Source organism: Gallinula chloropus (genome assembly GCF_964237585.1).
Source record: "Gallinula chloropus genome assembly, chromosome: 20".
Lineage (NCBI taxonomy): Eukaryota > Metazoa > Chordata > Aves > Gruiformes > Rallidae > Gallinula > Gallinula chloropus.
In genome coordinates, this window is record NC_140105.1 from 740,918 (window position 1) to 965,144 (window position 224,227).

Here is a 224,227-nt window from a genome sequence, read left to right on the forward strand (position 1 = left end):
ATTAACATTTTATTTTTTACATCTCAATTCTTAGATTTATTTCTTGATTCATTTAGGAGCACAATTGTTATGCAGTTAATGAAATAAGTAATATTTTCTCATTCTAAGAAATCTCGTTAAGCTAATTAGCATGCTCCACTGGCAGATGAGTTTGATTATACTCTATTAAATGTGTATATTATTTATTTCTTTGCTTGCTAGGCCTTGTCTCCTCCCTCCACATCTGAGGTTGAGGCAAGAATAAAGCAAGGAGCTGTATCCTCCTTGGAGAATCATAGGATGTGTTGGGTTGGAAGGGACCTTTAAAGGCCATCTAGTCCCACCCCTGCAGTGAGCAGGGACACCCCTGCAGTGAGCAGGGACATCTTCAGCCTCTGGTGTTCTTGCAGCGTGGAGACATTTGGTCCAATGTCACTCCTGATGGAAAGCACTGTTTGTGCCTGTCCTTCCTTGTGGGTCCACACAGAAACCAGCACCAAATTAAGTGGAAGCATGTTGCTAAACTATGCAAAACTCTGTCTAGACACACTCATTTCTCTGTGATTATAATTCAGCTGAGATCAGTTACTGACAGAGTGACATTAAATCAAACAGAAAAAAATACCTGGATGCTGCTTCCTCCATCTGTAAATTGAAGCCAGTGAATCAGTTCTGACAGCCACTCCTGAAGGGCTCAGACATCCTGAAATCTCATTTCCAGCTTCAGGTTCCTCCAAGGACCAGTTTGCTGGGGGGGATGCAGGACCCAAGCTGAGCTCCAGCTCATTTATTCCAGTAAATTCCAATTGTCTCAAGGGCATGAGGCAACTTCAGGTGACCACGGCACTACGGCTAAAGCAAGCACTTCTTTGAGAGACCAAGCTCTGGGATGAAACCTGCCTCTAACATGGAGATTGAGCTCTTGACAAACTGCTGGGGAGTCTGGGATCCTTCCCAGGGGTTTGGACCTCGCTGTGGAATAGCAGAAGTGTCTCTGTGCTTGGGAGGAGAGCTGGACCCCGTCTTTAGTATCTCAAATAAAGGAAGAAAGAACTTTCAGGTCCCAGTAGGCAGACGCAGGAGGTTCAGACCCTTGATGCATCCTGTAACATACCCAGGGAAGGATAATAATGTAAAGAGTCTGAAGAAAGCCCAGGGGCTGCAGGCGCTTGTGGAAGAGCACACAACCTCCTTTCCAGAGCAGCCCAAGCCTTGGTGGCCTGTGAACTGGCTGCTGTTTAGTCTCCTCGGTACAAGGAGGTAAGGCAGGGCAGAAAACTGCTGCAGTACTGGGAGATGTGGCCAAAGGCCTTCTGTGTCTTCTGTGAGAATAGCTTTAACCTCTCTTAGACCCTGCATGGAGAAAGACTGCAGCCAAAATCCCCTACCTAGGGCAATCTGAAAATTCCTCTGCTGCAAAATCCACGCAGCAGCCCAAGCCCACCACACGCTTTATCTCTGTGCCTGCCTAGTTGTCACCATTCCAGGGCCCTGACAAACCCAGAGCATCCTTTGCTTTCAGTCATGGGATCACAGATGACAATTTTGCCTGAAGCTGGAAAATGTCACTCCTACCTGTAGGAATGATCAGCCCGTTGTCTCCCAGTAAACTCATACAGCATTGTTCCATGGGGGCTGAAAACCTCTTTCCCCTGCCCACCAGACTGACTGTGGCTCCTGGTCACCAGTCATAAGGCTCCTCTGATCCCTGTGGAGCACAGACCATCACATCTTCAAGGCTTGGGGTTCTTGGTGCAAACCCAGGCCCCAGGAGGAGATGGGCACTGGGCACAGAGCAGCTCCTGTCAGACTGCAAGCAGCAGAGAAAGGCTGTTTGATGGGATTCTGAGCTAGTTTGATAGAAAGCAGCTCAGTCTGAATAAAGAAATGAAATAATCTCATAAGGTCAGATATTCTACCCCCAGCTGAAGGGAGAACAGAGCATCTTTTCCAAAAAAAATGAAAACAGGCATTGGAACCACATCTCCCAGTGGAAAAGCATCTGACAGGGAATTCCCAGGTTGGTCCAGCGAGAGGCTCTGTGGGCTCTGTCCAAGGAGCTGCCACAGAGAGAGCAAGCTGGTCTGTGGCCACACGTGTCAACAGGGCTGTCCTAAGCCCACCCTGACAAGCGTTTTACTGCTGGCCATTCCCCTTAGAAGTGTTGCCAACATCTGCTGCTGGATTTCAGCCCTGTACAAAGGAGCACTGGGGGCTTCATGCTTCCTTACTCAGGAAAGTATGGGATGAGACACGGAGCATTTAATCCTGTGCTAAAGAGGAGGGGGCTGTGCACGCCCCTCAGACCTTCTGATGGGGATGCTGAACGAGGTGGGTGGGTGAGGGACCCTTTGTTCCACACTAGGATAAATAGGTGCTTACTGGGGGGCTTCAAAATGAACCTGTTTCTCAGTGCAGCCAGGGAACACACTGTGCAGCTCACTTGTGAGGCCAGATGGGAACCACATGCGATTTGCTCCCAAGCAGAACACGTTCCTCCCTTTGGGTTTCATTAACAGGTGAGTGATGCTCCTGCAGGCAATCAGCGTGGAGAGTAACGAGGCCCCGAGGAAGACAGTTCCTGCAGGGCATTTTAAAGGGGTTTTTCTTTAAGCTGAAGCTCCAGGTTTTCCATTTATCGTGAAACTAAAAAGAGCTCTGGATTCCTGGTGATGAGCTCTAACAGGGTCACTGGTACTGAAGCACAGGGACCTCGGCAAGATGTCTCAAAAGGAGAGGATTGTTCAGGCAGGTACAGCAAGGAAGGGGCATCAGAGGGGTCTTCTGGGGACACATTAATATTTACATCTTATTTCTGGTCCAGATTTGCTTTGTGTCACACATTTCAGCCCATCGTTCTTGTCACACTTGTACATGATGGAGAGAAGGGTTTGTCGTGGCCTTTCAATGAAAAGGGGAGTTTTACTCCCTGGAGTAGTGCCTTGGTTAGCCCTGGTCAGGAGCTGATGACAGTGTGCATTGGGACCACTTGAAAGCTGGAGCCCTGATTAAAAAAAGGAAACAAAACTGGGTGCTCTTACAAATGGTTCCCATAAACCCTGTCTATGCAGAGGTAGGGAGCATCTCTCTTACCATGTAAGTCATTGAGGTGCTTCTTGTTACAGTGCTGACCATGGTGAGTCCTTGCAGCACTGGTAGAAGCTGTGTTTACTCTGATACACACTCCATCATCATCTGTCACTAATTAATCTACCATTACTGTGAAGTGTTAGTGATCCTTGCCCTGCCAAAACGCATTTCTCCCTCAGCTCCTCTTTAGCCAGTGTAAGCAGAATCATATTGGCATGGTGATTAAGGATTATGAAGAGGAGACATTATCATCTCTGAATAATTTAATGAATGCACACTTAACATGAATTGTAGTTGTAAAATCAGGCTAGCTGCGTGTCGAGAAAGAATCCTTTGTTACCACATTTACAGCTGCTTTACAGCTTTGTGATAGCTCCAGGTAGGGCTATCATAAAGGCTTAAAAATATTATCATAATTCACCACCAAAAAGTGTCATTAATGCAGATTTAGTGACACTTTTCCTGTGATGCTTTTACCTGTTCAGAGACAGGCTTCTGAAGAAAGGATCAAGGGGATCCTGGTCTGCCGGGGGGTCGGGCTGGGTGATCTCCAGAGGTCCCTGCCAACCCCCATTGTTCTGTGGTGCTGTGATTCTGGGGATGGATTGGGTTTCTGCTAAATGGGACCTGGGAGCTTGGTGGACAGGAAGATAAAAATGAGTCAGCAGTGTGCCCTGGCAGCGCTGGAAGCCAACAACATCTGTTAACAGGAGTAGAGCCAGCAGATCCAGAGACATCATTATCCCATTTTATTCATTACATCGTATTTAAAACATTGATCAGCCAGAGCAAATGCAGTAGAGGTCTCCAAAGCAGTCAAGGGGCTTGAGCCTGTATGACATGTAAAAAGGCCAATTGGCTGGCCTTGTCCAGCAGGGAGAGGAGGAGCCTTCAGGGACCTGCCCAGTACCTGTGAGGATGTTCCTGAGAGGACGCAACCCCAACTCACCCTCCACAAAACCACTTGAGAGGCTGCAAGTCTTCCCTGCCCCAGCTGCAGGAAGAGCTGAGGCTCAAGGCTGGTCTAGCAGAAGGTTGTCTGCAGCGTGACAAAGACACCAGCTCTGAAACATCCGTATGGAGCTGTCACCAGGCGTGTGTCACTGCACACGTGTACCCTCGGCACCCTGGACACGCTCACGATGTCCTGCAGTGCCCCACAGCTCTGAAGTGTTTGCAAACCAGTGTGCAAACACCACCCATCTGCACCCACTTTGCTTCTGGGCAGCTCCACGTGTGCCCCTGGAGCTGTGATTCAGGCATCAGGCCGCGCCGCTGCTGCGCTTTGACATCAGCGTGACATCAGAGTGACATCAGTGCTGCCTGCAAGCAGAGGGTGTGCACAAGGGGACCTCCAGTGCTGGCTCTGGGTGGCCGTGGCACATCACACCAGCCCACTGAGCTGCTGTCTTTGGTCCCCAAGTTTGTTGTCCCACTAAGGTGACACCGGACTCGGGCCAGCCAGCCTCCTGGGTGGCCCTGCTCTCTGTCAGCCGCAGTCACAACAGCTCTGGCAGCAGGAGTTTCCAGCACACACTCACCTTTCTGTGGAAGTAGAAATATTTGTGGTAACATCTCCATTTCCCTGGCTTCTGACAGGAGAAGGGAGAAAGGACTTTCTGGTTTCATTTCAACACTGACAAAACATTCCTCGTTTTTATTTACTTTGTATATTTTTGAGGCATTCTGCTTAAATAGGGGTTTGTGTCACCAGGCTCCAGAGCTGCACACTGTCAAAAGAAAACGTTTGCATCTTGATGAAGGAACAAATTTCAATTAGAACTGGTGGGAACATTTGACAAAACACATTTCCATGAAGACACAGTGTTTAGTTGAGAGCTTGAATATTCTATGGATAAATACTGGCTTGGGCACAGATTTACAGAGGGTTTCTGAGTCTCCAGGTTTGCTCAGTGAAGAAAGTCATATTGAAACCTCCTTTTTTTTTCCTTTCCACTTCACAAATGAATATTCAAGCAATCAGGATCAGCAAGAAAATGTCCAAAGGTTTAGAGATTTAGTTTTGTATTCCATTTCACTAGGCTGTAAGCAAAGCTTGTGAAACACAGAACACTGACAGAGCACCCTTACCCACTGAGTATTTTTAATTTCCCTGCTATTGCCTGTTTCCTCAGTACAATTATGCTCTTCAGGACCAGGAGACAGAAGAATGGATGTCACCACACTCTTCATCTGTTCCCAACATGCTGAGAGGGTGAGGGGTACGGCTGTGGGGCCAACACGCCGGGCTGGGATTCCCAGTCAACCCTGGCTTAGCAGTCCTGGGTTACTGGTCCATGGAAAGCTGGTTCCACTGTGGGTCCCAGCTTGTAAAACACCACAGGATGGGAAGGAGGAGCACTGTGACTGCTGCCTGCCACAGAGGCACTTAGCAGGAGCCAGACTGACTCAGCTCATCTTCAGGGAAGCAGCTTAATGGGAACAACCACGGCGCAGGGACCCGCTGGGACACAAACCCTGCAGCACAGACCAGGCTTGGCAGCACTTGAAGGAGGCTGGGAAGCATGAGTCACATCCCCCAAAACACGTGATCAGAAAAGCACTCTTTCCTGCTTCCAAAAATGTGAGCACTGCCCTGAGTCTACCAGGCAAACTCCACTGGCCCTGCTCCGTATCGGGGCCAGGGAACTGCTGCTGTTCCCAGGGTTGCCATAGGTGCCTCCTCCCCCTCTGCTGCACCACATCTCTGAGGCTGAAGGGACAGAATGAAATGGGTGCTGATGACCAAGAATTTCACTTGGAAGCTTTGTGCATCGGGATGGCATCACCAAGCCCTGGGAAGAGATGGAAAAATGGGGCCCTTAACCAAACTCCTGCAACTCTAGGGTATTTGTGCTCTTTAATAATGAAAAAGAAATCAATTCCCACTCTCACAAAGAGTCTCCCATCACTCTAACTGCTCTGCATAATGGTGATTAATTTCAGCAGTATAGAAGCTATCCATAAATTACAAAACATGCATCACTGTCCCTAATTGCCATATTTTAATTGACCAGAGGAGACAGAATCACATCTTAAGACAACTACAAGTATACATCTTCATGTAGGTATCTACCTGTCAGCAGGGTGCTAAACTCCCATTAGAGTTGAATTGAGGTTAGGTACCAAACTGCAGGTACCTTGTGCCCTTTGGGAGGGTATGTGAAGCGAACAAGCTGTAAGCCTTGTGTCCATATAACCCTGGGCAGGGACAGGACTGTTCATATACAGACTCAAAAGATAGGAAATATATTAGGACCTGGACAGGCTGGACAGGTGGGCTCAGGGGAACCTCATGAGGTTCAACAAAGCCAAGTGCAGGGTCCTGCACCTGGGTCACGACAATCCCCATTATCCATACAGGTTAGGAGGTGATGTGTTTGAAAGCAGCCCTGAGGGAAAGGACTTGGGAGTACTCATGGATGAGAAGCTGGACATGAGCCACCAATGTGCATCTGCAGCCCAGAAGGCCAACCTATCCTGGGCTGTATCAAAAGAAGTGTGAGCAGCAGATCAAGACAGGGAATTCTGCCCCTCTGCTCTGCTCTGGTGGGACCCCCTGCAGTGCTGGTGTCCAGCTCTGGAGCCCTCAGCACAAGAAGGACATGGACCTGTTGGAGCACATCCAGAGGAGGCCACAAGGATGATCCAAGGGCTGGAGCACCTCTCTTATGAAGACAGGCTGAGAGAGTTGAGCTGCTTCACCCTGGAGAAGAGAAGGCTGAGGAGGGACCTTAGAGCACTCCTCATAAAAGCTGTTCTGTGTAGTGATTGTATTACGCTCAAATTCAGTATCTTCCTAGGAGGAAAGAAGCCAGCAAGGTCTATTGCAATGTAAGCACTGTGTTTCAAGAGCTGAGCTACATAAAAATAATGGAATTTGTTTAAAAGAAATGAAAAGGAACAGCTCAAGGGTAAAAAACATCCATTGGTGGCATGAAAATTGTTTAAAGACAGCATGCAGAAGGCTCAGATGAAGCATATATCACTTAACAGGGAGACCAAAATCAGCAAGATAGCTGAAGAGTGTTGAGGTGTTCAAAGACGAGGAAGCAGCAGAGCTCTGGGAAGAGCCAACAAGATACTTTCAGGAACAAATTGCTAAAGGCATCATAAACTACTAATAAATGCCTTTTAAACTTATGAAGAACAGAGCACCAGCCAGCAAATTAGCACCAAGAGCTGACGAAGGTATGAAAGTGGCTAGGAACAGCAGGGCACAGCATTACAGCTAAATGAAGGTGCCTTGGGATGCGCTCACCAATCTTGATGGTAGATGAAATTAAGGATCTGTCTGAGACTTAGGAGTCAGTAGACGAGGTTTTTGAACCAGTCAGTAAGATGAATGGCAAAGATGGGAGGAATTTACCTCAGAAATTGTTGGATTACTGACCATGGAGTGGAGCATCCTGCAAAATAATGTCCTTGGTACAAGTGAAGAAGTCAGTAAGAAGCACTATATAATTTATTTTAAAATTGTGTGTCCCAGATGTGAGAAACTGCAGAGCAGCACACTTGTTCTCCACTGCAGACAATCAGGACAGATGATCATAAAGAAGGGAATTAGCAGAGAAGAGATAAACATGACACAGTGCTGAACATCTTCAATGCAGAGAAATCCACTGGAAGGTTCTGGAAGAATCAGTGAATAATCAAATAAGGACTGGGATTTTCAAGAAACTTTTAACAAGCTGCTTCACTGAAGCAATTGGGATAAGAGGGAAATCCCTTGCATGGACTAAAAGCTCATTAGAAGAGGGAGCAATGGGCTGGAATAAATGAAAGGAGGTCCCAGGGCTCTGTGCAGTAACTTTGACTCTTCAGCATATTCATAACTGATCTGGAGGAAGGGCTGTGTAACAAGGAGCCGTGGTCTGCAGATAGTTTATTATTCATGGGAGTAGAAGGGAAAATTTGCTGGAGGAAGTTGTAGAAGGACCTAATTGCACTGAATGGCTGTGCAGTAACACAGCGTGTGATTCAGACATCGGTGTAGGAAGTGGTGCGCTGGGGAAAGGCAGGCCTGACTGCGCACACGCAGCCGCGGCCTTTGAACCACCGCCAAGGGAAGACAGGGAGGAGGCCAAGTCGAGCAGCTTGGAGCTCTACGGTGGGCCAGAAAAGCCCACCGAATGTGAGGGGTTTTCCACAGAGGAAGAAAGCATTGGTTTGCCACTGCAGCATGGCAGAACTGGAAACGGTGCAGAAAAGGATGGGGAGAAGGGGCCTGTAGCGGGTTAGGCCCAACAGGCCTAACATGGAAATCTTAAAAATAAACCAGACTAAAGCCCTAAAAAGAGATAACTGAGAGGGGGGTGACAGAGGTTTATAAAGTGAATTTATGCAAAAGTTCAAAAGGAAAGGATCTCTGGGGGGTTCTCAGCCTACAACAGGGTTGTTTGCAAATTGAAGAGTCGAGTATCAGGTTCAAAACAATGAAGAAACTGCGATTCTTCACACAACGTGCAATTAAGTGAATGTTATACCCATGTTCAGAGCACGGGATCATCGCCCCAGAGTGGGCATGCCAGCTAACCTGGCAGCTCACACCTGCTCTGAGCTACCTGAGGAGACACAGTAGCCTCTGGAAACCTGACACGTGTATGGTGAGATGGGTTCAGAGTCCGAAATATCTGTGGGACACATGGTCCAAGAGATGACCACATGGAACACCTGGCAGAAGCTGCTGGGCCTCAGCACCTCTTTCTTCAGCTGATGCACATCTGGTGAAGGGCTCAGCGTGGGGTATTGGTTCAGTGTAGGTTTGATACAAAGCTCCTAACATGCAACTTGGCTTCTTTCTGGGCTGTCCATCCTTGTGTGCATGTGGCAAAATCAGGGATCTGCTGGAAACAGACCACAGCATCTCTGACTGGGTGCAGGGAAGACCTGATTCAGCAGGGATACTCTTAAATTAGCAGGCATTGGAACCAGCTCAATGCTCCATCTATCTCATTCATCTGGGAAGGCTCTCTTCTTCTTAATAGGGCATTTGCCCATTTTAGCAAGAAAAGGATCGAATTTATGCTGTGGTGTGTTGGTTCTTCTGGATGACCGCCACACTTTCCTGAGAATGTCAGTGTATCACATTTCCATTCTGTTGGGCAAGGCAGCTTTTTGGATAGGATAATCACCTCGTTCCTCCCACACAGTGTGTTCAGAGGGATGCAAAGTGCTCTGGGGGAGACGCAGCAGTGTAACCTTGAGGCGTGCTGTGCAGTCAGTGATTGCTCAATGCACTGGTGGCTTCACCACGTTGTTTCACCTGCCTGGAAAGGAGGAAAGATCCCATCAAGGGGTCGTGTGGAGTGGCATCTCACCAAGTGACAGCATCAAAAAGCAGGATGAGATCTGGAGACTGTAAGCTATGTCCTGGCACTCTAGGAAAAGAAAAGGTCTAATGAGGCTAATTAAGCAGCCAAAGTCTTTGCTTAGGCAGGCAATAAATCAACCTTCACTTGAAGTTGTTTAAAAACAAGATGGTGAATGCCCTGAGGTGATTTCCTGCCTGGGCTTCAAACACAGGGGCCACAAAGCCAGGGTAAGGAAAGCAGGTCTGAGTGTAATCACCTCTGCACTGCTAGGCTTGTTTCCCCAACTGGCACTGCACTACCAGTGCCTTAATTTAAAAAAAGACAGACTGCTCCTGACTCTCTTTAACCAAGACTCTCTTTAACCAAGAGAGCCAGGAGCAGTTGTTACTTGTGCTTGTTAGAGATGGGAAGCCATCCTTCCATCCTGCAGCAAGACCATGTGCATTAACGATTCCCTAGCTAGTTCAGGGCACGTTCTGCATAATGAAATCAAGTTTCTGGGATGCTCAGCATACACATGCACACACAATTTCATTAGCTGTCAGGCATAAAATGGCAACATGCCCTCAAAAATACAAACCTTGGAACCTTAAAAACATGAGACAATCTTTCAGTTCCATGTTAAGAAATCCCCAGATGTTTGAATCCTGCTTCCTTGCTGTTCATGGCCAAAGGGGTGCATCACAACTCACTCACAGCATCTTCTGGCCCTTGGGATCTCTCTGGGACCTTAGAAAAATGATCTTCATCCTTCCTGGAACCAACAATGCCAGCAGGTCTGGGCTGAGTGCAGATGCTTACCTGGGGTTTCAGGTGTCTCTTGAAAGCTTGCTGTGGGACCAGCGGGAGAGAGGGGTGAGCTGAGACACCAAGAACTCCAGTGTGCTGGTACGGGACCTCCACACAGGCACCACATGTGCAATCTCCTGTGTGTATTCTACCACAAGAGTTAAATACCAGAGGTTTGTCCTCAGTGCAGTAGGTCTGCTGGTCAGAGTCCTGAACAACCCCTTGTTGCCCCTCCCAGGGCTCTGCCTGCTGTCCTCAAGGTCAGCCTTGGCTTGCAGTGCAGCTCTATGGACTTGAACTGCTGGGAAAAGAGCTGTGTGAAAGCTCTCTGAACTCAGCCTCCTGGGCTGCTCCCCACTTCTGGAGCTGCATCTAAGCTCAGTCCCTTTGCCCATGGCCCTCACCTGAGCTGTGTTCCTGGGTATCCACTGATGCCCAACCTGCTCACCTGGCTTCCAGGCTTTACCCCAGACCTTCTTTACCACTGTGGACTTGTGGTAAAGCCCACTCAGGGCTTTTGGCTGACCCCAGATCCTGTCACCAGGGCTGCTCTCTGGCCTGGTTTGGGCACCGTGGCACTCCACCCTCCCTGGGGAGGACATGGTCCTGCCTGCCCAGCTGTCACCCCCCGCATCCCTTCCCCTGAGGAGCAGCGGGCTCTGCTGTCCTTGACAGTACCCACTCTCCTCGCAGATGGCAGAAGGGAGGAAGAGGAGGTTGTGTGCTTGCTCCCAGCTGGCAGGGTGGGAGGAGGGGAGGACGCAGCTTTTCCACAGCTTTGCCCCAGATTGTAAGTTACCCTGGTTTGGGCAGCTGCAAGGGCAGGGGGGGGTGGGAAGAAATGCCCCTCCTCCCAAATGCCTGGGGGAAACCTTGCAGCCACCGCAGTGGGAGGGTTTTTTTGCAGATGGACTGTTTACTGTGCCATCCTTGCCAGCGCCAGCTTGGAAGCAGTCTTCTGCACAGATTTCCCGTGGGAAAGCCTCCTGCCTGCCGAATGAGGCAGGATCCTGGGGAAAAATGGGTATGGCAGTGATGTGAAATGCCACAGAGACCTTGGCCAGGCTGCACAGCCTCAGCAGCCCGGCACAGCTCTGTGTTCTGCCTGTTTGCAGACATCTTCGACTCTTAACACCACTTCCTTCGTGCACGGCAGCGAGCAGAAGGAGGGAGAGGTAAACACTGACTTGGTTACAGTATTGATGGCCATTATTTACGGCAGCGCTGCGCAGCCACAAGCAGACAGCATGTGTGACAGATGCACAGTGCTTGCTGCTGTGCTTCCTCAACAGTAAACTCACTTGTGAATGATGTGTTTTTCCTGCACGAGCCCAGCGATTCGTATCCACCTCGGTGCCCGTTAACCTTCGGCGGCCTCTGCCCGAAGTGCATGGGGGAGGCTGCAGCTGGCAGCATCTCCCACTCCTGCAGCGAAGCCGTGGTTAATTAGTGCAAAGTTACCTCCCTGCCCTACTTCAGAAGTGATATTTACTCTCTGAGTCTCTTTGGCTGCTGATCTTTAGCTCTAATTAATCTCCTTGCCGCTCCATGCAGCGGTTCCCATTGTTGGGGGAGCCTTGGGCACCCGCTGAGCCCTTCCCGCGCGGCGGAGGCGCAGTCATCCTCTCTCCTTACGATAATAAATGCGCTATTAATTGGCCTGACTCCCTCTGCCCCTTCCAGAAGATGCTTCTTTGCCATCCACAAAGCTTGAAGCAATGGCATATGGTAACGTATGAAGGGAGTTTCCAGGATGCTGCTTGGGCACGATGAGCTACTGGTGGGTAGCAGAGACAGGCAGTGGCCATCGAGCATAGGACACTTGTTTACACCTCCCAGTTTGCCTAAAAATCACCAGTCATGAATACTTCTAATTCCTGAGCATATCAGAGCAAAGCAGCCGTGACCGCTCTGAGATGCTGCACATCTCCAGAGGAAGAACTAACGGGCTGACAAGAAAAATCCAGGGCAGACCCTGGAGAGGATCCCCGACCTTCCAAAGTCAAACCCAGTGATTCACCCAGCAGCGTGTGCCGCCTGCCCTCAAAGCTCTCTGCAGTGTTTGGTGCCAATATCGTGTCCTGGAGATAAAAAGCAGGGAAATCAAATTTCCAGCGAGGGGAAATGAATGTTCCTCTGCTGAAGGAGCCTGAGCTCCCTGCATCAAAGCCATCAGTACTTATTTTACTGCCTGCGGATGTGCTCTCTGCCATGCACACTTGGCCTGTCTCGCAGGCACGTGGGTTTACATTTTATAGGCGGTTGGAGGTATTTTATGGGGAGGGAGAGGGAATCTCCCACAAATTCTGAGCAGCAGATGAACCAAAGTATCCACTAAATCATCCCTAAAGCGGGAGGGAAGGGAACACTCCCACAAATCTATGGGGCTGTCACGCTCCACCACGGCCAACGCATCATGTGTTTACTTAAGTAACTGTTATGCCTTTGTTTCTGTGGGCTGCATCTTTAAATCTCCACTGCTTCTCTTAGAGGCTCCTGGATCTCCAGCTGCCTTGTGCCTGCAGAGCATGAAAAGCCGAGGAGGAGCGAGCCCCACACAAGGATGAAGCCTCTGGTTGGAGCAGCCAGGGTTGGTTCTCTCCTGATGACTGTGCTGATGCCTCTGCTCGTGCCTTGAGCCTTAATTACCCCCCTGACATCAGAGCCCTACTTAGGGGGGGTTGTGCAGCCAGCTTAGACTGCCTAGCGAGGGAAGGGAGCATGCATGGGCAACAGGAGAAGGGGGCTGTGCTGGGTTTGGCTGGCATAGAGTTAATTTTCCTCACGGTAGCTGGTCCGGGCTGCATTTTGGATTGGTGCTGAAAACAGCATCGATAACACAGGGATGTTTTATTCCTGCTGAGCAGGGCTTGCACAGAGCCAAGAGCTCTTCTGCTCCTCACATCACCCCACCAGCGAGCAGGCTGGGGATGCAGAAGGGGTTGGAGGGGACACAGCCAGGACAGCTGACCCCAGCGACCAAAGGGACATCCCATACCATATGGGCAGACCACTTTTGAGAAGGGGCTCTGCAGTCTTTCTGCAGTATCTGACCTGTAGTGCTGCTTGCCTGTTTCCAAGGACAAAACCTTCCACCTCTTGCTGTTTTGTGCACTGGAGGAGTTGTGGCTCCCCTGCTTCTTCCACCACCTGTTGCTTCCTCATGTTTTGGGATGGTTTCTGGAGGTATTGTGTCATCTACCATCTGGATATCAAGGATCATAGAATCATGGAATGGTCTGGGTTGGAAGGGACCCCAAGGGTCACAGAGCTCCAACCCCCTGCCACAGGCAGGGACACCAACCTCCAGGCCTGGAGCTACACAAGGTTGCCCAGGGCCCCAGCCAATCTGGCCTTGGACACCCCCAGGGATGGGGCACCCATTCCCTCTCTGGGCAGTTCCAGCACCTTACCAGGAATGGACAGCAGGACCTCCTGTACAAGAAATCTTTTGAGCAAAGGGATGAAACAAAGAGGGGGAGCTCCTTGCAGCCACTCCTGCCCCCACTTTTCATTCACCAGCGCAAACCAGCCCACACCAGTGGTGCAAGATCTGTCCAGGTAGCTGTATCACCACGTCAGGATGCAGGGCTGGAGCATGGCACCAGATCTCCTGGCAGCAATGAGCCAGAGCTCCCCAGGCCATGGCAGGAGGGTGGGTTTCTCCCTCCACACGCTCCTGCAGCGAGGAGCAGACGGGAAGGCTCCATTGTGCTGACTCCCGCACCGCCGAGCCAGCCTGCAGCCATTCTTTATATTGCTGATGCTGCTTCCTATGGAAACAATTTAGTGCTAATAAGCTCCATTTATAATAGTAAGAAATGGTTTGGTGGAATAATTGTCACTAAATACCATTCATGGCTTTGTTGCTTTTCCTGCACGTTGCTAATTATTCTGCATCTGAAATAGCACCCAGAGAAACCACTGAATGCCAGTGAATAGGGTTCTCAGCACTCAAAGAGGCTGAGGCAGGGTATGATTAGAAATATCAAGGCCCTAATCCACTAGACAATGCCTTCCTTACTGTATATGTCTCTACAAAATCATAGCCTTTGCAAACGCTGGGGAAATGCAGCATCCTCCACTGAACCTCAGGGTCCCAGCAGCAATTCATGACCAAGCTCCTGTCAAAGGGGCAGTGTTGCATGACAGAAGATGATTATGTGGACAGAGTGACCTTCCAGCGAATCTAGGGACCCCCCAACGAGAGCAAGAGAAGTGGGCATGAGGAGGAGGGAGGGTGTTGAGTTGTGGTTCTCACAGGAAGGGACAGCACGGCTCAGATCCCTCAGTCCTGCAGAGTTTCATGGTGAAGAGTCCCACAGATCCAGTCCTTGGTGCTGCGTGGTTGCTCTGAACTGATGTCCTTTTCCAAAGCCCACTTGGCACCATAATAGTGTGCTCTGCAAGCTCCACAGACAGGCACTGAGTCAGAGACAGCAGTTTAAGGAGGTGGGAAACAAGGTCCTGGCCCAGCTCAGTGTGCACTTGCTGGTAAGGGAACAGATCACTTCGAAGTTGTAACCATGGATCACTATGGTAACCTTATAATTGACATTTCTGGGGTATTACAGAGTCTGAAAGTCATAAACTTAATGAAACTATGTTTTTATTGCACTTCAGCTTCATCTCTGATTAAATCAAATTTGCATAATGGAAAGTTATTACAGTTCCATGGTTCTAATTCCCCCCCCCCCCCTTTTTTTTACTTCTTTCTCCAAGTGTGCCCAAGGTTTTCTTTGTAGTGAAGCTGCTCATCTTCTCTGCTCTTGGGCCAACAGCTGCAAACTGTGTACATACCCCCCCTTCCTTCCCATCTCCCTCTGCCTCACGGTTTCCCTCTCCACAAGCACTGGAACACGCTTTTGCTAGGACCAGCCTTTGTGATTCCTGCCATTCTCCTGCAAAATACCTCCCCACACAGAGAGTTGTGGGATGAGCTACTCAGGACAAGGTCTCAGCCCTTGGACATGTTTTTTTCAGTCCCCCACCCCAGTGGAAACTACAGATGTTTATGGTTTGGCAGTTTAGCAGGAATCCAGCCATGTATTTTTCTATTGCTCAGATGGATTTTTGTATTGTTGGGTGAGAAGAAAAGCTTCTCTGAGTTTTCTTTATGTTCTTTCTCTCAGAAAACAGACAGTACCTTTTAAAAAAAAAAGCAGCTGAAAATCCCATTTTTCTTTTCTTGATGGAATAATTTTGACAGCCCTCATAATAAAGTGATAAAAGCAGCTCTCCAGGGATGATGGGCAGAGGGGCCAGCACCACTAATGAAAATAAACAGGCATTTCCAGCAACCTTTAGCTAAAGACCTGTCCTGGAGGGAGGGAGAAAGACTCATTGTAGAAATGGGGAGGTAAAAGGCTGCTTAATCATTTGGCAGACCAGTCCTGAGGAACAGTGACAGGACACAGAGTACAAAAGCCTGGGCAGTCTGGCATGGGGACAAAGAGATGCTGTTTGCAGTAAGGACCTGGTTTGAGACATCTCTCACCCCTCTGGTGTGAGCCAGAGACCTGTGCTAGGACCAGGCTGAGGCGTGGGATGGGTGTAGCACATGGCACTGCTGCATTTCCCTCTGCCATCCCCTGCAGTGAGCAGGTCTCCCCAGAACCCTTGAGGAAGGATCATGAGGTTCCACCCCAGGCTCCTGGGCATGAAGTTCAGGGAAATGGGAGCAGGCATCTACCAGATATCCCCCAGACACCCAGGAAGAAATCCTGTGTGGTTCTTGTACATTTATGGTCAGTCACTGGACATTTTACCCAGAGGCAGCTCCAGCTCCATCCTAGCTCCCCAGGTGGCCTGCATAGGCATGAGGAGGTCTGCACCTCCCCAGAGCTGTGCATGGACAGCTTCTTTTTCCCTCTTCTCTCCACAAAGCCCTGGTGTGTGCATCTGCCTGGGTACATCCTTAGAGCCCCACGGCAGGTCCACACCACCCCATGTGCAGCCCTGGTGCATCCCCAGCTCAAGGCTGCCCCGTTTTGCTCCCCAGAGGAGAAAGTCTGTTCCCAGAGCCCCTGCAAGGCTGAGCATCACTGGGGCTGTGGTGCTGTAACAGTTTTTGTGCCAGTGACCTGGAAATCACCTCTTACACCAGACAGATTTTAGGATAAAGGATGAAGAAAACACATACCTTCTGTAGGAAGGAAGCCTTGCCATCCAGGCCCTGATTTACAGAGATAAAAGGCAGTTGTGCTTATATTTTCTCATATCACAGATCAGTTCCCAGAAGTTTCTTTCTGGTCCATCCATCTAGCTGTCAAGATGCTTACACAGCCCAGTGGCTGCGATCCAGTGCTTGCACTGAACTTCCATCTCTGGTGCTGCTTTCATTGATGAGGAGGGTGATTTGGACACACTTATCTCTGTGTATCTCATCTCTCTGCTCTGATTCATGTCCTGTGGCTGGGGGGGAGCCAGGCATCCAGGCTTTTTGTTCTTCCTAAGGAGCAGTTGAATTCCTCCAGCGATCTTTAGATAGGCTGATGCCCATGGGTAAGCAAGAGAGGGCTATCTCCTGTTTGGAAGGAAACAGGTGGAAAAACTCCTGACACTTAACTACAGACACATCCCTGGCTCATGGGAGGGAGAAGTCTGGTCCCAGGTAGGAAGAGGTGTATATAGGCACAGTGCTGAACAGACAAGCATGTAACAAAGACATTGGGCCAGCCTGAGGGTGACCCCCTGTTGTTTCAGCGTGCCAGGGAAGGGCCACAACCCAGAATTGGGGTTTTAAGAGCAGTTGTCTCCTCACATCTGAAGGAACTAAAGCTGGTGGGTTACTCCCCACAGCTGGATCCTCTTCAGAAGTGGCCCTGTAACCCCATCCTATAAAACACCCACCATGCCTCCTCCACCACCAAGGTGACAGCTCCCTGGAAAAAACTCTTCATCATCCAGGAGCAGGGACAAGGGAGAGAAGGTGCTTCTGGATCAGTGAGCCTTGCGATGGGACAGCCTGATGCAAGGAGCCTCATCCTCTGACTCTTTGGGATGCAAAGACAGGCAGGAAGCTGTGCTGAAAGAAAGTGAAGGCTGTGAAGTTGGGTCTGTGGGAAGGAAGGTGTGCTTGGCCCCAGGCAGCTTCCTTCACATGTGCATCATTAAGAGCAGTGGCCAGAGACTGTCTGTCACATTTGTGACCCACCAGAACTGAGGCAAAGCCTGAAATCAGTCTCATTTTGCTGGAAAGGCATTGGATGGTTTGGAAATGCTCTGCCTGGCTGTGTGGGGAGGGATCCAGTCACCCACATGTGATGATGCCCACGGCTGTCTGAGACACCCACAGAGGACAAGCCGATGTGACACTGCAGGAGGACCAGTGCCCTCCTCAAGTGCTGACTGGAGGCTCTGTGCTATTGCTGAGTACCCACAGGGCCTAAAATGACAGCAGCCATTCCTGTTTCACTAAAATGCAACATGAGCTTTAGAAAAGTGGCACTGGAATTGAAGAAGCCAAAAAAGGACAAACCCCAGCAAGCTAGAATGTAAAAAGCAGGCAATTTTCCTCATGAGTTACTCTCAAACAGATACTTCTCATTCCAACGTGACACAGAACAAGCTTCTGATCTCCTTCCAGCAAGAAGATCTCTGTCCTTCCCTGTGATGATGAGATGTTCTATCCAACAGCATCCTTGGTGCCTGGGCAGGCTAGGACAGCTGGGTGAATCTCTGGGTGGACACTTTGGTAAAGCGTGGGCCACCCCAGCCAGGAACAGGTTGAATTCTGCACAGCTGATGGAATTCACACTAAACCCTCCTGTTGCCAAAGCAGCTCTGTCAAACCCAGATTTCTTCTGTGTATTTTTGGATGACCCTTTAAGAGTTACACAAAACAGTGAGTGGTGCCGCTTAAATAACAGTGACCTTTATGAGGATTCCTCTTCCCAGGGTGTGTTTTAATGTCTGTTTGTTGTCTTTAAAGTTTGGGAAGTGATTATTTGGAGTGTGAGGCTTTTAAAGGATCTAGCAAGCAGAAATCCAGTGTTGACCAGAGGCTGGATTCCCAGCGGGCTGGGGTTCCTTTGCATGCCCCAGAGACCGGGCAGACTTCCCTTTGTTGGTGTAAAGGAGAGGGTGGCAGCAGTGCTTGGGTGTGGGGGGTTGTGCTGGCAGTGAGACAACCCATGAGAGGGAAACTACAAGCAAGCAATCTTTTTTTGAAGATGAGTCAATAGGAATTAATTATCCCCAAACACTGGGTGCTGGGTTTCTCTGGAAACCCCAGGCTCCTCAGGCCCTTTCTGAATGATGCCACCATATCACCAGATGGGAACTGGGAACTGGTCTCTCCATCACCCAGCTGAGTTCATACAGGACAATTCTGCTTGTTGTGAAGCTGTCTGGACCTTACCAACATCCTACCAGGTCCCACACTGGGGTTGCTGAGACCTCAGCATTGGCTGTCGAGAAATTTCCAGCCAGGTATGTCCCCTTCTGAGGGGCAGAGGAGCAGTTTCTGCTCCAGAGGAATGGTTTCAGATGGTCACACTGCTCAGTTTTTGCAGGACCATGTACTCACATAGTCTTCCAGTTCTGCAGGGCTGTGGATTTCACCTCCACAGACACTTCTGAGTGCTCAGCACACAGAGGACCCGTTACAGTCCTCACTGATCAATAACCTCACGCAGGAATCACACATGGGCTGTGTTTTCTTTCAGCCTCACAAGCAGCCTGTGTCGAGCTGGTCACTTCTGTCCCCTGACACGTCATAGGGCTGTTCACTGAGGGGAAAGGGCTGTTCTAAGGACAGAAGTCACTCTCCAGGCTGGGGAAAGTTTGACTCTGTGGGTGCAGTGAACAGACAGGACTGTCCAAGGCAGCCAAGGAAACCCTTGCTGTGGTGGGACCAGTGCCCAGCATCACCCGTTCCCATCCTGCTGTCCTGCTGAGACTGGAGTGTGTCCAAGGCACCTGGACCGCACTGCCACCAGGAGATGAACAGCAGAGAGTGTGTGAGGCACGAGATAGGAGGGATGGAGAGGACAAAACACTAGAGAGCTTTAGCAGGAAGGGAAGCAGTAATCCCTTGGCTGCTTGACAGGGACCTGCCAATTTTGCAGCAGGCAATGTTTCCTGCCTGCAGAGTTGGATAGGATTGTCCCAGATAGCCAGGTTTCCATCAGAAAATTCCCATTTCTCTGGCTTTTGGCAAGAACATCAGCCCAGCCACCTCTTGCTGAGGAAGAGCTGTTGCCTCTTCCTTGAAGGAGCATTGCCCAGGGAGTTGAGCTGGAGGGCAGAGCAGATGCCCTTGGGTGAGCAAATATTTATGGATCTGTGGTGAGGAGGCTGAGGAGCCTTACTCAAGTACACTGTGGTGTGGGAAGATGGAGGAATTGGGGGTTGAACACCCTCAGACTGGCTAAAGTCTGGGGAGTGGGTCCCACAGTCTCTGTCAGCTTTGGATACCAGTGGGACTTGTTGGCAGAAGCCTTACAGAGCAGGGAAATAAAGTCCTTGACATGCCGAAGCTGTTTGCATGAGGGATGGCATGTCCTGCCCAGGGCTGCTGTCCCGTGCGGCTCAGAGAGGCGCGTCAGGGCAGCTCCTCCCCGGGCAGCACCAGCACGGCGTGGATGCTGCACGGCTGTGGGGACACAGCTGAGGAGGGGGCCTCGGCATTAAGGGTGCGCTGGGAACCGGCAGCACCCACCGCAGAGGCTGTGAGGAGGTGTCTGAGCTCGCCTCAGAAGGCGTCTGGATGGCTGCGGCTGGAGCAGCCCCTCGGTGCTGAGGGCTCCGGGGAGAAGGCGGCTCAGCAGAGCAGCCGGGAGTACACGGGGACCGCGGGCTGAGCGTGCAGGTGCTGCGCGGGGTCCCCCCGATGTCCCCCGTCCCCACTGGCCGCACTTTCGGCCCCGCGCTGGTACCGGGCCGGTGGGGCCGTGTGCCCGGCCGGTCCCGAACCGCGGGAGGGGGCAGTGGGGGTGCAGGTGCTGCAGGCTGGGGACGGGCAGGGGCTGTGCGTGCCTGGCAGGCTGCGGGCCGTGTGGGGCCGGGACGGGGCGTCCCGTCCCGTCCGTGCAGGGCTGTGCCGGGCCGTGGCGGTCCGTGATGTGCCAGTCCGGCCCGGTCAGTGCCGGTTGATCCGGTCCATATCGTGCCGTGCTGGCCGGGTCCGGTCCGGTCCACGCCGGTCCCGTCTGGTCTGGTCCATGCCGGTCCCGTCCGGTCCGGTCCATGCCGGTCCATGCCGACCCGTGCCGTGCCGGTCCGTTCCAGTCCATGTCGGTCCGGTCCATGCCGGGCCGGGCCGATCCGTGCCGTGCGGGTCCGGTCCGGTCCCTGTCGGCCGGGTCCATGCCGGTCCATGCCGACCCGTGCCGTGCGGGTCCGGTCCGGTCCATGCCGGTCCCGTCCGGTCCCTGTCTGCCGGGTCCATGCCGGGCCGGGCTGGTCCGTGCCGGTCCGGTCCATGCCGGTCCCTGCCTGCCGGGGCCGTGCCGGGCCGGGCCGGGCCGCGGGCTGTCCCGGTGTGTCTCTGCCCCCTGGCGGTTCCCGCCGCTTCCTGCTCCGGGCGCTGCTCGGGGTCCGCCCGCTGCCGCAGCCGCCGCGCTGTCCCCCCGTCCCCCGGTCCCCCGTCCCCCGGTCCCCGGTCCCCGCCCGCTCTCAGCCCCCCCCCGCCCCGCTGCCCTCCCGGCCGCGGCTCCATCCCTCCCCGTGCTGCCCCGCGGCCCCAGCGCTGCCCCTGCTCCTCTTTCCCCGGCTTAAGGCGCATCTCGGGGGAGGCTCCGCACGGCCGGGGCTCCCGGGGAGCGGGGCAGCGCCCGGAGACCCCGCGGGGCCCCGGGGAAGGGCGCTTAGCTCAGGCTCGGTGCCGCGGACATGCCCATGGCAGCTCCTGGCTCACAGTGCAGCTCGGGGGGAGGGCGGACAGGCTCAGGGTCGCTGGAGGGGCAGGAGAGGTGGGAGAAGAGACGAGGGAGGCTCGAAGATCCGCAGTGAACCCTGTGTAGCATCCTCTGGTTTTATCCAGCCTTACACACTGGGCACAGGCGGTGCATCCCCGGCTCCCAGCTTTGGAGGTCTGAAAGCTCTGACCAGCCCCAATTACCCACACACCTCTCTCCTTCCACACCTGCCAGGCACGGGTACACCAACAGACAGCTGGCCAGGGGTGAAACTGTCTCTCCCTCACCCACCAGGGCAGCCCTGGAAACCTGCTTCAGCCAGAGCTCCGTCGGGACCAGCTGAACCCTCAGCAAGCTGTGGGAGGTTCCCCCGGGTGTGTTTGGGGAGCCGGTGGCACTGCCAGTGACCACAGCTCTGCACAGGGACACTGAGCTGCCTCTACACCCTGAGAGAAGGGGGGTGACACCTCGGAGACCAGCTCACACCTCCCCACGAAGCTGCCCTGAGCTGGAGCTCAGGGAAGGGGGACAGCTGAGATTAGTGTTCCTGTCCTGACCATGTCTGCTCCCAGCTCCCCCACAGACCCAGCTCCCTGAATCTGAAGGCAGGTGTCCCACTCCAGGCTCCTGTGCCAGTCCCAAGTGCTGCTCCTGTGCCCCCAGACCCTGCAAAGAACCAGGGCCAGGGAAAAAGCAACCAGGCCAAGATATTCCAGAGGCCTCGGGGTAGTGAGGATGTCTGCTTCTGATCTGCTGTCCTCCACCGTGAGGGTGCTGGAGGCCTTCTACCTGTGGGTCATGCTGCAGCCCCTCACCGAGCTGCCTCGGGCCCTCCGTCTGGGCAACAACAGAGAGAGGGGGACAGCTTTTGGTTGGTGTCTGGATTGCTTTATTTTCTCCTGCTCCCGGGCTTGACAGTGGCAAGAACTCGGTGAGAAGATGGAGATCCATTCTAGGTGTCATACATGGAGCTGGGTGGCTGTTCTTGGCTCCAGCTGCACCAAAATTTGTCCTCATCACCATTTTTCTTTCCCTATCGAAACAGGAGATGAGACAAGCACAGCATGGGAGCAGCCCTGGCACCCAGAGCAACAGCAGGACACAGCTGAGCCCAGCGCGGGTGCTGCGCTCAGGGCTGGAAGAGGAGCTCTGGGAGATGATGGCTGAGCCTGGCTCCAGAGAGGGCATATCTCAGGAGTTCAGACTGCAGCTTCCCTCCTGAAACCTGTCCATGGGAATGGGCCAGGACAATAAGTTTAATTCAGGAAGCTGAGCACATTGCACACAGCCAGAGAGCTGCCAGCATCTGCCAGTGCCACAAAGCCGAGCGGAGAGCCGAGGGGAAATGGGAGTAGCACGAACAGCGATGCTGTGTGCAGCCTTCCTGGGAGGAGAGAAAGGAATCTGGTATGTTAAAATATACAGGGAAATCAAAGAGGAACCAGAAGGAGGTAGAAAATAGATCATAGAGATGTGGAGGAACAGCTGGAGTAAATTGAGTTAGGTAATTGGAGCAGGATAAGGTAGGTGAGCAGCGAAGCTGGAAGGAGCTATTCTTAGCTCAAGCATTTACTCATCAACAAATGCAATCCTCCTCTGGCTCCTGGGTGGGCTCTGAATGGTTTGCCATTTGGCTGAAGCTGCTTGTTATCTGAAAGCCCGTGGTGGCACTGGCATGGAGCGTGTCAGGTGATGGCTGGGGGGCCCTTGGGAACGTGCTGGGGAGCCACGTGTGCTGAGGGGACAGTGCAGCTCCCCTGCTCTGTGCTCAGGAGGCCACAGCTCCCTTGCTGCTGGATGCCGTGGTCCAGGGAACTGGTTTAACTTTGCTTCAGAGCCCAAGTGTCCAGGGGGGTGATGCTTCTTTCCCTGCACGTGGTTCAGCTTCTGCCACACTTCCCAGGAGTTGTTGAGGACTCCTGGGCTGTGATTCAGCAGCATCACTGGGGGACAGTAACGGTGCCATGGCTGCAGGACAGAGCTGCTGTCCCCCAGCGAGGCTGGATGCCACCCAGGATGGTGCCTGGCAGCTCGGTGTCCCGTGCCATCAGCCCATGCAGGCAGAGCTGAGAGGGGAACTGGCCTGTGGGGGAGGTGGAGGCAGAGCTCCAGAGACCAGGCAGACACACAGCTTCCCCCTGAGCATCACCCCTCCTGCCAGGGGCTCCGGGTGACCCCCACAATGGGGGCTCTGACCTGCAGGGGCGAGGACAGTGCAGGTCACACTGAGGAAGCAGCAGACACTGAGCTCCAGTGCAGACACAGCCATTGGCTTGAGAGCCATGAAGAGCAGAGCTGTCCCACCATCGGCCTCACACGTGGAACCCGTGCCATTTCCAGCCGCCATCCACCCCCACATGTGGTGGTACAACTTCTCCAGGTGTTTCCCAGTGCTGTGAGTACACCCTGGCTGGACTGTGGCAAAGAGCCCTTGGGCATTCACCCGTCCAGGGGCCTTGGAGGTGTGTGATGGCTGATCTGTGTCTCTGTGGGGCTGGTGGGGGCTGTGCCTGACCATGAGGATTTGTTACCAGCACAAAGCATCACTGATGGATTCTGAAATTAAATCCATCAGCTTCTGTCCTCCAGGAAATGCCACTGACTGAGATGTAACAGCTATTTAGGCCAGCTAAGTCTGCCCTGCTTGATATAAAATATCAATTAATATAAAACACTGGGGTGAAGTAGTGTGCTCCTGACTCTTCTTCTCCCTCAACTGTAGAGAAAAACCCCAGCAGGGTAAATACCTTCATTACACACTTAGGAGAAGCAGGGAGGATTACAGGGGTCTGTAAACAAGGGAACAAACACACTGATGGAATCTCGTCACAGAACAGAGCAAAAGCCAGGGGACAGGTCTGTGTGTGGGAAAGGGAGCTCTCCAACACAGAACTGATCAGGGCTAATTGATGTATAAATACTGAGGCCTTCAAACTGTGCAGGGTGTGCAGGGATGGTGGGGAGCTGCGGGGGATGGACCCTGGGAGCCAGCACGCATGGGGATGGATGCAGGGCTGGGCCATATGTCACACACGGACTTGGAGGCAGCATCTCGGTCTGCCCAGGCAGCAGTTCCACAGCCGTGTGAGGGACGCTGGAGTCTCTGCTCCAGTGAGGCCCCCGGGAGAACAGGCAGGGAGAACAGGCTGCCAGGCTCTGCTGAGAGCCAGCCTGGGCCAGAGCTGGGGGAGCGCAGCATCTGTGGCATCTGCTGCCTCACCCAGGCTTTTGCATTTTTAAAGGCTTCCTCCAGCAAAGTGAGCGAATTCCCAGCCACCCCCCGGCTCTGGAGCCAGACCCAGTCCCTCTGCCTGGTGAGGATGCTCTGGGACCTTGGTGTGCTGGTGCTCGTCAGCCAAGTGAGCAGGATGCAGTGATTGGGGTGCCGTGATTGGGATGCACTCAGTGAAGGGATTGGGATGCAGTGATTGAGATGCCGTGATTGGGATGCACTCAGTGAAGGGATCGGGATGCAGTGATTGGGATGCAGTGATTGGGATGCACTCAGTGAAGGGATCGGGATGCAGTGATTGGGATGCAGTGATTGGGATGCACTCAGTGAAGGGATCGGGATGCAGCCCTTGGAGCAGGGACTTGAAGCTGCTGCTTCTTCTCAGTCTCCCATGGACTGGCAGTCAGTACCAAACCTCCTCCTGGCTCCAGCACTGCATCTGCTCCCCAGGGGGGACTCTTCTCCACACCCAGCAGCACGATGCAGGGAGGGGGACCGGCAGCACCAGCATCACCCTGCCCATCTGCAGGACAGGGAAACAGGGCTGCTGCTTCCCACACGTGTGTGAGCACCCAGCCAGGGGATATTTCAGTGTTCAAGGACCAATCTGAACAGAACATTTTCTGGCTGTCTTTTCTGTAAATATATCAATGGGGGGAAAAGAGAAAAAAAAAAGGAAGAAAAAAGGCAAATAGGAATTTTAATAAAAGTCTAACAGTAACCAGATCTAATCTCTAACCTTTTGAAATATAAAGAAGCTGCTTTATCTGCTAGGAAGCACAATCTCTCCCCAGCAGTGATGGGAATTTGTGGGAGTTAAATTAACTGAGGCAGTGCTCCCCTCTTGCTCATTGAATGCGAGTGAAACATATTGAGGATTATTGCAGAGGGAGAATTAATAAAAACGGAGGGGGGAAGTTTCAGAGTCCAGACAAGTTTGCTGAGGGCTTCCCACGCCCAGAGAGCAGCCTGCGCATCACCCGGCTGGGTGGCTGCTGAGAAGCAGGGTGTGCAGCCCATGGAAGGGCCTTGCACCCTGAGCAAGAGAGATGCTGGAGTGATTCCTGCTTGGCAGCTGTCCTGGTTCTGGCCAGGCCAGAGTCACCCTCCCCAGGCAGCCAGCACAGGTGAGCTGAGTTATCCCAGGGGAGCTGAGTTATCCCAGGTGAGCTGAGTCAGCTTGGGCTGTTTCCACACCCCCTGACATCACTCCTCTATAAAAGGGGCTATTTGGGGAGGGGCAGGGGCTTGATGCATCCAGGACAGTCTGAGTGTGGCTGGGCACTGGGTCAGTTGGTCTCTGCGTTGTGCAGCACTCTACTCATCAGGTCAGTGAGTTACTCTGTGTTAGCACTGGGTGTGAGTGTAACTGCCTGTTATTGTTCTAATTTCATGGTGATTTTTGTCAGCAAATTGCCCTTATCCCAGCCCAGGGAGGCTCTGTCTGTCTGTTTCTCCCTCACCCTGGGAGTGAGTGAGGGGTGTGTGGTGCTCAGCCACTGTCTGGGGCCAGGGTGCAGCTCTGGGTGATGCTCACTAACTCTGCTCAGCACAGGGTGAGTTGTTGGAGCTGCACAGCCGCTTTCGAGTGAGCTGCAGCTCGGCAAAAGATGCCCTTGAGCCGGGCCAGCACCCCTGCAGGCACAGCCACAGCCTCCTGGTGCTGCGGGGTCTGGGTCTGTGCTCATCCCCACAGGCACACGTCCTGTCAAAGGCACTTTCAGGAGGAGCCCGGTGAGCATCCCCGCACACTCCCACCCCGAGCAGGACAGCAAACGCGGCTTTCCTTTCGTCCCCAGCCCCTCGCAGACCCCGTTTCTGGGGGAATTAACCCAGATTCCTGAGGCGTTTGGGTATCCACAGGACCAGAAGCCGCCACTGAGCATCCTCCTTCCAGCTGGGATAAATCCTGCCCTCTCCTGGGCTGCTCTGGAGCTGTTGCGCTGGCAGCAGCGATTGGATTCCCAGCATCTGCTGTGGGCTGGTCAAACGGGAGAAGTGCAGCGGCACAAGGGCTTAGGGAAAAGAGCTGCCACGAAGCCGAGGGGGTGTAGTGAAGGCTCCTTGCCCGAGCATCAGTGCCTGCCTCAGCACACCGACCTGTTCTTCCCCCTGCTGCCAAATCTGTGTGCCCCACAGTACTTCCTCACCTGACCTGCTTCAGCCACTGTGAGGAAGAGGAAGGCTTGCAGCAGCTGCCATCCCTGTGACACCCACTGTAACTGCCTCAGACTTGTTTCTTCCCAGGACTTTAGTTGTTCCTCACAGAGCTTCTGCAAATCCCTACAGCACAGCTTCCCTCTGCCTTGTGTGCTGGCCACAGAACAGCCTGATCGGCTCAGCAGAAGATACAGGAATCCAATTGTTCTGACAGGCTGCAAGCTCCAGTTTAGCATCCTTCCAGTCCCATAATACCTGCAGCCTGGCCTACTTCTGCTGAACAGCTCCGATCCTGTCCCTTCTCTGTAGGATCTCACACCGTGCCCATGGCTCCAGCTCCTGTGCATCCCTCAGCAGCACAGGCAGCAGAGTGCCTGCCCCTCCTCAGGAGACACTCCTGCAGTTAAGCATTTCCTTTGGTACAATCTGGTTTGCCTTCTGTGTTTATGTTGATGGGAACCCTGGAGCAGTAGCAGGGAGGCAGTGGTCTTTAATGGATGCTGGGAGGTTATCCTGGGTACCTGGCTACCCAGGTAATCTGCCAGGAAGGGGGAGAGACTCATCACTGATCAGAAGTGATGGAAGGTCTGAATTGTGACCTCTGTGGTAGAAAAGGCTAAAGCAAGCAGGGAATGTGATGGCAGCCCCAACCTGCAGCAGGTACACTCTGGTTGTGCACACACCTTTCCTCTGAGCAGGCTGAACCTGTCCTGTGAACACCCAGCTGCTTCCCTCTGCTCAGCATCTGCTCTGCCTTGTTCGAGCTCAGCTGAATCACCTCTTCATCCCTAACAGGCTGCTGGAGGGTGTAGAAGAGCCAGAGAAACTCCTTCCCTGGGAGAACCCCTGCCTTCACCTGTGGAGAGTTCAGGCAGTGTTTAAGATGTGCCAGTTAATGCCAGGGGTCTGATTTTAGTGTTTACAAGTTGAAATATTTGAGCTCTCTCCTGAAGCACAGGAGCACAGTGGGGCTGCTGCATGGTGACCTCACAAGCTGCACGATGCTGTTGGTGAGGCAGGCAGGTAGCTCTCTCCAGGAGCGATGTTCAGTGCCCACTGCTGGCAGTGTCACACTCTGAGCTGTGTGGGTGTCTGTTAATCATACAAAGGTTTCAGGAGTGCAAGTGATGGCAGAGGAGGTGGCTGGCAGAGATGCTTATGGTCTGTAACGTAGCCACAGGGGCAGCGAGTGATTCCTTGTGTTCAACATCATGTCCCAGCTCATACTGTGTCACCCTGATGCTCTGGCTTCCATCCTCTTTGCTCCTTCAGCATCGATATCAGAAAGCCAAGGCTATTGATCTGTGTTGCTTCGGTCCTGAGGAGCACTTGAGCCTAATCACTCTGTCTGATGACTCGCTGCTCTGTGGTTGCAGGAGTCTGGGCTGAGTTTGCTGGAGCCCAAGAGTCTTTAGGTGTGTGATAAGAGGTCTCTGTTTATGTGATAGCAGCTGGGAGTGCTGCAAGCACAGCTACCCCGAGATGCTGTCAGCCTGGGGTGCCTGGGTTGTTCCCAGTCTGAAGATGAGGTCTGAAGCCTTCCTGTGAGGATGACACGTGTGGCACAGGCAGTGATGAGCTGCCACAGTCCCGAGTGGCCTGTGAGAAGATGAGGTCTGGGATCACACAGGCTCCTCAGCTATGGCAGGCTGCAGATAAAGCCTTCTGTGGCATTGCAGTGCCTGGTTTCTGCTGCTAAATTAATACATCCAGATAACACTGTCACAGCTGAGGAACCCCCTTGGATGAGAGGCTTGGAGGACAGAGAAACGCCTGCTCCCATCACCTCACGGCTGCCTGAGCCTGTGTTGCCCTTGGTAACGAGGGTGAAGGGGTATGGACATGGGGCTTGTTGAATTATGAGCCAGGAAGCCACCCCAGTGGCAGAAGCTGCCTGAGTGCCTCATCTCACTGGGCTTGGAGGAGGGCCTGTGATCACCAGCCCTGCTGTAATGCCTCTCATCTCCTGTTATCATCTGCATCCAGCCCGTGGCGAGGTAATGACTGCACGAGGTGCTGGATGGCTCGCAATCTGGTTCCTTCCATCTGCTGCCTTGGACGGTTTCTCCTGGCTCAGGCTGCTGGGTGATGAAGTGCCTTGAGCTGAGGACACGAAGAATGGAAGAGCAGCTGCTGGATTAGCCAGATCCCCTGGGAAAGGCGGCTCTCTTGCCTGGCTGGGTGCTGGGAGGGGCAGCAGCAGCCTGGCCTGGTGTGGTGAGACCAGCTGGTGCCATAATGATGGAAACAAAAGCAGTGGCAGTAATGGTGTGAGAGAGAAAAGCTCTCACTGGCTTCCCTTCTGTGCACGTACAGCAAGAGAAAGGAAACGTCCCCACACTGGGGTTAAAGATACCTGCCTCAGCCCTGTGCTGCACCCAGCCAGCACGTTGCCCATCACAGGCTGAGACACCCAACCCGAAGTGAAGTCCTGGTCTGCAGTGCAAGGGTAGGAAGTCACAGCAGTTTAAACTCTCCCAACCCAGGGGTCAGGCCTGGAGGAACCACAGCACAGACACCAGTAAAGCAGAAGCATCTCGTGCTGAGGTCTTTCCTCTCTGCCTGGATGCCCCAGGGAAGCCACAAGCTGCACTGAGTGTTGGAAGGTTTCCCTCATGCTGGATTGCCTGTGGCTGCCCAGAGCTCATCACAAGGTCTCTCAAAGTGCCCAGGTGTGACCAGAGTGAAGTGAGTCTCTACCAGCTGAGAACAGACCCCAGGAGTGACCTTAGCCCTGGGGTTTTTATACACATGGAGGAAGGAACAGAATACCTCTGGCATCCCACACCAGTGTTTGTTGTGTGTCTTGGAGGAGCTCAAACCAGGAGGGAAAGAAAAGCAGCAGAAAACAGATGTGTGAGCTGTGCAGCATCAGCACTGTCCCCAACACACCACAGAGCCTTACTGGAGGAACTCTGTGGGTCTGGCCAGTCAGTTTTGTATCCGAGCTTCCTCACCAGGAGAAAACACCAGCCCATGTTCATCCCCCTGACCCCAGGACCTTGGGGTGGGCAGAGAAGCAGCACGAAGAGCCTCTGTAAGCAGACCTGGATAAACAATGAGTCATTTGCTGGAGAAGCTGCTTTCTTTCCTGTTTACAGATGACCCAGGTGGGAATTTCAAACGAAGCATCGATGAGCTGCCCAGCCCAGGCTCTCACTGGGGGGATGGCAGAGACCTCACTGGGAGAGCTTGGTGCTCAGGGCTGGTGGCATGGCCACAGGCAGTGGCAGCACCCACATCCCCGGGCTGCAGAGGTGGGTGAGCTGTCAGGAAAACTGCCTGCACCTCTGTCAGGCAGTCTCCTTCCCCTCTCCCCTTCACCCAGACAGAGAACAGAGGCTGAAGTGCTGAGAGTGCCCCGAAGGCAAACACAGTGACTGCAGGAGGAAGGACAGCAGGGGCCTGTGACATTCACTGCCACCCTGGCTGGGTGGGGAGGGAGAATGAGAAGTGAGGTGTCCCCATGGGTAGAGATCATCACAGACTATACAAACCATACAAACCACAGGATTCTCCCAGGCACCAGTGAACAACCCAACCACTAAAAGCCAATGAAATGCCCCTTCTCTGAGCTGGAGTCCTGTCCCTCCCCTTGGAGCAGCTGCTCAGGAAGCTGGGGAAGCAGCTGATGGCATCTGGCACTGCCCATCTTGCTGTGTGGGGTCCCAGCTGTCCCTGTGTCTGTTGTCACTGTGCTTGTTCCCCCCACATTTCCCTCTCTGCTTTCTATTCACCACCTGTCTCATACCTGGGATTAAGCAGCATATAACAGACACAGGATCCACCCTGCACCTTGACTGATTTCCTACAGCAAGCCCAGAGCTCATCAGGCAAGGAAGAATTCAGCTTTGTAGAAATAATCCCCAAAATGCCTATTATTAGCCTTTTTTTGTAGCTACATTAATTTTAGAAGAAAAATTAGGTCCGAAGTGCTGGGCTCATTTTAATAAAGATTCACGGTCACAGTTTAATCCCTTGATGAGGAAGAATCAGCTTTTGAGCACATCAGACTCATTACAAACTCCTCACAAAGTCATCAGGGTCTGACAAGTGGTGGCAGGGAGCAGGGGCTGGAGGTAGATGAGGAGTTAGATGGAGCAGCAGTCACTGACCCTGAGCATCCCTTCGCTGCCAGCACACCCAGGAGAGAGGGGAGAGCACCCAGCAGAGAAGATGAACGAGGAAACAGCTCTGCAGCAGGCATGCTGGTGAAAACAACCCGGGGAGGATGGGGCTTGAGACAAAGGACAAGGTGCTGCAGATCTCAAAGTGACTTCCAGGTGGGGATGAAGCTGGGGAGTGGAGCTGTTGTCGGTGGAGTGTGGAGCATGTCAGTGCAGTGTGCTCTCTCTGGAGTGTGGTTGGGTGTGGTGCAGAGTAATTTTCCCCACAAGCACCCTGGACAGTGTCCTGCCCTGTGCCTGTAGCCAGCAGTGCAGCTAGCTGCACGCCTCAGGAGAGCCCCAGGAACCTGACACTGCTCCTCCGTGCCCGTTTCCTCCTTTCAGTGTCTGCTTCAGCTCTCTCCACCCCATTATTTTGGCTCTGGGCAAGGCAATGGGATTATACAGGGGGTCTGGGGAAACTTTGTCCTCCTTTAGCATGCTGCTTGGTGTTGATAAATTGAGCAGGAGGCAGCAGAGGCACCTGGACGCTCCATCACTACCTGGGTCTGGCACAGCCGTCGTGGTACCACAGGAGCATGTGGCCAGGTCCCAGCCAGTGCTGGGGGCTCTGCAGACACATTCCAAAAAGACAAGTCCCAGATATTCTGTAGGGCACAGTACTTATCACTACATGTGTTCTCCAGGGGGATATTATTTTGCTAGACACTTTCTGTGTCCTTGTAACACAGGAAGACAGAGGAGCATCGATGGTTTATGTCTCAAAAGCTATGGGTCTCGTCCCTGGGGACTGCCTTCAGCAAGTGGCCTTGCCTACAGTGGAGAGGATGCTGGGTTTCCTCTGAACTGACAGCTCCCCTCCCCGGGCACTGGCTCAGCAGAGACCTCAGGTCCTGGCTAAGTGTGGAGGGAACAACCAGGTGAGGGGAAGATGCAGATTACTACATCTTGATGCTTTGCAAAGCATCTCTCTGGCAGAAGCAGGGACAGAGTTTCACGGCAGCTCAGGGCTGAAGGTGCTCCCTGGGGTGATTCTGGTGAATCCGTGCTGGGGAGCTGGAAGGTCCACAACGTTTGGAGATGGTCTCCCAGTGTCAGGCAGATCTGCTCTACAGCCTCTGCCACAGGTTTTGGAGGACACTTGTCATGGGAGCACGGTGCCCAAGGGGAGGACAGGTGAGCTGGGCTCACAGTGTGCGGGGTTCAGAGGGGTGCAGGCGTTAAACCAGCTCACACTCCCATCTGGATGGTCTCATGCTGCACTGGCTCAGTCCTTCTGCTTCACTTTTGAGTTGGGGGTCAGGTGCTGCTGGGGCCTGGGACCCCCTGGTGCTGATGTACCAGGGAGACCTGGGCACATCCCTTAAACTCAGCACCCCTGGGGCTGCTGGCGAGCGGGTTTGCTCGGGGAGTGAGGAGTTCCCCAGCGTCAGAGCAGCTGCAGATGCCAGGGATGACACAGCTCACGCTGCCAACCACACTGTCCCAGGGGTCTCCTGAGAGTCACAAAATGCCCCTGGCCATTCAGAACCAGGTGGCTGGAGGAAATGATGGGTGCAGGGCAGAGGGTCGGGGCTTTCCAGGGGTGGTTCCCCCTCTCTCTCCACGTCTCTCATCCCCGTGCACTACGCTCATGGCTCTCCTGGAAACTGCTTGCCTACAGCTACAGGGCATCACTTCAATTCCTGCCTTCACACGCTCCTCTCTGCTGTGATTCCTCCCTGTCCTCTGTGTGTCCTTACAGCTGGATGTCTGCAGGAAATGTTTGTGAAGGCTTTGGTGTAGTTTGCTGTGGGACACGGGGGAGGCACCAGGACTTTGAGGGAACTCCAGCAGCCCATGGCAGCGGAACCTGTGCCTGCAGAAGGCTTGCTCAGACCTGCCTCAGCAAACTGGGCATGGCTGGCCCAGCGCATCACTGACCCACCCCTGCAGCACCCAAAAGCTGCCCTGGAGGGGAACCAGCTGGAAGGAGTGGGAGGTGCATCAGGCAGGTTGGGGTGCCCTCAGACACTCATAGGGACCACATTCCTTGCACATGTTGATCCTCATGCCCAGTTATAGAAACAACATCCAATGTGCAGACTCTCTGGGCCCATACAGACAGCCTATGGCTGTCACAGCCTCTGCGTGCCCTGTGGGCACTGCTGCCCCACACAGCCCTAAAGGTGGATGCTATGAGGAGATTCTGAGGGACCTGGGGGGGGTTAGTCTGAGGAGGCTGAGGGGAGACCTGACCCCTCTGTGCAGCTGCCTGAAGGGAGGGTGTGGAGAGGCAGGGATGACCTCTTCTCCCCAGTGAGGAGCAGCAGGACAAGAGGAGATGGCCTCAAGTTGTGCCAGGGGAGGGCTAGAATGGCTGTGAGGAAGAACTTCCCAGAGAGGGCTGTCAGGCCTTGGAACAGGCTGCCCAGGGAGGGGCTGGAGTCGCCATCCCCAGAGGGGTTTAAAAGACGGGTGGGTGTGGTGCTGAGGGACGTGGTTCGGTGGTGGTTTTGGCAGCTCAGGGTGGTGGTTGGACTTGATGCTCCGAAAGGCCCCGTGCAAGCAGGACAGCTCTGTGATTGCACAGGGTCTGCGCTGACAGGTGCCCCGCTGGGACCCCGGCCCCGCCCATCGCTGTGAGGACCACGCCGGGGGGACAGGTAGAGGGGCCACACCCCCCTCTCCAGGACCCCGCGCGCCGCCCCGCGCCCCGCTCGCAGCGCCGGGGAGCCGGGAGCCGCTCCCTCGCACGCCCCGGAGCCACCCCTCCCCCGCGCCGCCGGGGGCCAGACGGCGCATCCCGGGCGCATCCCGGGCAGCCGGAGCGCGCGGGGCCGGAGCGCACAGCCCCGGGCGGGCCGGGCCGGGCCGGGCCGGGGGGCGGCGGCGGGGCCGGGGGCAGCCGCGGGCTCCGGCCCGGCGCGTTCGCGGAGCGGCGCCCCGCGTGCGGTGACGCCGGCCCGGAGTGATGTAAGGAGCGGGCCCGGCAGCGGTGGGCGGGCCCAATCCCGAGCGCCCGGCGCCCGCCCCAGCTCCGCGCCGCTCCGCCCCCGCCTCCGCGAGGAGCGCGGGCAGCCCGCCTGCTCCGCGGCCCCGCTGCAGTCCCGCTCCGGCATGGTAAGGCCGTGGGCGGGGGACGGGCGGGCGGGGGCGGGCCGGGGTGCCCGGGGCGCGGCGCGCTCTGACCCTCTCCCCGTCTCTCGCAGCCCCTCGCCGGAGGAGCGCCGGCCGGCACGGGACCCCGCCGCTTCGAGCCCCGCTCCGCCGGGCTCCGCCGCTCGCTGCGCGCCGGCATGAAGCTCCCGGCGCCGGGCAGCCGCCGCTGAAGAGCCGCGCGGCAGCAGCGGGGACCCCCCCCCTCCCCTTTCCCCTTTCCCCGCGTCCCGTGCCCCCCCCTCCCCGCCCCCTCCCCGCCCCATGGGGCAGCGCCGCGGCCGCTGAGCCCCGCGCCGCCGCCGCCGCCCGCCCCGCGCCGCGCCCCGCCGCGCCCCGCGGCCCCCCGCCTCGCCCCGCCATGGGGCCGCGGCACCTGCTGCTGCCGCTGCTCCTGCTGTCCCTGCAGCTCCTGGCCCTGCTGCTGGCCGCGCAGGCGGCCGGGCCCCCCCGCGCCAAGGGCAACCGGACCCAGGGGGCGGCGGCGCCGCGGCGGACCCCCAAGCCGGGCAAGGAGCTCCTCAACCAGACGCTGGCGGGCCCGGGGGCGGCCGCCCCCACGGCGCTGCCCGGGCGCGGCAAGGGCGCGGGGGGCGGCAGGACGCCCCCCGGAGGCGGGGGCGGCGGCGGCGGCGGCGGGGGCTCGGCCCCGGCGCATGAGACGTGCTGGGGGTACTACGACGTGAGCGGGCAGTGGGACAAGGAGTTCGAGTGCAACAACAGCCTGACGGGCTTCCGCTACTGCTGCGGCACCTGCTTCTACCGCTTCTGCTGCAACAAGCGCGCCGAGAAGCTCAACCAGAGCCTGTGCCGCAACTACAAGAGCCCCGAGTGGGCCCACCCCACCACGGCCAGCGGCGCGCTGCCCGCCGACGGCAGCAACGGCGCCGACGGGGACGCCAACAAGTACGACCCGGACAAGGACAGCACCAACGCCACCGTCTACATCTCGTGCGGGGCCATCGCCTTCGTGCTCATCGCCGGGGTCTTCGCCAAGGTGGCCTACGACAAGGCGCGGCGCCCGCCCCGGGAGATGAACATACACAGGTGCGGTCCTTCCCCTGCTTCCAGCACCCCCTCTGCCTAGGGATGCCCTCCTCTCCAAAGGTTCCTCCCTTGTGTGGCCTCTCCAGGTGTTTCCCCTTCGTGCTGCCCCTCCAGGTGTTTCCCCTTTGCATTGTCTGTCCAAGGGTTTCCCTGTTGCCCGACCCATCCAACGGGTCCTCCTTTCAGCCACCCATTCGAGGGCTTCCCATCTGTGCAGCCTCTCCAAGAGCTTCCCCATTGCTTGAGTGCTCCAAGAATTCTGCCTTTGAGCTGGCTCTCCAAGGGTCCCCCTTTTGCACCGCTGTCCAGGGGTTCCCCCACCGCGCTCCCTGTCCAAGGAGTCCCCTGTCAGCTACCTGTTCAAGTCTTTATCCTTTGCACTGGCTGGCCATGAGTTTCCCCCTTGCACCACCCTTCCAAGGGTGTTCCCTTTGCAGTGCTGCCTGCGGGCTCCCCTTTTGCACCACCTGTCCAAATGATCTTCCGTGGTGCTATCGCTTTGAGGGGTCCCCCCTTGGTCCACTCACCCAAAGGGATTTCATTTCCCCTTTGCAAGGGCTGTCCAAGAGTTCCCTCTCCATGCCACCCATCGAAGGATTTCCCCTTTCCTCCATCCACCCAAGAGTTCCTCCTTTGAGCTGTCTGTCCAGGGACACCTCCCTCCCTCACCCTGGATGATCCCTTCCCATTCCCTCCCACTGCCCATCTATGGCCCCATCCCGGTGCCTTGCTCCCATCCTCAGGGCAGCACCACGGGACCTCTCCCCTTCCCCTTCCTCTCGGCTCCTCCTTCAGCTCCAGCTGCCCCGCGCTGCGGGGGCCGCAGCATCGGTCCCAGGCTGCCCCCGGGGTCCTGCCCTGCCTGGCCCGGGCGGGGAGGAGTTTAGAAAGAGCGAAGGGAACTGCTCGGTGCCCCCTGGCCGTGCCTTGGCTGCGCGCGGGGAAGCGGTGGGCTCGGGGAGCCTTCCCCTCCTCCCCTCTTCTCATTCCTCTCCTTTAAACGCAGCGAACTCAGGCGGGTAGCCGTCCTTTCTGCCTGGCTGCTGGGGAAGCAGCTCGGTATCCTTCTCTCAGGGGGATGTAGACGTTGCTGTAACAAGAGAGAAGGCTCTGGAGGTGTCAGAGGCAATCCTGTTCGGAGGCAAAAGCTGGGGCTCCCATGGCAGTTATCCCTGGGGCAAATCCTGTCCCCTCGGGGTTCCTATTTATATTTTAGTGAAGATGCTCCCCCCAGCCCCCAAACCATGTGCACCTCTTGTGTGCTACCAGCCCAAGAGCTTCCTGGGTTTGAGCACAGAAATCGGTGAGGAGCATAAGAACAGTTGTGAGCAGGAGTGGGGAAAGCCCTGATCTCGGGCAGACACTGCTTCATAGCAAAGAATGAACAATTTTTAAACCAATTAAAATCAGTGAGTGTGTTTTTAAGGCTGAACTTCAGTCGTGGGCAACAGAGTTGGAGGGGAGAAATTGTAGCTTTTTACATAGAAAAAGAGATGCAGGTTTTATTTATTTGGGGAGATGTGAGTTATTCAGACTCCTCCCTTTATAAAATCCCACACTCAGGGGTGCTGGCTGGTGTGGACATATAGTGTCTTCAGTGGAGCCAAGAAGTAATGCAGGGCTGCACTTGCTGAGGGTCTGGACCGTGTATTCCTTCATAACCCCCCGCCTCTGCCTTCACGAGGAAATAGCATTACCCTGTGTCTTAGGGCACTTGTGCCTGTGTAGGGAAGGGTCCTGGAAGGAGCTGGGACAGAACACAGGCTCTTTTAAGTACTTGCTTAAGTAAAGGGGTAGTTCCCCAACTGCCCAGCTCGTTTGGCTTCAAGGCAACTTTATCCTCACCCTAAACCTGGGAACCTGACTGGGGTGCCCACATGTGACTCGAGCTGCTGCGCGCTGGATCCTACACCCTTTGAAAGCAGAGACAGTGCTGCCAGACTGGAATGAATTATTCCCCATGTTTTCATTCCTTTGATGCTTGCTTGTCTTTATTTAGATAAGCTCTGGTGGGATGATTCACCTGTGTGTAGAAGCATGAATGGCAGATTGAGTGCTTGGGGAGCCTGACTCGTGGAGCGCTGTAAGGGCTTGATTGACTTCTGTAATATGGTGGCTGGTAGAAGATTATACCTCCCAGAGCTGTGTTACCTGAGCTTGATCAACATTGCCTGGCGGTTTAAATATTGTGAAGCTCATCTCCAGCAGCCAGGGTCTGCGTCGGGCTGAGGAGGGGAGCTCTCTGTGGAATGGTTCTGTCTGTCCCTCAGCTGCTGCTGGGTACCAGGCGAGGAGGGGATCGGGGAGTAGTGGGATGTTCCTGCCTGTCTGAGGCTGTGTCAGTCGGAGTGAAGTGTAACACCCAGAGTTGTTGGGATGGCAGGAGTGTTAAATCTCAGCGAGCATCCCACCCAGACCTCTGGGATGAGGAGAACAGCAAACAGACAGAGATCATTGCAGTGGGCTGGAAACAGTCCCTCGTGAGGAGCATCCCGCTCCCAGGGAAGATGAACCAAGGCTTCCCCTCACTCCACTGTAAGCAAGACCACACTTTAAATCTCGTTTCATCCTAAGTGGTCGGTTAGCAGCACTGTGTTTAGATGCTATTTCTCTGCTAAGTTCCCATCCAGCTTTCACTGCAAATCCTTACTAACTCTGTTAGAAGGAGTGCTCTGATGGAGGCAGGGCTCGCTTTGTGTCCTCCGAGGGAAAGCAGGGCTACAAATTCACAGGGGAACTGTCACTCTGGTGCCAAACGAAAGGCTGCCTGAGGGTTTCAGAACTGGGGATCCAGCCTTGTCTCCTGGCACTGCCACACACCTTAGAGCAGAGGCTGCTGCGATTCGGGGCTGGGCAGCCACGGTAACTGGTACTTAAGTTCGTTTCTGAGAGCAGCGAGTGGAAGTGATGTGAAAAACAGGAGCTAAAATATTCATGTTTTTTTGCAGGAGAAACTTGTAAGGCTTTAAAGTTGGCTGTTTTTTTAATGACTGTAGGGCCTGTCAGGCTGACCAGGTGTGACTGCCTCTGGTCTGGGTTGTGCTTTGGAGTTACACGATGGAACTGATGCCTGCTGGGCTCCAGGTAGAACCTGGGGCTGGTCTGTGGGAGTCATACCCCGCAGTGTTCTGCCTGCTGCTGCTCTCTGACTGCCTCTGTGAGGATGCTTTGTTGCTTGTCGGGTTGTCAGGGGTTTATCTTTTGCTCGGGCTCTCCTTAGGTGGGCAGAGCATTGGCTTTCCTTTCAGCACAGGAATGGGTTAGGCATCTTTGTTGGGGAGCAAGGAGCATCAGCTGTTTGTTTTCACGGCTGGGTATGTTTATCTGTAGCAAGGAGGGGTGACCCAGAATATTCTCCTCTTCCTGGGGCCACGACCCTGAATCCCCACCCTACAGCACATAAATAATTCACTACTGGTAGCATCACCCTGTGACCCTGCTCAGCCCTCAGCCACAGCGACCAGCACACTCTGCTGAGGTGGGAACACGCAAACTCGAGGCTGTTTATAGTTTGCAGCCAGGGTTTGCAGTGCTACAAGCTGCCTACCCTGTTTGCGAGCCAGAGAGAGATGGTGGCAGTGGTGGTCCTGGGGCAGCGGTGGAAGCCCAGCTCTTCTCCAGGAGCTGCTGGGAAGCAGTGCAAGGATTTTTATTTTATATTCTTTTCCCCAGCAAATTAGCTCTGCATCCTGCTAAAAGGCCATCTTCTGTACCCATCCTTGTGTGGCTGTGTCTGATGAGTGCTTTGGCTCTTGAAAGGGAGAAGGGAACCGTCTGCTGGGAGCTCTCCCTGGTACCCGACTCCTAAGGCATCTTCGTTGCTATACAGGCAAAAGATACTGGTGCTGCTCTTCCTTGGTCGCTGCCTTTGCATCCTGTGCTGTGTGAAGAACAGCAGTGAGTGTGTTTATAAATGAACGTCCCTCCCCGTGCAGAGGCCACAGTTAAATTGATCAATTTCTTGCCATTTTTACTCTGCAGCTCTGAATTCCAACAGGACTCTGAGGCAATGGGTCTGTTTGTCCACAGATCCAGGAAGGCTGCAGGCAGTGTTTTGCATGATGCTGACTTAAAATACAGGAGGTTTTCTCCTCCCCCAGGCAGCGTCTCACCACAGCTCTTGGCTCCCCTGGGTGCCGGCGGGGTCGCTGGGGGGGTTCAGCCCTTCTGGCTCACAGCAGAGCGTGTGGAAGCTGCCTGTCTGCAGGTGCACCCGTGATCAGAGCTGGCTCACTCAGTTCTGCTCTCTGCTGATGTCTGTTGCTTGAGCCAAGCAATCAAACTTCATCCCTCCCCAGGGCAGGGAGAGTGCTGTGAACACACACCTGGCCGTGAGGGCCATACGGGAGATCGTCTCTCTCGGATGCTGCCACTGTTTGCTTCCTCTTCCCACTGATTTGGGTTTATGCTCTGCTTTTTTACCTTTTTCTTCTTTTTTTTTTTTTTATCTCCACTCACTGCCTTCTGCCTGCTCCTTGCCCTGCTGTTTGTTTTTCATTCCTGCTGGTTTCCAGGTCTCTTCTCTGAAGTGCCCTGTCCCCCCCAAGGCACAAAATACGGGTCCACCAGCACGTGTCAGACTTATTTAAGCCTTTACAGAAACAAGGCACAACCTTGTGGCCTCAGAGAAGTTACTCATGAGTAGTTCTTCTGTTTCAAGCCAGTACTGCACCTTAGTGTAGCTGGGGTAGTGCCTGTGCAGGGAGAAGACCCGAATCTTGTTCCCCTTGAATTCCTGAACTGCCTGTTCCCTGCCAGCCGATCCAAGGCGAGGATGTCTGTCTGTCTGTCTGTCTGTCTGTGTGCATGAGTTTGAACAAAATACTTCTCCTTTTGCCAAACTTTCCTCCCTGAATCTATTTTATAAACAGGCAGCTTTGGTAGCACAGCAGAGACCGCCTGGCCATGGGCTTCCACTGGCTGCTTCTGAGCCTTCTCCTTTGCCTTTGAACTTCTCCCAGTAAGAGAGGCTGCTCTCAGAAACCCTGCTGCCTCCATGAAATCATTCCAGTGCCTCTAATTCCCATTTATTTGATATTTTTTCTGCTTTCTAATTAACTTTTTCTATTAGTAACTCTCCATCACGAGGTGCCAGGGGAATCCAGCCTAGCTCTGAACTTCCACTTCTTTTACTTTTGCAATCTCTTGCATCCTCAGCTGGCAGCTGATCTCTGTGTCTTTGGAGATGAGACGCCTTTTAAAACTTCAGCTTCACATTAGAAGATCTGAACCTTATCAGGAAAGTGGGATCATGGTGCTTTTCTGCTTGCCTTTGCCCCTGTGCACACAGGCAATCTGTATTTCCTCAGATCTGCCTGTGCTGTATCACACAGGGGTCTCACAAGTCTCATTACCCAGACTGATGAGCCTGGTGTTCTTTCACAGTAAATATTGTGCTGTAGTTCAGCTCCCACCCCAACCTCCTTTGGCTGGGATGAGAGGGTTCTTCAGAGAAAGGGTGGTTTTTGTCAACAGGTTTGAAGTCCCTCAGTTGTTGTTAGGATGTAGGATTTGGTGCAAAGTAGGTTCCTTGTGTGTGAAGCCACTGGTGTGTGTTTCAGTTGTGTTTGTCATGTCCACCAGGTGCCATTAGTGGCTCCGTGCACACGGATGCACAGGCAGAGCCAGACTGACCCCCCCCCCCAGCTTGGACTCTGAACAGAATTCCTGCAGACTTCATGCCTGTGAGAACACCAGTGAGACCTGCTGGCTTCACTTTATTCTCTTTCCATGGCCAAGACCAGCACCCTGTTCCCTCTCTATACACCACCACTGCTTCCAGTTCTTCCCAGCACCCCTGCTTTCTTGCCTGGGGGTGCCCCTTTCCCCAGAGCCTGCCTCTCGCTCTCTGAAGCTGGGGCTGGGAGGGATGCAGCCAAGCTGGCAGGGGTACCCATCCTGGGGTTGGGGGGGATGCAGCTGTACTGGCAGGGGTGCCTACCCCGGGGATGGATGGATGGATGGATGGATGGATGGATGGATGGATGGATGCAGCCGTGCTGGCAGGGGTGTCCGCCCTGGATGGGGTTGGGGAGGATGCAGTCCTGCTGGCAGGGGTACCCATCCCGGGGATGGATAAATGCAGCCGTGCTGGCAGGGGTGCCGACCCTGGGGGTGGATGGATGGATGGATGGATGGATGGATGGATGGAGCCGTGCTGGTGCGGGGGCTGCTGGCGGAGCAGTGCCGGCGGTACACCAGGTGGCAGCCTGCCCTCTCCTTGCGCTGCGCCGCGGGGATGCCGCGGGCTCCAGCCTCCTCGTGCCCCTCGCTGTCCCCGGACAGCCTGACAGGGGGTTGGGGTAGGGCTCGCCACGCTGCCCTGGCCGCTTTCTGCGCAGTGTAGCAGTTCTCTGCGCAGGTTGGAAACGTGGATTTGACTTTTAGATTCCCAAATCCTTCACCATTACGTAAAGGTCTGGACGTGCTGTGCGACTGAAGGAATTAACATTACCTGTTGTCAGCTCAGTGAGTGCTGTAAATGCCTTGCCAGCGTCACAGGAGTAGTAGGAGGCTTATTCAGTCTGTGTATCAGTGTCAGATGTGTAAAGTCCTAGTGTGAGACGCATCAGCCTGAGCACCGAGTACTTACTACTCGTGTCTTTGGGATAAGTTCTTTAGGGTGTTTATCCAGAGCTTTACTTTCCAATTCCACCTCATGCTCTGAAGACAGGAGAGATGAGGAGCTCACAGTGACAGCTGTGTTCCTCTTGGTTCTGGGTGCAATGCCTGCCCTACTTCGGTTGCAGCTGGTGTGTGTGTTCCCCATACATGCATTCACGCAGCGGGGGTGTAAATGTAATGTAACTGTGTCACCTCTCTGTTAATTCTGAGTTCAGTGAGTGAGTCAGGGGAACTGCCACCCTCATTCTTCCCCACAGTAAGGATACAGCCCTTCCTCTGCCTGTCACTAAATCCCAGGAGCTTCACAAATAGTTCTTGTATTGGGCAGAATGGTTTTTCAGAGGGGTCTGTCTTCTCCTGGTGGTATTTGTTGTTAAGGAAGAGCATTTCCTCCCTTGTGCTGGGTGCACGTGCACGAGCACTTTGCTCTTGGAAGGGTGTCCTGATGCTGAGTCTTCTTCCCTCCTTCACTTCATGGGACCTGATGATCCCTTGAGGTCCCTTCCAACCCCTGTGACTGTGAGTGTGATCTGTCTGTCCTTGCACACACATGTGGATGGACACACACACACACACACACACACACACACACACGGCTGCTCAGGTTGCTGTGAAAAGCTGGTGTTCCTCCCCAGAAACCCTGCTCTGAAGCATCACCTGGGTTCGTTTCTGGCTTTATTTCTTATCTCTTTTGCTGACCTGGGACCAGTGCACCCCTAGGGTCCTGCCCAGCCCCTGCACCTCAGCAGAGGCACTCCCACGGGACAGGGGCTGCCTCCCAGAGGGTTTGCTGGCAGCGGCCTCCCCGTGTTTCCCTCTTTGCTCTGTGCTTCTGGTGGTAAGATCAAAGCTCCACCGGAGCCTGTGGTCAGACGTGCTGCCTGGGGGTGATGCCCAGGAGGCAGCGGAGATGGGGAGGGCTGATGGAAGGGGTGGGCAGCTGGGTGCTGGCAGGGGGGTGCTGCAGGCAGTGGCAGCCTGGCCGTGGGGCAGAGCAGAGCCAGCTGGGTGCAGAGCAGCGCGTGGCTCTGCGTGGGCAGTGGCTGAGGCCTGGCAGGCTGCACAGCAGGGCTGGGCTGGCCCCACACCCAGCCATGAACACTGCACGGCCGTGTTCTCTGCGACTGGGCTGCCTGAAATCCCTCTCCCCTGGAGACACCCGTCCCTGCCAGGTGAGCTGGCTGCACGGCTGAGTAAAGCCCCCTCTCAGGGTAACTGACTCTTTCTTCCCAGGTTAGGAAGAGCAGAGGGGAGTCTTTAACCTCACCGCTTTTTCTGAGGACTGGTAGTGAAATCCTGGCTGTGCTGAAGTTGATTGGAGTTCTGCCACAGGCTCTATCACAGCTCTGCTTTTAGCTCAGCCAGGCACTGCTCTTCTCATTGTGCTCTGCCAGATCTGTTTGGTCATTCTTTTTCCATTCTTCCCCAAATTCACAGGGACTTGGAACAGGCAATTCTGTTTTCCAACACCCTGTACATGAGTTCTCCAAGAAAAGGAATGTTCAGAAGGCAGCTGAGGGAAGTTTTGAGTGAAGTTTTCTGTGTCTACACCCCAGCCAGCTCTTCCCATTGCCTTTTCCCATCCAGCATCCTCAGAACTCTCTACTCCAATCTTATTTCCCACAGACTGCAGCCCAGTGGGATGGAGCTGCCAGCAAACCTCCCCTTGTCTGCAGTAGGAGAGATACCAGTGCCCACACTCACACTGTCAATTAGTGTTGGAAATCTGGGGATACTGGGAAAACTACTTTCAGAAGAGGGTGTGGGGAAGGACAGCAGTCAGTCCTCCAGCCCACGGGTACCTCAGGGATAATTCAGACGCTCCCTGCCATTGCCCCTCTCCAGATTGCCTTGCCTTCACTCTCTTTCCTCTAGCAAAGTCTGTTGATTTCATCTGCCAGCACCAGGCCCCCAGCTGATGCCCAACCTCCCCACCCCAGTGGATACACCCATCCCTTCAGGCCCTTTGCTTTTCCAACACGATCTTCCTCTTTCTTTCCCTTTCCTTGTTGAACATGGCCCCAGCTGCTTCTTTGCATTAGGCTCCCTGTGTTCCTCCCTGTGTTCCTCCCACCATGTTTCTTCCCAAAGTACCCAGTTGTAGTCCAGGGTTGCATGAGAGCCTCCCCTGTTGGCACACCTGAGAGCAGGACTGATCTGCTCTGCCTCAGCCATCAGTCAGCTTTGCTCCCATGCTGCCAGTCCAGCACTGGTCTGGAACAACATCCCTGGTATCAGAGTGTCTGTTGTGGGCTGACGTGAGAGAAGCCTCCGTGTTCTCACGGTAATGACGTTAATGAGGAAGCTGTCATAAGCCATTAGCTCAGGAAATGACTGCACAGTGACACAACGCCAGCTCCTCCATCCCTGCCACAGGTACCACGTTCCAGCGAGTGGGGTTTGTTTCCAGGAGATAAGAGATGTGTCAGCACAGGAAGATCTCTGAACCAGGCAGGGTTCTGTGAGGAACTGTTCACAAACTGGAGTACTGTCCCTGCTTTGTCACCATGGAGGGCAGCAGGCTCAGGGTTCAGCGCTCAGGTACATGGTGACGATGGGGCAGTTCTCAGTGGCTCAGATTCTCCCAGGCTATACTCACTCTGATTGCATCAGCTGTTTCAGTGAATGGAGGTAAACTGTCCACCCAGGGTGTGGGGCAGCTGTGTTCACAGGACTGCATCAAACCCCATGCAGAGAGTAGTAACAGTAGAAGAAAGGCCAGCTGTGTCAGGAGAAACAAGGTGACTGCAGCCTAAGGTGGTCCCAGACTCAGCATCGTAGCTCTCATGTCCCTGCACGTGACACCCTGACTTCACCTGTGTCATTAAGTGTGCACAGAGACATGCATGGTTGGTAACAGCCTCTCTACAAACAATAAATAATCAGATAAGGTTAAAAATATTCTCATTCTGTCCAGGGGGGTTGTGACTAAGGTAATCCTCCTCTGGAGCCTCTCAGCTCTTCCAAGAGGTTCCTTCATGGAGCACATTAGTGTTGCCGTTCGCTGTGCACAGGGAAAGCAGCCTGCAGAGGAAATGGCTTGGAAAATGGACACAGGTCCCAAACTGTTTCTCATAGGAAAGACTAGAAATGTGGCATTTAAGGAATGCTGGTGGATATGAGCAACACCAGCATCACTCTCATCAATATGCAACGAAGGAACTTCTCCTCCTTACATCTTTCTTGGTACCCAAGGTGACATCAGGCATATTCCCTCTGCCAAGGGAAAAGAACCTTCCAAACTCTGTAATCTCTGAAATGCCACTGTCCCTTATAACACACAGAAGCCACCCTCTTCCTCCTCTTCCTGCAGCTCAGGAGATCGTTTGTGGCTGCTCTGAGAGAACCAGTGTGTCTCACACTGTAATTGTTCCACTGTGTCCATGGTATTCACAGAGGAAAAAAGAATAAATCTCTGAGTATCCACCCATCCAAGGGGAAAACACTGGATGCAGCTGAACTGTGTGACATTTCCTTGTCCTGGGGAATAGCAGAGAGACCTCAGAACCATTAAAGAAATCCCTGATGGTCAGGAAGCTAAAGGCAGGCTAATGGCTGTGCTGAAGTTAACTGATGAAAGCTGTTTAATCCTTTTCTCCTGGACTGCTGGTTCTCCTTTAAAACCCCCACTGCTGCTGCTGTGTATGGAGCTCCTTGCAGGAAAATCAAGGGTTTAAGGGTGTGGGGTTTGGGCTGCTGGTCTGATTTGGTCTCTGAGAAGTTTAGTTTGGGCAGGGTGGTTTTGGTGGTTTTGGTGTAACCTTCAGGAGGTCCCAGCACCCAAGTCTCAGGGCTCTGGGTGTTCCCTGGTGCCCCTTGGTGAAGGCAGGAAGAGGAATGATGGAGAGGTAACACAGCCCTGGGGTGAAGTGAGTTAGTGGAAGCATATTAAAAGCTAAAAAACAGCTGGGCAAGCCTGTAAACACATGCAGCAGACACACAAACCCCCAGATATTTTAAGCCATGTGTATTTTTTTCCCTGTCATTGTTATTGCTGCTTTTCCTTTTGTCCTGTTTATAGCAGAAACCCAGCTACTGCTGTGGCAGTGCAGATGCAGGGTGCCTTTGGAGCTGCTGTGTGAAAATACCTTCTTTTTCCTTCTTGCTCTCTCCCCAGGGCTCTGGCTGACATCTTAAGGCAGCAGGGACCAATCCCAATAGCACACTGTGAAAGAGAGACTATCTCGGCCATAGATACCTCCCCCAAAGAAAACACCCCAGTCAGGACCTCTTCCAAAAACCACTACACCCCCGTGCGCACCTCCAAGAGCAACCCAGGTAAGTGCTGCTCGGCTGCTCGCTGGCTGCGGAGGTGGTGGGGCTGCTGCTGTGCTGGAAGTCAGCAGAACGTTGTGTTGTGTGGCAGTGGGTTTGGTAAACCTGGAATTGGGGTAAGGAAAGGCTTTGGAGGGTGATCAGGCGGATCACAGGGGCGCAGGGATCGGTGCTGGTGATGCTTCAGGCTTTCTGCTGAGCAGAGTGGCTGCTCTCTCTTGCCACTGGAAACATTCAGAGGCAGTGAGGTGGAAATTCAGCTCATACCAATGTGATGGTACTAAGCGTAGAACACGGTGTGTTTCCAGCAGAACACACGTGCCATGAGGGGCTCTCTGCACACAGCAGCTGAGAAATCCACATAACTGGGGCCATCTTGTCCATTCAGGTGGACTGGAGGTGTACTCTGAGAGAGAAGCCTGGAAGGTGACTTAGGGGGTACTTCAGGAGCTCAAAGACACTGGCCTCAGCTCCTCTAGGACCACAGGGACTTGGGAGATGCAATATTTTCCCAGCTTCTGCAGCCTGGGTGAATTTGGTCAAGTCATTTGGCTGCTCTTTGCCCTGGTTTCCCCAGTGGCAGAAGGGTGCCAGCCTCCTAGGCAGAGAGGTTGGTCTGATTTATTTAATGCCTGATGTGTTGGTAATTGCCAAGGCGACGTCTCGATGGTCACTGACCACCTTTGTGGCGTGGGACGTGGAGGACTTGCCACAGCTGCACGTGTGGCTCAGAGAGATGTCCCCATTCAGTCACAAGCTGTTCAGCCTCACACAGAAGCTCCTGGGTGGCATCTCCTGACCCGTGTCACCCGGAGACCGGAGGAGGTTTTGCTCACGGTCCCTGCTGGGGAAGCTTCTGAGAGGAGGCAGCAGGAGCTCAGGCTGCCCGGCAGCCTGCGGGGCTCGCTGTGCTCTGCTCTGTGTGGGGAGAGCCTGGGACTGAGGGCACAGGCTGACTGGTTCCCAGTGTTTGGTCGTGGTGACTGTTGGAAGGGCTCTGCTGCAATGTGCATCATCCTGTGGAGGTGGGAGCAGGTGACGGTGTTCTCTGGAAGCCTCCCCTGCTGCTGGGAACAAAATCATTTCCCTGAGCAGGAGAAAGGTTTGCTTTTGCTCCAGTTTCCACGGAGAGGCCAGTGAACCCTGTCATTCCCTGTGCCAGAGTTACTCCTGTAAAACACAGTGTTGGGCTGCAGAATGGGTCATGGGGTGAGCTTTGGAAAAGAAAGAAAGGTGCTTTGGCATGTGTAGGGCTTGGGTCTGTCTCTGGAGAGGGTATGTGACCCAGGAAAAAAGCCCCAAGAAATAAGGGTTTATTGCTGGAGAACAGGCAGAGGCACTGTCAGAGAGCACCTCTGACACCAGCCTTACAGTGGGATGAATCCCTTTTCTGGAGACACCTTGTCCCCTCCTGTTGGCTCGTGCTGGTCAGTTGGGGCAGGCAAACGCTGAACAAAGATGCAGAAGAGATTCTTTGCGTGCAGCAGAAGAGGGTACTGGGAGCCTGAGTCGGGTGTCGTGGTTAGGGACCATCCAGCCTGGGAGAGGGCAGGTGGGACGGTGTGTGAGGGAAGCCGCTCATTGCAGCATTCTCTGTCGGTAGCTGGTGGCTCCACTGGGCTTTTTAAAGACTCCTTACTGGTGGAGGCTCACAAGGGTGCAAGGACCAGAGCACAGGGCTCGTGAGCAGGTGGTAGTAGTAGAAACGGTCACGCTACGAGGTGACAGCACCTGGTAAGGAGTCTGCTTGGTCCTTGCTGAGTCCTGGGCTGTGAGATGAGTGAGCAGAATGGGTGGGGAGGAAAAGGCATGCTGTGAAAGAAGGTGGTCTGTCTGTTCATGCTTGGCTGTATGTTTGCCCATACCCTGTGAAGGGGCAAAGCCACTGCAGCTCAGTCTGGGCTGAAACAGGGAGGCTGCAGGTGACAGGAGCCCGGGAAGGGGAGATGCTCACACACCCAGCTAGAGAGGAGAGGGACTTCACTTCCAGCACAGGGTCATTGATCACTTCTGCCTGGGGGCAGCCAGTTGGAGCGAGCCCTTGCCAAAGCTGGGAAGGGAAGACTTGCTCCTGTAGCTTGCCCAAAGAGCTTGTTCCTGGCTCAGCTGGGTCTGTTATTAGTGTGTCCTCATAGATCATGTCAGACAGAAAGCTGATCACTTACAAAAGATCACGAGCTCATAAAGCAGCTGTGTGGTGACTGGTTTGTACACTGGTTGGTTGGCAGGCCAGGGAGATGCTCTGTCCTAACCATCCCCTGTTACTCAGCTGATCTGCAGATCATTGTGGGAAGCAGGAAGCTGTACAAGGGAATGCTGCAATCCTTTAGCTTGGGAGGGAGGTGAACACTGGACACCAAGAGTGGGTGCAGCACGTGAAACCAGGACAAAGGCAGTAAGCCCCAGTGTGGAAGTGGAAGAGGGGTCGGTCACCATCCATGCTTGCTTTTGGGGGTGGAGAAGTAAAGAAATAAAACTGGGGGTGGGGATTGGGGGCAGTAACTGTAGCAGCAGGATCCAGGCAAAGCAGTGCTCACCAGTGCTGCAGATTGGCTTGAGCAGACAGCGACTGTAGGGTTTGCAGGAGGATCTGTAGTGCCAGGTCTGTGGTTGGTCTCAGGGCTCTGGAGTGTGAGTGATTAAGCAACCAGGAAGAACCAGAGTTGTTGCACACAGGCTGAGACTGAGATTTGTATTTGTTTTACCTGGAACTTTTGTTTCCAAACTTCCAACTAGAAGGGTGCCCTTAGGTCTTGCTAAATAAGCCTTGGCTGCGTTTGTCCATTAGGCTTGTTTGGTGTCAGTGAACAGAGAGATTGGGGGTGACAGTGACAAATGGAGTTGGTCTGTGTCTGAGGCAGTGGAGTCCAAGCCAGTGGCGTGTGGGGGTGCTGCAGAGGCCTTGAGCACCTCCAGGGAAGGGACATCCACCACCTCCCTGGGCACCCTGTGCCAGGGCCTCACCCCCCTCACAGTGAAGAATTTCTTCCTAATAGCCAATCTAAATCTACCCCCATCCAATTAAAAACCATTCATCCTTGTCCTATCACTCCCTGTCCTTCTAAAAAGTCCATCCCCAGCTTTCTTGTAGGTCCCCTCAGGTGCTGAAAGGCTGCTGTAAGATCTCCCCTGAGCCTTCTCTTCTCCAGGCTGAACAGCCCCAACTCTCTCAGCCTGGCTTCACAGTATTTCTCCTAACCATTTCCTCCATCCCAAAGCAGGAAAGGTGAGGGGTATAGTCACACCCCCCATTTGACAGAAGCAGAATACATTTCCCTCCCTGGGTTCTGCTGAGCTTGAGGGTGCCAAGTGCCTGAAGAGCATCTCTCCAGAGATTATTGCTGCTTTTCCTTTCCCTTGAGAATAAAGCTCATGCCCTTTTGGGACAGCAGGGTACAGTGTGTCTCCCCTTCCACCCACCCTCACATGCACCAACACTTCTGTTCGTGGCTTCCACACGGTGCTGCTGGTTTGGAGGGGGTAGGCTCATGGCTTGGGTCAGAGCACGCTGCTCCAGCTGTGCACCACCTGATTAGTATGAGCTACAGCACTCTCTGTAGACAGGAGCATCCTCCAGCCCACACAGAGCTCTTGTTAGTTCACTGTTTGTTATTGTGAGTAACAGGTAAATGTGATGAATCTGAGATCACAGGGAATCCATCTTATCCAGCTAATTATTGGCATTTTTGATGTCTCCATCACAGGAGCACCTTTAGGGTCTCAGAAGGAAAATTCTAGCAATGTTTCCCCCATCCTTTCTCCTTGGCCACGTTTTCTGTCCTGACGTCTCATGTGAAGGTCAGTGCCACTCACTGTTCAGTGGATGGCCAGCAAACACAGGTGAGAATGAGGGTGGAAGAAAGGTCACTGGTTTCTGTGGGCTTGGAAATCATCATCCACAAGCAGTGATGTGCTCCCGTAGAGGAACGAGCTGCATCTGGCACTAGAGATGGAGTTTGAGTCAGAGGCAGTGCTCCTGCAACATCCACAGTCAACTGAGGTCTCAGAAAAGACAGGGGCAGTTCCTGTGACAGCATCAGTGGAAAGATTAAGACTAGAGTCTTGGCCTCCAATGCCATCCTTCACTATGTGAGCACCTTCTGAAAGCCAGGTACAAGGGGTTGGGTTGCTTTCCTCCCAAAATGTGGCTGAGCAGAGCACCTGCAAGACCCAGTTCCTGCAGAGACTGAGAGGTGGGAGTTTTCTGCCTCAGTGAAAGAGGGGCAGCCAGCTCAGGACCAAGAGTCGTGCAGGGACCCATCTCACTCCTGGTTTCCAGCCTGAAACCAAACCACAAAAGGCTCCAAGTAAGAACATGAAACAGATCTTTGGCTGGTGTAAATCAGAGTTGTCCTGTCATAGTGATGGGGCAGGGCTTGGTCTAGGTAAACCCTTACACGTCAGGGAGGCTTGTGTCCCACGCTCAGGGCTGGTACAGAGCTGTGGTGCTCCAGGACAGTGTGTGGCCAGAATCCATCCTCCATCCTCTGGCTCATTCTGGCTCTTTTTCACACAATTCACTCATGGTATCTCCAGCCTGTGAAAGATGGGATACTCAGCACTGTTCAGAGATTCTGCCCAAGGATCCCCCCTGCACAGTGCTTCCAGCAGTGAAGGGTCCCCAGATGTCACCTACTTGGGCACGAGGCAGGTAGGTAAAATCTGGGCCTGGAAGTACTCCTGACTGCCCCTAGGATCAGGAGGCTGTGAGATCACCACAAGACTCTCTTTTGTACTTGCTGACAAAGACTCTGCCCTACTTTTCTATTCTTTTGACCTCTTAATTCTCAGAATATCAAATTGCCTCAGCAAGAGAATAGCACTGGTCTGAAACCAGCTCCAGATGTGCTGGAGGAGCTGACTGCAGGGGGAAACTCAGATCATTTTCCAGCGTGAAAAACCTTCTGCTGTTACCCTGCGCTGGGGACAGGGTACCTGCAGGTGTGGAGAGCAGCTTATTGACAGGATTACGGCTTCTGAAGGCAGCAAACAACCCGGGCTGGCGCTCTGATGAGCCTGATCTGTCTGGGGAAGGCTTTCAGTCAGCCCTGAGTCAGGCTGCTCCAGCCATGGACACATTCAGAGTGCTGCTTGAGCCCAGAGGCGCATTCTGAGCTCGTTCTGGGTGTGAACAGAGGGGCCTTTCATCTGAATGGAAACGGTAGGAACCTCTGGAGCAGCACGGGGAGCTCTTCCTCCTGCCATCTCCTGGGGAGGAGACCAGCGTGCTGGGCCCTGCTCTCCCTGGGCTCAGCACGGGCTCTGGACCTTCTCTGGAGACCAGGGTTAGCCAGGGCAGTCGGCTTCTCCCCTTTCCTCCCAGTTCTATACGCCCTTTCCCTGTCCATCCTTCTCCATTCCCCCCCTCTCCTTTTCCCCACGTCTCCAGCTGTTCTCTGCTTCAAATTGCTTCCTTTATTCATTCACTGAATTCTCCAGCTTCTCCCCCAAATCCCCAGCAACTATTTGAATTAATTTACCGAGGATCAGTGTAGAAATGTATGTGGAAGGGTTGGAGCTCCCTGCTGCTTCACAGTTTGTGTTGTCATTTACAGCTGTTCAGGGGAATACAAAGCAGGTGTAAAACGATCCCCCGGCCCCGCAGAAGCGTTTTACAGCCCCTGTGCTCTGTGGTAAGAAACTAGTTAAGGTGCAGGTGGGTGAAGAATTAGGGAAACCACTTGGAAAACACCCAGAGAGTTCCAGGAGTGGGGATTTTTCTTTTCTCCACGCTGGTGTTGCTGTTCACTGGCATTTGAATGGGAATCACAGCATCACCAGGTTGGAAAAGACCTTTAAGATCATCCAGTCCAACCATCCCTGTCCTGTGCTGACCCACATCCCTGAGCCCCTCATCTCCCCTCTGTTAAACATCCCCAGGGGTGGAGACTCAGCCCCCTCCCTGGGCAGCCTGTGCCACAGCCCCACAACTCTGCCAGGGAAGAACCTTTCCCTCACATCCGAGGGAAGAGGACTGGCTTTGGAAGCTCTAGGATCTGTAGGAGATAAGGTGATTCCATGCCACTCCATGTGATTTCTCCTCCCAGCACTCCCCTGTTACACTGAGCCTCAGTGCTTCCCTCAGCTTTCCTGCCCAGGAAGGTCCAAAATGGATTAATGTCAGATTAATGGAAAACGAAATTCCCAAATGAAAAAAAGAATCCAGAGCTTTCTGTCTCAGAACGTTTTGAGGGCAGGAGTTACTCAGTGTCCCCACAGCCAAAGTGCCGCTGCCAAAAGGGAGCAGCAGCCCCTCCGAGTGGGGAGAGGTGGGTCTGGTGCAGGGTGACTGGGAGGGACACCAGCTGCTGTCTTGGTGTGGAGCATCTCGCTGATTTGTGTTCTGGTGGAATCCAGCACTCATCCAGCAGAGCACGGTCCCAGAGCCACGGGGCTGGGCAGGGCAGCGCTTCTCATCCACTCTGATACCCAGAAACTCTGGGTTACTATGGGAACAGCCTCTTCTTTACTTTTTTTTTGATGAGGGACTAATGCAAGTTGTGAGCAGGAGGGAGGGTGAGGCATATAGATTTACTGTGAAACAAAACCTCACAGGGAAACTCAGCCTGCTGAAAACAGTGCGACAGGACACCTGGGGAAGGTGGAGATTCATTGGAACGGGCTTTTCTGGCATTGGGCTGGTGGAGAAGGGGCTTTAATGGGGAAAGAGCGACTGGGAGCCTAATGTGGGGGTGTGACCACACAGGGACCTGTCCTTGCAGGGGACAGAGTGGCCATGGCCATGTGCTGTGGCACACAGAGCGGTGCCCCGGCTCTCACCGTGCCCCGTGCTGCTGGCTTGCTGCTCACACAGGGCAGTGGGAGCGTGTGGGAATCCTTCCCAGGGCCAGGCTGGGGTTCCTGCAGCCACTGCTGGGTTGAAGAGCAAATCACTGGGCTGTTTTGGGGCTGTGGGATCCTGGGGAGTGGGGCTGATGGGTGCAGGAGTGTCACAGTAGCACAGTGTGACACTGACCTAGGGAGCCTGCTTTGGCAGGGGGGTTGGACCCGATGATCTCTTGAGGTCCCTTCCAACCCCTAAGATTCTGTGATTCTGTGATTCTGTGACCAGGAGCAGTGAGGAGTTACTGGGGGATGGAGGAGGTTCAACCTGATTCATTTGGATGCTTTCCCCGTTCCTGAAGCTGTGCAGATGGATTGGGGATGGCAAAGAAATCCTGTTCTCAGAACATACGAATCAGAGATGGAAACAGTTTCATCCTGTTGGTGCCTTTGTCTGGTGTTGCTCATGCTGCAGAGCTCGTGTTGGGGGTGACAGGAAGGAAGGATGTCAAGCCAGGTGGTTCCCCTCACTCTGTGCTCTGTCCTCCAGATCTGGAGCAGAGGGGCTGCTGGAGCAGGGGTGTGGCAAATTCTGGAGAATTTGGAGTGCACGAGAAAGGGCAGAGCTGGGAGAAGGTCTTTTGCCTGGAGAGCACCATGTGTCTGAGCTGAAGCTGTTGTCATGCCAGCTCAGCACTCACTCTCTGCCCAGGCACCAGCGGGTGCCAACACAGCACGACACCAGCCAGGGCACCTGGGCAGCCAGGCTGGGGGCAACGTGAGCATCAGCCCCAGCAGTGGGAGGGCAGCAAGTCACCTGGGGCTTGAGGATGCAGCAGGCAAGGGAGTCGTGCTCCTGCTTAGGTTTTGATTTGAGCCCTGGCTGGGTTCTGGAGTGGAGTCTGCAGGCTTGGCCATTCCTCCTCCCAGGCTCCTCTCAACTCTCATGGCAGCCGAGTCAGCATCGTGGTCCTGCCACTGGAGCAGAGGTCTCAGCCCTCTTCTCACGTCCTCTCCTGCCATGGCCACTGCCCTGTGTGCTGTCATTGGCACAGCCCTTCACTGGCCAACTCAGGAAAGGGTTGCTCAATACAGGATGGAATGCAGGAGTGCAGTTTGGGGTGGGGCAGAGAGGGATCATCCCCCTCTTCGGGCAGCGCTGAGGTTGTAGCCACTGAGCTGTTCCCCACGTAACTGTAGCTTTGAGTAGGAGTTTGAGAGGTTCCCTGTGAGTGCTGACTGTGTGCTCAGACGTTCTGGGCACTGGGTGTCACGCTGGGAGGGACTCTCAGCACCTCCAAGGCTCCGTGCATGTAGAGATGAAGTGGGTGGAGGTTGAGGCCAGCAGGTTTGGGAGCTTCCAGAACCCAAACCTTACACCAGTCCAAGCAATTCTGCTGGCACTTAAGGCCTTTCAGTTTTAAGCTGCTCAGGAGTTTCCTTGGGGGAACAAAACCCAGCAAGTAGCTAAGCCCACTGTGTAAGCAGCTGCTGTGCCCTGTGCTGCCCTGCAGCTCAGCCGGGCGCTGGGAAAGGGTGAAATCGTTTCTGCAGCAGGTTCCCCTCCCCATGTCTGCCTCTGTGTGTCTGCCTGGATCAATTATTGCTTGTAAAATGCATTAGATCTTCAGATGAAAGGCAGAAACACAATGTTTTCTTCCATTAATCAGAGCAGTTTACAGAAAACATCAATTTAAAATGTTAAAGCCAATTTGCAACTGGTATTGACAACAATTAAATTGGCCTCCAGAAGGGAGTGCAACTGGTGGCTCTGGACGCTGTGGAGAGTGAAATCTTTATAAGGACATTCTGCATGGTGAGCTGCCTCCATTTCACAACTGCTGATCCTGTCACACTCTGCAGAGGTGTAAGCAGAGGTGAGGAGCTGGGAGCAATGCTCCATTAAGAATGTGCCATCATCAGTAAACTCTCCTTCCCCTCTTGCTGGCCCCCTGCCCAAATATTGCAAGTCAATCTCTGCCCTGCTTTCCTCAGCTTCCTCTCTTTGCTGCCTGGTTGGTTTTGCTGACTTTAAAATTATGCTAAAATGTACTGAAGCAAAAGTTCCTGCCTTATTGCTGGCACCATCACGAGAGGCTGGGCGCTCCACGGCTGACCGCTGGCCGCAGCGTCCACCGAGAGCAGGAGCACAAGTTTTCAGTAACCCTTGCAACCCTGTCAAAGAAACTACCAGCTCAGCTTATAAACATGAGAGAATAAAGGTGATACTGGGGAAGTGGTGGTTAACTGCTCACAAACCAGTCCTGGAGTGTGTGATGAACAGCTCACCTGACACCGAGATGTGCGGCTTTTGGAGACCTTGCAGGACCCTGGCTGGGGGAGGTGGGACAGTCACCAGCAGAAGTTCTTGGCTTCTCCTTCACAGCCACTCCTGTCTCCAGAGCATTCCAGCTTCTGGGATATGCCTGGGGAGCGGATGGATGGACAGACAGATGGGTTCTGGTGGCTTCTAGACTGACAGAAGTGTCAGGGAGGTGTCAGGAGGGTTTGGCTCTTGTGGAAGTTCTCCAGACAACTTTCATTGTGGGCTGCAAGCAGCTTGTGTCGTTGGTGCAGTGCTCGTTTCTTCTGGCACACCAGCCCTGTGTGTGTGGCTTGGGGATTTAGTGGGTCTTGCTTCATTTCCTCTTCTCTGAAGCTTTATTACTCTCAGACCATCTCACTTGTTGCAGGCACCTGAAAAGGCTCCCATGTGGCTATTTATGTGAGCACAGCTAAGAGAGAGCACTGCCCTGCTCCATAAAAGGACAAACCTAACTACACTCTCTGTTTGATTTAAAATATTTGAGGAGGAAGGAAAAGGGAGTACATCTGTCACAATCTCACTTACAATCAGAGAAGTTAATGGAAAGATTCCTTCTGACTCTCCTGGGCTTTGGACAAGGCTCTGTACAGCAACATTAGCAAATAATGTGGTTCACATCTCATCAAACCCTTCTCAGGACAATAATTCTAAGAGATGTGGATGGGCTTTTGCAGCTCCCCCCCCCAAATCTGTCCCTGGCTTGTCAGCTGTGCCAACACCTCTGCCTTCTGGTGGTAGATCACTCCTGTGGATAGCTGTTGCTCTCTCAAACAGCCCCCACACAAGGTGTTCAGCAGCTGCCAGTGGCAGAGCAGCACCCCAGTGCTCAGACTGACCCCCCGAGGAGGCAGGATGATAAACATTCATTCTCAGAGCTGTGGCTTTGCACCCAGCCTCTCCCAGCTGCTCTTACAGCCCCTGTGCCACTTCCTTTAATTCTGCATCTCTCTCCTCTGGATCCACAGTTTCTCCTGCTGAGGAGGCAGCTCCATGGGCAAGGTGCAGCTCTGCTGTCTGCATCACCCGTGCCAGAGGCACCTGAAGTCCCAGACGTGCCCAGGGCAGTGTGACAGGTCCCTGCACTCTTCACATAGGTAGTGTGCCCTCAACCTTCCAGTACCTGCACGTCCCACGTTCCTCATCCCGAGCAGTGTTGCAGCTCTTGGGGGGCTCTGCTGGAGGATGCAGGAAAGGAGTGTGGATGGGTCTGTGGTGAGGTCCAGCTTCAAGCAAGCTGGAGTGCTGCAGGCTGGCAGGGGTGACGGACAGGGAGGATGCCATCCAGGTTGCCAGCTCAGCAGAAAAAGTTTTTCTATTAAATCCTATTTAAATATTAATGGATTCAGTGATCAGGAAAGCTGGATGGGGGAGGGGGAGTTGAAAGGGCTCTTGCTTGGTAAAAAATAGCCTGGACTGGACAATATTCACCCCAGGGGGTTTAGAGGAGAGCTCCTGAGTCACCCTGATGCTCGTTCTAACCGTGGAATCACCTGTGTGCCAGGTGAGGAAGGTGGCAGCGCCTGTCTTTAGAGAGGCTTTAGAGATGGTGCTGGGAAGGGGAAGGAGAGCTGGTAGAGCAGGTGCACAGGGATTCACGATGAAATGAAGTAGGAGAGTCGAGATGCTTCTGTGAGAGGAGGGCACGTGTCACGAGCCTGCTGGGGCTCTGGGAAGGCAGCGACTGGCATGGGGATGGAGGGGATCCTGCCAAGGCAGTGCAGGCATTCTGCTTTGGAAATTGTCACTGAGATCTTTCATCAACAGCATGGGGTGAGAGGAAAGGTCTTCTCAAGAGTTCATAACAGATTAAATGACAGAAAGCAATAGAACGGTCGGGTTTTGCACTGGGGGAATGATCAGAGTCCCACAGGACCTGCTTGGGTACACAGGCTGCTCAGTGTATGTTTGAGTCATCTAGAGAAGATGTGCAGTGAGGGGACAGAAAGTTGTATGTGATGAGGAATTATTCTGAGCTCTCACACCTGAGGCTGGTGGCAGGGATTTGACTGTGTGCAGATAGGAAGCTGGGGAAAAGATTTCCAGCATCAGTGAGAGTGGGGCCAGCAAGCTGTCCATTGGACTGACAGTGGCCAGGGACACCGACCCTAAATGGGGCTTGAAGGCTCAGTAGTACCTACTTCATCTTTGTATTTAGTTGTTTAAAATACAAAGTCTTGCTGAAAATCTTGTTCTTGAACTGCTTTGGACTGTCTGAGTCTCTGAGCTCTCACCCTTGCAAGAATCCAGGACAGCTTCTGTCAGCCAGGTTTCCTCCAAGAGCTCTGGGTACCAAAGCTGATGGTCAGGTCCTTTCACAGAATAAGGGCATCTCCTTAAAAGCAGTAAGCTGCTGGAAGGCTGAGTCACAAGGAGCACTGTGTGAGCCAGGGCTGTGCTGGGCAGAGGTGTGTACCACAGCATCCCCTGTGCACGCAGCACCCAAAAGGGGCAGTCTTGGTTGGACTGCTTGCACTTCAGACATGCCTTGGACCACAGCCCCGTGCCCCCCAGGCCTCCCCACCGGTCCTTCAAGGCAGCCAGCTCTGCAGATGCTCAGGGAAGCAGCTCCTGCTTATGAGGCACATTGCTCTCCTTGACCTATTTGCTCATTACCTCCACAAATGTGATTTTGATTAAGGAATTTTCCTAAGTAATTACTACAGCATTAGCAATTCAGCCAAACAGAAAATAGTCCAGAAACCAATGTGGCATGGTATCTGCCTGGAAGGCAGCGTGCTGGCTGCCAGGGGGCTGTCAGGGAGAGCCAGCGCCAGCTCTGCGGGGAGGGTGGGCAAAGCCTGGTCCTGCTCACGGAGGAGCTGGGTCCTCCGGGTCAGGCACCAGGTCTGTCTGTGGCTCCTGCTACTCTCCATGCTCCCCTGGAGTTAGGGAGAGGTTCTGGCACCCGCTGCAGATTTATGGGATCAAACCACTCTTGCTTCCAGTTGCTGGTTGGAATTACAGTGCCTGCTGAGCTCTGGTCTGGAGCAGCAGGAGAGAAGGATAATACACCCCTTGCAAGGCCCAGGCTAAGCCCAGCAGCTGGTTCAGTGGTGGCCGCAGCACACAGGTTCAGAAGGGACAGGCTGGCGTGTGCCACATCCCTGCTGATAGCCCCTGCCCTGGGGCAGAGCGCACCACAGGCAGCGAGCTGCTGCACGGCGCCTGGCTGAGGGGGATGCTAAAGCAGCCCCCACTTCACAGGCTGACCTTGGCATCCTTCCACCTGCGGCGTTGTGATGGTCTTACTGAGCCACTGTGTACCTTCTTGTGAAGAGTTTGCCACCAAGGAACTCTGCCAGAGTTTGCCCTGACAGAAGACAAGAGTCATGTGCAGATCTGGCCCAGAACTAGAAAAGAATAGGCTGAGTGACTCAGCCCCAGGAAATTGTTGTCCCCAAGTAAAAGTGCTTGAAAAAGGGGCCAAAGCTGAGCTCACTTTCAGTCAAGAGAGGCAGAAAAATAATGGTGTCACCTTTAAGATCAGAGCAACTGGCTGAATTCCTCTCTGTGAGGAGAGTAACTACCTAGTAAACAAAGCCAGCACTCCTTTCTGCAAGCATCTGCCTCAGCCTTCAGCAGCTTTCTAATGCAGTGCTGGGGGAGGGCTGCCAAAGAAAAAGGGACTCATTCCAAGGCTCCAGCACTGAAAATATAAATATCCCTCTTGTTAATTTTGGGTGCCATAATCCATCAGTGGCTGTCTTGGTCAATTTAGCTCCCTGACATCTCCTGACAGCACGGGCAGTAAAGCACGGCCGGGCTGGTGTCGGACAGGCAGGTGCTGGGCCAGGCTGTCCAGCTGCCGTGATGCTGCACAGAAGGGTGCAGGGATGCTGGGGTGACCGGGGTGTGTGGAGCGTGGCTGTCTGGGAGGCAGCTGTCACCTGGTGCTGTCACCTGGTGCTGTCACCGCTGCGGCCGGTCGTGTGTCATTGGAGGTGTGAACAGTGGCAGGCACAGTGCACGAGGAGCTGTAGGGCACGCACAGCCCTGGCCAGCACGGGCTGGTGGCTGGCACAGCACCCAGGAAAGCATGTGATGCTGGTCAGAGCATGGGATGGCTCCCTCTGCTCTAGGAGACACTGTGCTCCCAAGCAGCAGGCTGAGCGCTGGGCGTGGGTCCGGGGCTGGTGTCCTGTGTGGGTCACTGCAGCTGAGTGTGTGTTTGAACAGGGTGCTGGGAATGCTGATCTGGTCAACACCCTTCAAAGAAGACTTAGTCTTCTGGTCCCTGTGGAGCTTCCATAGCTTTGGTAGAGGAAAGAGTGAGGAATGCTGTGGAAGGGCCATCACTGGGCCCAGACTTTAGGCAACAGTAGCAGGAGTCCCCTGATGCTCGAGGAGCTCCACTGTTCCATGAGCACTGGGTTTACTGGAAATGTGCACTAGCAGTTGCCTGCTGAGTAGGAAACAAGGACAAGGTCAAGGACAGCTGCTGACAGGGTAGAGAGGGATGGGAAGGTGCAGGAAGACAACTAGGGGGATTCCCAGAAGGTCCACAAAGGTAACAAATGTTACAGGAAAATGAGTGGGTGATAAGTAGGTGATAAGATCCCAAATGCTTTTGAGTGTCTGAGCATGATGTCCCCTCTCAAACTGATTTAAGAAAGGATCTAGACACTTCAGCACTTGTACAAACTTCACCAGGCACCTATCTACATCTATAGGCACGTGAAGTACCTACAAGAGCTTTTCCCATGTCTTTCCTAATGTCAGCAGGAGTTGCCTCTTAAGTACTGAATTTTCTTTCTTAATTGGGGCTCAGTTGGAGATGGGAGTTTTTGAAGTTGTTCCTAACTTCTGTGCTTCCAAGTGAGAGTAGACCACAGATGACTACATCCAAGTGTGTGAAACAGCACAACTTGCATCCCTAGACTGTCAGCTCCATATACCCACTTATTTACTCACAATTATAAACAGAGCCCCTCATAAATATTTATAAGGAAGCTCCCAAAGCCCAGCTGAGAAAATAAGTATTATCACCATTTGCCAGTTGTCAAACTGAAGCACAGGCAGAGACACGACTTGTCTGAAGAGACCAAGCAGACTAACGTCACCACGGAGCCCAGGCTGTCAGCCTTCCTGCCGTCCCCTCCCATCACACCCTCAGCAGTGCTCACACGGGTGGGTAGTCACACACGCTGTGGCACCGGCTTTAAACTTCCTTGTTGTAGGGAGACTTGGAAGTATCCTGGGTTTGATGGCAAATGGGGATGGAGAGCATTTCAATTATGTTTATTCTAGCAAACTAAGGAAAGTTAAATGAGTAAAGTGTTCTTACCCAGGACTTGGAGCTGCTGACAGCCACCAGATCCCCACGGTGCCTGGGCCATCAGGCAAAGGTTGAGAGCTGCCTCTCTGACCTCCAGAGACTCTTGTGTCCAAGAGCCTCCTCTTTGACAGCCAAATTCAGAGCTCTAAGTCTGAACAGGTCATAGGGTTCCTGGTGAGTAGGGGGATGATTTCATCTGAGCTATCTTGAGTGTAGGAAGGAATGGCCAGGTGATGACTTAGATGGCTTGAGGGCAAACGGGGAAAATTAATGCTTTCTGTACCAGACTGAACCTTATTTATCTGACACTGAACATAATGGGAGGTTTAAATCTCCAGCTGAGTGCTGAGCTGCGTGCTTGCTTGCTCCCTCCTGTGCCAGGCACACCAAGCTGCTGTGTATCTATCTCAGCCTGCAGGTTCTGCATCCAGGTTGGATGGCATCATGGCTTTGGCATCACTCTTTCAGGAGTTAAACCATGCCCTGAAAGCATCCCAGCTTCTTGCCATCCAACTAGTTAACCAGAATCTTGTCTCCAGCTCAAAGGAATAACAAGGGCTGTCCTGGACCATGTGGCTGTGCCCAATTAGCTCAGCAGGAGGGGCGGCTTCGACCTCTCAGCTGGCTCAGAGGTGGTGTTTGTGTAGGAACACGCAGACCTGGGCATGCCTGGGCTTTACTGCTCAGCTCAGAGGCAGGATGGCAGCTTCTCGTACTGTGCCCATATGGCTGGGATGAGAGCAGCAGTGTGGCTGCAGCAGCACAGAGCCCCTGAAGGCTTGTGGAGTTGAGAGAGAGAGTTTATGGATAAATCAATGGTAGTTTTGGGAGACAGGCTTGTTTTCATAGCATCATTGAATGGTTTAGGTTGGAAGGGACCCCAAGGATCACAGAGCTCCAACCCCCTGCCACAGGCAGGGACACCAACCTCCAGCCTGGAGCAAGTGCAGAGAGGGGCAACCAGGCTGGGGAAGGGGCTGGAGGGCAAATCCTCTGAGGAGCAGCTGAGGGAGCTGGGAGTGTTCAGCCTGGAGAAGAGGAGGCTGAGGGGAGACCTTATCACCACCTACAACTGCCTGAAGGGAGGTTGCAGAGAGGTGGGTGATGGTCTCTCCAGCCAGGTGACAGGAGATGGGACAAGGGGAAATGACATGAACCTGTGCCAGGGCAGGGACAGATTGGATATTAGAAAAAAAAATGGTTACTGAAAGAGTTGTCAGGGCTGGAACAGGCTGCCCAGGGAGGGGGCTGAGTCACCTCTACCACATCCCTGGGCAGCCTGTCCCAGTGCCTGACAACCCTTTCAGTACAGGAATTCTTCCTGATAGCTAACCCAAACCTCCCCTGGTGCAATTTTAATCCATTCCCTCTCATCCTGTCACTTGTCACATGAGAGAAGAGACCAATCCTGGCATCTCTGCAACCGCCTTGCAGGGAGCTGTAGAGAGTGATGAGATCTGCCCTCAGCCTCCTTCTCTCAGGACTAAAAACCCCCCAGCTCCCTCAGCTGCTTCTCACAGGGCTTGTGCTCCAGCCCCCTCACCAGCTCCATCCCCTCCTCTGTGGTCTCGTGAGTTTGCCTGTCACTCTCCCTGGAGCTGGTGTCTCCTGTGGCACCAGAGAGAGCTGGGAACAGAGCCAGCTTCTGCACTGCTCCCCCGACCCCTTGTTGCTGAATTCCCAAGTGGAGATGTGCTAAGTGCTTCCTGAGTAGAACAAGGCGTGTGTGTCAGGTCTAAAAAGGGTTTTCCCAGTATGTGGCAGACTGCTGAGGACCACTGCCCTAACCAGCTGGGGAAAGCAAAAGAGTTTGACATGAGTTTCTTCCAGTTCCAGTTGTTTTAGGACTTACCTGGGTGGTGACATTAGTGCAATAATGTAGAGCCCAGAAGATCCCCTCCAGAGGATCCTGCCAGGCTCGGAACAGAGACACATTCACTGTCACCTTCCAACCCACTGACTTTCCTTTAGCCTGTCCCTGGATCCATGCAGGGGTGATGTGCAGACCTAATTTCACTGGAATGGTATCTGAAACAGATCTGAACAGCTGTAGCAATACACATCTGACCCTTGCAAAGGCATTCAGGTATCAAAGAATATTTATCTCTCACCTTAAAGTTCCTACAGGAGACAATTGCTCCTGTGTATTCTCCCTCCAGCTGAGAAGAAGCAGGCTTTCCCTTCCCTCTGCTGATACCCTTGAAGCATGTGTGCCGTGCCATCAGCCCTCCCTGTGCCCTTAATCACTTTCTCCCAGCCTATATAATTAAATTCCATCAGGTATTGCATCTCATTTTTGAGGAGCTCCCAGAGAACAAAAGCCAGTTCGGTTGCAGGCGAACAGAGCAAATTAATTAGAAGGGGGATATTGGGCACCCTCTAAATTAGATCAGCAAATCTCCAGCAGAAGAAACAGCTTGATGGGCTGCGATGCTGTTCACTTCCTGAGCTGCTGCTCAGTTCCAGAGGCATAGCATCCCAGGGAAGTGGATTGGGCTTGGAGCAACCCATGCTAAGAGGCACCCCAGGGCACAATTTCAACATGAGAAACTGGGAATGGGTGGCCTTGTGTCTCTCGTTAAGTTGTGCCATTATCTTGCCTTGCTGTGCTTGGGGAATGTCTCCCTGTCACAGCAGAAGTGATGCTACCCGAGCGCAGGGCTCTGCATGCTGCTATTTACTAACATTCCTCTTAGCTATGGAGATCTTCCTGAGTAAGCGCTGGGATTATCATATAAACCCAGCTCAAATACCCAGAAGCCACTCTTCAGAAGCTGTTAAACAAGGCAGCAGGCGGCACGGGGGCAGCTTCCAGCTGCCTCTAGGAATCTGCAGTCCTGGGGAGCTGTCGGCGGGCTGGCGTTGGGTGAGGAGGAAGGCAGCCTGCAGACTGTGCCAGGAGCTGCGGGAAGATGCTCCGTGCAGAAAGCCACGCGTGTCCCAGGCTGCGGGTCCAGGCACAGCAACAGGCTCAGTCCTCGTGCGGTCAGTGCCGAGGAGAGGCTGGAAAGGCAGGAGCAGCCCCGTGAGTGCTGCCCGACCTCGTGGCAGAACTGCCCGGCTGGGACCGCGCCCGTGGCTCTGCCAGGCGTTCCCATCTGAACCAGAAAACATCCCAACAGTCTCCCTCCTGTGTCTTGGCATCCTCTGCCCTTTCCATCCTAGTGATAGGACCAGGCCCCTCAGAAGGTGACTGAGGCTCAGACATACAGATAGTGATTCTCTCTCCTCTTATCCCCAGTCTTCCAGGGATTTCCTGACATCATGTGCTTTAAGGACTCAGCTCTCTCAGTTAACTGAGACAGCAGCAGGAACATTCCCTTTTAGTGCCTTACCCAGAAGGAGAAATGAGTCGTCATCACCCTTCTCCCCCGAAAGCCGCTGCACAGTGTGCAGGCTGCGGTGCTGGTGGATGTGTGGACCATGTATTCCTGAAAATTCTGTTTGTTGGGAAGTAACTTCATAAGCCAAATGCATTTGGGAACCATATCTGAAGTTCTGCAGCTTCTTTATTCCAGAAGATTATTGTAAATGCAGACATTCTAAACACTTCTGAAATTAATATCTTCAGATTTAATTTAACTGCTGTTTTAATGTCAGTTGAGCATAAACCGGTTTCACTTGGTTATCTCAGGAGATGTTGTTACTTGGAAATCAAGGGCTGAAGTTGCTGTAGTCCACACAACACAGAATCCCAACACAAGGCTAAGCAGCCCTGTGGTTTGATTTAAAGATCCTGCCACCCCCCTTATCCTCTGGAGACTTTCCATCTTCAGAGTAGTTTTGTAACAACTCATCATCTCCTTTGCAGAAGAGGGTTTCTCTCGTGTGTAGGTTCTTGACATGATTTTCTGAGCACCTGCTGTAAGAGGGCAGGAAGTCTTTCCTGCAGGTTCCACGTGCTAAATGAGGTTACAGGGAGTTGGAGGAGCACTTGGCACTTCCCTCGGGTCACGTCCCCCTGTAACTGCTGCTCTTCCCATGGGAAGGCTGTGGAAGTGTGTGTTGGGAAGGAGGGGCTGGAGGAAACGCAGCAGACGCTGGCTGCACAGTGTCTGGAGCAGAGGGGCCCATGGTAATCTCCAAGCTGACATGAGTAAAACCATCCAGGTTTCCCAGCACCTGCCCGTTGGTCTTGTTTGTAGCCTGGATGCTGACAGCAAGCCCAAACCCTGTGGAGAGGGAGTGTGAAAAGCCAGTTATAGAGCTAATTGTAATCATACAGTAAGAACACAGGAGCAGGTCAGAGCAGGGCTCTGCACCAGGAGGACACGGGCACCAATGCACGAGCCTCTCAGGTCTCTCCCTTGCTCACCATGGCAGGTGCTGCCATCAGTCGTCATTCTGTCTGCTTTCCACATGAATTTCCAGTGCATGGGAGTTGTCCTTGGGAGTCAGAGATTCATCCCCTTCTCATCACACAGCAGAATGTCCCAGTCACAAGCACCTCCCTCCAGCATCCAGGTCACTTCAGGTACCCTGGGTTACCTTAGGTCACCTGCAGCATCCCTGCCACCTCTGTTGGTCACCTCAATGAAGAGCAGAGCACAGGCTGTGTTCTCTGAAGCTGTGGCTTCTTAACCAGCCCAACGTACTGTGGGATGTTTAAAGGTGTAATGACTGCCTGCCTTGGCTCTGCACAGACACAGGCTGGAGTCCAGCACAGCTTTGAGCAGGAACAGGGCAAGAGACACCCAGTGTCCTGTGGAGAGGGGAGGAGGGGTCCTAAGCCTGTCACAGCAAGTGAAGGTCTTAGCTCTGACAGCCAGTGAGGAATGCAGCCTGTGTGTAAGGCTGAGCACACGCTGCCCCTGTGCTGTGTTGCCATGAGGAGCAGTGGGAGCAGAGAGCAAAGTACAAACAAGCTGGTGATGCAGAGTGGTGGGCTCGAGGCAGGACGCTCTCTGGGGCTGAGGCTCGTGGAGCCAGCCTTCACCTGCTGCACGCTGCTGGGGAGAACATTTAGCAGGGCTCTTGCAGGGAAAGCAGCCAAGATATTTATGAGGTAATTAATTAAGATGCTTTCTCTAAATGTGTCAACCAGAAGACTTTATGTGCATCTTAAGCTGGCATTTTCCCTGGCTGGGAACTTTTGCATTTCTTCCACACTAATCTGGGAGCTAGTGCTGGGGGAAGGGAACAGATTTATGACCTCACTTCATAGATAAATGGCTACATGCAGAATGCTGCGTAGCCAAAGGGAGCTCCCCTCCTATGTGGAGCTGAGTGTACCGTTATTTAACGTTCTAACACCCCAATCAAAACACAAGGAATAGTTACAGCAGTGCTCATAGCTGCAATTAGTACAGAAAGACTCTGCCTTTAAAATGGATGTATTAAACTTGGTAACGCTCGTCTTGGGTCTCTGGTGTTGTGCTCACTCTTCCCATGTGTCTGGAGAAGAGGAGGCTGAGGGGAGACCCTCTCCCCACCTCCCCTGCCCTGCCAGGAGGGTGCAGAGAGGTGGGCGATGGTCTCTTCAGCCAGGGGACAGGAGATGGGACAAGGGGCAATGGGCTCAAGCTGCCCCAGGGCAGGGTCAGCTCAGCTGGGAGGGCAAAGTTCTTCCCTGGCAGAGTTGTGGGGCTGTGGCACAGGCTGCTCAGGGAGGGGGCTGAGTCACCCCTGGGTGTGTTTAACAGAGGGGAGATGAGGTGCTCAGGGATGTGGGTCAGCACAGGACAGGGACGGTTGGACTGGATGATCTTAAAGGGCTTTTCCAACCTGGTGGTGCTGTGATTCTGTTGGGTGACCAGGGACAGCCCGGCTGGACCCAGAGCAGAGCCCACCCAGGACAGGTGATGGGCACCGTGCTGCTGCCACAGCTAAAACAAGGGACAAGCAGCTCAGGTCCAGGCAAGCCCAGACCGACCCCAATGATTCTCCCTGGCAGTGGCATGGGTCTGATTTGCTGTGCAGCAGAGCGGTTCAGACACAGCCGGGCAGGGGCCTGGCAGCCACAGAGCCGTGGGCTTCACACCAGCCACCGGCCGGCCGTGCTGCAGGGACAGCGTGGGGGCAGTGGCTGCCTGATGATGCATCTCCCACCGTCTGTGCTGTCACCCCCCTGCAACTGCTCCCTGGAGATTTCTGCCAGGGAAGTAACGGTTTTTCCTCTTGTTTTTTGGGGGTTTGGGCTTCCCCCCCCTTTTCTCTCATTTTTCTCATTATTTTTCTTTTCCCTTTTCCTTTCTTTTTTCCTTGTTTCATTCTTCTTCTTTTTTTTTTTCTTTCTTATCTCTTCTTTTTAGATTTTTTTCTTTTTTCTTTCTTTTTTACTGCTGTTAAGTAGGTGGAAACAGGGAGTATTGCCAAAGCCTAGTTATCTCCCAACAGAGCAGCAGAGATTCATGCACAAAAGCCTGAGAGCTGTGCAGTCCTCCCTCAGAGGGGACTGGCTTTGAGTACAAATGGATACTTTGGGATATCACCAATTTCCCCTGGTTCACAGACCTGCCAGCACGAAGGGTTCTGGGGACAAGCACGCTCCTTGAATCATTTCAGCCCTCACTGGTGCAACATGTATAACGGGTGAGCTGCAAGTCCCACCTGGCCAAGGCCAGGAGAGCCACATCCTCATGGTCAGGTTCTTCAGGGCAGAGCTGTGAGCAGGGAGAGGAGTTGAAGCTGCTGCTTCTGAGCGCTGTGAGATCAGGATAACCACTAAACCGGATAAAGTTGTGTACACACTGCTGAGACAACCTACGGTGCTTGATCGTGACTGATGCGCTCTGTGTAGAGGAGTTTAAATCAACCTACAGTAATTGTTTCCCTGCTACAGAATTCAGCAGGATGATGAAGCAGTCATCAGTCTCTATTATGTTTCCCTGAGAGGGTGTTATGTGGTAAGCATGAATGTGTACTAGGGATAAGCAAACTGATTCATGGGCTGGGTAAAAAAAGCCCACAAACCACAAGCAAACCCCCCAGCAAAAACCAGAAGGAAACTTTTCCTCCTTTTCCTGAGTCATAGGAAAACTTGAGCTCCTTCTGTACCACTAGCTGTACGCTCACAGGCTGTGCTTAAGGATGTGGAAGAAAGATTAAGGGCTGATCTGTTGTTAATTTTTGCCAGCCTGAGCTGCAAGGATCGCCTTGATAGCTGGAGCTCCTCTTTGGAAGCTGCTCAGGCCTCCTGTGCTGAGCGGTAACGTCACTGCTGCAAGTGCAGGAACAGCACCGCTCTCTAATTCCAGTGGGAACTGCTGATTTGCAGTCACACTGGGCTTTTAGCATCTGAGCCTCCTTTGAATGGGACCCCCAAGCCTGCCTGGTGTCTCACAGCCATGGTAGCAGCTTTGTAGTACTCCCTGGGCAAGGTTTGCAGCTGGGTGAGTTTCTCCTGTCGAGATGCTGGTCAGTTCATGCTTCCACGGGTGTTCTCTGTGGTGCCACTGCTGAAAATTGCACATGGTGAGAAGGGGTCCTTATGTCCTTGAGGGAAAAGAACCAGAGTCACTTTTCCTTCCTTCTTCCCTTCCATGCCAAGTGGCACAGCTTTGGGAGTGGGGAATAGGGTGATCTGGGAAGGCTGGTGTCTGTGTGGTTGAGTGAAGGGCAACATGCACGGGGACTCTTCCCTCTGCTGTGCTGCAGAGAGCCCTTCCTTAGCTGTCAGGGGCTTGGACCTTTGCTCTTTGTGGAGCTTCCACGTGTGCTTCAAGACCTGTGTGTGTAACTTGCTACAGCTGTGTGCTGATGAGAAGCACACCAAAGCAGCAGAGCTGGTTCCCTCACAAACCAGGTACCTCAGTGTGTTCTCAGCTCTCCAGCACTCGGAGCCTTGGAGAGGTGCAGTGCTTTATTTTGTCATCATTTAATCCTCTCTCTTTGAAAGTGTTTTTATTGAGACATCTCAGCAGAATGTGAACTCATCACTGTGTTTCTGTCGTCCCTGGTGCACGTTGCCAGTGAAACCCTCTAGCACTGCAGTCCTGCATTGTTCTTTCACATAGTCTTGTTTTAAGTTATCAGAACCTAAAGCCTCTTACAGCTTGTTGCAGCTTGTTACAGCTTGCAGGGGGCCTGCAAAATCAAGGACAGTTGCTGTAGTTAATGGAGTAAACAATTAATGAAAGGAGGTGTTCCCTTGGTCACTGATAAGGAAATCCATCACAGCTTTTAGCTTCAATTTGTAATCTTTCCCAATGCCAGGAAGATACACGAGTGTGATCCAGACTCCTGCAGCTCAGCGCACGGGATGGGGCTTGGTCTGCTCTGCAGTAAGTGGGCATGTTTCCATGGAATCACAGAATGCTTTGGGTTGGAAGGGACCTCAAAGATCATCGAGTTCTAATCCCCTGTCATGGGCAGGGACATTACTCACCAGACCAGGCTCCTTCCAACCTGACCTTGAGCATCTCCAGGGATGGAGCGGTCCCCACTTCCCTGGGCAACCTGTCCCAGTGATTTTTGGCAGGGTTTGGTTAGTTTGGGCTGACACAAGAGGCATTTATTTTAAAAGGGGGTGAAGTTATGGGTGGGTTGTCATGTTATTAGGACAGGGCAAGTGGAACTCGACTCTCCTTAGCCCACCGATGTGACTGAAACTAAGGATTAACCATAAGTCACAGCAAACTCTGTTGTTCCCTGCGCTGATGTGGACTACATCTTGTCTGTGCCTGGCTGTGCAGTGCTGACAGCTTGCCATATGTGCCACTGAGCTCTTTCCAGTTGCCTTGTCTTTTTTTTTTTGGTTACTTTTGCCTGTGGAGGATGGACAGTGATCCCAGCACTATGCTGTTACACCTGAAAACACCCCTCAGTGGCCCTTGCTGAGCCTTTATTCTGACCAGCATGGGAGGTGCCAGCTGCCTTCTGTTTGTTTGGGGATTTTTTTTTGTTTTAAGGAAGAAAATCTCTGTTAATCTGCCCCCCATGCTGTGGCAGGACACCGAGGTGCCCAGCCTGCCTGCCTACACCTCCTCCAGCAGTGTAACCTGCAGCCGTGTGTAATACCCACCAATTTCTGCAATGAGATGTCCCTCAGACTGAGCTGGTCTGTGAGCTTGCGGCTGCCCCGTGCGCTCTGTCTGGGTCTGGGGGTGCAGCTCCCCTTGCACACAGCGGTGGTTGTGTTTGATGGACGGGAGAGACGCGGTGCAGAGCGGAGCAGCCTGCCATGTGCTCAGCAGACACCTCGCCGCTGTTCTGGCAGCCCGTGCCCTTTGTCTCAGTTGGCTGGTACGTGTAAAACAGCTCTGAGAGAATCACTCCAGCAGAAATAATCAGCCTCAGAGACAGGTAGGCTAGAGGGACGGTGTTCACCCTATACAGGATTCCCCCCCCCCCCCCCCCCCCCCCCCGAGATCTGCCTGAGGGTAGTGTTTGTGCTGAGGATTTGGATGTGAGGACTTCTCTCCGGGTGCAGGTTCTTCCCCGAGGGGATTTGTGACAAGGATGGGGTCAGAGTGCCGGAGCGTGTCATGCAGAAGGCTGCCCACGCCAGCCCTGTCTGCCCGGCTGGGGTGATGCAATCCCTACTCTAACGAGCCGAGAGGTGGATAGCAGCGCTTTAGTTCAGCTCTAATAATTCTGTTAAATCAGAGCTGGGGTTGTAATTGCTGTTTGTGACTGAGTTTGTTCCATATGTGTGTTATGCAGGATGCCATTGTAATGCAATGTTCCCTCCTTGAGCTGTGTGCCCTGCAGAACATCATTGCCTTCATTGTGTGCCGGGCAGAACACTCCTCTGCTCTGCCTTTGCTGTGCCTGGTAGCCAGAGGAGAGGGGGGGGTGGGGGGAAGTTTCACCTCGTTTCAATTTCTTCTGGAAATTCTAAGTTGTGTGTTAGTCTCCATGTGCTTTGGTAACACACAGCCTTGCTGGAGTCCTGTTCGTTTCTTCTACTGAGAGAAAGGCTGAGAGCCTGTGTGGGGTTCACACGCATCGGTGTGAGGGAGAACAGGGGGTGAGAGGGGAGGAAGGGCCTCTGACACGGTGCCCTGGGGTGGCATTTCAAATTTTACCCTAACTGCTGAGAATCAGACCTCAGAGGTGCAGGATCTCTAGAGAGATGTGGTGTTAAAAGATACCATGTTCCATGCCAGGAGGTCAGGTCGGTGGGTGGCTGCATTGTGTGCGGTGAGTGTTGTGTCCAGCTCTGGGCTCCCTGGGATAAAAAAGACAGGGATGTCTTGGAAAGAGTCCAGTGAAGGCTACGGAGATGATTCAGGGCCTGGAGCATCTCCCCTGTGAGGGAAGGCTGAGGGAGCTGGGGCTGTTCAGCCTGGACAGAAGCAGCCTGAGAGGGGATCTGATCAATGGGGATCAATAGCTGAAGGGTGGGACCCAGGGGCCATGGGCAGCCTCTGCTCAGTGTCTGTGGGGACAGGACAAGGGGCGATGGGCTCAAGCTGGAGCACAGGGAGTTCCCCACCAACCTGGGGAAGAACTTCTTCCCAGTGAGGGAGCCCTGGGACAGGCTGCCCAGGGGGTGTGGAGTCTCCTCTGGAGAGATTCCAGCCCCGTCTGGATGCTGCCCTGTGCCCCCTGTCCCAGGGACCCTGCTCTGGCAGGGGGTGGGACCCCATGGGCTCTGCAGTGTTTCAAAGGGAGGTCCTTTCTGCCTGGAATGGCAGGGTCTGTTTGCCAATAAAAATCCCATTTATGCTTCTTTTTTCACGGAATTGGGCCATTTTTAGCTCTCTCACCATAGGGCAGATGGTACTAAAGGTGAAAAGTTCCAGGGCCTCCTGCTGCTGCTGCTGCTGTGGATAGTGGGCTCGTGTGTTTTGGTGAGGTACGAGGGATCAGTCACTTCCAGTGTGAAACATCTCAGTCGAGAAAGGATTGTGAACAAATCAGAGTAACAGCACCTGAGCCTGGCCCACCAGCAGCCCCCAGGCTCATCTCAAAGTACAAGCCATGTGCCAGCATTTTTACCCTGCAAAGCCCAAGGAATGATCACAAGTGAGCAGGAGCACAACCCCCCACCATATAAACCAAGTGTAGCGTCCTGTAATGTGTCTGTAAAAAGGGGAAACCCAACCTTACTTGAAGTCTGCAAATTTAAGTTTCTCAGGGGAAAACATAACTCCTGTTCAGATGCTAATGCGCTGTTATCACAGGGATGTCTTAATTTCACTGCTGTGTACTGTAGGAAGGGGCAGGGAAGGTTCAGAGAGCAAATGGCTGATGAACGATCTTCAATCTGCCAGTAAATGTTTGCCTTTTTTTTTATATACTTCCCTTTCTTGATCTCCATCTTAAAAAGATTCTCCAAAGGGACATATAAAAGGCAGCTGAGCTCAGCTAGAGGTAATAGCACGTATTTGTGTGTTTCTTTTATCCTTGTTTAAGATGGCAAATCCCTGGCACTGACAGAATGTCAGTCACTGGTGCAGCTGCCCTGAGAGCATCGAAATAGATGGTGTGTGAGCAAAAACTGGCTTACTGGATAGAAAAATGCTGCACATTTTAGACAAGTGATGGAGAAAAGAGAAGGTGAATTGGGCATTGCAGCCACAAACCATCTCTGCAGGCTTCAGGACAAGAGCAAATATCCCATAAAGCAAGAATAGCTTCCAGGGACTCAGAGACAAAGGCCTGCCACCCTTTTCCAGGAGCACAGCAGCCAGAGCTTGTAAGAGCTAAGTAGGACAACCAGAGCCCATGGTTTTTCCTATGGAAGCAGAAGATCCTTTTTTCTTTCTGGAAATTCTCTTCTCAGCCAATTTATGGGTAGATGCCTCCACATTTGAAGGTTTTTGCTACCACCTTGGATGACTATAACTGTAAGAAGAAAACCATCTTGCTGCTAACACTCTGAACCCTGTGGAAACACTTTATATGTGTCTTGGGAAGTTTACAGGGAGCACTTGGCTGACCTTGACCAGGAAAAAACATTTGAGGGAAGGAAGTGGGATGTCTTTTCTGTTGGATAGGAACAAACTATTCCAGAAGTCTTTCAGCATCTTCTGCCTGTTGTGTGTGAGCCTCCTCTGAAGATGTTCAACATGCTTATGTGATGGCAGAGTCTGTGGTGGGTTGCTGGTGTCCTCCCTCACTGTGGGGTTTGGAGCCTGCTCACACCCATTGCAGGGCAAAATAGTGTAACACACTGGGACAACTTAGACCTTGGGGGTGGGGTGTGTACCCTCAGCCCACTCGGGTACAAGGTGGGCTCTGGTGACAGGACTGGTACTTCAGTAGCTGCCAGGGCTGAGAATGAAGAGGGAAACTTCTCAGACTTGATGAGATTTCAGTCTTTGTCCCTGTCAGTTTTCACAGTGTTGCCAAAGAGCCTGAGAGGGCGTTTGGGCTCAGTGTGTGAAGTGAACCTGAGCCAGCCAGAACACGGCCCCAGGCTGCATTCCCACCTGGATCCCTGATGCCCCTTTGGGCCTCCCCATAGCTTCCTGACTCAGCTCTCCTGCTTGCGTGCCGTGCACTGGACCATCTGCTGCTGTGCTGGACTTCCAGCCACTGTGGCTCAGAAGAACAGTGATGGGGCTTGTGCAGAAAGGCTTGGAGAGGATGGAGACTGCAGGGGAGGGAGCTGTGCTCCCCCCGGGGCTGCCTTGCTTCCCTCCCCCAGCACCTCTCTTATCTTTGCCTTTTTCTAAAATAAAAGGAATAGAAAAATTAGCAACATGAAAAAAGGGAGGAGATGATAAAAAGTATCTGAAAATTATCTCTGTCCTCATTTCAGAGCTGTGCGTGGTAACAAGGAGGCAGAGGCCTTTTTTCTTTATTAATATATTAAAATATTAAAAAGCTGGGCGTCTTCTGAACCTGCTCTGTTGTCAGGGATTGAGAAAGCTCTTAGGAAGTGTTCTGCAGAAGACTGCTGCACCTGAGAGAGTATCCAGGGATGCCATTCAAGGACCAGAACAAATCCAAGACAGAGTTTGCTGGGATGTTGTAAACGGGGACTGGGGTCCAGCCCGGGCAAGAGTGACACTTGCACCTCTGCTCTCCACTGAGACAAAATCCCTACCAACGGGACATGAGTGCTGTCAGGGGACTGGCTAGCATCGGGATGGATCAGAGCCACATCCCTCCTGTTTTCCTTTAGCTTCTTAGCCTGGGAAGGTCTGAGTGAGACCAGCTCCTTGGGCGTGCTGCTCCTCACAGTGATGATCGACTTTCCCAGAGACTGGGGGGGTTGGTTTGCCACATCAGCAGTTCCCCCACCCAGATCTGTTGGTTCCTTGGCAGTTACCAAAACACCCAGTTGTTCTGCTGTGTAAACCTTTGCCCTAAGGCAATAAGACTCTGATGCTACTGTAGCTGCTGCCATTAGTGATGTATCCCTGTGGCGGGGCCTTGATGCTCTATGAGGGTGGCAACGGGGCTGTGTCACGTATGTGTGTGAGTAGATGTGTAGATGGATAGATATTTATACACACACGTGTGCTCAGTAAAGGTTTCTTTGTTTTCTCCTTGGCAGGTCACTATGGAAAGGATATTTATCGAAGCGGAGGGCCCGATCTCCACAACTTCATCTCCTCCGGGTTTGTCACGTTAGGAAGAGGACACACCAAGGGTACAGTGGAAACCATTTTTTGCTAAATAAAAAGATCGTTTTAAACAAAAAAAGCTATAACTCTGGAGCTGGGTTCTGAGTGCTGTGAGGTGACGGTGTTGGACTGCAGGCAGTAGCTTTAGTCTAGTAAATATTGCTGCAGGTGAAACACTGTGCTCCTGGCAGAACCTTTTACATCCGAGCAGGGAGATGGGGGTGGGAGACTGTGGAGTCAGGCAGCCAGACTCCAGACTCCACTCTGACTTTGCAGTGCAGCAATTTATACTGCTTCTTGTTTTCTTGGGTGGGTGGTTGCAGACCACCATTGTGTGCTGTCCTTCCCAAGGGAAGGAGGAGCGTGGTGCTGTCTGAGGGCAGGTGGTTAACACTTCCAGAGCCTGTTTCTGGATTTCTTTTGTTTGACTTCCAGGGTTGTTTGGTTTTTTTGGGTTTGGTTTTGGTTTTTTTCTTCTCTTTTTGAGGGGGTGGTATTATGAATATTTTATAAAATTATTTCTTTTTAGGTCCTGAAACATATATTTTATGTGTTCATATAATCTGTGATATAATGTACAAACATGAAAACACAAAAAAATATACATATACTGCTCTGTGTATGTTCTGTGTACATGTACTGTATATAAAATATATGTTGAGAGCCAGTTGTAGCTATATTAGATAAGTAACCGTATATCCCAGGAGCTGTGGTGACACAAAAGCTGTGAGAGCTGACTCCAAGTAGCTGGTCACCAAACAAACACCCAGATGAATGTCCATTTTCTGACCTTGCTGCCTATTTGGTGAGTTTTTCTGGCGTACAGTGAGACTGTGTCTGGAGCACCTTTCTGTTGCCACCCACACCCTGACCGGGTCACACTGGTGCACTGGCAGTGGGTTGTGACACTGGAAGGGCCAGCATGTGCCGTGCCAGTCACTCGTCTGGTTTTGTGTCCTGCTGACTTCTGAGACTGTTGTACCTTCCTGTAGACACAATGTATGTGGAGATACCTTCCTAGACGCAATGTACTGTATGTGGAGACGTGTCCATGTGCTCTCCTGGTCGAATGCACCTGTGTCCTTTCTCTGGATGACCGTGACTCGCAGATTATTAAAAGACCTTTATTTTTTCATACATTTCCTGCACTTTTTCCAGTTCTCCACGAGTGTCATCCAAAGCAGTGTTGGTCCTGTAGAACTGTCAGAGAAGAAACCAATCTATGTATATTGTCTGTGTATGTCTGTGTGTGCTTAAATAAAGTTTACTGAGGCTGAGGCAGCACCCGTGGGACTTGTAATCCAATACCCTGCAATTCCAGCCTGGCACTGCGCCCGTGGGAGCAGCAGAGAAAACCACCGTGAACCCTTGGGTGGGCTGGGGACTGGCGTGGTTCAAGGGAGGACTCATGGGTGGCATGTCACACAGGTATCCCTTTCTCCTCCCCATCCAGAAGGCGTTTTGCAGTCCTGTCCTATCACACCAGGCCTGGCAGTATTATATTTAGGGTGAGGTAGCAAGTGTACCCCAGGTAGCATGCTCTACAGAGTGGTGTGTCCCAGTGGCCTCCATCCAGCAAACAGATAACCATGGGCAGGGCTGCAAAACCTGCCTCTGTCTCAGACATCAGAATTATCTTCAAGCAGGTTTTGGTACAGTGTACTTTCCCCAGTTCAGAATCAAATCTACTTTCCTTCTTTACCTGAAAGGTCTCGGGGGCTCTGCTCTTCCCTAGATGGGCCAGTGGTGCTTACTCCTTTTCTTTGCTGGAAGCCCCACAGAGCATGTTTCCTATCCCTGGGATGGTGGGAGAAGGGGCACTGGGAGTCCAGACTGTTTCTGTTCCACCTCTTCCAAAGGGTGGTGCTTTCCAAAGCGAATGAAGGGCTTTCCTTATGGGAAGAAATGAAAATCTTGGCTGTTTGTGGTCATAAAAGAATGGCTTGGCCTTTGGACTGACTTTCAGCTACCTGTAAATTCACATTTTATTTCAACAGCACCATAATGATGACTCCGAACTTCCTAGTGGTGAATTCCCACTCGTGACTGGTGCAGGTGACTGGTGTCTCCATGTGTTCTGCAGGCAATCTGCTCGTTTGCTTGTGCAAGTGTGTAGATTGGTGTTTGTCTGTGGTGTGATCTGGTCGCCTCTTTGTGCAGGGAGAGCAGGGGCTGTGGGTGTAGTAAATGGCTTAGGGGCTCTGTTGTTAAGGACTGTTCCTGGTACGGTTTGATTATCTCTGGACATCTCTGGACACAGATGTCCTGTGTTCAGTGTGAGCTGGCCACCCAGTTGTACATGCAGCAGGAGAGGTGAGGGTTACAGTCCTGAGCAGCTTCATGCTCAGGTTTTGTCCTGTTTCAGTGCACATGCTGAAATCTCCACCTCAGCCACCATGAGCCAAATGACCTCGTCCTGCCTTGTTCTTACAGCACCCTGGGAGTGGGTGCTGCTCTTAGGCTGAACGAAGCCACTGAAGTTCATCTCAATATTTCCTTGCACCGGGAGACACATTTTGGGTGTTTTCTCAGCTGTCTCTGCACTGTGGCGGGACTCCAAGTGCTGAGTAATATTGAAGAGCTAGTCTATTTTGGGCAGAAGACAAAGATGAGAGACATGCCAAACTACCATGGATACCAGATCAGCATCTTCACATGTCTGACATCCACAGGCTCCTGCAGGACTGGGCTTTATGGTCCTTACATGGCACTCCACTGGGCAGTGCATCGCTGCAGGGCGTGTTCCTCAAACCATGGCAGAAGGCTTCACTGTCAGTCTGTCCTGATGACCTAGGAAGGAATCCAAAGTCTTCAGGCTATTGAAATTCTCCGTGGTGAGACACGTGGCAGGGCTAATCTCACCTAACATGTCATTCTGAGGTTGTAGCCTTCAGTAGACACCTGGGAGACACCTCCACCTCTAACTGGGTGTTCATGGATGGGCACTAGGCATCTCTCCCCTGCCTCTAGCAAGAGGGTCTTGGTCTTTTAGCCATTAGAGGGAGGCAGAGGGATCCCAACCGTGCTTGCTTGTATAGGAGTAGGTACTACAGCTCTGAGAGCTGTGGTAGCTGCTGTGAGAGTTCACTTGGCTTGTCTGTCAGTGGGGTCTGACAAGCCCAGGGACCCACCTCATCACTGAGCTGGAAGCTTGTGCTGCCAGTCCAGGGCCAGACCTCCATCTCCTTGGGCAGTGCCCTGCAGCCTCCTGGGGATTCAGACCGCTCTGTGGAGGGCACTGTGCTCCCACAGTCACCCCATGGGCCAGGGGTCTCTCTCCGGAGCTGGAGAGCCTGATGTCAGTAGGGTCACTCAGGCTTCTTGCCAGACGAGTTTAAGGGTGAGACGAGGGGTTGCTTGGTCTGGCAGTTTAACACTTGTGTTTGTTTATGAGAGAACCTCCTGCAAAGCAAACGGGAGAAGACCAGCACAGCTATAGGTCAGGCTGAGCAACCGAGCTCTTCCTCGGCCGCTTCAGGGTCTCAGGCACCGGGGTGGGTGGTAGCTCCACTTCCACATCTTTTTCTCCCCTGGGAGCTCCAGAGCTTTCCTGGCACCGTGTCTCTGCAGATCCCTCTGGGAGGTGGTGCCTGCATGGAGAGAGGAAGCACAGAGTAAACGACTCGTGACCAAGCCTGTGTTTGCCCAAGACAGCATTGCCAGGTCCGTGTCTGTGTGACTCTGAGAAGAGCTTGTGGATGATGACAGGGCTGTGGGACGTCCCGTGGCAGTGTGAGCATCAGGTCATTCTGTTCCTGAGCTGTCTTCATCTCCCCATCCTTTCTGCATATCCTTCCCACCCTCACCTTCCCTGTTTTCCCTGCAAGCTGGAAGTGACAGGCTCTGTGGTTAGAAGTGACGTGGTCTGTGTGTCACTGATCTTTACACAGACTCCTCAGTGGATTCCTAGCAGTCGCCATGCATCAAGCTTTGCCTGCAGGCTAGGTGTGATACGTGTGCTGAAATGGGGCTGGGGGTTCATACTGCCTGGCACCAATCCCCTCTGCTGTACACACCACCCACTGCATGTGTTCCCCTTTGACACACACCACTGGTCCTTTTGGAGACCCCAGACTGAGCCCTTACTAGAAGCTTCAGCTCATGAAACGGTGGGTTTGCTGGTCTGTTGGCTACCTACATGTAACTTGGAGATGGGTGGGAAGAAAGAGCTGTGTTAATTGAATCATCATTAGCAGTTTGAGGATTCTGGTCCTTCTCTCCATCCCTGGCCTGGTTCCCTGCTGTCGTGGCTGGTTCCCTGTTGCTTCCTGGCAGCCTTGTGTTTCAGTTTCTTGCCCAAAGTGCTGTTTCACACACTTAATTTGGGGTCTTGGATTACACCTGTCACAACCAGCATCGGCCCAACGCAGCTACAAAGCACGCAGTGGCTCAGCTCCAAGGTGGAATTTACTGCCTCCCCCCATCATTAGTAATCCACACTTGCAGTAGACTCATTAATACATGGGAAGAGAGGAGTTTAAGGGTCATTTTTTTTTCCTCCCTGCATCTGTAATACACCATGAATAGATTATGCAGAGACTGAGGGTGAGGTGTGTTGTTGAGTCCTTTTTCTCATTAAACACTTGTTAGACATTTGGAGAGATGTCAAGCCAGAGCCCGCTGCATCCCAATGAATCATTTTATCTTCATCCCTGATAATACCTAATGATTTTGGTGGTGTCTTGCCACGTGTGTGCCAAAGATCACTGCATTCTGATTCCTGATTAATTTCAACTGTTGCATATTCTGACACTTAATTGTATTGACTTGAAAATCAGATGGTTGGGATGTGGAAACTGCCTCTCAGCTTTGCAGAAAGATTCCATTAGGCAACCGGGCGTTTCACTCCACTCTGAATTATTTCATCCACCTCAGACTCCACCCTCCATTTCTCAGCAGAGTCTGGACAGCTCTTTCTTTTTTTTATAGCCCTCTGAACAGCTGGTTGGGAGGAGAGTGGAGGTTGTGGAGCCCATCCCAGTGCCTGCAAGCAGTTGTGCAGCACGCCCCGGCTGCAGGCGAGGGGTGGGATGAGCGTGGGCAAAACCACATCGATCCCTGGGTCACCTTCTGCAGAGTGCCTTCAGATAACTGAGGTGATGGGTTCTTTGCACTTTGCAACAGGTCCTGGGGCATCTCTGGCCTTTGACTTCAGCATGAGGCCCCCTTCACAGACCCAGGCACACACAGCAGTTTGGGACTACCCTTCACCACTGCTGCTGCTGAAGACCTTAACATCCTCACCAGTGCACATGGCAGAAGTTCTCACTCATCCCTTCTCCTCCTGTGGTCAGTGAATGATGCTGCTGCCCACTTCCCTGTGCTGCAGGCTCCACAGCAGCCAGCGCTCTGCTGAGTTCCCATGGATGGTGTTCAACATCTAGTATTCTGGATGGATTCCTCTTCTTCCTGCTGTAACAGTATATCAAAATAAATTACAATAGCAGAGAGGAGAAGAAAGAAGCCCTGCCTATTATCGGATGCCCTTTCATAGTGAGTCTGTCAACTCTCCATGATGTTTTGGCAGATGCCTTTGAAAACCGAGCTGAAGGCTGGTGAAAAGCTGGCAGTTACAGCCCAGCTATCTATGAAACAGGGAGCTTCAGCTGCATGCCACAAACTTCTCTTTGAAGAATGTCTTTTTCTATATTTATTATCAAGACCTGACATATAAAATACTTTTGATTTCCTGCTACAGTGTCACTGAGCACCCTTGGAGTTGGCATACTGTTTCTTTAGCAGGTCAGCATTCAGGCTTAGCTGTGTTTGCAGAGTGTAAATAAGAAATTCAAATATTGTTTAAAAATAAAAAAGGAGGTTTGTGGGTGCAGATGGGGGACTTTGCAGAAGGATCTGTAACTCTGGAGCACGTGTGATTTTACCAGAACAATCAAATCCCATGGTTGGAGTTTGGCAGGTGAAGAGCTTGGGCATGCCCCAAAATCTACTGTTACAGCAAAACCAGTATATTACATACAGTTTATCTTCTAAAGCTCCTTGGGAGGAATATTGTCTCCTCACAGAAGCATCTTTGGAGATGCAGGCTCCAGGTTTGTTTTCCAGTTGTACTTTCCAGATATGATACTCACTCACAGGGAAATTAGGGATTGAGCTCAGGCTCTGACATCAGGCTGTAGGATACCATCTTTATAGGTGAGGGAGGTCTGTGCAGTGCAAGATCAGAAACCCTGAGGGAAGGGCATGTGATGGGGAGGGCTGTGGACTGAATGAGGAGGAGAGCATTTTCTCCTGGCTTGGACTTGCCAAAGCAACCCTGAACTCTTCCTTCTGCCTCTCTTTTAGGGCACCAGCAAGAGCCCTGCTGGGCAGAGTACACACTTCCTGAGAGCATCTCATTTCTCCTCAGAACCAGAACAAACCCAGCCCTGGCATTTGCACACTCCAGGTAGCAGCATTAACATTCCCCAGGGACCCTGAGCCTCCCCCATGCAGCAGCCATCACACTCCTGACCCACAGCTGCCCTCAGTCACTTATCAAGGCAGGGAGCCCTTGTTTCCTCATATAAAGGCAGACACCTTCTCCCCCAAGGTTTTCCTGGCTGAGCACATCATTGCTGTGTGGGGTCTTGGAGCTGCTGCTGGTCCTCTCATGGAGTGAAGTCGCCAGAACCCAGGTCTGTGGCAATTTCTGATACTGTTGGTTGGTTTGAACCTGTGATGCTTGTTTGTCAGGTAAAAAGCAGGAGGCACCTCTTGTACTCCTCTCCTAAATTAGTGGCTGAGAGCAGCACCTGGGCTGGGGGCAAACGGAGAGGCAGTGCCCATAGGAAGGTGCGTGGAGCAGAAAGCCTTTGAGCAGGAAAAGCTGCCTTTGTGACAGCTTTTCTGACTCTTGGATAGTCCTTGCACCAAGTGACTGAAGAGAGAAACTGGGGCTTTGCCAGTAATTCATATAGCTGACATACAGTTTCTGGATGACAGCCTAGTTCCTCAACTAAAGAGCTGGTTCCAAGCCCACTTTCTGCCAATGGCTGGTATGTTTTAATTGATTTCAGTGGCACTGGCTTGGATCTGCTCTAGAAAATAGATATTCCAGTGCAGACCACAGCATACTGCTGTGTGCACCTGGCCCTTGAGAGGATGGTGGGTCTGAGTTCCCAATGTGCATTACCTGCTCTGAGCAAGGAATGAATTTAAGGCATGGTAGAGCCATTTTGGAGGTTTCTGGGGGTTTTGTGGTGTTTTGTGGGGGGTTTTTTGGTGGTTTTTTGTTTTGTTGTTGTTGTTTCCTGGGTTGGTTTTGCTGGGTTTTTTTCTTAAATGTAGCTGGTGTTCCTGGCTAAAATGTGCTTATGATGTGAAGAAAAGGGCTTTTACTGGTCAGACTGGAGATTGGTCTCTGACTCAAGGAGTCAAACTGGATTTTGCTGGTGGGAGTTTGTTGGAGCTGTGTGGTCGATGCTGAGGCAGATTGAGCTCGGGGGCTCTGCCTTCCCAGCGACGGTGAGAGGAGTGTTAGTGCAGCCAGCGAGATGCTGAGCAAAAGCCCTCATCCTCCACAGTCATATTTCTGAGCAGATCTGCTCCCTGTGTGGGGCTGTATCTGTGCACACAACTCCCAGATTGCTCTTTGGCAACGTGGCCCTTCTCAGGAGCTCGTTGAGTTGTGTGTTTGTAGCTGTGTTCATGTCAGCAGCCTGCCTCAGCTGCTCGGAGGGTATCACGAGCTGTAGCCCAACCTGTATGTTACTGATGTAAGTCAGAGAGTGCACAGGCTGTAAAAGGCTTGTCCTCATCCTCACTTTAAACTGGGAAGCTAAGAATAGAGCCAGTTCAAATACAGGTGATGAGAATAACCTGAGGGTTGTGTTGGGGGGGTAATATGAATAGTAAGAGCTTTAAAAGTGCCTGGCAGAGAGTGTGTGTGCTTGGAGCCAGCTGCAGATAGGAGTTTGTATGGTGTGGGACAGAGAAGGTGGTTTGAGTACTCTGCAGCCCCTCTGTGTGGCAGCTGAAGTCTCACCCACGCTGCAGCATCGTCCCCTGGCTCCTCAGGACAGCACCTGGTGCCACGTTCTGACTTGTCTCTTGGTGAGTGGTATGAAGAGGTGGTGCAGGTGATCGTGCCCCGTGTTCCAGGGGCTTTTCCTGCCTCTGGTGAGGTCTCTGGGCTCCCCTGTGTCCTCATGCACAGGCAGATGTGTGGTGATGCTGTGTTGCCTGTTCCAGTGCACTGTGTTACAACCTCACCTTCCTATTCCCTGCCATTCCTTCTGCCACAAAACAAGTCCTCTGGAGGACCTTGAGCTTCAGGCCTTGTTTCTCACCAGGTGGGGAACAGCTTTGGAGGCTCACACGTTGGTCTTGTAGATGGGTTCATTTCATCTTACTTGCAGCACCTAAAAAAGGTCCTTTTTGTCTGAGCTGGTCCTGTAGTCTCTCCAGGGTCAAGGTGGGATGTGGGCATCCTTGCACTGCTTCATCTTACCCTGAGAAAGGTGAGCTTCTCTCTTTATCTAAGAGCATAGGTAACAAGCTAGAATTTGTGTGCAGCTAAAAGCAGGGGATCTGGGTGTAGTTTAAAATAACATCTTAAAACTACAGCTGGGAGAAGCATTTTGCCCCAGGTGCTCATCCCCTTCCTCTCCATCCATCTGCCTTTGAGCCAGCACAAGCACTGGTGCAGTCAACATGATGAACCAGATGGGAGAATTCAGCTTGGGTGAAACCAAACGTAGACCCAGACCTTCAATCCTAGACTGCTTTGAAGCCAGACCAGTCCACTGTGTGCCCTCACAGGTGGTGCTGTGCTGACTTGGGCAGGCATGGCAGGGAGCAGGCTGCGAAGGGCAGAGGAGCAGTGATGTGATGGTCTCAGCAGCATTGCTCTTTAAAGCCAGCATGACACTCCAGCACCAGTTGAAGCCTGCTCTGTAGAGTACAACACAGTGCACCACAGTTAGTGTGGCATTGCAGAAAGGCTGCCCTGGGTTTGTAGCTGGCATCACACTTTGAGCTTTGTGTTCTGAGGTACAAAAGCTCCAGCTAGCACAAGCTGTATTTATCTTGCTGGTATTGATCCTTGCTCTGCCACAGTAATTTCTTGTCTTTAAGGATTCTTGGGTGCTTTAATGTCAGTCCTCACTGATAGAGGGGGGGGAAAAAAGGCAGCAAGATCACTGGTTGCTATGTGCAAGCAGGAGAACTCATGTTGGGGAAGGCTGCAGCCACCCAGAGAACAGGGCTTAGGAAGGTGCTGATGCCAGAGGACTCCCAGGCTGACACCCTCACAGAAGGGGGGCTTTCTACAGGCACATCCACGCTCTCCTCCTGGTGCAGAGAGGGAGGGCTGTGACACTGCTGCCCTACAAAGAGGGTTCACAAAGCCCTATTCCCACCAGGCTCCCTGGCAGCAGAGGCTCTGGGGGTGCCCATGTAGCATCTGTCTTTCTTCTCTGTCATGCTTTTCCCTCCAGAAAGATGACAGTGTGAGTGTGGTTGGAGGCAGATCTGTCTGAACTGTGAGGATTTTAACATGCCTGTACTTCTACACCCCCCACACCTTAAGCCAGCTCCTGGTACCCTGCCAGGGCTGCACAGAGCTGTACAAACTCTGTGCTGCTAAATCAGTCCCACCACCCAGTGTCAGGGGAGTTCAGGAGACACCCAGGCTTCTGCTTTGCATGGCTAACACAAAGCTGAGCCTTGTGATGGGCTCTTTGGATGTCCAGGAGCTGTGAAACGCTGGAGACATCAACACCAAAAGGTGGGAGAACAACAGGAACGTGCCCTGTCACTGTGGGGATGTTCCCCTGGCAAAGGCTGACATCACCAGGAAGCATAAGTACAGCTTTCTAAGTAGGATGAGCCCAGTACATTTATCTTACAGAAGCAGCCCTGGCCAGGCAGGAGAAAGGACAAAGAGGCTCTGGATTTGTAGGTGAGGGGGGGGACCATTTTACAGGCTGCTGCCACCATTGTGCTGCCTTGAACCCTGGGATGAGAGCAAGGGCAAGTGTGAGGACAGACTGGACACGACCACGAGCTGCAGGCTTTGTCTGAGTTGGAAACAGGGTTTGTGGGTTGGGTTTTTTGTCACCAGGGAAACAGGAGCAGAAATGACAAATGCTTTCAATTTGTCAACATTTTCCATGGGTATTTTTGGTCTGCTGGTGGAAAACAAAGGATGCATATTTCTCATTTTAAAACTATCCAATTGCCTTTCCAAACTGACGGTGGAAATGCTGTCAGGGGGCTGAAGGCACAGGTGGGGTTCCTTAGATGTCCCTTGCCACTTGGGATGACTCTTCTCTTGGCTCCTTGGCTGGCTTCCATCCCACAAGTGACCATCTCCTCTCCCTGGGCAGAGCCACCGCTGTGTGTCACCGAAGCCTCTGCCTCCTCCAGGCATCACCTGGCTGGACACTGTGACCCAGAAAGGGGACATGAAACATCTGAGCTGCAGCTCCAATCTCCACTGAAGACAAATGGCTTTAAGCCAGTTTTGTTTGCAGTGTAACTTCATTTTATGAACAAGATCCTTGTTCCTGGCCAGGAAACGTGGGGGGGAAAGGGTGGGGTGGAAGAATGTGGTTTTTCTATATATTTTTAAGAGGAAAACCACAGATTTTCCTCCCTGTACAACTCTCTCAGTACAGTCTTTTGGTTTGTGAAGTTAATCTGGAAGAAATTGTAGGAAGTGCATTGAGGCCCTCTGACCTGCTAGGACTTCCTTAGCTAAGAGCCGTGTCTCTGTTCAGCTGGACCGATAAATCCTGCTGGGATTTTTATGCACGAGTCTTGTGGAGAGCAAAGCTCTTCTATTATCCTGTTGCTATTTGTCAAATGCAAAGGACCATGTAAAAAAAATAATTTCCAGCCTTGAGTATTATTGTACTTTCCTCTGCTTTTGATGTCTGAGGAGAAAATAGCCCTGTGAAGCAACTTGATTTCTTCAGAGCTATTAACAAATCTTTCAGGGTCCCAGGGTGACATAACAGGTCTGGTCTGACTCATTCCATTTAAAAGTGTCTCCTTCCAGCCAGAAATAGCTCTGTGTGCAGCCATAAAAAACGTGAATCAATTAATGTCTTTTATCAACTAGAAATGCAGATAAATCCCCTCAGCCAGGAGAAGGCAAATCACCAGCTCCTGTTCCTCCCCACGCCCTGTCCCTGGGATCTGGCTCCTCCTTTAACTGGTCTTTTGGGATGCCAGCTCCAGGTTCACGTGGCTATTTCTGCAGCTGAGCCTGGGTTTCAGAAGGGTATGTCAGGAAGAGCCTGGATCACACTCCGGGAGATGATTTGCTTGCTGGGAGCAGGAGGAGTTTAAAGATTACCCTGGCCAGGGGCTCCACGCTCAGCAGGAGCGTGGGCTGGGTGGGGAGAGTGAGGCAGAGGCAATGGCTTCACACGGAGTGTGTGGGTGTGTAGTACAGGGGAACTCAATGGAAAGGCATCCTGTGCACATACCTTAGTGGTATTTATACTGAAGAACACGGCAGGCTGCTCCTGGCTTGGCTGTGCCTGCCTCCCCCTCCCAGGCTCTGAGCAGCAGGGTGCCAGCACGCACTGCCCCAAGCTGAAAGAAGGAAGTGTTCCTTCCCCCCCAGCCCTCCCACCCTGGGCAGCACCCTGTGCCCCAGCACCCTGCATCCAGGGGCCCCAGCACCCTGCATCCAGGGGCCCCAGCACCCTGCATCCAGGGGCCCCAGCACCCTGCATCCAGGGGCCCCAGCACCCTGCATCCAGGGGCCCCAGCACCCTGCATCCAGGGGCCCCAGCACCCTGCATCCAGGGGCCCCAGCACCCTGCATCCAGGGGCCCCAGCACCCTGCATCCAGGGGCCCCAGCACCCTGCATCCAGGGGCCCCAGCACCCTGCATCCTGCTCCTCCACAGCCTCACCAGCACCTGCTCAGCTCCAGGGCTGCCCCATCCCACGGGGCCAGGGGTGTGCTCATGTCCCACAGTCTAGTGAGCTCAAGCTGGAGGATGTGTGGGAACAAGCTGCTGCATCTTTCTGGTTCAGTATTCATCTTCCAATACTTAAAGCCCATCATAGTTAGAGAAACATCATCCTTAGGGTCTGTATCTCCATACCTAGTAGCCAAACATCGCAGCAAGGATGTTGTAGCATCCTTTCTTTTCATTAAGCTGGGCACCAGCCACTGGCCATAGGCACAGCTGAGGCTTAGCCCCAAAGGCTGCTTGCTGCTATTTTTAAAGGGGAAAAAGAATAATAGTAAAATAGCATCCTCTAAATAATCTCTACATGAAAATAGGTACATGAGTCAGAATGCACATGGAGAAGCAGGCAGGAGAGGCTTTAAATGATAGGATTCATTCCTTAAAGCGTCTAATCACCCCTGAAAGTGAAAGATTAGTTAAAACAAAAGAGTTGTTACCCAGGAAAGTAAAAAGGGGATCTGAGTTTTTCTTCACTCCATGGAGCCTGGATTTCATTATGCACCAACCTGAGGAGTGTCAGTAGCCCCCATGGTGAAGGAAAAACTACAGCAGTTCATGGAAACATCTCCCTGCTCCACTGCTGGATTTGAACCTGCTTTCCCTGAGTGTGGCTGGAGAGGGAACAGCAGAGGAAGCTCTATCCTGGCTTCTTTCTGGGAGAAAAAACCAGTGCAACCCCCAGAGTGGGTCAGTGTAAGGGTTTAAAATGAAACGTGAACAGAGGCTGCTGGGCTGTGCACACGTGGGGTTCAGACAGGAGTCCAGACAGGACAGGATTGGGAAGGTTTATTTTACTCCTTAAAGTGCAATCCAAACCTGCTGTGCAATGAAAGGAAATGATAGTCAAGGAAATTGATTTCAATTAAAAAACCCAACCCCCACACCTGGTTATTGCTAATAATTGGCTCTGCTCTAATAGCTTGGATTTTTGCTCTGATCTTTTCCCTCAAACCTGAGGTTTAGTCTGGTACGTTTTTAAATGACAAATATGAATTACTTGAACTTTCAGGCTTCATTTATTATCTGCCAATGCTAAAGATGTTACTGTAGCCTCTGATCTGTGCTGACACTCAGGGGAAAATCAGCTTTTTTTAATCTTTTTTTTTTTTTTCCTCAAGCATGTGAACTGTGAGGACAGGGTGATGCTGGCAGGGGGGAGGAAGAAGGGACAGGGAACAAGGCTGATACTGCTGACAATTCCACACCATGCTGGCATCTAACTTCCTTGTGCTTTGGTGCCTGGAAATCTCACATAGCTGTGCAGAAGGTAAAGGTGTGGAGACAGACAGGGAGAAGTAAGGCAACACCCTTACCTTTGATGCCATCATTCAGTTTGCCACATCAAGTTCCAACAAGCTGCATCCTTTTCTCTTTGTGAACCCTAAGACTGTATCCAAAGAAAGATCTTACTCACTGTTATTGTTATTATCACCATAATTACCATTATCAGCATTGTTATAATGAAAAAGATCAGGAGACTCTTCTGGTTAGGGCAGGTGGTGAGATGCTGGTTGAGAAAGTGGCATTTGGACTCTGTTCCCTGGGGAAGGAAACAATTAATAGTCGTATTTAGTCAGTAGATCTGGATAACATCCACTTAATGTGTCACCAGAGTTAGCTAATAAGTACTCCACACCTCCTCCAACCCTGTTGAAAAGCCATGGAGAACAGCAAGGTGAGGAGGCAGGCAAGTGTAGCACCAGGATTTGAGAGAGGGATGAGCAGTTGTCCTGGCAGTGGCTGGGTGAGTCTGATTTACATCCTTCACTAGCAGGAACTCTAAACAACAGTGGGTGTGAAAGCATGGTGGGAAATGTATGTGGGCAAAGAAGGTTCAGAATACCCTCAGAGGACAAGGAAAGATCTTCAAAAAACAAGCTGCATCCATCAGAGATGTTCTGCTGATGAAGTGCTAGACCTGTGGCACCAAGATCAGGCTCTTCCTTCCCTTGGGGTGGAGAGAACCCTGCACACCCATCAGTCCCTTGCAGCTCTGCCCACATCAAGCCCTGTGGGATCAGAATCAGACCCACTCTGCCTTGATGTAACGTTTCTGAATATTCCAGCCTTGTGAAACCCTTCACACAATTAATTCAGATTGTCTTGGAGATGAGTGCTGACTGGGCAAGAGCAAAAACTGGGCACAAGACTGCAATCAACAGCTAATGACACGCTGCAGCATCTCAGCTAGCAGAAGGAGCTGTTAGAGTGCTAAAAAAGGCTGGTGTCTGCTCCTGTCTCTTCTCACCCTCCTAATAACCACCCCATGGAGAGCAGTGACACCCACACCAGAAGCTGGGTGCAGAGAATTTGACTGGCCTCATGCCTGGCCTGGGTTAAAGACCCAACCTGTCTCTTAGTGCACTGTGAAGGGTCCTGTCCTGTCTCTGTCTCTCTCTCCTGAGAAGGAGCTTTCTCCAGGTCCTTTTCCAGGGACAGGGAAGGGCAGGTCCTGCCACAGGACCTGCTGTGGGCAGAGCTTGGCAGCCAAACAATTGTCCTCACGACTGTAGGACTCTGAAGGTGCCTCAGACATTTGATTCAGGTGCTGAAGCTGCTGAACTGCCTCTGCCTTTGTGCCCTCCAGTAAGGCATGAGCTGGGCAACTGGCTGCCACTGGTGACACTGGAGTCACACGTGGCTTTAGTAGTGCTGGTACAGAGAAGGATACAGCTCCACCTCTCTGCCAGGCCTCTGCAGCTGAATCAGTGCAGCAGTTCCTGGGAGCCTGGGCAGAGTTCACCAAGCTGCTAGCTGTGATCTAGGCAGAGCACTAGCTGCTCGTGTGGGCAGGAGCTGGGAAAACAGATTGCAGTGGTTGCTCCCTATCAGCAGGACTTCTGCAGATGCCACCAACAAAGGCACACTCACTCCTGTGCAGCATGGGGAAACAGAGTGGAAATTCACTCAAGAGAAGCTTCCAAAGCTCTCACCTGAGCCTCACCTGGCACTCAGAGATGGAGACCAGGAGAGGGACACATGGGAAAACATCCCACATGCTTTGCCAAAAGTGGGTGGTAGAACAGCCCTGTTCACCACTGCTGATAGGAATCTGAGAGCCCTCTTCCTCTGGGAGATTTTGTTCAGGAGATCTCAGGAGCTCATGCTGTACCCTGACAATAAACAGAGCCTCCAGAGTGCCTGGAGAAGTCATCAGTACCACTGAAGGGCAAAGCAAATGTCAGTAGGGCTCAGGCCATCTGGCTTCCATCTGTTTGGTCCGTGTTCAGAAGTACCCCTGTGCTGTGGAGAAGGCATCCAGCTCCTCAGTGACCACAGCACAGGCCCTTTGGCTCCCAGGGTTAAAGAAGGTCGATCATCGCTGACTCGATCAGAGAGCTGGAGGAGCAGCAGCTTACAGATTGGAGTTAGCCTCTCATTAGTGTGGCTGAGTGATGACTGTATGTACGAGTGGGGCTTATTTAACAATAAATGTCATATTTACATAACATATAGGATGATACAGGCAGATGTAACCGGGAAATGCATTACATTAGGGAAGAAAAATCTGAGTTGAAAACAGGAAAATAAAGGATTGCTGGTGCGTGCTGTGGGCAAAAGCAGTGTGGAAGCACAGGAAGATGCCTGGTACTGGGGTCCTCGTGGTGTCACTGGCAGGCAGGGTGTTTAAATCCCCCCCACACCACTGCAGTTACTGCCCCTCAAGCTGAATGGATGCCCCATATGCCCCAGCTATGGTACTGGGGCTGCCCTGTTTCACTGGAGGGGAAAGGAATCGTGTGGTGCTGATGCTGTAACTTTGGGATGTGCTTTCAAGAATAGATACTGTGTGAGGGCAAAACCCCTTGTATGAAGTATTGCTTGTCCCAGGAGAGCAAAGGTGATCCATCCTGTGGCTGCCATGGACTGATACCCCAATGCTCACGAATCCTTTGCCTCAGGTCAGCAAACCTGTGCTAGTAAACCTTGGGAGGTCATCCATTAAGCAGATCAGTTAGGAAGGCTCCTGACAAAATTGCCAGCTATTCGAGCTAGTGGCTGCCTAGTGATGGCATGTTCCAGCAGCAGCCTCACCTCATTATGGTGTTGATTTATTACCACTTTCAGCAGACCAAGGGGACTAAACAAGCATGGTTGGGATGGGATTGCCAGGGTACCTCTGTGACTAGCTGGATGAGTGATGAGTCTGAGCTGAGGACCTGTAGCAGCATCCACACATGATGCACCAGCTCCAGCTGGGATTATAGATCTAGTCCTCCTCCACGGGGCTTTGGCTAATTGGCACGAGTAAGAGCTGAAGATGACATTAGCGCTGCCACGAGATGGATAACAGAGACATCCCACTTTATAGATCTCTCAGCTCGATGCCACTTAGCTCCCTGACCACCTACAAAGCTGCAGGGATGAAAATCAAACCTGAGCCATACAGGAGCTGTAATACTCTGCATTAGGCTCAGAGCAGGACATGTGTTACCTGAGAGCAGCCACAGTGAGTGAACCCTGAGTGAATGTGTAATTGAGGAAACACGAGCAGACAGATAATAGTCAAGTTCCCCAACCTCAAGAAGTATTTCTGAGCTCATGGGTCATTCCCCTGGGGTTGCAATCCTCTAAAACCAGTGAGGACCATGCCTTGAAAACTGAAACTGAAGTGTTCAAGTGTGAACATCAGTCATCTCTGGAAGGAGAACCTGAAGGTCATTGGGGACAGCAGCTGGGACCCAAGACCAGAGCAGGGCTGTAGGAGACAAGGATGTGAACCCCAAAAACCAAGCTGTGACCTGCTTGGCTGATCTGTCAGAGTGATAATACCGTGTGGCTGTGGCAGCATTCTGTGCTGCAGGTCAAGCTGGCAGCTCCCTGGTGGGATTGGGGGGGGGAGGATTGGCTGGTGGTCTCTGCTGGCAGATCCATGTCGGGGCTGCACCTGACAGCAGCATTTGTTCCTGTGTGGTGCCTGTTGCCTGTGGCTGTCAGTGGTACACCTGGGAATGGTGAGCTTCATCCCCACTTGTGATCTTCCTTCACAATTTTCCTTAGGCTGGCAGAGACAAGCTAATTAAACCTGAATTCTTTTCTAACCCTCAAGACGCTGTCCTTGGAGCCAGTTCCAGTCCCTAAGGGTTTGCATACTTGAGGTACTGCTCAAGTAGCCTGAATCCTGATCTCATCACAGACAAAGGATGCTGAGGACGGTGCTTAAGTGCTCAGTTTAAGCTCCTGTCAGGGAACCTGTCCACTGACAGAACTAATACATTCTCCATTTCCAGAGGCATCATTCAGTGTACCCTCAAAGTTACCCTTGCTCCAGACTAATTTAGGGTCAACCCAATTTAGCATCGAGGAAAAACATATTTATGCCAAAATTACAGGACTGCAGAGGAAGATGACAGGGATGAACAATCCCATTTAGAAAACATCTATTATTCACACATACCCATGTGCTCACACACAGAGAACAAACACAGTATTCTGAATAAAGATACAGAGCTGGAAAAGATGGGGAAGAAACCCCCTCAAACAGGAGTAAGTTCAGTGTAAAAAGTCTCCAGTTCTTCACTGTACCAGCTGTGGGGTTCAGTGTCAAGTGACTTCTGCACTGACAGCTGTAAACTGCAGCTCGGTGCTCACAGGGCACTGGCAGGTGATGTCTGCTGCCATCCTGGAGCTTGGGAGACACAGGACAGGAATCAGTGAGCAGGATTACTCAGTACTTGTGTGAGGAAGGCTGCATTTGTAGTTCCTGTTCCTGCTGACTAACAGCACTTCAGCAGGATCTACAGAAACCCAGGGAAGGTCAGGATGTTGTTGTATTCAGTGTCGTAGGATGGGGGAAGAGAAAGAATTGCTCCCCAGAGTGCTGAGAGTTTCAATGGGGATGACAAAGTGTTCTTACAGCCAGTGAAAACAGTGATGTGAAGCCCTGGGAGTGTGATTTCAGGCATGTTGTCTGGTTCAGGCACACCTCCCAGCAGGGGACCAATTGGCCGTGAGAGTGCCCCTTCCCAGCTCTTCCACTGCAACCAAATAATCTGGAATTACTACTTCAGATGAGGTTTGTCATTGTCAGAGAGGTAGTCTGGGCAGAGAAGTTCTCCCTGGGTGGCCTGGTCCAGCCACCCACTCCTCTGTGCCTGGCTCCATCACCAGGGTCCTGTCTCTCCACCCAGAGCTGAACACTGAGCCATCCCCCTGCCTCCTGAGACAAACCGCACTGAGGAGGAGCATCCACAGCCTCCAGCCCCGCCCCGGGGCTCCTCTCACATGGGTGATGCCTCTGGTCATGTTTGGGCACATTCCCCTTCCAAACTCTCTCTGATCAAGTCTGCCTCACACCGTCAGATAATTACAACTAATAACATTGGTCTAATTATTGCCATTATCATATTACCATCATTACTCCTTGTTCCATCACGCCATTTCCATCTTATTATTATGCTATTTATGTTTTGGTCATTATTCAGATAATAAAGGCAGATGCTCTGAGTGGCTTCAGAGCTTCACTGTGCTGGATGTGGTGGTGTCCCCTGTGGAAAGTCAGTCCTCACCCTGAAGCACTTCAAAACCTAATTAGAGGAGACACACCGGCATTATCTTCCTCTATCAGAGGCTTCAGTAGCAACACACACACCTCCCCCCGCTCCTCTTCAGGATATTCAAGGTCACTTTGCCAGACTTTATGAGGAACTGGTAGAACTCCCCATTGCTCTTGGTGCCTGTGCCACCACCGGCTGCTCCACAGCCCTGGCAGCAGCCGCATTCCAGCCTCGCTTCATGAATTCCTCCTGCCACAGGCACACTGACCCACGCAGACACGCCTGCCCTGACACCCCCACATCCCCTCCCTGAAAGGTGTGTTCTTCCACAGAAAAACAACTTGAAAACATCCCAAGCTGCAAATAAATGGCTTGAACTGGTGCTGGAGCAGGATGCTGCTCCTGGCAGCACGGCTGCTGGGAACTGGGTACCACTGTACCTGAGTGATGTCCCTGGGATACAGCAGCACAGAGCAGCTCTGTCCACCCATGGACATCACCTCCTTGGTGCTGGGCTCAGCCTCCTCAAGCAGATACCCAGCAGCAAGGCTGGCTGTGCCCCAGCCTCCAGCCCCTCCTGGGTGTCTGTGCACCACAGCTCAGCCGTGCTCCCCCAGAAGGGCTTTCATGGGATTGATTGTTTAGCCCAGACACAGCCTGGCTCTGTGTTTGATTCTCTGCAGGGTCATGTAATAACTCAAATGTGGCCAAAACACCAGAATTAGACCCTCCCTTCCCTGTCTTTTCCAGAAGGTGGAAGTTTGAAGTGATGTGTGAGCTCGTCTGTGGCTCTCAGGAAGCTTTCCCTGTCAGTGGGAACCAGTGGACATTCCCAGGCAATCAGCCTCCTCCAAACAGCCCCGTCCCCAGGTTCATCAGGAGGTTGTCACAAAGTTATTTCAGAACCTTGCTGGAGTAAATTGGCTGCTCAGGCTGCCTGACCCCCGGCTCTGAGGACTTCCAGAAAGGACTAGTTTCACCTCAGTATTAAATTCCACCATGCAGTAAGACTGCTGAGACACTGGCTAGGAGAGATCTGAACTCACCCCCTCAAAGCATCACATGTAGACACTCCCTGCATGGCTTCACTACCTGATGGACACCTGCAAAAAAGGGTGTCTTCCAGGTGTGACATCACTCACAGCGTCACTTCAGGGACGGGAGATTCTGATCTCATGGTACTGATTTTCCAGCACATCCTCTCTCCTGTGACATTCAGTTAATACCAGTCCTAATTTTTTCCTGCTGAAGTCACTGCTGAGCAGAATTAGGCTGGAATTTTAAAAGAACACCATCTAATTCTCTCTCCCAGCGCCTGTTGGAGGAGATCCAGCATGTGGAGTGGCCCTTTGCATTCTAATAAAACATAGAAGGAATTATTGTTCCCTGAAATCCATATATATGCTCAAAATCTGCCACTTCCCATTAGAATGCTGCTGGAGCCCTGGGAGAGTGACGACATTTTTATCCAAAAGGTTAAGCAAAAAATAATGAATGGAAAATATTGGCTTTGACAGACCCGAACCAGCAAGGTTGAGGTTTTATAAATCATCCAGATAGTTGAGGCTTTTTGGACGTGCTTGAAATGTTCTGTGAAAGACATGTGAGCACTGAAACACACTCCTTACATTTCAAGCAAAGTAACCTTCTAAAGCTCTTCTGCAAACCTTTTAAAGATGCAAATCCACCTTGTCTGGAACACGTTCCTCCAACAGCAAAACCTGAGTCATTTGGTTGGTCTGTAGCTCCAACAGCAGCACCCTGAGAGCATCTGACTGCTGCCAGGTTTGGTCTCTAGGGTACCCATTGATAGACAGCGTTGGTAAAGCCCTGGGAGGACTCTGACTGTGTCCCTCCAGTCCAGCTTCTTTCTCAGAGCTTGATGGGCATGCCCTCAGAGGATGATGATGGGCATGCCCTCAGAGGATGATGATGGGCATGCTTCTTAGTTGCTCCTGGGGCAGGTTTAGATGGGCAATCATGACCAGCTTCCACGAGAAGGTTCTTCACAAGCTCCCACCTCTCCCTTTGCTCTGGGAGGTCATTCCCTCCCCAGCAGTTGCTGGGGTAACAGTGACTACCTTTCATCAGGGTTTCTGTAGATACCACGTCTTGCTCATATCGACGCTGCTTTTCATGTAATTTCATGTAATCTTATCGACAGCTCTTCAAAATTCACTTTCCTGTATTTCAAGGAAAAACCCCAGCACTTTGGGGGGCTTGATAAGGAAGCAGGAGATAGGCTGTCACTTGTTTTCACCTCGCAGTCAGAGGAAGAAAGTTATCTCAACCATCCTAATTTTAACCCATGCAAAGTGAAATGGCTCTTCTGTGTGGAACCCAGGGACTCTGCCTGGCTGCCCCTCACCATGAGCTCTGGCAGCACTTGGCAGAGATGCCCTGTGGAGCTGGCAGAGAGAGAAATGCTGATGTGGCAAAATGTTCTTGCTTTGAAGTTGATGTTCTGTGTAATGGCTTCAGGGATCTGCCCAACAAAGTTCTGATCCTGATCAGAATCCATCTGAGCACAGGTATCCTCTGTGCTCAGGTACCTGTCATCCAGCTGGGAGCTGAGGGGCAGCGACCCAGCTCCTTCCACCCTTCCCTACTTGTTACAGGCAAATGTTTGCAGACCCCAGACTCATGCCAGACTTACCAGTGAGTGAATGAAGAACACTGTGTGGGTCTCACCCAGACCTGGGCACTGCCTGTTTGACAGTAGGAGAAGGAAGGAGTTGATCTGGTTGGGGAAGCTCTCCCACACAGCAGCAGAACCCAGCTAACAGAGAGGTGTTTGCCAGGATGAGTGGAGGGGAAAGAGGGATGTCACCAGCACCCCTTCTCCCTGCAGCTTCCATGTACCTGCTGTGCCTGCTGCTGGGAACACACAGCACAGCAAACATCCCACAGAATCCCAGAGGAGAGGGAGCCTCACGCGTGCTGGTGGTCAAGGTGCAGCTCTGTCCCTCAGACCATTCAGAAAACCTGAACTTTCTGGCAGGTTTTGCTCCAGGAGAGGGTAGGTGACACCTGATGACATGTGTGTCTCAAGCCCTGCAGTAAGCAGAAGCCCTTCCAGCAGGTCTACAGGAGGCCACATCCTGAGATTGCCACCGGTACAGCCAGGAGGAGCCGGTTTCTGCATTGCCCAGGGTCATCACATCACATCCCCACAGAACTACACCTGTGGCACCTTCCCTTGGAGCTTCTCATCTTCCACTTAGGGTGAATGCCTCACTTGAAGTGCCCCAGATCCAAGAGAGTCATGTGGCTCAGGCTTTATTTGCTGTTATTGCTGCTTTCAAGTGGAAAATTGATATAATAGCAGTCCTTTCTCAACACACAGCAGTCTGCACATTTGTACAATGTTCTTTGAGGACGATCAGCATCCACTGGCATAGAAAAGTGACAGATGCTGTCTGCAAATAATGAGCTGAAGCACTTTCCTTTGGAAAGGAACTTAAGCAAAGTCCCTTTGAGTTTGAAAAGCCAGTGAGGTTCCCATGTGGCCTCAGAAGCTGATCATAAGTCTCTGCTGGCAAAGACATATTCTATGAGCACATATGTCATAATTATTTTTTAACTGTTTCTCTTACACAGACATCAGTGAAAGGGGCAATGAGCAGTTGTGTTATCTCCTGAGCTTGTAGCTTCTTCTGTTCACTCCTCAGGTGTTCAGACAGCATTGCACATGTTACAGTGTGATGCAGTTTGTCACACACCCCTGTCATCCTCATCTTTGTTCTGTGCATCTCACACAGAAAGGACTGTAGCCACCCAGGCTTGTAAGGAGTCCCACACTTCAGAGAAGACCTCTGAGATGTTTCCTCCTGAGCCTTTGATGCTCTCCCCTTCCTTCATGCTTCTGTGCAGTAGAGTCATGTGCCAGAGGCAGCTTTTCCAGGTGCAGCACTATCAGGTGTTCTGTGCCATCCCATCACCTCGTGGCACTACAAGAACTATATCCAAATGACTGAAAATGAAAGACTCAGAGCTTCCCAGCCTGCTATTTCCAACCCAAACATAAGTGCAGCTCACAGAACATTCAGTTCACATGAGCTGCAGCTCTGCTGCTCTTGAAATCTCCCAGCTCTGGACCTGAGTGCTGAACATCCTTTATGTTCAGGGTTTGGGGCTGGTTTGGGGGTTTTGTTGCTGTTTTTTTCTTGGTTTGGTTTATTTTCTGAGTTCTGTGTTGTTCAATGAACTTCACTGTGTGAGACAGAAAACCCTGTCATTTCCTGACAGGAAAGGACAAAAAGGCTGCAGAGCACAGAAAGTAAAAAGAAACGATCCCTTTCCCTAAAGTGACACACCAGGTAGGATTCATCTTGCTGCCCTTGGCTGTCAGGTGGGGAGCTCTGAGACTTGGGTAGCAGCCTGTGTGGTTAATGAGGAAAGATGAGCCCCTCCAAGAAAAAACTCCATCACATGCTGGGTGTGGGATAGCTAGGGTGCAAACACAGCCCCACACGATGGGAATGGAGCAGTGAGGGCTTGGGAAATGAATCTGTAGGTGCCAAAAGCTGAAAAAAGGGGAAAGGAGTTGAGCACGTGTTGGCAGGGTGAGGGTTCACCTGCCAGCCCCCAGGAACACTGGCACAGAGACAGGTCAAAACAGCCCCTGAAACACAAACCCATCTGTCCCCCCCTGCAGTCTCTGTGTCTGTTATTATCCTCCTTCAAACTTTCAGCACAGATGAAAAAGACATCTCCTAGCCAGAGCTAACCCCACGTACCACGAGGACAGGGGCCAGCGTGCTAGCAAAGGGTGTTCATGTGCCCCTGGGATTAAAACCTGCCTTCTGCAGCAGCTGCATGGAGTCCTCAGGACATGGACACACAGGCCACATGTTTCCCCAGAAGAAATGATATGAAATCTATGAGCATGGGAGGAGGCTGACTCAGAGCCAGGAAGATTAACCCTTAGTTGGGCAGTAGAGAGGAGGGGAAGCTCCAGGGAGGCTCTGGAGACCAGCAGGACATGGATATCAAGCTGCCATCCTTGCAGGTAGGGAACCTGACCAAAGGGGCAAAGATGGACCCTGAAGGAGATTTGTAGATCTGCAGATGGAAGGTCAAGGGAGCAGCTGGAGGAGCCTGTGGAGCCCTAAAAACTGGCTCTGAGGACAGTGCAGGTGTAAGGGCTCAGCCACAGCCTTAGCTGGAGATACCCTGCAGTGTCTTGTCTTGTTTTTATCAGTATTTTGGTGTTTCTAAAGGAAGCCTTGGACACCCAGGCAGGAACAGTGTTGTCATCACAGGGACCACTGTTTGCTTTCCCCTTCCCTTCTCTGTACAGTTTCCCAGGTGAACAAGCAAAGGGGGACTTTGGGAAGAGATTTCCCACAGCAAAAGCTGCTGGGCAGCTTCTAGGAGGCCCCGCTCACTGTGCTGCTCTCCATCTGTAGGGCTGCAGTGCTGGGTTGGGGTGTTGGGTGCTGGAGACCCACAGGCCAAGGACCTTCTCAGCGGTGGGTCCCCAGATGGGCACGTCCAGCTGTTGCCCCCCTGATGACGGTGCCGCTGGGGCTCACAGATGGGTTCCCAGAAGATGGTGTGCAGGGCAGTTAGAGGTGAGACATCACCTTCTGCCAGGGGCTGTGGCTTCCTGATTCAGGCAGACAGATGGGGCAGAGGTTTAAAAGCATCCCTGAGGGCATCCAGATGACGGGGTGGATGGGAAGGGGCTGGGGGGGAGGGGTGGGAGGGAGCTTGTGCCGTGGTAACCCGAAGGGTTTTGGGCTGAGACAGGGAACAGAATAAGGAGGCCGACAAAGCAGTGGAGGTTAAATCGCCTGGCATCCCCCACTCTCCTGCAAGCATCCCTGCCCACACCAGCAGCGCTGCAGGCAGCCCTGTGCTGCTGCTTCCCTGCCTGCAGCAAGCTGTCCTGGTGCCTGGAGGCCTCTCCGCTTCCCCTGGCGCCGCAGCCACCTCGCTCTGCCTAACTGCACAGACAAGCACGAATGTGAAGCGGTGTCTTACCTTGCACGCCACATGCCCTGGGAATCGTGGAGCGGGGCCCAGGGGAGGCAGAGCCTGCGCACCCGGGGCCCTCCGGCCGGGCGGCTCGGGAGTCCTGGTGCGTCCTGCAGCACTGGCACTGCTGCGCTGCCTCTGTGCAGCAGGTTGCAGCCACGCAGCAGCTCGGCTGCTGGGCAGGGTCCACCATCTAGAGAACCCCGGGAGCAGCATCAGGCCGGCGTAGGTGATGCTGGGACAAGCACGGTGTGTCCCCGGGAATAAACCCCACCCGGTCCGGGCTCCTCTGTTTCCTCCTCATTATCTGGTGTCTGACTGCAGCAGAGCCCTTGTACGACTGCTGCCAGAACAGCTGGTTGCCAGCGCTGCACGGAGTGATCGATATGTTTGGCTTTTCATGTTCATCCATCGTGTGAATCTGCTTTCATGCTTTCATTACGTGAACGAGGTTGGAAGGCAGCTCTGAACTTTGCTCTCGTGTCATTCACTGTCTCTGGCCTGGATCCAGGGGCCGTGCAGCTCCCCGCTGCTCACCTGGCACTCCAGAAAGCGGGGTTAATTACAGCCCCTCCTCATCCCCCCGAGAAAGCACCAATTATAGAACCCGAAAATCCTGCCCGGCGCAGCCAGGCACTCTGCTCACAGACAGACAGGGCTCTGGAGTGAAAGCCAGAGGAAAAACAGAGCTCCCAGTTTGTTTACTACCTCCTGGCACACGTCCATGCCCAGCTTTTTATATCCCACTTCCCAGACTCTGCAGCCTAGTGAGCAGGCTGCAGTTTTGCCCTGGCTCCCAGCACAGCGATGGCAACCAGCAGCTGCGAGCTGCTCCAGAAGCAGCCTCAGCATCCCTGTTGTACCCGTGTGTGCACAGTTCCTGCCTGCACAGGGGGTTTGGAATCGGGGAATGCAAGGGGGTGCCTGCTCCTGAGCGTGTGTGTGGTGGGGATAAGGGATGTCAGCCCAAGCTGAGCTGTACAAAGCTTTATTTTTCCCTATGGGTGTCTGAGCTGTCACGGGGAGGAAAGCTGAATGTTCCTGGGCAGGGAAATTTGTGGACGTTTCTGGATAATGGAAAGAGAGAGAGGCTAATCCAGGGGTACTGATGGACAGGACCAGTTCTCCTAGATGTAAGGAAGTGGTGTCTGGAAAGAGACCTTCATTCTCTTGATTAAGGGAGTGGCCAATTAAAAAAACCAGTATTTTTCCTGTAACCCTTTCATAGCTGTGACAGTAGGGAAAATGCAGCCATAATGCTTTCTGAAACTAGAATGGAATTCTAAAATAAGTAACAGTTAAAAAAACCTACCAAAACACCCACCAAACCCCCCAACTCTTTAATGTAAACCCAGCTGCACCAAGGACCTGACTCCAGCCCTTTCCTGATGCTGCCAGCCCTGTAGCTTCCATCCAGACGCTTGCTGAGGTCTCCATGCTTGCCACCACGTCCTTTCAAAGCATGAAGGGAAATCTCCTGTGACACAGAAACCTTTTCTTTTCCCCTTTGGAAGCACCACAGGCATGATGGGCCCATCCCTCCTCTCCACCTTTCTCTCCTTTGGTCTGGAGGGATGCCCAGTATCCATGCTGCCTGCTCTGGGTGTGGGGAAGGTCAGCACCATCAGTAGGTGACAGTCCCAAAATGGCCAGCAGCTCCCATGTCTGTGCCATCAGGCTCGATGAGTGGGAGTTATTTCCCTACCACTCACATTAAGTATTTCAAGCCAAGATGGCAAAACCAGGGTATTTTATGGTGGACTTGTTAATTGGGTTGTGATCAAGGTTAACGACTGAACATCCGAGTCGGTTACCATCCTAAGTGGAGCAAAGAGGGGGCTGGAAGGAAACAAAGCTAATTAAAATAATCAGCTTGACTTTGATGGGAACTGGCCTGGATCCTGCAGCACTCTGAGGCTGGATGCTGTAAGCACCAGCCACAGCCTGGCCGTGGGAGTGTGTTGCATTAGCAGGAACAGTGACAGAGACACGGCGCAGGAAGGCGCCTTCACGTGTCGGCTCCTTCCCTGCAATGTTTTCATTTACTTGCTTTTCTTTCTCTACCAGGAACAAAGGGGGGGGAAAAAAAGATTAAAATATATCCTTGAAGCTTTTTTTAAGGCAGCAGCTCAGTCTTTATCTGCTGTAACACCAGCCTCAAGGACAAGTTTAGAGGTCACGTACAGCCAAAGACCAACGGCCCCGTTGCCGCCTGGAGCATCTCTGGGATGACTTGGAGGGGACTCAGAGGGATGGCACGTGGAGTGGCCGGGGTGCCCTGTGGTTGGAACAGCTGCCTCCTTCCATCCATCCATCCTGCCTGGCCTTGAAATGATCAAACATGGCAGGTATCAGGCAAATGCCAGATCTCAGGGTGGTCCTCAAGCGTGCCCAGCGGTGCTGTGAGGATGCTCCACAAGGTCTTTGAGTTTAGAAGGCTCCTGGTAGAGGATGGATTCAGGCTTCCAGCTCCTTTGTGGTGGTACCCTGGACAGCAGTTGCTACCACATCCATTAAGGCTTTCCTGATGTTCTTCACCCTGACAGCCATTGTAAGGCAGAGTGTGGCATTCTTAAGAACTCGCCTTAAAACATTAACATATTTATAAGTAATGCCCTAATTTGAAGGGATACCGAGTTCTCTCAGATGTAAGTAGTTATTAATTACAATGCAACAGGAAAATTCATTAGGGAATAGAATCAAACTTTCAATTAATGTCATTTTTATCCAGGAACATTAGATGAGCTTTTTTCTTTTTTTCCCCTGCCTTTAACAAGGATCTGGCAACATTTGCTAATTTCCAACTATTACAGTGACTTCTCTGAAATAATGTGATCTCCCATTTGCATATAAGACAGTATTTTCTGTATTCACTCTGACTCTGAGATGCCCTATTCCTATCAGTGAATGGAGCTGAGGGCTGCCTGTGCATTTAAAGAGGAGCCTTTTCTTATGCAGAACAGCAACACATTTTACCAGTCCCAGGGTGAACATCCAGTGTTGTTATTTCTGGGGTTTATTTAACCTAGGCTCTAATATTGGGCTCTGCATGAGGCTTAACAGGGTAGCTGAGCAAAACAGCCAGGCAGCATCTCTTGCTGACTGCTACACAAACATTTCCTTCAGCCTTTTCTGAAATCATCTCTGCACTTCTTGTTCCAAACATTGTCCTTTCAATTCCATCTTCAGCCTCAAAGCAGAGCCTGCTGGAAATCACAGAGCCTCTTCAGGTGCCAGGCATTAATTCTGTATCATTTCAAACTGAACAAATCTGCCACCTCCAGCCTCAGTTTGCAGTGGGCTGAGTTTTCTTTCTGACCTGGGAACAGTTTGTTCAGGTCTGGAGTCTGGGTTTGCTCTGTTGCTTAAACATCTAAGAGGGACGTTCCACATCCCCCCTGGTCTGCAAGTCCCTGGGAGTCCTGAGCTGCAGAGGGCTGACTCAGAGACACTCTGTGTGCCCCCTAACCCTAACCCTGGTTCCAGGAGAGCTCAGTGTTGGGGTAGATGGGGGCTGTTGGATCACCAGAAGGTCTCAGGTGCCTGGGAGCTGGTGATTCTGCAGGGCTGGGGCCCCAGGCTGGCTGTGTGACCTGGAAAGCTGCCTTCTCCCCCCATGCCCTTCTCTTGTCCTTCAGCTTAGCTCCAGGTACTTCTCTGCCCCTGCTGCTCCCCGTGCCAGCCTGCTCCAGGATTCTGTTCCTTTGATGGCTGAAAACTTCCTTCAGGTTCCCAGTCGGAGTTTATTCATGGCCAGTGTGTACTTTCTGTTCTTGTGCCAGGTTTGTCTGTTAGATCTTCTCCCTCCCCAGCATTTCCCTGCCTACATTTATTTATAGAAAGCAATCTTTCTTCTTTCTTTTTTTTCCCCTTTTTCTCTTTGTTTCCCACAGAACCTTTCAAGCTCCTACTTGCTCTCCCAAACCCTGCCTTACACCTTGCCCAGCCTTACTCTCTAGCCACCTTTTAGAGCTGTGGACCCCATCTCTCCCTGGACTCCTGAGGTTCATTTGCACAACCCTGGGTCAAGAAGGAGCATGTCACAAGCTTGTTTTTCTTGGTGAGACTTCAAAGTGCCTTTCAGCTGTCTCCCAGCCCTGTGTTTTTCTTGTCAGTTTAATATGCTTAGTAATAACACCTACCACTTTCCTGTGTCACACTCTGCACTCCTTAGTCAACTACACATCGAATGGCAAAACAACACAAAGAAATTGGGTTTAACCAGAGAGGGGAAAATGTTTCTTTCTTAAATAACCTTTGGCTCCTCCAGGTACTTCTGCAGGTCAGAGGACTGGGGTGCCTGGGTGACTCACAGCTCTCCTGCCTGGCAATTATTAGTCTGATGAGCTCAAAGCAATTACTGAAGCCTTAAACAAACCTTTTCTGGGTGCAGGAACCTCAGTGACACTATTAGCATCTTGCCAGTGAGTACAAGTCTGCTGGAGTGGCTGCTGGGGAGTGTGCAGAAGGGCTGGTAAAAATACCACTTGCTTGAAGTGGGAAAAGTATAAATAGATGTTTTAATATAACTCAATAATACATATATCTGCACTGATATTTTACAGATGAGGATGGATAATACATGGCAATAATATAATAACAGTTCCTGGGAAAAGGGTATTTTTGGATGAAAGGTGAGAAAAAACCTGTTTGGGGAGCTGAAAGATCTGTCAGGTTTTCAAAACATGAAACCCACAAGGAAGGTACTGCAGAAGGGATTCAGCTGTGCCAGGGAGATGTGTGTGCCTTGTGGAAAGAGCACTTCCCTTCAGAAACTGGCTGTGTCTGAGAGACACAGCGAAGGAGACTCTGAGAGGGGAGCCCAGGCTGGTCCTCAGCTTGGTGCAGTCTGTTTCCAGGTAAAGCAGGAGCTGGATATTGTTCCCACAGTGGTTAATGTGAAAGTGGCTGGGTACAGCCATGGAGAAACATCTCTGGGGTGTCCCTGGTTGTGTTCCTTCTGCTCTCAGCCTGACACCCCTGGGACATCACAGAGTCACAGCATCCCCAGGCTGGAAAAGACCTTTGAGATCATCCAGTCCAACCATACCCATCCTCTACTAACCCACATCCCTGAGCACCTCATGTTCTGGTGGGACAACCATGTAGGATGCACACTGGCACACAGATAAGCAGCCCTAACTACTACTTACCTTGTAAATGACATATTTTGTCAGATGGGAGGTGAAATGTATCATCCCAGCCCAGACAGAGGAATACAGTGAGGTGTTAGCAGAGATTTTCATGCTCAACTAATTAAAAAGAAGCCATCTCTCACACTCCCCAGGGGATCTGATTACTTTTCTTATGAAGACTGGAGGTATCACTCCATTTTCAGATGATGTAATTAACCTGACCTATTTGGTGGCTCCATATTAATGTTTCTTTGTGATGGATTTACAATAAAGCTTCATTATTAAAGGCTTCAGAACAAGATTTATTATGATCTTGTTTCTTTCCATTCATTATTTCCTTCTCCTCATTTGGAAGTGAGTCAGGACCCCTGGGCGCTTTTCCTGTGCCTCCCAGTGATCTGCTCAGTGCTCTGGAGAAGACTTATGGGTTTGACCTCTCTGTTTCTCAATTTACAGCCTTGCAAAGTGGGTGCAGAGATAAACCACTTAAGAGTTCCTCCACCAGGCTTACGTAATCCCCCTGAAGCACAGTGAGCCACGAGGCCCAGCAAAGGCTGGGGGTTCTTTCAGCTGGCACACACTGTGATCCCTGGGCATCTTCCTTCCTGCAGCTCCAATCCCAACTCGGGTGCTCAGGGGAACAGCTCCCACTGGCTGCTGTCAGTTCATCTGAAGCTTTCCAAGGGCACCCAACCCTTGGTTACTCGTTAATCCCCATCTGAATCCCAAAGGAAGAAACCTGCAGGCCTCTGAGCTGAGTGTTTCTTCCAGCAGGAAGGTGGTTCTGGGCTTTGTTGGTCTCAGGTTTAGAGAGAATTTTCCATTAGAATCAGACCATAAAGCCAAACTCTGGCTTTTTCCCCAGAACAAACTGTTACAGAGGAAACTGCAGACAGATTCCTGTACCTGCCTTAAATTCACAGATTAAAGACCAGCCCAAAGCCCCCTGCTCACGGGGCAGAGCTCTCTCAGTGTGGGGGTGTTACACAGCAGCTGGAAAACCACAGGGATTTGAATCTCTGTTAGGATGATGATGATGCAGGTTCATTGCCACTGGTGGGGTTCTGTCATGCACCCATGGCCAGGCCGTTGCTGTGATGCTGGGAAGGGTGCTCAGTGTTGTGCTGCCCCAGTCCTTGCCCAGCTGTGCTGAGGAGCTGCAGGGGTGCTGAGCTGGCTGTGCTCAGAGCCTGCCCTGAGGTGCAGGGTCACCCACAGCTCCCACCAGCACAGAGCCCGGCAGCAGGGCAGAGCAGGGAGCGTGTCCAGGAGGGGAACCCCATTCTCTCCACAGCCTGAGCACGGGGAGGAGGGATGCTGGAACAGGAGACACAAAATTAACCAGCAGGGAGTGTTCTCTGCAGTGTCTGGCTAGGCTGTCCCTGGCATGGGAATGCCTCTTCCATGGTAGACAAAGGTGTTTTTCCAGTGCAGAGCTGTCTCTGTGCTCTGCCTGTGGAATAAGAACCTCATCACTGGACACACAAGATTTATTTAGAGGATGAGGTGGCCCTGAACCACCATCCCTGCAGTAATTAATTGGCTACTGCTGTAAAGCACAGTAGCAACATTTTGAGAGACATTATCTGCTGTCCTGCTTGAATTAAGAATTCATAAGGGCACAAATCATCCCACAGGCTTTGTTTTGCTTTAAGTTATACTGTATACAAATTATCTGAGGAGAGAAGCTGATTAATGGCACAGAAAGAGAGCTCAGAAGACAATACATCTCCTCTCTATCTAATCTCTTCTACCTTCCAGCCTGCCCACCTGCCTGCAGGACAGAGCAGTGGAGAGCAAAGCAAATACTCAAACTCCTGCCCCAGGCCCCTTTTGTGTTTCTCTGTGTCTCACTGGGGTTATGATAAATACAGACTTCTGTGAAAAGCTTTCAGTTCCCAGGCCAGAGGACAGTAACTGTCATCCCCAGCCCCATCTCTATTGTGCTCAGTACTACATGGCAGCAGGAGGCTGCTCTGCCCTGTCCTAATCACCTTCCATTTGCACCAGGTATTCACTGGAGTTCCCTGCAGCAACATGCATGTGATTAGCTTGTCTTTGCTCTGCAGTCCAGCAGACAGCTGGGGTTTTCCTTTTAAGATCTCAGACCCTCTCTCAGCTTTCCAGGGAGCAATGGATGGGACAGAAGGGGCAGGAGAGAGGGAGGTGCATTTGCTGGAAGTGCTGGTTCTTCATTTAAACATTTAGAAGGCCAGACGTGTCTTCCCAGCCTTGTTAGGCCAGGATGTGGTCTGCATCCCCCAGACAGGTCAAGCACAGCTTAATACAAATGTCAGCTGCACCTTTCCAGATCCCTCCTGGCTGCTTCCACTGTGTCCCCAGAGGAACGTGGGTGCAGCATGTGTTGTTGGCACCCACAATACTCAGACAGTAAGTCTCCACTAGGCTGGGCTCTCTCTTCAAGAGGACAGTGTGCCTGGCAGAGCTGCTGCAGCCTGAGGACTCAGAGCAGTAGGTGTTTTAAACAAGGGATGTGCCTGAGCATCCCTAGAGTGGGATGGAGCCTGTGTGCCTCACAAAGGAGCTCACAGCTCCTCAACAAGTGGCAGAGCATCCTGGAATGATCTCAGAGCCTTTGACATGGCCAGTGGGAGCTGAAAGTTATTACCTGCCCCACATCATCCTCCAGCTTTGCAGGGAAGAGCATCAGTGCACCCGGTGTAGGGATAAAGACCACTGAGTCAGGGCTTGGGCTCTGCCCCAGGGCTGAGGGTAACAGATGTGCAGTGCCACTGCTGGTGTTGGCTCTGCACAGAGCCCTGGGGTGGAAAGGGCTGGAGAGGTTCTTGGTGAACAGCATCATTCTGTCACACTTGTCTTTGTTGGTTTAGAGAAAAACCAGCCCAGCCCTCCCAGCCTTCTGAGGTGCTCAAATCCACACCCAGACGATGCGTCCAGGACTGGCACAGGGGGGATCAGTACCTCTGAGGAGGGGAGTGAGCTGGGAGACCTCTCGAGAGCCACTGCGGCTTTCTAGGAGTCATCACCAAAGATTCAACCTGTGGCAGCAGAGACCAGTGAGTTCCCAGCACTGGTGGCAGCAGCACTGGCTTCCTGATGGTCTTGCAAGCCATGGCCAGTGTGTCTTGGTTTGCCTGTGATCAGCAGGATCACAGAGCAGAGTCTGCTCCGGCTTCAAAATGATCTATGGAGCATCAGCTGGAGTTAAATTAAGCTCACAAAAATGAGCTTTCAGTGGGAACAGAACAGAGCTACAGGGACTGGAATTAGACCAGGCCAGAGGTGCTGAGGGAAGAGGCAGCTGAACCAGAGCTGGTTTGCAGAGTTCAGGATGAAATCACAGCATCCCTCTTCCCTGAGCTGCAGCCTCTGACCCTCAAAGTACAAATGCAATTTGCCACCACCCTGGGTACCTGGAGAGCCCAGAACTGGGGATATCAGTATGCAGGGAGAAATCAAAGCACTAAACCTGCTAACAAATGAGGATGGCAGGAATAATTGATTCTGAAAGAGGAACACAGCAAACAAAGCTCAACAAATTTATATCTGCACAACATCCTTACTGCTAAAAAGACCATTTGGAAGCTCATGAAACAGAAAAGGGGGAGTAGGGGGAAGGGGAAGGGGGAGTAGGGGGAAGGTGACCCTTAACCGAGCCCTTGATTTCAAAGGAGGAGCTAGCAAAAGGTATATGAGTATTGGGTACATGAAACTAAATGTGGAGAGGGCTGTTTTCTGGGAGATTAAGATGGGAAAAAAGAGCAGGAGGAGGACAGAGACCACCAAGAGCCCTGAGAGGGATCAGTGCTGAGTTACAATCCAGCCAGCAAGAGAAATTCAGGGAAGGTGGGAAAATGACTGGGGAGAGAGAGAGTAGGAGATGGTGCTGGAAGTCAGAGACAGTGTGCTAGGCAAGCTGTATTCCAGAGCCTGTGCTATTATGGTCACTGCCTATAGAAATACTGTGAGAACAGGGGAGAATAAGTCATGGGAAGAAGTATGGAAAGACCTAAAACCAAAACCCCCTGGGGAACAGGGGCTCTGGGCAGCCTGGCTGCTCTCAGACCTCACAGGACACTACCAACCCCCAGACAGTGACCATTTAGCTACAGATTATTCTTTAGGCTTTTTTTTTCTCTTTTTTTAATGAATATAATTAAAAATAAGAAAATTGCATCACCTCCAGTCTAATGGGGAAAGGACCAGCTGATATCCCTCATATGGGGCGGCTGAATTAACTGCAGGAAGGAATAATCAAAAGTGATCTTTGCAGCTCAGAGGCAGCAACTGAAAGACCACAAGGGAAGCCAGAGCCAGATATTAGCTCTCTGATTTAAAATTAAAACAATTGATCAATTGTCCTTGCTGGAATTAATAGCAAAACAAATAAGCCTGCAATATCCAACTGGAATTCATCGTCTGGATCTGGCCAGGTCCAAACGTACAGGGGCTCTCAGGGCTCTGCTGGATATTTATTGTGGTTGGATGAATTGCAATTTTTAGTGCATAAAACACAGGCATTGGGCAACTAAAAGGTAAAGTCATTCTAAGAGGAAGCTGGTGAGGTGTTTGGGGTTTGGGTGGGTTTTTTCCATTTGGCTTTACTTGGTTTGCTGTGGGGGTGTTGGGGTTTCTTGATTTCATGTCTGAACTGGGAGTTTCCACAGCTGGTCAAGCTGCATGCAGCTAACAGCACACCCAGAAATGGGCAGCAGCATCTGGAGAGAAGGAGGTGAAACTTCAGTCAGCTTTTCATGCTGCAGCTAAAGAAACTGCATCTTCTGTGGTCTGGGTGGGGAAAGCAGCTGCTGTGTGATCACCACTCCCTGGCTTCTGTTTAAGGCTTGGAGGCTGAAACGTTGGGATGAGGACAGGCTGAGGGAGTTGGGGTGGTTCAGCCTGGAGTAAAGAAGGCTTCAGGGGGACCTTATAGCCCCTTTCAGTCCTTGAGAGGTGCCTGCAGGAAAGCTGGGGAAGAGCTGATCCCAAGGGCATGGAGTGATAGGATGAGAGGTGATGGGTTTAAACTAGAAAAGGGGAGATTTGGGTTGGATAGTAGGAAAAAAATCTTCAATATGAGGGTGGTGGATGCCTGGCACAGGTTGCCCAGAGAGGTGGTGGGAATATAGCTGACCCCAGGTATTGTTCTCATAAAACATGTGTGATACCCAGGGAACCCCACCAAACATGGGGCTCACTGGGGATATGGCACCAAAATGCCTCTTGAAGTGAACAGCAAAACACAGGCAGGGACACCAACCTCCAGCCCTGGAGCTACACAAGGTTGCCCAGGGCCCCAGCCAACCTGGCCTTGAACACCCCCAGGGATGGGGCACCCACCCCCTCTCTGGGCAGCCCCTTCCAGCCCCTCACCACTCTCTCTGCAAAGAACTTCCCCCCAATCTCTCCTCTCCCCCTTCCCTCCTCCAGCTTCACCCCATCCCCTTGTCCTGCCAGTCTCTGCCCTTTAACAAGCCCATTCCCCTCCTGTTCCTCTGCTCCCTTCAGGGACGGGGAGGCTGCAATGAGGTCCCCCCACAGCCTTCTCTTCTCCAGGCTGACCCAGCCCAGCTCCCCCAGCCTCTCTCGGCAGGGTGTGCATCGTGGCTCCTCCTTGGGCTGCCAGGACCGCAGGTGCTGCCTCGGCACCAGCACCTCCCTGGATGCTGCTGCAGAGCAGGGCTTGGGCTCCAGGGCAGCGGTGTGCTGGGGAGGGGCTGGCAAGGCAGCAGCTGCTCTCTTTCAGCTGGGAGCTGGGGGGGTGTGTTTAACGATGCGTTTCGTTTCAAATTCCAGGTTTTTCTTTAAATGACAATTGGAAGATGTTTGGTAATGAGCTGGCTCTGAATGAAAATACACACGATTTCCCTTGAAAGGCATCAAAATGAAACATCTCATCTGGAGTGGAGGGAATTGCTTGTTTGCTTTTCTCTCCCTTAAACAGAGAGTTCAGCAAAGCTGAGTTAATAAAATATTTCTGATTCTGCCATTTTTTCTCAAAACAACTCAAGATTTTGCAAAGTGCTGCAAATATCCAGGACCCTGCCAGCTCCCCTGCCTCTGAGAAAGATGCTTCCTGGGACTTTTCAAATCCCAAACACATTTCCTCCCTTCTGCTCCTCAAAGCCACAGCTCCCTTTCCTTTGCCACCTCTCAGGCTCATTCTTGGTGACTTGTTAAGAGTCGCAGGGGTGAGTTTTTCCAGGCAGTGTAGGGAGAAGGGGTTGTGGCAGCTTCGTGGGTGCACACACAGCAGAAGAGTGTCCTGCTGTTGTGAGCTGTGTCCACGTGGTGCATCAGCAGGGAGTTGTGAGATAGAGCAGATGTGGGAGGCATGGTTGGTGGTTCCCTTGACTGACGATGCGTTTCCCTGGCAGAGGGGAGAAGACTGTCCTTGTAGTAATATCAGTCAGGAATACATCCTTATCAGTGATGATTTGACACTTGTGCAACCCTTAAAATCAGTAAAATGGGGAAAGAAAACCGTGGTGTTTAATAGCTCCTTGTAGACCAGGGGGAACCTCCTTCTAAAAAGGACACACTGCAACTCCTTGTGAGACATGCTGGACATTCAGGATCCTTGGCTCTTTGGGCAAGGTAACAGGACACCATCACCTTGGGATGGAAGATAATCATATATCAGAGTATGAGAGTGAAGCTAGTGAGGATACCTTGTGCAGGAACCTGTGAGAGAGGTGTCCTGGTTCTGGCCAGGCCAGGGTCACCCTCCCCAAGCAGCCAGCACAGGTGAGCTGAGTTATCCCAGGGGAGCTGAGTTATCCCAGGTGAGCTGAGTCAGCCTGGGCTGTTTCCACACCCCCTGACATCACTGCCCCATAAAAGGGGCTGGTTGGGAGGGGCAGGGGTTTGATGCCTCCAGGACAGTCCTTTTTGGTGCCCAGCGTGGGAGTACGACGGGCTGGGATGAGGGTAAGACCTGGCTTAGTTGTGTTACAAAGCTGTGATGAAATGTTTATCGTGTTATCTGAAGAGGTGCTGGTGACAGTGGTGTTTTGTCTGTTCCCATGGCTTTGGTTTGTGAACCTGCACCCATTTTATGTGTTCCCTGCCCAGCTGTTTATCACCTCGGGAAGGGCAGTCAGGTTCCTAATCCTGTTGTACTGTGTGATACTGGTTTATGACAAGATGCTATCTGTGTTTGTCAGCCTTGGAGAGTATCTGTGTGTGGCATTTCTGTCATTTCCAGCTCTTGGACCACATATCTGAGCTTCATTTAATAAGGGCACTCAATTCATGGGGAGAAAAGGGGAGATGCTTTCTCCTCCCTTTTTCCTTCAGACTTGTTACAACAGCTGTTGAGAACTTTGGTTTTCCCTGAGGTGTTCAGACCTGCAGGTATCTGTTGCTTTCCTGAGTTTGAAGTTCTTTGAGTCTGAAGTGTTACAAGGAATTGGTTTCAGAAGGTTGCCAGATTTTCCCTGGGTCTGAAGCTTCAGGTGTGGCACAGTTTGTGGAAAGGACTGTCTGGTGTGGGTGGGACCCCACGGTGCTGGAGAGGATGGGGGGCTTGTGTGGAATGCCTCCCCAGCTAAGAGGGAAGACAGCTTGTGAGGAACTGACTGGAACCCCACTGCCCATTCCCTGCCCCTCCCTGTGCTGTGATGGGTGGATGAAGGTCATGAAGTGAAGTCTGTTAAGAAGGGAGGGGTGGGGGGAAGGTGCTTTAAGACCTGGCTGCTTCTCATCACCTGACTCTGGGTTGCTGGGTGTGTAGTTGTAGTGTGATAAATCTCTTTTCTTTCTGTGCTGAGTCTGTCTTCTCCATTGCACTAACTGGAGAGTGATCCCCCTGTCCTTATCTCAAGTCCTAAGCCTCCCAGTATCTATTTTCTCCCATTTTTGGCTGAAAAGAGCAGTGAGTGAGCAGCTTTAGTGGGCATTTGCCTCTAGCCAGGGCCAAACCACCCAGAGGAGCAGTGACTGCTGTTCAGTTCAGAGTCTGCACCCAGTGCCTTGGGGGAGTAAGTAAAACATGAAATCAAATACTTCAGAGCTCCCTGTGCTCCTGCCAGAAGCCTCAGCAGCATCATGCTGTCAGGCTGTCCTCAAGCAACCAGGGCTGGGTGAGCTGTACTGGGAACTGACTCATCCTGACCCTCTTCCACTGGAGTTGTGCTGGATCAGCATTTCCAAGTGATGCTTGGCAGAGGGACCACACCAACCACCCAGCCAGGAACCTTGCACTCAGACCAGAGGCCTCTCTCCTTACCATGCCTGTAACAGTGCTGTAACTTTGCTGGGGTGAGGACAGCTGTTTTGTAAGAATATCTGGGGTTTTTACAGGCTCCATCTGATGGAGACTCAACAACATGCACAAGTTGTTTATTCCAGCAGTGAGTGTCCCTCACTTGTGTGTATTTGCACCACACTTGTAGAAACGTGTCTGGTTTCAGGTTGTTTGAGAAAGGTGACATCCCCCTACCAAGCTCTCCTCCCTGGGCAGCTGCCTGCAGACTCACAGCAGTTCTGCTGTGATAAACCCCATGATTTAGTCACGTTTCTCACCAGAAGTGTCCTCTGGACCATGGTGTGGTCTCGGAGCAGGTGGCACTGACCCAGTCTCACCAAGAGACTGGTGCTCATTGGGGTGTGCTGCCAAGGAAGGAAGAGAGCAGGATGATTGCTGGTACTGAGCAGATCACTGGGTTCCCTGCAGCTCCTTTTGCAGCAGAATCTTCTTGGTGTTTCAAGAAGATTTTGTGTCTCCTGTGACTCTTCTGGCACCAGTGAAACAGGACACTCAGAATTTGTCTAGATTCTGGTACGTGAGTTTAATTTGTGAGGTGAATAAACTTCTAATCATCTGGTTTCACTGTAGTATGTGTAAATGGAAAGGAAATGTGTGTTCTAGAGCATTTGGTTGTGTTGTTCTGCATGGCTCCTGCGCAGCAACATCAGACTGAAACACCAAGCAGCCTGGTGGAGGCAGGGAAGGCTCCTCTTGTGAGGACTACAACAGATGAAGGAGGTTTAAATAAGGCTTATGTGCCCAAATGTGCAATTTACAGATGAGCTGGTGTCTGCCTGTGGAGACCAACTGTAAAGTCTAGGTGACCTCCTGATGTCAGAGAGAGCAATCCATCTAGCAAGGTTAAAGGACTGGATTTAGATTAATTCAAGAGCTTGTCCAATAAGATAAAGCAGTATAGTGAAGGTAAATATTTGCAGCTTTATTTGCTGTGAGATTAATGTAATTGGTTTGGATTCCTTCACATCCTCCAGCCTCTTCATAAACACTGCACACTGTTAAATGCTGCAATAATGAAGGCATTTTGTCTTCATCATACTGGAGGGCAAGAAGCAGGGGAGAGCTATTCTTGCAAAATATTAGCCCAGTTTTGCAGACCCCAGAGGATCTATTAATTTAGGTTAGAGTCTCTGCATCTAAGCAAGGGTTGAGCATGGTAATCATGTGAAGCTTTCCATAGCCCCACCTCCATCTCCTTCTGGGGTTTTCTTCCCCCCCTCCCTTTCTTTTTTCATATTCCCAGCACAGAACCTGGGCACAGAGCAACCCAGGGCATGGGGAGTTTGTCTGGACTGCCTCCCCAAGGGCTGCCAAGCAGGACTTCAGAGTGCTAGGAAAATTCCATGGCTCTGTTATCTGGCATAATTGCTGTGAGATATTGTACTTAGAAATCCTGAATCTCAGCTGTCAGATGATAAATGGAGCAACTGATCTTAAGGGAACGGGAGATAAGAGCGAATGGGGATGGGAGAGTCTGGTCCTTGTCCAGCCTCAGTGACCAAGGCAAGTGTCTGTTACATGTCATGGGAGAGAACAACATGGCTTCTCTGGCAGAAGCTCAAGATAAATTCAGCATCTCCCCATGCTAATTATTGTTTAATAGCTATCTCCCTCCTGCCAGCAACAGCATCCCTGGGACAATCTAGTCTCACCCCACTGTTCAGTGCAGGTTCACCTCGTACAGGTTTCCCAGGACTGAGTCCAGCTGGGTTTGGTATATGACAAGAAAAAAAACCCCAACAAGCAGCTTTTCTTGTGTTCAAATGGAATTTGAATGGTATTTCAGGTTTATATTTATTCTCTCTTGTCTTTCCACTGATGAGGAGTCTGGCTCCATCTGCAATACTCGCCCCCATCCCTGCTGAGTCACTGCAAACAGGGGTTTGCTCCCTCCCTCCCTCCCTCTGGCCAGGGCATCCCCCTGCCAGTCACTTCTAAGGCAGGGACGCCTGGCAACAGGCTTCAGCTCTTATGCAGGAACCTCCTGCAGCCTCCCCACACCAGCCATCAGGAGCGCAGATGGACAGTGACAAAGGGACCAGAAAGCAGCTGCCCCTCCCGACACGGGTTGCTGGCAGCAGGCTGGTGCTTGGGTAGATGAAGTCCAGCCTCAAAGCCTAACTGGCCTCTCAGCACACAGCCAGACTACTCTGTGTGGGTATTGATAGGCTGAGTCCCAAGCTGGCCGCTGCTGGAAGCATCTCAGGGATCAGAAGTGAATCTATTCCAATATGCACAAAATCAATTGAAACCTGCGTGTGTCCAACGCAGGACAGGCTGCTGGAACCTGCTCTGGCTTCCTCAGCCCATAATGACAGCCCCTAATTACTGGTGTCTTGGTTTTTTATAACCATTCAATGGCTGTTCCAGTGCTCAGAGACTGTTAAGTACTTTGGGGACTGTTTTAAATAACCACTTGTCTGTCTCTCTGCTCTGTGATTTACTCCCCAACCTGGAGACATTCATTAGTGGGGTGCTTTGCTGGGATTCATACATATTCTATGGTTATTGTTATCAGAGTGACACTGTCCACACTGGCTTGTACAACAAGGATGACACATGGTTTGATGAACTATTAAGCAAGTCCCAGCTGGAGATATCGATTGGGTGGTTTTGGCTGAGCTGCTGAAGAGTGGCAGAAATTGTTTGTTGCAAATATCCTCTGCAGTGACAGGGATAATTCATACCATACAGCAAAGTATCATGTGAAAAAGCAGTAATCTCTCCAACTTTCCTGTGTTCTGAGTGTGTGGTGGAAGCAAAGTGCAGGGGCTGTGGGGAGCTGGTGGGGCTGGAGGGGAGGTTGCCACATGACAGGGGCTCCAGGGGACCTGGATGAACATTGTAAACCAGAGCTGGACCAAGTGTTGGGGTAGAAAAGCACCCCATTGTCCACTGGCCCCATCAACCACTTCCACATCACAGTGTCTGGAATATCACCTGCAATATTCCTATACTACAGCTGAGTGGACTTTCTCTTCCCAAATTCCAGTCTGGTTGGGAGACCTGACCAGGTGCCAGGAGGACTCAATATTTCAGTAGTGTGTGGATGAGATGATTTAGAGACCAAAGTGAGACATCAGCCAGATGACATTGTCCAAGTGGCACTGTCTGCCTGCCTGTGCTGGTACCAGTGGGTACATGAGGACTGAGGAGGGAGGGATGCTGTTGTCTCTCAGCAGTGTCTCCAATCCTCCATGTGCTCATGGGCTCTGCTCATACAGGCTTCCTTCAGCTCTACAAGTCTCCAACCCATCAGGAGATGTCAAGACACAGTCACCACACGGCTATTTCTGCAAAGTGACTGTAGGTGGCTGCCTCCTGGCTGCAGTGTGGGTCATAGATATGCCAGAACGTGAGCAGAAGGGGATTTCAGGTCTGGTTCCCATGTAGAAATGATCCTCACATTCAGATCTGCTGCTGTCAGCACAAACCACCCACCCAGAGACCTGACTCTTCCTGAGGTGTTACAGGAAGCATTTCCCTTTTTGTAACCTCACCCTATGCCCTGTTTCCTGGCAGCACAGAAGGGGTTATCCTTGGTCAGACCCACCCAGTCCCAGGCAGCCCAGTATCTCCTCAGTGACAGGCTGAGAGAAATCAAAGCATAAGACACATGAAAGCACAGAATTACCTTTCCCTTCTCTCCACACTCCTCCTGCCACTCCCAATAGTGAGGCATGTAGAGATTTCTACACATGACACTGTACCTGGACTGTCACAGCATTATTTGCCTGTCTGATCTGCTCTTGAATTTCCTCCTTTTTTCCCCCCTCCTTGCCCTGACAGTCAGTTCCACTGTTTAACCAGGCACTGTGTGAAGAAATGCTTCCTTCTGGTTTTTTTTAAACTTGCTGAAAGGATGGTTTTCCTGGGTGGCCTCTGATGCCTGTGTTTTGACAGAGTGTGAATGATCTGTCTTCACTTCCTCCTTTGTCATTCAGCATTTCAGAGACCCTGCCTTCCTGCTTCCCCAGGGTGAACCCATGCAGGGAACTTGTGCAATGCAGCTTCCCAATCCAACCCATAAATCAGCATTGACATAACGCTGGAGCTGAAGAACATCTGTTATCTGCTCATGCCAACAGTGAGTCAGATAATAAAGCTTGTGGACTACAGAGAGAATGGAGCTGTGCCCTAAAATAATGGGGGACTGAAACATCTGATAGCAGCCCAGCTAGTGCCATCCTACACAGCCTGGGAGCTCCAGCTCTGAGCTTGTGAAGCGCTTGCTATTGGAGATTAATATATCCTGGTAACTGAACAAACTGGGGCTGATCACCACCTTGCCATCCCAGCATCTTCAGTGATTTAAGGCAAGCCCCCATGTTTGACCAGCATGTGATCAGGCCTGGCTGTGCTGGCCTGGGGGTCTGATCAGCTCTGCATGGCTCTCATTCCCCAGACCTTTCCTGGTGCCTCTTTGGAGGAAGCAGCAGGACCAAGCTTGGCATTTCCAAGGGGTGTATCTGGGTGGCCACTAGTGACACACAGGGGTTTTAATTAGGAGTATAAGTAGTTCTGCCCCACCCACCCTGATAAGGACTGGTCTTTAAGGGCTTTTAAGGATGCTGCAGAGCCTGGGACCTGTCAGCACTGCTGGTGTAGAGAAGGGGCCTTGGCTGAGGCAATAGTTCCAGATCCACTTGGATGCACAAGGAGGGACAGTGCTGGGTCAGTCCCAGCTGTGGGGGAGGCTGGAAAGATCACAGAATCATTATGGTTGGAAAAGACCTCCAAGATCATCTAGTCCAACCGTCCCCCTACCACCCGTGTTACTCACCAGACCGTGTCCCTAAGTACCTCATCCAACCTCTCCTTAAGCACCCCGAGGGACGGTGACCCCACCACCTCCCTGGAAAACCTGTTCCAATGCCCAGCCACTCTTTTGGGGAAGAAATTTCTAACCTGAACCTCCCCTGGTGCAACTTGCAGCTGGCAGGTGGTGGGGTTTAGCATCACCCAGCCCAGGATACTCGCTGAGGTACTCGGCACACTTCAGAGTAAGATACTTGTGTTCATGTAAGGAGATGGTTCCTCTTCAAAGCAAGGAAAAGCAGTAGTGTAGGCAGGATTTTCTGGGAAAATCCTGGTCACCTGAAGGTGATCTGAGGGTGAAAGGGGGCTGGGCTGTCTCTGGGAGGAAGGTGAACGCATCCCTGGCTGCAGTTTCTGACTGAGAGGAGGTGACCAGAGTTTAGCATGCGCCCAGCACTCCCACTGCAGGGACTGGCTGCAGTGGCTGGTGGAGGTCACAGCCAAGATGGTACCAGATGACACATCCTGAGGGCCCCTCTCAGAGGGAGAAAGCTGAGGAAATATGTCTGGGAGCTTGTAGCAAACAGCACCACCAGGCTTGAAATGCTGGCATCAACTGAAGAGCATCAGCAGCTCCCAAGGGAGGAGGGGGGGCATCCCAGCTCCTTGTCCCCTCTGGTCCCTTCTAACAATTCTCATTGTCTCCATGTGCTGGATATGGACAGGAGGACCCTCCAGTGCTTATTTCTGACCACACCAAGAGATGCTGTTAGCAGTTTCATGCTCTCCCATTGTCTGAACTGAGGGAGCTTTTCCTGATGCTTTCCCTCTCCAGGTTATTCCCTTCCTGAGCCAAACCAGTTTTTAAATTCCCCCATCCCAGCTGCTACTGAAAGTCAGGAGGGTCCTCAAAATCTTGCTTTCTTACTGAAACCCTGCCTCCTCACTGGCTGCTTTGCCACTCCCCAGGGCTCTGCCTGCTCCGAACTCGTGCCCAGCCTTGGGCAGAACTTGCTTTCTCTTCTCCTGTGCAATACTCACAATCCCCCTTTCCTGAAGCTGGAATGCCAGGGATTTAATAGGAAATTTGGGAAATTTAATACAAGTAGCTTACAAAGCATTGAATTCACTCTCTGAGATGCTGTAGCTGAAGCCCCTTGAATCTCAAACTGATAACACTTTCCTTTCTGAAGGGAAACCACCATCTGATCCACTTAGTAATGTCTTTATCATTCTTTAACTGCTGCTTTTGTTTTTAAACAAAAAAAATAAGCATGAAAAGAAGCCAAGAAAAGTATATATTTACATAAAAGTAATTCAGATATATGAATGAAAGGAAATGAACCAATTTAACAGGCAGGAAAGGTTAGAGATGATTACATCCTTTATAATCTATGCAATCTCTTTGCAACACTGCTCATTCAAGACCGTGGTTACTGTAACATAAATAGTGCCATATTTTAGACCATTCCTTTTAGATGGCTAAGGGAAGTATTGTTAATACATTAGGTGGAGAGTGGTGCTGTTTAAGGACCAGGATTGGTGCAGGGACCAGCACACACCTGCCTGTTTTGCCTGATGTACCCCAAATGCTGTCTGAGCCCTGGAGAGCAGCAGGCTGAAACTTCAACCCCTGCTAGCTAAGGAGCTGTGTTCCTCCTCCTGTTGTGGCCTCAGCAAAAGGAAAGCTGCTGTGAAACTGGAATGGCTCATTAAACCAGCACTGGTGAGGAGAAATCCCATGTGGGTGCCTTCCAGACCTGCCCAGAGGGGGTGTGTGCAGGGGATTTACTGCAGCCCCTGTAGCATCAAGTCCCACTGGGACTGGGCTGGGCTCTGGCCATACACAGCAAAGACACCCTGGGCTGCAGAACAGATGGGTGCAAACACAAAGCTGGTGGGAGAAGCACAGGGAGGGCTGGTGAATCCTGTCTGAGTTGAGAAGTGAAGACTCTGGTCGCTGCAGTCTTTGAGCATCCTGAGATTTTTCTGTGTGGCAGCTCCCTGCTCCCTCTCAGTTTTGCATCCCCATCAAAACTTTCCCAAGTTTCCCCCCTCAGCTTTACTTCTGTCTCCAGCTCAAATCTTCAGTGCTCTCCTAGGCTGGGGTTCAAGAGCTGGAGACTTGCCCATCTCTCTTCTTGTCCTCAAATCTCCAGTTAAGACATTGGTCCTTGGAAGCCCTGATGCCAACCTGATCCTCTGCTGTCCATGCCAGAGGACACCTCTTGGAAAAGGAGGGGTCAGCATCCATGTGAATGCCCCAGCTCAAAGCTTGCCCAGCAACTGAGATGTGACTGAGTCCTTGATGCTCTCTGGGAAAATGCTCTTTTGATCTCATGGTTGTTTTCAAATCAACACCATCCAGACCCTGACCCTTTGCAGTGCTTGCAGTCCCTATCCTGTCTTGTTTGCTGTGGCACCCCAAGGACTGAGGATATACACATTCATACCTTTTTCCCCTGCCCACAGCAGATCAGCTGCCATTACCATGCCCACCCCTCTTAGGGGAAGTCATGACTGCTGCAAGGTTGTTCAGAGAGCTCATCACATGTATTACTGCTTCGTTCTGTGGGGTTTCCTCTGTTCTGTGGATGCCTCGAGCATTCTCCTTACAACTTCACCTCAAGACAGGACAAAAGGAGATGGTCCTCAGAGTCAGGTTTTCCTTTCAGTTGGAGAGCAGCTCCCACACCTCAGGAAATTTCAGAAGTCCACACGTTTCAGTAGTACATTGAAAAATATGAATGAAAAGCAACACACTGGAGCTTCAAAACAGCCTGGGGGGAGATTTTTTCCAGTGAGGAGGAGGGGTAGTGAAGAGGGAAAAAAAAAGACCATTTTATGCACAAGCCGAGCTGGAGCTGGGTGCCTTTTCATGTCAAAACTGATCAGCCTGGTTTTGAAACACTGCCTCTGTGTGAAGCAGTCCCAGTGAGGGACGACTGTGGCTGAACTATTCTCTTACATGTGTCTCAAATCTGTGCTGTGTGCTGCAGGTACCACTGCAGCCACCAGGGAAAGAAACAGAACTCGGTGGCAGTGTCACTAAGAGGAAATTCCCTTGGGCCCCGGGGAAAAAGCCATTCTTCCTTTGTTGATGTCATCACTGGGAAGAAGCAAATGTTGTAGTCCCTGTTGGAAGGCTTCAAGGTCCTTTGAAGTGCTAGGGACAGGGACAGCTGGAGCTGTAGGTTCAGTCAGTTCCAGGACTGAAGGCACTCAGAACAACCCTGTTGCTGACCACAGGACACAACCCCAGCCTGGAGCTACACGTGGATCGCTGAAGGTCTGGAAACACAAGCTGGTCACTCCAGCAGAGAGGCAAGTCGTTACCAGGCCATCCAGCACCATCAGCTGGACAGCCAGGCAGTAAACTAGTGAGAAGTTAGTTAAAACCATGACTAATAGGTCTCAGGCTGTGCATGAAGCCACAGGTGACCCAGGCTGCAGGAGATGGTTCAGCCAGGCAGAGAGCAGGCAGCACAGGGCACTGCAAGTGGTGAAACTACACAGCAAGCTGAGGAGTTGGCATGACTGATTAATCTATCAGAGCATCAGGAAAGGCTGAAACAAACAGACACTCTGGGCTTTATCTCCCGAGCGACCAGCAGAAGTGTCAGGCTTGGCTGCGGTTTGTGGGGGTGGTTTGTATGCAGCCCGGGTGGCAGCACAGCCAGCAGTCCGTGCAAAGGGCTCCCTAAAGGATGCCGGTGCTGCTGCAGACCAGCAGTGGGGGTGCAGCCTCAGGCCCAGGGGATGGAGCTCTCCCAGCCAGAGCTGCTGCATCTTGGGGTGATGGCTGCAGATCTGTGTTTCTAAAGCACCAGAGGTTTCAGCAGGAGTCAAAGGGGAAACTGCAGTTCCCCCAAGGCAGCTCTTTATTAGAATCCAGGTATCTGCTGTCATTGGTGACACATTCAATAGCTCAGTAGAAAGAGACATTCTAATACTTAGAGGAACAGCTAATCTCATGGAGAGCAAGTGGAATTCCTACATGCTGCACTGCCTGTTCCTGCTGTGCAGGCAAAGATGCTAAGACCTCTTCCCAAGCTGCTTTCCTTCTGCTGCCCACAAGCATGCCTGTTGTTCTGCTGTTGGAGGGCTCACTGATGGAGAAATCCTGGACTCAGCCTGAATTGTAGCTGCCCACAAGTCCCCAGAGCCCTTCAGCCAGGCACGGGCTGTGTTGAGATTGTCCTGAGCAGAATGGGCCATGGATCTGTGTTGTCTGGGTGCTGGGCACCTGGAAGAATGGTATGGGCAGATGACATAGGTGAATGCAGCCAGGCACAGTACAGAGCCCTGAGGCCATCCATGGAGCAGAGAGGAGAGCAGCTCCGTGCACAATGAAGTCTGAAGCTTGTGCTGGAGGTCTCTTGAGTGGCCCCGTGGGTTACACTAGGGTTTGTCCTATAAAGCTGCCTGTTCATGACAGTGCCACATCACCCTGGTGAGACCCCCAGGCTCTGAGGAAGGCATCACTGCCCTGCACAGCCAAGCCTCTGCTTGTGAAACATTCTGCTTGTGTTTTCCTCCCTGTGGACTGTTGCTGTGCCCAGCCAGTCCCACAGGGGACAGAGATGCTCCTCTGCCAAGCTGACAGGAGGAGCTGCAGGGATCCCAGATAGTTCCAGGGACTGCTTGAAGGACAAGGACTGCACCCTGCTGTAGAGAGGGACAGTAAGAGAGACTGGGGGTGATGGCTTCTGCTTTGAGAGGAGGCTTGCTGCCCCAGCAGAGCGGTGTCTGGCAGGTGATGCTGAATGACAGGGCGACCCCACTGTGAATGCCTGTGCCATGGAAGTCATCACCTGTGAGACCGACCAAGGTAAAGTAAGTGGCCTGGAGACACAGGCCCATGCAATGCAGCAGTGATGTACATGGTGTGTCTGCTCTTCCTGAGGAGCCAGAACAAACACAGTGAGCCCCTGCCTGTCCCAAGCCATGGGGGTGCTGAGTCACATCCCAAGCTGGTATCCTCATCGAGGTGGGATGCTCCACTCCTCCCAGTCTCAGCTCTTGATTTTGCTGGCAGGCACAGAGCTGTTCTTTCATTTCTTACCACCTTAATTTACTTTTTTCCTTTGGAGGCAAGACATCTGTACTTTCATTTCTTGGTATGTTCTTAGCCTTGTTCCACTTCTCCAGACCTTTACCTATTTGGCTCGGGCTCCAAGTACCAGGAGTAAAACATATATTTATGGAATAAGTAATTTTAAAATTTGATCTTGCTAATTATTACCTTCATTATGGCTCAGTCCTGAGGGAGCGCTTGAGGTTTTGAGAGCTTTCTAATCAAATTGTTCTAAAGCTCATTTTGAGGTTCATTAAAACATGCAAGGATCTTTCATCTTTATATATCTTTTGAAACTGCTAATGCTCTTAAATAAAACAGGAGTCTCGTGAAAAATGCAGCATGGCACCAACTGTACTGGGTAGGACTTCGAAGAAAGGGAGGGAGAGGGGGATAACTGAAAAGCTTTTATGAAGAAAGTTTTCCAGATTAGGTAAAGAAAATTAAGTGGAAAAAGTTTTGTGGGTTCAGCAGAGAGTAAAATCATCTCCTGGACTAAGGTGGAGAGTAAACCTGTTGGAAACACTCTCATAAAACCCCAAGGACAGTTCTGCAGAAGGACAACTCTGACACCGAGTCACCAGCGTTGTATCCAGCTTGAGGAGGATTGGTCCATGCAGTCAGTCAGTGAAGGAAAACATGCCATAAAGGAAGGAGGTCAGCTATGTTCCCAGTCACCTTCATTCAAAAAAAGCTGCTTTAACTTCTGGTGGTGGGATGTTGGGAGCCAACTTGTTTCTTTCCAAGTGTACTCTGCACATCGCCAGTCATTTAATAGCTTGCATGTCTGTAGCCATAAGGGAATCATGACCATATTTCTCCTTTTAATTTACAAGATTGTTTGCACACTGGGATGCCAGATGGTCTGAACTTTAAGTTAGGAGATAATGAAGTCAAATACCAGCCTCCCATCACGAGAGGAGGGAAGAAAATCCCTCTGAATAGACAGCTTCTTGCTGAGTGCTCACAATCATCTCCACGAAGGGCTTAGAGCCTCTGCAGGGGCAGCTCACACCAGCAGCTAAAAGATCTCTACAGTCCTTCCTCAACTGTGACTCCAGGCTGCATCTGAGAAGAGCAGCTGCAGCCCCTCTGTGCCTGCTACAGGATGTGAAGGCTGCTGGATATGCAGTTATGGGTTCCCCAGTCTCACTTCCAGTCTGTGCCCCTCTCTGCCCCTGCAAAGCCCTCTGTGGCCAGGCTGGCCCTGCTCTCTGCAGCCTTGCTGCAGGGCTGGAGTGGTTGGAAAACATCATCCCAGAGAGGACTTCTCACAAGAGTGAATGTCACTGTGACGGGTGTCTGTCCAGAGTGAGATGCTGCTGAAGAACATCACTCGTAGGGTGGGTGAGCTGCTCAAGGGGAGTGCTCGTTTCCACCCACTCAGGAAAGCCCTAGGTGGTCAGGTATCTGTGCTGTCATCATTCAGAAAGGGGAGAGAAGAATCCTTTGCTCACTGCCTGAAATGCTCTTTGTGTGGTTGGCTTCAGAGATGCCCCTGGCCTCACCAAGAGAGACGAGATGCCTGTGCCACCGAGGCGGCCGAGCCCCGGCTCTCAGGGGACGGGTGCCCCTCCAAGTAATGGAGCTGGGTGGTCCAGGCCAGACCGTGACACAGCCAAACTGGAAACCTCTGCCAGGGAGACAATAAGGTCCTGTCTCCCGAAGCCAAATCACAGGATTACTCCCCTGAAAATGTCTTTATTGCTGATTTTAGGCTGCAGATCTTTTCATTGCCTTCAGCGGAGCCTATTTAGCTGACTGTCGTGGCAGTGCAGGGGGTAGCTGTCTTCACATTGTCCCGTTTCTCTCCTTTTCATTCTCTATTGCTGCAGTTATGATTTGGTTTTCAGCAGTATTCAGTGCTCTCTGTGGGGAAACGATTGGCACTAATTGATAAAATGCTTTCATTTACTGGGTGACAGAATTATTAAAGGCTGATAATTGATGGAATGATATCACACAGCTTTTTTCCAATGATCACATTAATTATATATTCCTCCTGCTTTCTTGTCTGCAGCACTGTTGCCTCCATTCATGCTCATTTAACTAGAGCGTGCATTTCATTAGAAAACAATAACGTGTGATTATATATAGGAAGAATCCCAGTCATAAATAGTGTCCTGAGCGTCACAATTTAACATTTTGGAGCGTGTTTTGCAGGAGGATTTGCTTCATCTGCTCAGTAAGAGGCTGGCCCAGGGTCCACTGAACTGGGAAGCCATCCTGTCAGGTCAGGGTGATGTTAATGAGTTGATCACAGTGGATGGGGCATCCTCAGGTGTTTCAGAGCGTTTGAGCTGTTTTTAATAAAGATTAAATACGAGTTCAGTCTTGGGAAGACACACTGTGGAACATGAAGCATTTGTTATAGAGGACCTGACTCTGGAGAAGGGGTTTGTGTGAGGGTTGTGAGAGCACTGTGGCCTCTCCTTAGCACTCTGGGGTAACAGCTTTGTCCTGGAAACCAGGTTTCAGCCCTGGAGATGGGGTCACAGAGAGAGAACATTTACTGCTGTGCTGTTAGTGACGAGCCTTGTCCTGGAACTCATTCCACTCACAAGTGTAACCTGTCACAGCTAGGATGTGGCCCAGCCCTACCCTGCTGATCTCTGTCCCGAAAAGGAAAAGTCTCAAACTGTCCCTGAGCGATCAGCCCCCCGTGGAAGAGCCCTGCAAAGGCCAGGGTGACCAGTATTGTGCTTTAAGGCACAGTACAACGGCTGTAGTTGGCTGTGGTCCCAGCATCTGCAGAGGCAGGGAATGCAGCTGTGTCATTTCAGTTCACTGGTCAAACTGGGAAGTGATGTGAAACTGGGGGCAGGCACAATGACTTGCCTTAGCTTCAGAGATTATTTTTTTTTGTTCATTTTCTTTACATCAAAACAAATTAATTAAGCAAATGTTAAAAATCAAAGTGCTTAATTCTGGAGATGTCAAGGGAAAATTCTCCTATTGTTCTGAAATGAAAAAAAACCCCACAGCTTTTTATTTATTACGTTTATTCTGTCTGGAATTAACATTTTTTAAAAGCCAGAGCTTTTTTTTTTTTTCTTTTTTAAAATTTCCAGACAGAATAATAAATTCACTGTGACAATGGATGTAATCAGCCTGAACTGACTGGCAAAACCCCCCTAACTTCTTCCTTTTTGTTTACTCATGTCAGTTCTCCCCCAGATTCCTCTGTATCCTGCCTGTGCTTCCTGCCATCCCCAGACCCTCCTGACACTGGCACCTACTCTGCTGTACACGTGTGCCTCTCCCACATGAAACTCACAAGGACTCTGTGGTCTCAGCCCCTGACTCCTCTGGGATAAGGGAGCTCCTTTCATGCCCCTGGGATGGCTGATTAACCTGTTCCTACCGGTTGTAGGGAATAATCCTGCTCCTGCTGACCAGGGGGAATCTTCCAACTGAGACAAAGCCACTGCTGACGGGTGTTTATATCTCAGGGATTTGGAGGGGCAGAAACACCTGCCTTTAAACTGGGGGATGGGGGAAGGGGGACAGGCTGATCTGGCAGTGTGCAGGCTGGAAGTACTGCTTCCTAAACTGAATGAAGGGCTGGGCTGGGCTGGGCTGTACCCCAGGGGCTGCTCTGCTCCTGCGCTCTGGCCAGCACGTTCCCAAGGTCCCCCAGCCTTTGTGGCACGATGTGGAATAGCCTCATCTATCTCCTTCTCCAAATGCCAGGCAATTTGCTGAGCCCGATGGGCGCGCTCAGAAGCGGCTGTAGCATTGCTAATTCAGTTACTGCTCGCTGCTGCGCCAGGCCCAGCGCTTCGTTAGAGCCAGGAGCACACCGCGCTCCCTCGCACGCAGGGGCTGCCGGCCTCCCTGATTGTGCATGCTCCATCGTGTTATGCATGCCATCCTGCTAACTCGATTTACCATGAGGGAAAAAACTTGTACAAGGCAGAAGCGAAACCCAAAATCCTGCTGTACAAATGCTCCCTTCTATCTGTGCCGTCTGTTTCCATTTCAGAAATGCTCCATCACGCGCTTCTGTCGTGACCTTTACTGGTTTTAACCACCTTTGCTTTCCTGGAACTGGATCCCTCAGCTGGTATTTTGCCTCCAGCTGTGGTTACAGAGGAAAAACCCGTTCAGCAGCAGGGGCAGGGCGGTTTGCTGGTGCTATGCCTTTAAATGATGTATCTGTAATCTCTTAACTCCGCACCCTTCAAACCGGGTTGAGATGATGTGCGTCAGGCAGAGCTGCTGGGAGCAGCAAAGGTGCCCACACGTGGACGGATGATGGGGAGCAGGGGGAAGATAAAAGAAATGAGATTGAGAAAGGTGAAAAGTGTGGTGTGTGGCACTGGACGTGCATGCCAAGCAGGACAGAGCTGCAGGTGAGGCACTGAGGGGGAAGCAGGAGCCACTCTGCAGAGGGAGCTCAGCTACCCTGAGCAGCAGCAGTGCTCCCCCTGCTCGCGGCTGCATCGAGGAGCCCCTTCGCTTCAGGTAACCAAACCCTGACTCTGCCTCGTGGGTTTAACGTGCTGCTCCGTTGGCTCCTCTCTAATTGGCAATTTGCATTCCCCCTGCACTCTGTCCTTGCCCGCTTCGACCCGCCAGCTCCGCAAGGCTGGAGTGGCTGTGGCTCCTGGCAGCCCAGGCAGAAAGGATTATCTGGGGGCACCTCTTCACAGGGCTGAGGAGTTAAACGCGTTCAGTGGAATGTTACTTCTACTGGCAGCATTTTGCTGCGGTTCTGGCCTGGGAGCCAGACATATGGCCTTCCTTGCAATGGGAACAGCAAGGATTCCCCTGGCAGTTATCACTGGCATCTGAGATGGGGACAAACCCTAATTTGCTCTCCCCTGGCAGCAGGAGGCATCTGTGGTCTGAGAGCACAGGGATGGGGCGGGAGAACCACAAGGTGAAGGGCACTGTAGGGAGGGGAAGGGAAAAGTTAATTTGGATTGAAAATGATCCTTTGGCTTAAACTGAAGTCGGGGAAACTCTAGTGACAGGTAGAACTGTGGAGGTATTGTTAAAAATGCAGAAAATTAGCTAAAAGACAGGGCTGGGAAGAAACCTCCATCTCTGTGGTGCATTGAAAGGCACGGGCTGTGACTGGGGGGGTGGAAGACAACTTCAATAACAACTGAGCAAACTCTGATCCCCTCTCAGGGCTGAGGCAGCAGCCTCCAGTCAGGCTTCAGGACTTTCCATTAACACCAGAACCACAACATCCCTATACAAAAGGTTGTCCCAGGGGCGTCTGTCTGTCTGCACCTTCCTTACCATGACAAAGCCACCGTGCCATCTCTACGTGACCCTCTTGCCTGCTTTTCTCTGGCTTCTGCAGCTTCTCCCCAACAAGCAGAACTGTCTCTTTCCCAGGGCAGCTCTGCCATTCCCCACCCATCTTGGCCTCTAAAGGTGGACGTTAGTTCAGGTTCAGAACCTCTGGTTTGTAAAAAGCAGCATGAAAATGTGCTGGATGAAGGAGCCAGGGAGCAGTGACCAGAGGTGACAGTGTCTGTGCAGGGAGAGGAGTGTGGGCAAAGCCCCAGTGCCTTCAGGGTGAAGTCTTGCTCTGGACCTTTCTACTGAAGCATTGGGGAAACACCAGGGGGTACAGTGCTGCCAGGGGGTACACTGCTGCCAGGGCAGCGAGCAGGGAACCAAAGGAGGGAGCTGAGCTCCTCACAAGGGTATAAACAGCCCCAGAAGAGCCCTTGCTGATGGAGGTTTCTGCTCAAGTGACCTCCTGCAACTCTGCATCCAGCAAAGGAAAGCAAGGGAGGTCCAAGTGATGGAGTTCTTATGGGGAGTAGCTCTGGCCACAGCCAGGGCTCGATTTTATAAAGTGTGTTCAGAAAGCTGGTGGGCCTTTGGAGCAGAGGTGCTTCATGGGTCACCTGAAGACATCACTTGATCTTCCTTGCAGGCTGAGCTTTAATCCACATTTCAGAAAACAGCCCTTGCTTTTCATCTCCCTGTATGCTTCTGTCAGTGACACAAAGGCTGCAAAAATACCCAGCATAAATGGATCTGGGCTGTGTAACGTTAAAAGCCACTTGTCTGCCATGCATTTGGCTGCTTTACCTAGAAGCAAACTCCTTCCTGGACTGTGAGTAAAGAAGAAGTGTCAGGTTGATGGGATTAGCAATGGCTTTATTCAAATGATTTACATAGCATGTCCAAGGCATGATGCCTCAGAAGAGGTTTCTAGATCTGGGAACAAATACCTGGTGCCCCAGAGTCAATGTGTGCAGCAGTGAAAGCAAGCCATGGCTTTGTGGAGGAAGAAGCAAGTCACGGAGCTGAGGAATGATGGAGCAGAGATTCATATCAAGAAAATACAGTAGTGCTGTGCTGAGGAGCCCTTATAAGCGACTTTGCTCCCAGGAGCAGCACACATCAGTCACACTGAGTTGATAGATTGTGTGCTGCTCAGTCTTTATTCGCCGGGTTAAGCAGCCTGAAGCCAGATTTTAACACTAAGCAGCAGGGAGGCAAAGTCTCCTATTAATTTTTGTTGTATTGCACTGGCTGCTGGTACCTGTGGAGATACAACAGGACCTGGAGATAGGAGTGGTACCAACAGGCTGGGCATGGGGCAACGGGATCTTCCTGTGAGCAGCCTACATGCCAAGCATAAGTGACAGCAGATGGATTTAGAGTAATAGGTGTGAATTATATAGAGCTGCTTTGCTGCAGGTACAAGCTGTGTCTGCTGCACAGAGTCTCACAGGGGCTTTGGTGGACTGAGAGGGGTCTAAAGCATGGGTCCAAAGGCTTGAGATCAGAGTCTGAGAGTCCAGAAGGCTGTGGAAGGAATTAAGCCCCCCATGTTCTGGCCAGTGTGTGTTTGCTGTCTGATTGACATTTTATCTTAATCACTTTGGACTGTGAGAAGCTTTAATTGCCAAAGCTTTAATTGCAATCTGTCCTGCTATAGGGGGGGGTTCACACGTGGTCACGGTGCGATGATGTTTTGCCCCAGTGGCAAATTCAGTGAGACTGGGTGGGTGTAACCCTGGGTGGGCTAGAAGTGAAGTCACTTCACTTCTGAGCCCTTCTTCACTAACACATGTAATGGCAAGCTTGATCCTGGACTTTACACTGAACTGCTCCCAGGGCTGGTGATTCACACTCTCCAGGTTGGGTGGTCCAGTCTGGGGGGCTGCCAGAGCAGGAGAAATCCAAGGAGCAGGGAAGAAATCATTGCACCTTTCCATTATTGCTTTTCTAAGAACTAGAATGTCAAAGCAGCTGCTCTCCAAAGCTCAGGAAATGTTAAAAATATTTATTTTTTTTTATTTTTAAACTGTGTAAATCTGCTGGATTTGTGCCTGTGGGATGTTCATCTGCTCTCTCCAGCCAGCAGGACTGAACATGTTTATTTGTTAATAAAGCTGGCTTACTCAGGGACCAGGTAGGGTCTAGAAGATGGAGTATGCAAAAGCAGCAGGACGTAATCCTGCATTTCCCAGGGCAGAATCATTGGATTCAATACCATTATTTACTTCTTTTATTGAACTAGTGAGCATTTTGACTGCACGAGGCCATGCCACCTTCCCTGCACTGAGCAATATCAAACTGGCATCGCTTAAAAGCAAAGCAAACATTTTAACTGGGTAGTCTCAGAACTGGCCATTACACCTTTTTTTATTGAAACTTGTATTTCATCCCTCACGAGAGACATGAAAAATCAATTTCACAAGACATATTTTTTAAAGCAACATATAATTGCTTGCAAATAGGGACTTAGACCAGAAGTGCCTCTTTCAATTATACAGCACCAGTATTGCAGAATTAGAAGGGGATGTATATTACTTTCTTGACAAATCAATAAAAAAATAAACAAACAGGAGCAGATTGGTCCCATGATGATGCCAAGTCCACTCCCAGCATGAATTTTATAGGCCTTATAAAACCAGATCTTATGGCATCTTAATTCCAGCAGCACTTCCAGTCCTGCTGTGTATTTGTGTAAATTGTTAGGTTCTGAGGATGGGATGGCCAGGCTGGAATCACTGCTCTCAGTGGTGCTCACTGGAGCTACAGAGAGCTGCTTTCCTGGGATTTTGGCTACCTTGAGAAAAGATGAGACAGGAAAGTGAAGCTGGGAGCAAAGACTAGATGAGAAATGGAAAGATTTTGATGTTTTTTCCTTTCTGAAAACAGAAAAAATATTTTTAAATATCCACTGTAACTGGTAAGAGGAATTTGGGACAGATCTTGCCACGTTTCCATCTCCCTTTTTAGTCTTCAAAGGTGTATGGTTCTCTCACACTATAACTAAGTGAAATTTCCAAATGAATGAAAAAAAAGAATGAAGAAGTGAATGAAAAGTGTCCCTTGAGACAGACCCATCTCCAACAGACCCCTTCAGTGTGCCAAGGTCAAACGGTGCTGAAACCAGCTGCCAACCACACCGCATCCCTCGGGCACCTGGAGTGTGTCCTGGTTCCCGCAGGCACTGGGAATGCTCATCAGCCTTTCCCCCAGCCTCTCCATTTGTCTCCTAGCAAGGCCCCTCACTCCCTGAGCAACATCCAGTAGTGCTGAGAGACTTCCTGAACCTGGGATTTGTTCCCTGCAGTGCAGCCTCCTGTCTCTTGCAGAGAAGGTTGCCTTCCAGACCCGTTGTGTACAAGCCAAGGTGCCAATTTAAATGTACAAGTACCTAGACAGGCAGAGTGGAAATCTCACAATATTTGATTAACCTGAATTATTTGCTTTCATAAACAAGTAGGTTTTGAAGATCTCTCCAGGACTGCAAATGATTTTGGCAATTATCTCGGAGAGATAATTACAGATTTCAAAGGAGGATGCTCTAACAGGGATAAGGGAGGATACAAGGTGACCTACTGCAGTAATCCACCATGAAGATTAGGGAGGAAGACATCAAAAGGAGCGGAGTTTATTGATGCAATTTCTATTAACAGGATTAGTGGTGATAGCAGAGGAAAACTGCCCCAGACAAGAGACATTTCTCTTTGGAGATCTGAAAACAACAGTTGTATTCACTATCTGAACAGTTTCTGCAGGCAGCATCACCTGGGTGAGAGGCTGGAGTCATCCTTCCATCCTTCCCCTCCAGAGGCTCCTGCTGAGGATAAGATACTGTGAGCTGCCTTGCAGACACTACTCTTCCTAAAATATCCAGACCCAGGAGATGGGTGTGTGAGTCCTGCCACTGTCCTCTTCCCTTCTCAGAACTAGGGAGCCTTCAAGGTCTCTCTCCTCCTGTCTGCCCTGCTAAGAGGATGCAGAGGTTGGTCCCTCTCTGGGACAGGTGGTGTTCAGTACACATTCTCTGGTAGAGCAGTTTGAAAGAAACTGGGAAAAAATAATGAGAAAAAAGTGTTTCTCTGACTTCCATTCATCTAGTCAAGCTTTGTTGTCCTTCTTTGGTTGGAAAAGTATCACAGTAAGTTACGGGATGGGCAGGTGTTTCTTGCCTAGTTCTGTTCTTCTTGTCCTGCCAATCCTGTGGTCAGGGGGAGTGAAATGGCAAGGTCTGCTGTGCTCTCCCTGCCCATCCCCAAAAGTGATGTTTCCATCTCCTGTTCCAGTGGCCCAATGACTTAGACAACTCCTAAAAATCTTAGACATCTACTAAAGCCGGTGAGGAAAAGCAAGCAAGTCATCTTAACCTGACTTTGCACTGGCAGTATGCACAGGAGTCCAAAGTGCTGTGAGATGATTTGGCTGCTGCTTCATAGGGAAGAGATGCTGTGAGCACGTTTTTATAACAGATCTTCCTAGGAAATAGCTGAGGATTCCCAGATTGCAGTTCAGATAGGTTCCCAGACTGCCTCTTCCCAGGCCACATCCTGGTGTTGGTGTTTCCTTTCTGGAGGGTTAGTACTTTTTTAAAATATTGATTTTTTTTTTTTTTATTGATTTTTTTTTAATTTGGGAGAAAACCCTAAGCAATATATAATCCTCTTGATGTCTTCAAGCCATTGAGTTAGGAAAAAAAAAGTTGCCTAGTTGGAAATGCCAAAATGAGGAATCTTGACAAATGGGAAATTTTTTTTTTTAGCTGCTCCAGTTTGGAAAAAACTGTCTCATTTCTGTACTAATGACAAGGGAGCTGGATTCAGAAAGCTTGTTGTTGTTGTTCCATTGTGAACAGTGGGATGTGGGAGGCAGTTGATAGGCAGGTCAATGCTGAGAGCTCTCATTCATGCTGTCATTCTCCAATTTAGGGATGGCCTCACTGCCTTTTTGTGGAACCAGGAGCCTGGTCACTGCTCCTGCTGCCAGGTGCCCTGAGCCTGGGCACCCCAAGGCAAAGCCCGTGAGACTGAGCACACAGCCCCAGGTGCTGTGCCGAGGGCACACGCCATGGGCACATACCCATACGCGTGATACAGAGCCAGGTGTTGTCCCAGGTACCTGCTGTTTCACCCTCCTCCCATCCAGAGATGCCAGGCTGCCTCCTCTCTGGGGGGAAACTGCTCCCTTTGGGGAGCCAGGGTCCCCCCCGTGCAGGAGGAAGGGTCCAGCTGCTGTACAGGGCACTCATCACATCCTGCCTTCCTGGGGTCTGTCTGCAGAAAAATCTGCAGTTCTCCAGGTCTAAACGAGATCAGCTGGATGCCCAAGGTTGTTAATAGGATGTTGTTTGTTGGAACAGCTTTAACTCTTCTGCATACACAAGTTTCCTTTATCCCTATTCTAAAAAAGCAACAACTGCCATTATCAGAGCTCTCACCATGAGATTTATGGAGTGTCACACACCAAACAGGGTACAGTGGAGTATCCCCCCCCTTGGCTTTCTGAAGGATACTTAATAGACAAAACTCCCACGAGCAATGACTGGAACTGTCATTTATTTATTTCCAGTCTAGGGTAGCTAAATTTTAACCCATAATTGCATTTTTGTTCCCCTAGAATACTTGAAGCCATATGACAAACCCATCTGAATCGTTCTTAATTTTGGGTATGGACCCCCAGAGAGCAGCCAGTGGTTTGGAGTGAGAGGGATATAACGTTGTGCTCAGAGTCTCTGATTTCATTTCCAGATTGCAGAGCTGAAATGTAAATGATAGATGGTGACATGCAAAGGTGTCACAGTAGCAGATGGCCAATACATTTCCAGAACAGCTTTATGTGGAGGGAAAAAAATGAATTCTCAACCAGAAAAGATATTCAGAAATTGGAAAAAGCTATTATTGGAAATTATTTGGATTTCAATTTTCTTCCCCCCTCCTTTGGCCCAGTATTTGTGGAATGAAAACTCAGCTTCTGCAAGAAACAAAAATATAAAAAAATCTCTTCCAATGTCCTCTCCCTGTAATACAGTGTTCTGGCTGGGATACCTTAACCAGCCAGACCCACGTAATTCTGAGACCTTAAAATTGACAAAATTTGCCCACCCCAACTTTATATTTTCAATAAACCGTTCATGTGATATAATACAAAAAGATGGACAAGATCACTTCAAAATATCACTAAATCAGCAAAACAGAGAGAGGCTTTGGGATGAAGAACCTGAGAGAGAAGGAACTGGGGGGCCTGAACAGACAAATGACCTGCTCGTGGCTCCTGGATCATCTGATGCTCGATGTGAATTCTGGGGCCAATATTAAGCACAAATGAAATCTGGTCTGCTAATGAGCTCCTCCTTAATTACTTCCACTTCAACAGAAAGTGAGAGACCCCACCCACAATGAAGCATATCAAATGCCTCCACTATACCCAGATAGCTGGTTTAGCAGATGGAGACTTCAACCTAGTCCAGTATTGAGGCCAGCTGCAGGATTGATTTCTCCTTGGCCAGCAAACCAACACCACAGTGCAAACACAAGTGCTGTGACCCTCACACCCACCTCATCTCTTTCACCTTCTACCTGGCCCAGATTAGGAGAGGACCAGTTAAAAATAGTCCCACTGCAAAAGCTGTGCAAGACCACCTGGCAGAGCAGGTTCACACCTCTCAGTGTCATCTTCTCACCCCAGTTACCTTGCTGGCCTCCCACACCCCTCCCCAGACCCAGCACAGCGCTGGCTCCCTCGTGCTGATGTGAAACACAGTGAATAATTGATGATCTAGTTTGCTGACTGGACTGAAAAATGGGTTTTTTGGGTCAATCCCAAATGAAATGCTTCTTTTTCCCCCCAAGATCTGAAAAAGAAACCCACAGACAAGCACATTTTAGAGTGAATTAAACATTTTGGTTTGAAGTTTAGTTAAAGTTCTTTCCTCTGTCCTCTTGGGTCAAAACAGAGAGAGAAGGAGCAAGGGGGGGATAACAAGAGATGGGGAACAAACAGGTTATGTCCCTGCAACCTGCAGTTTCACGCTTGGCTACCCACAGACCAGGCTTATGCTATGTGACCTTATCAGCTATTCAGTGTCCTAGAAAACTGTGAGGGAAAACCGAGCTACAACAGCATCCTGCGTGCTGGCTTAAAGATCCTTGCAGAGTCTTGCATGAGTGACCTTACCTGCTGTGGGGAACATGGTCTCATTAGCCAGGAGATGAAAGAAGCCACGTTAAAAAATACAGGAATGTAGAAAAAACCCAGCAAAACTGCAAGAGTCCACAGGCAAGGGACAGGCACAGGAGCTGCTGAGGGCACAGCAAGCCTGACTGTGCTGAGGAAAAACCTCTGTTCAGTCTCCTGATGCGCTGCTAAAGTCAGACTGCTTCCAAAGATAAGGAAAAAGAGGTGTCATGAAGGTGACACCCTGGCAGGGATAAGGAGGAAGCAGCAGCATGCCAAGGATCCTTCACACCTCCGTTTAGGATGCCCTGCACCAGCAAGGATCGGTGTGAACGCTCCCAGGGAGAGCAGAGAACTCCCACCTCTCTGGCGCACAGGGGGAGTGTCACGGCTGTGGTAGCACCGGTCCCAGCGCCCTGTCACTGGGCAGCTGCACGCTGAGCGGGGCAGATAAACGGGTTGGGGGCTGCTGGGGAGGAGCTGACAAGGAGACACGTTTCACTTGCAAAAAAGTAAATGGCCCTTTTAGCCAGAAAACTGAAACTGGCAATAAGAAAACATTTTAGAGAGGGAAACACGTCCTCCCTACTCAGGATGGCACCTTGCTGCCTCGCGGGTACCCTGTGCTACGAGGCCAGAGGAGCGAGGCCCAGCGTGGCTGGCCTTCCCGCCGGGCCGCGAGGTCAGCCTGCTGTTCTGTCTCTTCACACCAACTAAGATCATAGAATCATAGAATTGTAGGGGTTGGAAGGGACCTCGAGAGATCATCGAGTCCAACCCCCCTGCCAAAGCAGCTCCCTAGGGCATATCACTCAGATAGGTGTCCAGGCGGGTCTTGAATATCTCCAAAGATGGAGACTCCACCACCCCCCTGGGCAGCCTGTCCCAGGGCTCCCTCACCCTCACTGGGGAAAAGTTTTTCCGCATGTTGGTGCGGATGATTGACACCATTTAACATGCTGTTACTGGCCCAGTCGCTGCTTTGCTCTGTCCCCTCTGTTCCATGGGTCAGAGGAAGGACGAGAGGCTCCTTGTTGGTAGTGCAGGACTTCTTGTTCCCTCCAGGCCACCATTGGAGGCAGCGCTGACTGGAAGGGGGTCATGGTGGCCCGTCTCTCTTGTAGGACTCTGCAAAGGACCCATGCACGTGCAGTTCCCCCCAATGCTTTTTCAAGCAATGGAAGTATATTAAGTAGTAAGTCTTCTGAGAAGAATGCTTTAAAATTACTTTCTTGTCTCTCCCTGAAACAATGCAAACTCTGTTCAGATAAGATGTGAACTTAGAATTAAAGGCAAAAAATACACTAAAATAAAGCACACAGCTCTTGCAAATTCTTTTTGCAATCATTTGTAAAACAGAGTGTGCTGCTATCTGTATTACATTACAGAGACTCCTGTGGAGTTGAGTACAGCACAAATCTATCATGAAAGGCCGGCTTGATTTTAGACCTAAAGCTTCCTGCTGCAGAAGAAACTGGGATTATTGACCCCTGAATCATGCTATAATGGCATAAATATTGACAGTCATTGAGGTAAACATCGAAGTTTATTGACCAAGGTGCAGTAGCTATCTGGGTTTACAGAACCAGGAGGAATAGCAAATCATGTTTCACGAGACAGGCTGTCAATACAGACTTTATCACCGACCCTAGCTGGAAATGTCTGCCCTGAGACTTTATGTGCAGAGAGCTCATCCCCACTCCTGGGATAGCACACTCCTAGGCAGAGCTACCCCGGCCCCAGCTGAGCCCATTCCCCCTCTCAGACTCTTACAACACTTGCAGGTGATGCAGTTCTTAAGATAGCCAAGATAAAAGACTTTCCAAGCAAATTATTCTGTGGGCAATTCCTATACAAACCACCTGCTGCAGGGTAACAGAAAAGACTCAGGACTGAAAGGAGAAAATCCTGCATGTTCAAACTCCCTCACGTGTGCTCACTGATTAAAACAGCAGCTAGGAAAACCTGCATCACCTCCAGCAGCCCACATTCCTCTACATACGTGTGCTCTCCAAGTATGGTGTGTGCCCATCCATACGCCTATTTCCACACTGCTGTGGGAAGCCCATGTAAGCTCCACTTCACACTTACTTTGTGTGTACATGGGAAGTGTTTCTGGGTCATAGTGTGTTACCTTTCTGAGCACAAGCCAACTGACAGTAGCTGCAGCATTCGGAAGAGAACATTGGCCCCGGGCACATCGTTTGATAATTACCCACCATGGGGGTTCCTCATTTGTTACTGGCCCCTGTTTGGCCAGGAAGCCAAGCTGGAGGGAGTCCTGTTGAGATCAGGTCTGGCAATTTCACTTATTGTAGGTCCTACATGATTGCCTCTCCTGAAGCCGTTTCTCTTCTGAGGAGATAGTGAACAGATGTTCCTGCTTGTCACCGTGGCTCTCTGCAGTCAGGCCTGACTCAGGCTTCTCCTGCTCTAACAGGGGACTTAGCTGAGACCGTGCCTCAGAGCCTCCTGCACCCCTCATCCACTCAGATGCATTCCCTGCGTAGCAGAATGCCAGTCTGCTGAGAGTTTCTTGTTTCTCTGGAAGTTTTTCCTTCCCATGGAGGTGGATCTGAACTCGAATGTGAGAAGATACAGCAAACAAGATCTCTTGTTTTGCTCAGTTCTCCCTCCATCACCCGATGTTGGAGCTACCTGAACACATGCATAACTATGTGAGATTCATAGTGGTGGAAACTCTCACAATGTCAGATATTTCATTTCCACCCACGGACTCTGATGATGGACTAGTCTCTATGGAAACCCTCCCAGCCTCCTTCCTTCACCTTCTATTATAGATTGTCACTATCTATTTGCCACTGGTGGCAGACATCCTATGCAGAGGTATTCAAGGAGATGGCCTAGGAGCTCTGGGGCTGCTAAAGGAAGAAAATAGAGGACAGTTACATGCCTGGCTTCCTGAGGCAGCTCCACTATCTTACTGATACTCACAGCACACATCCATTCTCATTGCAAGAGAAAAAACTTCTCAGTGATTAATGCAAATTCAGGGATGGCAATGAATATTCAGCAATCTCCAAAAAGGAAAGAGGGAAACACAATGACATTTCAGGCTGAATATTAAGCAATAATTCCTATTAATTAAAATTAGACTTCAATAATTTGAACAGAGATCATAGTCAGCAGGAGTTAGATGGACCTGAATTAATATTTAGCCTCTCTTGTTCCTAGGATTAAAATCCTCCCTGAGCTGTGTAATATTCTGACTCTGTGCTGTCCAGAGTAGTGGTCTGAATTTGAAATAGATTAAGAGACTCATATAGGAAGTGGCAGAAACAGTCTCATTATTGCTTTAAACATGTCTTGGCAGATGAACAGCTTTGTTGCAGCAAAGTCAGCCCCAGAATTACCCCATTATAAGATTTCAGAATGTTTTCCACCTGCTTTTGTTCATTGCCCACAGTTTTATTCTTCTGTTGAGGTGCCATAGACACTGATTTTGCAAATGACTGGGCTTTTCACATCGTTCATTGGCCATAATCTGGGGAGATGGTTTGACAGCAGAAAGGATCTCTCTTAAAAGTAGGGTTTGGCTCAGGAGAGTGCTGGGTTGTTTCTCAGCACACACTCAGGTATCGGGCTGAAAAACATCCCCAGAAGCAAGAAATTAGTAAATGCTCATTAGTATTAAGTGAAATGGGCTTGGGGCACAGTGTTCATTCCCACTAGCTCTGACCATCAGCACATATTTGACTCAAAGGCAATTTGAGGCTCCAGACTTCTGGTCTACATAACTGCTGCTACTGTTACTGCTATTAACATTGACATTAACTTTAACATTAGCATGAACATTAGCATTTTATTTATTTACTTTTTTATATATTCCCCACATGAATTGCCATTATTATTCTCTACACTTGTTATTAAGCCTCTGTGTTACCAATTACATAATGTCTAGGGCAGACCCTGTAGTTTGGGGATTTCTTCAGCCCGTACTGGTACCTTTTAGAGAGCAGCAGTTTTGCATCCCAGCAGATCGTGCCTTTCCTAACTACCTTTGTAACTTTGCATGCAGAAGTTGCTTTGTCCTTTAGCCAGCCCACAAGTCTGGAGGTCCAGTTTGCCATTGCAGACATTCAGCTCATAGAAAGGTATAAAATATTTATTGTTTCCTTGCTCTTGCTGTAATCATTTTGGACGTTCACATTTGCCCTGCAGCCACCATGAAGTATAGTTCTAAGTTCAGTGCAAGGACCCAGGAGGACATGTCCTTGAAATGAAAGTGTTTCAGCAAAGCACATTTGGATAGTTCAGTGGGTATCTGTCTTGTCATTTTCAGATGGCAAGACGTGGGCCGGTGCATTCCTTACTCCCATGGACCCTGTAATGCAGGATGAGACACGGGTTGAGGTTGAAACTTCTGTTCCACTGGAGGACACAGACATCAGGTCTCAGCTTCTTCCAACACAATCTCAAACTTGACCTGTGAGATCTGTGACCCCACCTCAGTGCTGGCTGACAGCCACTGAGGTTGATGGCAGTTGAACATGCTGCAGAGTAAAGAACCAATCAGGCAGGTGAACATATTTCTCTTTTTCCTATATGTCACCAAAAGTAGGTCCCAAACGTGGTACTAATGAGACGACCTGGTGCTGAATGTGCATTTATTTCCTACCCTCAGAATATTCCCAGTTAACTCCAGCTGGGCTGCACAGCACACCATCAGTACAGGGCCAAATCCTACTGCACACAGAGTGCAAAATAGCCACCTCATTGTGTTTGACCTTTGCCCACTCTTGGGCTTGAAAATCTGTGTAACACCACTGTTTTGACAAGTTCGTTATAATGGCTTAATTAGCCCCTCTTGCAGTGACAGGCTCTGACTTCCTCCTGGTAAATTAATCCTTATTTTCTCAGGTTTGAACTCACTCTGTGGAGTAACCCAGATCTCTTTCATTAAGCACACTGCTCCTCCTTGGAAAGCTGCTAGTCCCCACGGTGAGAATTGCCCAGCAGGTTTGTGGGCACCCTCATATTTCCAGTGACAGCCAGGCCTCTGCTTGCCTGCTCTCGTTCAGGGCAATGGAGAGACCTACCAAGCCACAGGTGCAGGGAAGGGCGCTGCTGTCACAGCTTGCTGAGGGATGCACGGCCATCCCCTGACCTTGTCTGCTGCAGCTCCCACTCACAGGCTGCAAAGGCAAAGCATCTTGAGAGCTTCTGTGAGCTGCTGAAGATCAAAGAAATTTGGTTGCATAAAGCATAATGTTTCTGGAATACTGAAGTGCAGTAAAAGGAAGGCAGCACTGCAGCTGGGGGGAGGTGTAAATGAGGGGTGTTGAACAACGTCCCCTTACGGCCCCAGCTCAAGCTCACCAACCTCAGGCACTGAGCAGGCTGGCAAGGACTGTCCTCACATTTGACACAACTGAGACCTTGAGAGAAGCCGAGGTGGGTTCCTGCTTACTGGGACTCCAGGTGGGCTTGTTTTAGCCCTTCAGCCTCAGGGATTCTGTGATACTTCTAACATAGCTATTCACACTGCTCTTGTGTGGGACACTAGTTGAGAATAGAGGTTCTCATCTTATCTAAAGCTTTGTGCTTCCAGTAGGATAAACCTAACCCCATGTTAGGACAAGTGCCATGGTCCAGTGCACAACAGCTCCTATTAAATTCTGAGTGTTGGGCTTCATAGGTCTTTGGAAAGGGTATGAATTCACCAGCATGGTCTAACTCTGTTCTGCATCTGTTTCTGACCACAGCAGATAACAATAGTGTAATTTCAACAAGTCTCAGAAACAAATAATTAACTCAGGAGCTCTCTAAGATTGGTATTTCAAGCAGATAATAGAGAAGTCATGGAGCTGAGCAGGAGGTTACAAGAAAAAAGCCCTGTATCATTAATCCTACGTGTAGCACCAATGATTTACCTGTCAAATCACTTCATATTACTATTTTGAATACCTCTTGGAAGATAAAAATGCCCCAACCAAACCCAGGTCATTAACTTGTACATAATAAAAAACGCCACATTCTTGTAAAATCAGTGCTCTGATTGAGGCTGCTTTATATTAAGCCTGTCTATCTATAAAGGGACCAGAAGAATTGTCCTGAGCGTGCAGACACTGGTGTGCAGGTATCAGCTGAAGCCATGGAGCAAGGATTTCTGTCACAAACCAGCCCCTCTGCAACCAGTTTGTCTCCTCACTGGTATAAACCAAATTTTCCCCATGTTCCCTTCTTTCTCTGCACATTTCTTTGAGACCCAGACAGACTAAACTCTCTCCTTCTCTGAACTGGTCCAGAAATACTTCTGTGGTGGGGCAAAACACAGTCACAGAATCTCCAGGTTGGAAAAGCCCTCATCCAGTCCAACCGTCCCTGTCCTGTGCTGACCCACATCCCCGAGCACCTCATCTCCCCTCTGTTAAACACCCCCAGGGCTGGGGACTCAGCCCCTCCCTGGGCAGCCTGTGCCACAGCCCCACAACTCTGCCAGGGAAGAACTTTGCCCTCCCAGCTGAGCTGACCCTGCCCTGGGGCAGCTTGAGCCCATTGCCCCTTGTCCCATCTCCTGTCCCCTGGCTGACGAGACCATCGCCCACCTCTCTGCACCCTCCTGGCAGAGACCTTCCCAGAGCTGTTGCTATTAGACACTCCAGTAAAACTGTCTGAATGGGATGAGAGTAGCTGGGGAAGGGGGACCACCTTTTGTCTCTGATAAAAGGGCAGAAAACAGTTAAAAACTGATGAACATGAAAAAAAGAGAGGAAAAAAATACAAAACGGGAAAACAAAACACCTGTGATGGTGTCAAAACTGCCCATTGACAGGTTGCATCCTGCTTGAGTCTGGAGGGATCTTGCCAGCAAGAGCTTCACAAATTCATTGACCCCCTGAGCGCGTCGCACAAGACCACACTCCTCAGCAGCACAGCCAGGGAAGCGAGATCCCACTCAAATCCCACTTCAATTCCACCAGCAAGACAAAAAGGGAAAAGTGAGAACCAAGAAGGAGCCAGTCTGGCTTCAGAGGGACAGGCTGGAAGATTCAAACATGTTTAAGATAATGACTTAACACCTAAAGAAGATGAGAGGGAGAAATCACACTTCTGCTGGTAACACGCTTTGCCAAGCAGGGCGCCAGCAGGTTAAACCCATCCACAGGGTGTTGCAGCATCGTTGATTCAAACAGACATGTTTCACATGTTCAAACATGCTCAGGCTGATTCAAGTCTAATTCGTTCAGGCTGATCTGGAGAAACATCTTTAGTTCGTGGCAAGGAGCAGCATGGTCCAGTCTCCTGATGCTGTGGAGGTTTCTCTGTCCTGGGATGGCAGGCAAATCTCAACGGGCTTTTGTCAAAGTTTGGGCACCCAACCCAAGAGCCTAGGTGAGTACTTCATGGAGACAGAGGCACTGCCAGATGGCCATTCACCCCTCCAAAGTCCAGCAATGTAGACACCAACACTCCCAGGGACTCCGACAGTCGTGGTTTTTAAGCCAGTGCTGTGATTCTGAGGAAATATTTCCTGCTATTTAAAAGTCAAGCAGTAGTTTTCAGATAGATGTTTTCTGCATGAATCACATTCTCTCCCAGTTCTTTAGGGATGCAGAAGCTGTTTAAACCAGGACTGGAAAAAGTGCTACCAGATGCTCTGTCCAAAGGTGAGTATAAACTGGGAGAGAAACAAGGAGGCAAAACTCTAGCAGCTCACAGGATCTGAGAGTCACTCTCAGGGAGCACCAGAAGACACCAGACTGTTGGGGTTTGCATTTAGGTAGCCCCTTCCAGCACAATTAATGTAGCTGAGAGATAGGCAATGAACCACTAACAACAAGACCCAAAGGGAAGACCTTTGTGTTTTGAGCACAGGGAGCCACATGTCCCTGCTCAGGAAGTAGCCAGTTACAAGGAAGATTTCATTTCTGTGCCAACTGGCTCTCACCAGCGCCAGGCCTTCTGCGGCGGGAGGCACGGGGACAGTTATCAGCACAGCTCCCCTGCCTTTCAGGGATGAAAGCAATACAAGCTGTAAAATTAATTATTTGGCATATGCCTGACAAGCTTTTTGCATGAGCTTTTACAGGCTTTTCCATCTTCCAGAATCAAGGCCAAAGTCGGAGTTACCAAAGGACAACTGTCCCCCCCCAAAAGCAATCCAGTAACAGAAAGGACTTGGACCAGGCAGCCAGGCCTCGCTGGCTGTGGGGGCAGGACAGGGCTCTTCTGGGGGTTATGTGTACGATGTGGTCTGGCCCAAGGTGGTTTGGTGATCAGAGCATTACCATGTGTTTCCCATGGTCTGTGTAGGGACATTTACTCAGTTAGCTGGTTGTAGCGGGGAGTGGTAGAAAACCCTTAGTGTCACAGACAGAGTTGGTGCTCAGTACTGTGCTGACTGGCTCTCTGCGCGTATAAAAGCTGTTTTTCCCTTTCTCTAGCATCATTTAAAGCAGTGATTCAGTGTGTTCCTCCCTACCAAGCCCACACAGAAAGTGCCACTTGGCTATTATCCGCCTCAGGAGCTTGTTTTGGATTGACGTTGATTCCTGTCCAGTGACAGAATTGTTACCTACAGCATTGTTCATCAAGTTATTTTCTTTGGAGATTAGTGATAGACTTGATCTTGTTTGTCTCATCAATTAGCAAGGCCACAGTGTTAAAGGCAGTGGCCTGTTATTTCCTAAAGTCTTTGTCTTTCATAGCTGGTTCTCACCCCTCTCTTCCCACCCCTCTCCACAGATTTGCAGTTCATTTACCCAGTCTCATACACTTCTATCTTTTCTCCTCTCTCACCTGTGCTTTTCTAACACAGTGAACAGTCTAGCAGCTGTCATTTCCCAGCTTGGCATGTCCTTTATCTCCCAAGATGTTTTCTATCAGCCAGTCTGCAGCACCACAGGAATCTTTGGTCAACCCACTACTGAGTCTGGAGGAACATAGGTAGCTTTCTCTGACTCATTAATTTGAAGGGAAAGAGGTGTGGGTAAGGCAAATGACAAGACCCTTCATTGGGAGGAGAACAGCTGCTGGGTTTGGAGCCCCAGCTCACGAGTTTACACCCCTCAGATTAGCAGGTAGCACCGCTGTTATCCTGGTATCCTCTCCCACTGAACTAGCTACCTGGCACATGAGTGTCCCCCTTCAGATCTCTTCCTGATATCTTCCTTCTGTCACTCACTGGTAGTCTTGCTGGGGACCAGTGATCAGTGCAGGGATGCACAGCAACTGTGTGATGATCCAGTTAAAAAATGGGACCAACTGCAGTGACTAATGCTGGATCCTGGATGAATCTTGTTACGTCTGAAGGGCTGTGGATTATCTGAATGAGTTTAAGATTTCTTAACAACAAAATGGTGTTTTATCTTACCAAGAAGAAAATAATATGTATGCTGCTGGGATTCTGCTGTTAATACGGTTTATACACTGAAATAGCTAAGAATAAGAAAAATGCAACATATTTATTCTCTCAGATAAGCTTCAAGAGCTGTCCAAGCTAACTTTAACTTGATGGAAAACTTTGTATGTGTGGAAAGTGTGACCACATCTCCCAAGAGAAAGCCCACTACTTTTCAGATGAAGCAGATAAAGGACACACTTCCACTCAGCTCAGGGAGTAATGACAGATGACAAGAAAGTGCCTGCAGACATTTATTTGAACTGTTGAATTAGATTTCTTTGGTTGTACTTATGACAACATTTTTCCTTATATTTCCAGGTGTTCCTGTCACCCACCTTTTATTGGGTGAAGGCACAGGAAGCAAGCTTTAAGACTTTTGTTTTTGAGTCTTGGAACAGGGAACCAAACAATGAAAGGTCCAGTGTTTGAAGAGGCATAGAAATGCATCGCTGAACCTGAGGTACCACAGTGCTTGACTAGAGAGCTTGGTTCATGCCTCGTGTTGAAGCCGTGCATCAGGAGATGGGTGCAGAAAACCAAACTGAAACAGCACAGTTCTTCCTCTAAATCTGAACCAATTAACCACAAAGTAAGGGGAAATTGTGAATATTAGAGTTGATTTGAGAAAATTGGGCTTTGTTAGGCAAAGAAATCAGAGTCAGACAGTACTGAATACATGGGATGTACAGCCAGCACACACACATCAGGTACGCTGAGATGAGATGACAGAACTAATAAATTGCTTCAGCCCAGGCTGAAAGAGAAAAAAACAGCTCATCTCAGGAAAGCAATATGACTAATAAAGTCCAGAGGCCCTTCATCCCTGGAGGCTTTCAAGCCAAGGCCAGAACAAAGCCAGAGTTCACCTGCTGTAGCTGCGGCCGTGCAGCAATTGGCAGTGGCCAGGATCTGACTGATCACAGCTGAACTTCAGGAATTTACCTTATGTGCCCAAGCTCCCAGTATAGTCTCAGTTAGGAGCCAAGGTGCCTTCTGCAATCAGCAGATAAAAATGGGAATTTTCTAAGTACAATTATTCTTATCTAAGACCAGAATTGCCACATGGAGGGGGTTGTAGAGAGAACACAGACTCTTGGTTTTCAGACAACTAATATTTGGTGATATGTATCCCTTCTGAGTCTCATTCTAGCTGTACAGTATTTTTGAAGGGATGTGCTGAGAGAAGAGTTTTGCCTGGGTTTTACTCTACCTTCACACATTGGGCGCTCAGCAGACTCCTTTGCAGTGTCCCAGCTGCTTGTGATAGGAGGTTAATCTTTTAATGAGATTTTAGAAGTCTTTATTGCTGGTTTTATGTAAGGAGTCCAGAATCCCAGTGTCAGGAGCTTAATAAATAAGGTTTGTTGGTCTGGGGAATTCTACAGATCTGGAGCAAAAATTACAAGAGAATTTACTCACACATTAGGCTGTCTAATAGTCAGGAGCTTATTCTTCTGTACTGTCAGCGAAGAGAAAGAAGCTCCTTGATTTGGCAGCTCAGATATCAAATGGAGCCTCTTTTCTATTGCTTCAGCAGCTCCAGTAGTGTATTAAGCCTTGAGTTCCATCTTTCTAGCAGAGACATGGGAAGCAAAACCAATATACACATTTTTCCATTATACAGTTATTATGTGGAACAAATGAGTTCCATAGAACAATAAAAGTCATGTCTATTAAATACTATTAATCAGGTGTAAGCCCCATAGTAGCTTAATGCTGCATGTGGAATGAAGTTTTAGGCTTGGAGATGTGATTATTTGAACGTACATATTACCTGCTAACTGTAACTAATACTGGGTAACTCCCGAAGATCTCAAGAATGCAATTTCTTCATGAAGTCTCCTCAGTTTCCCTGAGCCTTACATTTTTCAGGTGAAATGGGAACTACATGAAAAGCACATCCCTTCTTCAGCTTCAGAGGCTTGGAAGTTGCTGGCAACGTGCAGTTCTTTCTTCACAGAAGAGATTCCTTGGCTTTATTGAAGGCCATTTCTGTAGATATAATGAAGGGAAGCTCGTGTGAGAGGGACTTCAAGGAAAATTTGAAAGTTCATTTCCATTTTCCTGAATAAATTATGCACTGAAATCAGTCATTGTGTTAAAGCTCCTGAGTGCACTGTCACGTGGAGCTGAACAGGAGCCAGGGACGGTTTCATTAGGAAGACAGGCAATGACACTTCACAGCCCAGTAGGATCTCAGTTGGCCAAATAGGAAGCAGCTGCTGAGTTGTTTGCTTAACCTTTGGTTTGGTAGCCTGCTATTGCACTCCCTCTGCTTTCTAGGAACTGCTGCCTGGAAAAGGGAACTTCCCTGGCAGCAGAGCTGGCTTTCTGGGCACTGCAGCAGGGATGTGATAGTACAAGATGCAGCCGTGACAGTGGTCTGCCCTCTGTGTAGGCTGTCCATCGCTCTGCTCAGTGGTTCTGGCTCTTTATGAGGAGTGTCACCACCCACCCTTCTGTCCTGCCACGATTTTGCAGTAAACTTTAATTTTGCCCTGAACCAAAACACGGGATTATTCCCAGTGAATTGTTTGTTGTGATTCCAACCTTCTTTGCTGATTTTCTGCCTGTGCTTCTGGCCTCTCTTGATCCTTTAATATTGTTCCTCCTCCTTTCTCATGTTTGGATTACCCCTCGTGCAGCTCATCTGTGAATTTAATTAGCGGGTGATTGCAGCAGTATGAGAAATGACAGATACCATGTGACATAGTGTATTCTGTCCTGCATGCTCACCGTTTTATCCAGTAATGCCCCTCCCTGTCCTTCCCTTGCAGCCCTGGATCCACTATTCAGAGCTTGCAACACTGCTTGTGAAGTTTTCTGTGGCAGAGTTTTGAGCTGTTACCTTAAATGCCCTTGTTCAGTAGTGCTGGTGCAGCAGCCTGGCTCTCCAAGCATGGTGGGGCTGGATCCCACCCAGCTGCCTGGGACCCTCGTGCCCTTGGTCTGCACAGCAAGACATCCAAGCTCAGGCACGGGGACACTCAGCATTGCAGGACCTAGACCGAGTTTTGGATCTAGCCCCTAAATCAGCTTGTAAACCAGGAAACTTGACTGCTGGCAATTTTGGAAGGTTTCACCTGTGTGAGATTTCAACAGCTGGGAGAAACATGTGAGGAGATTCTGAGGGACCTGGGGGGGTTTAGTCTGAGGAGGCTGAGGGGAGACCTGACCCCTCTCTGCAGCTGCCTGAAGGGAGGGTGTGGAGAGGCAGGGATGACCTCTTCTCCCCAGTGAGGAGCAGCAGGACAAGAGGAGATGGCCTCAAGTTGTGCCAGGGGAGGGCTAGAATGGCTGTGAGGAAGAACTTCCCAGAGAGGGCTGTCAGGCCTTGGAACGGGCTGCCCAGGGAGGGGCTGGAGTTGCCATCCCCAGAGGGGTTTAAAAGACGGGTGGGTGTGGTGCTGAGGGACGTGGTTCGGTGGTGGTTTTGGCAGCTCAGGGTGGTGGTTGGACTGAGAGGTCCCTTCCAACCAAGACAGTTCTGTGATTCTGTGATCTCCATATTTTCTGAACACCAAGCTGGAAAGACCAGAGCCACCTTATTAATTCCTCTTCAGCAGAAACCACTTCCTGGCTTCCCCATCACTTCTTTTCCTCCCCCACCCTGGTCCCTTCTTTTTACTTTCCAGGAGATTATTACAGAGGTTGACAAAGTGCTAATCTTGCTGAGGATTACGCACGAGGAATCTCTATTGATTTCTTTCTGGTTTTTTTCCCTTTCAGAGGAATAACAGCAGCCTGCATTGCAGGGTTTGGGAGCTGCTGGCGATGAGAAGGCACTTTTTTTTCTAACATTAACTTTAAGGTTTTTGCTTGCATAAAATATTGATTTATTAACGAAGCTACAAAAAATGTACTAGTAGAGAACGTGCTGCATTTATATAACTGAAAATCCTCGTTAGGATATATGATAGCTGAGACACTATAGTGCAGGCAAAATAATGCTGCTGTTATGATGATGATGATGTTTATATAGTGCTCTAGGTTTATACAGCACTACACAAACTGTGCATGTAGTCCCTCAGTCCCTTGTGGTGTGAAATCCGTCCTGTTGGGTGTTTGATTTCTAACCAGTGGGTGTATTTCTGTAGTAATGCCATTTTTCTGTGGCATTTCATGAGGTTTGCTTGGAAAGGAAAATCTGCCTCACCGCCCATCATTAGTGTGGCTGGACAGAGAGGTTGTAGGGTTGTGTCTGGCAGAGAGACATTATCTCACAAGCATGAGGCAAGAGTGTCTCACACCGCATGGCTGAGAGGTGTGAACTCATGGTTCCCAGAGTCTTAAGGAACAATGTGAAACAACACCCTGAAGGCTATGGTGTCAGGCAATGTATGTATCCGGGTACCTGTAGTTTTGCATATTGATGCTGCAGCTGAAAAAGGACCCAGGTGGACACCTCCAGCCTGTGTCTCAGAGACTGTGGTGCACTGGAGGTCACAACAATTGGGACAGACAATTGCCAGATTGCTAGAGGGGCTCACGACATCTTGATACAGTGGATGTGCTGCAGAAGAGTGTGGGAGGTGGACAAGCAGCCCCGCTCTTCTGTGGTATAATTCTAAGTGCTTAAAAACTGTAGGACCTTCGTTTTGAAGGGCTGGTGGTCTTTTAAGGTGCTTCTGTAAAAAAAGTCATGATAGATGTAGTACAGAGACCAGTCTGCCCATCCTGGACGGGACAGGAGTCAAGATGCACTCAGTAACTGTAAGCATCTTTTAAGGACTGTAACTGGCAGGATGATGCCTCATGTCCCCAGATCATCTGATCTGGTCCTGAACACTGATGGGTGTAAAACTGGGTGCCTGATGTCTCCCTCCCTAGTGTGCGAGCTGTTAGTCTGAAGCTGCAAGGTTTGCCACTCCATAAGGCTCTTATACCTCCACTTATTTTAATTAAAAGATTCCCAGTCACTTTGCTGGGTGAAAACACCTTGTCATTTGGAAGCTGATAAAATCTTGAATGCCTAGAGCTCTTGGGATGCTAATGTCATTGGGCAGTCATTTCCCTACAAACTTTGGCAGCTGTTGCATCAGATGTTTCTTTGTAGCAGACCCCAAATCATGCCACTCAAATGAAGTATCTGGAATGCCTGTATCATGTCTTCTGCTCCAGTAATAGATCATTTCTCTAGGATGGCCATAGAGAAAGAAGGGTGAAAGCTCACACTACTAATCCTGCTTCAGCTGCTACCATTCTCTTTTAACTTCTCATTAATTAGGTTTCTTTCCTATCAGCAGCTCCAGAGGCTGAGTCCAACCAGCTGAAAGTCACAGTTGCCATAGTGAACGGTGTGGTTTTGGAATTCAGCATTAGTTTTCAAGGGAACTCTCCCTACTATTTCAGCAGGATAATAGTCGACAGATTATTGTGAGGGATTTGCTGTTTACTGCTAGAAATGCTCACCACTTTCAAGACTGATAAATTGGTGTGATAGCTATCAATACAGCTATGAGGCAGTCACAACATTAACTCCAGAAGAAACTGTCCATCCAAAGAGCTTCTGAAGCAGTTAACCTTGAGTTTGTGAGATATATAAGAAAATTATTGCTATTGGGGTATTATTGGAACTATTTGCTACTAAAGCTAAATTTAGAAACCACTTTAAACTGAGATCATTCCCCAAAAAATATCATGTACTTAAATAAATAGATTCCATTCACCTGAAGCTCTTCAATTCCATCTAATTCAAAGTGCAATCAGTACATAAAATCATGGAGATTCAGCACAGAGACATAATTTGTCTCCTAATTTCTGCACACAGTTTTGTGTCACAAGCCCAGAAACACAGCTATCCACTGCATTCAGATCCTTAGCAACTTTACTGACTCCTTTATGGATCTTCCACTGCATGGAATAAATCTCCATACTGACTTCATGTCACCTACCCAGGGGTTGCAGAATTTCATTAAGAAATAAAGAAATTGGAGAATTTCCCACATATGAAAAGAAACTCGGGGAGCTTTGACCATCTACACAAGTCAAGGATCTTTCCATTGTCAGGATCCAATTCTTCAGCCACCTCCTGACTTATGCTATGGAGCAGAAGGAGATGGGCACCTCCAGAAGGTGATACATCACATCCTAAGGCTTTCTCTGCTGGCCTCTGGTGATGCCTTCTTTTCTTCTTGTATTTTGGGAGGAACCCAGAAAACTATCTCAGGACCCCAAATTTTTAGTCAACTAAAGAGTTTGGGATAAGCCCAGAGATACATCCACACATGCACACCTTCATCACGAGATGACTTGTTTAGGAAGAGTTTAAAACAAGAAATGTGCTGTGGAAAAGCCAGTTTCTGATGTTGCAGATCATATCTCACATCGGGCTCAACTCAAAGCTTCAGTGTTATTCCATGTTTTCTCAATGCATAGAGAGATGGAAGTACAACCAGGGATATAATTCACATGTTAAGGAAGAACCTGAAATTGAGTTACATCTTCAGCTTATGGCACCTATTACAGTCTATCTTAGACAGAAAAGTGTTTGTTGCAGCAAATTACTCCACATTCAGACTCATGGATACAGTAAAATAACATAACTGCACCCACAGGCATCCCTAACAGGGTAGATAATGGATATACCCAACTCACCAATGTTATTGTTAAAGCTTCAGTTGTACAATTCATACTGATACTTCCTGAGAGCTACTGGAATCAGTAAGACTGCTCTAGTTAGGACTTGCCAACATGAGCACAAGAATTGTGCTTTCTAGCCAGAAATAAGCGAAAGTTGAGGCTTCTGGCTGCGTTTGTTTACCTGGGACCTAGTCTGTATTCTGACATCCCACTCGGTTTCTAGAACACTTTGAAGATAAAAGCAGTCTGAGGGCAAATCTTAAAAAAGATGGTGGGGAGGGGAAAGAAGCAACACCTTATCACCCCTTTCAGGTCCTGTTTTGTCACTCTTTCCATAGATAAATCAAAAAGAGAACCAAGATGCCAGCACATCTCTTGGTTATATTATCTTAAGATGGATTTATATCCAAAGCACAAATAATTTTTTTAAAGTCAGCTACACAGATGGTTGCAGAATGTTATTGACATTTAAAGAGACTGGGAATTTTCTGTTCATTAAAAATGTTAAGGAAACCATTCTCCCATTTAATATCCCCTTAACGGACTGATTTACTTTTCTAATGTATTCTATTAACAAACATCAATACATCAGCATTTTCCCTCCAAGTCAAAGCTTGGAAGGGCAAAAATTTCCAGATAATTGATGAACCATTTAGAAGTCATTATGATGAAGAGGACAAAGTGGAGTCGTGCTGCAACAGTGCAAGGCTCAAAGTATTCTGGACCCATTCTGAAGATGTAGCCAGAGGCACTAGAGGGCTTGTTCCTGTCTGGTGCTTCTTTACCAAAGCCTTGTCTCCTATCAGCTGGGTGAGCCTCATCTCACCCACAACATGAACTATCCTTTGGAGACAAGTCTCATCGTTGAGTGCAGAGGGGGGTTCCCACTGTAAAATGGGCTGATTACCTGGCTTGGATATCTAAATGATTTGGGAAGACTCCGGGGCTTTATCTCCTGGGCAAACCATTCCATCAACTTGACTAACCAGAGGAGACTCACGAAAGCACCTCGAAACTGACAGTGAAGTTCTGGTGTCTCAGCACACAGTGTGCACACAGACTACCCTGCCACTCACATCTTGAGCAGCTTGTAAACGCCTGGTGCACTGCTTTCTGACTGGCACTTGCTGTATGGCCCCCACATCTCTAAAAGACTCCACCATGTCCTTTGGGAAGCCATTCCATTTATCACTAGACATATCTTTTACTAAATATCTTGTGGCTAATTTAATCCTTTGCCTGAAGAATATTCAAAAGTATATTCATTTTCCATGAGCCCCATGGGAATTCAGCTCACCAAAGTGATGCATATGGTAACTCAGATTTATTCCCAGAGAACACAGGGTGAATTTACTATTGACGTGGTAAGGCGGGGTAAGAGCTTTCTCTTTCTAATCTAGGCTGCAGTTTAGCTGGGTTGTGTGAATTCAGCTTCTCACCCAGGGTTTTTAGTTCAGGGTAAGAAGCGTCCCAGGCAAAGAGAACAGCTCAGCCAGTTCTATACTTAGGTGGCTAGGCTCCGTTTGGAAAGGGGGAAGTTGGGAAATAAGGGAGCTTATTTTGGGATTGATTTGAAGAACTCCTAGATGGTGCTGCTAGAGTCTGAGCTACACTTGGCAAGGCAGTGAGGAGCCTTGCCCAGGTTTTTACTTTTGTTTTAAATTCCTAAATAAATCTGTTTTCCAGTGATGTTTATTATTTATCCTGTAGGATAAGGAGTGTTTGATGCCATCAAGAAACTTCTCTGTTTTGGATGTACTGACTTGATCCCTAAAGTGAAAATTCGTGTAAGATAGTTTCATCCAGAAATGACCAGGGGTTAAATGATGTGTGCTCATGATCTCTAAATCAAAGCATGTGGTGTGACTCACCCTGGCCAGCTTCGTTGTTGTTCTTATTATAGGATCTCCTACAAAAGGTCACATTTAACTACTAAAAATAAACCCATAGCCCAAAAAACATTTGTTCCTCAGCAAACAGTTTGAGAAAATATAGGCTACTCCTGTATTAAAAGTACAGATCCAGGTCACCGAGCTGACCTACTTGGGGGATATTTTAGGGCTTCCCAAAAGATTTCACGTCCTCCAAATGTCAATCTTATTTCAGTTCCACGCATCAGCATAAGTCTTCTGACTTCAGAGAAGACTGTTATTTAGATGCAGATTTTATCAAAGTTTAACCAGCTTAACATTTCTTAGGAGAAACACACAGAAAGTGGAGATTAACTTGACTATAGAGTTTAGCAGTAGGAGGAGGTCTTGAGTAGAACCCTGTTTTGGTCCCAAACGATATGACTGAGTCAGGTTTTGGTCCCTTTGACTACATGATGTGTAATTGTTCCCAAACCAGAGGAAACCTGGTAGGTGAGCAGTGTCAGGCCTCTTGGTTTAAATGCTGCTGTTCGTGCTGTTTTGAAAGCTCCTTCTGAATTCAGGCAAGAGGTGGGACCTGAGGAGCAACATGATCTTCCACCCCGTGTTCCAGCTCGCAGATTGATGAGGTGTTTTCTCTGTGGTGTTAGTGTCCTTAGCCCTTGCTTTCTCTTGTTGGTATGATGTTATTCTTGCAGTGTCCTGCCTCAGGAACACAGCAGAGGTGAGCAGAACTCACTGTGCAGGTGGGCTGGGGACCACCCTGCAGTGCTGTTCCCACACTGCCCATCCCTGCAGAAGGATCAGTGCTGCACAGGCTCTGCCTTCAGCTGACGGGACCCAGAGGACACAGGCTGCTCCCGCTGTGCCTCACAAATCCATAGCTCTGCATTGCTCAGACTCCACTCTCCTTGTTGGTAACACCTCACCCTTTTTCTCTGTTCTGCATCCCATGAGGAACAGGGACCATCACACCAAAACCTGACCATACGCTTCTAAGTGACAACTATTGCACTGGTAAATCCAAAATACATCTTTGGGAAGAAACCAAGCTTTTTGGGACAATACACGTGAATGAGTGGAGCCAGGTGCCAGTCTGGAGCCTGAGAGACACATCACTAATGGGTAGCCAGCTCATTGGAGCCTGCTGTGGAAGTATTTCCTGGTGGGAGTGAAGGATAACACAGCCATGATATCACAAGGGATTCTAATTAACTGGTGACATTACTAGAACAAGACCATTAAACCCCGACTTGTGCATTTCAGTCTAATCACATCTCCAGATAGAATAATACTTTAATAAGCCTTAAGCTGGAATTGATTTTTTTTCTTTCATACACCAGGAATTGAAATCAAGGCAAAAATGGTTGGAAATTATTTAGCAGTTACCAGGAATCAAAGGAAAATCCTTTATTCTTAATCAAAGTGGATTAATATTTTTGTAGCACTGAGGAGCTATAATATATTTTACCCAGTTTATTAACTAAGCTCAGCTGAGGATCAGTTTCCCAGAATGGCTGTCACTGCAGAAGACTGTGGTTTGCTCCTGTATGATTGTTTATCTGCTTGCATCCAAGCAGCCCTCTGATGGATAAGTTGCCTTCCAGTGCTTTCAATTTGTGTAACAGCATGGTGCATCAGGATGCCGTTAGCACCGAACAAAAGAAATCTATTAATAGAGAGGGCTGGATGGTCAATAACTCCTCGGGGTGTGTGCGTGGTAAACACTCAAGATGCCCATGCTGTCCCTGGTTTGCCATGCTTTGGACCCTGGAGACTGCTTTCTGTAGATCAGATACCTGTATGTGGCCTGCTCTAATAGTCCAACCTGCCTTGTGGCCACCCCTCAGCCCCAGACACAGCATCTCAGCAGTTTGGTGCTGACAAGCACCCTGCATCCTCCTCTCTGGTCTCTATCAGGCTTGGGGATCTGTCTGTCCAGGGGACAAAAGTGTCAGGGACACTTCACCAGGCTGTGCACTCATGTCATGGTATATCTTGCATGACTCATGCCAAAACAGCTCCTGATGGTGAGGCTGCAATTGTAACCACTTAGAAATGATAAAGCTCCATGCCTGCTATCACACTATTCTGATAATTAATCTCTATTAGTGATTAGTGTTAAGGGATTGCAGACCTGTGAAGTCAGCTTTCACAGCCACTTTGACAAAGGGAGTGCTGTGCAGCCTGGTTGATTTGCTACATGGCCAGAGAGTCTCTGCTTCAGAGGTAGGAATGGAGTGGGTGGTCTGCAAACACCGTAGCTCATCCTGAAACTGGCTCTTCCCACAGCATACATTCTGGTGGGGGTTTCTTCTCATTCCCCATTCCCCGTTGCCTGGATGTGTTCGAGTTTGGGTGGGACTGAACTTCGAGCAACTTGATCCAATAGAAGATTGGACCAGATGGCCTCTAACTGCAACTGGTCTGGATTTTCATGATCTGGACTTTGCACATTGTTCTGGCTAAGCCAGTGTAACACGCCCCCCCCCCCCCCCCCCAGCAGCCAGCACAGGTGAGCTGAGTTATCCCAGGGGAGCTGAGTTATCCCAGGTGAGCTGAGTTATCCCAGGGGAGCTGAGTCAGCCTGGGCTGTTTCCACACCCCCTGACATCACTGCCCCATAAAAGGGGCTGGTTGGGAGGGGCAGGGGTTTGATGCCTCCGGGACAGTCTGAGCGCAGCCAGGGAGTTGAGTTGGTCGGTCCATCGTCCTCTGTGCAGCACACTGTGATCAACAGGCTGGTAAGTTACTCTGTGTTAGCACTGGGTGTAACTGGCTGTTATTGTTCTACGTTCGTGGTGATTTTGTCAGCAAACTGTCCTTGTCCCAGCCGAGGAGGCTCTGTCTGTGTCTCTGGGAGGGAGCGGTGTGTGGTGCTCAGCCACTGGTTGGGTTGAACCACCACAAACGTGTGAAGTTAAAAGTTCGGATCTTGAATGTGATTTTTGACATCACCTCTGCACGATGTTGTCTGATGCCAGTGAGAATCCGTTCCTTGGGTAGACTGTGGCATTGAGTCGTTGGACAAGCGTTTCATGTTACTGAGTCACTGGACAAAGAAAGGAGACTGTCTCCTGTATCGAGAGTCTGGGACTGAGGTTTCTCTTTCCCAGGAGTGGCTGTTCCTGGGGTCTGAAGTATTTCTTACCTTACTGCAGTCTTCCAGCACAGCTTGGCTTTCCTCTGCTTTTACATAGTAGCTGTAGCAGGAGGCTTGCAGAATTCACCTGCTCGATGCTGTCTGTAATGTGATGGTTTTTGTGGGTTCAGAAGGAAAGTGGGAGCCACCCCCTTGTCCTGAAATCCCTGTTGCATGGAGTTGCTTGTAAGCCTTGGGCAGGGGGTTGGTTCTTGAGTTCTATGCAACTTTGGGCACAAAATGCTCTATGTGGTGCTCATCTTGGGCTCATCACCCCTCTCAGAGGAGGGGACCAGCTCTCCAAGGAACCAGAAGGTTATAAACGTTGAGCTGTGGGTGCATTGAGGGTTAGGTGGAGAGCTGAAGGGTGACTTTCAGGAGGACTAATTTGAGCATAAACCTACTTTCCTGCTTGCAGTGCCTAAATCTTTATAAAACCAGGATTGTAAGAACTGGACTGTAGTCTCTAGCTTCTGGAGCAGTGTCTCTGTCCTGTACTTACTCGTGTATGTGTTTACACAAGATTTGGTGTATCTCTGTTTAAGCTGAAGCATACAACCTGTTGCCTTACTTTCTTAGTTGGACAGTTTACCATAAGCAAAGGTGATCTTTGTGTTAGCCACATGTGCTTGCAGCTTTGCCCATGGGTTAAAGCTGTTTTGCTCTTCGGACTGCTAGAAGTACCTGAGATGTGGGGTATAGTGCCTCTTTCCTCATCGGTTTCTCCAGCTCCCATCGCCTAGCTTAGCAAAATTATTTCTTAACTCTTTCTTCTGTAGCCTCACATCAAAATAAATAACAGTGTTTCAGGTGGCTTCTTATGAGCATCACAGACATGTAAAGAGTACCAATAACAGATGATGGTTCTATATGTGTCGCTGAAAATTATATTGGTTGCTTTTGATTCTCTTTCACGTTCCAAACTTTATTGCAAACTTAATAAAATGTTTTGAAAAATACTAGAACAGTGTAAATAGAGATTGACAGGGGAAGATCTTGGGATAAATAGAGTTGTTGGAAAAAATACAAAGTTTTAGAGTGTGGGAGAATGCCAATCTCAGAATTTCTAACAAAACAGGCTGCCGTGAGGGAATAAATCTGTGTGTAATTATCTCTGGACTGTGAATGGAATGAATCCCTGGGAGCTGGGTGCGGAAACGTGGCAATGTATAGAGCAGTTTCAGATGGCTCAAACAGAGCAACATTAAACTTGAGAAGGAAGTAGCTGTTTCCCTCATCTCCCGGGGGAAACCTCCTGGAAATACGGGCAAAGATGTTGAGCAAAGCTTGCTCTGCTGCTGGTGCTGCCTGTGCTGTGCAGCAGTGCTGCTGCATCCCCTTCATCGGTGGATGGGTGGAACAATGAGCATCCCTGAGGGCGTTGAGGGGAGGGGGGCTGTGGAGGTCTGTGGGGGAGGGAAAAGAGACAGTTCTGCGTGCTGGGGAGAAGCTGCAGCAGCCGGAGAAAAGCAGGGAAGAGGGTCGTGTAGAGGTGTGAATTGTGGTCGTTTAGAGATGGCACGGTGGCTTTGTCATGGTAAGGAAGGTGCAGACAGACAGACGCCCCTGGGACAACCTTTTGTATAGGGATGTTGTGGTTCTGGTGTTAATGGAAAGTCCTGAAACTCGAGGCTGCTGCCTCAGCCATGGGAGGGGATCAGTTTGCTCAGTTATTGCAGTTGCCTTCCATCCCCCCGTCCCAGCCCGTGCCAAGCTTCCCACTCGCCAGAGACCCTGCGCAATCCCGCAGCCCTGTCTGGTGTTTGCTCAGTGCCGCCTCCAAAATTAATTCATAGCTTAGTGACGTTAATTAGAATCCTATCATCAATTAGCCAAGTAGATAACCGACTGTGTGAGATGCTGGGTCCCTCCCCACTCCTGTGCTTTTGAGCACAACCACTGACAATGGGCACAAAACGCAGGATCGATTCCATTGACCAGCCCAGCGTGTTTTCCCTCTCTCACTGCTGCTTACTCACCTGCTGTAACCAAATGTGAGACACCAACAGCAATCCGAGTGTCACGTATGAGATGTCCTGACAGCCAGCCAGGATAAAGGATATTATGGAGGATTTACCGCTGAGCACTAATTAACAGCTAAGTTATCTAACTGAAATCAGGTGAATGCCCCAGACAGCATCCCGGGACACCATTCCTTCCAGACACACTCTGAATAAGAATTACCAGATAATCTGACACAAGAAATAACAATTTCAAGTGGCATTGCTAGAGAGGAGAAAAGGCTCAGGAGGTCCAGTTATTCCCTGCACTCAGTGACAACAGCTTCCAGGTACTGAGGAAAAGGCCACTGCTTGGGGACACCATGTCCCAGCCAGGCTGGCTGTGGGCACCCATGCTCCCTGCACTAATGAAGGGCTCTGATCTCACAGCAGCAACAGCTGATCATCACCTGGTGCTGCCATCTATTCTCCTTCCCTTTGTGCCCTGGGCGTTCCTCATCTACCTGTGGCAGATGTCTGGCATAGCTTAAGGTGCTCAGTTCTGTTGTGGGTTTGATATAATTTGCTGGCTTCTGGACTGAGCAACATGAAGAAGAGAGTACTGCAACAACTGCATCCTGGGTGTGCAGCTTACAGTGCTCATCAGGAGCTGGCATGTGGCTGGCACTGGGACCAGTCTGGCATTGCATTCACACAATTAGCCCTGACAAGAGGGTCCTCTGTCTCCTGGGGCTGGGCTGTGTTAGTTCTGTCCTGCGCTGTGTGGACCCAATGACTGAGGACGGTGCTATCTTGGCAGTAACTGCACTTTGTAACTGGTCATGGGAGGTTCTGATGGTATGTTGGAAACACCAGCCACATCCCCCTCTCCAGCTATCCCGATCTGACCTGTCAACAGTGGTTTTGTTCTGCTGTAGGACAGACCATTCTTTTAGATGGGTGTTTAGAAGGATTTTAAAGAAAAATCATGAGAGTTCCATAAACCTGTGAGAAAGTGATAGCCCAGAGGCACCCAGTACCAGAGCCATCAATGGAGGCTTCAGTTATATCCAATGTCAAGGATAATGGGAAGTAACAGATTCCTGCTGGAGCACTGTGTGGTGTATAATTGTTCATCTTGACCAGAAGTATATAGTTGGGCTGAGCTGGATCTGACACCTCCCATTCAGTGGCAGCCTGGTGAGTGCACAGTCATCAAAGGGTGCAAAGGCAGAAGGCAGATGTAACAGCAGGAATAGGGAAAGGCAGGTGAGCTCCCAGTGCTCACCCCATCTCCTGTTCCTGGTGTCCATCTTATGGCAGGTACTCCCAAGCACCAGGAGGACAGAGAAAGGCAGTGACAGTAATTGTTTCTGTGAGTCATGGGGAGGTTCAAGGAAAACATGGAGCTGCCCAGATGGTTAATCTGAATTGGACCAGGACATCTCAGACCCTGTTCTAAATGTCCCAGCCAAATAAATCCCTGCAGAAGAAATCAAATAGAATTTTGCAGAAACCAAGTATTTCCAGGACTCCTGACTGTCCAGCACAAGGGTGTTCTGCAGCTCCAGGTCTTACAAGTAGAAGAAAGAAGGGACTATTTGGTCAAGAGAGCTCAGATAATACTTCCCTCCTTAGTGGTCATCCCAGATAAGTCTGGGTGGACCCACAAGGAAACCAGTCCAGTGCTGGAAGTCTTTATTCCAGGATATGCATCTCCTGAGCCCTGCAGCACTGACTCCCTCAGGACTGTATCTCTGAGTTCCTGTCTCCAGGATGATCAGCAATACAGGGCCAGGGGCCTGAATTTAACTGGAGATGCTGAGTAGGGAATCCAGGGAGGAACAGACTTTCCTATCTGCTTCCCTGCAGCTTGTATCAATTACCCTGAGCAGCTACTGGGAACAGACACTGTTTTGTTAACACTGCATGTTATTGTTGCCAGAGTGAAATTCTCATTGAATTTCTGGTTTGCAAGATGTTGGTTCAGGCAGCATCCAAACTTCAGAAAAGCACAGCTCCTGTGAAGTGCAGAGCCTGGCTCTGTGGCTGCTCCCCCTCATGTTTTGTAGACCAGATCTCTGCACATCTTGTTGTGATCAGGGTTTTTCTGGACATCAGATCTGTGTTTTGCATTCAGTCTAGTCTGTGCATCTGTCGGTCTCTGCCAAATTCAAATGCTGTCCTTTCACTCAGAGAGAACAAGGCTTCTGGCTGGAATCTGGGGGAAGTCTCACCACCACACCAGCTGTGATATTTTCAGTGTAGAGTGGACTGACCAGCCTTTCTCAAGTTTGCATCAAACTTGCTTACAAGTACTTCCTCTGAGAGGTACCAGGTGTATAACAGTGTGTCTGAGACAAGTGTGAGGAGGAGGAGGGAGCTCAACCATGTGGGACTGAGCTCCACTTTGTGAGGGTGAGAGTGGTACCTCTCAGCCTTGCAGCCTGCATCCCAGCAGCTCCTTCCAGGGACTCAGCTGTCATTGAGATCTCTTTCTCTCCAGGGGAGCTGTTTCTTTGCAGCTATAGCAAGGTCCCTGCTTCCTGTCTCCTCTTACTTGGAGTAGGTCTTGTGCACAGCAGGGAATAACTTCAAAGGAATCCTTTTTTTGACTCCTGTTTGTTTTCCAGCCAGCCCTTCCACTGTCTTCCACAGAGTAAAATTAATGGCTCAGCACTGAGATACCTGCTTCAGGGGCAGTTTCTGACCTGAGCTGACTTGTGTCTCCAAGCTCACAGAAAATGGGCTGATGTTATGCATGAACTAAAAGCAGATGTTTCCAGGCTGTTGAGCAACCAGCTGCATTCTGCTCCCAGTTACACAGAGGTGAAATGTGGAGTGACCCCCCTGGGAGCACAAAAGCATCCAGGGCTTGCGGAACCTGCACTCAGGACCCTCAGTTGTTGCCCTTTTGAACTAGTTTTGTGGAGAAGGAGATTGGGACTGTTAGAGAGGGAACTCAGCCATCCACCTTCATTTTGGTTTAGGGCAGGAATGATAGGAAGAGAGGAAAGACCCAGCCTGAGGGTGGAAGCACCTCAGTGGTGCTGCTCTGGGGCTGCTCAGGGAAGGTGGAAGCCTTCTGCTGGGAGAAAGGGCAGAGAGGAGGCACAGAGGGAGGCAGCAGGGGTTTTCTCCCACTAAATGCAGTGACTCCAGCCTGTGCTCACCAAACTGGCGTGGCCACAATAAGGTGACCATGTCGTGTGAGGTGCACTCCAGATGGGTCACAGAGCAGGCTGTCTCAGGCAGGTGGAGCAAAATCTGCCCAGTGATGACACTGTGCTGCACGATTTGACATCTCCAGCTGCGTGAGTGTGGTTCACCCACTGGTCCTGCCTCTGAGAGCAAAGCATTTGAGGACCAGAGGCTTGTTCCTTGAGACTGGCTGGTCTGTGGTGTGAGAGATCAGTGTTTTTATCAGTGTAGCACGGGACCAGGCAGATGTCTTTACCCCACAGAGTGGTGTTGAAGTGAGGGCAGTGTTTGAGCAGCATCTCCTTCCAAATCCTCCCTCAGGGAACAGGCAGTGTTGAGATGTGTGGCATTGAAAGGTAGGGCAGTTCAAAGCCCAGGCTCTTGTAAACAGGTTTGTCTTGCAATGCGAGTGCTCAGTCACTGCTGTTGAAACAAAAAATGGGAAAAAAGTATAATCCTGGCTCAGAAAGGCTCTGTGCCTGGCATCTCAACTCAGTCCAGCCCTTCACACCTGAGAAATTGCTAGTCAGGGTCTGAGGAAGGCTGAGTATCCTCAGTGGCTCTTTACAGGGAAGGTATAGCCCCTCTTCCTCACCTTGTGCTTCCCCTGGCAGGCTGCATTGCTACAGGGAGGATATGATGATTCAGCAGTACTTAGTGACACGGATTGTCCCCTCAGTATTTACTTGTCAGCAGATGCCTCCCAGGAGCTGTCCTACAATCTGCAGCTGGCAATAAGTGGTCTTCCAGATGTTCCTTGCAGCTTGGCAAGAAACATGCCAATATACTGAAATCCCCTAATTCATTCTGGCATCCAACAGCCAGGAGTTTACCTGCATGGGGGGTTAATTGCTTTCAGACAAAACATAGTCCCTCCATCTGTATCTGCTCAAAACAGTGAGCAAGTGAAATCTTGTATTAGTTTATCTGTACTATGGAGAAGAAAAAGTTCCTGGTTGCAAAATTGGAAGTACAGGTGCAAAAGAGGAAACTAGTAAGAAAAAAGGCAGCCTCAGAGCAACTCCCCCCAACTACTCCAACTGCTTTCCATACTCTCCCTGGGTTTCTGCAAACCAAATCACAGTAGTAGGAGGTGAGGCAAGCTCTGAAAGCTGGTCTCTTCCCTGCCCAGCTATATTCATAGTTTCCTTGCTGTTGTTGAATGTAAATGAAGTTTCAAAGCACGTCAGAAGAGCTGCCTCTCTCCTCCCTGTCTCTCTTCTCTTTGAGGGAATCTGGCTTGCCTTCAGCTTGTTGTGAGTTCTTAGTGTCTGAGACTGCAGATGAAGCATCCTTAAGCTTCTCTGAGATGACTGTCCTTTGATGTTTAAAAGGTTTTGAGGAATGTTGACTCCTCATTTCTCTTCACCTTTTTTCCCTCAGGAAGGCAGTTGCCTCGCAGCCCTATCTGCTTACCTTGTGAAATCCTCTCCATTCAGAGCCATATGCCAGCTATATATCACAAATGTGCCAGCAGGCTTTGTTTTTTCCCTGAGACCACACATTTACCACAGCAGATGTCAAATCTGAGGAGGGTTGAGCTGCTGGCCCTGTACCTGTGCTGTCAGCTGCTGGGTCACACCACAAAAAGCCTTTGGGCTCCAAGACCCAACCTTGTGCAGATGATGTGTGACTCTGGGGGATAGCTCTGACCTTCCTTAGCACGCTTTATGTTCATTAGAAAGTTAACTGCTGAGATTCCTTTTGTAGGACCCTGATGTGAGCAGCTCCCTGGATGCCCTCCCCAGGGTGTTCCCCAGGATGCCTGGCTGGGTCCCTGCACCACACCTCACTGGCAGCCCTTGTTGGCATTTCCAGAGCCCTTCATACATATGATGTACGATTCAAAACCTGTTTGAAATCTAGAGGATTTCCCAAGCTCTGCAGAACAAATGCATAATGATGAAAGAGCTTTTAAAACCCTCAAAGGTTTTGGGTTTTTTTCCTCTTTCTGCGGCCATAAAATGAAATGTTTTATTCACATCCATGCTCCCATGGGTAGAGTTTCTGTAATAAAAGAAGCCACAAATGAAACTCTAACACCAGCCTTGGATTAGAGCATTTTGTCATTAAACTCCTTAGGATTGTTTTCAGTCTTTTGCTTTAACTTGGATAAATTAGTTCATCATTAGTTTCCACAGTGATATTTCCATTTTCCTTCTCCATGTTTGATACCAAAGTGCTTCAAAGCAGCTTTCTCAGTGAGATGCTGTATCAGGGAGGAGACATGCTGTTCCCCTGACATGGTTGCCTCTCATTTCTTAACCAGAGTAAGTCAGGATGGTTCCAGAGAAAAATGCTGCTGTTTTTGTTATTAGACATACATATCTTATTTAGTATCAGAGTTAAAAAGTATTAATATGTCAAATATTTTATTCTAACAGGAATTATCATTTTTTTGTTGTGGTATTTATGAATTCAGGTGTTTCTGAGCACTGCCTTCCCTGGAATGCTTGCCTGGCTCAGCAGACAGGAGGCAGAGTGTGGCACTGCAGCCAGCACCCTGTTCTGTCTCAGGGCAGGAAGATTGGTCTAACCTTCTGCTTTCTGGCAAGTCCCCACTGAAAACTTAGAGGGCTGTGACAGCCTGAATACCTCCCTGCCCACTGTTACAGGCATCAGACGGTTCTCTAAACCGGCAGCTGAAGTCAGTTGGAAGTGAGACCTGGTCACTGCCTGGTTGCCCTTTTCTGTGTTAGAGGCTCCTACTCAAACGTCCTTGTTTGCTGGGTGCTCAGCCTGTCACCAGTAACCTATTCCTGCTCCCAGTATATGCTCTCCTGTGCTGCTTCACCTCTTGGGTCTTTATTCAGCAGAACACATCAGAGGTTCACACAGGCGGGTTCCAAGCTCTTACTGTGTCAAGGCAGGACAGTTGTGTGGGAGATGGGTACCTTCCCTTTCACTCAGTGAAGAGAAATTGGCACTTTCAGGAATGAATTTGTTCTGCAAATGGCCATCAGTGTTGGCCCTGGAAAACAGTGGGAGTACAAAGGGTCACCCAAAGTTTGGACAGCAGAATGCCCCCCAGACCTGCTGGTCAGGCTGCTGGGGATGCACCCTGGGTGCACGTGGCTTTCTGGGCTGCCAGTGCACATTGCTGGGTCATTCTGAGCTCCTGTGTAAGCACAGCTCACTGCTGCTGTGGAGAGATCCAAGTGCCAGCTCAGGGCTGGATTATCTCTTGGCACACACATCTCAGGTAATCCTCAGCATCTGTCCTTGTGCCTCAGGCTCTGCATGCAGAGGGGGCAGTGGCACTGCGGGGGAACAAGGATTGCTGTGAACACACAAGAGGCTGTGCAAGCTCCTGCCTGTAAGGACACAGTGAGGGTATGATGTCATTCCACTGGTTAGGACAAGGTGGGCATGATGTCACAGCTGAGCATTCCAGAGCTGTAGAGCTGGAGGAAGTCAGCTGGGATGTAGAGGATTGTTAGGGTGCTTCACTGCTCAGCACCCTGCCCGTTTCACCCAAGTGCAGCAGCAGGTGAAGCAGCTGGGCAGACAAGGAAGACAACTCATAACTCACAGGAGGAGTAGCTGGGCTGTTTTTCAAATTATTCAACTGTAATTTCCCAAGGTAATTTAGCAAAATGCTGTGTGGAGAAATCCTGATGCTCAGCTGAGGAGATGAGACTGCCCAGAAGCAGAGTGGGAATTTTTTGGCTCCAATAGGAAATATGCTGTTTGTGATGTAAAAGGGATCTGTGTCTGCCCAGTACCAAGTGGTTTGGGAGCACCCTGAGAGCTGGAGCAGCTGGTCTGTGTAGCTGATGCAGGACCATCGGTGCTGGGCTGATGCTTGGAAAGAGCACACAGTCTGGGATGAAGGTGACCTTCACATTCAGCCTGTTAAATGTAGTTGGTCTTAAGGGGGATCATCACTCTACAGAGGAGAACTGGTATTGTGATGACATCCAGTGCTTTCAGAGGTATCCTGCCTTTGAAATTAACTTTCTTTCTGGATTTACTGGCTTAGTAGTACAATTACTTTCCATCCATTTACCTGATAGTGGGTCATGCCTCTTCCCTTCTGTGCTCTTTTGGTGAAGAGGAATGTCCTTGCTCTGGCTCTGTGAAAGCAATCATTCACATTGCATAGGTCCAGGTTTGGACATCACTGGTGTGATGGTATCCACAGCCCAGGGGAGGTGCCCTGCTGCACTGCAGAGTGGGTCCTCAACCTGAGCAAGCAGTTTCATCTGAAACAGAGGGAGAGGGATGAGAAAGGCATGTTGACAGGACTTTCATACCCATCTCTTTAGAAATGAGCTTCTAATTGGGGCCAGATTTGTGCTTTGATCCTTATAGGAGCTCAGCCATGAAAATGTCTCCAGGAGAGAGATGCTAAGAGTGTCCCTGTGGGCTTGGTGGCTTTGACTCAGGTTAGGTCTGCTGTCTCCACTGCCTGTGATGTGCAATGGGAAAACCAGGGAAGATTCAGGATTAGCACTGTGTGAACTGTGGTTCTTTAAGATAAAGCCTTGATGTCTCCAGTGAGGAGGGGATGCCTAAACACTGGAGAATTCAGGCCTTTGTGTCCATCAGAAAAGCAGCTCATGGGTCTGGTGTATGTGCAAATACACAGCAGGTTGTGAGGCCTCTAGATGCTGACTTAATGAATACCAACAACCACGTGAGCTGAGTGGATATGGCCCATGACAGAAGTCAGATGTGATGCTGATTGCAGACATAAATAATAAGTCCCTTGAATATTTATAATGAAAGTGAGCAGAAAATTTTACCTGGTGGTACAATTTTCAATCAGTAGCCAAAATTGGGTGCTGTAGCCTGGTTTCCAGTTATGCTTAGTATATATTTATTAACATTAATTAGCACAAGTTGTTCAAATGAACCTGCTAGAAGGCACCATCAGCATATCTTGTACTGCTGTGTTTCCCAAGGAGGACTCCCAGCAATACCTGAGAATGGTCATGCTGGTTCTGTAATGAGAACTTTATTATTCTAATAATTATAATGGATCTGGATAGTATTTTACACTTGGAAAGGAAGCTTATTCTTAAAGCATCCCCATAGGCTTCCAATCCTCTTCATTTCTAGACCACATCCTGAAAAGACTGACTCAGTCCTTGTGTGCTGCATGTGATGCCCACAGATAATAGACCTCAGGATGCTTCACAGCTGACCAGTGCCTCTCAAAAGGTCTCATGAGGTAAAAGACCTTTTATTGCCATTCTAGCAGCTTCTTCAAGGGTGCAGGGATCACTGTGAGTTGTCATAAAATCATGTTAATCTATTTCCCAAAGAATTTCAAGGTGTTTGAGATCTGGACAAAGCCACAACCCCCTTCATCTCCTCAAGGGCTGTTTCTCTCTGATATGATGTTGGTGACCACAGAATGCCTAGGCTGGAAAAGACCTTTGAGATGGAGTCCAACCATACCTGTCCTCTGCTAACCCACATCCCTGAGCACCTCATCTGCCCATCTTTTAAACACACCCAGGGTCAGTGACTCAACCCCCTCCCTGGGCAGCCTGTTCCCAGGCGTAGACAGGTCTAGCATTGTGTCCCCAGCCAGAGGAGGGCTGCTCCTGCTTCAACCTTTTCATGCTTCACTATAGTTTTCAGCTGTTTCTCCCCAGGACTGAACCCTGAAGTGGACCCTGAACCCCAGGGAGGGGGTGGCTCCCTTCCCTGCCCATCTTGCTTGGTGGGAGCGCTCATGCTCTTCCCCAGCAAGTCTCAGCCACAGCAAGGGTTCCAGTGCCTGGTAAGCAGTCAGCCAGGCCCCAGCTCCACCCCATGCTGAAAGGACTGAAACAGCTCCACAGTAAATACAAACATCTAATGGAATGTAATTACCATCTGCTGCTTTCCAAGGCAACACATCCGAATTACCAATTGGGAAATAATTACAGCCCACAAGTCTCCATCACAAGGGCTTTAGCTTCCCTCTTGAATCTGCATCACTTCCCAGTTCTTCACAAACTCCAGCCCTGCTGCAGGTGTTGACACATCTCTCACCTTCCTTTGGTCGCTGAAAAGTATCAAACATTGGGAAAGTATCTGCTGATGGAGAAAACAGTGAGATCCCTTCTCTGAGGGCTTGTCTTGTATCAGCCTGAAGCATTTCATGAGCATTTGATGTCACTTAACCCCTTAAGCAAGGATTTGAAGCTGTGAGGGAAGGCAGGGCGGTACAAGCCTGACTTCTGTTCAGGAATTTTAGCACCTATTTAAAAAACTAAAGCAAAGAAAGGAAACTGGTGACTGGTAAGAGGATGCTCAGGGCCTGAGCTGCACAGCACTCATCACAGCAGCAGATCCTCGGCACAAGACCCAGGCACATCTGCCCACGTGAGGTCCCAGGCTGAAAACCCCAGGTGTAAATTAGGTGAATAGATACTAAAGGGAGTCCTTTGCTTTGTCTTTCCCTCACCCTTCTTTCAGCCTGGCAGCAAACTGTGCTGTGTCCCTGCCAGCCTGCACAGTGCTGCCCTGTGCGTGGGGCACTGGGGTAACACTGCAGCTACACAGCATCACAGGCATCTGACTTGGGTCTGTGGGGCAAGGTGTTGGGTCTGGAAGGGACCTGCATGTGGGGACACCTGAAGAACACTGTGACCTAGTGGGAAGTGTTGGAGCAAGCTCCTGGCAGGACCTGCAGCCTGTGGAGGGGGGGGCAGCCCATGCTGGAGCAGGTTTGCTGGGGGAACTGGTGACCCGGTGGGGGACCAGGCTGGAGCAGTCTGTACCCCATGAAAGGACCCACTCTGGGGCTCTTTGTGAAAAACAGGAGCTCCTGTGGGAAGGACTCACATTAGAGAAGTTCATGGAGGACTGTCTCCTGTGAGAGGGACCCCAGAGCAGGGGGGGAGTGTGAGGAGTCATCCCTTGAGGAGGAAGGAGCCGCAGAGATGTGAGATGGGCTGACCCCAACCCCCATTCCCTGTCCCCCTGTGCCTCTTGGGGTGGGAGAAGGGAGAGAAATCCAAAATAAAGTTGAGCCTGGGAAGAAGGGAGGGCTGGGGAGAGGTGTTTTCAGATTCAGTTTTACTCCTCATTATCCTGCTCTGCTTTGATTGGGTGTCAGATTAATTTTCTCTAAGTTGAGTCCTTTCTGCTCGTGACAGTAATTGGTGAGTGATCTCTCCCTGTCCTTATCTCCACCTGGGAGCCTCATTGTGTCTTCTGTCCCCTGTCCAGCTGAGGAAGGGGAGTAATAGAGCAGCTCTGGGGGCACCACAGCCAACCCACTGCACCAGCTGCGGGGCCTCTTGCCAGGTTCATCCCACAGCAGAACTGGTTTCAGCTGTCAGAGCCTCCCTAATCGCTGGCTGTGTCAAAGGGGGACAGAGCAGCTTCTCATCTGTGTGCTGATAATGGAATGATTAGGGAGCCCTGACTCACTCTTGCTCTGTTCCAGGGTGAGGACTTCATTACCCTACAGTTAAGGGTGCAGGTACCTGACACTTACGGGAGGCTGTGAAAGCTCTCCCTGTGCTGTGCTGTGTGTGTCCCTCTTTGCCAGACCAGATTGCCAGGGAGGCTGGGGAGCTCTGCACAGGAGTGGCTGCAGAAGGGAGCAGCTTTGCATCACACCCCCATTCCTACACGGTGGAAATCTTGCTTTTTAGAAGCAGTCTGGAGAATTGTCCTCCATAAAGCCACGAGCAATGGAAGAATAGCTGGTGACTGGAGAAAGGCCTGAGTTGTGTGCCATGGAGTGTAGGAGTGGACTTTGGCTTAAGTGCCAGGGTCAAGTCCAGTCACTTTCCCAGTCTCATGTAAGATGAAGCCTCAGAAGCCAGAGTTTCCATGCATTACAGATGGCACGTTGAACAAAATGACCTTGGGAGGAATGATCAGAAAAGGTCTCCACTGAAATTTAACACGATGACAAAGGAGGGATCTGTGGGTAAAGCTCTTTGGTTCAAAGAGGAAAGCTCTTACAACCTTGGGGAAGCATTTAGAAGGCCTGAAGAGACCTAGGACTTCAGAAACAGCATATAACAGGCATACAACTATCCAGGCAAGGTTTTCAGGGAAGAGTGCTATACAGTAAGCTGGATTTAGAAAAGGGATATTGGGGGTAAGCAGAGCCTAGACAGGAGGAGAGCAACTTGCTCTGTAAGCAGTGCAGCCAGGAAAGCCTGGCTGCTCATGGAGACATGTTCTGTTTCCTTAGCTCCATCTACCAAAACCACCCTACAAAGCCAGAAACCCCAACCTCAAAGCCTTGGGCAAAGGCAAGACCCAGTGGGGTGCCCAAAGGTGACCCATTCTCTGCAGGCAGAGCAGGCTGGCTGGGAGGCAGCTGCCAAACAACGTGTAGTGGCTGAGATACTGCTTTTCCCTCAGAGGGGATGCTCATTTTAATCTCCCTCATCTACTCAACTGCCAAAAAACATACAGAATCTTAATTCTCATAGGTGCTTCTACCATCCCTTCAGGTGGGGCTGAAATTGGCCATTGGGTTTGAAAGTTATTGGGGGGGGTGGGTGAAAATCTCTTTCTCCTTGTGAAACCAAGCTAAGAGGGATTGATCAGCAAAGAGTACATCTTAGAGGTCAGGAAGCATAGTGATGAAGGAAGAACTGTCAAGTGTCAAAGTGAGTTACATGTTAAACCAAAGAGAAAAAGCCTCTTTGGTTATGTAAATGAGCTGAGGATGAGAAGAGAATGAGGAATGAGGGGGATGCTAAATTAAATCCATACTCAGTAAGACTACAGAATAAAAGGACTTGGCTTCTCTTTGTAATGATGTAGATGTTGACCAGGCTGGCAGAGACAGGATGGGAAGTAGAAACACAAGGACAGACAGAGTGAAACCAAGCAGAGGGTTGGGCATGAGCTGCAGGAGGAAATGCAGAACCCTGAGGGGCAGCAGGTGTTTCACCACAGGGTCTGAAGACTGTGGGGATTGTGAATCTCCCACATCAGGCCAACTGCTACAGGGCTGGAGAGTGGCAGTTTATTGTTGGGTCCTCTGCCCAGTCCTGAGGTGGAGGGGGTGTCTCCTTGGGCATTTTACTGGCTGAATCAGACAAGCACCTTTCAAACTCAGTTGAGCTCTGTTTCAGCAGCAGCTGGGACAGGCAGCTCCACTCAGGTCTGTAAGAAGTGGCAAACATTGCACAGTCCCTCCAAGGGACCCTCACATCAGGTCACATCCTGGTGTCACATCTGAGGTCTGACTTAGAGCCTGTTGCAAGCAGCCAGTGACACCCAGCCTGCCAGAAGCTTCTCTTCAGCTACAACCTCACTGTTAACCCCAGAGAGGTTTGATCTCCTCTCCTGATCCCAATATCAGCCCCAAAGGGAGCACACCCCACCCAGGTGTACCCTTGCTGGGGACAAAACCAGTGCCATCCACTGTGGTCACAGGGTCCTGCTGTGGAAGGGCAAACAACATGATTTGAGCCCTGAGAAACGAACTCAGCTTGAAGCTGGCTCTGAAATAGGTTTTGAAGGCAGAAGTAATTAAAGGCATGGATAAAAGTGGGACATGGGCTCGAATAAAGAGTGGCTTTATCCAGAGGAGATTGTGGCAGCCTAATCCGATATCTTCCTCTGATAAGGTAATGGAGTTTCAGACAAAGGGAACATGCTAGATACCATCTTTGTGGACTTTAAGAAAGCATTTGATACGGTGTCACATGAGGAACTGATTAGTGATGCTAGAGAAAAGTGAGGATTACAAAAGAACTTAAAGGGAGTGGAGGAACTGGGTAAGGACAAGTCAGCAGAGGACCTGTGTTACCAGGGAGAGTCGGGCTGGAAGGAGGTTCCCAGAGATCCTAAAGGGGTAGGCTTAAGGCCAATCCTATTAATATTCTTATTGAAACTCTCAATGAAATACATAAAATGTAAATAACAAATGCTTGGGGAGCTCTGTAAATACAGCCAAAGTGGATATTGTGGCAAGAATCAGATGATACTGAGGACTAGAGAAGGCAAAATTGGAAGAAACATTCTTCCAAAGAAAAATGGAGCAGAATCTGGTCTGGGAGGAGCCTTGGTGGCCCAGGAGTCTCTCCATGTCTAGGTCCTCCTTTGGGTGTAACTGCTTGTTGCTGGTTTAGAGTTTTCCCTGTATTTCAGCTTGCTGAAATGCCCATCTTTTATCAATGATGAGAGCTTTGTGAGCTACACCAGTCTTGAAGGTTTTTCCCCATTATGACCTCCCTGTAGGTATCTTCCAATTTATCGACAAGTTAATTGGTGCTGTGGATCAGGATACCCTACAGATTGCACTTCCATGCAGGAAACACTCTGACTCTCCATCTCCTGGACTTTCATTCAGGTTTGACAAGCATCATAGGACTGATGAGTTTGAGCACACAAACAGCTCAGGATCCAAGCTGGGAAGGGGGAAGGGAGGAGCTGAGGTTCATGCCATGGATGGCCATGGCCTGTGTGGCTGGGTGACTCTGATACAGCCCACCAGCTGAAGGTTTGGAAGGACAAATTGCATGGAGCTCTACACCCCCAGAAACACCCACTGCATGATCAACGTTTTCTTCACTGTTTGTTACAATCTGTAGAAAAAACTTCTCTTGGTCCAAATTTCTGCAATTCTGGGACTGGTCCAAACCAAACCACCTTGAGTTTACTCATCTCCTGTGCCAAGCTTCTTGTTGCAGTGACAGATTGCTTTTCCTCTTCCCCCTCCCCCTTTCATTTTGCCTCATGAAAAAATCCCACATCTTTGTTTAAAGTATTTAATCCTAAATATCTCTTGGAATCGGTGTGATTTGGCATCCTGTATCTTCCTCTCTTCTACAGAGGGGGGAGGAAAGTCCACTATCTGGAATTTTGTATGATGGAAATTCCAGGTTCTCTCACATGTTTAAGTCCTCTGGGCCCCATGGGAATCATGTCAGTGATGGGCTCTGGACATGCTGCTCAGCTGTTAAGTCTGGGTGTGAATCCAGCTGCAGCCTGATCCCCTCCTAGGGTACCATATCCCTCTCTGTGGTCTCTTCTGTAGAAGATGACTCAGCCCATGATCTGGAAAGATGTCTGCAGTGAACTCCATAGTTCCTGTGTCAGACAGCAAGTTCTGCAGGGTCCTTTTATGGATTAGATAGTCACCTGGACAAGCAAAGCGACTGGGAGGATGTGCAAAGCCAATTTCCATCCCTCTGAGCTCATGAGCCACTAGGTACAGGTTGTCTGCATAGGAAGCACCTGGCCACGTGCAGGTATGTCCGTCTAAGACAATCCTTCCAGGCTTCATTTGGAGCCACCAGAGAGAAACAGGCATTTCTAAGGTACAGTTCAACACAGGCATCTGAAAGAAACACTTGCCTTTCTCCTCCTGTCTGAAGGCAGGCTGCATGACCAGCCCAAAGGGAGAGGTCTGCATCGGGGGTGTCAGAAAGGCACACTCTTGGATGTCAGGGTTCATTTCACCCAACTTCCAAGTGTCATGATGCTGAAAGAGCCTCTTGTTTGAAAAAGGTCAGTTCCCTTATTCCTCATTATTCATTATCTTTTCATCTCTACTTAACATCAGCTGTTTGAAAAGCTGTTACTCCAGCATGTTTAGGAGTGGAATGGATGAAGTGCTCCTCTCCCCCCCGTGCTGTGACCTCTGTGATGGTTGTGAATAAAACTAATGACAATAAATTATAGAGGTGTTGCTGGGTATTGCCAGAGGAGTGATAAAATGTGATGGCAGTTAATAGAGCATGCTTAAGAGACACAAGGCAACTGTTGTCTACTGAGAGACACCCAAATGCATTAGTAAATAGGGAGAAGTGGCATTCTGGTGCTCAGGGCTGTATCACTCCAAGCTCCCTGTGGCTTTTAGCTCTAACCTCTCAGGTGCTCCACCTCATAGGGTGTCTCTCGCTCAGCCACGTGCTGCTTCTCACCCTGGAGCCCTGCTAAAAGCACATGGAGCTGCCAGTTACACACAAACTCACTGATACAGTTCTCTGCACGGTGTCAAGCATGTTTGACCCTTGCTACTGCAGGGTACAGGTGTCTCAAGGTGTACTGTTCTGATAGGTCATAACTAATTGTCTGTCAAAAATCAGTGAGTCTTTCCCCAGTGGCCAGCCTGGCAGGTGAAGCAGCATAGCCCTGCACTCACCTGGAGAGGCTTTCCTCCCAGCCCAGGGCTCCTGAGGAATTGCTGTGGGCTGAAGAATGTCTGTGCTTCCTCTTGGCAGTACTGAGCAGCAGCACATCACATGGCTCCTTGCTAAGACCTCTCACTGGATCAGGGATGTGGAGTGTTGGAACCAGGCAGTCAGTGTGGCTAACAAATAATGAATGATCTCTGTCCAGGATCAGTACAGCAGAGGCATGAACAGGGATCGTGTTGTTCTAGGTTGTAACCAACATTTCCTACATCAAAAGGCTGAGCTGCTTTCTCAGGTACCCTGTGGTCTGGCAGAGGAGTAGCTGTGCAGTGCAAACCAGGGGAAATTCTAGTGCTCACGTGCCAGGCTGGGGGGATGGAGAGTGTGGAGCAGCAGGGAAGGTGAGACTGGACTCCCCTTGTTCCTTTTATCACTGGCCCATGGCAGCCACTCTTCATCCTGGCCCTTCAGAGTGCTGCCAGCAGCACGAGCAGCCATCTGTCCCCTGGGGAGCCCAGAGCTCGGGCACCTCACCTGGCTTCAGATGGCTGAAGTTGAGAAGTGAACCCCACACCAAGGAAATGCTGAGACTTTGCAATAGTCCTTGCAGACCTTTGCCCAGCACGTTCCAAAATGTCAACTGTCTGTGGAAGAAATGACTCTTCTAAGAATGGCCTGAAATTCAATAGTTGCCAGCAAAGCATCGAGCTGCTGCTGCCACCGAGGGCCTGGGACTTCCTTGCTGCAGGGACACCTCTGTGGCACTGGGTGTGACTGCTGGGAAGGAACCAGCACTCTCCTCTAGATGTTCATCAACCTGGGAAGGTTCATTTTGAGTAGCCAAGTCAGGGCTTGATCTGACCAGGGGAAAGCAGAGTGCTGTGTGATGGGAAACTGTGTGTTAGCTGAGGAGCTGGGGGGAGGAGTTACAGCCTCATAAAACTGCCTTGTTGAGCTGTGCCCAGCATGAAGAATTTCGTTCCTCCACGTCTCCTGGGTAGGTAGTCTGGGAATACAGGGGAAATGAGGCGGTGACTAACACTGCACTGAGCAGCTACCCAGGAGGGTGTCGGCCAGAGGCAAGAAAGGCTTTTCCTCAGAGATGGTGCCCAGGGAAAGGGCTGCCCTTGCAACTCAGAACCTGAATACAAGGTTTTAGGAGCTTCTGAGTGTCTCTTTGCATTTTTACAATACAGACACCCAGCAGTACCAACAGGAGCAAGGAACTCAGCCCTGCCATGGTGTGAGTGAAGCAGGCTGCTCCTGACAGACTGTTTCTCCAGAGCTTGGGTTGGCAGAGGATGTACAAACTCCCTGTCTGCAGAGATGAGATAATCACAGGCTGTGTCTGTAGAGGCTGCTGGGGCATTTGAGTATCTCTGAGTGTGCAGCAAACACCAAGGACAGCAAATCTGGGATGCTGGGAAAAGTCCCACAGCCCACTGCTGATCCCACCTGAGGCTGAAGTGCAATGTGCAGGTGCCTACCTGATCTCTTAGCAAAACGATTATCCTGAGACTTCAGAGGTCCTTCTTACCTGCTCTTCTAGGTCCTGTCAGCTCTCTGGGTGTGTGAGGAGGTCAGGCACCTGAGCTTTGGTCGCTGGCCTTAAACCCCTGACTCCCTCCATTATCTTTGGGTTTCAGAGCTCGGATCACAACTGGTCTCCAGGTAAGGGTTTCTCCAGGTCATTCTCCTCTGTGCCCTGGTCTAACCACTGGTCTCAGATAGCTTAGGCTGGAAGTCCATAAGGAACTACCTGCCTTGAAGTCCACCTCAAATTTGGGAAGGCTGAGGCATTTCTGTCAGCAGGATCTTATGGTGGTTCTTATCTCTTCCATCATGGTTGCCAAAAGGTCCTTAGGAAGAACAACAGTGCTGGAGGGCTGTGGCTGACCAGCTTGAGGGGCTTTGGCACAGTGGTCACGAAATGTGGCATAAATCACAGCTGGGGACTGAGCAGGATATCTGTGGCTGGTCTGTGAGAAACAGGGCCAGGAGGAGGGATCTCAAGGCAGGGCCACCTTGCTCTGTGGGTCTGGGAGCAGCTGCAGGTAAGAAAGGCCACATTCCACTCCTGAACAAGCACAGGAGAAGGAGGAGGAAGGGTAAATAAAGCACAGCAGCACTCATCTCCCATTCCAAACAGCAGCAGCCCAGAGGCTGTGATTGCTAATTAAACAATATCCCCCATGCAATGTAGGCAATGAGGGTGACATTTACCTCTTGTAGGCTATAAATATCCAGACATAAGCAAACATTTCTAATCAGTGATTAGGGGTGAGATTATTTTCCCTGACGTTATAAGTGATTGTTTGTTTATGCAGAGTTAATGGGCAAGATCATGCTGGAGATGCTGGCCAAGGATTCAGACTTAGTGCCTGCACCAGTGCCTTGGCACCATGCTGAACTGGGTCACCAGGCTTGGGAGGGCATCCCAGACCCTCCAGCACAAGCTACATCTGAGCCCTGAGAACTTTGTTTTCAGGAAGATTGAGGCAAAGAGCAAAGTGGTCATGGTTCCATCTCAGGGAGCAGCACTTCAGCTCAGGGATGGTGGCTGTGAATGGCCTCCTTGTTTCAGGGGCTGCATCCCAAGCCAGGTATCTCCTCGTGCCTTTACCATTCCAGTGGCTTGAGTGTGCACTGAGCTGTTCAAAGCATCTGTGAGACTCTTTTCAGTGGGAGCTGAGTTCACAGCGAAGTGAAGTTTAACATTAAAATTGTCTGCTGCCCAGGGCAAATGCTGAGGCTTTCTCTGCAGACAGAGACTCCATGAGCAAAGCACTTCTGTTCCTCTGCCAGATGACAGAGCTGGGGGTGCCCATGAGCATCCTCACTTGCTCAGTGAGAGGCAGAAAGCAGTGGACCCTTGGAGAAGGAGTACCAGAGCTGCCCTAGCATGCTACAGCACTGTCCAGGGCTGAACTGTGCAGGAGCTTCTGGGATGCTGGGGAAGGGGAGGGTTTGTGCAGAGAAGCAGCTCTTGGGCTGAGCAGGGGCTCTGGTAACAGCAGCATCAACTGAGAAAGCAGCACAGTGAGCACCTCCCATCACTGCACCTGCACAGGTGTGTGTCATGGTTACAGGTGACTGGGGAAAGCTGTCCTACCTAAGCAGTGCCTCTGCACACAGCATGAGCTACATGCTCACTCCTGCCTCGTTGTTAGTGTCTCATGTTCAGGGTCATTTCCTCTCACTTCATAACTGGAGGTCACAGTGGTGCCCCATTGAGAGGGCACCAGGCCACCCAGGGAGCACCCAAAAGACCTGAATCCTCCCAAAACATCTGCTGTAACATGGCAGTCTGTGGTGTGCTACCTGGTACTGATCTCAGATAAACCCTTCTCTGTCCCCTCTCCTCTCCAGCCAACCAGCTTTCACTCCCCTGATAAAGCTGCTTGACTTACAGTCACTTTACAGGAGCCAAAGAGAAGGGCCACTGAATACCAGCAGCCCACTGGACACTGGGAACCAGTTGTCCTTTGCCTTCACAGTCTCCTCTGGGCACTGGCTGCAGAAACTTAGCATATATATTGCTGCAGAGTAATATTACTCACTGCTTTATTCCACAGCCAACGTCTCCATCACAAGAGTTATTTTCCTTGATCAGTCAATGCTGTTAAAGAGGTAATGAGAAGATAAATTGTGCAAGGCAGCTGACAGCAAGAGCATGAAATTATGTCTCTGAGGCTTGTTGTCCTCAGGGAGAGGGGCCCTGATCACTGGTGGTGATCACAGTCCTGACTGGGTGGGTAGCAGTGCTGGGGTTGTCCTCACAGCATCGTCCCTGCGTCTCCCTCCAGGGCAGTACTGAGGCTGGGGGGGAGTTTTGTGGGGATTGATTGATCTCTGCTTTGAAAGGACTGTTCAGGAGGTCCAAGTAAACCAGAGGGCAAGGAGGGAGGGAGACCACTGTGCTCAGTGCTGGGCAACAGCTCTGTTCTATACATAGAACTACTGCCTGGCTGGGGTTCCCCTCACTGGCTGCTCCTCATGGATCAGTCTCCATCCACTGATCCCTGTAAGAAAAGTGAAGCAGGGCTGGGCCTTGGTGTCCTGGGGTGCAGCTGGGGGCACCCTTCAGTTGTTAGGATGTGGTGTATCCAGGGAAAAAAACCCAAAAGCATAAGAGCCCTGACAAAGTTGGGACTGTAATGAGGATGTAACTGTGCCTGTTACTTGAGTACAAGGTGAAGGGGTGGTGGTTCCCACCTCTTCATACCCAGTGGTTAGGTCTGTGCACCTCCTGGTCCATTCTGGGCAGAATCCTTTGCCTGTGCCATTCCTGGCTGTTTTCAAGCCCTTGTGGGGGGACTTTGGCCAGTTCATTCACCCTGTGCCCAGTATTCACAGAACAAGTTACCCATCTCCCACACCCCTGCTGGAAACACTGTTGTGTCTTGGCTGGGACCGTCCTTCCTAAGCACATTCACTGGAAAAACAGTGTGGAAGGGGAGCAGGAGGTGCCAGGTGACTTGGGGATGTGTGCAGGACGTGTCTGGAGGGGCACCAGGGGCTGCAGTGGGTGGTGGCAAGAGCTGTGTCACATGTGGCAGATAACAAGGTGCATCAAAGATGCAGCCTCATACATGTTGTGTGGGAAGGGACAGGAAAGTCATGGAAAACACAGTGTCTGGGGGGCTGCCTGGCTTTAGATACAGCTCTGTGCTCACAACAGGGCTCTGGCACCACGGGGACAGGGTGGGCACACAGCACTGGGAAGCCCACGGTGCAGAACAAGTGAGGGTTTTGTTAGACAGCAGCTCCTGCAGCTTCCTGACAGGGACTAGGTGATGTCACTGGCCTCTGCTGTCAGCCTGAACACAGCAGAGTCCTGTCTGGTGTCCCTGCTGATGATTTATCCAGCAAGAGGGACGCCCAGGAGAGCAGCAGAGACAGTTCATGGAGAGACTGCATTAGGAGCTCTGAAATATTGATGCCTCTGTGCTCTGCTTACACTGTCCCTCCTCCAGCCCTCAAAGCAGGGGGGTGGATCTGGGAGGGAATGTTTGTGAGCAGAGCCCCCCTCAGCCCTGTCAGGAGATGCAGCTCTCTGGACTGCAGTGTGCAAAGCACAGGAAGGGCTTCTAGATCACCAGGGACTGGAGACAGGCAGGAGCAGGACAAGGCTGGGGCTGACAGGTGGGAGTTGCCACGGGACTCTGAAAGGCAGAGCTCTGTGGGGACCTGGTGTGCTGAAAGCAGCAGCACCCAACTCGTGTGGGGGCTGCTGGGCCCTGGCAGCAAGTCCCACCTCCAGCCACACACCAGGTCCCAGTAGCACTGGGGCTTGGGTTTCCCAAGGATCTCTTGTCCCTGCCGTGAGGGGAGGTGTGTGCTGTGAGGGGCTCTGCACATCCAGTGAGGAGCTTGTGCTCCTCTTGTCTTGTTAGGGACATGAGAAAACAGGTGACAGGTCCCCAGGCGACCTTCTCTGTGCCAGCAGGGGTTTGGGGCTGTGCTGTGAGACTGATAGGAGATCTAAAGGGGTGTGATCTGTGTGGGGAGATGCTCAGGTATGGAAACTCCATCTTGCAGGGTGAAACCCTCCCTGAGCTTGCTGGGAGTCTGGCTTGATGCAAAAGGGTTGTTCTGAGCCCCTGTGCAAAGTTAGAAGAGCCCTGTCACTGCATGGGACTCTGAAACAGACCTTAGTGTCCTATTGTCACACCTACCCTCACTGTAGATGCTGCCAGAGCCTTTCTGCTCCCCAGAAACCATTATTCTACCTGCTGGCATCTCTGCAGTGGCAGATGGGACACAGCAGCTGCAGAGTCCTCAGGACCATCAGTACAGAGTGAGTAACAGCTCTTTGGAGGACATGGTGGAGCAGCAGCAGGGTTAGGCTGTCCCTGTCCCCAAGGACAGGCAGTGTTTGTCTCCAGCAGAGAGACAGCTGGTGGCACTGGATGGTGGCCGTGCCCAGGAAGCCCACAGGGTGCACATGGCAGAGTCTCACCCCCCAGGCTGATCCATCCCTGACACACGGGTGTCTGAGCTGCAGCAGAAGGCAGCATGTGAGCCCATCCAAACCACACCAATGCCATGGAGTGCCAGGAGCCTCCTGGACCCAAAGTAGTGTGGGGAGGGGGAGACCTGGGGTTGCAGGAGTGTGACACTCTCACCAGGTCATACCCTGGTGAGGCTGGTTCTGGAACTTCCCACCTGGGCATACTCAGCCATCCCTCTACATCTCTCCCAGACACAGCCACCATATCCCCTTTATCAGGAAAACTCCCCATGGTGCTGCCAGTTCTGTGCTTCACTTGGCACCAAGGAGCCCCTGCCCCAACCCGAGCCCTTCCTCACCTCATCCAGGGGTTCCCTGTGTACCCCCCTCCCCAGTACATCCCCTCTCTCCACACCACCCTGCAGCTCAACCCAGCCAGCCTTGCCCAGGCCAGCTACCCTCCCCTCGCTGGGAGATGACGATGCTGCCCTAAGCATCGCTGCAGCTCTGTGCCATGACCCACCCTGCTGTCTCTGCTTCTTACTGCACAGGGGTGGGGAGATAATGGAGAGGAGGGGATGGATCCTGACAGCTCCTGCCATGGGGCAGGTCACATCTCAGCCCGTAGGGTGCTGCAGCCTCCAGCCTCACCCCTCTGCCTTTCTCCCTGTTGCCTGCAGCCCATGTTGTGCTGGAGAACGGAGCTCTTCTGCACAGTGAGAGAGGGATGAGCACAGAGGGAGGGGAGACAGACCAGAGGAAGGCTAGATGATCTTCTAGGCCTTCTTATGCACCCAGGATATGTTCCTGCACGAGAGACTCTCGTCTCAGGCATCGCTCTGTGTGACTTGCAAACGCTGTTCTCAGTCCATATCATGCTCCTGCCTCCCAAGAGGCTGGGGAGCTGCTGCCTGTGCCGACGTCTCAGCAGTTGTGTCCTGGAGCAAGTTGTGCTCAGGGTGACTCTGCTCCCACTCGTCTGTTTTTAGCCTTGTCAGGGATTGCTGAAGGGCTGCAGCGTCCCACCCGCAGCAGAGGGGCTGCTGGTGCCTGCTGAAGATGTAAAGCAACAGGGTTGGGTGGTTTTCCAAGTGTGCCCAAATTCTGTGTAAGATGCCGTGTTCATTCACCGTTCCCCAGCTCCCACCGTGCTGAGGTGTCAGCCTCTGGCTGGGGCAGCCTGCTGAGCCCGGGTGGGGTCGCAGCCCCAGCACAGCCCCAGCCTGGGCCGGAGGGGCAGCTCCGGGGAATCGCGGCTCTTTCCTCAGCCCTGCCCTGGCTGCCAGGCCCAGCCTTTGCATTCTGGTCAGGAGCTAATGAATCACGATTCAGTGCTTCACTTGCAGAATGCAAAATATCCGGGAGAGGAGAAATAGGAAAAATCCCAAGTGGTGCTGGGGGGTCTGTTCCCAGCCGGGCTCCAGCGAGCAGCACGGAGAGGTGCCGCTGCTCACCCTGCATCCCAGCTGCCTGCTGGGGATGCTGCTGCCTCTCTGACACTGTCCCAGGCTCTTCGGGCTCTGAAGGTGTCACTGATCCATTACAAGCTGCCATCACAGTCTCTGCTCCTTCGTCCATCTCCCCCTTAAAGGCCTCACTCTTCTCATCTCTTTCCCCCTTACCCGATGCGTTTCAGAGCCGCAGTGGGTGGCTTGGTCAGGACCTTCTAATTTCCAGCCCGAACATTTTTCGTGGTCAGATCTGCTTGATCTTGTATCCACTCCCCCATCGTTGCTCCTTTGCACAACAAGAAACAGTCATTAGCATTAAAAGGCCAAAGTCTAAACCTTTAGATGTTTTTCCCCAGCCCGGGTGAGATGCAGAAGCTGTGGAGCCAAAAGCCAGGAGAGTGAAAAAATACAAGGGGGAATAATAATGTGAAGAGTCAGTGTCTGGTGGCATTAATAAGTAAGGGTATCGCCCTCTTCCAGGCAGAGCAAGGCAGGCAGCTGCTTCCCAGAGCATGTGGGTCCCTGGGTTTACCTGCACCCTGGCAGAGCAAGTCAAGGGATCCGGGACCAGAGTGTGGAGAGGACACGTGTCCCAGGACAAGCACGACCCCTCTGCTCTGGCCACCCACCCCAGGTAGAAGTGTGATCCTCTTGCCAAGCAGAGTGCTGGAGGCTCCTCTTGCCTTTGCCAGCCCTGTCCACAGGCAGCAAAGTCCTCTGGGGCAGGAGGGCAGACCTGGGGCTTTGGCAGTGTTCTGGAGGGACTGCACCGCACGGGGGGGGGGGGGGGGGGGACCCTCATTCCGGGACATCCGGGCTGCAGGCATCCCTCCAGACATCCCTCCAGGCATCCCTCCCCAGACAGATTTGGGGGGCGGGGGGGAGAAGGGGGAGATGAGATCAGAATTTGAATGAACTTTCCCTGATGGAAAAGGCAAAGCAATTACATTAGCCCTTCTGAATTGTGCTCCTGCTTCCCAGGGTGCAGGGGGTTCTCTTTCAAATGCAGATGAAAGCACTGCCTGGTGCCTTTCCTGGGAGGATTCCAGGGCAGGTGAAGGTGGGGAGGAGAAGGATGTCCCTCAGATACTCCGGACCACTTTTCTGGAGGCTGCCAGAGCATCCTCTCATCTGTTTGGGTGCAGCAGTGGGGGCTGCTCTGCTTGGAGAGCAACTAGGAGACATCAGTGTTGAGTATGTAGCAGAGCTGGGGTCCCCAAGGACTCCCCAGGGCTCGTCACCCTATGGCTGAGCTCAGGGGAGTGATGCTCAGGTTCCTTTGCAAAGACTCTGTAGATCGTGGGTGGTGAGTGGCCATGGCAGAGAAATACCTGAGTGTCCTGGGAACGTGGCATCCCAGGGCTGGCCACGGAGTGGTCTGAACAGGGTGATGTACGGTCTGGGGGTCAGATGGCCTGTGTGAGACACATCCCCTGCAAGGGCTGCAGGGTCCTGGCAGGATGGCAGCAGTGGCCTTGCAGGTCTTTGGGGAGTGGGGCTGGCAGGACCCAGGGGAGCCCAGCTGCTCGGAGGCTGCTCCCAGCCGTGGCAGCTCGGGGGAAACTGCACCAAAACTGAGCAAGGACATCTCTGAGCAGATGGGGAGTGGCTCTGAAGAGTCCAGCTACACTTCCCTGTAGCAGATACTGTCTCATCTCATCTCCAGTCCAGGGCAGCCCCTTCCCTTCGAGGATGCTGGTTTTACACTTGTTCAGATGTTGATTCCTGTAGGAGACACTGAAGACCTCGCCTGTCCCTGCCCCCCCAGCGCAGGGTGCAGCCCAGCCTGTGCTCCCAGCTCCTGCCCTGAGCAGGCACCCGGCTGGAGAGAGCGCTCGGCAGAGAGCAGCTTGCCATCTAACGGCCACTTCCTTGCTCTGCACCCGGGTTAGGGATGCTCTGCGCTGCAAGGCAGCTGTGAGAGAGCCGTGAAACGTGACCACAGCCCAAGCGTTGGGGTTTGACAGCTGATCGCAGCTCTTGCTCGGGAGAGGCTGTGGGTCAGCAGATCTCAGCTCACAGCCCCACTGTTCTAAGCCTGGGGGGTTTTGGTGCTTAACACAAGTGCAGGTGCAGCCTTGCCTCCCACTGCCCCTGCACCCCACCAGCACCGTCCCGGGGCAGCCGGGATGTGGCAGTGATGCAGCGAACCCAAAGTCTGGGTTGATCCGTGTCCTGGTCTAGTTGAGCTCCCCAGCACAGGGAAACAGGGCTGCAGAAGGGAAAAGAGCCAGTGGTGTGTGGTGGTTCGTCCCCAAACAGTGGCTGAGCACCACACATCTCAGTCCCAGGGGAGGAAGAGCCAGAGCAGCACAGGGGGGACAGACACCCTTGTTGTGTAAATATCACTCCAAATGTCTTCTCCTGAGATTACTCCAGGCAAACCCTGCTTGCCTCCAGCCCTTTTCATCCCACTCTCCTGGCACACCATGCTTGAATTTGTCTGTAGTTCAGCTTTCTTTGTCCCCTGCTTCATATCTTTACTGTCCCCCCTCTCCAGGGACACCATAAGCAGTGTGATTCCTTGGGATCCCATATCCCAGGGATATTTCACCCAAGGGCTGTGGTCAGGACTGCCTCCCACATTCAAGCACACTGAAATGCTTTGGTCCAGCTGGGCCCAGATCTTCCTCCATCCACATGGTGGTCCATGAGCTGAATGGGAGGTTCTTGCAGGCTTTCAGGCACTGGGGTCCTACCTGGAAATCACTGCCCCACCCTGGGCAAAGATCGTTTATCTTATGGAAATGTGGCTGTGACCTTTCTTGTGAGGGCATGGGCTGTGTGCTGGTGGAGGCTTTGTTCCTGGAGCAGCTTCAGGTTTTGACCAGAATTACTGAAGTAAAGCAGTCTCTTAGCACACCACCCCAGTCCTTCCATCTGATGTCATCCTCCTGAAAGGGGCAGCTGCATCCTCACTCCCACCTCACCCTGCCTCCCACCTGGGAGACCAGGAACCTGACCTGGCCAAAACCTCACCTGGATGAGAGAAACAAGCAAACAGAAGAGAGAAATCTCTGCAAGGTCATATACACACTGACACGGGCACAGGAGAGGCAGGAGAATCCTGTGGCTGAGGGCTGAGAAGGAAGGAAGACAGACCACTTCCTTCAGGAGCATCACCCACTTACCTCCTGTTAACATGACCACAGAGCTGCTGTGTTTGGTCTTGGTGAGCTTGGTGCAGGAATATAAAGTGAAAAATAAGAAACCAAACAATAAAAAAGCTGTGTGTTCCAGCAAGCATAGCTGAGCATCAGCTTTTCCAGCACAAGTATTCCCAGGGAAAGCAGCGAGTGAGTAAATAAATAGAAATTGCTTTACCTACAGGAGAGGAGTTGGTGCTGCTATAAATATTCCCCTCTGCCATATCGCCAGGTTTCAGTACAGACAGGTAGTAAACATTGCATAAGTTACCAGGGGAGATTCAGTATTACCAACCACACGTGTTGAAGGAACCACAAATGGGATCTGGGAGCAAATCTGAGGTGGGATTAAAAACCCCAGGTTCCAAAAGAATAAACGGTGCTGCCTTCTGTTTGCATTTCACCTTTGGGGCCTTCAGAGTGCAGTTGGCTGCCTCCTCTTTACCTGAAAGGAACCAGCCATCTCCCTTCAATGAAAAGACAGGCAGAAGTCCTGCCTAGTCAAACGAAGAGCCCAGGGCTTCAAGGGTGTATCACAAAATCCTGCATCCTGCTAAACCTGGGGTGATTGGACACAGGGACATTTGTTTCAGGGGATGCTCACTTTCTATGGGAAGAGATGCCAGGGTGGCACAACCAGCAGTGCTGGTTTTAATGATGCTGCTGCAGCACTTAGCATAGGATTTCCCAGAATAAGACCTGTTTGAGCAGCATGTGATGATAAATACTGTAAATATGTGATACACATATAAAAATAAGATTAAATATGATGAATGCTGAAAATATGTGATAAATACTGCACGTTCTGTCAGTACAGACAGATTAATCACTTAGAGATCATTCAGTGGAATTCAGAACACTGCAATCAAGGCAGGTTTCCTGGAATAGCTGGACTTTAAGGTCTGGGTAAGGCTGGTACTGCACCTACAGAGAGATCACACTCTGCCCCTGCTGATGTTGACCCAAAAAAGAAAGCAAGTCCTTCTAAGCACATCTGGGATTTTTTAATTTTTAAATTACTTTGTTCCTTCTTTAACAGTAAAGCAATTTTCCCAACATTTTAGTTGCTCTGAGACTTACAAATGTAACATCCCCCCCCAAAAAACCCTTAAAGATAAGTATTTAGTCATTGTGGCTGGTCTTGAATTGGCCAAGCAGAAAATTTGTAATTACAACACACGGAAAAGGCTTTTAAGTGAAATACTTATTTTTAAAAACATTAAAATAATGAGCATGTGTAAAATATCCAAGGGTCTGTGATTCATCCAAGGAGGAACACAGCTCTGGGGGGGGTCAGTTACTACACCTGTCCTCAGCTCCTGCAGAGGAGCATCAAGCCCCGTGCAACAGAAGCACTGCAAGAGCAAAGAAGATAATTAACAGTTAAAAATGAGATCTTGACACTGTCATATACAGATATTTCTCCAGAAGTGCTGTTTTGAAAGCCACTGTTTAATGTGACTTCAGTTAGGCTTAAACAGACGCTTAAAGTTAACCATCTGTTTAATTGCTGCTGGGATATGGGATGGGTTTTAGCAGCACTTCCTTAGCACAGTGCCACTTTCCCTTTGCCTCTGTAAAGCACTTCTGCCTGTGGTTCATTCTAAGTGCTTGATTAGTGCTGGTGACTTCACTTACATGCTTAAAGTTAAGAATATGATCAGTGTTAGGTTGTATCTGGGTCTTAATTGGCTCTAAAGGACTGGCCCAAAGCCATGTTGAGCAGGTAACGAGTGTGCAAACAAGTCCCCCATCCAGGAATAGAAAATGCCAGAAGTCAGCAAAAAGAACAAAAGAAACTTTAGACATTGGTGACAGATGTGTTCCTGTCCCAGCCCCTGGCACAGCCCTGTCCTGCAGAGCACAAACGCCTTGGGGCTGGCTGTGCCTTGGGAACAGGCTGCCCAGAGGTGCTGTGGAGTCTCCTTCTCTGGAGACATTCAAAGCCTCTTGGATCTGTTCCTGTGTGACCCAATCTTGGTGATCCTGCTCTGGCAGGGGCTTGGATTAGAGGGTCTCTTGAGGTCCCTGCTGACCCCTCACGTTCTGTGATTCTGTGTGACTTGAGTGTGATTTAAAGTCATCTGAGGAGTTAAGAGCATGCTTGTCTGGATTGTCATGTTGGTTATAGGGTGGCATATTTATCAGTCCTAAGCCAGAACAGAGGCTGGAAAAGCCCTGAAAAGCCCTGGAGGGCTCTGCTTGGTGCAGGTTGGCAGCCCAGGCTCCTCACTGCCCTCCTGCAGCACCCTGGGTGACAGGACACACACCTGAGCCAGTGGCCTCCATGGGAATCCAACTATGTTGTGGCTTTTTTAAGTGTGAATCATGCTGGGAGTGGGGCAAGCAAGGAGGCTTCTGACTTTGGCTTTCTGCTACATCCTGTGTCTCCTCAGTGTGGAGGGGGTCAGGCAGGCACACCTGGCTGTGCCCTGGCACGCAGCACTGAACAGGTCTCTGCCTCCCACTCTGAGTGGGAGCGCAGCCCAGCCCTGCTCCAGGGGCTGGAGAGCCCTGCCTGCAGAGACCTCAGCCTCAGGCCTTGTTTCTCTTTATGCTTCATGGAAAAAGGGAAAAATAGGGGTGGGGGGAGGACTTTATGTTCCCTTTCCTTCTCCCTCCTGCCAATACCATGGGGTTACAAACAACCATGTGTTTTCTCCAAAGGTATTAGCATAATTATCTCCCCCTCTGACTGTGCACTGGCTGGCTGTGTTCCACCAAAGATTGCATTGAACTAATCCTGCTTCAGAAACCCATACTATTTATATCTTCTAAAATCGAATTCATCCTCAGAAGTGCCCTTTAAAGGACACATTCTGTTCTCCTCTGGCCATATGTTTTCACCGTGAGCTGCGTGTTTGGAGCGTGTCTCAGAGGTTAGCAGCCAGGGCCGCTCTCCCAGCTGCTGTTTGTGCATCGCTGTCTAATGTTAGTCATGCAGCCTGCTCAGCTGTTTGATTTTTGGAGGAAACTAGTCCATATTTATCTAATTACTTGGTGTTTGGAGTGTCAGTGTGAAGTTCTCAAACACAGAGGGGATCCCAGGCACTGACTGTCAACAGCAGCCGGGTTTGTCCTGTGGGGTTTGACACCAGCAGCGCAGAGCTCCCTCTCCCCAAAACCAAGTCCTTGTTCCTTCTCTTCATCTGGGTTTCCTCTGTTCATTTCAGCACTTCTGTGTGCTGATTTACACTGGAATGTGTGAGGAAAGGGAAGGAAAGGAAAGGAGAAAGGAAGGGAAAGGAAAGGAGGAAGGAAAAGGAAGAGGAGAGGGAAGGGAAGGAAAGGGAAAACGGAAGGAAAGAGGGAAGGGAGGGAGGGAAGGAAGGAAGAGGAGAGAGAAGGGAAGGAAAGGAAAACAGAGCAAATATAAATGAGATTTTAAACTCCAGATCAAAAGTGAGTCCAAGCATTCCTGTTTGGGGTGGGGGGATCACTGTAGTTGCAGCTCTCTGTAAGCAATGCCATTGCTGCTGGCAGACTCCCATGCAGGATATGTCTCTCCTCCAAAGGCTCTGTTAACCTGGGCACGAGCTGCCCTTTCCCACAGACCTCACACTTCATTATCTACACAGAGGAAAAACCCATTTCTTCCTCAAGAAAAACAGCCACACCAGAGATGCTCCAGAACGTATCGGTTTCCTTGGAGAAGGATACTGGGAGTGCTGTGTAACCTTTCTCTTCACTGCAGTGGTGCTGGTTTCTAAAATAACATCCTAGCCAAGAGTGGGAAATATTCTTCTTGTGGGTCTGTCTTTCTGTAGGTGTGTTTTTTAGCTGTAGTGGCTTGAGAACAGAAGTTGCCTTTCCCTCACAGCGAGCTCTGCCTGACAGTTTGCTTTTGCAGCTCGGTGCTTTGATGCTTTTGGAAGAGTCAGTGAGTAGCTACATCAGCGTGCTGGGAAGGAGAAACAAGCCTGTGTGCAGGGAGCTCAGGAGTGGGCATGGTTTATGGGTTACTGCTTCCATCACTGGAGAGAAGGGGTGTGTGGGAGGAAGAGAATCCGCTCTGAATGAGCCTGTGAGTTTGTGCTTTCGGCAGAGGAGGCACATTGGTACGAGTGAACCTGAAGCCCTGCTGTATGAGACAGGCCCCCTCGTGCCACCCATCCTCCCTCAGATGCTGGGGGAAGAAGGACTATCTTCCACCTGGTTTTGGTGTATCTCAGTGGGCTGTGCTGGTTTTCTGAGAGGTCAGATGTAACCTCCAGAACCTCAGTGCCCTGTGCTGATGGGTATTTTCCACCTACATCCCCTGCCCCACGGATGTCTTAGGGCTCATTTAAGCCATTTCCTATAGTCTTAAATTAGCAAATGGACACTGCCCACTGCATTGGAGCATCTGTGCGACCATGCTGATGGGAACAGCTTGGGCTGCCCTCAGTGATGGCTCAGGAGGGGACACAGCGGGGCGGGCAGGGGGGAGCATCTGTGGGAGGATGCTGGGGGACTCCTGGGAGCCTCTGCTGAGGGTGATGGAACAGCAGGGTCTGCCTCATGGGAAAGGCCTGGAGGAAGCTGAGCTAGCCAGGTAATCAAAGCCTTTCAAAGGCACTTTCCTTTCTTGTTCCTTAAGTTTCAAACACCTGCAACACGACTTTCAGGAGCCTTGGGCTCCAGCTATGGTCAGGCAGGGGGTGCTCTGTGGGGGCAGGCAGGGTTGGGGTGGACAGCAGCAAGCCTGGGGTTGCACTGGGCTGGGGGAAGCACTTCCAGTCCTCCTCATGTACCTGTGTGGCTGCAGGGACACGATTCCACCTGGCTGCATCCAGGAACAGTTGCACCTGCCTTACCTTCCCCACACAAGCAACATGATTAATTAGCATCTGATTTATGCTTGCAAAATCCTATTAAAAATCCCCTGTGTGATGTGAAAAATCTGACCTGAGTGTTCCAGGGCTGTTCCTCAAAAGTAATAAAGCCTTGCAGCAGATGTAAGTACAACCACTCTCTGGTTCAGCTTAAACCTGGGCTGACAGACCCCATCCTACCTGAGATGGGAGTCAGGAAGCTGTTTGTGAGGCTTAGATGAGTGTTAGAGGAAAGCCTGCATGGAAAATAACAGTTCCATAATCAGTGCAGGATTTGGATGGCGTGGGATACTAAAGAACAGGCCATTCACCGCTTAATGAGGATTAAAATAACTCCTGAATAGCTGCCTTATTCCCTGAGCATCCTGTTCAATGAATGAGTCACAGGATTACAGTTGAAAAATAGGCTGGAATGGGAGAACAAAACCCTGACATAATGAATATGGAATTAAAGGTTTGGGGACAGCCTTTAATCTGCCATTTCCAGCTCCTCTGATGACTGACAAGGGGCTTGACTAGAAGCTCCAGCTCTGGTGTGCCCCTTGGTACAGCCCCTTCCTGAGGGGTCAGCTTGTTTGGGTATCCTCAGCCAGGTGCAGAAACACTCTGCAAGCAGGATACTCATAGCATAGAAGCAAGAAGTAATTAGTTATTGGCTAATGTACATGAAAGACAGCTGGGATTTAATGATCTATTAGGTTAAGTATTCATATGCTCATCAACTCAGAGAAGGTGCTGCAGCATCTTGGCTGGCTGGACCGACCTCCCTCGGGAGGGGACCAGGGGAGTAGCCCCTTCCCTCCCACCAACTCCCCAGTCCATTCCCTGGGATGGTTCTCAGCGCTGGGATCTGCCTTCTGCCCCCAACTCTGCCCAGTGCTGATGGGAAAAGGCTCTGCCTAGCAAAGGACTGATGCCTGCTCCCCCTGCCCAGGCACCCTGCTCAGCTCCCCCTGCCCAGGCACCCTGCTCAGCTCCCCCTGCCCAGGCACCCTGCTCAGCTTCCCTTGCCAGCACGGCAGCAGTTAAAGGACATTTATTCCAGAGTTCCCCTTTCTGAGCTGCAAACTGTGAATAGAAGATGCTAGAGGGGGGCAGGAGAATGATAAATGCTTTGTGCTAGGAGTATTTCTGTTCCCATCATCAGTGTTTGGTCCCTGTTCCTCCTTGCCTTTGGGGTCTGTGTGTGTTTCTGCTCCTAAAGCCTGCAATCTTTTGTCCTATTTGAGTACTCTGGAGGATCAGCTCTTGGAAGGGATTTTCTCTTCATTAGTGCAAATGCCAAACAGTTATCTTGTCATCAGAAGAATAAACCACCTGTTTCATCCCCTCAGCTGGGGAACGAGGGGGAAGGCTGGCAAATGCTTATGAAGAGCAGAGGGGCAAAAGGCAAGGAACTGTATTTCACAGGCTGATGGCTCCTGTTGAGTCCATTTCATTTGTCCTGTGGACTTAGAATAGTTCCCAGTACTTTAATAAATACAGTAGAAGTAATGTAAAATATTGCACGACTGTCAGACCCATCAAACATCTGCAATAGAGGTGGCATCTATTAAAAATATCATTGCTTTGCAGTTTTTATAACAAACTTTATTGGGAAAGACAGGCTGGAAAATACAGTGTTTCCTTTCCATATCCTGACACTTGGGTTTTTTTCCATTATAGAACACAATAAATTTTGGTTTTATTAACAATAAACATGCAAAATCCCTGAGACTGAGAAAATACACCCTGGAGAAGTCTAAACCCAAGTACCAAAGGAAAGGTTAAGTCCTTACACAAACAGATTGTTTCAGAGGATCTACTGGGTAAGAAGTGCAGTGGGAACTCTGTGGGGATATTTAAAGCTTTCCTCATCAGTGTCCTGGAGTTTCACACCCTGAGACAAAGAATTCAGTCAGTGGGTTTTGCTGCAGACCAGGGAGGGCTGTCAGTCCTGGCCATGGGGAGAAGAGCTCCTTTCCATGCTGAGATGGGTACCTCAGCAGGTGGGGATGAAGGGCTGTTGGGCTCCATCCCACCCCGGAGCTAACCCAGATGTGCAGGTTGCCCATTGTGGGTCCTCTCAGGTTCCCAGGGCCAGATCCTGACCTTCTCTGGGTGCTCAGAGACATCTGAGGGAGCTGGTGTTGCCCCAACACCGGAGTCACTCAGCTGCTGCAGGACCATAAAGCCCCCTCCATATTCAGTGGGAAAATGATAGCTTCATGTTTATCAGTCTTTTCTTGCAGTCAGTCATCAGGTGCCAGGGCTGACACTACAGCAAGTCTGTTCAAAGTGCACCTGTGCTCTCAGCAAAGTTTAGGGGATTAATGGAGGGATCCTTCCTCTCTGGCTGAGAGCAAAGAGGAGAGGGGCTCTTGGGAAGTTTAGATCACCTGAACCCCTCTCACACAGCTGCCTGAGCTCTGACTCCAGGCACAGCAGAAGCCACCTCTTCCTACAGGAGACACTGGTGGGGATGCCAGCCCACCTGAGTGTCACCTCCATGGAGAGACACGGAGCACTGTGAGGAAGCAGCAGGGGGAGGAGAGGCAGCAGAGACCCAGCAGCAATGCACAGGCTCACTTGCTTCCCTGGGTGCTCAACCTGGGAGAAGATTTCTCCTTGTCAAGGGTGTCACTGTCACCAGCAGGAATAAGGCTGCTGGCACGGGTGGTGCAGGGTGCTGAGCCTGGCTGGGGATCGCTCTGGCTGCCTGTTCAGCCAGGACACTTCCCCAGGGCTTGTGGGGCAGCTGTATGGGCTCCCTCTGGCAGGGCCATGGGCAAGGCAGGAGATGGGGCTGCCTGCTCCCATCCTCAGCAACACTGGTACCTACTGGTGGGTCCTACTCAGCGGCACGGAGAGCTTCTGGAGTGCTTGGGTTGGTAGCTGCAGCAGAAGGCTCAGCTCAAGGCAGCAAGCCCATCTAGGCAGGAATTTGTCCCTCGGTGTTTGCCTGTACTGACAGACTTCTCTCTGCAGTACCGCATCCCCCAGCAGCATCTCCTCCTCCTCCCATAAAGGCTCCCCATCTGAGACTCCCCTTCCCCACGTGGGTGGAAGGTTGTACTTCCCAGAGCAGCAGTTCCTGGGTTCACACTGACAGACCATCCCAGTCCCATGGGATGCAGGGTTTTGCTCTGTCCTTACTATTTGAACCCCTTTCCTTGGGGAAAAAACCTCAAACCCAACCAAACAGCCCTTAAACCCCTGTCTGTGCACATGCCTTCTCCCAGTTTGCACAGGGCTGGGAGCACTGGTTTCCCTTCTGCCAGTAAAAGGTCTCATTCTTCCTGCTGGTTACTGTACCCCCTCACTCACTCCCCCAGCTGCCCTCAGAAATCCCCCATTGTGCCCTGGCAATTCAGAGCCCTGAGAAGCTTTTCTTTCCCTAATGGAGTTTCCTAGTACAGAGCTTTGAGCTCAGATCCTTGTCTCTACAACAGACAGCTTCTGCCTAACTGGCACTTCACAATTAACAGCATTATCTTGTTAAACCTGAAGAGGTGCAGGAAGGCTCAGCCATCATTTTAAAGCATTTTATTGCTTAGAAAGTGTTTACAATAGGCTACAGAAGTGGTAAATGAAGCCCAGTGCTGCATTCAGATGCCTGATTAGCTCAGCCACATGGAAATGCCAATAATTCAGGGTCTGGCTATTTTGGATGCCATTTCTTAAGCAGTCGCCTCAAAGCACCTGGGTTTTTTAGAGGGGAAAAAGGGAAGGGAAGGGAAAAGCTGATCAGAATCAGAAGGCTGAAGTTCCCATTCATGTAGCTGCAGGTGTCATTGTCCCCAGCACAGACACACCTCACCCAAGAGTCAGTACGCTGATGTCAGGAAGGAGGAACCTCTGCTGTGCCCCGTCTGGAACTCTTCACGTGCTCAAGTGGTGTCTGGCACTGTTAGAAACGCTTGTTCTGCACTCACACGGGTGTCTCCATCTCTGTGTAACCTGTTCTGTGTCAGCTCCTGCGCTGTGTAAGCAGCGTTCACTGAGAAGAGCACCAACAGTTTGGGTGTTTGGACGGTTCCTGCCATGTGGTTTGATTTGTAAATCAGCTTTGCTGTAGCCAGGCTGGAAGCCCTTGCTGTCCTTAGCTCCCCTCTCTGACTGCAGCCCTAGACAGGGCTGGAACCCAGAGGGACTAGCAGGGGAACCCCAGGATGCTGCACAAAGGGCGTGGAAGTGTGGGGACCTCCTGGGGAAACCCCTCATCTGCTCAGGCTCTGGGGGAAGAAGTGGCTGTGCTGCAGCTCAGTCATGCTCAGCTGCAGGGGTCAAGGAGAGGTCCTCAAAAATACAGCAGGCTCATTACTCACTACCTAGTTTGCAACTTTCAAAACCGGGTTTAACAGCTTGTAAATAAGGTGATAAATGGTGTTTAAAATAAGCAGAGACATGGAGAAAGGAGCATGGGTCTAGTGAAGGGCCAGGAAGATGTTTAAGGGACTGGAGCATCTGCTCTAATGGGAGAGGCTGGGAGATGGGTCTCCAGCCTGGAGAAAAGAAGGGTCCAGGGGATTTCATCTATGTATGAAAACCATGATGGGTAAGTTAAGACAGAGGTAGGTTCTTCTCAGTGGTGCTCAGTGACAGGACAAGGGACAAACTGCCAAGGGACAAACTGCCACTTCAATTCCACTTAAACACAAGGAAAACCTTTCTTACTGTGAGGGTGGTTGAAGAGTGAAAGAGGATTTCCAGAGAAACAGTTAAACTAAATCAGAAATTAGTGAGCAGAATTCTCTATTGTTCTTGCTGGAAACTAAAGGAAAACTGTCCCATCTGATCTCATTCTCTGCAAACCCCACCAGACTGCTAACGGATTCCAGAATTATCCAGGGGTTTGTCCTGCTCATCCTCTGGTCCAGACCTCACCTTAAAAAGAAATCAGATTATATGGGGGAAGAGAAAATGAAGTGAAGCCCCCAAAGTAGCTACTGCAGGGCTTTAGTTTGCTCAAAGTAACCTGCAGTGGAGGATCCAAAGGAAAACTCTTAACTTAGGTGACTGTAGGCCACTTACTCAAGGGTACTTTGTGTCTGTGAACTTGGTCTCCTCTGAAGGTCTGCTCATCACATACTGGTAGCCAGGCTAATGCCCCTGCTGTCTGTGTGTAATGAGTGCCTGCTCTCTAGATGGAGAAGGAAGCACCCAAAGCGTAGGGCATGTCCTCATCCAAATAAATAACCCCTGGTGTTAATCCTGAGTGTACACGGGCTGTACACGGGCTGTACACTGGGGGTACACGGGCTGTACACGGGCTGTACACGGGCTGTACACTGGGGGTACACGGGCTGTACACGGGCTGTACACGGGCTGTACACGGGCTGTGTGGGCGGGCGAGTTTCCAGCGAGATAAGGTGGCAGCCAACATGGGCTTCCCAGCAACAAATGATGTCAAGCTAATCTTATTTTCATGTTTTACTTCGTTTTGTGGCCAGGGAGAAACCCTACCTCAAGGACCACGACCTTAGGAAGCTTCTCAGCAGTTCCTGGGAAAGTTAATGTGAGATTAATTTGAGAAGCACATTCTTAATGAACCTCAGTGGGGTAGATGCCATAATGGCTGAGTAAACAAAAGGTGACTAAATGTCAGTGGAAGGCTGAGCTGATGTGGTTCTGTGTTTAGTCTTTTTGTTACTGGTGGAATAGGAATTTGCTTATTAAATTTGCAGACAATATGAAGCTTGGATGACCATGAGTCTATTAGGGGATGGGATTAGAATTTCAAATGTTGATGACAAATTGAGGAAATAGACTGAAAATAAATTGATTAAATGGAGAAAAATGCTATGCACTGGACTGAAACAGGGATGCTGAAAAGCCTTGTATGTGTTGAAGAACAATTGGACAGGTAGCAGTTCTTTGGAAAAGCAATAAGGAATCATAATGGATCACAGACTTTACATGAACCAGGGAGATAAAAATGTCATGCAAGTTTGTGTGAACAAGAGGAGATGAGTGGGGAAAATTCAACACTGGTAAGGTCTCAGAAACACGTCCCAGAGGGTGTTCCAGGCTTGAGAAGCAGCTCGGTCAATAGAGAGAGGACAGGGTGCTGGGACAACAATCATCAAAGGCAAAGCAGGTTTTATAGGGGAACACAGGAACATATATAATGTTATATACATATATATGTTAGAAACATAGAAAATGGCATTGTTTATCTTGCAGAATAAAGGTAAAGGGACACAAGGTAACAGCTGTTTCATAAAGAGCTGTTACAGGAGTAAGGGGGATGCTCTCCATGGCCCTGCTAGACAGAAAAGAAGCAGTTGGCCTCCCAAGCAGTAAGAAAGGCCCAGTGAAACCACCTTCTGGGAAGAAAGTAAAGGATCAATGATATTTTTTTAAGAACAGCAGGCTGAGCTTCAGAATAGCCCATCCTGCACCAGGAGAGCATGAGCTACAAGAGGATAGCTTGACGTCTCTTCTCACCCTGCATTACTGCAGTCCCTTAGCAGGGTGTACAGGTCTGGACAGAGGGTTCATTCCGTACTGAAGGCGCCTCTGGGAATGAGTGATGGTGGAAGTTTATCAGCAGTTGCTCGTGTAGTGGTTTGATCACAGAGGGGAAGTGGTTTTCCAGCCCAAAGGGTAGTTACCACAGAGGTAGCAGTGCTTCTGCCACTGACCGTTCCTCCTGCCTTGCAGCATGTAACACCGAGTGCATCGGGTCGTGCGGGACTCTCACTTCCCTGGGGAGGGAGATGTACAGTCCCTGTGCAGATGTGTAAGCTGTGTGCTCTGTCCTGGAACTCACACAGGCTGTTGTTGTGGTGGTCACAGTGGTGGGGTCTGTTTTACATGTAGTTGGGCTCTGTAAAGGTCAGTGATGGAGCAGTGGAGTTAGGGGGGTTCCAGCAGTTCCCAGGAGCGCCCCACCGATGCTGGTCCACCAGTAGTGGCTCGTTCCAGTCTGGACATGCCTCTTACCTTTGCAGATAACTCTAATTTGCAGGCTCAGCAGAAGGGGAGCAGTTTCCTATTATCATGTTCTTCTTGCATCTGGAATTTTAAGTGAGCTACATAACAGAATCTTCTGCTTTCTTAAGCATTTTCCTCTCCTTTCTTTAATCATGCTGAGATTTCCTGTGAATGCTGTGAGCTGTAATTATCATCTGCAGATCAGTGGGTATGCTAAGCTGTTTCTTAAAGGGATTTTTTTCTTTCTGTGAATTTCAGATGACCAAGAACAAAATTATAATCACCTGATACTAAACAGTGCCACCCAGACACCTACACATGGTAAGAGAAAACAAAGAGCAAAATTACACATGTTGTAACTTTCCTCTGCCAGCCAGTAATATTTACTGGTATCAAAGTATGTTTAATGTTAATAGAAGTGTTCCTATGGCAATGGTGCATGAGTGATGATTTCCATTAACATTAAACATAGGACCATATTTTTAACTAGTGCATACAATGAAATATGGCCCAGCCCTTTGTAATTCTACCTATTGACCTTGTGTTCCCCCACGTGTGATTGCTCCTTCCTCCCTTCCACATCAGCCAGGTGCTGACAGATTTAACTGGCCAAAACAGTGAACATTATAAAAAAGCAAAGTCCATCTTGCCAGCCAAGCCACTCAGCTTACAGTGGTGCTTGTGTGGATTTGAGGTAGGTTAGAAGGGCATCAAACATGGGTAAGGGCTCCTGAGCTGATTTTGCAGAACAATATGTGGCCAGAGTTTGGGTTCACAGATAAATCAAAGCTGTGCATCCCCCACTTGCATGGCTCTGGTTGGGATAACCTGCTGAAGCCCCTGATGCACTGCACAGCATCTCTGGTTTCTAGCATGCAGGACAGCTGAAGATTCAGGACTCCCTCTGCCCACTTTCATGAAGTGCCTCTTTCTAAACCACTTCCAGTGTTACTCTCAAACCCTTCCAAATCCCCTTTATTTATAAACCCCACAATTTTCATTTGTCTCAGCACTGGGTTCAGCACCTCTCTATCCAGCTCTGAACCTAATAAACTCAGGGATGCCCTATGTCATCCTTCAGGTAGTCTACAGAACTCAGATGCTATTCAATGACACTCCTTTGTTTTCCCCTTTGTTTCCATCATCTCATCCCAGCCTGGAGATGTTTCTTCACTTCCTCCATGGCAAGAATTGGCCCCTCCATGTCCCTTCGTGCATCACAGCAGACCACATCAATCCGATCATGTGCAGCTTCCTGGCACCATCTATATCCAGATCAGTGGTTCCCCAAACCAGTGGTTCTCCTGTCTCTGTGCAATCCACCCAACCTCTGAATGAACCCCTGTGTCCTCTCTGCTTTCTTCCCTCTTCTGCTGCTACCTTGTCCTGGTCTTGTCTCTGCTCTGCCCTGCACCTTCTCCCCTTTGAATGTGCTATATTCCACCAGCATCTGCAGCTGGAACCTTCCTTCAGCTGGGGAACCAGTATGTGATGGGTAAATCCCCTCACAATATACAGTTCTTGCAGCTCTGTGTCTCTGTATTTGTTACTCTTTCTGGTTTGGCAGTTTTGGGGTTTTTTTAATCCTTAAACTTCGTCTTGATAATGATTCTGGAGATTATTTATCACGAGTTGTGTGTCCTTGTGTAGAAAACCCTGTGCTGCTTTGCAGCATAGAACTGTGGGAGAACAATTGCCATCCAAGGGGTCACCTAAAACCTTTGGTGTTTCGCCTTCCCAGAGGGTGGGTCAGGCTCCTCAGCCTGCAAATCATTTTAATTGGAAGACTACCTTATTAGGGTTTGACCAGGGTTTTTTCCCATCCCCCAAAAACCACAGGCAGGAACAGGGGAGCATTCCCTGAGCCTGACCCAACAGCCCCCAGTGCTCTTCAGAATACCCCTGTTCCCTTTTTTGCTTTCCTGAGAAGAAGAAAAAGCTGGAGTAATGGGGTTGAAATGATACTGTCTTCTCTGCTTGAGCTTGTTCTTCAGCCCAGCTCGTGCTGGGTTCTGTGATCTGCCCCAGCAGAGCCAGATGAGTCCAGTCTACCTGCGCCCCTTCCCAGAAGCTTTAACATGGTCCCAGCAGGGACCTGATGATGGAGCTATCAGGGTAACAACACACACTAAACCAGTTCAACTTCCCTCTGGCCCTGACAGCTGCTTTTCTTTCTTAAGTATTTGAGAAACAAAAACCAGAGCAGATGTACTCATGATCTTGGATGACAAACCTGCCCTTTTTTTTGCCCTCCACTCATTTCTGGTGTTTACAGTATCTGAGATGGGCTCTGTGAGCAACTGCAGCCTGTCAGCATCGTGGTCCAGCACGGCCTCGTGGTACTGTGCCAGGTGTTTTATCTGCAGAGAAACAGGTTAAAGGGGATAGGGACAAGCTCTGCTCACAGGGAGCCAGGAAAAAAAAAGGAAAAGCAGGTTTGAGCTTAGTGCTCTGAGCTTTTCAGCCTCAACTTTGGGCTCCCAGGGTTAAAAGCCCCAGACCTGGCTCAGGGGATTGCCACTGGGGCACACAGCTTCTGAGTGCAAAGGCTTGTGATGAGATCGCTGATGTGATTACACTGAACTGTTCCCATGCAGGAAGGAGTAACTACTAATTAATGGTGGGATCACATATAATCTGTTCTGTCAGGCTGCTATCATTTAATTAGCATAGTGCTGTTCCCAGCACAGCGAACACAGAGGGAGAAGAACGTCTCCCTTTGCTCCCTGCCTGGCTGGCACAGGGGGCTTGAAGAGGGGTGAAACCCCCCTGTCCTGCCTTCAGACCGTGTGATGTGTTGGGGAAGACAGTTTCCAGTGGAGATCAAGAGAAAAGACCTCAGGCAAGTGAGTCGTTTACCCAACAGTCTGCAGTACCAGGGTTTGATTCCTGCTGAGTTCCCCAGCGTGGCTTCGAGTACCCCACCTCTTCAACCAGTCTGTTGATTTTCTTCTGGTGTTGGTCTCTCCGTGCACCTAACTCACTTCCAGGACACTGAATGTCCCATTACAGAGGTATCTAGACCCCTGTAGAACCCTCACCCTTCAGTGACGGACTCCAGACCTCAGTTCCTCTGAACTCAGAGTTGTTCTGTGGGTTTCCTCAGCTCGAGATGTTGGGTTTACATCAGCTGCAGATTTTAGCTGCAAACAGAGAACTCCACAGCAGCTTTTGGAGAGGTAGAGATGTTTGTTTGCACAAGGTGGATGTGAGCACTCAAGTACTAGTTCTAGTAGTTTCCAAGCACAGTGAAGTTGGTGGGTAAATCTTCGGGTACATTAATTTATCTTGCTCAGCTATTCAGTCTTTATACAAAACAAGCACATAAAATTATTTTCCAATAAAAACATTAAAATCTGAAGGAAAAAGCCAGGCTGGGAGCACAAACCAGCACTGAGTCAGTGCAGCATCAGCTGCAACAGAAATAGATGTTGACTGCCCAGGCTCAGTTGCTGTAAAGCTTAATACTTTACTTTTTTACTGCTACTGAAGTTTAATCTCATTATATTTAGTGCATATTTAATTATGCTAACCAAAAGAATCTTGCATAAACATTTTTTATATCTATATAAATAACAAGCACGTTGCTGAATAATACAGTTAGCAGGAAGTTCATACCATAACTTTAATGTCAGTTCATTGCATCTGATCACCATCTCAAAGATGTTTAGCAAACCACCAGAAACAACAAATGGCTTCACTTCAGGGTTTTAATTTGGCCAAGGATTTTTCCATAGACCCTGTCTGGGTTTGCTCTGATGGAGGCAAATTTAATTTGATAGTGAACTCTAAACAAATTCCTATATACGTATGTATGTATGAGTCTCTGCCTGCCTGCCTTCCCTCCTTTCATCCCTCCTTCCCGCCCTCCTTCCTTCCTTTCCCCTTTTCCCCTTCCCTTCCCTTCCTTTCCCCTTTTCCCCTTCCTTTCCCCTTTTCCCCTTCCCTTCCCTTCCCTTCCTTTCCCCTTTTCCCCTTCCTTTCCCCTTTTCCCCTTCCCTTTTCCCCTTCCTTTCCCCTTTTCCCCTTCCCTTTTCCCCTTCCTTTCCCCTTTTCCCCTTCCCTTCCCTTCCCTTCCTTTCCCCTTTTCCCCTTCCCTTCCCTTCCCTTCCTTTCCCCTTTTCCCCTTCCCTTCCCTTCCCTTCCTTTCCCCTTTTCCCCTTCCCTTCCCTTCCCTTCCTTTCCCCTTTTCCCCTTCCCTTCCCTTCCCTTCCTTTCCCCTTTTCCCCTTCCCTTCCCTTCCCTTCCCTTCCTTTCCCCTTTTCCCCTTCCTTTCCCCTTTTCCCCTTCCCTTCCCTTCCCTTCCCTTCCCTTCCCTTCCCTTCCCTTCCCTTCCCTTCCCTTCCCTTCCCTTCCCTTCCCTTCCCTTCCCTTCCCTTCCCTTCCCTTCCCTTCCCTTCCCTTCCCTTCCCTTCCCTTCCCTTCCCTTCCCTTCCCTTCCCTTCCCTTCCCTTCCCTTCCCTTCCCTTCCTTCCTCTCTTTCCTTCACTTCCAAACTCCAGGCCGTCTTCCTTCCCACACCATAATAAGGCTTTGGGGGATATATTGCTGAAATAATTCTTGCATCAATTTTCTAACACCAGACCAGAAGCTGCAATTTGGGACAATCCCAGAAGGTATGAAAATGACTCCCTGCACTGTCACATCTCCTCCAGCAATTTGCTGAGAGTTTTGTGTCTATTGTGCTTAAGACACTGTTTACAAAATCCTAACAATTAAGGACTGTTTAAATTAGATTTATCCCCAGTAGGAATATATGTGAGGAAATGAGAAGCTAATCAGATCTCTGGAATTAACCTACAGAACAGACAGACACGTTACAGACGCTGCTCTGCCCACAGAGCAGGGGGCTCTCCTGAGAGTGGGGAGAGGGATGGACCAGGAGATGCAGCAGGACTTGAGCACAGAGTGGCAGCTTTGTGGTGCACACGAGTTGCTGGTAGTGCTGGGGGTACCAGCTGAGGATTCAGCAGCTTTGAGCACCAGCCTGGCAAAGCACAGTACAGGTGGCTGTGCTGGAACACAGCTCTGGGCACACAACCACAAAGCAGACTGGAGCAAAGGCATTAGTGAATCAGGATCAGCCCTCGACCTGAGAGTTCAACAGGGTGCAGAGCCAGCCTTTGCTGGGGGGATGAGTGGGTTTCTTGGGGCCATGGTTGGACCTAAGCGATGTGAGAGCCTCCGGTGAGACGTGTGCTGACCTTCCTTTGGTCAGTGCTGGAGAAGGCAGAGAGCAGCCCTGGGGCTGAGAGCAGGTAAAGGGCTGCCAGGGCAGCTTCCTTGCAAACACTCACCACTGAAGCAGCTTGGCTTTGCTTTTTAGAGTGTTTGGACAAAGAAATCACTCTCTTCATTGTCCTTGTATGGCAGGGATAAAACAGCCCCCCAGATCTGCAGGTGAATCCTGTTACACCACCCATGACATGGCCCATGTTCCACCCAGCAAGTGACTATAGTAAATCAAACACTGATGCTTGTGGAGTAAAGCTCAGCTGTGTAACTGCATCTCCACCCTCAGATGTGAGAGGAGCCCAAGGAGCTCTCTCTGACAATGCAGCTGATAAGCAGAGGGCCAACATGAGCTGAATAGCTCAGCCACTGTCCTCAGGTTCCTCTTACAGGACAGGAGATCCTAAACCATAAGCCAGGAGAAGCGATGCCATTACTCCTGGTGAATGTGAGACTGGTGAAGAAAGACTGAAAGTTCTGGAGGCAAAATCACAGCATCATAAAAATCAACTACAGCAGCCTTGAGCCTGGCCCACTGCCAGAGGTGGAAGGAGTTAACAGATGATGGTTTCCAGTTGTAAAGTCTCAAATTCAGCAAGAGTGGGTCCTAGTCCCAGTTCAGCCCCATTGGCTGCTCTGGCACCAGAGCTCTGTGTTGTTTTCTGCATCCCCATGAAAAGGCAGAGCACTCAAGGAGAAGTCAGTGTATCTTTTGCAGGATTACTGGAGTCCAGTTCTCCTTTCTGTAGCTTTCCCTTGATTTTAATTGGCAGCATCATCCCTCTCCCCCTGTGTTCCAGCGCGTCACTACGATGTGTCCACCTAAGCTCTCTGTGTACTCAGAAGCATCTTTATGTTAATAGCCCCTGGGTGATGCTGTTCAGGTGTATTATTGTGTTGTGGGTACATATATTGTAGCTTTTAAGGGCATCCTCTTGCAGTGTGCTGATGCACCTCATCTCCTTTGCGTCTTACACCTTCAGAGAGCTGCTCAGTCCTCAGCCACCAGCAGACAGACCCAATCCCAGCACCACCCTGATATGCAGAGGGGTTTTTTTTATCACTGACTGAATCCCAAATCCCACATCTCCAGCTCATATAAATGAGGGCAGCTACTCACCAGAGAGCTGCTGATTTACACCAGGGCGGATCTGACCTGGAAATGTACAAAGCTCTCTGAGCTCCTTCATGAGAGATGCAAAAGCCTATTAATAACCCTGTTTGTAACAGAGAGAGGAGAAGTGTGAAAACACAGATACTTCCCCCTGCAAACACTGTATGTTACAAGATTTCCTGTGAACATCAGTTCTCTGCCTGCTCTAACAGCATGTCACTTCCAGGAGGGCTCAGGGGGTGCTGAGCCCTGGCACAGGCGGCTGCCAAACGTCATCAGCTGCAACCAGATTCTCCCGAGGAACAGGGTCCTTCGTAAGATCTTGCATCAGAACCAGAGAAGACTTTGTGCCTGAGCCTTCAAATGGCTGAGCAGAAGGCACTGCTGGGGGAGCAGTGTGTGCTTTGACAGAGGACTGAAGCTATGTTGAGCTGAAGCTGAGCAGCAGAAGGCTTGGTTGTGTCAGCTTCTCCTAGGTGACATTGTTTGCTTTCTCTGGGTGAGTGTTTTAAAAGGCATCTGTGGAAATGTCTTGCAGAATTCACACAGCATATGTGCAGGCTCATATGCAAACACAGAGCACATCCTTTTTGCCACTTGAGCTTTGTTTAAAAGTTTGCCAGAAATTCACTTTTTGGTGTCTTGGGCATCATCTTCTCCTGCCCTTGGACACGAGAAGTTCTGGGTCTGATGTGAACACACTGTGAACCAGAAACCATCTTCCAAGGAGTGGGGCAGACCATGGCACTGCAGGGAGACTTGGGGTCTAATCTCCACAAGTCTCCAGCTTTAGAAATATTAACACAGCTCCTGAGCCCTGTGCACAGAGCTGGCAGTGAAATGAGGGTCTCCTTCAGCTACAGCCACTTTCTTTCCTGCATTGATTGCAAAGCAGCTGAGTGCATAAAGCAGAGGAGTGAACCCCTATGTCCTCTCAGAGGCCAGATGCAATGACAATCCCAAATGCACAGAGGGAACTGCAGCCCCCAGCACCCCTGTGGGTGACATGCCAGCCCTGGGCCATGCATCCTTTCCAGGATACTGGGTGTAGCAGGACACAGGCAGTGCTCCTGGTTCCTCAGGTGCAGAGCTCTCTGCCAGCCCCACACCTTGGCAAGTTTTTATGCAAGAACCTGGTCTGGATGGAGCAGGGAAGCCTTTCTGAGCCACTGGTTCTCATGGAAATACAACAGGGGTTGGACTGGCCCAGCAGTTTTGGCTCACAGTAGGTGTCCCAGAAGAGAGATTACTTCCTTTGCTGGATGATGGGCAGTGCATTTCAAGGTGGCTTCTTGTTTGCCAAAATCATTACTGACTGGATGGAAAAAGCAGTAAGAAGAGGCAGTGGTTCTGCTCAGATAAATGTGTGGCACTTGATTTCACACACCTCATGCAAGCAGTCAATTAATGCTCCTGCTTTGGCACTGAACACAAATTCCATACGTGTGCCTGGGCTGATTTCAGCTTGTCCAAACCCCCATGAAAATGGAGATTAGATACAGGTTCTGGCTGAGAAATTTGCAAAGAGATGTTACCCTAGGGTCCTCACCACACAAGTGCAAATAGGAGTAGGGACACAGTCTGAGTGCTGATAGAGTCTCTGTTTACTGGATAATATCTAATCAATTGTTTCCAGTGCCCTGATGAATGTGATGCACTTCCTAATCCTGCAGTCACTCTATTAGACATGGCTTGAAGTCATCAGCAAGAAAATAATGTTCTCAGAGAGATGACACATTAGCTATACGCTCACTTGGGGCTATGTTCTTTTTGCCAGACAATAACCCTGTTCCAGGAGTGCAGAGACATACATAGGCAATGGGAAAGAAGAGTTTATTAACCAAGATGGTTATTGCATTGTTAAGAGGAGATTTTCACCATTGCTCAGTTCTGTCAGGCAGCACCCTGTGATTTCTCAGAACCGAGAGCAGAGTGATGCTCTGGCAGAGAGCTGGGCTCTTCTTTTTCTGCAGGGTGGCTGATGTTGGCTGTCAGTTGGGCTCAGAGGGCAGCATGCAGGTGCTTGGCATCAAGCCCCTGTTCCTGATGGAGCATCACCTTGCTGTGCTGGCAGTGGTGGCAGATCGCACAGGATGGGGTGTGCCATGCTGGTGCCAGCCTGGTGCCCAAGGGGAGGGGAAGCTGTTCCTCCATCATGGTCATGCCCTGGACAAAGCTGGGGAAGAGTGCACTGTTGTGATTTGTTCTGCAGGAAGCTTCTCTGTCCTGGAGCATCAGTGACAGCAGGGGCAGGAAGGGTCGGGTTTGTTGACACGGTAGTGGCCAATTCAAATGCCTGAGCACGGATGGTGTCAGACCTCTGACAGGTCCCATGTCACTCCTTACAGCCCTCTGTGGGTGTCTTAAACACCCTGGCTTGGGTGCCTCTGAATTGAGCTCTGAGCATGCGGCTGGTGAGAGCTGCAGAGGAGTGCTCTGGCCATGCTGGTTTGGGAAGTCACGATCAGGTTTGTGCCAGAAGATGAGGCTGTCTCAGCCTGGCTTTGACTGAGGAGCACGTGTGTGATGTGGAGGGTTTAATGTGTCCAGGGGAAGGCACAGCTGCAGAGGCAGCTCTGCATCTCCATGCACAAACATGCATGGCAAGTGCTGGGTCCATCTGCAGGCAGCAGACAGCACCAAGTCTGTAGTGAGGTGTGAGCAGGCAGAGAGGAGGAGGAGGACAGGCTGCTGTGTAACACAAACAGGACTCCCCAGAGGAAGGCAGCAGGGAAGGAGATGGCCTCTCCCCTGCACGTTTGTTTTTCCAGGAAACTGTTTATTTTGTGACTCTGGAAAATGTCTCCAGAAACACCTGCACCCCCTGGCTGGGCTTTGACTCTGGGGGACATGGGGGTAGTTAACGAATGGTTGGACACTGCTCAGAGCCAGCAGGTTTGCTGAGGTGACATCCCCCAGCTGCTCAGGAACCTCCAGGCAGAAGCTGTGCTCTAACCACAGCCAGTCCAGGGTTCAAACTGGGTAAGAGGGTGAGTGTGACTGGAGCACACGCTGCACTGCTCTGCACGAGCACTCTTCAGAGGTGCACGACAGCAGTGGGTGAACCCAAGACTCCAGCACTCTGCCCTCAGCTGTGTCAGAGACCTTGGACTTCTGATTCCATTTTCAGGCCATGAAGGAAGTGGCCTTTTGACCCAGCTAATGCAATCCCATCATTGCCATAAGCTCTCACAGAGCCCACTGCAGCCTGTTCTAGCTTTGCTTCTAATAATTGAAGCTCCTGCTATTTTTAAAACTCTGTCTGCCTATTTAGATATCTGAACACCTGGGAGCTATAAATACAACTCAACAGGTCTGTCCCTTGGCTGAGCTGATGGAAGGCCATTTCCCATTCAGCTGGCAGCTAAGGGACATCATTTCAATACCAGAAAAAACTTTACAGATGGTGTGGACTTGACTTTTAACATCCAGGCCTTGTGCTAATCTTTATTGACAGTGCCCTCAGCACAAGCAGTCTGACAATGGGCATTTTGACAGTGGCTGGGAACTCCCTCAGCGACCAGCAAAATGAAAATAAATAGAGGGGCATCTCCTTTTCTGCTTCAGGAACCTTTCCAAACCTTGCCTTGACTTCTGTCTGCACCCATATGTGCACCCCACAGCTCAGCTTCCCACTCTCCTCTGTGCAGTGGAATCATGGCCATCTCTGGAGCCCACCAGAACCCCCATGGAACGGCTTTGCCCAGGAGCCTCCAGGTTCAGAGCATTAATCAGAAATATGGCACAACAAGAGAGGAATTTGCCTCTCAGCCCCAGATAGAATAAGCCCATAGACTCAATCCCATGGCTCTGAGGGTGGGCAGCTCGCTGGGGTACAGGTAGTGATGCCGCCTGAAGTCATGCAGGCTGCAGGGGGTCAGTCCACAGTCCTCCACAGTCACCGAGGTGATTGACAGTCCACCAGACCCACAGTCCCACTGTGAGGAGGAATGGTTGGGCTACATTGGAGGCAGCTCTTTGTTTCTCTCTATAATCCCAAGGAAGCAACACCACAGGCTCCATCCCGGTGCCTGGCTGAATTCTGTCCAACCGCCTGTCACCGGGGTGGCTCAGGCACCGCTCTCCCCGCTGGAGTTTGCAGGAAGGGCTTGCCCCCTCAGCCTGCTTTGGTGCACACTAGTCATGCTGTTCTCTCTCGCTGTTTTTTTTGCAGACAAGCCCCGAATGAACAACATCCTGACTTCTGCCACCGAACCCTATGACCTGTCCTTCTCCCGCTCCTTCCAGAACCTCTCTCACCTCCCTCCATCCTATGAGTCTGCCGTCAAGACAAACCCAAGTAAATATTCTTCTCTGAAGAGACTAAGTAGGTGTCAGCTCATTTCATTTCCTTGGTATCTCATTTGCTTGCGAGCCGCAGTGGGCACAATGCTGAGGCAATAACCTGCTTCCCCCTGTCGCTGTGTTGCCTGACTTGGTGTCTCTGGTGATGATTCTTTTGGCTGTCACTTCCCATCAAGGGAGAGCATAAAGGAAGAGTCACTTCATTACTGTGAGAGCACATGTGGTTGGTTGCTTACTGATCTCCTTGCTGTGCTGCCTCCCACTGCTCCCCCCTGTATCTGCTCCTGACAGAGTCATCTGAGAATCCTTTTGCTTTCTGTGGGACTCTAGATGAGCCAAGCTGGCTGCCTCGGAGCAGCTGAGCACACCTTGGTGTGCCCAGGGCAGATATCTTACCATCCATGGGGGCAACTGGAAGCAGATGATAAGCCCAGGCCAACAGAGAGCTGCTGAAATGGTTGGGACACCCACCTGCCTCGAGCAGTGCTGCCGTGTGCCATGGTGTACGTGTCCAGGCTGGTCCTGACCTGTGCTGTGCACTGGTCTGTGGTGTTTTCCTGGTACTTCAGCATGTTGCTCACTACCCTGTCCACACCAGTCACTAGCTGGTGTTTCTTGCTATTTTATGTATTGCATTGTTCTGCCAACTGTCCTGCCCATCACCTCTGCTGATGGGAAACTCGTCAGCTTGGGTGGGATGATGAACTAGGTGATACTTGTGCTGGGCAGTGCTCCTCAGACTGCCCCTGGGTTTGCAGGATGTCTGCTTCCTTGAACATTTTCTGCTGTGTGTTCACACTGCCTAATTTAGAGAAACAACTTAGGTATATATATAATTTGCAGTGGCCTCACTGAAGGTAGGTGAGGATGAGGAACAGATCCCACTTCTTTAATGTATGCCAAACCTGCACTCCCAGTTTGGCCAGATAAGTGAGAAACAGAATTGTCAGGACTGTCCATAAGAAATCTCTGTGGAAGGTGTTTCAGAAGAGACACTGGGATGGAAATGTACCATGTAAAACCAGCCCAGTCCTTGGCACCCGGGGTGGGATTTATGTCCATGTTTAACAATAAGGCAGATCCATTTGATGTACATGTGCTCGGCTGTGCTGGAGAACAGAGAGGAGGTGTTCTGTAAAGGGAGCCTGGCATCCTCCCTGCTCAGTGAGCCATGTGCACACCTCTGCTGCCATGAGCTCTGGTCCTTGGTTACATCTTGTGATCCCAACCACAGGTGTTTTCCCTTGGCACACTGCAGTGATGAACTGTCTGTGTTCCTGAGCAGCTCTGAGGTACTGTCTGACACTGGAAAACTCGTGACATCTCTCCCTTGACCTTTCCCCACTGTCCACCCTACAAGGGAATCCCTGCACATACAGTGGAAATGTCTGTCACTCGATGGGCCAGGGATTTCTTTCTGTCTGCTCATCAGTTCTGGCCTTTTGGAATCCACTTAGGACACATTTTTTAATTTCTAAGCACACCCACAAGGGAGAAACATATTTGATTGGAGTTTGATTTGGGCTAAAATTGCAAATGTCAGTTTTTATATGAACATCAATGGAAAGATTAGGGGTGGCAGTATCAGAGCCTTGCCATCCCAGGGAACTTGCTGGTGCAGTGAGGGTGAGATCAGTCAGACTGGATGGTTTCAGGTCCTGGAGGCATTTTGATTTTGGCGAACTGTGCAACCAGGTGTCCACAGTTCCCACCCCACCCTCTGGGTGAGGCACCTGGTGTCTCCAATCCCAAAGCCTGGAGCTGTGTTGATTTCAGTGCAGAAATGCTGTGGTTAGAGAGACGTGCTCAGCTTCTCCCTCCCCACTAAGGCCACGCAGCACCCTTGGCCTTTCCCTGAGTCACTGAGTTCACCAGTGCCCAAAAACTGACAGCACCTTTCAGAAGCAATGGGCTGTTAAGTATCTGTCTGGTGCCTGTTCAGCCAGCATGCTGTTCAGTGCCTGGCTTTGATTCCTTTGAAACGGAGATGTGAAGTTTGTCTGCACCTGAGAATCTTCCCTGAATAGCTCTGCCAACATCTAAACAGTCTCTCAGAATCACAGGAGGAGACAGACTGTATGAACTTAGAAACACCTTTGAAATTAAATCAGCTCCCTGAATGGCTCAGCCACTGCCAGCAACAGTCCCTGCAGATGTCCACACTGTTTATGGCTTTGAAAGAGGGAAGGAAAGGATATATTTAATGCTTGTAATTGGCAAAACTTTTAAAAGTGTAGAGCATGTTGCATTTTTTATCCAAATGAGCAAGCAACAAGTCCAAACCACTTCTGAGCAGCTGATTGTGCTGCCTCTCTAGCAGACCCACTGTAAACCTGGTTCAGCTCCTGCTGGCAATCACCACAGCCAGGTGTGAGCATCCAAGCACAGCTCCATTTTGGATGTTCCCTGCTTTAATTACATCTATTTAGAATCACTTGGGCAAATCCACTGGAACTTCTCTCATCCAGAGAAGGGGCCAAGTGCCAGAGTGCTAATTGCTAAGCTCCTGTTCTGCCCCCAGCCTGAAGCATCAGTATCAAGCCCGTGCACACATCGAGTGTGTAAGTCTATCTGTGGCCACATCATAGAAAAATAAATAATGTCTAAAATGACTCTGGCCAGATGGAATTTCCCTCATCCTTCTCAGGCTTCCTAGAAGGTGGTTTTAGAGACACAAGGATTTGAGGCCAGGGAAGCTGCTGCCTGACACTTGCAATGAGATAACTCCTCCAAGAATGTTTTGATAAAAATATCCCACCAACTCATTCCTACAACATATCCCCTGGAGAGCACCTCTGCTCACCTGCCTTGTGCTTTCTTTATACGTGTGTTGTGAAGGTGACATCTGACAGCTACTCCATAACTCGCTGATCCTGCAACCTGTGTGAGACCACAGTCTGGACTCGACAGCGTACGGAGCCTGTTGTGTCCTGGTGTGAGGTGTGACGCCTTGCACAGTGACTGACACCTGTCTGCATGCAGCTATAACTCTGTCTGCCTTCAGCCCGTGGTGACACAACCCTCACAGGGCTGGTGTCTCTCTGATGGCAGCACCCATGTGGATGGTGTGGATGTCCATGCCCAGGTCCAGCTGCTGGCAGACGACCCCTGAGGTCTCAGCTGGAGGTTGCTCCCAGGCTGTGTGCCATACACAGCCCCTTTTCAGCCCATGGGACAAGGCTCTGACCCTTCTAACTGTTCCCTTTCCTCCCCTACAGCTGACAAAGAGGCTGATGAATACTACATGAGGAGGAGACACCTGCCTGACCTGGCAGCCCGGGGCACGCTCCCTATCAACGTCATCAAAATGTCCCAGCAGACCAACCACAGGGACAGGCCTCGCCGTCCCATCAGGGCCATGTCCCAGGACAGAGTGCTGTCTCCTGAGAGGATCATGCCTGAGGAGTTCAGCATGTCCTATGAACGGATCCTCTCAGACGAGCAGCTCCTGTCTGCAGAGCGCCTCCACTCCCAGGACCCCCTGCTCTCCCCAGAGCGGTCGGGGTACCCCGAGCAGTCGATGTCACGGGCACTGTCGCACACAGATGTCTTTGTGTCCACGCCCGTCCTGGATCGCTACCGGATGACAAAAATGCACTCCCATCCTAGTGCCTCAAATAACTTGTACAATACCTTAGGGATGAACCCGACCTCTGCCAAGCGCCAGGCCTTCGCCTCCCGACGGCACAACACGGTAGAACAACTGCATTATATTCCTGGCCACCACCATCACTACCGCACAGCGAGCAAAACAGAGGTGACTGTTTGACATGACCTCGTGCATTGTAGATACTCATCAAGGACTGGGGTGGCCACAGCACCCCGTACTGCAGTGGCCTTATAGGCCAGGATAACCTCTAATAACTCAGTGTCTGAAGAGACTTCTCTGACAGTCCCATCCACGTTGTTGTTTCTACAGCCACCCTTCATCGGTGACATCAGAACCCAAGCAAGCAACCAGACGTTAGGGAGGGATAATAAGAGGGAATTTCCTGACGTGCATCAGTTTCTGTCAAAGAAAGCCATAGCAGTAGATGGCTCCTTCCAAGGGCTCACCTGCACCATCTCATTCTTTCTATGAATTCAGGACTTTTCAGTTGCTACAAGTAGAAGCAGTCTCATGCAGCCCAAGGCAGGGGGGAAGACATGCAGCACCTCATCCTGGTGGGAAGGGGCCTTGTTCTTGGTCCTCATGCCAGCCCCTCGTGTTTGGCCTTTCCGTAGCAAGTAGATCAGCTTCTGGCTGCTGGGGATCACCTCCAGACCACTTGGTATCAGCCAGCACCCATACTTCTGTTCTTCCTCACCCTTGGAGCAGATTCAAGGGAAGACTTTCCTAGGGGACTGGCAGATCTAGGGACAAGAATAGCCTGGCTGAGAAATAAAGTTTTAGTTTATATTAAATATACTAATAAGATAAAAATATACTAGTGCCTAAAAATCGCCTGCTCTCTCAGTGTAGGAAGTAGTGGGGTTGATGTGTTCAATAAGCACAAATATGCTGAAATGCTTGTTATACCCTTTTCTCCACTCATTCTAGTACCTTGGTGTCTCCAATGTGTAAATAGGAAGGAAGAATAGGGTTTCTCTTCCTCCAGCTTCTCGCCTCTGCTGAGCTTAGAGGACCAGGGTTTGTTCAGCTTCGCACTGCTGACCTGTGCTGGGGGAAGTCCTGACTCCACTGAGACCCCCGCCAGGCAAGGCAAGGCTGCCCACACCTCTCACCCAGCCTGGATTTCTCCCCAGAAGTTTATTTTCCCAATAGCATTTTCCACTGGCCCAGTTCCCCCGTTTCTGAACACGTTTCCTCCTCTTGGTTACACCACAGAACTCCATATGTAGCAAGTCTTTTTCTAGCCCTTAGCAGCAGCACAGAGCTGAGGGTGTCTGTCTACCAAAAAGCAGGTCGGTATCTTTCCATGACCTTCTCTCCGTGTAATGGCCCCCCAAGAAAACCTCCCAAATTCCAGTTCCACTGAGTTCCAATCCTAACCATCGAGACAGTTACATTTCATGCATATAAATTATATATCCAGCATAATGATAATAAATGGGCATGTTGTATATCTCATATAATGCTAATTAGATACTGTATATTTGTAAAATCTTTAAAATGTAGACTCGTGGGTCCAGAATTTGTGAGGGTTTTATCTTTGGCTGTCGAGCCAGCTTGGGCTTGGCTTTGGTTTCTGTTGGTTTTGCTTTGGCTTTGGGTTTGGTTTGGGGCTTTTTTCCCCTCGTATTTCTGTTCCTATCAGGCTCTGTAGAACTAACTCACACTAGAGCATACCTCCACAGCCAGGAAAGGGTCTCAGAGGTTTTGAAGGCTGGCCAGACCCAGTGCTGTTCTTCAGTGCTGCACTGCTGTTAGTGGCACACACTCCAGTACCCCACCACACACACAGCACTGCCAGTGTGAAGGGCAGGTGTGCTCCCTCCCCCGGGTGAAATGACGACTGACTTCAGGCTGTAAACACAATCCCATACAGTACTTCTCTCTTCACGTCCCACACGAGGTCTGTTCCTACATGGCTCTTCTCTAAACTTCATTTAAATTAGCTCTGCCCTCCTCCCGCCCCTCTACCTCCCACCTCCTGGCCTTAATGATATTCCCAGCCCGGCGTGTCAGTCCTGTAGCATACAACAGTTGTAGGTTGTGAGTCTTATGTGGTGGCTTATGATGCAGCACCGGGTTTTCCTGGTGCAGGGCACGCAGGAGGAGCGTGCTGTCTTCCCCTGGTGGGACTGAGAGGTAGGCCTCAGTAGGGTGGCCACGTGGCCTTTCTCTTTGCCAGACTGTCCTGGGGCTGCTGGTCCTAGTTCATGAGTTTTCTTCTGCCCCACCTGATGGAGACTGTGTTCAGAAAGGACTCTGGGGCTTTGTTTGATGGAAACTGAGCTGGGAAGGAGTCAGAGTCTCCATGGCTCAGATGGTCATTACCATGCAGGCTTGGGCAAAATCATTCTGGGCAACAAAAGTTTGTCTGTGGATCAGGATCAGTTCATGGCATGGGAAGGACGAGAGAGAAAAGGCTCACACCTCATCTCCTGAGCCCTTCCCTTGATGGACACTTCTCTCCCCTGACTACCTCCAAGCTCCTCAGCTCAGTCACTGGATATTTCTTCGCAGAAGACAAGCCCTGTATCAACATTGCCCTCGCTGACCTTCCCATAGTCCGAAGTCTGTGACTCTTGTGAAGAGAAGAGAAGCGCACATGGCTGATGGGGAGGCAGTCCTTCCTGAGGTTCTGGGGCTCTTCCATTCTCTCTTGGCCCAAGTAAACCCAGGATCTTCCCCTCTGCAAGCAGGGATGTGTGAACACTGTGGGAGAGGAGAGTCCACCCTAGAGTCTCCAGGAGTTGAGGTGGCAGAGCCGGAGGAGCCGAGGTGACCGTGTGAGGCCACGGGTAGGTGAACACTCCTGTCTTTCCATTTCTGTAGCTCTGTGTCTCAAGCTCTAGTCTTCGTCTGAATGTTCCATTCATGACCTCAGAAGCTGCTGGATCAGATGCAGATATGGTGGCCCATGCTGATGCTGTGCTGAGCTCCAGGCCATTTGACCTCGGAGTCTTCTCCTGACTGACAAACAGCCTAACTTGTCCTACCTGGGCAATAGTCCTCCAAAGAAATCTTAAGCCCATTTCCTCGTCTCTTCCACCCACTCAACTGTTTCAAGCAGCTGTGTCCCACAAGAGCCATCAGAAAGCCTTTCTAGGCCAAACCTCCCCAGGGACTCTGCCACCACCAGAGAAAGTTTTCAGTCGATTTCTTTGGGACGGCACCATGCCCTGGATGAGCACGGTTTGTTCCTGGGCACCATGTGTTGCTATGGCTTGCTCTGTGTGCTGGAATGGGTTGGGAGCTGGAGCAGTGCCATTTCAGCTCACACAGGTGTTCTTACATGATTTTTTTTCCCCCTTACTCCTCATTCTGAAAGGACACTTGGTCCAGGTCTGGGTGTCATGATCCACAGCCTGGTCCACAGCTATTCGAGTACCCCATGTACATGTGATGATAATGGTGACCCTTTCCTATCCCACAGAGGCATGATGAGGGTTCATGCCATAAAGTCTATGAAGTGCTTTCAGACCCTCTCACAACAGACACTGTAGAACAGTAAAGCGTTTCTATGAATATTGTTCATCACCGTTGTCCTGCCACATCACGTCTGATGTGTTGCAATCCAGTGTCTGTCCAGAATGAGAGTGCTGGGGTGGAGGGATGCAGCTCCCTAGATTTCCCATTGTTCTCCTTCTGGTCAGGGTCCCTAGCAGGCAGCATCTCTAAGGGATGCTGTACCCTGCACTTGGACCTTTCTGCTTTCTTCTCCTCATGTCTGAGTCACCGCAACATTCTGCTCTCAGGAGAAAAGCAGGAAGCAGTCACGTTCCTCTGTACAGTAAAATATACTCTGCCTTGATTAATCTGATATACTCTGAAGAATTGATCTGTCTTTTTCTCCAACCCACAGGTGGAAACACACATCTGTGGAGAGTCCAGTTCCCAGAGTGCATGTGCAGGGACTGGGGGAGGGTGATGTTGAAAACTTTATATTATATTATTTCCTACAAACTGATGATTATTTGCATTCCCCAAGCAGCAGCACATAAGAGTGAGCTGCCCTGGATTTTATACAATCCCTCATTAATGCAGATACATGTATGTATATGTATATACCCACAAACACATATACATGCATACATACTGTAAAATGCAATCATTGAGTTCTGACTGAGCCCATGCCAATCTAAGCTTCCCAACTATATTGAATTATTCTTTGAAATGTGGAAAACTATTTTTAATGAACCACACAGATCACCACTTGGAAGGGAAATTTTGTCATAAGAGTCTTCTAATGCCAGTGAATCGTGTTTTACGGAAAAATGAAATATTTTTCAATGTTTTAATGTTCCTTTTATAAATGATGATCTGTTACTTGGGGATGGGGGGGTGGGTGGGAAGAAACAGGGACCGTAACCAGGGAGTAAGCCCTCCTTTCCTGGCCTAGATTTAATTTCTGTCTACCATTCTGCTAGCCTGGCTGGCTGCAAAGCTGGTCCCATGAACCTGGGCTTCCCGCATGCATATTTCTGTTCTTGTGTCTGTCAGCAGCATTCCTACCAGGAATCTGCAAGAGTTTGTGTAAGAGATGGGCAGTTCCTGGTAGGTGGGAAGATGCCTTCATCTTCTTCCACCACAACAAATAAAATCGCCATGAAACAGGGTAACTTTAATTGTATTGGAAGTAAACATTCTAATTTGTGATCGATTTGCCATCTTCAGTTGCTGTGATGGAGACGTGGCTTGTCTTAGTTCTGTTTCAGATGTAGTGCTTAGTCTGGAAGGAGGGGCTCTGCTGGGGTGTATTTAGCTCATACAGATTCCATGTTCAAGTGTTTCGTACGAGTGAAAAGTCAGTAGGGGGAATAGGTGAGAAAGGGGCTTAAATATTTTCATAACAGTGTCTGTTAGCAATAAGCCTGTGTGGGGGCTGCTGCCTGGGGAGCGGCCGCCTCTGTGGTGTACGTCCCTAGAAGGTACCGCTCCCTTTGCCGGGTCATGGCTGCCGAGGGGCTGTCCTCACTGAGCTCACAACCCAGCTGGGGAACCTGGGGGCAAGGGGAGACGGTCCCGTTGGAGGACATTGGTGTGGAGGGGGGGGGAAAGGGGAGACAGTCCCCTTGGAGGACATTGGTGTGGAGGGGGGGGAAAGGGGAGAGGGTCCCGTTGGAGGACATTGGTGTGGAGGGGGGAGGGGAAGGGAAGATGATCCCGTTGGAGGACACTGGTGTGAACTGGGAAGAGATCTCTGCTCTCAGCGCCGAGCGAAGTGCTGTCCCGTGTCTCCACCACGACTGCAGGATGTCCGGGAGGCCTCCATCCCCACGGCCTCTGCGTCGGGGGCACGTAGGCCGCGCCGCCCTGCCCCTCGGCCCACACGCTTCGTAGCGGCTCCGACCTTCCGCCTGTGTTCGAACCCCTTAGACCTTTTTGTAGCAAGAATTTCTTGGCTCTGAGAAAGACACTTCTTACTGTAACATTTTTAGTTTGGGGGACAATATTTCCTAAGAGGGGTTAAGTGGATATTTTTGTGCTTTAGCCCAGTTTCTGGATTCTATGTTTATTATACAGTAGTACTGAAGAGGAAGTACATTTGTATCCGTAACTTTGCACAGACTCTTGGTTAACCATTAAACAAGCTTCAAGATGAGCAGTATTTGACTGTTTTTCTCTGTATTATTCTTGTTGTTATACTTACCTGTAAAAGCACATTCTGTATGTACTGTAAACAAAAAATATTATCAGTTTAGTAAACTTTAGGGTCTTAAGGATTTTTCCACTTTTGTCAGTAACAAATATTTATGGATTAAAAAATAAAGGCAATTTCAACATATAAATTGTTTCTTTTTTGATATCTATTGGGGGAAAAATAGCATGCCATTTTCTTGGCAGCCTTCCCAATCTTTGTAACCAGCGTTTGAAAGGTAGATATCTATACTTTTGTGTGTAGTTAAATAGCATCTATTAAAATGAATGCTACCAGGTCTGGAAGAGTCATTATTTTTACATATTTATGTACTGCATTTCATCACCATGCCAGGAAATGGCAGGGGCAGAAGAGAGACATTACTGTTGGATGTAAAAGTTTCTCATGCAAGCCTATAAGATTGCATTTTAAAGTTGCCCCTCTTTAATCCATGATTGGTTCTCCATTTAGAGAGCCTTGGGTTGGAAAGTTGGGATGTGTGAAATGTCCCACAGGGCTGGAGGCTTCAGCAAGGGCTTGGCTTTTGCTGTTGGCAATACAGCACCCAGTAAGACAGGGGTTTCCCCATCATCCTTCCCAGATATGAGAAGTGCCAAGGGGGCCAGAGCATGCTCCTCACTAAGCAGCCCCTCCACTGGTGCCACAGAGGCTGAAGCTGCATTTTTCACTTCAACCAGCTCTGAGTCTGGGGTTTCTTACTGCTGTGTCTGGCTGGGAAACATGGCAGGGTTTTTCTCTCTGCTGCCTCAGAGCTGCTTAGGAGCTGGATCTGCTCAGGGATCTTTTTAGGGTTGTACCTTGGAGTGAGGCACCTGCAGTGATCAAAAATCTGCGTGGCTACAGCAAAGCTGAGGAGCTACCTCAGTCCTTTCAGGCCAGGGTTCCCTGTCCGTGCTTCAGGAGCTGAAAGTTAGATGTCCCTGCAAGCTGCAATACCTGGCTAAGAGCAGCTGTCCTCTGGGAAGGCACATAAAGGGATTTGCTGTTCCTTGGGGCATCTAATTCATCTAATATTCCAAAGGTGAATGACAACTTCACTGTTGAAGCTTCCACCAGCAAAGTCTCCCAGGCACTGGACTTTCTCTCTAGCTAGATGTGATTACTCAGGGCCTCCAGCTCCCAAAGGTTTTTCCAGCAGGGAGTGGTTCTCCTACAGCAGGCAGATCTGGCCAGACCCTTGTGATTTGTAGCTCCAACACCGTGCTGGGAGGGCTGTGCTGCTGCAGGAGCTGTGCTGCAGGCTGAGCTGCCAGGAGCTGACCTATCTAGCTCTGTTTCATTTGAAGAGTTCTCCAAGGAAAGTGAAATGTTATACAGAGGGTTTTTCATACAGCTATTCCAGGCTGTAGTGGGAAAGGGAAGGAGAATAACTAGGCCACGTTTTTAGGGCAGGGAAGGTTGGATCTGCTCACACTAGGACCTAAAAACACTTGAAAGCTTCTTTGTCCCCACCAGCCAACCTGCTGCTCTGTGCTGACTCCTGGGTCACGTGCACTGAGCACATAACACAGCCAGATGGTCATCATCTTTCACTGGTTAAGAAGTCCAGCATTCAGGTTTCTCCACTCTGTTACTGGCCTTTAGCAAGAAGGGGACTGCTCTGGTCCATGCAGCTTTCTAGGTCAGCAGGAGGAGGAGTGTTGCTTGCCCAGCTAAGTGGCTCAGGCATTCCCACAAAGCACCCCAGGCTGGCAGTTGGTCACTGGAAAATCTTCCACCAGGAAAGTCGAGTGGCAGCTCCAGTACAGGAGATGGTCCCATCACTGTGAAAGGAAAAGATGCTCTGGGCTTCTCATCTCGGAATACTCACGGGGTGGTGGGTGCTGTGTGGCTCAACAGATGATGAACCCACCCGTGCTCCTTTTGAGGCACTTGGCTTCAGGGCAGCAGAAAGACACTGGCTAGGAGCAGGGACTTCAGAGAACGGTTCCTGGAGGGCAGAGTCATCCTGTGCTTGAATGAGGGGCTGGCAGGAACTCTTCATAATCAGGCATGGGAATATTCTATCAGGAGTAGATCCAGGAAAGGATAATCATGTTACTGATGTGGTAGATGGAGACAGAGACATCCAGCCCCTGTCTCCAGTGACAGTAAGTCTGTATTGACACATCTCATAACCTAACTCTGCTGGTGGTGACCCTCTTTATCCAAAACTGTGGGTGCTTGTGCCTTCTGAGTAGGGGTCTCTGGGCTGACTCTCTTGCTGTCTCTGAAGCCCTGGGAAGGAGAACTCCTGTTCCTCCCAACCTTACACCTCAGCTCGTAACGACAAGGTCCTGTGCTGCTTGCTTTCATGGCCAGCCTGAAGGGTGGTCTCTGGTGGGACAAATGCTGTTACTGGCCCCTCCTTGCTCACTGATCAGCCTGGCATTCAGATGAGAGACAGATCCCTAGTCCTGGCCCAGAGAGAGAGGACACCTTTTTCACTGCCTGCATTTCCCACCCTGCACTGGGGAAGGAATGACTCATTGCCAGAAGCCTTTCCTGTGGTATTCATCACCAGCAGAGATGAAGCTGTGTAAAGCTCAGTTTATCTCCAGACACCCAGATGAAGGGCTGGTCTTATCCTCATTGTACAGAAAAAAAATGCTGAGGATTGGGAAGGCAAGAGTAAATGTGTTGGGTGCGTGCTGAGGGTGAGGTTTATAAAAGGAACTGGTTTCTGGAAGATTTACTATCACACAGCACCTCTGGGGCGTAAAGGAAAAGCCTCAGCTGCAGCTTTGGCTTGGGGGATTCCTGCAAATCAGGTGCCACCATAACCAGGAAATGCAGCACTCCATCAGCACTGGTTTGGGCAATGATTATCCAGGCAACTCGGGCACTGGGCTTCCAGGCAGCATTCTGCCCATGGCCCATCCAGCAGCAGCCAGTACTTCCCCTCTGCTTCATGCCCAGAACTGCATCCAGCTTTGAAGTAGGGATCCACAGGCAACAGCATCCCTTCAGCACTTGGGATCATCCCTAGGGAAGGTCTGGTTTGTGCAGTGAAAGGGGCAGCAAGAGAAACTGCTTGCAGTCATGGAATGGATCCTTGGGCTGTGCAGCAGCTCCTGTGTAGCTGTTTTCTAACTGTAACCCTGTGGAATCGCTTCAGTTTCATTCTTTTTCATAAACACACAGTAAAATACAAATCCAGCTTCATCTGCCAGCCCTCCTCCCTCTCACTCATGCCTGCTCCTGACAGACCCTGATCAGCTCCCAATAGCTCTGCACAGCCCCTGCCAGTGCAAGTTGAGCTTTCCATGCTGCACACACAGAGCAGGCTGCTTCCTCCCCTGGGGGCTCAGGAAAGCACAGGACAGATCAGAAACCTCAGCTCCTTTCTGGCTCCCTCGATCCATCCAACCTGGTGGGGGGAGAAGAAGGAAAGCAGATGGTGCTGGGTTGACCTGTGCATCCAGAGGCAGCAAGGGCAGGCCAGACAGCAGTAAACCATTATTTATTACAGTAAGGCTTATAAATCACCTGAGTGTGGATGAATATTCATAAGGATAGAAAATCCATGGCATTGGGGCTCAGCCAGGCCTCCTGACCTCTCCCCACTAGCTCCATCCCCCAAAGTTCCTGTTTCAAATAGCCTTCTGGCCAAAATTTGTCCAAAACCTTTGCAGCCTGATGCAGAACTGTGCCTGAAAAACGGCACCATGAGTAAAGTCTGGGTAAATTACAACTAGCTAGGAAGAGAGTGTCTCCACACAGGACATACTGAACAGCCAGAGTCATGTCTGTCCCACCAGCCCAAAGTGCCCTGACAGCACAGGCACACTTACACCAGAGTACTGGGAAGGAAAGCAGGCACCAAAAGGAACTGAAGTAGCTTTAAATTCTGGGATATCTCTGCTATAAAACATAATGTAATTAGTAACAAAAAAACCTACATTACTTACCCAGAAGCTGCCCTTCCATCAAGAAGCTGTAGCTCTGTTCCAATTACTGTGCCATCAATTATGGGATCTGCTGCAAGGAGCCTTCCTGTTTTACCAGCCACCTTTGATATGTGGCTGCTCTGCTCCATCTCCTTTGAAGCCCATTATAAATATTAAGATTAATTTAGGATTCTTTGGATCCCTGACTGTAATTCTTTAATAGGAGGAATCTCAGGCAGGAGGGCTGGTGCAAACCCATCGTGGGGTGCTCGGGTCTGACGTCGCGCCAGGGCTGAAGGTGAATCCATTCCTTGCACTCCAGCATGGCCAAGCACTTCAGGGAAAAAAAAAGAGAAATGGAGCTCTCACAAAGTTTTAACTCTGCTCTTTTTCCTGTGCAGAGGGAGGTAGGGAAAGTACTCCAACCAGTGGGATAACTAGAACAACTAGTTCAGCAGTGTATCGCCTTGTCCAGTCCGAATAAGGATGCATGAAGCTTTATACCCCATATTGTGATATGGGGTAGGACAGTGGTTTGGGCAAGGACTCCAAATGCCTTCTTCTTTACAAGCTTTTAATTTTTAAAGTTTAATTTTAAAGTTTTGAGTAGTTTCTGGACCAAGGACAATTCTTTTTGCTTGGGTGTCCTTTAGACCAGCTGAAGATCAGAACAGGAATGCCTTTGAAATGCCCAGTGTGGATAAAAACACTGCACAGCTCATCCCCACACTCACTGGGAGGCTGGAGGTGCTGCAAGCCCCCCCAGTGCCTGTGGGGTCAGTGAGAGAATGCCATCCTGGACAAGCAGAGTGACCAGTGAAAGCTCCTCAAAGACCCATTCCAGGTCCAGGACCCTCTAGGCAGTGGCTCTGCAGGGATTTGTCTGCTTTTGGGCTGCTGGGACTGCAGAGACTGTTCAAGCCCTGCTGCAGACCTACCCAGTGATCTTCTCTCAGCCCTGCCCAACTGGCCCCAAACAGATACAGCTCCTGCCACCCACAGCTCTCAGCAGCACCTCGATCCCCTCACCCAGTGCCCCAATACCACACACATGCCTCACCTGCAGTGTCACAGGGATGGGCTGGAGGCAGGGAGATGCACCTGACCACAGCGGGCATCTCGCTTTCCATCAGCAGCTCAGCCAAGAGGCAGAAATTCTGTCTTTGTGAGCAGAAAGGGGTCTCAAGCTCAATATTCCTTGCTGCAGATGTGCCTCTGATCTAAGAGAGAACTGTTAACACACACTGCTCCTCTGCAGACACGTTGAGGGGGAGAAAAATCGCAGGGGAGGAAGGCTTAAAATGAAGGATGGGGGCAAATTACCTTCTCATGTGCATGTAAGGCCATTGATTTCTCTTGCCACAGTGCAAGATCTCTGCATGAAAGCCTGGGGCTGGCAGCTGCTCCCCAAAACCTACTGTCCATCTGTGGAAGGCACCGTGAAAGGTTTGTCCCTGGGCTGCAGGGCAGCCTGTGCCCACCCACCACCACACTGCCAGCAGCCAGCTCCCCCAGGAAAAAGGGCACCCCAGTCCCCTGAGCCAAGAAACTCCCTGTCCCGGGTTGCTGTGTCAGATGAAGTCCTTGCCTGACCTCCTGGTCATGGTGTTGAGCAGGCATCTCCACCGAGGCATGGCTCCTGGGCAGGCTGGTTACCCCAGCTCTCTGCATGCAACTGGTGAGGCCGGAGTAATTGCTGTAAGTGAAAGCAGGAGAGCTGCTAGTGCTCATTAGAGACAAATTGAGCTGCCTGCTGTGAGCAAAATAAAGAGGCATTTACCCAGCTTTCTGGATGGCTGTGTTTACACAGAAACATCCCCATCTATGGGACTGAACAGCTGATTTTACCTGAGATCCCAAGGACCCGGTGGGTAAATGAGGGCTGCTGGGAAGGCTGACCAGGGATGGTGTGGTCCCTCTGAGGGAGCTCAGCCTGGGGATATGCATAGCTGCCTTTAAATGTAAGAGGACCAGTCAACCGTGATGGAGGAGCTTTACCACCAGGGAAATCTGGCAGCCAGCATGGACTTTGGTTTAATCTCCTCCATTAACTCAGCCCCCTCAGGCTGTTTTCGTGCTGGAATCGGTTTACTGCAGCCAGGTCACCCATCAGCTCCCCCTGTCCCTCCAGGCCGGGCTGTTTTCCACAAAACACAGCCACCCCTCTCACCTTTGCAAGAGTTGGCAGGAAAACAGCACATCTCTGCTTTGAGTGGAGAGGATGAGGGACCAGCCCTCTCAGGACCTGGATGAGTTCAGCTGCTCCTAGAACTGTTTTCCAGGTTCTGCTCCCAGGGCTGGCTGTAGCTGCAGCTGTTGAGGACAGTTGGTGGGTCCCAGTCTGCTTTCTGGTGGTCCTGTGGCTGCAGCAGGCTGTGCAGTCAGCCCCAGCCCAGCACCACCCCCAGAGACCCCAGCATTGCTCTTGGTACTCAAGTGACTTTGCTGCTGGGGATTCAATCCTGACCCACTGGAGCATCCCCCTCCTGCATCTTCTCTCCTCTCACAGCAGCAGCAAACAGCTTTTAGTCCAGGTGAATGATGAGGTGACATCTGCCTGTCAGTCCAGGGGCAACATGTACAGCAGCAGAGGAAGGGGGACAAGTGCTTGGGCATCTGCTGGGGGGAGGATGCTGGCTGCAGGAGGCAGAGAGCTCGCTGGCTGCACTCTTGCTCAGGAGCCCTGTGGGCTGCTGGTTGCATGTGGTCTGGCTCTGTCCCCAAAGAGTTCTCACCACAGGGCCTCAGATCACTCACTACAGCCATTTCTCACTGGAGAAGTGTGTGCACTCAGGGATGCCCCTGTCTCCTTGCAGCACAGATTTGTGCTGGCTCCAGCACCAGTAATGGCTCGTTTTGCCTTCCCACTGGGACAGCCCAAGCTGTGAATAACCTTCCTCTGTGTCCCTGCTCCTGGGCTGCTCCCTGACTTCCCAGCAACAAATTGACTCTGAACACAATTGTCCACGTGTGTTTATTCATTCCATGCTTGCATGTGAAGTCCTCACACCTAAGGATCTCTTCAGGACTGTGGAGATTTGGGAGTCCCCTGGACCCTGCAGCACACTGCCTGGGACATGCCCCCACTGGAGTGACCTTCAGGAGCAGCAATCATTCACCCTCCAGTCATACCAGTCTGTGTTGGACCTGCTGCCCACCTTACTGGGCCAGCTGGGAGTGCTGGGGGTGCCAATTCATGATTTTTACCCATCCCTGTTATGGTCTGAAGGTATTTTCCAAGGCAGCCTGTTAGCAGGTAATTGGACAGATCAAAGAGCTCAAGAAATGGATTTAGTCAAATGCTGGATTATGTGATTAATCTGCCTTCCACATCACGTCTTTTTCCCAAGGTAAATTCAAATTAGCACCTGTTGGAGAGCCTGTTAGTCAGTGCCTGGGCTGGGGTGCACTGGAATTCAAAGGCTTTCCCTGCAACATGAGACAATTTCTCATTGTCTCAGAAACCAGCAGCCACCTTCTTCATTTGTAATTACACACCCCCTAGATGACAGCCACAGCACAGAGCCACTGCCCGTTCTGTACACTCCAGAGGTACATCCCACCCCCTCCAGCCTGCCCTGCTCTCTGGGCATCCCAGTGTGATCAGCTCAGCACAAGCCCATGGATGGATGAACGAGCACAGGAGGGTGCTGTGTGGTGGCCAGGGTGGGGAGGAAGTGCTCTTGATGAGTCTCACTTAACAGCAGTCCCAGCCTATTCTGTAGACACAAGTTTAACCTTAAACCAGACAATGCACTGTGTACACATAGACACTGAGGGGAAAGAGATGGCCCCTGACAAAGCACTTCTCCACTCTCATTGCCTGTCAGTGTTAATAGAGCTTTTTTATTGTTATCTGCATCAACTCATACCAATTATTCTATTCCTCTGCCTACTGGCACTGCTCCCAGATGCAGAGGTCATCTGAAGTCAAGTATATCCCAGTTGGCAATCAAATGTCTCATTAATTTGCAGAGATGCCTCTCGTTTCTCTTCCCAGACACCATCACCTGTGCAATGAGCCCAGCACTCTGCTCCAGAAGTTCTCAGTCACGTACCCCAGGTCCCTGTTTATTCTGTCCCACCAACCTGGCCTGGGCTGACACTAGATGCTCTCATTGACTCAGCCCAGATGTTCCTAAACCAAACAAGCTGGGAACAAATGACTCGTGAGAGACAACAGATGAGGAATCCCACCTGGAATCCCACCTGGCTGGGACAGATGAAGAAGGGGCAGGATCAAAAACCCGTGGGCAGGCAAAACAAGCATGGGAGACAGAGGACTGGGTGAAGCACACATAGTCCAGAGGGAGATGGTTTCACCTCTGGAAATAGCCCTGCATATCCCAGATTCCCAGGTAAATATTCCAATTACCTCAAGCTTCCACCAGCTTCCCTGCGTGGAGGCATCTCCACGTCTTTACCATCAGCATCTTCTCCCAGCCACACTCTGAGCAGACCTCCCATCACTCACAGGCAGCCGCCCCCTCCCTCTGTTGCTGAGGGATGCAACCTGCTCTGTGTTCAGCAAGACACCTCACAAAGCAATTTGTTTCCCATTATCTTATCATTTTCCTCCTATCTCCTGCTTCTTCCCAGCGATGCTACAGTAATTAATTGAAACACTTAAGTAGACAGCACACAGCCCAAGTGTGGCAAAGCCATAACCATCCAGTTCTGTAGGAGGAACACAGGGATGGCAGATGGAGAGCAGGGCAGGATTCCCAAGGATCTTTTTGTTCAGACTTGTCCTGCCTGTACCATGACAAGCTGAATGGACACATGAGCCAGCCACTCTGCCAGGCTTTGGCTGACACACCTCTTGTCTCAACAACTGCACACTGGCTGTGTAGTGTTCAAACCCTGCCTGTCCCCTGCAACCATCACCCCATTTACACAGCCCCACACCACGTGCTGGGTGTTTTCATGACTCTTACCAGGCTGCTGCAGTAAAATCTCTGTTGAAGAGTGGATGATGCATCACTCAGGGTTGTGTTCAGCAGAGACCCTGGGTCTGTGACATCCCACTGCTGGTCCAGCCCTCGGTGGAACGTCAGAGCTCCCGACCCCCAGAGCGTCACCCAGCTGATCCCAGCCTGGCAGCGTTAGGCAGGCAGCTGGGGTGAGGTGCTGTCCTGCTCAGTGCTGGGGGTGCACTGTGGAATTAAAAGGGCTGCTTACAACTCCACAGACATCTTCTACAGCCTGAGAGCTTTATAAATGAGGTTCAGAGTCATTAACAAGGTAAATATATTTGTAGATTTGTTTGGGCAATTACAGCCATTTAAAAAACAATGCATAATAACAGACATGTATCTAATAAGCCATTGCTAATTAAATGTATTAATGCCACTTTATAAAATGAATGCATCTGGCTTGTACATTGCAGCCAGTTTTGCTCTGTAACTAACTGAGCAGGGACACATGCAGAGTTTGCATCACTGGGCAGTGCCAGGGCCTGATAACACTTTTAGTAAATTCGCCCCAGTGGAACCAATCTCCTGACCACCAACCAGGCTGCTCTTTATGGGACTAGGCTACATTTTCCTTTGCTCCATGAGAAACAGCTGCAGTAGCATGGAGCTGGTTAGGTATGGGGCATGATGGAGGGCAGCAGAGAGGCCCCAGCATGCTGGAGAAAAGGAAGAGGGGGTTTTACAAGGGGAGTTTGGGATAGTCAAGAGTCCCCAGAAAGGCAGGGATACCCACATACAGAACAATGAGGTGAGGAAATGACAAAGAAGGGCTACTCAAGCAGTGTTATCTGGAGCACGATGCACTTACTACAGGTTCTGGTCCTGCTTTTATGTGTTTCCTTCAGCAGAGCTCTGATTAGGCAACTACACCTCCTGCATGGTGAAACCCAGGGAGAATTTGCAGGGCTGTGGGAAGTGGCCAGTTTACATTACATATGTAATTGGCAGGTTTTAATTTAAATTGGTGGGATTTAATTTAATAGCAGAGCTTTCCCTAGCTAGCAGACCTCTTCTAGCCAGATACTCATTACGTGGGGCAGTCCACAGAATCTGTTACCTCATTTCTGGGTTAAGAGGCATATTAAAACCAGAAGCTTAAGACAGCTCTTGCATTACATATTTACAGATGTCTTTTGCTAAGCCATAGCTAGCTGCTTCACCATTAATCTTTTGGGGCTGTGCCTTGAAGACACTGCCTGGCAATTAAACAAAGTCCTTCCCAGGAAGTTTTCCCACCTTACCTACATCCATCAGGTCGCTGTTCTCCAGGACTGCAGAGACAGGAGTCTGCATCTCCTCATTCCTCTCTGAAGACAGCTGCTGCATCGCTCAGACCTCTGCAGGATCTCCTGCCAAGCCTGAGGACTTTCCTCTCCTACACTACTGTGGGTAGGAGGACAATATGCTGCTGGGCCAGCAGAGAGATGCTCAGGGCCCCAACACCACCCGTAAAGCTGTTTGGTTTGACACAGGGCTCTG

The 224,227-nt window shown here is 50.6% G+C and overlaps 1 protein-coding gene across 1 annotated transcript; it reads left to right on the top strand.

Moving 5' to 3' along the window:
* Nucleotides 1–34,052: 34,052 nt before the first annotated feature.
* On the top strand, nt 34,053–208,403 carry SHISA6 (shisa family member 6; the record flags this gene model as incomplete). The annotated part of the gene is made up of 6 exons (XM_084273520.1): nt 34,053–34,738; nt 45,480–45,640; nt 73,415–73,510; nt 194,242–194,304; nt 204,504–204,656; nt 207,853–208,403. The coding sequence occupies 6 exons, from the start codon at nt 34,053–34,055 to the stop codon at nt 208,401–208,403; spliced, it is 1,710 nt and encodes a 569-aa protein (XP_084129646.1).
* Between the last annotated feature and the right edge of the window lie 15,824 nt (nt 208,404–224,227).